The following is a 288,358-nucleotide window of genomic DNA, read 5'->3' as shown; positions in this document are numbered from 1 at the left end:
CCGGCAGCCAAGTTTGGGGAAATCGGTTTCCCTGGAACCAATCAGGACTTCACTCTGGTGGTAAAGGGGACAACACATTAGTCTCTGTGGTCCAAAGCGGCCTTCAGGCATTTCACAGAGCAAAGGAAATCTGAAACGTTTTGAAATGGAAAAACAGAGTATGGCCAAGTCACTCAGTCGGGGCATGTAAAGGGTATTTAGCGTGGCATTCCATGAAGGACCTAGTGGCTTCTTCAAGCATACAAGTAGGAACTAACACCTGCCCACCCAGAATGTTCCCATCCCTGATCCTGTGTGCTTCCATGGGTGTTCAACACTTTGATCATTAAAATATCCCACCATAGGTCCATAAAAATGTGGGATAGAAAGTCCCCAGTAAACTGACATCTTTTTTTAATATTTATTTACTTATTATGTATACAATGTTCTGTCTGTGTGTATGCCTGAAGGCCAGAAGAGAGCACCAGACCTCATTACAGATGGTTGTCAGCCACCATGTGTTTGCTGGGAATTGAACTCAGGACCTTTGGAAGAGCAGGCAATGCTCTTAACCACTGAGCCATCTCTCCAGCCAGTAAACTGACATCTTATCACTTGTAATTAGTTAAACCTCACTTTCCATTCAAGATCTTTATTATCAGCTTTGGGGTAGGGGGGGGTACAAGTCACAAGAATCATGGGGTAAAAAAAAAACTTAGAAGAGAAGCTTAAAAAGGTCTAAGTTGGGGGTTCAGTCAGATTTAAATGTTTGGTGAAAACTTCAGGATAAATCTAGTACAGCACCAAAAAAAGCTTTTAGGTATGTAGATAGATAGATAGATAGATAGATAGATAGATAGATAGATAGATAGATAAAGTGGTCAGGAAGAAAAGGGAGGGAGGAAGGAAAGAAAGAAGGCAGGCAGGAAATAAGATATTAGGATCTTTTTTAGAATCAAAAATTTTAGTGATGTAAAAAGACCTCATGATGACCTAAATGAAACCTCTCATCACAAATATGAGCCATGTGTGGTGGCCCAGGGCTTTAATCTCAGTACTCAAAGGCAGGTGGATCTCTTGAGTTCCAGGACATTCTGGGATGCACAAAGAAATCCTGTCTTGAGAAAACCAAATACATACATACATACATACATACATACATACATACAAACATACATACATACATACATACAGAAATTGTTGGGCTTGATGGTGTATGCTGTTAATCTCAGCACTAGGAAGCAGGAGAATCAATATAAGCTCAAGGCCAGCCTTGTAAACAAAGCAAACTCCAGGCCATCCAAAGTTGTATAATGAGACCCTGTCTCAAAAAACAAAACACTGGGACATTAATCTGAGGGCATGGTTTAGTGTAGAGTCTGGAGCATGCAATATCCTGGATTTAATTCATATCATCACAAAAATAATTTTAAATAATTTATTTATTTTTATGTACATTGGTGTTTTGCCTGCATGCATGTCTGTGTAAGGGTGTTGGGTCCCCTAGAACTGGAATTATAGACAGTTGTGGGTTGCCCTGTGGGTGGCTGGGAATTGACCCAGGGTCCTCTGGAAGAGCAGTCAGTACTCTTAACCACTGAGCCATCTCTCCAGCCCTCACAAAAAAAAATAATTTTTAGCATACACACTTGGAAATGCAGTCGCCAAAAGATAGGGAATATGTCCAATTTTGCACAACTCCAGCAGGTAACTTGTGAAACCAAGGTTGAAACCACATTGCGCCACACACTTGTAATTTCAGCATTTGGGAAATAGTGGCAAGGGGATCTGGAAGTAAAGACCAGCTTCAATTAGGTAGGCCATTTTAACCCAGCTTGAGCAACATGAGACTCTCAAAAAATAAAAATAGAAGCTGATAGATAGCTCCACAAATAGAGTAATTGTTCCTCTTATAGACAACCCATTTTAGATTCCAAAGACCTACATCGTGGCTCATAATCATCTGTAATTTTAGTTCTAGGATCTGATGCCCTCTTCTGACTTTCAAGGACATCAGACATGCACGTGGTAAGCCTATATACATGCAGGGAAACACTCATACACAAAAAATAACTCTAAAAAAATTCTAGTTAAATAAACTAAAATAAAAACCAATCATTCTGTGTCAGAATTGGGGGCAGGAATATGAGCAGCACTCAGCTCTTGGTTCTTGGCTTACAGATAAAAAAGTGAAGTCCTTCATTTTTTAAAAAAGTGTTCTTGATGCTGTGTGGAGAATTCAACGTGGAGCTTCAGCTGAGGGACTTCTTCAGTCAACGGAATTGCTCGTTTGATGAATAATTTTTTTGTAAAATTAAAAAAAAAGTGTTCTTGATCTGCCTTGCTCCACCCCCATAGAAGGCTCAAAGTCGGTTCTCTCACTAGACCATAAACTCAAGAATAAAAAGACCACACTCCCTTGCTTGCCATGATGGATGAAAAGATGGATGAATGGTTGAGTGAGATTTCCCAAGTTTACAAAGCACATTAACATCAGAGTTCATCGGGATCTAAACCCTTCATGTCCAGCTTAGCTGTTCCCAGGATCTCATGGTCGGTCTTCATTCATGATCATAAATAGGGTTGTAATCATATTGATAAGCCCTTAATCAACTAACTTAAAAGGACTATTAGTTATTTCTAAGAATTAAACATATCCTCAGAGAATATATATATGTATGTATGTATATATATATATATATATATATATATTTGAATTTTCAAAACAAATACATATTTTTTTCATTCAACACGGCTTTCTGGGCACCTGTTAGGCAAACTGATTTGTGCCCACAGATTGTGGGGGATAGTAAGGTCATACATATGTTATTTTCATTTCTAGATGTTCTATAACATAATACATTTTGTTTGTAGATTAAAAACTCCTCAAAAGAGCATTCTTTTATTTTTATTTGTTTGGATTTTAACTTTGTTTTTGAACACAGGATCATGTAGCCCAGGCTGGACCAGCACTATGTAGCTGAGCATGCTGTTGAACTCTTGATCCTCCTGCCTCAACCTCCTGTTTGTTTATAGGCTTGTTTGGTTTTGATGTTGAGATAGAGACTCACTCTAAAACCAAGGCTAACCTAGAAGTCACTATCATCTAGGTTACCCTTGAACTTTTTACAATATTTGTGTACCTATGCAAAGCTATTTTTTCATATTGTATGCATGCATGTTGCTACCTCTGCTTAAGATATTTGGTATATTGATGAAATTTTAGGATATATTTATCATATTAACTATACATTTCTACATCTGATCAAGATACTTATGTATTGTTTACATTTTGAGGTCATTGCTCTCATTTGCTGCACATTTGTTTAAGATTGTTTAATTTTTTAATATGAAGCCTTACTCTTTAACCTATATAAGTATTAAGAATTACAGGTTGGCCGGGCGATGGTGGCACACGCCTTTAATCCTAGCACTCGGGAGGCAGAGGCAGGCGGATCTCTGTGAGTTCGAGACCAGCCTGGTCTGCAGAGCTAGTTCCAGGACAGGTTCCAAAGCCACAGAGAAACCCTGTCTCGAAAAACCAAAAAAAAAAAAAAAAAAGAATTACAGGTCAACAGTCATCCATGTTTGTCATAGTTATAGTTAGACTAATCAGGTTCTTTAGCTGCATAGAGATTGTATTCCACATAGATAGTTAGTCTTCAAATACTTCAAAGAACTATAGAATATGGCATTTAAATAACTTAAGATTCCATTGACATGAGACACAATTGCTCCTGGCAGCACTAATCTACTCCTGGGAGAATATTGGACACTGAAGACACTCCACTTGAAGCTTGTTTTCGTCTTGGCAAAACTTGCCTTTGGGCAAAGAACTGTCCCTGCCTTGACTACTGACGAAATTCACAGTGTCCAGACTTGTCCTGGACAAGCAGGATATAAGCAAAAAGACTGCCAAACCTTGCCAAGACACAGTAAAATGGTTTTGAAAACTTTCCCACCTCTGAAAATAATCTGTCAGTTACTCTAGGCCTAAGCCAAAGTTGGTTGCCCTAACATCTCAAGTAGATCTCTGTGAGTTCAAGGCCAGCCTGGTCTACAGAGAGAGTTTCAGGATAGCCAGGGCTACACAGAGAAACCCTGTCTTGTGGGGGGGGGGGATGATCAACAGGTAAGCATGGTGGTACATGCCTTTAGTTCCAGCACTCTTATGGCACACATGACAAATATATACAACCATTATGGCAGAGACAGGCATATCTCTGTGAGTTTGAAGCCCGTCTAATGTACATACATTATTCCAGTACACCCAGAGTTACATAGAGAGACCTTGTCTCAAAAAACACACACAATAAAGAGAAAGATGATCAACAGCCACCACTTTACTTCCCCCACCACTTTTTTGGGGGGAATGGGCATTATTGAGTCAGAGTTGACAAGCCAAAATTTAACAGATTGGGTGTGTTAAATGTGCTGTTCTGATTTACAGCTACATTACAAAATGATTCCCATGACCAAGGTAAATATCATTATCTATCACTTGACATAGTTATCATTTGTGTGTTGAGAGCACTTAAAACATTTTCTCTTAACAATTTTCAAGTATTCAGTGTGCTCGTATTAACTACAGCTGCCATGCCATGGATTAAGCATTCAGAACCAGTTCCTTATCATCTCAAGATTGTGCCCTTTGGCCAACATCTCACTGTTTCCCTGGTAACTGCCTTTCTACTCTCTATGAGTTTGACTTTTGTTGTTTGTTTGGGCTTTGCTTTTTGTTCCATTTTGTTGTGGGTTTTTTTTCTTTTTTCTTTTTGGTTTTGGTTGTTTTTTTGTTTTTTTGTTTTTTTTGTTTTTTTCAAAACAGGGTTTCTGTGTAGCCCTGGTTGGCCTGGAACTTGTTCTTTAGACCTGGATGGCCTGGAACTCACAGAAATCCATCTGCCTCTGCCTCCCCAGTGCTAGGATTAGAGGTGTGTACCACCAACGCCTGGCTTATTGTGTTTTTCTAAGAGAGGGTGTCACACTGCATTTCTGGGTGGTCTCCAGTGCTCACTCTGTAGTCTAGATTGGCCTGAAACTCTTAACAGCCCTGCCTCAGCCTCTGAGGCTTGGCTGAGTTGGACTTCTTTAGAGTCTGCTTTCTGAGGTGAGTTTGTCCTGGTTTATTTCATGTAGCATGATAACCTCTATATTGGTCCCTGTAGTCACAACTGCAGGATTCCCTCCATTTTTCAGGCTGAAGAAGATTCATTTTATATATAACTATTTATGTCTCTGTATATATATTTTTTTTCCTACTAAATTAGGTAGGAGGTTACAAATATCACCTTTTCTTTTTCCATTTACTTTTTTGCTATAACGTTTAACTGTGTCCCCTCTAAAATTCAAGAGTTGGATCTTTTGCTTTGCTTTTTAAGTTCAAGACAGGATCTCAGTCTGTAGCCTAACTGAACTTGAACTCACTATGTAGCCCAGGCTAGCTGCAAACTTGCCACTAGCCTACTGCTTCAGCTTCCCAGGTGCTGGGATTACCAGAGTGGGCCACCATATGAGGTCCCTGCTCTCTTCAACTTCCTATAATGCCTTCGCCCGTCTCCATCCTAACTTCATACTCTTCTTTTAAACATTTAACTTTATGTGTATGTATGTGTACCTGAGTAAACATATGTGTACCACATGCATGTACCATGTGCATGCAGAAGCTGGCAGGAGGGTGGTCATAAGAAGCATCAGACCCCTTGAAGCTGGAGTTACAGACAATTGTGAGCTGCCAGGTGGGTGCTGGAAATTGAACTCAAGTCCTCTGCAAGAGCAGCAAGTACTCTTTTTTTTTATTGAGAAAAGGAAAAAAACAAGTTTCCACCTCCTCCCAGCTTCCCATTTCCCTCCCCCTCCTCCCACCCTTCTCCCTTCCCCCTACTCTTCTCCCCCTCCCTCTCCAGTCCAAAGAGCAGTCAGGGTTCCCTGCCCTGTGGAAAGTCCAAGGTCCTCCCCCCTCCATCCATGTCTAGAAAGGTGAACATCCAAACTGGCTAGGCTCCCACAAAGCCAGAACATGAAGTAGGATCAAAACCCCGTGCCATTGTCCTTGGCTTCTCATCAGCCCTCATTGTTCGCCATGTTCAGAGAGTCCGGTTTTAGCCCATGCTTTTTCAGTCACAGTCCAGCTGGCCTTGGTGAGCTCCCAATAGATCAGCCCCACTGTCTCAGTGGGTGGGTGCACCCCTCGTGGTCCTGACTTCCTTGTTCATGTTCTCCCTCCTTTCTGCTCCTCATTGGGACCTTGGGAGCTCAGTCCAGTGCTCCAGTGTGGGTCTCTGTCTCTATCTCCATCCATCACCAGATGAAGGTTCTATGGTGATATGCAAGATATTCATCAGTATGGCTATAGGATAGGGTCATTTCAGGTTCCCTATCCTCATCTACCCAAGGAACTAACTGGGGACATCTCCTTGGGCTCCTGGGAGCCACTCTAGGTTCAAGTCTCTTGCCAACCCTAAGGTGGCTCCCTTAACTAAGAATTGTGCTTCCGCGCCCCCCTCTCCAACCTTCCTTTATCCCAATCATCCTTTTTCCCCAAGTTCCCCCCATCCTCCCCTTCTCCCTTTTCTCTCCCCATCTCCCCTTACCCCCATCCCACCCCCCCCCAAGATCCCAATTTTCTCCCCGGCAATTTTGTCTACTTCCCATAGCCAAGAGGATAACTATATGTTTTTTCTTGGGTTCACCTTCTTATTTAGCTTCTTTAGGTTCACCAATTGTAGACTCTGTGACCCTTATTTATGGCTAGAAACCAATTATGAGTGAGTACATCCCATGTTCATCTTTTTGGGTCTGGGTTACCTCACTCAGTATAGTGTTTTCTATTTCCATCCATTTGCATGCAAAATTCGAGAAGTCATTCCAAATGGATTAAAGACCTCAATATCAGTCCGAACACACTGAACCTGATAGAAGAAAAAGTGGGAAGTATCCTACAACAGATGGGCACAGGAGATCGCTTCCTATGTATAACCCCAGCAGCACAGACATTAAGGGCAACATCGAATAAATGGGACCTACTAAAACTGAGAAGCTTCTGTAAAGCAAAGGACACTGTCACTAAGACAAAAAGGCAACCTACTGACTGGGAGAAGATCTTCACCATCCCCGCAACAGACAAAGGTCTGATCTCCAAAATATATAGAGAACTCAAGAAACTAGACTTTAAAATGCTAATTAACCCAATTAAAAAAATGGGGCACTGAACTGAACAGAGAATTCTCAGCAGAGGAAGTTCAAATGGCCAAAAGACACTTAAGGCCATGCTCAACCTCCTTAGCGATCAGGGAAATGCAAATCAAAACAACTTTGAGATATCATCTTACACCTGTCAGAATGGCTAAAATCAAAAACTCCAATGATAGCCTTTGCTGGAGAGGCTGTGGAGGAAGGGGTACCCTCATCCATTGCTGGTGGGAATGCAATCTTGTGCAACCACTTTGGAAATCAGTGTTTCGGTTTCTCAGGAAATTTGGGATCAACCTACCCCTGGACCCAGCAATGCCACTCTTGGGAATATACCCAAGAGATGCCCTATCATATGACAAGAGCATTTGTTCAACTATGTTCATAGCAGTATTATTTGTAATAGCCAGAACCTGGAAACAACCTAGATGCCCTTCAATGGAAGAATGGATGAAGAAAGTGTGGAATATATACACATTAGAGTACTACGCTGCAGTAAAAAACAGCAAGTACTCTTAATTGCTGAGCAGTCTCTCCAGGTTCCTCCTTTTCATTTTTGCTTGTTTGTTGTTTGGGGGAGGGTTGTTGTTGTTTATAAACTGAGCTTTGACAAACACTTCTTTTTATAAATCTATTTATTTATTTATTATGTATACAATATTCTGTCTGTGCATATGCCTGAAGGCCAGAAGAGGGCACCAGACCTCATTACAGATGGTTGTGAGCCACCATGTGGTTGCTGGGAATTGAACTCAGGACCTTTAGAAGAGCAGGCAATGCTCTTAACTGCTGAGCCATCTCTCCAGGCCCAAACACTTTTTTTAAAAGCTGGTTCAAGTCTCTTTAATGCTTTTAAGGACCTTGGTATGTCCTGGAGGCAAGTAAAGCTGGCACAGTACCTCTTACACCACAGCATTGCCCTGCTCTTCAGAGCTCCAGGCCTTTCAGGCAGCTTCTACCAGGGTAGGGAGGGACCCAAAAATGCAGGAGGGCTGCATTGGAACCAGGGCTGTTTCAGGTGGCCAAGTGACACCCAGTCTCCCATCCCTACTTGTGGAATGCCCAGTAACTGGAAGCCAGTCCCTGGAGAGAGACCTGACACCTGGGATCTGGGGGTGTACAAATGAATGTTCCTCCAAATCTGGTGGGTGGCACTAGCCCTCACTTTTTTGGGGCTGGCTCACCATTGCTGGAGTCAGGACAAGGACAGAGCTAAGTACATATCACCAGTCAAAGGATGACATCGGGAGGGAGGGGCCTGAGTCTAACCCTACCCCAGGCCCATTCTCCTGATAGGAGGAAACACCCCCACATTTGTCTTCTCACAGTAGGCAAGGCAGCTGGATGTTGCACTGACTAGAAGCAGCCAAGGAGTTATTCTGTAAGTTGTGCATGAAAGATGAACCACATTCTTATACTCACAAGCTTCGAGTTCAAGGACACTGAGGAAGCAAAAGTCAAGAAATGACCAGGAGGGATGGAGCCAGTCCTCTAGCATGTTCCATAAGAGGTGCTAAGAGAGCTAAGAGATGGCTGTTGCTGCTGCTACTGCAGTTGATGCTGCTGCTGCCACCGCTGCTGCTGTTATTGCAGCCCGAGATTCCTGCTCACAAAGGTAGGGCTGGGTGTTCACTCCTGGGCACAGCCCTCCCAAGCTGCCGTGTGACACCCGAGGTGTCCCCTTAGGCTTGCCTCCACCTTCAGTTCCTGAAGACCCCAGATTCCACCATAGCAAGCTGCTGCACCCCTGTCACCTCTGCCCCCAACACCCAATCAGGCTCATCTCCATTGCTGATACTGTCACTTTGCTTCCAACCAACATATGGGTTATTAACATATCTTGACGGTTATGAATCATGTTTTCAGTGGACATGAAAATAGAGATATTTTGTCAAGACTGGCTTTAGCTGAGCACGGTGGTTCACATCAGCAATCCCAGCACTGGGGAAGTGGAGGTTGAAGGATTTCTATGAGTTTGAAGCCAATCTGGGGTACAGGGCGCAACCTTGTCCCAAACATTGAAAGTTAAAAATAAAAAGTCAAGTAAAACTTAAAAAAAAAAATAGGGGCTGATAAAATGGCTCCATGGTTAAGAAAGCTTGCTACTCTTTCAGAGAAAGGAAGTTTGATTCCAAGCACCCATCATGTCAAGAAACTCCTAGCAGTCTGTAACTTCAGCCCCAGAGAAAGCATCACCCTCTACTGACTTCCAGAGGCATCTGCATGCATGTGCACATACATGCACACAGACACACACAAAGAGACACATTAATAACAAAATAAATCTTTGAAGACAAAAAAGGGTCTGGAGAAGAGTACTTGCTACCAATGGCAGCTTACAACCAGGAGAATCTGGAATGGTACGCATACATCCATGCAGGCATATACTCATGTACACAAAATAATAATAAATAAATAAATCTCAAATGAAATAAAATAAAAAATAAATCATCACACCCAGCACACCCCTTTCATCCCAGCACTGAAGAGGCAGAAGCAGGTGGATCACTGTGAGTTCAAGGCCAGCCTGGTCTGCGAAGTGAGTTCCAGGACAGCCAGGGCTACATGGGCTACAGTAGACCCTGTCTCAAAAAAAAGAGAGAGAAGAACATTATATTTTTATAGATAGACAGACAGATAGTTAGATAGATAAAGAGTGATTATATACATATGTGTGTGTTAAAGCATAAATTTAAAAAACAGTGATTTTTTTGTTTCCTTAGGCATGTATCTTTTTTATCATGTAGATGTTTACTAATCCTGACCCCAAAATACTTTTGAAGTAACTATAGTTTGGGAGTGTTATGCCTGTTTTCGTGTGCTTCAAGATATTAACTTACCGCCGGGCGGTGGTGGTGCACGCCTTTAATCCCAGCACTCGGGAGGCAGAGGCAGGCGGATCTCTGTGAGTTTGAGACCAGCCTGGTCTACAGAGCTAGTTCCAGGACAGGCTCCAAAACCACAGAGAAACCCTGTCTCGAAAAAAACCAAAAAAAAACCAAAAAAAAAAAAAGATATTAACTTACCTTTTGATTACTCAAAATCTGCTCAGGAATGTGATGTTTAACATCTACGATTTTTGAATTTGCCAATCTTCCTACAGTTACCAGTTTCTAATTCCATGTCATCATGATGACAATGTTCTTAACTCTGTTAAAACTTGCGGGGGCTGGAGAGATGGCTCAGTGGTTAAGAGCATTGCCTGCTCTTCCAAAGGTCCTGAGTTCAATTCCCAGGACCCACATGGTGGCTCACAACCGTCTGTAATGAGGTCTGGTGCCCTCTTCTGGCCTGCAGGCGTACACACAGACAGAATTGTATACATAACAAATAAATAAATAAATATTAAAAAAAAAAAACAACTTGCGTTGTAGCCCAGCCCAAGCTATCCTGAAGAATGTTCTGTGCACACTCGAGGAAAGCAGGCGTTCTCTGCTGGCAAGCGGAGCATTCTCTACATGTATGTCAGCTTCATTTGGTCTAAAGTGTACTTCAAGCTGAGTGTTTCCTTATTGATTTTCTGTCTAGCTGACTCATCCACTGTGGAAACTGGAGTACTGGGGTCCTCTGCTGCGGTACTAGCGTCTGTTTCACTCTACAGATTAGCTCGTGTTTGCTTTAGAAATTTAGGACCTGCGACGCTGGGTGCATGTATATTCACGGTTGTTCTATCCTCTTGGTGAATTTTCTCTTTTGTCAGCATATAATGACTTTCTTGGTCTCTTTTTATACTTGTGAAAGTCTATTTTATCTGAAACAAGCTTAAGTGTCTCTGCTGTCTTTTTTGCTTCCATCTGCATATACTTACGCTTGGCTTCACTTTCCATTTGCGAATGTCCCTGAAGTGGATCCCTTGCAGGAAGAATATGACTAGGCCTTTTCTAATGAACTCAGCATCTGCTGCTGCTGCTCCTCCTCCTTTTCCTCCTCCTTTTGTGACACCAGAGACTGGACCCAGGACTCTGTGTATGCTCAGCAAGTGCTCTGTTACAGCTGAGCTATAACCCACAACTACACTCAATGTCTTTTGATTGTATAATCTAATCTAGCTACATTTGAGGTCATTATTGAGAGGCAAACATTTAATAGTACCTTAATTGTTCCTGGATGCTGTGTTGATGCTGCATTCCTTCCTTCCTCTGATAAGATCTTCCTCTGAGATCGGATGGTTCTCTTCAGAAGTATGCTCTGATTTCTTTTTCTTTTTCATATGAACTGCGTAGTTACTATGCATTCTGCATAAGCCAATTTGCAGACTAGGATTGTAGCTCAGTGACAGAATATGTGTTTAGCATATGTGCAGTCCCAGCACACACACACAGAGAGAGAAAGAGAGAGACAGACAGACAGTCAGAGACAGAGAGACTGAGACTGGGCCTGGCATGGGCTTTTGAAACCTCAAAGTTACCCTTAGTGGCAACCTCCCCCAACAAGGCCACACCTATATCCTCCCCACTCATACGCTCATATAGAATTCCACTCCCCAGTCACCAAGCATTCAAATATATGAGTGTCGTGCAATTTCTAATTAGTCTTAATAATAAAAACCCCGAGTCAGATATTATGGGGTGAAAGCTGAAAGATCAGAGACACAGAGCAGCCAGTCACTAGTTCTTACCCCTACGAAATCCTCAGACCGAACGGGCGATCCTGTCTCTACAAGTCCTCAGACTGGATGTCATGCGCTCCTGTCTCCTTCTGCCTTGTATTCCTCTCTCTGCCAAGCCATACTTCCTGTCTCCACCTTCCCAGTGTTGGAAGTAAAGGTGTGTGACTCCCAAGTACTGGGATTAAACATGTGAGCCATCACTGCCTGGTTCTGTTTCTCTTTTAAGACTGTATCAATCTTGAGTAACCCAGGGAGGCCTTGAACTCACAGAGATACCTCTGCCTCTGCCTCCCAAATGCTGGGACTGAAGGTGTGCGCCATCACTGCCTGGTCTCTATGGCTAACTAGTGGCTTAGCTTGCATTCTGATCTTCAGGCAAGCATTATTTGTTAGATCACAAAAATAAATAAATCAATCAATCACCTCATATGAGCCTATGGGAGCCATTCTCATTCCAGCCCGGATGTCACCAAGGTCTCTCTTGACACAAAGGCTTGTGGGTATGCCCACGGTGGCAGTAGCATCAACAGATAACGCATGCAGCAGCTGTACTACTGAGCAGGATCTAGAACGTGCACAGACTCAGAAGAACAGGTGGGCTTGATCCCAGTTTTCGATGAAAAATAGGAAAAGGAGGTCACCAGGTCATTAGGGAAAAAGAAGATCTTGTGCTCCACTATATTGGTCTAGCCCATTTTAGGAAAACCTCTTGTTTTCCTAAGAGGCATTGCCTCAGCTGCCATACGATGGCTATTCACAGGGATGACTTGACTGCTGATGTAAACACCTGACCAGCTTCACATCCCTGAGCTCAAGAACCCTCATGTGTCAACCTTCCAGGTAGCTAGAACTACAGGCCCGCCTCTTGGCTTTTGATTATAGTCCTTTAAACTGTCAATGGAAAATGGCAACCCTTTCAGCCTGTCCCTTAGTCACACCGCAGTGTGAATTAGCCAACCCCAAGGGCACTTGGCTGTTACATAAGCGAGTAAAAGAACGTAAGAGCACTCCTTAGCTTTTCAGGGTGTTAGGGAGACTTTTTCAGGGCAGAAACAAGCACAGAAGGAGACAGAGGAGCGGAAGATCAGGGAGTAGCATCATCACTTTACGGTTCTGTTCAACTGTGATCAAAACAGAGACATGGCCAAGGACGAACGGCTGCCATGTTTTGAACAGCAAGAGAGTCCGACTTCAAAGCTCAAACCCAGCTAGTTCTCTCTTCTGGTGAAAAGAAAGCTCAGTGCCCTGATTCTTCCTCCCTGCATCGGGTCGTCACTGTGATTCGGCTCTCAGGCAGGGCTCCGGCCTCCATTTCTCGGTGTCCGAAGACTTAGAGAAGGAGTTTCAGACACTACCCATTCCAAGTTCTGCACTTTGGGTTTTTTTTTTTTCCTCAGCTGACCTCATTAAGCAGGGTGGAAGGCAGTTTTTCCTAGTCTATTAAGACTTCAATAAAATCATCCGTCTCCAGTTAACTGGAATAGTATTCACATTTAGCCCTGCATATTAATTGGCTGATAACGAGATGATAAAGCTGCTTCTCTCTGCAGGTGTACCAATCAATTTCAATGAAACAGAAAAAATGAGTTCTTTTCTTGTTGCGTTTGAAATTAAAAAGTGATTTATATTTTCTAATAAAGCGGTTTGCATTGATCCCCTTCTGAAAATGCGCGGTTTCATTTGTGCCCATTTAAATTATAATAGTTTCCGTTTGTAAAAGAACGACTTTCCAATATCAGCTCTGGCTTCCCATCGACGATTAACTTCAATATGGATTTGAAGGGGGAATGTTTGCAGGGGTCAGGGGGACTAGGCCAGCAAGAGCCTCCGTGCCCCTCAAAATAAAAACGTCCTTGCTACTTTAAATGACCATAATATCAGCAGAATGCTTTTCATAAAAAAACAGTATTACAAAGCAAGTTACAGTTTTCCCCCAAGAAATCCATTTTTCTATTTCACAAGTTGCCATCTAATACAGAATTTTATGCCTGCACCAATTGTTTTCATTTCTGTTGCGTCAGCCTTACTGCAGGGCAGACATAGGAAAGAGAGAGGTTTTTTCTTTTCTGTTTCTTTTTTTATCCCCACTGTCACCAACAGCAAATTCTTACTTGGAGATGTGCTCAGAACCCTGTTGCTATCCACCGACTTCTGGCCATTGTGAGAAGAGGCAGAGCTGTGGCATCTCTGTAGTTTATTCCTGCTGTCCACTAAGCCATAGTTAAGCAGCCGAGGCAGGGAAGTAGAGCCTGCATTTACGGTAGAAAATCAGAGGGCGGGTACCAGAAGATGATGGATGCTCGACTTCTTTGTCACCCAGAGGCCCCTGGATCCCTACAAACAGGCAACGAGAGGACTTGAGAGAGTTCTAGAGCCCGGTGTTGTGGGCCCATCTATCACTGCAGCAAGGAAGTGGCGGCAGTAGGATCGGGAGTCAAGGTCAACCTCAGCTGTGTCAGAAGTTCAAGACCAGGCTGGGATACCTGAGACCCTGTTTGGAGGGGGCTGTCAGGGGATGGCAGAAAGATGCAGAGAGAGGGAGACAGGAGTGTGTGGATCCAAGCGTGGCGGGCCATGGCTATAATCTCAGCACTTTGGAGGTAAAGGCAGAGAATTGTGAGTTTGAAACCAGCCTGAGCGACGTAAGCAAAACTTGGTCTCCAAAACAATTGAAAACAAACCACATTTAAAACAAGAGCCAGCTGCACCCTGTCTGGGCAGCGCACTAGAGCCGACCTTGCTGTCACTGTCACAGAGACAGGTGAGCCAGCACTGAGGGCTGATCCCACCTAGCCCCTCTAGGTGTGGTGGCATGGGTGAGGGAAAGATGCCCTCCTCCGCATGCTGTACCCCATTGCCCCTTGCTGCCTGTAGCAGGTGAGAGAACTGGCCCCGGGTTCATGAGAGTAAGAGAACTAGCCTTGCCCAGGTAAGCCTGACCCAAGGGGCTGAGAACAAGAGAGCTGGCCTTGCTCCTTGCCACCTGCTGCCTTGGGTGAGCTAGCAGAGGCAGTACTGGAGAGCTCACCCAAGCAGTGAGGAAAAGCCGGCGGGCTGACCAACCCAGCTACCACCCAGGCCCAGAACCAGGGCCATGAGTTAGCCCACCCCAACATCCACCTCATCTACGAACTGTTGGAGCACATGAAGGGGATGAACGTACAGATCCAAAACCACAGGATCTCCATGACACAGGACAACAACAGGATAGCCAAGAGCAGCCCCGTGAGAGCCCACTATCAATAGTGCAGCAGAAGCCAGAGGCCTCAGGCCAGGCCAATGAATGACTCAAGGCAATGAACACTTGCAAGTAAAGATGAATGGACAAAGGGTAAAAACTGAGTGACCAGGCCACACTACAGCTTCCACGATGACATTGTCCCCCACACCTTTTTTTTCTTTTCTTTTTTTTTTTGGTGGTTTTGGTTTGGTTTGGTTTTTGGTTTTTTGGTATTTTGTTTTGTTTTGTTTGTTGGGTTTGATTTTTGGTTTTCTTTTCAATTTTGTTTTGTTTTGGGGGGAGGTTATATGGGCAGAGGGCGGATGCGAGGGGACAGGGAGATGAGTGGGATCCAGATGCGTGATGTGAGATCCACAAAGAATCCATGAAAGTTAAAAGAATTAAATAATAAAAAAAACAAATAAATAAAACAGGAGCCAAGAATGTCATTTGGTTAATCGCACAGGAGATAAGTGTTAGCTGAGAACTGGATTAGTGAAAGAGGAATAAATAGCTGGGTAAATATATATGGTAATGATTGAAGTGAATTCTACACTAAGCTATTTCCCTCCAAGTCTCACAGTACCTAGAACTCCCTAGTCGACCCAAGTGGCATCATCTGAATTAAATATTAAAGTCCAACCAGTTGCATCATTCCCTAATTTTTCAGCTAGTATTCCCTAGTAGATCATTCTGAATAAGTAAACAGTATACTTTTTATGGGGGTGGTGAGGAATGCCCTTCTTGACTATTCTGGCCTATCTGTGTGTGTGCTCCAAAAGTTTTCTACACACCCACCAGGGAGTCTTCAGGAAATCTATGAGGATGTTTTTAACTACAAAAGCAAATAACATCACGGAAGATGCAGTTTCCTCGGCCTTGAGAAAGGCTGCTGGTGGCATCTTGCTGGGCAGCCTCTGAGCTTCTGTAATGAAATCGGGGTGGACCTGGTTCCAAGTGGATGGCCTCAGTCCCCAGAGGACACACATACCGCCTGTTCCTGAAAGAAGCTGGCCGCTCCAAGGAGTGATCTGACCTGCCTTTAACTCCCCATCGTCTGCTCTTACAGCTGAGTATCAAACAGCCACAAAGTTCCATGTGTTCAAAACTTGGTCTCCAGTGTCAAGAGGCACTGTGGTCCTTTAGGAGGGTGGAGTCTGGTGGTAGGATTCATATGACTAGGCACATGTCCTGAAGGGGATGAGAACTGAACCTCCTCTGTCTCTTTGTCTCTGTTTCTCCTCTCTCTCTCTCTCTCTCTCTTTCTCTCTCTCTCTCTCTCTCTCTCTGTGGTGTGTGTGTGTATGTATATATGTGTGTGTGTATGTGGTCCTTCTCTGCCTCCTGGCCATAAAGTCAACCATGCCACTCCCCACTGTTGTAATCTGGCACCCCCATCAGACTTCCAAAACACTGGAACCACCCAATCCCAGACTGGAAACTTCAAAACTATAAGCCAAATACCTTTCTCTTGATAATTATCTCGGGTGTTTCGTTGCAGTAACAGAGTCTTAAAGCACCTGGTGAGAGACCCAACACCCTCCTCACGAGTCTAGCCTCAGTGTGGCCTACCATCATGCTTCACACTACAAATTGTGGCCTAACAGGGTCAGTGTGGCAGTCAGGGTAGAGCACTTTCATAGCGAGCATGAAATCATGAGGTCAATCTCAGCATCATGAGACCCCCTGACCACTTCTCCAACCTCATGCCACAGTCATGCTGGTCTCTCACTGAGTTCCCAAGGGCCTCTCCACCCACTGATGCCTCATCCTGACTCATCCCTACTCATCCTCAAGAATTTGGGGATGGGGTTGTTACCAGAGATGGAACTCGGGGTACGTGCATGCAAAGCACATACCGCGCCACGCTCACCCCCATCCTTGAGACCTCAGCTCACACGAGGCCTTCCTCAGAACAAGATTGGCTGCTGTTCAGGAGGAGAAAGCATTTGCCACAAGTAGAATTTCATAGTTATTTTTTAAATTACTGCAGTGGGAGATGGACAACCTATAATCTCCATGACAACTGAGTTTCCTCCTGCTGGACCACTGAATTACACACACAGAGACAAATATATATATATGGGGCTAGAGCTATGGCTCAGCAGTTAAAAGAACTGGGTGGCTCTTGAAGCAGGCCTGGATTTGATTCCCAGCACCTCATGACAGCTGGTAAGTCTGTAATGCCAGTTCCAGGGGATCCCATGGCCTCTTCAGACGCTCACCATGCACACATGTGGTGCACATCCATACAGGCAGGCACTCACCCATACTCATAAAATAAAAATAAGTAAATCTCTCTTTAATCCTGTTATATAATAGGCCCACACACTCTTCAAAAATAAGCGAAAGAAATTAATGAATGAAAACTTGTCTGGAGATAAATCACTGAACTCCCAAGGCTACCCACCTCTTTAACCGCTGTTTGATAGGAACCTGTAGGCTCTATAGATGGGTCTTCTTTTGCAAAATCGAGGGCTTTATTGTTCTCTATCTTTCTCTTTCAAACATACATGTTTAAAAAGTCCACTTCTACCAAGGCACAGTGGCTCACACCTGTAATCCCAGCACTCAGGAGGCAGGAGGATTCCTGTGAGTCCCAGGCCAGAACTAGGTAGCAAGACTCTGTCTCAAATAAACAAAACAAAACTCTAGCCAGGAGTGATGATGTATTCCCAGCCCTTAAGAAACATAACCTTTAATCCCAGTACTTGGGAGGCAGAGGCAGGAGGATCTCTATGAGTTCGAGGCCAAGCTGGTCTACAAGAGCTAGTTCCAGGACGGACTCCAAAGGAAAACAGGGAAACGTTGTCTGCGGGCGGAGGGGCGGGGGGGAGAGAATCAGAGGTAAACCAGATGCGGTGGTTCACGGATTTAATCCAGCACTCAGGAGACATAGGCAGGTGGATCTCTGTGAGTTTGTAGGCCAGCCTGGTCTACATCGTGAGGTCCAGGACAGCCAGAGCTACACAGACAAACCCTGTCTCTAGAAGAAAAAAAAAGTCAGAGTCAGGAGGACTACTATACGTTAGAGACCAGCTTGAACCACATGACGAATTCCAAGCCAGCTCAGCTACACAGTGTAACAGTGTGACCACATCCAAAAAGAGTTTTGTTTGTTTTTACCCCCGAGAAACAACCCACTAAAAGAAGAACCTATTCTCTGGCACACATCCATTTCAGAGAAGCACTTTCTGGCGCTTTCATGACACCTTAGCTCTATAGCGGGTCATAATAAGGATCCATTAGCTCTACGACTGTAATATGAAAAGGGTAGAACACATTTAAACTGGAATTGATTTTTGCTTAATCTGTGTTTTCATGGGCAGAAACCATGCTCTTCTGAGCCAGCTCATTAGAAAGGAGAAGTCAGTGGGGTTCTTGGGACCTCTCCCTTCAGTACAAAAAGAGCCAGAACTTGCCACCACCAGCATGACTGTCCCCTGCAGGTGTCCCCTCCACAGGCATGCCCAGAATTTGAACCTTGAGTCTCAGGTGCTTTCCCTCCTCTGTTATTCCATTCCCTGCTCATGGTCACTGGCCTCAGGATGTGTCCAAATTCCAACACGTGGGCCCTGACGTAACTGAGTCCTTTAACATACACTTGCTTCTACCGAAAATAACCAGGGAGATTAAGCCTGGTGTGCAGGAATTGGGACCTCAGCTCTGCAGACTTTCTCTTAGCTCAGATAATAAAAATACTGCCTTGGGAGCCCGCCATGCAGCTCAGGGGTACAGCACATTGCTTGACAGGCACAAGACACTAGACCCCATACCCAGCAGAGGAAAACAATTAAATGGGAATGGCACTCAGACTTTTTTAAGACGGGGTCTCACTAGTAACTCTGCCAGGTTTCAAACTCACTAGGTAGAGCAGGATAGCCTCAAACTCAGAGACGTCTGTCTGCATCTGCATCCCAGCTGCTAGGATTAAAGGCCTGCACCTTGTGTAACTGTTGGCTCTGAGATCAAAACATTCCATCCAGTAAAGAAGTTCTTTAAGCAGGAGGGTAAACAATCAAAATAGCTTCAGGAAGTCCCTGAAACTGACCAGATTCACTAGGTCTTCCCAGAATAAGCCATAAAGCTGCTCTGAGTCTCTCTCAGACAAGTCAAGCCGCCAAGAAGACTCTGAGACAACACCAGCTGCCTGGAAAAAGCAGAAAGCAGCAGAACTGTGGGGAAGAGGCTTAGACCATCCTAGTCGCTTGGAAAAGGCACTGCCGGGTATGTTGAGCGGCTTCAGGCTGTGCAGTGGCTCCAGGTTTAGCTTTTGTGAGCTGTCACCCACACTGGGGTGGGCTTTGGTGATGTAGCTGTTGTTTTTGAGTCGTTCCTGCTCCTCCAAGCAACCCCTCATCCATACTCCTGTAAGCAACCCCAGAAAAATCATTGTTTCACCAGACTCGACTTTGGTGGTACCCTTTCTTTGGTCTATTATGGGTCCCTCTCTGGGGAGAATAGATGTGTGTTTGGTCTCCCTGGGAAAAGTCTTGCCACATAACAGCACCATCGGGCCCTATATTAGATTCTGAACTCAGCACTTGCAGGGCTCCTATCCCTTTCCCCTCACCCCCCTCTTGAGCTATGTCTCATTGTGTAGTCCAGGCTAGCCCAGAACCGGCAATTCTCCTGCCTCTGCTTCCTAAGTGCTGGGGTACTGCTGTGCACCACCACACTCAGCTACAGGGCATGTTTAACATGCCACCAAGGCTACACCGGGCACCTACAGGTTTATTGGTCTGCTTGTTTGTTTTTATTCCTGGGGCAGCTGGGTGGGGGTGTGGGGTTGAAATATTGTCCTGCTCTAGGGCCCAGGCTGGACTCACATTCTTGATCTTCGAGCCTTAGTCTCCTGGTGCAGGGTTTATAGGCCTGGTGGGCCCGGCTCACATCTGGAGGTTGTTCGAGCACTACATTGCTTTGGTGCACAGTGAGACAGAGAACAGATACAAAAGCACCTTAGAGGTTGCAAAGAGCTTTTGCCTTCTTCCTAAAGGGCTAATCAGAGAAGGTGGTGTAAACCCATTGTACAGACATGGAAACCAAGGCTCAGAGGTTAAGTGACTCTCCCAGGGACACCGTTTGTAAACAAATAAACTAACACAAATGTATCAACTCCAAAGTCCTTTAATTTGGAAAAAATGGAGTGTGTTATATCTGCAGTACCCAATAAGAAAGATGAGTAGACAAGCGTGGTAGCCACACCTTTAATCCCAGCACTCGGGAGGCAGAGGCAGGAGAATCTCTATGAGTTTAAGACCAGCCTGGTCTACACAGTAATCTCAGTGAGTTACACGACAGCCAGGGTTACATAAAGAGGCCCTGTCTCAAAAGAAGAAATAGGAGGAGGAAGAGGAGGATGAAGGTCGCTCAGCCTGTGCACAGCTGGGTTGGTCATGGCTTCACGGTGCTTTCTGTTCGTTCTTAGTCATCTGGGAGAACGACCCAGCGCTTGTCAGTCTTTTGAGCTCCATCACTAAGTTGTTATGACTGGTACAGTGTGGCCTTGCTACCCTGCCTATGCTGTGGACTGGAGCAGGAAGGACACGAGATGACCTCCCGTGTTTGTCACTTTTTTTTTATTTATTATGTATACAATATTCTGTCTGTGTGTATGCCTGCAGGCCAGAAGAGGGCACCAGACCTCATTACAGATGGTTGCAAGCCACCATGTGGTTGCTGGGAATTGAACTCAGGACCTTTGGAAGAGCAGTCACTGCTCTTAACCGCTGAGCCTTCTCTCCAGCCCATGTCACTTTTTTTTTTTGTCACAATGACAAAATCTACATAAATAAATAAAGGTTGACTGGCTTGCTCGTGGTTTCAGAGAATTCAGTTCATGACTGCCCAGCTCCATTGCTTCTGGGCTTGTGGTGAGTCAGAACATCATGGCAAAGACCAGGGAGTGAGGCATGGTGACCCATCTTCTTTTTTTTTCAATTGCTTTTTTGAGACAGGTTTTCTCTGTGTAACAACCCTAACTGTTGTAGCACTCACTCTGTAGACCAGGCTGGCCTCGAACTCACAGAGATCTGCCTGCCTCTGCCTCCCGGGTGCTGGGATTAAAAGTGTGTGTCACCACCACCTATCAATGGTGACCCATCTTATGATGGACAGGCAGCAGAGAAAGGAAGGGGCCAGGGACCAGGTATGTCTTTCCAGAGTATACCCCTTGGGACCTACTTCATCCGACTAAGTCCCACCTCCCAGTAATGCCATCATAGGACAAACTCATCAAGATCCAGTCACTCTCCAGAAGCCCTTCTTCTAAGACAACAAAGACTTGAATGCATGAGCCTTTTGGCAGACACTTGAAATCCAAACCCTAATTGCCTCGAAGGAGGCCACTTACACCCAGACAGGTAGCAGGTGTTACCCGATACACCCAGCAGCTCAGAACAAACCTTCAGCATCTGGGGGTGAGGGGCTGGGGAGGAGCAGAATCCAAAAGGCAATCATCAGATGCTGAAAATTGAGCTGATAATAGTAGAGCACGCTTCCAGGAACCCCAAAATTTGGGAAGCAGAAGCAAATCTAAGTCAACCTGGACTACATAGCAAGACCCTGTCTCAAAAACTAAATGGCCGCTGGGCGGTGGATGGAGCATGCCTTTAATCCCAACACTCGGGAGGCAGAGGCAGGCGGATCTCTGTGAGTTCGAAGCCAGCCTGGTCTAGAAGAGCTAGTTCCAGGACAGGCTCCAAAAGCTGCAGAGAAACCCTGTCTCGAAAACAACAACAAAAGCTAAATGGCCAAGTAGCGGAGTGCTTGCCTACCACACACAGTACCCTGAGATTGTTCCCCAGTGCCCAGATTCGGAGGGGGCAGTGATACTGAGCACAACAGACACAGGAGAGATGTAGTAGACTCCCAGTTTCAGACACAAAATGACCAGACTACAGCTAGCTCTAGATCTGCTTAGACCTGCTCTTGAGACCCACGTGTAACTTCTTGGGTAACTGTCTCCTTCGAATCCTGTCCTGTCCGTGCTGCTCAGCACAGCTAAGGAAGATGATAATAAGTCATCTCCCTTCCTTCCAGGGACTCCAAGGGAGACATCTTTGGCCTCTGTCCTCTAGAGGTTTCTGGATGGCTTTGGAACTCACCTCAATCTCCCTCTGAGCATCTGCAGGTAACCCACTGCTCTGGACTGGTGGCTGGCTGGCTGGCCTACATTCCTTTGCCTCTCCTGCCCTCTAGTGCTCACTCCCAATGTTGATCTTTGGACACTATTTTGCTGCCGGGGTTTTAAAATGCAAAATTGGGAAAGAAATTTCTTGCAAGTACATCCAGTGCTTGGTGGAAATTCATCTAGCTTTTTATGTACATTGTATATCTATTTCTGTATGTAAATTTAAAATACCTTAAGACTGGCCTTATAGTTAAGTGGTAGAGCACTTATCCAGCATATACAAACCCCAGTTTGATCCCCAACACAATAATGATAATTTTTCATGTGCATTCGTCTACTGGATATTTTTTGGATGCCTATTCCCGTAAGATAGGCCTCGTCAGGAAAATCTCAAGTTCAAGGCCAGATTGGTCTACATAGTCAGTTCCAAGCTAGCCTGGAAGCATAGTATGAGAACCTGTTTTTAAGTGTGTCTGTGTACGTGTGTGTGTTTTCCATCGTAAGTAATAAAAAAAATACAGCTTTTGTCTTCATAAATCCCTAGCTATAAAGACTGATAATAAATTTATAGTCAAATGTACAATGCAGCTGATAGTGCTGCAAAGGATACAGGGAATATCCCAGAGAGGTCTGAAAGGCATCCCTGGGGAACGTGACGGTGGACATATGAAGAATGAAAGACAAGCCGGACGGTGGTGGCGCACGCCTTTAATCCCAGCACTCGGGAGGCAGAGGCAGGCGGATCTCTGGGAGTTCGAGGCCAGCCTGGTCTACAAGAGCTAGTTCCAGGACGGGCACCAAAGCTACAGAGAAACCCTGTCTCGAAAAACAAAAAAAAAAAAAAAAAAAGACAAGAGTTATGGTGGCAACAAGCTAACAAGAGCTAACAAGTCAAGACCTCTGTGTCCAGGGAGAGTAAGGTGGGTTTACAGAAGAGAGCACAGGGCTGTGGGGCTGGACGTCAAACCCAGGAATTCAGGGTGGTGGCAGTACAGACTGAAGGACCACAGGATGGTCTTCAAGTGATCCTGCCGAACACATTAGAATTTCAGTCTTCATTAAGGTGAATCTCTCTTCCTTTCTTCTCTCTTGCCTCTCTCCCTTCCTAGCCTCCCTCCCTCTCTCCCTCCCTCCCTCCCTCCCTCCCTCCCTCCCTCCTTCCTTCCTTCCTTCCTTCCTTCCTTCCTATTGTAAATCCTGGCTACCCATTGGGATCACCTGGTCAAAAGCCCAGGAAGCTGGATCTCGAGGGCCAGAATCTGTGTTGTTTAGGTCCTCCCAGGAGATTCCAGTGGCCAGTAAGGCAGGACCTTCTCAGAGTCATCTGGAGACCTAAGAAAGCTTCTTTTCCTCCCTCTAGCGACTGAGCTCCTCAGTCGGCTATCCAAAAGTGCAGGTAGATGTTAGGTCCACTAGGTGGCAGCAGTTCTGAAGCAGAGTGCTTCCCTCTCCCCCGCCCTGCCCGGTGCTGGAGTTCCTCAGACCTCACGGAGGATGTGTATACAACACAACCAATATCCAGCCGCCAAGAGGAAACCAAAAACCCCACAGCCTTCCAGTTCTCCTACCCTGCACCTGGCGGGAGCCAGGGCCATCTCATACCCTCCCCACCCTCCCACCCCCCCACCACACACACACACTCTCCTGCTTACCATTACGTTCCTAGGTCACATTATGTCCTCCAGGTGGCGCCAAAGAACAGTGATCTTGGTTTCTGTTTTGTTGTCTTTTGAGAGGAGACTTCTGTTTTGAAAAGGTTCCGCTAGCAGCAGGTGGGAGAGGGGTTGAAGCAGGACCATACCAGAGGAGATCAGATGGAAGCCATTAGTAACACAGTTCCCGTGTGAACTGAGGGTGCCTTGGACGCTATGACAGTGGCAGAAAAAAGAGGAGCTGGAGCCAGACTGGAGAGGGTGGTGGCTTGGTGTTGCCTTGCACTCAGGGGCTTGGAGAGAAGAGGGGGAAGTCAGGGATGTTTTTAGATTTTTGTTTGAATAAACAGATGGGTGGTGAAGTCAGTGCCTGTGGCCGGGAACAGCAGAACAGATTGCAGGGGGTGGAAAAGAAGAAAAGTGTGTGATTATGAGCAAATTCAGGGTGATGTGCGATGAGAGACTGATCACTGTACTCATTTATACAATAAATACTCCAGACATGATGGCAGATGCCTGGAATCTCTGCACTTGGGAGATAGAGGCAGGAAAATCAGAAGTTCAAGGTCATCTTTGGATATACAAGAAATCCTGAGCTGGAGACCCTGTTTCCAAAACACACACATCCTCACATAGATACATACATACATATTGAGCTCTTAGGGATCAGGCACAAATTCAGGCTTTTTTTTCTTTATAGAATTTAAATTATAGCTCATCCACTAGGCTCTGGATAGGACCCTGACTACCACTGCCTGCCTGGTGAAAATCCAAGCGAGGCTTAACCAGTTCATTCTGAGAACTGACCACACATGGGGCAGTGAACTCCTTGTTCCTCTTGACTCAATGATTTCCAGGTCTCTGGGGATTCTGTATGTTTCTCTTGTTTTGTTTTGCTTTGACTTGAGACAGGGTCTTTCTAACCTCAAGTTCATGATCTTTCTACCTTAAATTGTCCCACATGATAGGATTATAGGTGTGCATCTGCTGAAGATTCCATTTCTGACCTGCTCTTGTGGCCTTGCCCAAGTAACCTTCTGACATCACAGAACAGACTGCAAATGCCTGTTGGGACCCTTCAGAAGAATGGAACCGAGAATCCCCACACCCCTGGGACATCTCCGTAGAACCATCCAGGTCAGAAGAAAGAAAATGTTCCATCTTGGTGTCTCATTCTTTCATTGGATAGTTGAACCACAGGAAGCACTTCCCCCCTGCAAGCCCAGAGACATTGACATTCAGGGCCTTGAGACAGGAACAATGCTTCTGTGATCCCAGCGCTCTGGAAGCTGAGGCAAAAGGATGGTAAGTTCCAACCTAACCTATGGTACAAAGTTAGACCTGTCTTTTATAAAAAGTTAATTTAAATTTTTTTTAATTAAAAAAAAAGCAGACAGGAAGGAAAACAATAAAGTGCTTTGACTAACTGAAGAGGTAAGTTCTCAGAGTCCTTAAACAGCAAGATCAAAGAAATAAAACGATAAGGGGAAGGCACATAGAAGCCATCCATCCAGTCTTCCCCACACCAGACCAGCCACCTCAACACCCCCTTAGGCTTTAGCTGCTGCTGCCATCTCCACACATTCTCAGCCCCCAGCTACTTACAATCTACTGCCGCTGCACTCCCCCAGGCTATACGCCGCTGGTAACCGCTGCCCTGCCATCCTCAGCAGAGCTAGTGAGACACCTGGGAATTCTTTTTTTTTTTTTTTTTTTTGTGGTTTTTCGAGACAGGGTTTCTCTGTGGCTTTGGAGCCTGTCCTGGAACTAGCTCTCTAGACCAGGCTGGTCTCGAACTCACAGAGATCCGCCCACCTCTGCCTCCCGAGTGCTGGGATTAAAGGCGTGCGCCACCATCGCCCGGCACCTGGGAATTCTTAAGGTGAGATGGAAAACAATATTGTAGTGAAGGGAGCTACATCTCTGCATGGTTCCACAACGGATGGTTTGAAAATTGAAAGGATAATCAACTTAGTTGGGATTGACATAATGTCAGTTATAATCATTATCAGTTTGGTAAATTCATGTTTTGTCTTTTAAAAAGTGGTTTGATATCAGTGCCAAATATGAAAAAAAAACCTGATAATATACAAGTCTTAGAAAGACCTACTGATGAAATTAAGAAAATATTCACACACAGACAGAGGCATTTAGAGCAGAACCTACCACACCATTGCATTATAAAACTGAAGAAGAGTGTCCCAAGGTTATTAGAAAACCAACCTAGCCGGGCGGTGGTGGCGCACGCCTTTAATCCCAGCACTTGGGAGGGAGAGGCAGGCGGATCTCTGTGAGTTCGAGACCAGCCTGGTCTACAAGAGCTAGTTCCAGGACAGGCTCCAAAACCACAGAGAAACCCTGTCTCGAAAAACCAAAAAAAAAGAAAAAAAAAAAGAAAGAAAACCAACCTAAATATATCCAGTTACCATTCAAGAATGAGCACTAGATGATATGGTACCCTCAAGGCTATTCATAAGTTAACTGGAACCCAGTAAAAGTGTTAAATTTGAAGAGATTTAAGGAAGCAGTAGTTTCACATGGTACGCATTCACCTTTTGTGAAGTAGATGTTAAATTTATGGGCAACTTGGAACAGAATTATTCCACAAGACTAATTTAGCTATAGCAATATTGGAAGCTGGTCCTTGGTTACAATGGAAAACATGGTGGAGGGAGGAATCTAGGATAATAAAACAACATAAGTAGGGCTAAAAATATTGAAATTTCCTAAAAACAGCTTCTCGGTCAAGGCCAATAGGCTGATTTGTAAAGACAGATTACATTTAATAATCATGCCTTGACTCTCTGCCATACAGTAGCTTTGAATATTTGATATAGTGTTAAAGAATCAGGAAAAAGGAATAAGTGATTTACTAAAATTATACAAGGCCCAAAAGAAACCTTCACTGAAAGGACAATAAAGAAATACAGATTAGTAGTTAGTCATCTATAACAATCAAACTTACAGTCATACCGGGTGGTGGTAGCACACGCCTTTAAACCAGCACTCAGGAGGCAGAGACAGGCGGATCCCTGTGAGTTCAAGGCCAGCCTGGTCTACAAGAGCTAGTTCCAGGACAGGAACCAAAAGCTACAGAGAAACCCTATCTCGAAAATCAAAAAAAAAAAAAAAAAAAAAAAAAAAAAAAAAAAAACTTATAGTCATGTTAGGTTTCAAGGTCAATCAGAGATGTATTTTGAATAGAGAGATGGTCTTCAAATACCTCAGAGACTTACAGAATATGGCATTTAAGATGTTTTTAATAACATAGGAGTTTTCATAACAGTGAGGCACGTCTGCTCCTGGCAGCACCAATTTACTCCAAAAGAGGATGACAGATATCAAAGAACCTCCATTTGGAGTTTGCTTCCTTTGTGACAAAGTTAGCCACTGGGCAAGAAAATGCTCTTGCCTCAATTGCTGACCGTACGCTGTCCAAACTGGATGAGCAGGACACAAAAGAGTGACTACAAAACCTTGCCAAGACAAGATGGGACAGTCCTTCAAAATTCCTGCTACACAGAAAAGTCTGTCAGATATCTAGGGCTGTAGGCCAAAGATGGATGCCCCAGTGTTACAGAGACACCTGGGGTGACTATCCAGGCAGCCAGCTGTTTCTATCATTTCTCATCACTTTGAAAGTTGCTTATTCTGCATTTACTGCTTACTCAGGTAAAATTATATCCTTCTCAGGTCTTTGATGAGGTTGAAGACTAAATAGTTATAGTTTTCCTTAGTCATGCTAGAAAGTAAATGAGGTACAAAATTTGGACTCATCAAAAAAAGATAGATAATGGAGTATCTTCTCTGAATTTGCCAAATTCAAATGGATATTGTGAATGTAATTCTTACTTGATAGTTTCATTTGTTAAAGTTCATATATTTCCTTTCATTTAGGTAATACCTGATAATTGTTTTACTGTGTAGGGTTTTACTATGTTAGAGTTAATACCCTTCTTTTTTATTTAGACGAAAAGGGTAAAATGTTGGGTGAGATCTGTTTGTGTCGATGTTCAAAGACCACCAATAAAGTCTGACCTCACTTCAGAGAACAAAGTCCACATTCATCTGGCCAGCGTGAACCAATGAGTTTCCTGGAGGACTCGGGGGAAACAGAAGGACACACAGAGAAGAAAAAGGAAGGTTGAGGGGTTGTGAGGCTTTTATGATTCAGGAAGTGGAGAGGGCCAAGATCATGTCTTGATCACTCTGTGGATCGCTCAGGTTTATTCCCTAATATTTATTCCTGAGTTTTATTTTTTTTAATAAAACAATAAAAGGAATCTCAATATCAAAAGCTTTCTCTAAAGCAATAAAGATAATAAGTAGTGACAGAGCTCAGGACATAGCAGCCTGAAGCCCAACAATAGGAGGCCACAGTATGCTACTCTAAGTGTGCCCGTTTGACATGAGCGTCATTTTGCGGAAACAGCTCTGAAAACAAGGGCAGAAGCTCCCCTACCGTGAGAGACGTCCACAGACTGTGGTATAAAGGAAGTCTGCGTGGGAGAGGGTTCTTCATTTCTGCATCAGGAAGAAGGGAGGGCTGTTCCGCACAGACTCAGCAATAAAGAACACTTGGCTTAAATCCACCCAGCAGACTTTGCTCAGTCCTCTTTGCCTGTCTCCCGCAGCCAGCCTTTCTCCACACCCTTCCTTCTGCTCCAGCAAACAAAGGCCTTCAGCCCGGAAGTTTACACTATCCCTTTGATGTTTGCCGTAGGATTTCACTCTTGAAGACTTCCTTGAGTTTCTTTCCATGCGTGCAGGAGGGATTGTTGTTAGTAAGCTTCTTGGTTTTTCTGTTAATCTGCCTTTTGTAATAGAGAAGCCTCTGCTAAGAGCCATGGAGAATAGGCAAAAATTCTTATATCTTCCTCTACAAAGAGCCAAGCCATGGTTTGGATATAGGTTCTTCTTTGTTTTGGTTTGGTTTTGGTTTTTCAAGACAGGTTTCTCTGTGTAACACAGGATGTCCTAGAACTCACTCTATAGACCAGGCTGGGTCTCAAACTCACAGACATCCACCTGTCTCAGCCTCCTGAGTACTAGGATTAAAGGCATGTGCCACAACCTCCCAAATGAATATTGTTGGATATATATATATATATATATATATATATATATATATATATATATATATATATATTGTATACAATATTCTGTCTGTGTGCGTGTCTGCAGGCCAGAAGAGGGCACCAGACCTCTTTACAGATGGTTGTGAGCCACCACGTGGTTGACGGGAATTGAACTCAGGACCTTTGGAAGAGCAGGCAATGCTCTTAACCTCTGAGCCATCTCTCCAGCCCCACGAATACTGGTTCTTAAGCATTAGTCTGCCCAACTTTCAATCTAGCCAATCCTCCCCCTTAATAAATAGAATAAGTCCACACTACTCTGGCCAAAAAAAGAGAGAGAAGAAAAACCCTCATGTATTCTCAAATACTTAAATGTAGTCAAAATAAGAAACTCACTGCTTCTCAAAATAGTTTTCATTATTAAATATCTTTAAATATTTAGAAAGTTCTTCATATTTAATTGAAATCTGCCTTTGTGTATCTTTCTACTCATTATTTCTGGGTTTCAACTCAGAGATGTTATGTATTAAGCCTAATGTATTTCCATAGGTGCCTGATTCAAATATTTGAAGACAATTATTTTTGTCAACTTTCAAACAGATAGCCAAATTATAATTAGTGTTTTTAAAATGGTAATCAGAGTAATAAACTGAAGACTGGTCCAGGTCCTCTAAATATTTCTTTCTAATCAGGCTGTCATAGAAATTTCTTTCATTTCCACGATAACAGGAGGTTGGTTTGGGCTTTGTTTTGGGACTTTTTTTTAATCATTGAAGGGAGGGAGGGAGAGAAAGCTTGAGAGAAAATATATGTGATGTGTGTGTGTGTGTTCAGACTACTCTATTAGCTATTCTTCAAGTGCTGTGGTAAAACGCCGTGGTCAATGAAGGGCTCTAGCAGGCGCAAACCTGGCAAACACGGCACTGACAGGCTTTGCCTTTTACCTTTCTTCCCCATCCCCCACACCCCCTTGCTCCCCACTAAACCATTAGATTGTGTTCCTAAAGCTAGCTACTGAGGTCTCTCCCCTTATTTAGCCATTTGACTCATTCCTGAGACTGACCACCAATGTCCAACCATCAAAACATCAAAGTCCAGCAATCAAAATTCACTGTTTTCACTAATCAATTAATTAAATTAATTTGACTAATCTAATTAAAACAGCCAATCGGAATTTACCAACACATCCTGGCTCATTCTAACTCCCCTTTCCCTCCTAATATTGATACTTGCAAAGCTATTTGTTGCTGTTTCTACCCAATTCAGATTCAGCTACCTTGTCTCTTTTCCTTACTTAATAAAGGTTTTTTGGCATTTGGTTTGTGTTTGGAAGTTGGTGATCCCAGTTAAACTCATTGGCTCACCAACTGAGGCTTCAGTGAACAGTTTCTTTGGTCTGTCACCAGGTGTCCTATCTGAAATGCATAGAAAAATGCAAGGAAAAATGAACACAACATGTAGAAATATCACACCAAAACCAATTAATATGTATAATTGCCCAATGTTAATTAAACCTGTTTTGGGGGCCAACAAGATGACTTGTTGGGTAAAAGTACACAAAAGCCTTTGTCATATAAGCCTGATAAACCTGAGTTTGACCTTTAGACCAAACTCATGGGGGAAGGAAAGAACCAACTCCTGAACATTATCTAACAACCACCACATGAATATTATAGAATGCATGTGTCCACACACAGACACACAATATAATGAACATTTTTAAATTTTGTATGTTAGGGGTCTGAGAAGATGGCTCAACTATGAAGAGTGCTGACTGCTTTTGCAAAGGACTCAAATATGATTCCCAGCCGGGCGGTGGTGGCGCACGCCTTTAATCCCAGCACTCGGGAGGCAGAGGCAGGCGGATCTCTGTGAGTTCGAGGCCAGCCTGGTCTACAAGAGCTAGTTCCAGGACAGGAACCAAAAAGCTACGGAGAAACCCTGTCTCGAAAAATAAAAAAAAAAAAAAAAAAAAAAAATATGATTCCCAACACCCACATAGTAACTCACGACCATCTGTAATTTCAGTTCCAGGGAGGAACCTGATGCCCTCTTCTGACTTCTGGGGGCACCAGGCACACAGTGGTGCACATGCATGCATGAGGGCAAATACCCATACACACAAAATAAAAAAATAAATTTTTTGTGTGTATATATTTTTATTATAAACTGAGCACGGCAACTCAAGCCTTTAATTCCAGCATCTAAAAGGCAGAGGCGGTTAGATCGCTATGATCTAAATCACTGGTCTAAATAGAGAATTCCAAGACTGCCAGGGGTACATAGTGAGAACCTGTCTCAAGATAATGATAATAAAAACAAATTAAGAGGGGGCTGGAGAGATGGCTCAGAGGTTAAGAGCACTGCCTGCTCTTCCAAAGGTCCTGAGTTCAATTCCCAGCAACCACATGGTGGCTCACAACCATCTGTAATGGGGTCTGGTGCCCTCTTCTGGCCAGCAAGCATACAGACAGACAGAATATTGTATACATAATAAATTAATAAATATTTGGAAAAAAAAAGAAAAGAACAATTAAACTAGACCTAGAGATTCTGGCCTGTGAATAAAACAGAAAAGAAAAAGAAATCTTGGGCCGAAAGTAGTGGTATAATTGTATGACAGAAACAAATGTGGTTTTTGTTTTTGTTTTTTTTTTTTGTTTGTTTGTTTTTGGATTTTCGAGACAGGGTTTCTCCGTAGCTTTTGGAACCTGTCCTGGAACTAGCTCTTGTAGACCAGGCTGGCCTCGAACTCACAGAGATCCTCCTGCCTCTGCCTCTTAAAGGCGTGCACCACCACCACCCAGCTGCAGAAACAAATGTTTTAATGGCTGAACATCCCCAGTAGTTCCAAGGGCAGTGGGGCTGGGGGAATATGGGGAAGGGAGTTCTTCCTTTACTAGTCTTGTTCCTGCTATGAAATAATCTTGCTGTACACTGTGAATATATATTATCACTGGTTAATAAAGAACTGACTGGCCGGTAGCCAGGCAGAAAGTATAGGCAGGACAGCCAAACTCGGAATGCTGGGAGGAAGAAGAACAGAGTCGGTGGAGTCACCAGGAGACACAGAGGGAGCAAGACATGATGGAGGACAAGTAAAGCCCTGAGTCACGTGGCAATACACAGATTAATAGAAATGGGTTCATTTAATTGTAAGAGCTAGTTAGTAATAAGACTGAGCTATCAGCCTTGCATTTATAATTAATGGTAAGCCTCTGTGTCTCTTATTTGGGAACTGGTAGGCAGGACAGAAACTACCGTCTACAGGTTCCAGTCTTTATTTGGTTGCTTTGTTGGTTGGTTCATGCTCTGTGTTTTGTTTTGTTTTTAAAATAATAGGGTCATGAAAATGATCCTACAGAACAGAAGAAGAAAGATCAGAGTCTTACTTGATTAGTGAGTGAACACTCCTTCTATTAAGAAAACTGCACACGGAGCCAAACAAACTTTTTTTTTTTTTTTTTATTTTCAAGACAGGGTTTCTCCGTAGCTCTTGGTTCCTGTCCTGGAACTAGCTCTTGTAGACCAGGCTGACCTCGAACTCACAGAGATCCGCCTGCCTCTGCCTCCCAAGTGCTGGGATTAAAGGCGTGCGCCACCACTGCTAGGCTCCAAACAAACATTTTTAAGGGCAAGGTGAACAATTCTAATTAACAAAGAATCAGGAGGAACAGGGCGAAGATGGAAAAGATACAGGGGCTGGAAATTAAAAAAGATGGGTGTGGTGGCACACACCTATAATCCCAGTACTCAGAAGGCAGAGACAGGCAGATCTCTGTGAGTTTAAGGACAACCTAGACTATTCAGGGAACTCCAGATCTTATCTCAAAAGAAAAATATAAAAGTCTGAGAGGTTTGGTAAGATGATCATTTGTAGTTTGGGGTGTGGAAGAACTAGAGCAGAAGTATGTGTGTGTGTACGTGTGGGCGCGTGTGTGTTCCTAAGAAATAAATCCAGGACTACATTCAGGCAAGCACTCTACCACTGAGCTACACTACCAATCCCAGGAAGGAATTTTAACATGCTGGAAAGCCCAGAATTGAAATGGAACCTGTTTAATTTGTAACAGACAGAAATGACTTAATGTCCTTTTATATTTCATGTGGAACTTAAGTACATTATAGTTGCTTAGGACAGCCTATGTTGGCAAATCCTGAATATACTGGGAGTTGGAAGACAGCCAACTCCCTCTACAGCGGGAGTTCCAGGATAGGTTCCAGAGCTACAGAGAAACCCTGTCTCAAATCCCCTTCTCCCCAAAAAGGACCCGCCTTTAGGCTAGCAACATTCTTTGTGGTGAGTATCTTGGGGCAGCCCTAGGGTCAGGAGAGCGGGGATAAGGCTCCTCCTGGTTAAAGGCTAGGCTTGCCTTCCCTGAAAAAGCCTCAAATGGGGTTCATATGCATCTCTAAGTGGGCAAGGGTTCACCCACCTCTAACCTGAAAACCCTGTCTCCTGGGAATGATCTAACATTCATGCTCCTCTTGGACTTGCCAGGTGCTGTGACACACACCTTAATCCCAAAGCCCAGGATGTAGAAGCAGGCGATGTCTGTGAATCCGAGGCCAGCCTGGGCTGCAGAGTGAGTTCCAAGTCAGCCTGAGCTACATCGTGAGTACCAGGACTACATCATGAGACCCTGTCTCAAAACCAAAACAAAAAGACAGATTCTGCTTGAAGAAAGCATGATGAGGGGCTGGGGAGATCGTTCAATGATCAAAAGCACTGGCTGCTCTTCCAGAGAACTTGGTCCCAATTCCCGGCACCCACGCCGACAACTCACAACCTTCTGCAACTCCAGTTCCAGGGGATCTGATGCCTTCTTCTGGCCTCCACAGGCACCCGGCACATACATGGTATACAAGCATGTATGAAAACTACGCATACACATAAAATAAGATTTTATTTTATGTATATGGGCGTTTCTGCCTGCATGTATGCCCGTGCACTATATGCGTGCTTGCAATGCCCTCATAGGCTATGCAATGACCTTTTAGTCCAGAAGAGGGCATCAGATCCCCTGGAACCAAAACTACTAGAGGTTGTGAGCGGCTCTGTGAGTTCCTTGGCTCGACCCAGGAGTCAGCCTTCCAGCCCCAACAGCTACACTTAAATAAGAAAAACTCTGGTGGAAGGATGAGCAGTTAAACAGGACAGATAAGTTAACTAATATACACAGTCCCTCCTCTTGCAGCCGTCTGCAGAAAGAGCTAGAACAACGGCTGCAAGGCAGAGACAGCCTGTGCCAATCTCTTTAAGAAACTACGGCCACACTTGCCCCTGGCATCTGAAGCATTTCTGATCCTCTGCGGGAGAGATGAGTGTCGCCAGGCTCCATAGGAACAGTTACAATGGCCTTTAAAAGAAACCAGGTGCTTTCCCTGCTTCCCAGCAAATTGCAGCGTGACTGCCACAGCTGGGGGTGGGTGAGGCATCCAGTTCTCGCAGTTAAGTGAAGGCGCATTTTGCTCCATCCCAGTAGGAAGAAAAACCGCCTAAGGACCCAGAGCCGAGCTCCTTCCTCTGGCCCTTTGAGAGCTACAAAAAGAAACCCCGCCCTGCCTCACCACCAGACGGGAACTCTTCCTTCTGGGTCCTGAGTGAGGCCTTTGAGAGCGGTTCCTACAAGACCCAGTCCCGTTTGCTCGGTGAATTTCCATTAGGAGGGAGGAGAGAAGTAAACACGCATTTAATAAAGTTGGAAGCAGTTCCCTGGCTTGGCCTGTCCCCAGTACGCTGGAGAAAGGCCCTAACCTTCCTGCTTCCCAGTCGCAAGCCCAGGCCTGTTTCCTGGCCCGCAGCCAGCTCTGCACCTCCGCGGGGCTCAAGCAGTCCCCAGCACTCTTCTTATTATCTTCATTCTTGGGAGCAGACAGGCTCTGTCGAATCAAAATGAAGCCCCAAGGTTCAGTTTCAGGCTGAACTACTTTGCTTCTTGATTTCCTTCTCCCTAAAAGCATCCTACTGAAGCTGTACATAGTGGCTATGCCTGTGGTCCCAGCACTTGAAGACTAAGGTAGAGGACCGCGAGTTTGAGGGCAGCCTGAGCTATATAGCAAGACCCTGTCTTTAAAATATATATATTTTATCTGAGCTATATAACAAGACCCTGTTTTTAAAATACATTATATATATATATGTGTGTGTGTGTGTGTATTTGTAAGGCATATAATATAATATGATATGATAATATTATAATAATATATAGCATAGCCGGGCGGTGGTGGCGCACGCCTTTAATCCCAGCACTTGGGAGACAGAGGCAGGAGGATCTCTGTGAGTTCGAGACCAGCCTGGTCTACAAGAGCTAGTTCCAGGACAGGCTCCAAAACCACAGAGAAACCCTGTCTCGAAAAACAAAAAAATAAATAAATAAATAAAAATAAAAAATAATATATAGCATGTATTTAATATGTAATATATAAACATTACATATATAAGTAGTAAATATATTATACATAAATCAATATGATATATAAATAATATAATAGATTGTGATAGGATTTTTGCCTTCTTATAATATATATCTATACATGTACACATTTATATCATTATATATTTTATATAATATATACACATATATTATATGCATTATATATGCAGGTGTGTATATATGTACACACAATGTATACTTAGAACAAAGCAAAAAAAATCTCTCATTTTCTTAGGGTTTTGTGGCCAAGGGTAGTGTTCCAGTAGTGTTTTGGAGTTTTTGTCCTCTCCCTCCCTTCCTCCTGATCTCTCCTGCTTCTACCTAGATCTCCCCTCCTTTTTCCCCTCTCACCTCATCCCCTGTCCCACCAGAGTGAAAATAACAGGCCCTCCAGTGGAAGAGGTTAGCAGCCCTCTTCTCCCCAGGCCAGTGGGTCTGAATGGTCCCAGTAAAAATTTAGAATGAGGGAGTGGCACATAAACATAAGATGGAAGTTCAGATCCCTAGAATCTGTGTTTGCTGAGGTGGACCAGGCAGCCTGCCTGTAGTTCTAGCCTTGGAAGGTGCAAACAGGGGAATCCCAGAGCAAGCTCTGGGTTTGATTGAGAGACCCTACCTCAGTGAATAGGGTAGAAGAGTGATCAAGGATGAAGCCTGACATCACACTTGGCCTACCACTTGCACTTGGGTGCGCTGTGCTCACCCAAACACGTGCCAACGGCAAAAACATGCATCCGTGCAACACGCGCATTCATAAACATGGAAAAATAGTATTTAGATGTTAGATTTCCGTTTCCTTAGTTCATTCCCAAGAAAGATCATAGTTATGTAGTCTTTAATTAGGGTTCTGTGTAGGTTGAAGTCACACAGCTGGGGTTCAGGTCTGGTCTCTGTAGATGGGCATGGTGGCACATGTCTGTAATTCTAACACTCAGAAAGAGGGCGAGTTCCAGAATACATATGCACGCATGCGCCCATGCGCGCGCACACGCCCTCACCCTCCTAAGCCGTACTCAGGCAAGCTCCTAAATTTTCTCACCTATAAAATAGGGGTGGCGATGCTGGTGAGGGCTGGTTAGTCCCCTGTAGAAACTCAGTGTGAAGCTTGGCACAAAGGGGAGGCTCATGCCTGCTCCTTGGAATAGCACCCACCCTCCCTAACAATCCTGCAATCACACAGCCCCAGTCTCGCCTCTCTACTGTGATGTGTCATCGTTTATTTGCAAACATGTCTGTTTGATTTCAGATGGAAAATGCTTTGGGGTTGCATTAAAAACAAAACGCATTGGGGGGGGGGGAGAAAGAAAGGCTGGCAGACTCATTGTTAGTAAACAGCAAAATATTTTTTAAGGCTAGATGCAGACAGCTCAGATGCTAGAGGGCTCAAATTGACAGACTTTTGATAGCAGAAGACAAGCTAACAGGGAGACCCTTCCAGAGATTTAATAACCGGAAATGTGAATCCCCCCCACCTCCCGGCCAGGGCTCAATACTCTACTTGTTGTGAGCCCAAGCCCCTATCGCTGTCCATTCACGGAATCCTGCCCAATCCTGATTATTTCCATAATTCATTAATGATACTGCAAGTTAAATATTAAATTATTCATGCAAACAACACGGAGAGAGCCAAATGCAAAAGCTTCCTGTCAGGCATGCTGGCTGTTCAGTCAGCTGTTGAAAAGGAGGGGAAAGAGATTAAGACCAAACCAAGATCCATAGTTCCCATCGTTGTCGTAGGTACAGAGCCTTCAGAATTCTGGGAAACGGAGGCAGACCCCGTGAGAGACAGTCACAGTCAGAAGCATATAGTCTGGATCAGGAAAGTCAGTCTACATGTTTCTCTCTTTCCAGCAGCTGTGGGAAAGGCCCAAGAAGAACGAAGCCATCTTTTGTCCTCTTTGCTGGATGCTGGAGAAACAGAATCACATCAAAGCCTCACCCTCATCCACCCAAGGCCAGAGAGCAAGCCCTGAGGAAGGTCATATCCCAAGCAGGGGTCTCTCCGCCCTCCAAGGATAGTTCCTCAGAATGAGACCTCACAGGCTGAAGGCTGTTCCAGGGATGAGGTGAGGGTCCACTCAAGAAAAAGGGTCAGCTCTTCAGCTCAGTCGCTCCTTCCTTCACTGAGGTGTCCTTGCCATTCACTGCCTCAGCGCCAGGCTCCACCTTCGGCTCTCCCCCCTCAGGGTGATCTCCAGGTTTCTGGGACTCCTCTACGACTTCGGTGCCTTTGCTTGAACGGCATCCCATCTCACAGGGACTCAGAGGGCCTGGTGCGCTCCGACCTCGTGAAAGGAGAAAGGTTCGTGTGATGGAGGGAGCCTCAGAAGCCAGAGCTAAATAACCCTTCCCCAGAACACTGTTGCAGAAAAAGCCGGCATGGTTTCTATGGCCACAAGGAGACACCCCCTGGCCACCACTGTGAGGGAGGCAGGACTTGGAGCACTGCCCTTACAGTTAACTGGCTTAGTTCCGGCTCTATGAACCACTCCTTGCCCTTGATCTTTATTAATTTCTTTACCGATCGCCCACCACCTCCACCGCCACCTAGTTACAGGTAAACACCAGCCTACACCTTCCCAGACAGAAAGCAGTTACCATGCAACAAGTTGTGGCCTCCTCCCTTGTCCCTGGGGCCCATTCACTCCTGGGCCTCACAGACCCCCTGCCTGGAGACCAGTGGAACTATCCTAGAATATCTGCTCTGTAGGCTCCCAGGGTTACCCAAACACATAACTGAAAGCGCTAAAGACACGGGGAGGGGGAGGGGCTGGGTGCCAAGCGCAGTTCACATTCCTTATCCAGTTTACAACCCTGACATGCAACTTCTAGTATTCAGTTGTTCAAGTATCATTGAGCAGATGGAAACACAGAGGCAAAGAAAGATGGAATCGTCTATCTGTGGTAGTTATGAAAGACCACAAGCTAACAGACCTGGGAGTTAACCCCCGTCATCTGGCTTGCTTTTTGTTTTAATACAGACCTGCATGGGCAGGCTGCACTGACCGCAAAACCATGGTCTTCCCGGATCATCCTTCCCAGTGTTGAACGACAGGTGAGCATCACTACAGAATGTGGCTCCTTCTCTTCATTACTTTGAGATAGGTAGAGAGAGAGAGAGAGAGAGAGAGAGAGAGAGAGAGAGAGAGAAAAGGTCCCTATCAGGTCATCTTCACACACTGTCACAGATGTTTTGGGCTGAGTTAGCTATCCTTGAATAGTTTGTTGGATGGCTTGCTTGGTTTTGTTGTGTGGTTCTGAGGATGGACCCCTCACCCCCTTGCATGGCTGGGTAAAGCTAACTCTGAGCAGCAACCCCAGCCTGTCATCACTCTTTAAATCTGCAGGGCGCAGCTGCACTTTTAAGCTGAGGCGTGCACGCAGCATTAGTAACTAAACGAGAAATGCCCTAAACTGGCCCGCGTGTTCCGATACCCAGCTGGTGACACTGTTTGGGGGAGGTTATGGAACCTTTAGGATACAAGGCATACCCCGAAGACATAGACGTTGGGGCAGGCCTTAAGGTTAGAGCCAGCCCTGCTTCCTTTCCTGCTCTCCACTGCTTGATCCACACAGGATGAGAGGGAACTCCACCACACAGTCCTTCCTTCAGGAACCCCATGACTTCCACCCTTCAGAGCACCGAAACTGAGACAGGGCCATTCCTTCCTTCTGTCTGTTGCTCTGACAAGTGTTTTGTCACGGGGATAAGAAGAGTGGATGACGTAGATAGGTGGAGAGCTTTGGAGCTATGGATGAGCTCATTTCCTGAGGGAAACCCTGGGTCACGGCAGTTCAGGGTTCCTGTGTCTGCGGTCTTCGCTCATTTACCTTCCAATCACCTCGCTTTCCTTCCTAACTCTAACAAGGGCATCATAATTCTTTTTTTTTATTACTTTTTTTTAGCTTTTTGTTTTTTTTTTTTTGTTTTGTTTTGTTTTGTTTTGTTTTTTGAGACTCTGTGTAGCCCTGACTATCCTGGAACTCACTCTGTATACCAGGTTGGCCTCAAAGTCAGAGATCCGCCTGCCTCTGCCTCCCAAGTGCTGAAGTTAAAGGCGTGCGCCACCACCGCCCGGCTAGATTATTTTTTATTTTATGTAGATGACTGTTTGGCCTCCATGTATACACATCACCTGCAGCCTAGAACTGGAGTTGCAGATGATTGTGAGTCACCGTGAGGCTGCTGGGAACTGAACTCGCACCCTCTGAAAGAGCAATAAAGACTCTTCACCACTGAGACACTTCTCCAGCCTCGGGGCTTCATAGTTCTCACCCAGCTTCTAGGATGCTGGAGGGAACATCAAGTCAGTCTACGGAGCAGCTTTTCAGAACACAAATTCTGCTGTGATTCTTTGCTGACTCCCTGGATAGCCATCAAGGGTGACTTCGACTCCATTGCTTTAGGGAGGGCAAGTATATGTTGCCCTTGGATCCCTTACAGAAATCCCCCTGCTGCTCCTCACGACCCTACTGTCCTTTGAGAAAGAGCTGCTTGCTAATCCTCTAGAGTTAAAATCAAGACCATAGTGGTCGGGTCAGTTGCTCCACATTTGAGGCCGTGAACTTGAGCATTCAGCTCCTGATACAAACTCAAGATTTGCTGCCTCCAAAGCCTATGATCTCCCTCCCCACTGAGGCTCCTCTGCCTTTCTGCCTCTGCCAGTCAATTCCTTTGCCCCTCACTGGGCGGGGCATTCACTGATCTAAAAGACCATGGCAAAACTCCCCTGTAAGTCACCTTGCTTTGAGTCAACGTCTTGACAGCTTGGCAGAGTGACAGAAAGACGTTGTGATATCCTCTGTTTATATCTTCCATCTTCCACATACATTCCAAAACAGACCTCAGGAGTGACAGGGTAGAGGGGGGAACTCCGTTTAAGGTTAACCCTCTTTTGAAAATTAGGATCCCAGGCCAACAAACCTCTCCAGGTTAATCATACTGATCACAGGTGATCTCAAGAGACAGGCAAAAAGCCCTCATTCAGATAGAGCTTGGTGTGTGTAGATGCCTGGCAGGGAGAAATAGACAGAGAACCCTTGGCCAAGTAAACAGGGTAAGAAATCTTAGCTTCCCTGTTTACTTGGGACCATTTATATAAGCTATGAGGTCAAGTACTAAATTAGCTTTCATTCAAAAGTTCTTGAGAGGGCTGGAGAGATGGCTCAGTGGTTAAGAGCACTGGCTGTTCTTCCAGAGGTCATGAGTTCAATTTCCAGCAAGCACATGGTGGCTCACAACCATCTGTAATGAGATCTGGTGCCCTCTTCTGGAACACAGGCATATATGGAGGCAGTATGTTGTGTACATAATAAGTAAATAAATCTTTTAAAAAAAAGTTCTTGAGAAATTCAAGGCACTAGCACTCTACATGAGGAATAAGGTTCAGATCATGTGTCACATTGAACCTCTTCCTTAACTTCCAGATAGAGATTTGCCTCTGATAGAGACTGTCATTTGCCAGTCTGTTGGCTGGCTTGGCACTAGAGATATTGCCAGACAGCCATTGGGTTAGACCAAGCCAAAGGTGGGTGGGATATGAGGAGGACACATTTTAAATACTTTCAGCCTTAACCTGCTTCCTAGCCAGGAATGGTAGGTAATACATGGCCTTAATGCCAGTATTCAGGAAACTAAGGCAGAAGGATTTTGAGTTCCAAGCCAGACTCAAGAGTCTGTCTTGAAAACCCAAGGACCAGGCTTATGACTCAGTGGTTTCTTGCCCTTTATATGTAAGAACCTGGGTTTTATCATCAGTGATGAAGAGGTGGAAGAAGAGGTTGAGGTTCTGGACTAGTTGAGGTTAACAGTCAAGAAAGGTTAGAAACGTGAACAGGGCGTGGTGGCCCTGGTGGTTGGGTGTGAAGGCTTTTAAATCACGGTTTCCACAGAACAGTCTCTTTGTTGACTTTATCTATAGCAACTGTTAACTGATTAACTCCCCTTATCGCTTCCCCCTCCCCCTCCAGCCTTTGTAATAAAATTAAGACATCTCAGAATATCTTTTATCAATACCTTCAACACACACACACACACACACACACACACACACACACACAGAAAGAGAGAGAGAGAGAGAGATTGATTGATTAGAAAATTTACCAACACTATCATGTTTGGATAAGACTGTGGATGTAATCAATCCTATACAGCTAGTAAACCAAAATGCTAAGGCACTTGGGAAACTGCTGGGCAGTTGTTTATAAACACACACTAACCGTTGCAGGGCATTTATCTGTATTGCTGGGTGGTTGGCCATCATAAAATACTGCACAGAGTTTATATAACAAGCATGAACCTCACAGTTTTGAAAGATGAGGGGCATGGTCGTGGTACCAGCACCTCTGGTTTATGATGAGAGTTCTTTTTCTACATTTATAAACACCTCTACCCCCTCCTCATGTGCTCTCTGTCCTTGAAAACCCCCATGCTCTCAGAAAGAAAGTGTCTTCTCTATGTGTAGTCCTGACTGCCTTGGAACTGACTATGTGGACCAGATTCATTTCAAAGTTATGAGGATCCTCCTGCCTTTGCCTCTGCCTCTGGCTTCGCCTCTGCCCCTTCCTCTGCCATACTGGGATCATAGGGATTATGGGATTACAAGGATCTCAGTAGGAGCCTTGAATACCTCTCTGAAAAATAGGATGATAGGCATGTGCTTCCACTCCCAGGAGCTCAAATTTCTTTTTATGTATTTAGTGTTTGTGAGAAATGCTGTGATCGTGGTGTGTAACTGTTTATTTTTTTACTCTTTGGGGGCCAAGCACCCAGCTCCCAAATAAATACACAGAGACTTATTCTTACTTATGAATGCCCAACCTTAGATTGGCTTGTTTCTAGCCAGCTTTTCTAACTTAAATTATCCCATTTATTTTTAACTACATTTTGCCTCTGGGCTTTTTATCTTTCTTTATTTTATATATCTTTCTTTCCTTCTTACTCCATGACTGACTGTGTGGCTGGGTGGCTGGTGCCTAGTATCCTCCTCTCCTTCACCTTTTCTGACTCCTTGCTCCCTTCTCAAGCCTAGATGAATCGTGAATGTAATTAATCTATCTCCTTCCTCAGGCCAAAATGCTGAGATCCTGTCTTACTTATCATTTCTTCTCTCCACCTTCCTAGTGCTCAGAGGCGTGAGCTGAAACTGCCCAGTTTCTGTGGTTAACTAGTGGCTAGTTTTGCCTCTGATCTCCAGGCAAGCTTTATTTATTTATTTTTGCTTGTTTGTTTAGTTTTTTTTCAAGACATGGTTTCCCAGTAGCTATGGAACCAGTCGTGGAACTCACTCTGTACACCAGGCTGGTCTCAAAGTCATAGAGATATGCCTGTCTCTAAATCAAAAGGTTTTAACCAACATAGAAAAACTATATGCAAAAAGTATAATAACTATATACAATTATATACAGGCAATAATTATATAAACAATGTCTAGTCCATTAACATTTGACAAATTCAGAGAAAAATACTCCATTATCTATCCTATCTTGGTGAGTTCAACATGTTGTACCTAACTCACTTTTTCTTCTAACTTATATTACCAACTCAAAACTATCCTTTTGTGGGCTGGAGAGCTAGCTCAGTGGCTAAGAGAACTGCCTGCTGTTCCAGAGGTCCTGAGTTCAATTCCCAGCAACCACATGGTGGCTCATAACCATCTGTAGTAAGATCTGGTGCCCCCTTCTGGCCTGCAGAACACTGTATATATAAGGAATAAATAAATCTTTTTTTTTAAAAAAAATATCCTTTTATGTCTCTCAACCTTATATACTTTACACCTCTTTTGTGAGTTTCTTTTTTTAATATTTATTTATTTATTATGTATACAATATTCTGTCTGTGTGTATGTCTGCAGGCCAGAAGAGGACACCAGACCTCATTACAGATGGTTGTGAGCCACCATGTGGTTGCCGGGAATTGAACTTAGGACCTTTGGAAGAGCAGGCAATGCTCTTAACCTCTGAGCCATCTCTCCAGCCCTTTTGTGAGTTTCTTTTCTGGATTTGTCAATAAGGAAAGCCATAACTATAGCTATCTAGTCTTCAACTCCATTGAAGACCTTAGAGGTAAATAATATTAACTGAGTAAGAAAGAAGCTCAAGCAAATGACTGCCCAAAAATGTAAAAAATGGCAGAAACAACTGGCTGTCTGTACAATCATCCAAGATTCCTCTGTAACATTGGAATATCCATCTTTGGTCCTACAGGCCTAGCATATCTGACAGACTTTTCTGTGAAGCAGGATATTCTGAAAGACTATCCTACCTTGTCTTGGCAAAGTTCAGCAGTCACTTTCTTTGTGTTCTGCTTATCCAATTTGGACAACATATTGTTAGTAGTAGAGATAAAGGCACTTTCTTGCCAGTGGCTTACTTTTTACACAAAGAAAGTAAACTCTGGAGTTTCTTCAATGCCCAACATCTTCTCTGAAGTAGATGGGCACTTCCAGGAATAGACATGTCCCATTGTCATTAAAAAGAAGAAGAAGAAGAAGAACCTTATGTTATTAAAATGCCTTAAATGTGATATTCTATTGATCTCTGAAGTGTTTGAAGATTACCTGTCTTCCTAACATGACTATAAGTTTGATTATAATAGCCAACTAACTACTAATCCGCATTTCTTTATTATCCTAAAAAGCTTGTAATAATAACTTTTAGGGACTAGAAATTTACATTAAATTGTTAAGTAAGTTGTATAGGTGCGATACCTTAAACAAGAGTAGAAAGATAGGTACTGTCCTTAGGTTCTAATAAAAATAACCTCAAGTAGGTGTGGTAATGCATATCTTTAATCCCAGCAATCGGAGCAGAGGAAGGCAGCTCTCTGTGAGTTCAAAGCCAGCCTGGTCTACAAAGTGAGTTCCAGAATATCCAGGACTGTTCCACATAGAAATCCTGCCTCGAAAAACCAAAATAAAAATAATAACCTATAATTTGTTTCAATATACAAAAATCCATACCAATATAAAATATTTAAGACTAATAGTTGCTTTTGTTGGTTTAAAGGTAGATTCAATAATCCTTTTATCCTATCATTGCTATATCCCCCTTTGTCTTAAAATTACTTCCTGATGCCTGTGTGTGATGGCATCTTTAGGAGACCCTGAAAAAAAATTAGAATAATTATAAAGTCCTAGGAGAGCTACCTGTATCATTTGTTGTCCAGTCTCTGAATAATGGGAAAATGCAGGTCTTTTCTAAGTCCTGGCTAGAGTAGACTGTGAGGCTGGACCATCTCAGCTAGCCACCTAGAAAATACCCTGAGCAGTTTGTAGTCCAAAACTGATCTTTGGATGGTGTTTGTTGGCTTAGTGACATTTATAATAGTCCTGGTGGGATCATCATTGTGGCAGCCCCAGACTTCTTCTGGAGACTTCAAAGGTCTCTGTTAGGCATGGTCATAGTTCAGTGCAGATAAGTTTAACATTTTAAATGTCGCATGCAGCAGATCTTGAAGAGGTTAAAGAGCCATAATTTGTTATGTATATCCAGAGCACAAAAACTTGATTCCTAGTTACCTGGTAGAGACTCAAACCTGAAATCAAGTACAGGAAGCTACATGAAGCTTTTTTCCAGAATTAGTTAGTACTCTATATGACCATTAATGTCATGACGAAAACTTTAATATATATATATATATATATATATATATATATATATATATATATATATATATTCAGGTATTTATACCTTAAGAAAAGTTTCAAAAAGTCAAAATAAAAACTCAGAATTATGAGAATAGTGGCAATAATAGAAGAGTCCCTTAATTTTGGTTTTCTTCTGCCCCATATCAGGCAGTTCTTCTGACATGAGACAGAGATTTGGATTTTCCTTTAACAAGCATGCTTGGGTTTAGAGAAAGAACTACACTCCAACTCCAAAGTCAGCTTTAGTCTTTAATTGGATTGGGATACAAAAAGACCATTTGTATTACATTTCTGTAGGGAACAGCAGAAACAAACATTTGGAAAGATTTATGAAATTTTATCCTGTTGGAGATGTAATATATGAATAGGCCAATTTACTTTTTATCTTGGGACATTTTCTCTGGATGATTTGTCCTTTTTCTTCAGATGTCACATTTGGCCAGTGGTCCTTTTGTAGATGCCTTCATTCTCCAAGAAAGACAAAAACAAAACACTTCCCCAACCCTCACTCTGGGGAGTTTCCCTTTTGGCAAGTTATATCTAATCAAATGCAAAGCATTAGTTATAAGTCAGTTTTGATTGAATGGCCACACTGTTTGATGAACTATTACATCTCCTAATCAAGGGGTCTCTCTTGTTCAAATCTAATCTTTATAATAAAGAAAATTTCCTAAAATTTTTGTTTATCTTCTAAAGCTCTTCTATCATCTAAAGCAGTATAGTTTTCTATAATTGACATTAGGTCCTTTCATTGCTCTGGGGAGGAGTTACCCTCATGGTGAAAGACTGAACCAAATTTGACATGGGGCCTGTAAGAGGCCCCCAAAGGCATTTCCCAAAGGCAAAGGGTTACCTTGTCTGTCCCTTGTTGATCTGCATTCATTGGTCCAGTGTCTGCCTTTGCCATAGCTTCTGCATGCTCCAAAAGGGAGGGGTGTTCTGTTTGGAGTATACTTAGAAAAAACATTGTTTCTAGGAATGCTTTGTTTACAGCCCTGTAGAAGGAACAGCGGGCTGTGCATTTCCTGCAGCCCGGCCCTGGCGCCTGGCTAGTTTATGCCCTGAAATAACAACACACAAATTGTATTCTTTTAAATACTGCCTGGCCCATTATATCTAGCCTCTTCTTGGCTAACTCTCACATCTCGACTAACCCATTTCTAATAATCTGTGTAGCACCACGAGGCAGTAGCTTACGGGAAAGGATTCTAGCCTACGTCCATCTTGGGCGGGAGCTTCATCGCATCTGCTCACTTCCCTTCTTCTCAGCATTCTGTTCTGTCTTTTCTGTTGTATCTTTTATCATAACATGGCTACTCACAGCTACCTGGTAAAACAGCTGTCGGCAATTATCCTGTTTTACAGAAAGGACAAATAGCAGACTTTCCCAGGCCTGGCCACAAGAAAGGAATTTTTGCTTTGATCTCAGTCTTGGGATCCTCTAAGGCTAATAGACACTTAAGTCTAGCAATGATGTAATCATTTGAAATAATGCTGAAAAGCCCATAAATACCAGGAACCTCTGCAGTTGCTCAGGTACCAGGACAACGTCCCTGAGCCCATCGATATAATGAACGTCGGGATCCTCCTTTCCATGTCTGCTGCAAAGCATGGCAGCTTCCCTTCATCAGTTTCCCACGGCAAAAACACGTTAAACCATGAGACAAGTCAACCTGCCCTTAAGCCTTTGTCACACCTACAAGAAAACTAACTCACCCCAGAACGAGAGAAAAAGAGGGGAGCGGGAGGAAGGCAGAGAGGGGAGAGAAGGAGAAAGGAGCAGGAGAAATTCCCAGCCTAGAGCTCAGCAGAAAGGCCAGGTGGACCTTCTGCATGGCCTTCAGCCTTTGCCTAACATCTCACTCGGTTTTCTCATCAGTGGAGGGTGCTAATATTAACTGTGTCTGGGCTGGAGAGAGGGCACAGAGGTTAAGATCACTGATTGTTCTTCCAAAGGTCCTGAGTTCAATTCCCAGCAACCACATGGTGGCTCACAACCACCTGTAATGATATCTGCTTCCTCTTCTGGCCTGCAGGTATACATGCAGACAGAACACTGTACTCATAATAAATAATAAAGAAAACATTTAAGAAATATAGTAACTGTGTCCTGAGACTTTAGGAATGAATTGATGGGATAATGCCTATGACAGCCTGCTGGTGGACCTTATACCTTATAACATATAAAAGGATAAGCATTTTAAGGGGGCTACAATTTATGATAAGGCTCAGTCAAACCTGGTGACCTGAGTTTGATTCCTGGGAGCCACATAGTAGGAGAACTCTCACAAGTTATCCTCTCATTTCCACACACACATCCCATGGTGTGCAAGTATGCATGCACACACACATACACACACGCACACACAATAATCTAATGTGGCTATAACAATGTTCAATATGAAAGTATTTGCAGGTGTAGACTGTGCATTAGTTGATTGTCTTGTTTCTGCAGCAAAGATAGTTAAGGAAGGAAGGGTTTGTTTGGCCTCATCTATTGCAGGTATGATCCATCATGGCAGGGAATGCATGACGGCAGGAGGGGGAGGTCGGTCGCATCACATCCACAGACCAGAAGGAGAGAGATGAATGCTGGTACTCAGCTCTTTCTTCCTTTTCATTCACTCCAGAAGCCCAGCCCATGTAAGGATGCTACCCACAGTTAAGATGGATCTTCTCTCTTCAACCTAATCAGTCATTCATTGCTTGTCTCCTACGTCCTAGGTCCTGTCAAGTGGACAATATTAAGTTTCACAAACCCAGACCAGAAGGGGTCCAATCACATTCCAGCCATGTATAAATACCCTGTGGCTCTTAAAGTCAAGTTGTCACCCAGCACACTGGACCTGTCTCACAAGGACCATGCACCCTTGCTGGGATGGGTACCCAATCCCTGGCCTCCTCGGTCCCTTTGGCATCTCTGCCTTCTCTAAACTTCCTTCTACCAGGTTCTGCTGCCAGTCTGCCTGTGTCCACAGGCCCCTATTTCTACACCTGTCACACTGGATAATAGAGGGGTCCCCTTCTTCCCTGTGCATTCTCGGTTTACAAGATGAATGTATTGTTTCTTTCTTTCTTTTCTTTTTCTTTTTTTTTTCCTTTTTGGTTTTTCGAGACAGGGTTTCTCTGCAGCTTTGGAACCTCTCCTGGAACTAGCTCTTGTAGACCAGGCTGGCCTCGAACTCACGGAGATCCGCCTGCCTCTGCCTCCCAAGTGCTAGGATTAAAGGCATGTGCCACCACCGCCCGGCTGAATGCATTGCTTCTTACGTAAGAACTGGGTAACATCTCAGAACATTGTAAACTTATTTAGGAAAAAAAAAAGGTAACAAAATAATCCACAGGAAATGATGAGCAGAACAAGAAACTGAGAACGAAAGCACCTGGTCCCTTGGTCAAGGTCTGCTGTACACCCTAGGAACTGATCTGTGCAGGTGCTCCGGAGTCGAGCCTGAGGCACGCTGGTGACTTCAGCATTACAAATCCTGGTTTCGTCACTGTTAATATGAGAAAAATAGTAGTGCCTACTATGTAGGGTTATTGTGAGGCTAAATTAACTCGAAAGTCCTCGGTGTCTAATATATTTTAAAGATATCGGGGCCAGAGAGGTGGCTCAGCAGTTGGGAGCACTTGCTGCTCTTTCAGGGAACCCAAGTTTTAATCCCAACATCCACGCCAGTGGCCTACAGCCTCCTATAACTTACTCCAGCCCCAAGGGCCTCTGAAGGCAGCCACACAAATACATGAGTGGGATACATTCACACAGATGTGCACATGGATATGTGAGAAGTGGGTTTTTTTTTTCTGCAAAGATAGTAAGCCTAGCTTCTAAACCTTCCCTTCACCTTGCCTCATTAGCCAATCCCATCAGACCATAGAATTGTGGCCAATGGGTTGATTGGCCGTCACTGCCTCCATCAGAAGCAAAAGACAGAGGCCATCTTGCCTGACAGTGTTCCCTGACCCAGCTTGGGTCCTGATGGCAACCATCCTTTTTACAAAAAGAAACTGCCTTGTTTGTTCATGGGTGACATATATGTAAATAAAAATAAATTTTATTAAAAGTTATTATGACTGTTTGGTGCTTGCGCAATTTCCATTTTGCAACAAGGTCTCTTGTAGCTCAAGCTACTTCCTCATCTTCCTGCATCCATCTCCTTTACTGCTAGGATTAGAGGCACCAGGCAGCATGCCTGGCTCTGGTCTTACTATTGTTGATATTATTTCTACAGATCAAACTGTGCCATCCCCCCAAGAAACCACAAGCTAAGAGGAAACACACGTGTTGATAGTTGCAGTTTCCAAAGCAGCATGGTTCAACAGAATAGGAAAAGGCTAGGAGACCTTCCAGGGGGAAGTCCTAGGTGCCCCATCTCAGAAGGTCATGATGCCAAGCCTCAGACTCCCTCCCAGAGCAAAGCGATGATCTAGGACTTTGCCCAGGCACGCACTGGGATGTGGCAGAGAGGAGAGAGCTGTTGTGGGGACCAACCAGGGCAGTGGAAGAGACTCAGAGGCATTTGAAAGCAAAAGAAGGGGAACTGACCTGCCAGCTGGGCCTCCCGCCACCTGTCAGCACTTCTCTGACTTGCCCATCTTCACCATGGCTCCACCCGACAACAAGCAAGCTGAGACTGGCCCTCCAGGACACACCTACCACCTGTCCCCTCTGCCCTTGCCCTTCTAGGCCTTACCCACAGGTCTCACCTTCTGCCTACCTCTGCCTTTGATGTCCGCACAGGCGCAGAGTCCACAGATGAAGGGGGCACACGGAACACAGGGTGACTGAGATGACCGCGAAGTGGTGTGACAGGGTGCACGGCCGAGACTTGACTTTTTGAGGATTGCCTCAGATTTTCCACTGGTGACGCGATCACCAAATGTCACGGGGATGACTGCCAGGATTAAAGGAAGTTCTTCATAGAGCTTAGCAGCTCGTGCATCTACCGTCTGCCCCTTCTGCCCCCGGGTCCTGTAAATAGGTATCATTTTATAAATACTGTACTTGACATTGAAGAACTCAGTTGCATCACAGTGTGTGTGTGTGTGTGTGTGTGTGTGTGTACACCTGTGAAGTGTGTCAATGTAGGGGCAGGTATGTAACTCAGGGGTAGAGTACTTGCCTGGCATCCTTGAGGCCCTGGGGTCCGTTCTCACCACAACAAATCATTTAGATATTACATTAAAGGTAAATTGGAAAAAGGCAGAGACTTTTAGAAAATAATAATAATAATGTTTTTTTTATAAATTCTCTAAAGGTGGGCATGGTGCTGCACACTTTTTTACTCTCGGGACTCAAGTTAAGGCCAGCATGGTCTTCAAAATAAATTTCAGGTCAACCAAGGACTACATAGTGAGACCCTGTCTCAAAATGTGTTGTGTGTGTGTGTTTGTGGAAGAATTTCCAACAATTTGATCATATTTTGAACATATTTCACCACCCAACTCCTCCAAGATCCTACTCAACTTCCTGTTGGTTCTCCCTTTCTCTCTCTTTCTCTCTCTCTCTCTCTCTCTCTCTCTCTCTCTCTCTCCTCTCTCTCTTATCTCTTTCTCCTCCCCTTCGGGTGTGGAGCCTGCCCTAGAGTATGTTTGATAAACTATGGAGTCAAACCATTTAAAGAAAACTTACTTTCCCTCTCCTAGTGGCTATCAAATGCCGGTAGTTGCCCAGCTAGGTGTGGAGTTCCCTGGCCACCTTCCCACTCCACGCTGGGACTTAGCTGGGTTTGTGATTGCTCACTGCCTGGTGCACGCTCTGAGTTCCCACCCGTGTGCAGCCAGGAGGCAGAGGCTTTGTGTTGTACTTGGTTGGATCCCTCGTTTGCTCGAGCGTCTGATGTATAGAGGCTCGGATAATATTCATTTAAAGAATAAAAGAGCCGGGCGGTGGAGGCGCACGCCTTTAATCCCAGCACTCGGGAGGCAGAGGCAGGCAGATCTCTGTGAGTTCGAGACCAGCCTGGTCTACAAGAGCTAGTTCCAGGACAGGCTCCAAAACCACAGAGAAACCCTGTCTCGAAAAACCAAAAAAAAAAAAAAAAAAGAATAAAAGAGACATAGTGCATTAAGTAATTCACCATTTACTGTGTGTGGCAAGTACTTATACCAGTTGAACTGTCTCTGAGGCTGGCCTGGAGTTTATTGTGTAAACCAGGCAGGTGGAGAACTCACAGAGGTGGGCCTGTTTCTGCCTCAGCGTACAACCAACCCCCACCTACCCCCAAACTCTTTGTTCTTACTGTGTGTTATTTTGTTTGTTTTGTATTTTGCTAAATCCACTATTTTTGTAACACGTGTTCTTTTTTGAAAGCCATGTTCACCATGTCTTCATTAGGAAAATACTGAAAACCGCTGTGGGGGAAAAGATGGACCTGAAGGGCCCCTCTGCTCTGTGAAGCGCGGTAATGGCACTTCCGTGGACAGTGGTCTTCATTTAACATCATCTGATCTTAATTATCAGCTAACTGGGTCTCAGCCTGGAGCTGTTATTCCCTCCAAACAAGGAAGACATTTGGAAACCTGAAGGGGTATTTTTTTGGCGTCCCAGTGATGAAGGGGGTGGCTGCTGGCACGTGATGCTAAGGAATCGGGGACGCTGTATGACCTGACCTCCAGTACCAGCCAAAGACACGCTGCTGAGGCTCCGCGAGAAACACCACCTGGGTGGCCAACTCCCGAGGGTTCTAATTGTGTCTCGCGGACTCCGCCCCCGTTCTGGCACAGACGAGTGTTTCAGACAGGTCAGCCTAGGGTAACGGAGGGATCAAGCAACAAGGGCAAGGGTGGGAGGTGACAGAAAGGGCTGCTGATAGGGACGGGCTTCCCTGGACTTGAAATAAACCCAGTCCTAGGCATCTTCGGATGCTCCCAGCGCCTTTAAAGGAGAAGCCGTGCCACGCTAGGCTGTACTGAAGGCTGATGGTGGAAAGGAAAGATCCACGAGCCCTGCCAGGAATATCCCAAGGTGGATCCCAGGTCAGAGGCCCCGGCCTGACAACTTCTCCACGCCTCTAAGAAAAAGTACGGCAAATTCCGTTCCTCACGCTCCCCAAGGGGTGAAGGTGGACCGGCCCAGGCCGGATCTGCGCCCCCGGGCTCCGCCGTGTTGGAAGCCGCCCACGTGGGAAGGCCCAGCTGCATTTCCGCCCAGCACTGCGCTCGCACCTCCCAACCCCTGCCCGCGCTACTGCCCCACAGCCACGAGGTGGCGCCTGTGCTCTAGTGGGCGCCTGTCTGGAGCCGGCGAGGGAGACAGATGGAACCAGAGTCGTAGGGTTCCGGGGACTGGAGGACAGCGCCGGCAGCCAAGGTAGGATTCCTCGGGCGTGTCCCTAGAATGTCTGAGGCTGGGGTGGGCTGGCGGCCGCGGAGCTCCGTTTGCGGTCTGCATTGATGACCAGCGAGGACAGAGCGGCCACATGTGCTGTTGCCTCAAGAGGACCTGGAGCCCCGCAGTCCCAGAGCTGGGCCTAAACTGAACAGAGCCCCAGGTCTCTGGCTAGCACCCAGACATCTTCCACGAGCCTGGGCCTCGGAAGGCATGCCCAGCCTCCGCACAGTAAGTCCCCAATACGGAAAGGAGGTACTGCTGTCCCGAGGTGCCTCCAGACGGAGCTGAGGGGTGAGCAGAGTACCGGGCACTTCTCAAACTTGGGCATGCATTGGCTGTTGGTAAGACATGCTGCTGTCTGGGTTCCATACCCCACCCCTACCCCGAAACCCAGCCGTAATTGGTTTGACTTGGACGTGGGGATCTGAATATTAAGAACTTCCCCGGGGATCCCAGCTTGCAGCCAGATTTGTAGGCCCTTTGACCGAGAGAGTTCGAGAAGAACCCAGGGTGTCTATTACAAGCCCGGAAGGCTTCTCCTCTTCCCTCTCCTCCCTCTTTGCCTTTTCAGCCAGCAATTACCTCTGCCTTTGGGCTGTCAAACTCTGCGTGACAAGCCAACACCCCACCCCAAAGGGTGGAACTCAGAAGTGCCAGAGAAAAGAAAGCCAATCGTGTACCGTGTGAAAGGGCTCCCCACGTTGGTAGGAGAGAGGGGGTCTCCCCCACCCTAGTCCTAGATAAGTGCAGGAGCTGAACCAGACTGCCCTCATTATTCTGAGAAATGGAGCCAAGTCAGCCCGGAAGAATCTTTCCTTCTAGTAAAAATGGCCTCGTGTATCTTATGTAACAGCCAAGTGCTACCAACAAGAGTCTGGACTCTCCAGATCCATCCCTCCCTTATTTATGACCTTAGCTAACTCACCGAGCCACCCTCAGTTTACCCATCTATAAAATGGGTACAGCAGCATACCACTCTTATGGTTGCTGTGGGAACCATTAAGACTGAAAGCCCGTGTTTACCGAGGATTCCATGCCAGGAGCTGAACTTCCTCTGCACTGTCATCCTGAACCCTCACGGTAACCCACAGGGTAGCAGGTACCGTACCCCATCTGATAGCTGAAGTACTACCACAGACATCCCACTTTGTTGTCTAAAAGGCTGGTGCTCAGAGAGACCAAAGGACTAGCTGAAGGCTGTAATGTGATTAGAGGCAGATTCGGGGCTAGCAATGTGGTGTCGCTGCTGGAGGGTCTGCCAAGCATACATGAGGCATGCACACAGACATGAGGCATGCACACAGACATGAGGCACACACGCATACATGAGGCACACACGCATACATGAGGCACACAGACATGAAACACACACGCATACATGAGGCACACACACAGACACCCCCCTCTCCCCCAGAAGCAGATCCCATATTTGTGCCCTGGGCAGCCTGACTCTAGCCCATGTATAAAAGGAAATCAGATAATGAGGAATGTGGGGACAAATACCTAGACCAGGGTGGACCATGCTGTGCCTCCCTATCCCTTATTCATTCTCATGGACACAGGTAAAGTCCTTCCGTGGGAGTTCCTCAATCCCTCAGCGGAAGCATAAACATTATCCAGTACTTACTGCGTGCCAGGCAGGTTTCCTGACACTAGCAGTAAAATGTGGGTAAGAGGGAGTAAGCCAGCCCTCGGTGAACTCACACCCAACAACGGGAAAAGCTAGAAGCACAGAGCATCAGAAATGTTGTCACCCAACACTCCTGCCCCGAGCTGAGGTCCAGCAAGGTCTGTCATCTCCTTTCAGCTCTCGATCTGCCAACAGTCGCTGGCTTATGATGGCTCAAGTTCCGGTTTTCTGGCTTTACTATGGATATACAAGAGCCGTGTGCGCTTTGTACAATGTGAACTTTACTTCGGTTTCGGTCTTCATCTTTCCTTGGACCAGCAGTTCGCAGAAGGTTCATTTCTTGTTAGTTGGGGCAGCCGCAAGGAGCTGCATCTCTCAGGCAGCCATGTGACCAGAAGGGGAAACCCCTACAGGCTCCGGAGGGCCCTGTTGCTGAGCTAGCGTGTTCAACAGGTCTGTGCATGCTACGCACCTCCGACCTGCAATGTTTTCGGCTTCTGGTTGGTTTGTGGATACTGAGGTCCATCACAAGTAGAGGTTATTTCTGTAAACTAGTATATGTTCTCTGGTCTGTTGGGTACCACAATTTCTTGTATACATTTGTACTTTTTCCTGGTGACGTGGCTGATGATTACAGCGGTCCCGGATCCTAGTGCCAGAGTGCTGATTTGATGTCCCAAAGCACAAGAAGTCAGTTATGTGTTTCGTGAGAGGACTTATGTTGGGAAATCTTCCTTCAGACAAGGGTTGCAGGCAGGGCTGTTGGCAGAGAGCAGTGCTAAGGAAATAGCATATATTAAGTATGATCTCTTCAGAGCGGGGGAAGTAAGCTAGCATGTCCAAGGCCCTGGGTTCCATCTGCAGCACCACACATATGCAGATCTTCAAACATTAACATAAAGCCAGGTTGTGTGTTGATCTCGGGTCAAACAGAGTGAGAGATGAGGTGCCCTAGATACGACGCACAAACGTGTGACGGTCTGCCTGTGACCAAGATGGGGGTATGGTTAGAGACTTCTGCTGACCCAAGGGGCAGGGAGTGTGGTCGTCAGAGGAGCAGAGCTGCACTGAGACAGAAGTGTGCTGAAGGGAGTCCGGGCCAGGTGGCGTCGTGCTTGGTGGCCAGATCTTATTTCATCCGATAAGTTCAATAATCCTGGAAGCCTGGGCGGCACCATTTCCACCTTTGACGGATGACAGAATCAATGCCCTGTGCCGTTAAGAGAATTACTCACCGAGTGTGATGGCGCATGCCTTTAATCCCGGCACCCAGGAAGCAGAAGCAGGTGCATCTCTCTGAGTTTGAGACCAGCCTGGTCTCTGTTCTGCCTGCATCATGAGCCCCCAAGAGACCACAAGGAGTCTGAGTTCGTATGCAAAAACAAGGAGGCTTTATGGCAAACTCAAGCTTGGGCTCTCGTTCTGACGTGACAATTGGATCAGGGAGAGCCCCGAGCTCAGCTATGGCAGGGTTTTTAAGGAGTAAAGGATGGGCGGGGGAGGGGGGGAATTCCAGATTCAGATGGGGGTTGAACTCCTGATTGTCCAGGAATGAGGTAACAGAAGTCTTGTCAAACGGGGATTGGTACTAGCGTTGCTGTGAGGAAATTGGCAACCTATATACAAGTCAGATAAGCTTATCTTAATGTTCTAGAGCATCTAACACTCGTTTGTCTCAATTCTGATTGGTCCCCCGCAGGGTACAGTCTGTAGCTTTTCCTGGTTATTGTAATGAAGGGGCCTAGTCCCAGTATTTGTTAGTCTGCAGCCTGTCGTGGCTACACTGATGTTCAGTTTATGTACTGAATTCCAGGACAGCCAGAACTATATAAAGAGACTCTACAGAGCTAGTTCCAGGACAGGCTCCAAAGCCACAGAGAAACCCTGTCTCAAAAAACCAAAAAAAAAAAAAAAACCAAAAAAAAAAAAAAGAGAGAGAGACTCTACGCACGCCTTTAATCCCAGCACTCGGGAGGCAGAGGCAGGCGGATCTCTGTGAGTTCGAGACCTGCCTGGTCTACAGAGCGAGTTCCAGGACAGGCTCCAAAGCCACAGAGAAACCCTGTCTCAAAAAAAAAAAAAAAAAAAAAAGTAGATAGATAGATAGATAGACAATAGAAGTACTCAAAAATCATATAGTTAGGATGTCTGGAGTTGGGATTTAGGACTGTAATCCTAGTCTTGGGAGGCAAAGGCAGGAAGATCGTAAAGGGTAGTCTGAACTACTTAGGGAGTTCCAGGCAAGCCTGGACTATAGAGTGAGACGATGTCAATTTTGATTTATTTAACCTTATTTTATGTGCATTGGTGTGAGGTTGTCAGATCACTTGGAACAGGAGTTACAGACAGTTGTGAGCTGCCATGTGGGTGCTGGGAATTGAACCTGGGTCCTCTGGAAGAGCAGTCAGTGCTCTTAACCGCTGAGTCATCTCTCCAGCCCGATGATGTCATTTTTTTTTAAACGTTAATCTGCAGGTGAATAACAACACAGCCCCGCCCCCCCCCCAAGTGTCTCCCCCAGCCACACACCAGCACCTCATCCCCACCCTGCAGCCTGCCTTCTACAGTGTTCAGCAGACTGCGGGTCAGACCTCAGGGACCGCTGCAGATTTGGTTTGACTAGGGGAGGCACTGAGGACTGAGCGGCGGCTGAACTGCCAAGCATGAATGAGACCAGCAAGACAACAGCAGGAAACTCGTGTACTTTTCCAAATAAAAGTATTCCTCGTATAAAGACATCAGTGCCTCCTTGCAAGGCTCTGGGGTGAGTGCCTTGGGCACAGAGCACCTCGGATACGGGCTCACAGATGTACTGGCAGGGATGGAGAAGCTCTGATTCAAGTGTCCCTGAATTGTATGGGCTTGGCGTTCAGAACCCGATCCGATCCGTGAATAGCCAGGCCTGCCTCTTGTCCCTGCCTATGAACCAGGGCTCTAGTCACCTTTTCTGTGAAATTCTTGATTTTGGCTAATCAAGATAGTTGTAGTTATCCAAGTCTGCCCCTGTAGAGTGAACACAGCCTCAGAGGAGGGTTGAAGAAATGAATCTAGCTTTTCGGTCACTGAACTTGGGGGGTGGGGGGAGAGGGTTGTATAATTGAAAAGAAGGCTTTAAAAAATTAAGAGTCTGGTTATGGTGGCTCATACCTGCAATCTTTGTATCCAGGAGGCCAGAGCTAGAGGATCCTACAAGTCCAAGGCCAGCCTAGGCTTGAACTCAAAACCAAACAATTTTTTTAAAAAAAAAATTTTTTTGTAGTGTTAAGAACAAATTCAGGCCAGGTGGTGGTGGTGCACACCTTTAATCCCAGCACTCAGGAGGCAGAGGCAGATGGATCTCTGTGAGTCTGAGGGGCCTGGTCTACAGAGTTCTAAGACAGCCAAGGCTGTTGTACAGAGAAAGGTTTTCTCAAAAAACAAAACAAAACAAAACAAAAAAAAACCAAACCCCTAAAACCCCCCAAAAAACAAACCAAGAGCAAATTCAGGGCCTTTCCTGTGCTAAATGAGCCCTCTACCACTGAGCTACTAACGTCACCAAATTTAGCTCTCCAAGCACCCCCCACCCCCACCCCACCATCCCTAGAGTATCCCTGTGTTATGCAAGCTGACCCAAATTCCTGGGGTCAGGTGATCTTCCTGTCTTTGCTTCCTAAGTAGTAAGAACCCTAATTATGTGCCTCCCACCTGGTTGGCTTCACGGAGTTTTTTTGTTTTGTTTCGTTTTGTTTGGTTTGGTTTTCTCTGTATCTGGGTCTCTCTGTATCTTTGGAGCCTGTCCTGGAACTCGCTCTGCAAACCAGGCTGGCCTGAATTCACAGAGATCCGCCTGCCTCTGTCTCCTGAGTGCTGGGATTAAAGGCGTGCACCACCACCACATGGCCTTTTGTGTGTGTGTGTGGGGGGGGGGTTAAATGTATCTTAAAGTTTTACCTTTTTAATTTTTTAATTTTTTGACTTTAAGGTAGAAATCCTTAGCTCACAAGCTACACAAGGATGGGCAGTGTCCAGATACGAGCTAGGGTTGTTTTGTAGGTTCTTGATCCAGAATTTTAGGGCCTCAAGTTCAGAGGGAAGTGTCAGAGGGAAGGTCAGAGGGAAGAGGCAAGGTAGCCTAGGGTGTTTCCCCTGGAGTCTGCCGTTGACCCTGGGTTGCTGAGAATTCATCGTCTCAGACACATCTGGCTGAGCAGCTGTTAGGCATACTCTGTGGCCTGAAAATGACCTACGGCAGAAGGAAGTGGGAGGCACCAGAGCCTCTGGGTGCTCTGGGGAGAAGGGACAAGGCAGTCACAGCATCTGCTTACACGGGATGTCTGACCTTGCCCTCTGGGGGTGCCTCTAATTGGCTGGTTTCTTGTAAGATGATTTGGGTGGCACCAGAGATGGTGATTGGGATAGGCAGGGCTTTTCCAGTCTGTGATCTCCCTCCTGCACTGCCTAACTTGCCACCCTCAGGCCTCATCTCTTTGAGGAACAGGTGCTCCACCACACAGGCGTTTCACTTCCTTGACTCGCCAGATTTTTCTTTCTGACTGCAGCCGATTAGTAGAAGGCTCCGGGAAGTGCTAAAATGTTCCGGGGCCCCAAGCGTGTGAACCAAGAGCTTGCGCTCCCAGCCCTCTGTGACTCTTGGCTTCTCCCCGTTTTAATTGGACAATATTCTTCCAGGGGAGTGTTTAACAGGCTGGAGTAAATGTGATTATTTAATAACATTGCTAAAGTCATTACAATTTATGCATGATCCCCATCACCTAAGAGAACAAACCAAAAGTAACCAGGATGATATCCTCCTCTTCCAAGCCAATGCAGGCACTCAGAAAAGAGGATCTCATGTGCAGACAGCCCGGACAGTAACAGTAACAACTGAACCCTTGGGGGAAGGACCAATTTAGAAACATTGTATCATGTTTATCTTTCTACTTGCTATCCACACAGGCCAAGCCTTACTTAGGTTTGTAAGTGTAGAAATAATACAAAGTTGCTTTTGAAATGAATTACTCTGGGTGAACGCTGGCAGGAAGACTGGAATGAGATGCTCTGAAGAGCGTAAGAGTCCGGCAGTGGCAAAGGTACCGGCAATGGCACACACACCTTTAGTTCTGGTGCGCAGGAGGCAAAGGCAGGGATTGAGGCCAGCCTAGTTTGCATAGCCAGTTTCTGACCAGTTTCTGGCCAGGCGTGGCTACTTAGGGAGACCCAGTCTCAAAACAAAACAAAAAAGCAGGGCAGGCCTAGTGGTCTTGCATAATTCCCGAGTATTCTGGAGACAAAGACCTTGTGACCAGGACAAGCTGCTAGCTGGAATCAGACGACTCCTGTTTCAGCAAGAGATTTCACCTCAATAAATTTAGCTGGGAGTGAGCCAGAAAGACCCTTGAGGTCAGCTGGGGCATGCTCATGAAGGGGCTCCTGCGCACAGGTGTGCATCCGAACATGAGCCTACATAATACAGGTACACATGAAAATCCAGTTAATGTGAGGTGGGGTGTGCACACCTTTAATCCCAGCACTCGGGAGGCAGAGGCAGGCAGATATCCATCTCTGAGTTTGGGGCCAGCCTGGTCTACAGAGTGAGTTCCAGGACAGCCAAGACTATCAGAGAAACGAGAGAAAGAGAGAGAGAGAGAGAGAGAGAGAGAGAGAGACCCAATTAATGAATTAATTAACCGGACTAGGGTAATGGTAGCTATGCCTGTAATCCCCATCCTAGAGAGGCAGGAACAGAAGGGCTGGAGAGATGGCTCAGCAATTTAGAACACTGCCTGCTCTTCCAGAAAACTCAGGGTTGATTCTGGCACCCATAGGCAGCTCATTACCACCTGTAACTCCAGTCCCAGAGGACCCAAGGGCACCAGACCTAAACAGGGTAGGTAGACACACATGTAGACAAAATACCAAAACATATAAAATAAATAAACAGTGGTGGAGGAGCATGCATTTAATCCCCGCACTCTGGGGTCAGAAGCATGCAGATCTCTGAGTTTGAGGCCAATCTGGTCTAAGAGTGAGTTGCTATACAGCCAGGGATACACAGTGAAACCCTGTCTCAACCCCCACCCCCAAAACTTAGAATGTGCAACAAGAACATAAACTAAATTAACTGATAGAAATCATATGTCACTTAAGGAAAAGTGTTCACCAGTCCAGAGCGATGGCTCAGCAGTTGAAGAGTACTGACTGCCCTTCCTGAGGACTCGGGTTTAGTTCCCAGCACCCACATAGCAGATCATAACTCCCTGTAACTCTGGTTCCAGGGGATTTGATGCCCTCTTCTAACATCTGTAAGCACCAGGCAAGCACACGGTGCATGTACATAGATGCAAGCAAAAATGTTCATATATATATATATATATATATAATAAATTATTTAAATTTTTTAAAAAAAAGATGAGTGATATAAGAATTTGCCAGGTGCTGGCAGTGGCCGTGCATGCCTTTTGTACTCGGGAGGCAGAAGCAGACAGATGTCTGTGTGTTTGAGGCTAGCCTGGTCTACAAAATGCATTCCAAGACAGCTGGGGTTATTATACAGAAAAACTTGAAAATCCAAATAATAGTATAATAATAATAATAATAACAATAAGCTAATAAGGCTGCTGTCTATGGAGTACTTGCCCTGTGTTCAGTGCTCTTTAAAAATATGAAACAGTTCATTTTATTTATTTGTGTAAGGTGCTGGGGATGGAACCCTGGGCCTTATGCACCATACTAAGCAAATACTCGCCCATAAGCCATGTTCCATCCCCAGACCTTGTCAGTGTTCCTTCTCCTCCTCTTCTTCATCGTCATCATCATTTTCTGTTTTGAGGCAAAGTTTCACTCTGTAGACCAGGCTGGCCTCAAAGGCGCAGATATCTCCCTGCCTCTGCCTCCTGAAGACTGGGATTAAAGACGTGTGCCACCACACCAAACCAGTGCTGGTGGTTTTGTTTTTGTTTGTTTGTTTGTTTGAGACAAGGTCCCACTGTGTAAGCCCTGACTGGCCTCAGACTTCATTCTTCCAAGTGCTGGGGTTACAGGCCTGTGTCTCCTCACCTGGCTATTTAAATTGTCACATAGGGGCTGGAGAGATGGCTCAGTGGTTAAGCAGTAACTGCTCTTCCAAAGGTCCTGAGTTCAATTCCCAGCAACCACATGGTGGCTCACAACCATCTGGAATGAGGTCTGGTGCCCTCTTCTGGCCTGCAGACATACACACAGACAGAATATTGTATACATAATGGGTGAATAAATATAATAAATAAATAAATTGTCACATAGTAATTGAGTGTGTTTATGGGGTGTGATATACTACTTCAATATTCTTTTATAGTATATGATGTTTAAATTAGATTTTGCTGTAACTGCTTACCATTTCTTTGTGATTGTCATGGTAAGTTTGAGGTCAGTCTGGGTTACACAATGAGACTCTGAAAAATAGCTTGAGAAATGGTCCAGTGATTAAACACACTTGCCATCCTTCCAGATCACCAGGGCTGTATCCCCAGCACCCAAGCCATAGGGCTTCTCACAACTGCCTCTAATTCTACCTCCAAGGAGATCGGATGCTTCCTGCCCTCAACGGGCCCTTGAACTCACATGCACATACCAGTAATTTAACTAATAAAAATAAATTTGAAACAAACAAGCACACAAAAAGTGTGTCTCCTGTGCAGCCCTCTTCGTGTACCCACCCAGCCTTCCCTCTGCCTTTGTCTACCTGCCACCAGTCTCTGGTGACTGCTGCTTTCTTCCCCCGCTTCTGTAAGACTAACATTTTAGGGGCTTTCTTTCTTTTCTTATTTTAGCTTCCGTATACGAGTGGGAACATGTAATATTTGTCTCTCAGCTTCTGACTCATTTCACTTAACATAATATCCTCCAGGCTCATCCACATGGCCATAAATAGGAAATTAATTAATTCTACAGTGTCTCCTGTAGCCCAGACAAGCCTTGACTTTAGTTTAGCCCAGGTTCTCTCAAGAACAGGAGTTAGAGATGTAACCAACCACACCCAGCAAGTAGCAAGATTTTGTTCTTTTTTTTTTTTCTTTTTGTGGCCGAATAATATTCTGTTGAGTATACATGCCACATTTTCTCTCATTTTTATTTGTGTGTGTGTGTGTGTGTGTGTGTGTGCGTGCGCGCACCCGGCACGTATTATTCATGTGCTTGTTCACTGGTGAAAACCTGGCCGATTCCTTCTTGTGGCTGTCATGACTATGCTGAGATAAACTTGGGAGCGGAGATGTCTCTTTGGCACCCACTTTCCACTTGGTTGGAATCGCCCGACCATTTGGTAAGTCTATGCCTAGGCTCCATACTGTTTTCCGTAGTGAATGTGCTTACATCTCCACCAGCAGCAGAAAAGGTCCCCTTTCGCTGTGTTCCTGCTGGCGACTCTTCTAAACACTTTGTGTGTATACTTCATCCTTACTTCAGTCATCTAGATTAAAGACTATCCAAATTAGATACTGTCGTTAGCTCCATTCCATTCCTGAGAAAACCAGTTGAAGGAGTTAAGGAAATTCACATGGAGCCGGTGTGGTAGCGCATGTCTTTAATCTCAGCACTTGGGAGGCAGAGACTGGCAGATCTCTGTGAGTTCAGGGCCAGCCTGCGCTACAAAGTGAGTTCTGGGACAGCTAAGGTTATTGCACAGAGAAACCCTGTCTGGAAAAAAAAAAACCAAAGAAACCAAAAGTTTGCTTGGAGTTAGAGACGGTGAGGGACAGCCTGGGGGTGAGCTCAGGTGGTCTAACTTTAGAAGTGAAGGTTAACACCGTCATAGCCACGCCCCCTCCCCTGCCGCCACCACCGCCCTAAGGGCCTCGCGTAAGGTGGGCCACTGGATTCTTATTAATCTACGCCAGCTGGGGCTTTAAACATTTTCCGAGATAGGGTCTTCAACGCAGGCCTGGAATTTGGAATCCTCCTGACTCAGCTCCTGGAGCAGCTGCGATTCCAGGGCCATCGGGCCTCCTTTCAAACCTAGGGCCTCTGAAATGCTCGCCAGTGTTCCGCTCCTGAGCCCCTCACCAGCCTTAATCCCAGCGCTGCACCGCTCTTCACGGGAACTGACAAAACAAAAGAACGGAAAAAATGATACTTGAATAACCGAAGTAAAATGTGATTTTAAAAAAGGGTCTTTGGGGCTGGAGAGATGGCTCAGCGGTTAAGAGCATTTATCTGCTCTTCCTAAGGTCCTGAGTTCAATTCCCAGCAACCACATGGTGGCTCACAACCATCTGTAATGAGGTCTGGTGCCCTCTTCTGGCCTGCAAGCATACACGCAGACAGAATATTGTATATATAATAAATTAAAAAAAAAAATAAAATAAAAACTTAAAAAAAAAAAAAGGTCTTTGGCTGGGCGGTGGTGGCTCACACCTTTAATCCCAGCACTTGGCGGCAAAGGCAGACAGAAGGTGGAGCTCTGTAAATTCGAGGCCAGCCTGGTCTACAAAATGAGTTCCCGGACAGCCAGGGCTGTTATATAGAGAAACCCTGTCACAAAAAAAAGAAAGAGAGAGAGAGAGAGAGAGAGAGAGAGAGAGAGAGAGAAGGAAGGGAGGGAGAGAGGGAAGGAAGGAAAGAAGGAAGGAGAGAGAAAGAAAAGGCAAGGTAAGGAAAGAAAGAAAAGTTAGAAAGTTTCCTCCTTTCACTCCCTTCTTGCCCTCTGGGAGCCTGGCCACAGGGGATGCCTTCTCACCTCTACCTTCCCCTTCACCTCCTCTCCTCTCTTACAACTGAAGAAGAAAAAGGTTACTCCTTTTTAAATAAAAATTGTTAATTTAAATTTTGGCTTTGAAACAGTTTATCACTATGTTACCCTGGCTGGCCTGGAACTCAACTATGTAGACAAGGGTGGCCCGAAACTGGCTGTGTAGACCAGGCTAGCCTCAAACTCACGGAGATCTGTTTATCTCTGCTCGACTCCCAAGTTCTGGGATTAAAAGATTGCACCACCATACCTGACTATAAATTCTCTCTCTCTTACTTCCTTTTCTTTTCTGAGACAAGGTTTCTTTGTGTAGCCTTGACTGTTCTGGAACAAGCTTTGGGATTAACTTTGTAGACCAGGCTGATCTCAACCTCACGAAGATCCATCTGCCTCTGCCTCCTGGCTGGGATTAAAGGTGTGCATCACCACTGTGGCTTTATTTTATTCTATATATTTTAGGTTTTTTTTTATTAAGATTTATTGATTTTTTTTTTATAGATGCAGTATTCTGTTTACATGTCTGCCTCTAGGCCAGAAGAGGGCACCAGATCTCATTACTAATGGTTGTGAGCCACCATGTGGTTGCTGGGAACTGGACTCAAGACCTCTGGAAGAACAGTCAGTGCTCTTAACCACTCACAGAGCCATCTCTCCAGCCCCTTATTTTAATTTTTTCATCACCACTGTGCATGTGTGGTGGCGGTAATGGCAGGGTCCAGGTGGTGGCCAGAGGACAGTTGGTTCTCCCCTTCCACCATGTAATCAGGTTGTTGGGTTTGCATGCTGGGCTCTAAGGCAGGATGCTGAGCCCTGGTGCTGCCCCCTTTTCTTCTCACGAAGTAGTCCAGACTGTCTTTGAACCTGAGGTAACAGTCCGGCCCCTGCTGCCCTGGCACTAGGATTTCATGTGTGTGCCACCAGGCGGGCCCCTCGTTTATCTGTCCCTCTGTATCTGCTACCTCTTGGCTGTTGTGCTTTCTCCTGGCGCCTCTCTGATTTCTGTCATACCAGTCCTGATTTCCACTTGGGGACAGAACACCGGTTCTCCTGGATCTTTGCTGCTGTGTTTGTTCTGTTCTTCATCATTGGCACTTTCCCCCAAGCACAGGGCCTCCTTCTTCCTTATTTTCTCTTAAACTTACAGTGTTGGTTTTGTTATTGATTTGTTCTTTCTTTCAGCTGTCCAACAACTCATCCTGGGCTGGGTGATAGATTGAAGGCTCGCTGCTTAGTAAAGTCAAAAGGGAAGCAAGACCAGGGAGTGTCTCTGTGGTAGAACACCTGCCTATCACGGGCAAGGCCCTGGTTTCAGTCCCCAGCATACTGGTCACCTTTAGAAAGGAGAGGGAGCCTTGTTTACCTCTGTGGGAGAAAACCCTCCTGGTCCACGTCACACAAGGCTAAAGGTTGGTAATCAGAAACTTTGCAAGCCAGGGGTGGAGGATCTCTAGTGCAGTCAGAGATAATCAGACCAGCAGAGGCTGGGGAAGAAGTCAGACCAGGAACATTAAATCACAATGGGAGAGAGAACTGCAAAACAGCCTGACCCCCTTCTGTGAACCAGGCAGCACATTCCTTCCCCAGCGGGGAAGCCGGATGATGGGGTGCTCTCGTTAGAAGATTGGTATTCATGGAATCAAACCTAGGTGAGCAAGATAAACGATTTCATAGCCAGAAGAGCCCCAGATGCTTGTGAACTCTAAAAGGAGCCCAAGATTGCAGTTCCCCTGGTGTAATTCCCCATCCCTGTGCCTGTGGCAGATATGATTGGTCAATTTAAGACCGATTTCCTTCTTGTTACTCTTGAGTACCAGCCTGAAAAGCCTTAACAAAGGAGCTTTCTAAAGGGGCTAGTGAGGTGGGTGGCTCCGTGAGACACATCTCTGCAGTGCAAGGACAGAGATCAGAGTTCGGATACCCACACTCACATAAAAAGCCAGACATTCTCGTGTGTGTGTGTGTGTGTGTGTGTGTGTGTGTGTGTGTGTGTGGTGTACGGAAATGGGCAGATCTCTGCAGCTTGCTTCACTCTCCACGTTCATTGAGGAAACACTGTCTCAGTAAATAAGGCAGGAAGAGGCTCTGAAGTGGCTCAGCAGGTAAAGGCACCCAGCCCGGCCAAGCCTGATGACCTAAATTCAGGCCCTGGAACCCATGTAATGCATGGAAGGAGAGAACTGACTCCACAAGCTGCCCTCTAACCTCCACATGGTACCATGGCATGTGCCCCCTGATGTTGATGATAATGATAATAACAATAATAATAATAATAAATTTTAAGATTAATAAAGTGGAGAACAATGGAGGAAGAGGTGAACCACAGCGGACCTCTGGTCTCCACAGGCATATGCATAGACAGGCATTCCTGTACATATATGTACACATATGAGCATTTGCATTCAACACACAGGGAAAAAGAATAAAGGGGGTGGTGGTAAGGAGAAAGAGAGACTTCCTGGAAGCTCTGGCCAGACCTCAGAGTTGCCTGTGTTGCTTAACGAAGTTTCCAGAGCTGCCATTAGCCTGGACAGCATGAGACAAGCCAGGCTCTGGGAGAGCAGTCCCCTGGCGCTGCCTCCGAGCATCTACCATGTTATTTCTGTCTGCCTGTGATTTCCACCGCTTTCATTAGTGCAGCCTGCCTGCTTGCTTTCCCTTCTCTCATTGTTAAGCCTTGATTTGGTTTCCAGGCCTTGCTTGGCCAGCTTTGTCCCGAGACACATCCTGTCCCGTCCTTAAGGACTTTGGCAGATCAGTAACCATGGATGTTGTGTGTGTGGCTTCCACTGGAAAATTACACATTTTAACCAAATGTATAACCCCAAGCGGCAACTTTGTAGAGTCAGGAAGTACTCTGCTGGCTGAGGATGGAGCTCAACTCTTACTTACGGTGCCTGCCTCTCATGCACAGAGCCCTGGGTTCCATCCCCAGGACTGCATAAAACCGTGTCTGTAACTCTAGCTCTTGGGAGGCGGTGGTGGGAAGATCACAAGTTCAGGGTCATCCTTGGCTATAGTGAGTTCAGACCAGATTTGCCACGTAGGTCTCCAAAAAATGAAGCAGCAACAGTTTAATGTGATGTGTGCTTTGTTCTACTGTAGAAATGGCAGCGTTGCAGGGGGTTTGGGAGGGTTTTTTGTTTTGTTTTATTTTCAACTTATTTGTTTGTGAGCAAGTAAGCCTGTGTGTACGTGTGTGTAGGCATGTGCAGGCCACATGTGTGGGCGGTGGTTAGAGGCCAACTCTGCAGAGTTGGTTCTTCTCATCCACGTTGGTGAAACAGGATCTCTCTGGTTTCTGTTGCGGTGATAGGCGCTCTAGGCTGTTTCTGGTCTCCATCTCCCGGCAGGACTAGGGTTCCAGATGTGAGCCACCTTTTGGTTCTGGTTCTGGGGCTCAGACTCAGATCTTTAGGCTTGCACGGCCAGCGCTTTCCCTGAGTCATCTCACCAGTCCATGGAAGTTTTAAACTGTTGATGGCTGCTCTTGTTCAGCTGTGACCTAGGAGTGGTGTACGGGAACCACTGGAGAACACTGAGGAGAAATGGTACTTAAATACTCAACTGACACATCATAGACACATCATAGAATCTCTTTTTTTTTCCCCAGTGCTAAGGATGGAAACCCCCAGGCCTAACACTTTCTTAGTTTGCTGCTTTTGAATATTGCTTTTGCCATGCCAATTCTTAGCCATATGTGTGGTCTTCTCTTATATTCCCAGCCCTTGGGGTGCTGAGGCCTGAGGATCATGAGTTTCAGGCCAGCCTGTTCAGGTATAGGGCAAGACCCTGTATCAAAATAAAAAGACACCAGACAGACAGACATAACAGAGAATTCAAATTCCTATTGTTTTGAAGCAAGAAGGTCCTCAGCCAATCTTAGGGGGTGCTCAGGGTCGGGGTGTAGCACCCTGGAAGAGCCCTTGTCTAGCATGCTTGAAGCCCTGGCTTCCATCACTAGAGCGGAGTAATAAGTACATGCTGGCACAGCTTCTTCTTCTTACTCACATAGAGAACCTCTGACTGGCCCAAAAGGAAAAGAAAAGGCACATGGAGCTCTGGGGCTTCCGAGCCTCCGCGAACCCTCTGAGAAGAAAGGCGGCCCGCCTAAGAAGGGAAGCTTCCTTCTCACCCTGAGAAGGCTGCCAGTCCGGTGGAAGAGGCACGCACTGTTCCTGACCTCCGGGAGCCTGATTAGGGCGAGCACACAGTCTCCTAGCTGTGATTGTGGCCAGTCGGCAGGCAAGGTGGGCACGGCTTCAGTCCAGCTCCACCGGACCTGTGTGGGGACAGCTTCTGGATTTGCCTTCCGTCTGTTTGTCTCAAAGATTGATTTTCATTTTTAATTATGTGTAGGTGTGTCTGTGTCTGCCTGTGGGTGTGTGCAAAAGAGTCGGATCCACCGAAGCTGGAGTCACAGTAGTTGTGAGCTTGCTGGTGTGGGTGTGTGCTCAGAGTCACACTCTGGTCCCCTGGGAGAGCAGCAAGTGCTCTTAGCCACTGAACCATCTCTTCGGTCCCAAATTTGCTTGTTTTTAATAGAGCACACACATGCATACACACACACACACACACACACACACACACACACTACTTTATTACCCTTTTTGTGGAGACAGGGTCTTGTCACTCTGACTGTCCTGGAATTTCACTGTGTGGACCAGGCTATCCTCAGATTCACACAGCTCTGCCTGTCCCTGCTTCCTGAGTACTGGGATTAATGGCATGTGCCACCATGCCTGGCTTTGTTATCTTTTAAAAGATTGATTAATTGATTGTGTGTGCTATTTGAGTTTATGTGCAATACATTTGTGCAAGAGCTCACAAAGGCCAGAGGCATCTGATCCCTCGGAACCAGTTATAACCTACCATGTGGGTGCTGGGAAACAAATCTGGGTCCTCTGCAAGAGCAGGAAGAGCTCTTTTTTGTAGGGAGGGGAGGGGGTTCAAGACAGGGTTTCTCTGTGTAGCCTCGGCTGTCCTGGAACTCACTCTGTAGATCAGGTTGGCCTCAAACTCACAGAGATCTACCTGCCTCCCAAGTGCTGGGATTGAAAGTGTGTGCCACCACAGCCCGGCCACAATAAGAGCTGGAAGATACCTTTGTGGAGTTGGTTCTCTCCTTCCTTCCACCATGTGGGTCCCAGAGATGCAGCTCATTTTACTAGACTTGGCAGGAAACTCCTTTACTCACTGGCCCAGAATTTGTGTTTTTAAAAATAGTTTAAATGTACAGAATTGATGCATTAGCCCAGAGTTATCATATAACCTCCAAGTTCCCGTATTTCAACATCTTACATTACTATGTTATAACAATGACATCCTGTATTATATATTTGTTATAAACCAGCATTCATATTTTTGTGGTGGTGGCGATGGTGCTAGGCTTCAATCAGCATCCTAGCTAGTCCCAAGCCCAAACACTGACTTGTTTGTTGTGGTTCTGGAGACTGAACACAGGTCTCTGGCATGCAAGGAAAGTACTCTACCATCGCTGCCCTTTGAAAGATTTCTTAAGATGTATTGATGTTGAAGCCCCTGTAAGGGCTGGTTCATTCCCCAGATCCATTCTCGCTGCCTGGCTGTGCTCTTGAGCAAGTTACTTAACCCCTTGAGGCTTGGTTTTCTCAGCTAAAGAGCAGAACCAACACCGCCACCTGCCACTGAAGCCTCTTGAGTACCATGTGCATAGCATGGCCCATATAAGCATCTCTTGTTGCCTGTATTAGTCTGGCCTGCAGATTCCTTCCAGATTTCCGTCTAAGGTGACAAGACTCTCGTGACAGTGAGTCACCACCTCTCTGGTCACCTCCTCTTCCTTCCCTTCCTGCCTTCTCACCCACCTTCTGCCTCTCATCTCATCACACTCTGACAGATAAATTGCCTACTTGGTGTGGCCTGCCACCAATCCATACCATTGTTCGTCCTCGTCTCCTCAAATCCACCAGAAAAACCACAGCTGCTGTGACACTGCTCCAGAGCCACCTCAGACCCGGTGACAGCCAGGGCTGGCAGCCTCCCTTCTGAGCAAGGCTCCGCTCTCATCTCTCTCCCTCCTGCATTCTGTCACTGACCTCCTGGTGCAAACTTGTGTGCTGGGCACCTGTGGTGAGCTTTGATGAGCCAAAGGCCCTGCCTCACTTCCATTAGTCTCTGTGTAGCTGGGAGTTTTCTGGTGGTAAAAATATACAAGTCACACAATTTACCGCCTTAGTTCTGTTGAGGTGGTTATTGGGCCTGCGCCTAGGGAGTCCTCTGTATGAGGTGTGTGTTCTGTGTCAGAGCCATGTTCCTACCTGTTGGCAGCTGTACTGTCTTTCTGATTGACAGTTCATGGATTAGTGATGTTGAGCATCTCTTTTCTTTTGGTGTTTTGAGAGAGGGTCTCCTCTCAGTGGTATGGTTACAGGTGTCACACAGTGCCACCACACCGCTGCTGGCGCTGAGCGTGCTTTTCAGGTACTTAGTTCTCATTTGAAGACATAGCTGTTCAAGCCCTTTGCTCCTGTTTTACGGTATGTGTGTGGTGTGTCAGGTGCATGCATGTGTGTGTACGTACGTGTGTATGTGGCATGTGGGTGCATGCATGTGTATGCGTATGTATGTGTGTGGTGTATGCATATGAGGCTAGAGGTGGACTTCAATATTTTGTCCAATCCTCCTCAATTTTTTTCTTTTTCTTTTTTTTGATTTATTGATTTTATGTGTATGCAGGTAGATATGTGTACCAGATTTCCCAGAGTTAAGAGTTGCATTTGGTTAAAGTCACCATGGATACTGGGAATTCAACCTGGGTTCTCTGCAAGAGCAACAAGCAGCGTTTTTTAATTGTTGAGCAATCTTTACAGCCTTCCAGGTTATTTTTTGAGACAATGTCTCTAACTGGCCCTGGAGCTCACCAATTGGCTAGATTAGCTGGCCCATGAGCCCCAGGGATCTTTCTGTCTCCACTCCTCACCCCCAGCCCTCCGGAGCTGGCTATGTATGCTTGGGTTAATGCCAGCCCAGCTGTTTTTGGTTTTGGATTTTTGTTTTTTTTTAGAGACAGGGTTTCCCTATGTAACAGACCTAGCTGGCCTAGAACTAGCTCTTGTAGACCAGGCTGGCCTTGAACTCATAGACATTCACCTGCCTCTGCCTCCTAGGATTAAAGGCGTGCACCACCATGGCCCTGCTACCAGCCCAGCTTTTTACATAGGTTTTAGGGATTCAAACTCAGGCACAGAGCAATAACTTAACCCAAAGGAGCTATCTCCTGAGCTTCATTTGCCCATATTTAATGAAGCTGGGTGTTTTGTGGTCAATTTGTTATGCTGTCCTTATTCTGGCTTATCAGTTCCTTGTCAGTTAGTTGAACCCACATCTTAGAGCCGCCTTTTCAATTCTTCCTGTTATTTGAAATATACAAGTTTGTTATTTGTCGTGTTTGGTTATTTTTATTTATTTTGAGATTGTCTTATTCTGTAGCCATTGACGGCCAGCCTGGGACTCACTATGTAGCCCAGGCTAGCTTCAGACTTTCAACTGTCTTCTTTCCTCGGCTTTCCAGGTGCTAAGATTACAACTGTGCACCCACAGCTAACACAGAAGCTTTTATTTTTTTATTTTTATGTATTTATGTGTTTGTTTATTTATTTACTAGGCAGGGTTTCTCTGTGTAGCCCTGGTGCTTCTGAAACTCACTCTGGCCTTGAGTTCAGACAGGCCTTGAAATCACAGATCTGCCTGCCTATGCTGTCTGAGAGCTGGGATTAAATGTTTGTGCCACCACACTTGGCTTAAATTGTCTTTGGTGGTGGTGGTGAAACGTTAGTGCATCTCTCTCTTCTTCTCCTGCTTGTACTTTCGGTGGTGTGTCTAAAAACCCATCATCAATGCTATGTCATAAAGCCTCTCCTCATTCTCCTCTGAACGGCTTAGTTTCCACTCTAAGATTCAGGCCTTCAGCATGTCTGAGCTCCTTTCTGTGTGTGATTGGCAGTCAGGGTCCAGAGTCAGTCTTTGGTGTGTGGCTGTCTAGTTTCCCAGGTCACTTGTTAAGAGACTTTCCTTTTCTGGGAGCTCTGGTGTTTAACTAAACTTGCAAGGGTTGATTTCTAGGTTGCTCTCCTTCTCTACTGGTCTACAATACTACCACATTCTCCTGAGTACTGTGACTGAATCGTTAGAACTGCATCAAAGCAAAATGTTATGCTTGGTTTTTTGTTTGTTTGTTTGTTTGGGGTTTTTGTTTTTTCCAGACAGGATTTCTCTGTGTAGCTTTTGGCTTTTGGAGCCTGTCCTGGAACTCATCCTGTAGACCAGATTGGCTTCAAACTCAAAGATTCACCTGCCTCTGCCTCTGGAGTGCTGGGATTAAAGGGGTGCACCACCACCGCCCGGCTATGCTTCTTATCTTTATGAGACTCAGTATTAAGTCTTCAATGTCTGGAATTTAGGGGTCTTTCCATTTCTTCCTAATTTGGGTGGGGTGGTACATATGTGTGATATACCCACATTAGAGTTTACAGGTGTGTGTGTCTATATGCACACAGAGACTAAGAGAAGAGAGGATGCCAGGTAACCTTGAAGAAACGGGTCCCTTCCTTTTGTGGGACAGCAAGTGCAGATGGAGCTCTATGAAGGCTTCGACACACTTAGAGAGTACAGATGGTGTGGGGTGCTGCCTTCCTACTCCGAAAGTGCCACGAGCCACCACTGTACCAAATGCTTCTCTTTGCACTCAACCATGTGGTAGCCAAGTCCTGCTTCTGGTACTTCCTGTCACCACTGAAGAAGATGAAGAAGTTGTCAGGGGAGACGGTGTACTGCGGGCAGGAGTTTGAGAAGCAGCTGCTGCGTGCAGAGAAGTTCGGCATCTGGCTACGCTATGACTCCCTCAGTGGCACACACAATGTGTACCGTGAATACCTGGACCTGACCGTGACTGGCCACATCACACAATGCTACCAAGACGTGGGTGCCCAGCACCGTGCCCATACACACTCCATCCAGATCATGAAGGTGGAAGAGACTGAAGAGGGCACGTGCTGCCTGCTTGGCCATCAAGCCGTTCCACGACACCAAGATCAAGTTCCTGTTGCCTGACAGCTGTTGCAACTCCAACACAAGTCTTGCTTCCCTACCAAGAGACTCAACAGTTTCTTCTAGACCCAGAGACACCCCCAGAGAGTCGAAGAAGAAAAGAAGAAGAGGAGGAGGAGGAAGGAGAGAAGGAAGAAAAGAAGGAAAGAAGAAAAGGAAGGAAGGAAAAATTGGGTTAAATGGCTCTAATATATGATGTCCAGCTACTTAGGAGATTAGGACTTTTTTAAGCCTGAGTTCAGGATTAGCCTGCCTACATAGTAAATCAATTCTCTTTTTTTCAATTTATTTATTTGTTTGTTTATTATGTATACAATATTCTTTCTGCATGTATGCCTGAAGGCCAGAAGAGGGCACCAAACCTTATTACAGATGGTTGTGAGCCACCATGTGGTTGCTGGGAATTGAACTCAGGACCGTTGGAAGAGCAGGCAATGCTCTTAACCACTGAGCCATCTCTCCAGCCCCAGTAAATCAATTCTCACTCATATTTATCCTCCCTCCTTCCCTCTGTCTGTCTGTCTCTCTCCTTTCTCCCTCAGTGCTGGGTATGGAATCCTGGGCCTTAGGAATGCTAGGCAAGTGTTCATCCACTACTCACACCCCGACCCCCCAGCTACTCTCTTCTTCTCTTTTTAAAAACATGTATTCATTTTGGGGGGGGGGGAGGTGGTATTGTGTAGGAGTGTAGGAGTGAATGGAGACCAGAGGACAATCTGCAGGAGACTGTTCCCTTCTTCCATCACATGGGTCTGGGGATTGAACTCAAGTCCTCAGGTGCTTTGAGCCGTCTCAATTTCTATCTAGAGAGAGAGAGAGAGAGAGAGAGAGAGAGAGAGAGAGAGAGAGAGAGAGATTCAAGCTTGAGTCCCTTTACATTTTACAGTCATTCCAGCTCAGATTACAAGAAACAGCGGGGAGTTTTCACTTTCTGGGATGGGAATGGATAGCAAATATTGCCTCAGGTAGACCAGCAAAGGGATTGCAGGGGCTAAGACATCTTCCCAGCATAGGCTATCTGGAGCAGTCAGAGCTGTAAGTCCTAGAGAAGCCCCTAGAACCCAGCACGGTAGAGCCCTCCCACCCGCCACAGGAATAGCAGAGAGCAGAGGAAGGAGCAAACCTGGTGCCCTCTGCCACACACAGCTCTGTCTGAAGACTGCTGGGGACTGAGCCGCCAGACCCTGTCCCCGGGAGGCATCCTCTGTCACTCTCCAGTCTGGAGCTTTGTGACAGCAGACACACTTTCAGTTCTTTTCCGAGCCCTGGGTTTATTTTGTTTCTTGTTTTCCAGGCCTGTGGGATACTTATATAGCACCGAGGCACACAGCCTGTTCTGTGCTGCCACTCCTAATGCCTGCAGAATTCATGAGCTCCGGAGTCTGAGACAGCGTCTGTCTCCTTTCCTACCTCCTCCTTCCAGGTAAGCCTGCTGTCTTATCCACAGCTGGAAGCCCCCCTCTGCCACAGGGCCAGCTCCCAGGCTGCTTGCTCCACCCCAGCTGCAGCTACTGCAAGTCCCAACCAACTCCCATTCCCATTTCCATGGCAACCGAAACACATTTCCCATCCCTGCCTTTCTACTTCAGAAAGGAAAGCTATGACACGACTCCTGTTCACGCTCCTGCTTGCTCTCTCTTTTTTTAATCTGTCTTTTTCTTTGGCTGGCCTAGCGCCCACCATGCGGACCGGGTTGGCCTCAGATTGTAGCATTCCTCCTACGTGGTTTCTAGAGTGCCAAGGTTGTTACAGTCATGAGTCACTGTGGCTGGCTTTTTACTTCTTGTATTGTAATTTTGAGACATCTTTACACCGCTCTGGCTGTCCTTGAACATACTCTGTAGACCAGGCTGGCCTCAAACACAGAGATCCACCTGCCTCTGCCTCCTTAGGGCTGGGATTAAAGGCGTGCACCACCACCACCTGCTACATCAACCTTGCTTTTGTTTCTTTTTGTGTTTTGAGTCAAGGCCTTATTTTGTAAGCCAATCTGGACCCAAGGTTTAGAACTTTCTGGAGGACTTGGCCTGCTCTCTCTGATAAGTCAGCCGTGTGGACAGTCTACAAGGAGGAGAGTTAGGGAACAAGGGAGTAAGTGAAGCAGGGTACTGGCAGTTGGCTGGCCCAGAGAAAGGCAAGGCCCTGTTCACTGCCCACTTATCCGGTGTATCCCTTTCATTTGGCTCTTGCTGACTTTTGTCCTTTATAACAAGTTGGCAAACACAAGTACAGTGTTTCCCTGTGTTCCAGAAGTGTGTTTTGCCAAACAGCCAACTTGAAGGATATTTGTCTATTTTTTTGTTTGGTTTCGTTTGGTTTTTGGTTGTTTTGTTTTTCCCAGACAGGTGTTAACTGACCCTAATAATCATGGCCAAATTAAGTAAAGCAAGTGTTTTTTATTGTGTACATGTCTGTCTCCCCTTAAGGTGGGGTTCAAGAGGTCATCAATGGATTGCTAGGGGGGTAAGGAGGGTCTCCAAATGGGGGATTTGGCAGGCGAATAGGCAGTCTTACAGAAGCAGAACATAACAAGGTGGCCATGGCAGGGTAGTCAGAACAACAGGCGGTTATAATCAACTTTTGAAACAAAGGTTGGGTTTGTAAGATGGTCATAACAGCTTTCTGAAACAAAGACATGCTTGCTGTTTCCTGGAACAGGCAGTAGAGAACCATTTGTAGTTAAGGTTACAGGTAGGGCATAGCCCAATCATAAACAGCAATGAACCTAGTTTGTCTTCACTATAAAAATGGCTTTAGGCCTTAGATAAAGGAAGGCCAGTTCATCACAGGGTTTCTCTGTGTAGCCCAGGCTGTCCTGGAACTTGCTTTGTAGACTAGGCTGGCTTTGAACTCACAGAGATCAGCCTGACTCTGCTTCTTGACTGCTGGGATTAAATGCATGCACTAGCACACCTGGCATTATTTATCTCTTTAGAGACAGGATTGCTGCATGGACCAGGCTAGCCTCAAGTGTGCCTATCTCTGCTTCGCAAGTGCTAGGATTTCAGGGCTGTACCCTCATACAAGCCCTGCTCCATGTTAGAGGTGCTGTATAAACTCAGCTTACCCATTCGTTTCTAGATGGGCACTTGGAGTACATCTATTTCTCTTTGTTTTTCTTCTTAAAAAAATACTTTTTAGATGTATTATATACGTGTATTATAGTGTTTTGCCTGCCTGTTTGTATGTGAACCGGTGCCCAAGAAGAGGGCTTTAGATTCCCTGGGATTGGAGTTACAGATGGTTGCAAACCATCAGGTGGGTACTGGGACTCGAACTAGGGTCCTCTGCAGGAGCAACAAGTGTTCTTTACTGCTGAGCCAATTCTCCAGCCCTCTCTTTGTCTTCTTGAGATAGTATCTTGCTGTCGATTTGGCCTGGGACACCGTTCTCTGAGGACCGCCAGTCCAGGGCCCGTAAGAAGTTTCTGAAGTATATAGGTAGTCTTTGGGACTGAGCCTTTCACCTGTGGGCTCTTATACCAATTCGAGGTAGTCAGCACTAGAATTGAATTGCACTGTAGGGATAGTTAGTGTTGGAGAATTGGTTGGCATGGGGAAATGCACATACATTCACACATTTGCTATTAGGGTTCTGTGGGAGGCACATTTTGGCAAGAAAGCATTTTCAAAAATTAACTATCTCTTGGGCTGGAGAGATGGCTCAGAGGTTAAGAGCATTGCCTGCTCTTCCAAAGGTCCTGAGTTCAATTCCCAGCAACCACATGGTGGCTCACAACCATCTGTAATGGGGTCTGGTGCCCTCTTCTGGACTGCAGGCATACACACAGACAGAATGTTGTATACATAATAAATAAATAAATATTAAGAAAAATAAAAAAAAAAAAATTAACTATCTCATTATTTCTGACTCCACCTAATGCCCTTAACAATGCGGATAAGAAAGAGACATGTAAAATATTGGAACTGGTTATTGGTATAGTGTGTGTGTGTGTGTGTGTGTGTGTGTGTGTGTGTGTGTGTGTGACGGGAAAATAGAGTTTGTGTACATTTCCAAGGGAGAGACAGTGTTTGTCTAAACTTGGGTCTTTGTCTCTACAGCATGCCACCCCACCAACCCCCGCTGTCCAAGTGAGTGGGGGGCTTTTTGAGTCACTTATGCTGTGCTTTTGAACACAACATGGGCGAGGAGCCCCCACTGGCTGTTCAGCTCTCCTCAGGAAAAATACAAGCTGGGTTTGACTGAATGACAAAAAGCAATCTGTGGATTCAGGAAGCGTAGTAAATACCGTGACTCTCTACAAATGCGCACAGCCCAAACAGCTTTTTCCAGTCTGGAAAAAAGAGATTTGTCTGTGCAAAACCAGCCAAGGCTCCGCCCCTCCTCCCTTGCTCCTGCTCCACCCCCACCTCCTGGCAAGGCCTCCCAACCTGCCCCAGACATTCAGTCATGGCTTTCATCCTGTGTGACTTGTGGTTGCCCAGGAAGTAACATTGCCCAGGCTCTGGGGACAAGCACCAGCCACGCCCGGGCAGCTTTCCGGGATATCTGTCAGGGTGGGGTTTGCCAGGCATCTCTGATCTTGGCCAGGGCTGGATCCCAGCAAGGTTGTGTATTCAGTAAAAGTTGGTCGAGTGTCCTTTCTCCAGTTTGTCTCCCTCTCCATCTGTCCCCCTCCCCCTTCTTCCTTTGGCTTTTAAACATTTATCTCCATTCTACACGTGTCTGCAAGGGTACTTAGCAGGGGTACTAGCCAAAGGTGAGATTGCAAAGGCATTCACAGGGGGTGAAGGTGGCCTGAGAAAAGCTCCTAGTGGCCTTGAATGGTGTCCAGGTGGGAGCAAACCGGAGAATCTCTTCAGCGGTTAGCTATGCAAGGTCTCTTTTCGCACCTCATCTTGACAGAACATTTGCATAACAATTACTCTGCTCTTTGGTTGGTTTGCTGTGGGGGAGGTAGAGCAAGAAGGCGCAACCCCACCCCAACCCCCCTTAGGCCCTGGAAATGACAAAGCCTACCTGCCATTCTGGGTGCTGGGAAGGGCTCTGGGATCCAATCAGAATTTCAATTGGTTGAAGGCTGACTCCCCTGAATAGGAAATGTTTGTTTTCCTCCCTGGTGGAACCACAGCATCTAGTTCCAGCCTGCCCAGTCAGGTAGTTGTGTCGGTGAGTGCAGAAAGAATGAAAGAACTGATAACCCTGGATACTTCTTTACGTTTAACTGGGCGATGGTGGTGCACACCTTTAATCCCAGCACTTACTTGGGAGCAAAGGCAGGCGGGTCTATGAGTTCAAGGCCAGCCAGGTCTACGGAGCCAGTGCCAGGACAGGTTCCAGAGAAACCATGTCTTGGGGGTAAAATATATATATGCGCCATGGTAATGTATGCCTGTAATCCTAGCCCACTGGGTAATTGAAGCAAGGGGATTAGACATTCAAGGTCATCTTCTGCTACTTTGCCAGTTGCCAGTTTGGGCCTACTGAGACCTCATCTCAATAATAATATGAGGTAGGGGTGCATTTAGAATTCTAAGAAAGTGAAGGCTGGAGGGTCAGGCCAGCCTCATTGGTGTTCCCTAGTAGGGTGTGGTGGCAAGAAAGAGTGAAAGTCCTCTGTCCTTTGTAAAAGAGAATTTAATGGTCAGTTGTCTCAAGACTCCTTGCTTTTGATCTTCTGTTTGGTTGTTGCTAGGTTTCCTGCGCACTCTGCTGTCCTTGACCTTACTAAGTAGCCAAGAATGACCTTGAGCTCCTGCCTTTACTTCTCAAAGGCTCGGATGAAAAGTTTTTCTCAACACACCCCTGGCCCCTGGTGTGTGTGTGTGTGTGTGTTCCCGTGCACGCACCAGTGTGTACAGATCTGTGTGTCTTTCTTTGGGGCAGATCTCACAATCCTTCCCTGGCCTCCTCTGTGCTAGCCGTGACAGTTATGATTAAGGTCGCATGCCACTGTCCGATTCGGGAGACTTTTTAAAAATGCTTTTAGGTAAGTTTTTTGAATCTGAGAATGTTCTCAGCCTGGCTGATAGCCACTCCCATGCTGGCTCGACTTGACCCCAGAACTCCCCCAAATCCTCCCCAGGCAGAGCTTGGGTCTTTGTCGACGCTGTCTCCTTTCCGGATCAGCTCCTGTTCTTTTTACCTGTCCTATCCCAGTTCATCTTTCTGATGTCAGCTGAGATGGATGCAACCCCAGCTCCTCCCTTCTGCCTTTTAGACCCAGCTTCCCTTGGGTCCTCTCTGCTTCCTCTTTCAGAGTGCTTGCTCTGCTGCGTGGCTGCGACCATAGCTTGTCAGCCTTCTTTTTAATCTGGGGGCCCCTGAGGACAAGCTTCTTCCTTCGCCCTTTCCACCATACCAGGGACTGCTCTTCAGCCCTGCTTATGTTAGGCCAACATGCTACCTCTAAAGCTACGTCTGTAGCCCTCTTTTTTACTTTTCGTACTTTTTGTTTGTTTGTTTTTTTCGAGACAGGGTTTCTCTGTGGTTTTGGAGCCTGTCCTGGAACTAGCTCTTGTAGACCAGGCTGGTCTCGAACTCACAGAGATCCGCCTGCCTCTGCCTCCCGAGTGCTGGGATTAAAGGCGTGCGCCACCACCGCCCGGTTTACTTTTCGTACTTTGAGATAGGATCTCGCTAAGTTGCCCAGGCTGGCCACGAACTTGTGATCCTCTAGCTTTAGCCTCTCGAGTAGCTGGAATTATAGTTGTCAACCATCAGGCCTAGTTTTTTTTTTTTTTTTTTTTTTTTTTTTTTAATTTTGGCAGTGCTGGGGATCAAACTCAGTTCTCGTGCATGCCAGGCGAATGTACCATTGAGCTCCACCATTGCTTCAAGTTCCACTGTAGATCATAGTGCTGAATAATAAGAGTGCTCCTCAAACTCATAGCCATCGACTACAGCAGTGAGTTGGGAAATGGGCAGTGGGTGGCCAGAGTCATGAAGGGGACATTTACTGAAATATGAGAAACACCACTTCTACCCAAGTGGCCTGCAGACAAACCAGGACTGTAATACCTACACGTAAAACCAGACACTTGTGCAACACACTCTCCCGTGCTGTGAAATTTCACCTCTTGTCAGCTCCTCCCACTCGTCTTTCTCGTCCTTTACCATACAGAGAATGGCAAAGCTAAGACTGTCTACCTGGCAGCCAAAAGGCAAAAAGTAACGCCAATAAGGAAGGAACTCACCTTTGCCTCCTGGCATATGGTTTTGCCTCATTCTCTTAGGACTCTTTTCTTTTTTTGGCAGGGGTGGGGAGAAGGGACGACAAGGGGACAGGGTCTCAACTATGTAACCCTGGGTGGCTTGGCTTGAAACTCATTATGTAAACCAAACTAGGCTGGCCTAGAACTCCGAGATCTGCCTCTACCTGTCTCTGCCTCTCAGGTCCAGGGATCAAGCATGTGCCACCACCACAACTACCTGGCCACTCCCTGCCCCCCCCCACCTGTAAATTAGGGTCTCCCTATGTAAGCCAGGCTGTCAGTCACTACTTGGGACTGACCTGCCCTCCTCCCACTGCTCATATCACCATAGTGTACCCACCCCTGCACCCTCGTCCCTGCACTCATTAATATTCTTTCTCCCTCTTCTGCACTTTCCATCCTAGCCCCATTCCAATTTAAAAGCAAAACAAACAAACAAAAACTTCTATGTGGGCACGGTGGCTTATACACCTTTAATAACAACGCTCAGGAAGGGAGGCAGAGGCAGGATGATCTCTGAGGCCAGCCTGTCTACATAGTGTGTTCCAGGCCCACCAGAGTTACATGGTGAGACCCTGTCTCAGAAGTATCAACAACAACAAAAACCCTTACTTTATGATGTATTAGTTTATAAAGATACCTAAACTTAAGAAAAAAAAAAAACAAGAAAACCCTGAGTGTTGGGCCCGCATATATGAGGTCCTGAGTTTGATCTTAAACACTGTTAAAGGAGAAGAAGAGTAGGAAGGAGATGCAGCAGCAGCTAACAGTTTAATCTGTGATTCTCCAAACTCTTTGCTTTGGTTTTCTTCTTTATTCTCTCAGATATGGTGAAACTGTTTTTTGTTTGTTATTTCTCTTTTTCTTTCTTTTCTTTTTTTTCAAGACAGGGTTTTTCTGTAGCTTTTGGAGCCTGTCCTGGTATTCTCTCTGTAGACCAGGTGGCCTCGAACTTACAGAGATCGCCTGTCTCTGCCCCCTCCCCCCCAGTGCTGGGATTCAAGGTGTGTGCCACCACCGCCCTGCCATTCTGTTTCTTTTTAAAAAATAGCCCATGTCCTTCTGTGGTACAGACCTGTAATTCTGGTACTCTGTGAAGCCTAGGCTAGAAGATCTCAAGTTTAAAACCAGCCTGGGTTGCATAGCAAGAACCTGTCTCAAAAGAGCAAAACCAAAACAGGAAAGCATCTCTTTAAATGTGCAGTTACTGGTCACTTCTTAGAGTGTGCAAGGAAAGAAGGTATCACTTAGCTGAGCATGCTGACAGATCTTAGGGACCTTTAAAAGTCCCCCCCAGTGTGGTAGGTCAGAGGTTGGTGAGGCCTCCTGCTCTTACTAAAAGGAAGTGTTCTGAACTGGCTTGGGAGCGGAAGAGCATTTTGATGAGTGGGGGTGTCACTGGTTGGCACTCGCTGGCAAAGACACTATGTGATAAAAATCACAGAAGTGTGAAAAGCATTTCATGCTGGGGCCAGTGAGGAGCCTAGCCTTCCCAGCTTGCTGCTGAGGATCTCCTCACACAGCAGTGTGCTTCCTCTGACTTCCTCCTGGCCTCTTCTCTCTCATACTCTCTGACTCCCTGAAGCCCTGCAGACTCAGCACCTGGGTCAGCCAACAAATGGTAGGGTATTCCAGAGCGTGCAGACTGCTATACAATTTGATTTGGTCCGGCTCATCATGCCAGCCTTTAGAATCTCCTTCATTCGGGATCTGTTCCCCGGCTGGGAGATGTCATGTGCTGTCCTGCTTTGGGGGACCCGACAGCAGAGTGCGCCCACTCTTCCCTTGTGACTGTCAGCTGTTGGCACAGAAGTTGCTGCCTGTGTGAGGTTTCCATAACTGTGATAGTCACCAAGACCAAAGGCAACTTGGGGAGGAAATGGTTTATTTCACCTTACAACTCTCAGGTCGTACTCCTGTATCAAGGGAAGTCAGGGCAGGAACTCAAGATAGGAGCCTAGAGGCAGGAACAGAGACCAAGGAGGAACACTTCTTACTGGCTTGCTTCCCATGGCTTGCTCAGCCTGCTTCTCATCCCATTCAGGACCACTTGCCCAGGGATGGGGCCATATCCAGTGAGCTAGTCCCTCCCACATCAGTCCTTTATCAAGAAAACTCCCTTCTCTACACACTTGCTTTCACGCAGTCTGATAGAAGTGTTTTTCACAATTAAGACTGCCTCTCCGTCACGGCATGTTGTACACTTTCAGTTCCAGAGCTTGGGAGACAGAAGCAGGCTGTCTACATGGGGTCAGCCTGGTCTACGTGCTGATTTCTAGACCAGCCAAGGCTACATAGTAAGACCTTGACTTTAAAAGAAAAAACAATTAATCAAATAATTAATGAAAAGATTCCCTTCTTAGATGTGTCCGTGCCTTGTTGACAAAAACCAACCTACACACCGTGCCCCTTGCTGGAAGCACTTTGTGCCTAGTCCCTACCCCAGCTCTCTGCCTTTTATATTTGTTATCCTACCCCACCCCCAGACATCTATAGGGCCTGCTGAATCCCTGAGGGCATCCGAGGCCTCCTGACCTCTGTCTGGGAGGAGTCCCTTCTGTCCCCAGGGGCCCTGGTGCTTGCACATCCTGTCTCCGTCCCCCTCACCGCTGCTGTGTCTGGCTTTGCAGCGCAGGGAACTGCCTCTGTCTTCTTGGAGGGGAAAGTTACCATTAGATGAAGATGCAGAAGGCTGCAGGGTAAGAGGCAGGCAAGGGCTTGACCCTGGCTGCCCAAATGACACACCCACTTTAGCAGTAACCCTCTGGGAACCCTGCCCACGCCTTGCCCCCCACCTCCTTCCATTAGTGATTTTTTTCAAAGGGGAAGTTTCAGCCGGCCAGAGGGAGCAGATGGCTGGGCTTCAGGCCTCCTGCAGTGTGAATGATTTGGAGGAGTCAAGGTTTTCCTGTGCCGAGGACCTCAGGGTCCCCTCACACCGCCATCTCTCAGGCTGTTGAGGTGTGCTCTCCGGAGAGTCCCCTCGGTGATTGGAAACTGCTCTCTTTGCCCCTGTCTCTCACAAACAAGGAAGCTGGAGCAGAGCTCAAAGAGGCTTTTTCATGCACTTTGGGAAAGAATGAGCAATGGAAAAAGGAAATTGAGAGCTTCGGGGAGTTTACAGCAGCCCAGCACTGGAGTTTGAAATAGGAGCTGGGAATCCATATGTTTGGGAAAGGAAAGAAAGGAGCAGCCACACGCACAGAGCTTCAAGGGTTTGTGCGGAAATAGTTATGGGAAAGGGGGCAGGGAAGCCCACGTGGGTCTCCCTTTATCAGACCCAGATGTTCCGGCAGCAGTTCTCCTGATGCCTGTGAAAGGGTCCAGAGCCTGCTGGGCTAGACAGTATTTTCTTAACTACCAAGAAGCACGTGAAATCAGTGGCTGGCGCTTTCCACTGTGCACTCAATGACTCCCTGGGGTCTTGCTGGGGTCTGTGCCACACCAATTATGCAGGGGCCTGGCTGCCTAGGAGCAGGGCTTAGAAGTGGAATGGACCAGGCTCCCTGGGTAATGAATGACACAGTCACTAACAACCACAAGCTTCTGAAGCTGCCTCAGTTGCCTCTTGCCTCCAGCTTACCTTGTAACGCAGGCATTGGAAACCTGAGGTTCAGATCAATTCCGTGTTGCATCAATGACTTAGCCTCTTGGAGCTTCAGGTTTGCTGGCTTTGAAGTAAGTACGTGTGTGTCTGCATCACGTGTGAGGCCTGTATGTAAGATGTGTGTGAGAGGCTCTTTACAGGAAATGAAGCCCAAAACATGGCATTGAAAATATTCACCGTAGCCGGGCGGTGGTGGCGCGCCTTTAATCCCAGCACTCGGGAGGCAGAGGCAGGCGGATCTCTGTGAGTTCGAGACCAGCCTGGTCTACAAGAGCTAGTTCCAGGACAGGCTCCAAAACCACAGAGAAACCCTGTCTCGAAAAAACCAAAAAAAAAAGAAAATATTCACCGTAGTAGTTCATGGTGACATGAGCCTGTAGTTGCCACTTTTTGGGAGACTGAGGCAGGGGAATTATTGAGGCCAGCCAGGGCTTGGGTGACGAAGTGAGGTTCCATCTCAAAAATTAAATCAAGTTGCTGAAGAGATGGCTCAGTGATTCTGAGCCCTGGTTGCTCCTCCAGAGGACTCGGGTTTCATTCCTAGCACCCATGTGTAGGCTCACAGCTCTCTATAATCCGACACCTTCTGGCCTCTGTTGACACCCATATGGTACACAGAGATACATGCAAACAAAACATCCAAATACATAAGTAAATATATTTTTAAAAATTAATTATTTTTGGCAGGGTGGTGGTGGTACACACCTTTACTTCCAGGACTCAGAAGGCAAAGACAGGCAGATCTCTGAGTTCAAGGCTAGCCTGGTCTACAGAGTGAGTTCCAGCACAGCCAGAGCTGCACAGAGAAACTCTGTCCTGAAGAACAAAAGCAAAATTAAATTATTTGGTACAATTTAAATTCTGCTATAGGGCCAGTGAGATGGTGCCCTTGCCACCAAACCTGACTCCCTAATTCAGTCCCCAGAACTCACATGACGGAAGGAGAGAACCAGTTCCTAAAAGGTGTCATCTGTCCTTCACAGTCACACATATAAACACGCATACACCTCCAAAGAAATATTTAAAAAATTTAGTTATCATAATATAGCTTCTACAATTATTAGCCCATGTCCAGTTCTGGTTCATCAGTGTCTCCCCTACTTTCTTTGTCTCTAGGTTGTTTTGAAGCAACTCCCCAATATTCTAGTGTCTCCTGTCCCTTTTTGTTTTGTTTTTTTTGAGACAGGGTTTCTCCATGTAGACCTGGCCATACTGGAACTCGCTCTAGGCTGGCCTAGAACTCAGAGATCTGCCTGCCTCTGCCTCGTGAGTGCTGGGGTTAAAGGCATGTGCCATCATCACCTAGTGTTTTATCCCATTTTCAAAAGTCATATGACTGAATTGCATCTTCAACCAGTTGCAATCCACCCAGTTCTTGGGTATCCCTTTTTGTATCTTTTCCTTCTTACACAGTGACATGTCTCCTGTCCCTACCATGTACCTGGTACATTACTCCTTGCTGCAAGACTGTCATGACCCACAGTAGCCCAGGATGTCAACCCGGAGAGGCCTGAGTAGTGCTTGTATCTTATCAGGCCCCCTTACCTTCTAAGAAGGAAGCAATGCTCTGCCGTGCAGACGCTGAAGTGTCTCCCTGAAGGAACAGGAGGTGTTGAGCCATTTACAGACCTCCAAGCCCTTGACATCAAGAAAGGGTACATGGTACTGAGAATAGCAAGACTCTTTACTCAGCTTCTGGCTTCAGGGGAATCAGGACTCTCCCCTCCAAGTGAGTAGAATCCCATTGACTAAAGTGAGAGGTTGAGCTGAGTAGGAGACTCAGGTTTCTCCTAAGTTCTTAAGCAGTAGGCAGAATGCAGGCTTCAGGGACTAGAAGATCAATTCAAATCCTATCTCCACTACATGACATATCTTCTCTGTGCCTCGGTTTCTCTAAGTTCTAGTTGTTGAATGGTGTATACAGTAGCCAAACACGGTGATATGCACCTATAATTCCAGCACTTAGAAGGAGAGGAGGGAAGGTCATGAGCTTAAGGCTAGCCTCAGCTACATAGCAAGTTTGAGGCCAGCATGGGCTACATGAGACCTTGTCCCAAAAATCAAAAAGAGGCCTCTCTGATGAGGGTTAAGATGATCATCTGTGCAGTACAGTAATATGTCATTAGGAGTCATTTTATTGCTATGGTTTTTAAGCAGACTAATAGTAGCAAGTTTTCCCCAGATCCCATGGCTTGTGTGGTCTCAGGTTCCTGGCCACTTTAGCAGTGCCAGGTAGGGGTTCCCTGACGGGGAGTGGGCCGTCAAGCTAATCCAGAAGTGGCTGGTTCCTACCATAGCATCTGTGCCGGTGTAGCACCAGTATATCTTGCAGGCAGGTTGCTGTTGAAGGTCACAGGGTTTGTAGCAGGATGATACTGGTTACATTTTACCTCCTCCTGGCCAATGAAGGTTAGGGGAGCTTCTAATTGGGTACCAACTCAATTTCTCCATATTCTATGATATAAATAAGTTTCTATCCTTCTCTGGGCAGCTGCTGAGGTTCATGACTGGCCTGCCCTCAGGGTTTTAACACTAATAAAATTGTCCCAAAAATATAATAAAAAAATAAAGGACTAGTGTGGTAACTAACAAGTTTCTTTGGGTAGCAAGTGACAGAAAAATTCAACACAAAATGTCTTTGAGCAAAATGTCAGTTCAGGAGCTCATCTGCCTTTTTAAAAAAATTTTTTTAGTAGGGTTTGTTTATGTAATTGCTTTGCGTGTCCCGGGACTCACTCTGTAGACCAGGCTGGCCCTAAACTCACAGAGACCCGCCTGCTGCTGCCTCCTGAGGTCCGGGGTTAAAGGCCTATGCCACCACTTCCTGGCTTCAGGAACTCATTTTTAAGCAGTGACCTAGAGGTGGGCATGGTGGCTCACACCTTTAATCCCAGCACTCAAGAGGCAGAGACAGGCAGAAATGGCCTCCCTGGTCTACACAGTGATTTCCACGACAGCTAGCACTATATAGAAAGACCCTGTCTTAAAAAAAAAAAAATCAAAGTCATATTGGTGGACTACTTCCTTGGTGTGCATGAGATACTGGATTCTATTCAAAACAAAACAAACCCCCCATGGATGGATTCAGGATTCAGACATTTATGTAGAACATGAATTCTTATAGTTTTGTTTACTAAATTTAATCTTAGGCAACTGCAACAAGAATACAGCATCAATGTATCAATTCTCGTCCATGTATCCTTTCAGATTTTAGATACAATGTTTTTCTTTGCCCAGAGACCCAGAAAAAGGCCCATTGACCATCCGTGGGTCCCATGACCTTCCTGGTGGCCAACTAAAATGAAACCCTCTTAATGTTGTCTGGGATTGCTGGATCTTTCTGCGCTGAGAGATTGAGGGAGGATAGCTCACACAGGTTAGGTGGGTGTAGAGATAGGTTATGGTTTGAATGTTTAAAACCCACCTTTAATTTTTTGGGGGGTGCTGGGAATGAAACTTGGGGCTTCTTTAGTGGTGGGCAAGTTCATTGCCAGTGACTACATATGCAGCTTCTACGTGTGGGCATTGAATTGCTACTGTAAAACTTTTGAGAGATGATTAGGTCATAAGGGCTCTGTCCTCCTAAGGGTTTATCAAGGGACTAGGTTAGTTATGGGGGAGTAGGGCCTGGGCATGATGACACCTTTAATGTTAGCACTTAGGAGGCAGAGGAGGGTGGATACCTGTAAGTTCAAGGCTACCATGGTCTACATAGCATACCTAGCAAGCCCCAGAACAGCCAGGGCTATACACTGAGACCCTGTCTCAAAAAAAAAAGAAAAGAAAAGAAAAGAAAAAAAAAAGAAAGGAACGAAGGAAGGAGGGAGGGAGAGAGGGAGAAAGGAAAGAAGAAAAGACAGAAAGGGAGAGAGAGAGAAAGAAAGGGTGAGTTTAACTGGCTTATCTATCCATGAATGATCTTACAACGACACAGAGGCTCTTCTAGAGCCTTATTCTTAGACTTTTCATTCTGCAGAACCAGGAGACAAACAAACAAACAGATAAACAATCCTATTGTTTATAAATTGCCTACTGTATGGCATTCTGTTACCATGACAGCTATCAAAATGCCAGTGGATGGGTATAGTTGGCCAAGGTGAAGATGCTACTGCAGATGCCCGGTGACACCTCCTGGGACACTACTTCTCTTCACTGGTCCCTGGCTAGTCCCTAGTTCACGTTCTTTGTTTTTCAAAGCTATGTCACTCTGGTTGGCCTGGTGCTCATCCTCCTATCCTCGCCTTCTCCAGTGGTGGGGTTTGGAGGTGCTATGGAGCCCAGCTTGTGGTTAGTCGCATTTTTATTGCTGTAACAAATGCCTGGCCTAAACAGCTGAAAAGACGGGTGTTTTTATCACTTGTTTTTGTCTTTTGGTCCTGCGGATTGAACCTAGAACCTCACACGTAGTAGGTAAGAGCTCTACCACTGAGATCTACCCCTGAGTCCCACAAACATTTATTTTGTTCATAGTTCCATAGGTTATAGTTCACAGGCAGCTGGCTCCATTGCTATGGACCTGAGTATCATGCTAAAGGAGACAGCTCATTTCATGGAGACCAGAAAGCAGACAGACAGACAGGAAGGGGGCAAGGCCAAGACAGAACTTTCAAAGGCACATTCCTGTGACCTCTTCTTCCAGCTAGCACCACCTCCCATAGTTCCATGTCCGCCCTACATTAAGGTATCTCGTGTGGGGGAGGGCCATGCCAAACGAAACAAGCACACAAGCTGGGGTATGATGGTGCACACCCGTAGGCTACTACTCTTTCTTCGTTTTTTTCAGTGACTATCAAGTCTGTTCAAATTTTGAATCAATCCATCTGTGGATTAAACGATTGATTACAAACACCCATTGTCATACAATTGCCCCTGGAAATCCCTCCTCTCCTCCAGATCTGGTGCTGAGTTTCGGTGGTTGCTCAGGCAGTTCTTCCTCTATTCGGTTCTTAGAGTCGTGGAGTGCTCTGAGCCTCTGAACCATCAGCCCACCAGCCAGCCCCATCTTGCCACTTTGCAGGGAGGGAGGGAACTCATAGCCCAGAGCTGTTGCACAGAGGACTTTGCCAACACTCACCCAGAGCAGGTCCAGGATTCTCTGCAGATCTGATGGGCTGTACAAGGTCTGACGCTGGGTGTAGGTGAGCTGCCAGGGTGTGTTTCCTGAGTAAACAGTCTGGGACGGTAACAGTCGGTCATGTCAGGGACCCATTGTGGATGCCCTGGCAGGTGGTGTCTGGGCAGGACACTATCACTCCAGAAACACCCTCTCCTGACTGGCTCCGTTTATTCCAAGTAGCTGAGTATAAAACTTGGTTTTCCTTACGGGGTGGAGGAGGGACATGCCAAAGAAAACAAGCAAACAGGCTGGGGTATGGTGGGGTGCACTAGTAGGCTTAGGGGGACTCTTGAGGGGGAAGCAAGAGGATCACAAGCTTATAAGGAGAACAACAACGACAAAAAAGCTGGAGGAGTCAGTCTTGCCTTCTGCCTTCTTCCAAGAGAACCTGGTCCTGAAGCCAAGAGCATCCCTCACCAGGATATAGAGAGAAGATAGAGGGTCAGATGGAGGTGGTTTCCACAGAGCTTAAACATCCCCCTAAGCGTGCTTGAAATCTCCAAATAATCTTTCCAAAAAAAAAAAAAAAGCATCCCTTTTCTGTATTTAGGTTCTGAACACATGAAGATGAGAGGCATGGCAGTGAGCCAAAGTAGACCTTAACTTCCACTCCACTAGTGTGGAGAAGGGAGCACACTGTGAGAGCAGAATTAGCTTCTTGATTGAGCCTGGGAGAAAGGTGGTGCTGAGGAGACCAACCAGAGGCTTCCCAAGTTTTTTCCAATCAGAGAAACCATTCCATCGCCATACACAAGGAGTTAGGATGGAAAGTGTGTTTGGGGAAAACCCCTCATCGTGGGAGCCAGAGTAGTGAACACAAATGACTATAGTATGTTACTAATCCTTCTGCCTTCTGCCCGTCCGTTCATTGCAGCGGGGACAGGAGTAGCCTCTCCCTATCACGGAGGTGGTGGGGGTTCAAGCGTGGTCATGGATCTGGAGTCCTGGAGGGTGGGAAGGCAGGCAAGGCTCAGAAGAGGCTTACTGTTGTTGTGTCCAGTTTAGTTCACAGCAGGTGGCCTTGCTTTTCTCCAGGCACGGAGCCCAGAGCCCCGAGTGCTGCTGTGCTTGTGCGTCCTCCTCCCTCCAGCTGTAAAAATCCGGGAGAATGTGGGTGTAGAGCGGCTTTCTGTTTTCTTGGCTGCTTCCCAGTCTGTGTTCTCCCACTTGGGGGGTAGGGTGGATGGCTGACATCCTTTTCATGGTGCTGAGTGCCACCCCATCCCAACCCCCATGCCTTGTTCCTGCAGAGCCTGGCTCAAAGTTCAAAGCCAAGATGGTTCTGTTGAGTAATTCAGGGACATTGCCTGCCGGCCTGCCATGTAAGAGGTAAGTTGGACTCCCACACAGGCATTTGCTGAGCATCTGTTGCCCTGTGTTTTGTGGTATACAGCCTGGGAACAGGCTAGCCACCCCAGCCAACCGCAGTGGGGCTGCGCTTCCTTCCTTTCTCTGCTGCCCCTGGGCTCTGGGGCTTGCCACACAGCTCAGTGCTGGGCAGGTTTCAGATCCACTCCCAGGCCACTTGGCGTTGACTGCATCTGGATTCACACCAACCCCTTCCTCCTGGGGGTTCAGAGTGTTCTTGGAAGGAAGCCTGGGAAGGGAAAGGCCTTCCCCAGCATTCCCTGGCCAGGGGCTGGCTGACAGCGCAGAGCAGAGCTGCCAGGAGTTCTGGAGTCAGACAGGGCTGAGTTCAAATCCCTGGGTGACCTTGGACGAGCTGCTCTCTCCACTTCAGTTCCCTCACCTCTAAAAAATGTGACAATAACAAGACCCGCCTCCTGGTACGGTCATGGGAATTTGACGAGATACTAATTGACCCACACTGCCCTGCATCTGGCCAGTAGGAAGTGCTGGAGAATTGGTACTCTTGATCTTCATGGAACAACTCCTGCCTTCCAGGAAAGAGTGACAGGACAACCGCTGTTCCTCTCTCTTCTCAGATCCACCATATTGTTCCTTCCTTTCTTCCTTCCTTTTTAAATTTACTTTTATTTAATGTGCATTGGTGTTTTGCCTACATATATATTGGTGTAAAGGTCTTGGATGCCCCGGAACTGGAGCTACAGTTGTGAGCTGCTATGCGGGTGTAGGGAATTGAACCTGGTTCTCTGGAAGAGTAGTCAGTGCTCTCAACCACTGAGCCATCACTCCAGCCCCCCCCCCCCCCAATAATGTTTCTAACCTGAGCAAGATTCAGTTCTATACAAGGAGTCTTGCTTCTCTTTTCTTAAAGGTTTCCTGTCTAGTGGACGAGTGCTTCAAAGGTAACAAATGCTTGGAGCAAGGAAATGGAGGGTGAAGGAGCAGGGGCGTCAGGGTAGCAATGTGTTCCAGGACGGTTTCCTGAGCTCCAGGCAGTTAGTTCTGCCCCTCCATCCTCCCTCCCTCCTGTGTTCTCCCTTCCCTCGCTTGGTTTCTTTTTCCCTCCCTCCCTTATTTCCTCTTCACCTTCTTTCCCCAGTCTCTCTCTCTCTCTCTCTCTCTCTCTCTCCTAAATGGAGATTGCATCCCTCTTTCCTCCTCTTGTAATATCCAAGCTGCTAGACCATCCCTTGAGAGCCCTTCACCCAGCTCTGAGAGCAACGATTCCTCTTTCAAATTGAGTCTGTCCCCTGACTCATTCATTAAAATGCATAGGGCATGTGAGCAAACTGCATAATGACTCTCTGCTGAGGAAGCCTGGGAGGCAGGCAGTGCTGCCAACTGCCAAGGCAAACACTTGCCCCCAGCTGCGAGGCGGGCTCATTGGCTGCCATGCCCTGGGAAGGCTGGGGGCTGCCGTTCATCTCCAGTAAACCAGCCAAGCCCGGGAAAGCTGCAGCCTTGGCTCAGGCTGTGGTCTTGGAAGCTGTGTTGCTGAAGAGAGTCCAGCCCATGACCTTTTCTCAACCTTCCTCCACCCCCACTTCACGTCGTTTTTCATTCATTCACTCATTTTAGAAGCAGGGTCTTGTTTTATACCGCAAGCTTGTCTTGAACTTAGGTCCCTGCTGTCTCATCTCTTGGATGCTGGGATTACATGTGTTTATCATTATTTATCTGTTTTAAACATATTTACTTCTTTCGATTATGTGCACTCGTGTGTATGTGCATGAGTGTGTGTGTGTGTGAGTGCAGGTGCCTGGAGAGGCCAGTCTGATTCTCTGGAGTTGAAGTCACAAAATGTGGCTGCTGGGAACAAACTGGGTGATCTGGAGCCAAGGTGGACATTTTAAACCACTGGGCCATATCTCCAGTCCCTTAAATCTGTATTTCAAGGATGTAAGTAGTATACAATGCATTCTTTTTATTGTTGTTTTAGTACAGGTGAAACATACTTTCCGTTTTCAGATTTTTATCTTACTTGTATTCATGCATGTATCTCTGTGTACCAAGTTCATCCGGTACCCAAGGAAGCCAGAAGAAGGTATTGGATCCCCTGGAACTAGAGTTGCAATAAAGTGTTAACTGCTATATGGGTGCTGGAAAGTGAACCCAGATTCTCTATAAGAGCAACCAAGTGCTCTTAACCCCAACCTGAGAGAGCATGTTCTCATCACAAAAAGACAAAAATAAATTGGTCTGGTAAGATGGCACACTGGGTAGAGGCACTTGCTGCCAAGGCTTGAGCCTGATTTTGATTCCCAGAACCCACGTAATGGAAGTAGAAAACCAACTCCTCCCACATAAGTTGCCCTCTGACCTTCACGCAGGTGCATCCCTCCATATATGGGTGTGCATGTGTGTGCACACGCACACGCGCAGTTCTCAGCAAGACTATCAGCATTTCTCTTACATACCTCCTCAGCTCCCTTCTGCACAGTCCCTGTGTCTACCAGGTTTATCTATCCTACACTACCCGACCAGGTATCCCCCTCGCCTCCACCCCCACTCACATACCATTAATCTTATTATTTGGAAAAATAAAGCCCTCTTGGCTTATTCTTAGAAGCAAACAGGCCAACTGTATGCTTCCTGCATACAGATTGAAATTAGCTCCCCAAGGCCAGTGCCCTTTAATTCTGTAGTCTTAGAATGAGGAAGATATCAAAATCCCACGCTTCTTGTGGCTGCCTTGGGCACCAGGCTCACATGTGTTCTACTTTTAGGTTCTGAACCTGTGAATTTGCCAATTCATAAAACTTGGATAATAATTGTTTTTACTTGGCTGTGTGACCTTGGGAAAATTACTGACTTCTCTGAATTGCAGAATGGGACTAATAACCATAGGATCACCTTCACTGAGTTGTTGGGAAATTTAATTGGGATTATCCATATAAGGTCTAATCACCACCCTTGGCAAGATGCAGTTGATGCTAGTATCATCATCACCACCACCATCACCAAGCTTACCTATTTATTGAGCGCCCACTATGTTCCGGACACTGTCCTGAAGGGGGACACAAGGAAGGATTCAGACAAGGGCTTCAAATTGCTTCTGCTCTAAGCGTTTTTGTTTGTTTTCTGTTGGGTCACACGGTTCTCATTAGTGCTTTTTACTTAAGAAAGGGCAATATGGTTGCTGCTGTTGTACAAATAGAAACAGAGGCTTGCACACTCAAGCTAATGGAAACAGAGAGGTGCTGATCAGGAGCCTTCCTGGCTCAGGCATCCTCAAGACAGGCACTGATGATTGTTTGGGGGAGCAGCTCCCAGAGTCATGAGAGCACGAGCCCAGCAGACTCCGACTGTCCTTTGTCAGCCTGTCAGAGTTCAGCCCACGAAGCATGCCCGTCAGCAAGAACTGACAATGTCTTCCCATGGCTGGTGCTAACTGTGTGGGTCTGGAGGAACCTTTCTTGTAAAGATAAAGAGAACCAGGGGTCAGAGTCATGGCAGCAGGCAGCTGGCTCCCTGAGAGCGCTGCCCCCTGAACTGACCAGAGCAGAAGAGAAGATGGCCAGGACCACAGACTGCAGCCCCTGCGTTGTCCTTCACAGATCCAGATGGAAGGAGCTCTGCCGTCCACACCAGCATCCCGCAGGCAGTACCTGGGCAGGTCAAGACTAGTGCTAGCTGAGAGTACCACTTAGAGGAAATGAAAGTCCTGCCCAGAGGAAGTGCCACGGGCAAGTCTGGCAAAGGCCAGGGTCAGCATTTGCATTTAATCCCAGCGCGGGGGAGGCAGACACAGGTGGAGCTCTGAATTTGAGGCCAATCTGGTCTACAGAGTGAGTTCCAGGACAGCCAGGGAGCGTGACCAGGCTGAGGATGTCCTGATCTGATTGCAGTAAAGCCACTGTACTCCCTGACCCCAGGTGACAATTCTGATGCTTCACAGCATGATGGAGCTGATGGACCAAAGGTTTCCTCACATCTAGGGTCAAGTTTACCCAGTCCCAAGGGTAAGGTAGGTTTTATAGTTGGGGGAGGGCAGAGGCTCCAGACAAGGTTTCCCTTTGTAACAGCCCTAGCTGTCCTGGAATTCACATTATAGACCAGGCTGTCCTCATAGTCAGAGATCTGCATGCCTCTGCTTCTACCTCTGCCTCCCAAGTATGGAGTTTAAAGGCCTGTGCCACCAAACCTGGCTTCCTATTTCTTTTTTATTGAACCCAAACGAATGAGGTTTTTCATTGTTTCTGACTCTCCACAGCCTTCCGGGTTTGGCTGAATCCTCCACAATTCATATCTGATCATTTAGATTTGCCTATGTGCTTAGAATCTGCTGAGGCCACTGCAGATACCCCCTCCCCCGTCACCCATGGTCCTCCTCCATTACCTTGCCTTTCCTGCTCATCTTGAATCTTGGGTTTGCTATTCCTTTGCTTTTATTTTCCTAAAATGTATGTTTAGAGAAATACTGTTTTTTTCTTACTTAAGAGAATACCCTGCTACATGTTACCTTCTGGAAACTACATGTAGCCTTCTGGAAACTACATGTAGCCTTCTGGGATGTACTGCTTCCCATATATATATGCTTCCCATATATATATATATATATATATATATATATATATATATATATATATGTTTCTAGAACTCACGCATGTTGTTGTGTAGAGTTGGGCTCTATCTGCTTCCTGCTGCTATACTGTAGTTCCCTTTCTTGTGCCCCATGCATATTTATTTATTCTCCTCCCTCCCCACACCCCCATGGATGGTTGGGTTGTTACCAACTGAATGAAAAGATTTGGGCATTTTTATCCAGGTCTTCTGGAAAGCAGTATGAATTTACCAATTTACAATCCCAACAGCCATGACCTTGTTGGTGTGTATCCTTTTATCCTTGGTATTCTTCCTAACTGGAAAGGTTCTAAAGGGTAACTCATTGTGTTCACTTTAGGTTTGTAGCTGTTGGTAGTTGGGTGGGGACCTGGAGGACTGAGCGGAGTGCAGGGTGCCTGTGCAGTCTCTCCCAGTTGACACCATTCGGTTATCTCATTTAATGAAGAGGGCATCAGATCCCCTGGAGATGGAGTTAGAGGTGGGTGCTGGGAGCGGAGCCCAGGTTCCCTGCAATAGCACCAATCACCCTTCCCTGCTGAGCTCTCTTTCCAGCACTCCAGTGAAACCTTGAAGGAAGTTTCTTCTGTCCAAACCATACAAAGGGCCAAATGCCTTTGGCCCTATTTTACTTTATAACTTATCCAATATGTTTGAAATGTACTCACAATTTTGCTTATAAACAAAACTTATAGGATTTAAAATTTTTCAGAGAGTTATTATAAGTTATAATTAGTTATCGTTTCTCAGTAATCACTAGATTACTTACATATTGTTCTCAAATGTTGAGGTGTCCACAAATTCCTTATTTATAAAAAAATCCCATTTTCTGTTCCTACTTTTCTGTTATTAATCACACTACCTCTACTGTACTGTCTATAAGTCACTTATTGTGTTTTCTTTGACCTGAATAACTCTATGTATATCTTGTTGACTTAGCACTTGTGTATTCGTAATGTCTGGCACACAGGCGACCCCCAAAAATGTTACTGGGATGACTGAATGCAAGAATGAATGAATGAACAAGAAATGGAGCAATTCATGATTTTTTGCTTTTTTTTTAAAAATTTTGTAACAAACTGATTTTTCACATTTCAAACATTTGTCTAGATTGGTCAGGAAGCTGAGAAGTCCAGGATTTTGTGCTTATTGTGCCTAAAAGATAAAACAGCCATAACCTGGACACGCAGAGCAACGTCCTACTGTCTTTTCCTTTATCTCTTATAAAGCAGCAATGAACCAGCCTGCCTCATCAAGTATAGACTCTGGCAAAGTAGCAGAATGCCTTTGTATCCTAAACAAAACAACGGAAAACTCCTGGCAGCATGTATATAGCTGGCCTTATCAGCCCTGGGTGTCCTGACCCAAGGCACCCCATTACATAGGCAAAGCATCTGACATTTGTGTAACAGGTCCTTAACCCCTGGCAGTTATGCTTATTAGCAAAGGGGTGGCCATGAACTAGATGGATGCAAAAATCAGGAACTTCCCTCCTGTGTAGCATCGTCTGTGGCTCACTCAGCTCTCAGAGCTGGGCCAAACAAGTAATTATAGCTTCCCTCTGTGGTGAGCGGGGCAGGAGGCTGATTTAATAAAGGAAGCCTGCTGTCTGTCTCCAGCCTGGTTGTGACTCATGGAACCCGGGAGTCCCAGCAGCACTACCAGAAGAGGGTGGTGAGCGGCTGGGGGTGGGAGATGAGGGTGGCTAGCTCAGCTAGCCAGAACCCCAAGAATGAGGAAACTCCCTGCTTGGCGGGTAGGAACCAGCAGCTGGAGCCAGAGGAAGTGAGTCTGGGACAGAGCTAGCAGCTGCTGCCTCTCCCCAGAAAGAAGCCTCCTGCCATGTGGACACCTACAATAAAATGGGTTAGTGATTTTCATATTCAAAATCGGGATGGAGGAGGGCATAATCAGATTGCCTCGGACACGGGTGGCTGCCTCTGTGTGAGACGCCAGTGGCCTTGGTTTCTCAGGAGGTCTGGGTGGATGGAGTCCGGATTGATCCAGGATGTTAATTTGGTTTCTCACTTTGGCAGGGAGGTGGCTAATGAGGTGTTCACAGCCGCAGAGAACGGTGTGGGGCGGGTGGTTTTAGCTGCTCGTGGGCTGACAGCTGCTCTGGAGGGGATTTGGATGCCACCTCAGATAGGTCACCACAGGTCATCTTATCCTTCCTTCGGTCTCCAACAGCTTCTTCCTCCTCTGCTGATAATCAGCCAGACAGGCAACTTGACCTCCTCTTTCTCCTGCTGGCCCCGCCGGCAGGGAGATTCCACAGCCGCCCCTCCCTCCCCATCCTTCCCGCTGAGTCACCACACCTCCGGGTCAGGTGATCCTCCCCTGGGCCCTTCCGAGAGCACCTTGACCTATATTCCGTACTCGGTGACAGCTGACCGTAATTGTCCCGAGACCAGCCCGCCAGGCAATGGGCATGCTGCCCTGGCAGTCCGGGCTGCAGACAGGCGCCCGGGGCAGCGGGAGGGGCGCTCCCTCCCCGGGAGCCAGCCGCGAGAGGCCTGGAAATGGAAAGTTAAGAGGATGGAGGCGGGCGGGTGGCCCAGGAGGGTGGTGGCAAGCTGAGTCAGCTGGGAAAGCTGACAGCCAGCCACTAGGAGCTGCAAGCAGGCTTCCTCCCTCTGCTCCCTCTCTGGGTGCTGCCAGCTCAAGGCCAGACCCTGCTGTGAGGAGGTAAAGTGGTGCCGGGCCGATGTCATTGTGGCTGGTGACATTAAATAATGGGATAAACCTTGATGACTCATCCGGTCAATTGGCCCAGGAAAACTGCCCCTCCACCCCACTGAGAGACTAGCTCCCATCCCCACACTACCCACAGAATAGCCCCTACTTATCTTGTGTATGGGTTCTTTGTGCAGTCCTGTGCCGTCTTTGTGTCTGCTGAATGGGAGGGTGATGGGACTGCTGTGGGAAAAGGGACCAAGAGAGAAGCGTTCAGTGTCAAACTTCAAGCCCTGTCCCTGGGCATGGTGCCTGAAAAAGGTGACTGTTAGCCAAAGATCACAATCCCTTTTGAATTGGAAAGAGCTCTGAATTCAGAGGCATTCTTTGAACCCCCCCCCCCCCCTTCACAGCCAGCAGTACCGTGACCTTGCAGAGTTGAGTCCTTCTGGGGTGCCATTCTTCAATTGGTAGGGTGGGGATTTTAGGTAAAACCCCCTCCGCTGAATCACAGTGTCCACATTAAATCAGATGACTCCCGTCGGGTTTATTCATTACGTATAATGATATGTTCCTGAGCCAGCACTTGGTCGTGCAGGCCTGGAATCTCAGGTAATTGGAAGGCTGAGGCAGGGTGATCAAGAGTTCAAAGCCAGCCTGGGTAACTTAGCGAGACCCTGTTGCAAAATAAAAAGCAAACCAAACAAACAAACAAATATAAAATGCAGAAGGGCTGGAGAAATGGTTCAAAGGTTAAACACTGACTGCTCTTCTAGAGGACCTAGATTCGAGTCCCAGAACCCGCATGGTGGCTCACAATTGTCAGTAACTCCAGTTCCAAAGGACCCTCTTCGGGCCTCCAGGGACACCAAACACATGCATGCAACATAGACATACAAGTAGGCAAAACACCCATACACATAAAATAACAAAAATGGATAAGCAAATAATAATAATAAGAAGAAGAAGAAAAAAAGCAAGAGCTGAGGTCCAGTGGTTTATACCTGTAATCCTAGTACTTGGGAATTAGATGTGTGTGTGTGTGTGGGGGGGGGGGGGATCAGTTCACAGCATTCACCGATACATAGATAGAGAATCTGAGGCCAGCCTGGGCTTCATAAAGCTGTCAGAAACAGCATGGGGAGAGGATGAGAGAAACTGTGTCACCTCTGACTGTAGAGTCATCTCCCATACCAAGCCGACAGCCCCACAGGCTAATCACAGGCTAATCATACATTGTTTTATTACCTTACACGTTTATCATTTTAGTTTAGGTAAAAATCTGCAGATGAAGCACAATTTTTAATTTTGGTTTTGTTTGTTTCCCCCTCAAAGCCAGGGCCTCATGAAGCAGAGCCCTCAGCCCTAAGCAGTGTTCACTTATTTGGAGACAAGGTTTCACGTGACTCAGGCTGAGCTTGAACTCACCGCGATGGTGGCCTTGCATATGCGTTCTTCTGAACTCCACTTCTCCAGTGCTGGGACTACAGGCCTGCACCCCAATATCTGGTTGATGCTATGCCAAGAATCAGCCCCAGGGTTTCGTGCCTGCAAGGCTAGCACTCTTACCAACTGAGCTACAATTCCAGCCCCCAACTTTTTTTTTTATTTATTCATTTTTCTTTTAACGCATGAACGCTTTGCCACATGTACATCTATATGTGCACCGTGTGCATGCTTGGTGCCTGAAGAGCTCAGAAGAGGGCATCAGAGCCCCTGGAACTGGAGTTATGGATGGTTGTGAACCACCATGTAGATCCTGCAACTTGAACCCTGTGCAATAGCAACAAGTACTCTTAACCACTAAGGCATCTCTCCAGCCCCTAGCATTTAAGTATGGATGTGAATTTTGGGTGTGAATGCCTCAAATGTAGTAGATGCTAGATGGCAGGACAGGAACTAGTTTCCTGGGTCGAAAGGATGATGAAGGAAAGAAATTAGACAGCTGTCGTAGTTAGGGTTTCTATTTCTGGGAAGAGACACCATGACCATAGCAACTCTTTTTTTTTTTTTTTTTTTTTTTTTTTTTGGTATTTTGAGACAGGGTTTCTCTGTGGTTTTGGAGCCTGTCCTGGAACTAGCTCTTGTAGACCAGGCTGGTCTCGAACTCACAGAGATCCGCCTGCCTCTGCCTCCCAAGTGCTGGGATTAAAGGCGTGCGCCACCACCGCCCGGCCATAGCAACTCTTATAAGAAAAACATTTAGTTAGGGTGGCTTGCTTACACTTTCCGAGGTTCGGCTCATTATCATCATAGTGGAGAGCAAGGCAGCATGCAGACGTAGGGCTGGAGGAGTAGCTGAGAGTCTTACATCTTGTAAGGAATAGGAAGTCAACTGAGACACTGGAGCAAACCTCAAAGCCCCCACCCCCACCCCAGTGACACTCTTCCTTCCTCTAACAAGGCCACACCCACTCCAACAAAGCCACACCTCCTAATAGTACCACTCCCTGTGAGGTTATGGAGGCCAATTACATTCGCACATCCACACCAACCACAGATTTCTCAGTACACTATGCCTGAAGTTCGGGGCCCTTCAGTTGCATGCCTTGTTTCTAAAGTCGCAGACTTTTCTTAGTTTAAGAAATTACTGGCCTGGTGAGATGGTTCAGTGAGTGTCCTAAAGGGTTAGGATTTTATAGCTGTGAGAAAACACCTTAACTAAAAGCAGTTTGGAGATGGCTTATTTCATCTCATACTTCCAAATCCCAGTTCATCATAGAAGGCAGTCAGGGCCAGCGCCCAAGGCAGGAGCTGAAGCAGAGGTCCTGGAAGAATGCTCCTTACTGGCTTGAGGTTGCTTTCTTACAACATCCAGAACCACCAGCCGAGGGATGGTAGGTACCGCCAGGCTCTGTGGAATGGGCCCTCCCATTTCAATCACCCATGAAGAATATACCCCATGAGAACTCAAGAACAATCGCAATGGGTTTCTGTTCCTACTGCACGTACTGGCTTTGAGGGAGCCTAGGCAGTTTGGATGCTCAACTTACTAGACCTGGATGGAGGTGGGGGTTCCTTGGACTTCCCACAGGGCAGGGAACCCTGATTGATCTTCGGGCTGAGGAGGGGGAGGGACTTAATTGGGGGAGGGGGAGGGAAATGGGAGGTGGTGGCGGGGAAGAGACAGAAATTTTTTTTTTAAATATTTATTTATTATGTATACAATATGCTATCTGTGTGTATGCCTGAAGGCCAGAAGAGGGCACTAGACCCCATTACAAATGGTTGTGAGCCACCATGTGGTTGCTGGGAATTGAACTCAGGACCTTTGGAAGAGCAGGCAATGCTCTTAACCTCTGAGCCATCTCTCCAGCCCCAGAAATTTTTAATAAATAAATAAGTTAAAAAATAAAAATAAAAGCATGCTCCACAAAAAAAAAAAAAAAAAAAAAAAAAAGAATATACCCCATAGGCTTGTCCACAAGCCAGTTTGTCAGGGGGCATTTTCTCAGCTGAGGTTCCTTCCTCTTGAATGGCTGTAGTTTGTGTCAAGTTGACATAAAAACTAGCCAGCACAGAGGGTATGGTGGCTTGCTGCCAAGGCTGATGACCTGAGTTTGAGTCCTGCGACCCAGATGGCAGAAGGAGAAAATTGACTCCCAGGTGTAGTTCCTCTGGCCTCTACCCCCACCACATATACAAAATAAACAATAGTAGATAAATTTAAAAATTAAATAAAAAATTTCAGGGGAATATAGGGCCTTATACATGCTAGGTAAGTAACTGCTCTATCTCTGAACCACCCTGAGTTTGTTTGTCTGCTCTTAGACATAGGATCTTGCCCATATAATCCTGGTGGCTGGCCCTCACTATGAAACCCAGTTGCCTCAGCTTCCTTGGTTCTGGGGTTATAGGTATGTGTCACCTCACTAGGTTCTGAGCCCTGCCTGTTACACAGTTCGTTATATCCTTCTCTAAAGCCAGTCCCCAATATAATCTATACTTCACACCCCACCAAGACACCCTGCCCTTGTGTAAGATTTATAAGAAATGGTGCTAGTGGCTTAAGGGACATGGCATTTTCTTATTAACTCCATTTGTGACATTTATAGAAAGATGCATGTGTAGACCAGGCAAGGACAACATCCTAAAGAACGAAAGCTTCAAGGGGTGAGGTTCAAGAATGTATAGGATTATTGGGCTAATGCCAGTGGAGCTCTGAAGTTTCCAGAAGGTCTGGATCTGCCTGATGCTGGTTGCAGAATAATGGCGACACTGGGGTTTCCAATCCGAAGCTGTCTCTCATCCTCACTGGTCTTCACTGATGCTGTGTACAGCTTTGGCCTTTGGTGTCGTCTTTACATCTGTTTTGTCCAGCCTCCCACAAGGCACCCTGGTAGATGCCTTCCCAGCTCCATTTCATTTACTTAAGTCTTAGTTTGTGTGCATTTAGGATAAGTGGTTTGTGATTTTAGGCCTGTTTCTTAAGTGTGGTTAAGGGAGGGACCAAACTCACCCTGTCACCAGTGCCTTCTCATTTTGAGTCCCTTGTCTTAGATGATAGCGATTGCTGTCCTTTACACTATTACTGTATTGTTCTTTCATCTTTAGAAGGGATCTCTCTATGTTGCCCAGAACAGGCTGCCCTGAAGCTCACAGAGATCCTCCTGCCTCTGACTCCTGAGTTTGGGGATTAAAGCCCTGAATCACCACACTTGGCCTTTTCTTTTTCTTTTGGTTTTTTGAAACAAGGTTTCACTGTATAGCTCTGATTGCCCTGGAACTTGCTTTGTAGACCAGGCTGGCCTCAAACTCACAGAGATCTTCCTGCCTCTGCCTCCCGAGTGTTGGGCGCACACCACCACTGCCCAGCTCCCGTGGATCATTTTAACCTTAGCTTCGTGAAAGTTGAGATTACACGTGTGTATTACCACATGTGGCATTAGAACAGTTCCATTGATAATTGGGCAGTGTTACATGCCTATAATCTTAGCATTTGGAAACCCAGGCAGGAGGACCATAATCCTGATGCCAGCATGGACTGTACAATGAGACTGGCTCCAAGTACCCTATAGGAGAAGGTATAGCTTGGTGAAGTGCTTGGTCAAGCAACCCAGCATGGATAGAAGGAGAAGAAGAGCAGACAGGACAGGGAGTGTGGAGAGTGAGCTCATCAGCAAAGGTCCCTTGCTGAAAGCAGGATGACTCAGGGCTCAGGGACAGGGAATGCCTGCTCAGCAGTCGCTCTGTGCACAGCGCTTTGCATAGCCGTCCTTACTTAATTTTCAAAGCATCTTGTAACTAGTGTTAACCCCATTTTTTCAGCCAGACAACTAAAGCTCTGGGTGGCTAGGGGACCTACTGAGTTCACCAGCAGATGAGGAGATAGGACCAGAGGGTTCAGATCTGTTTGATCCTAATGATTGTATGTGCACTTCTTATCACAGTTTTCAGAAGGTATTTTGTACAGGTATGGTGGCTCATGGCTATAATCACAGCCCTTGGGGCTAACATAGGTGGATGCCTGTAAGTCTGAACGCAGCCTGGCATGTGTGGTGAGGCTTTGTCTTACAAAAATAATAAGAAGTCAGGTGTTGGTGTCACACACCTTTAATCCGGCACAGGAGGCAGAGGCAGGTGGATCTCTGTGAGTTGGAGGACAGCCTGGTCTACAGAGCAAGTTCTAGGATGACCATGGATACACATAGAAACCCTGTCTCTAAAAATCGAAAATGAATGAATGAATGTATAAAGGGAGAGATGGGAAGTTGGTTCAGTTGGCAAAGTTCTTGACCTCAGCTTGTAACACAAGCCCAATGTAAAAGCCTGGCCTGTAATCTGGGTAAGAGGAGAGTTAGGAGGATTGGAGGTGGCTGGTCGGTCAGTCTAGCTGAGTTAGCAAGCTCCAGATACAGGTGTGGAGGTGCAGTACTTTAATCCTCGATAAACCTCTATGAGTTCAAAGCCAGCCTGGTCTACATAGTGAGTTCCAGGACAGCCAGAGCTATATGGAGAGACCCTTTATCAAAAACACATAAATAGATAGATAGATAAATTTTTCTATATTTTGAATAGGAATTGTATTTTCTTGCCTTAAAATTCAAAAGCATGACAGGAAGGCATCCCCTCAGCCTACCTAATTTTCTAGTGCTTCTTTCTATCAGCAGCCAATCATTTGCTTTGTTTCATTTTTTTTATACTTTTTAAAAAATTAAAATATCATTCACCTTCCTCATTTCTCCAACCCTCCCTATGTCCTCCTTTCAAATTCATGGCTTCTTTTTCTTTAGTTATTATTGTTACCTGTGTGTATGTGGTATGTGTGGTGTGTATATGGTGTGTGTATGTATGTGGTGTGTGTATATGAGGTGTGTGTGTGGTGTGTGTATATGGTATGTATAGTGTGTGTATGTGGTGTGCGTGCGGTATGGTGTGTGGTGTATATGTAGTGTGTGTGGTATGTGCGCGGTATGGTGTATGGGGTGTGTGTGGTGTGTGTGTGTATGGTATGTGTAGTGTGGGGGGGTGTATAAGAAATTATGGGGGCTGGGGCTGGAGAGATGGCTCAGAGGTTAAGAGCATTGCCTGCTCTACCAAAGGTCCTGAGTTCAATTCCCAGCAACCACATGGTGGCTCACAACCATCTATAATGAGGTCTGGTGCCCTCTTCTGGCCTGCAGGCATACACACAGACAGAACATTGTATACATAATAAATAAATAAATATTTTTTAAAAAAAAGAAATTATGGGGGCTGGAGAGATGGCTCAGTGATTAAGGGCACCTGCTGCTCTTCCAGAAGACCTGGATTCAGTTCCCAGCACCTACTTGTCAACTCACAATAATCTGTACCTCCAGTTCTAGGGTATCCGACCTTTCTTCTCACTTCCATGGATGTCTGCACACATGAGCCCACTCATACACCCAGGCACACACACACATGCTTCCAATTAAAATAAATACTAAAAAAGAAAAATATCGTGGTGCACACCTTTAATCCCAGCACTCAGGAGGCAGAGGCAGGTGGATCTCTGTGAGTTTGAGGCCAGCCTGGTCTACTTAGCGAGTTATAGGTCAGCTAAGGCTACATACCGCATCCCTGTCTGAAACACAAAAAAACGAAGAAAGAGAAAAGAAGCTACAAACTCATTATTTTGGTGTGTGTGGTGCATGAGTGTGGGAGGTCACGAGTGTGGGGCATGAGTGTGTGTGGTGTATGAGTGTGGGAGGGCATACGTGTGTAATGTATGAGTGTGTGTGGGGTATGAGTGTGTGGGGCATGAGTGTGTGTGGTGTATGAGTGTGTGTGATGAGTGTGTGGCGCATGAGTGTGTAGCGGGTAGATACTCTTGTGGAGGACAAAGTAGAACATCAGGTGTCCTGCTTCCTCGCTCTATTCCCTCGAGGCAGTGCCTCTCACTGAACCTCGGGCTCCTTTTTTGGTTATGCTGCTGGCTGTTCAGCGAGCTCCCAGGATACAGCAGTCTCTGTCCCTCAGCACTGGGGTTACAGATGCATGCTCACACCCTGCTCTTTTCTGTGGGAGCTGAGGACTCCAGCTCAGGTCTTCAAGCCTGCACAGCAAGCATCCTCTCCCTCTGAGCCATTTCCCTAGATCCAGAAACTATGCATTCCCAATCTGGGCCCTACCCCCTTCTCTATTATCCTACAACTTGATTTTCTTAGTTTAAGCCCATTCTGGTTCATTTTGTAGAGCGTTCTTGTTTTATTTAATGATTTCGTTGTACTCTGTACTCCATAGTTAGGAACAGTTTAACATAGTTAAACATAGTTTAGCATTCCCCTAAAGCAGAAGTTAGCATGTTTCCCAGCTTTAGCTGATTCTTCTACTGTAATGAAGCCTTGTGTGAATGGGATTCTGTAAGGTAGTTTACAACTTTTTTGGTTGTGCTTTGCTTTATTTTATTTTATTTGAGACAGAGTCTCTCTATGTAGTCCTGGCTGTCCTGGAACTTTACAGGTAGACCAGACTGGCCTTGAACACATAGAGATCTGTCTGCCCCCACCTCAGGAGTGCTATGATTAAAGGTGCGCACCACCATGCCTTGCTACTTTTTATGTATGTATTTTAAGATCTCATAGTCCAGATTGACTGAGAACTTGCTATGTACTCCAAGCTGGCTTCAAATCCGCCTGTATCAGCCTCTTAGGTGCTGGCGTTCCAGACATGATCCACTACAACTGGCTTAGTTTGAAATTATAAAAGAGGGTTGAGGTTCTGCTAAAAGCTGTGTCCAAAGGTACTGGATGGTCTTCCTCCACCTCTAGCAGAAGGCGCCTGAGATAGTTCAGTAAAAGAGGGGTCTGTTTAGCCTGCACTAGGCCTGAGATTGAACCCTAGCAGCAGAAAACGAAGCAGAAAATTTCATAAGTGTATTTCAAAGAAAGGTCACCTCTGTGTTCTGACTTCCGATGAGTTAGGGTCCTGGGTTTTAAGTTTTCAACCCGCGGTGTCTGTCTCTGGTCTCAGAGGTGATCAGAGCAGTTCTGAATAGGGTGTTTTCACGGGGTTGACGTGGTCTTACTGTTCCTTGCTGTCCACATGTGTCACACATTCATCCATCCTGGCCTGAGGGTTCTTCAGCCGCTTGTATCTGACCTTCGTGCTATGCTGGGTTAGTACACTAGAACCAGAGGTCCTGGCTTTATGAGATTGGGAAAGGAAGCGGACTTCTCCCAGTGTGATTTTTGAGGGCGCTCAAGCATGATAAAAAGGCATACACACCAGCAAAATGCCACCGTAAAGAGCCATTTCCCAAGGGATGGCTGAAGGTGGTGTTGTAAAGTGGATGGGAACACTGCCCCTTCTCGGTTCCGAGACAGGGTCTCACTATCTAGCCAACCCACAGCCATGTTTGCTCGGAGGAAAGGAAGAAAAGATCACAGTCTGGGTAAAGATGCCCCTGATGAAAATACAAGCCACAGTGTATATGTGGGGGAGTTCTGTGTGCCACCCTTGGCCCCCACCACTACCGCCAGTGCTAGAGATACTGCATAGTATTTTGGGAAGGAAGAAAGGAAGGAAATCATCACATTCGGCCTCCCAGACCATCTCACATCTTTTCTAGACTCTTGAAAAGAAGGAAGAAGAGAGCAATTTTCAGGGCGCTGATCCCTGCCAAATCGCTTCTCGGTTCTGCTTCGACATCATGTATTCAGCCGGCAGGATATTTTGGAGAAGCTAGCCGCAGTTGTGGTAGAGGATAAAGGGCTAACCCAAGAAGTCCTCAGCTGGAGCCTGCAGTTGGTTCTACAAACTCACTGCTCCTTTGGTTCTTATTCTTAAAAATAGGAAAGGAGAGCCGGGCAATGGTGGCGCACGCCTTTATTCCCAGCACTCGGGAGGCAGAGGCAGGTGGATCTCTGTGAGTTCGAGGCCAGCCTGGTCTACAAGAGCTAGTTCCAGGACAGGAACCAAAAGCTACGGAGAAACCCTGTCTTGAAAAATAAAAATAAAAAAAAAAAAAAAAAAAAAAAAAAGGAAAGGAAAGGAGCTGTGTGCATTTATTGCAAAAGATACATGCACGGCAGGACCTAGGGATACATACAAGCCTGTGAGTCCAGCTGTTTGCAAGGTTGAGGCAGGGGTTGGAAGTTTGGCTGGGAAAGAGTGTGGTCCAGGCCAGTCTGGGCAATTTTCTGAGATCCTGTCCCATAATTAAGAAGTAAAAAGAGGCCAGGGGGTGGTGGTGCACGCTTTTCATCCCAGTACCTGGGAGCAGAGGCAGGCAGATCTCTATGAGTTCGAGGCCAGAGCGAGTTCCAGAAGAGTCAGAGCGGTTACACAGAGAAACCCTGTCTCAAAACAAACAAGCAAACAAACAAAAAAGAAGTAGGAAGAGATCGGGTTAGGGGCCTATGAAATGGCTCAGTGGGTCAATCAAGGTGCTTGCCACCAAGCCTGACAACTTGAGTTCCACCCGAGGAACCCATGTGATGGAAAAAGAAGAATCAATTTCTGCAAATGATCCTCTGACCACCACTCACACCATAATAAGAGAGTATGCACACCTGTACACACCTCAAAATAAATAAATAAAATATAACACACGAGTCCTCATCACCACCATGCAGATACTACTGAAACTTTTGAAATAATGGTCGCTTTGTTATGTGGGCTTGGGTAGGACGAGTTCATTTGTTTAACAAACATTTACTGAGTACGTACTGTGAGCCTGGGTACTGTCACAGCACTGAGACAGTGGCAATGAACAAACAGAAATTTTTTTATGCCCTGGAGCAGAGGAGAGAGAAAGAACAATAAAAGGGCAATTCTGGAATCCAGCCTGTTCTCACCACAGCGCTGAGAATGGTGTGCTGGGGTGCAGGAAGCAGGCTGCTGGATGGTTTGGTTTCTCTGGAGATCAAACACAGCAACTTGCACAGGCTAGGTGAGGCCACAGCCCTAAGCTAAGCCCCAACCTCTGTGGTGTGGTTTACTGATGCTCCTCCACACGATTTTCTAATGCTCCTCCGAGGAAGAGGAGGAGGAAGACTTGGGCCTGTTAGAGACCTGCTGTTGACTATCAATGGGGGACTTAGGGAAAGCAGAGTCAACAGCCTCAGGAAAGCAAACAAGGCTGGAAGGGAAGCCTGAGGGATGCCCTCACCCTCTTCTTTCCCTCTTTCCTTTCCTTCCTTCTTTTTATGTTTGCTTTTGTTATTATGATTGCTTGATTTGTTTTTAAGAGCTGGATTAGTGGTTAAAAGCAAAACCACTGACTCTCTTCCAGAGGGCCTGGGTTCAATTCATAGCGCCCACCTGGCGGTTAATGTTCTGTGATTTGGGTTCCAAGGGATCTAATAGTTTCTTCTGGCCTCCCCCAGCTCTGCATACCCATGGTGCACAGATATTCACTTAGGCAGAACACCCATATACATAAATAAAAATAATATTCATGCTGGCCAGGAACTCACTCAGACTGGTCTTGAACGTGCTTATTTGGTTTGTTTTTCTGGGTTTATGTTTGTTTTGTTTTGTTTCTGGGTGGTTTTGGTTCAAGACAGGATCTCACTACATAGCCCTGGCTGACCTGGAACTCACAGAGATCCACCTGCCTCTACCTCTCGAGTGCTGGGATTAAAGTCACGTGACACTGTGCCTGGCTTGGCTTTAAACTTGCAATAATCCTTCTGCCTCAGTTTTTCCTGTGTTGGAGTCGTAGGCCCTTCCTTGCAGAAATACAGCAGTATTTCTGACAGCTTTTGCTCCATCTTGGAGATGGATGGTTCCCTCTGTACCCTTGATTTATCTTTGTTCCTAAAACTTCACTTTTTCCAAAAGCTTCCTTGGCTATAAGCTTTAGACCACGGCGACAAACGTCAATGTTCACGAGGAGCAGACAGAAACGGGCACGAGCGAGTGTAGCGCAGTAGAGGCAGGTGGGCTGTGACGGTTGCTGAGTGTGCACTTCCGCGTGGCTCTAGGATGGTAATGAGCACAGCGCAAGAGCTCGGCGTCCCCAGATTTCTAGAAAGCTTGGAGTCTAAACTTTTAGGTAAAACATTCTGATTTTTACATGTTGTCAATCCAGGTGTGTGGGTAGGTTTATAGGTTTATGATCTTTGATATAAGCAAATAGGTTTTGTATAACAAGGGCCCTTATAAAAAAAGAGACAGGCAAACACCAGGCATGGTGGCATATACCTCTAACTGTAGCTCCTGGGAGGTCAAAGCAAGAGCGTCTTAGGCTTAAGGCCAGCCTGGGTTACAAAGAGAGACCCTATCTCACAAAACAAGAGAGAAGAGGCTGACAAAAGACAGACATTTGATCACAATGGTAGTTGGAGAACGTGAACATGTTGGGGAGTTGACCCATTTCCAGGGTTCTGTCCCATCTGCTCAGTCCCCAGGTTATTTTGGAGAAAGCAGCAACATCTGAGTCATCCTGTAAGAGCAGGAAAGATGTGCCGCCCTGGGTAAGCCCCTCCACCCAGGGCTCTAACGTCCTCCTGCAGAGTGTATGGCCATCTAAGCTCAGCAAGTCTTCAGAGATGCCCCCACCCCCAGAGCTGGGGAACGATGGGGAGGGGGAGGGGGGGACCCTCAAGGCCTTCAGAGCCTCGGCTCAGCCTTTGTTTTGTTTTCTCTTTGGGTTTTTGCTTTTTTTGGTTTTATATCTTGGACTTCTGCCAAAGATTTAAAAATAAAATCTTTCTGAAGAGTTTCCCTGGTTTTCTAAAGTTTGAGAATCTGGGTTAGAGGCTCAACTCCAAGGTAAGGTGTTTTTCGCTTTTCTCCATTTGTCTAGTGCTGCTTGGTTGCTTCCAGTTGTCTCTAGGTCTGTCCCCAGGCTATCAGATATTATAGGGAAGGCTGGGAGTGTAGCCAGTTCATACACCCACACATACGTGCATGCATGCACACATCTGCATGCAGTACACATACCGCACACACATGCACATCCACCAATGCACGAATGCAAACATGCACACAGACACACACTCATACACACAAAATTATAGAAAGATTCTGAAACGTTAGTTCAATAGTTTTTGTTTGTTGGTTTGCCTTTTGTTTTTTTTGAGACAGGGTTTCTGTGTTTTGTCTCGGCCATCCTGGGACTTGCTCTGTAGCTCTACCTGCCTCCCAAGTGCTGAGATTAAAGGTGTGTGCCACCACTGCCCAGGGAAAGCATCTATGTTCTTATTCTAGTTTTATCTGTGTGGTCGTATGTTTATCTGTATGGTGGTGTGTCTGTATGTGGTGTGTCTGTATGTATGGTGGTGAATCTCTCTGTAGTCCACTTGAGAGACTGATAGAGAATTTTAACTCAGGAGTTTGAAGTCAGCTTGGGAAACAGCAGAACCCTGTCAAAACAAACAAAAACCACAAAGAACCACCATCAACAAAAGAGAAATGAAGCTACTGGCAACAGAGCCTTGCTGAGACGTGCGGTTTGATACAATACATCAACATTTCCCAGAGATCTTCAGCCTCCAGTCACTCTGCTCAGCTTAAACAATACCACGAATCACTTTAAAGTATTATCTGTACAGCTGGGTGTAGTGGGCCCAGTCTGTAATCCCTGTACTATAGAGGACCGCAACAGGAGCATCAGAAGCTCAAGGCTCATCTAGACTACACTGAAAAGGAAAAAAAAGCTATATATTTTTGATAACAATATATGGTGACCATGTGTAAGATTCAAAATGTTAACTGTACAAAAATGATTTATTTTTGTCTTTGTTGTGATCATAGAAAAACTAAGGCTAGGTGAGGTCCAGGCTTGCCTGAACCACCAAGACTGTAATGCATGCATGCCTGTCCGACACGTTTTCCCGCGCTCTCTCTAAGGTAGCTGGTGGCTTTGAGAAGTCAGGTGGCAGGAGGACTCTTGTTTGAAGCTCTCTTCAGATCCTCTTGCAAGCGGCTTTCAACTTTACCTTCCCATAGCTTCTTAGCCACCGAAAACGCCTTGAATGGAAGCTGCTAACACACAGCTGTTTCTGTTCCCTGCCTGAATCCCGACCCATCAGAGGATCTGTGAATTTAAATTGCCCGCTCGGATGACCTGGATTTCTTCAGTGGAGATGAAAGAACTTTGGATCTGGGGTGGAATCCATTGTTCCTGCTTGGTTTCCCATGATGCCAAAGAACCTGTTTTTCCACATCTAGTTGAAGGGTTTCAGAGTCTTTAGTGGTGAGTATATGTGGAGAAGATGTCACAAAGCCACACAATTATTAGTTGCAGGACTTTTAGGGAAAAAAAAAAGACAAAAACCATAGCATTTTGCGGGGCACAAAGGATCCTATCTAGTATCTTTCCTCAGCTGCTAATCTCCTAGCGTGTAGCAGCCCCACGTATGGTGGGGCAATACAATTAGCTTCTTAATTATGGCCTTCCATTGCATCTAGTATCCTTTTTTCTTTCTTTTTTAATTTTTCAAGGCAGGGTTTCTTCGTATAGACCTGGCTGGCCTTGAACTCCACAGAGATCCGTCTGCCTCTGCGTCCTGAGTGCTGGAATTAAAGGAGTGTGCCTTCACCTCCCAGTTCCATCTAGTATTTTAACTAATCTGCTAAACACAGAGACAGGGTCTCACTATGTAACCCTGACAGGTCTGGAACTCTTATGTAGTCCAATTTACAGAACTCCCTTTGCTTCTGTCTCCAGAGTGCTGGAATGAAGGTGTGAGCCATCATTCCTGTCTGAGATACCATTCCCCCCAAGTCTGTAAATGTAAGGGATTTCCTTTGCCCATCTGGGTGGATCTCCACTATGTTCTAGCTTCTTCCACTGTGTGTGGATGCTATTTTCAGAGGACTTGATGAACCTGAAGCAGGTCTTAGCACCTGTCTAAGCAACCTGAATTCCAGCCCAATTTTCGTTCCCACCTAACAGTAAGTAAGCCCCGTTGTTTTTTTCCTTTAAGTTTGCCTCCAAGACAGATGACTACTAATTTTCACTTGCACACTCTTGGACTTGGAAAAAAATGCTTCTGAGCACATTTAGAAGGAACAGCCAGGCAGGCAGCATAGGTGTTAGTCTCACTTCACAGGTGAGAAAACTTGCTGATCAGTTAGTCAGTGGCAGCATGCAGTGCAGTTCCAATAACTCTCCGCTCATCCTTATCCTTTGCATTTTATTATAATCCTCTGGCCTTTTCATATTCGCTAGTTTGTGTACTGTTGTTTTGAGACACGGTCCTACTGTGGTAACAGGTCTGGCTGGCCTCTGAACTCACTCTTTGACTGAGGCTAGCCTGATCTTCCTGCTCAGTCTCCCAAGTTCTGAGCTGAGAGACATCAAGGCAGGCTTGTCATTTGACCTTACTAATTGGGAGAGGTGAATGGCTTCTAGTTTCATTCCATTGAAAGTCATTTCTGCTCTTCTCTCCCTCCCTCCCTCCCTTCTTCCTTCCCTTCCTTCCTTCCTTCCTTCCATCCTTCCTTTGTCTTCCTGTCTTTCTTTTGTCTTTTAGAAACAGGATCTCATTTTGTAGCCCAGGCTGTCCTAGAAACCACAAACCTCCTGTTTCTTTCTTTCTTTCTTTCTTTTTTTTTTTTTTGTTTTGTTTTGTTTTTTCGAGACAGGGTTTCTCTGTGGTTTTGGAGCCTGTCCTGGAACTAGCTCTTGTAGACCAGGCTGGTCTCGAACTCACAGAGATCCACCTGCCTCTGCCTCCCGAGTGCTGGGATTAAAGGCGTGCGCCACCACCGCCCGGCTTACCTCCTGTTTCTTGAGTGCTGGAATTCTAGACATGCTTCATCTTGTCGAACACTTAGGGCAAGGGTGCTGCCACTCAGCAACACCCCTAAAGCAGCCTCTCTTGCCTGCACAAGTTACCATGTGAGGAGTTTTAACATCCTGATGCTAAAACCCATCACCTCCAGGTGTGGGTAGGGCATGGGTAAAGACAATGTCCAGTCTCTCTGAAGATACTATTGTGCAGCATCTACATCTGCTTTCTGTTGTTAGGACAAACTATCTGATACTGGGCAGCTTAGGAGTTTCTGTAGCTCATGGTTCCGCAAGCCAAAGGCATAGCACTTGTAGCTGCTTTGTCGTCTAGCCAAGGTCCCCTTTCAACATCATGATGTGGCAGTGGACATCACATGGCGAGATAGAGCAAATAAATTGGTCCACATTCTGTCTTCTAAAGCCATCAACACCCTCAATCCCATCTAATCCTAAATTTAAAGGCCCTATGTCCTAATGCTATCAGCATATGGCATTGAGGATTAAGTTTTTATCACTTTGAGAGACATATTCAAACCATAGCACACAGCTAGGTTTTTAAAATTTTTGAAACAGGGTCTCACTATATAGCCCAGGTTGGCTTTGAATTTATTATGTAGCTGAGTCTGGTCTCAAACTTGTGATCCTCCTGCCCCATACATGCTGAGATTATAGGTTGGAGACATTATGTTTGACTCATAAACTAAGGTTTGAGAACTTCTTAAAATTTTTTGTTTTGTGCGGCCTGGTGGCACATGCCTTTTATCCCAGAGGCAGAGAGAGGTGAATCTCTGTATACTCTACACAGTGAGTTCTAGGACAGCCAGGGCTGCACAGAAAATCCCATCTCAAGAAATTTACCTTATTTTTATGTGTTAGTGTTTTTCTTTCATGCATGTCTGTGCAGCACATGTGTGCCTGCTATCAGTGGAGGTCAGAAGAGGGCACTGGATCCTGTGGGACTGTAGTTACAAATGGTTGTGCGACACCATGTTGGGGGTGATGACAACCAAACCTGAGTTCTTTGCCAGAGCAACCAAGTCTTCCTAACCATTGAGCTATTGCTCTAGCCCCCAAGTTGAGAACTTTTAATAGAGGTGCCCAGTGTCCAACGCTTGTTCAATGGCAGCTATTTTGTCTCCCCCATTTCTGAGCCCAGAGCATTGAGCATGTTAGGCAAATGCTGTACCACCCAGGTATCTCACCAGCCCCGTGGCAGCAACAAGTTTTTTTTCTGCTAGAACATTCGACGTGTCTTAAGGAAGAGCTCATTTTGTGTAAAATACACATTTATGGAGCAGCTGGCTACAGGGAATACCGAAACTGTTTATGCCTCGGGCTATTTTCTTTCTAGTAGATGGAGGCAAATAATAAATAGGTAATTAGAAGGATGGGCTAAGCGGTAAGAAGGGAATTGGGGCAAAGTAAGGCTAACTGCAGGCACCAAGTTCCTCTCAAGACCTAGGGGTGGGGGAGGGGCCATCTGAAGCTTCTGTAAATAGCTGAAGAGACCCAGACAGGGTAGGAAGGCTGTGTGCTTAAGGAACAGAAAAGACTCCTGCCGCTCAGTTATCTAGAAAGGGATTAGCAGATAGTGAGAAGTGGCAGCTCGACCTTTCTTATCACTACACAAATGACTCAGTGCGTCCTTGCCCGATAGTACACACTTTGCAAAGGAACCACGCAGAGCAACATCCTTCAGAAGCTAGAGGACTGTGTGCCAGACGATGACTTCGTCCCTTTGCTAGCTTGAAATTCCTGCTGATGAGAAAAGTTTTGACATTTGACTAAAGGGGAAAAAAGCATTACGAATTTGATATTCAGAGGATTTTGCCTAATCCCTTAGTCTTTTATCCTCTTGCCAACCATCACTTGAAAATAAGCTGTTAGTGTGCAGGAATATGGCACACATGCGTGGTAGAGCAGGTACAGGACCCTGGGTTCAATTGTCAGGACTGAAAAAGGAAGGAAGGAAGGAAGGAAGGAAGGAAGGAAGGAAGGAAAAAAAAGTAGAATTCAGATTGTCAATGAGGCAAATTGGCCCTAGACATTTGGTTCTCTGATATACATATTCTCTCTCTCTCTCTCTCTCTCTCTCTCTCTCTCTCTCTCTCTCTCTCTGTTCTCCTGTATCCTAGGCTGGTCTAAACTCCTTATATAGTCAAAGATTACCTTGAACCTTGAACTTCTTAACCCACCCCACCGTTCCGATTATCATAGACACCTGTCATCTTGCTGGGGAATCTAACCCAGGGCTTCATGAACGCTAGGCAATAACTCCACCATTTGATCTGCATCACCAGCCCCTCTGGTGTACCTCCCTCTCTGTCTTTCTCCGACCGTCTCTGTCTCTCTGGTGAAAGTGGCCATGGCAGTGGTGGAAACTATCACCAGGGTTTCAAGCATTGGGTCTCATGTAGATGAGGCTCAGGCTGGCTCTTTACTTGCCATGTTATTAAGGCTGACTTTGAACTTCTGGTCCTCTCAAGTGCTGAGGTTACAAGTGTGTACCACCATATCCTGCTATATCTTAGCCAAGATAGCTCCACTTAATCTGCCTCATTCTAGAAAGATCCTGAAAGGACAACAATGAACCTTTTTATTGTTTTCTTGAAAGGCTTAAATTTTATTTTATGTGTGTCTTGCCTACATGTATGTCTGTGCACTACTTGTGTGCCTGGTGCCCACAGAGACAAAAGAGAACATCAGATCCAGTGAACAGGAGTTACAAGCAGTTATGAGCCACTGTGAGGGTGCTGGGAATTGAACCCAAGTCCTCTGGAGGAGCAGCCAGTGCTCTTAACCACTGTGCCATCTCTCCAGCCCCCAAAGCAACCTTTTTTCCCCCTTCTTGTCCTTCCTGTTCTTCCTTCTTTCTTTTTCTGTTTTGGAGAGACAGAGTGTTGCTCTGTAGGCCAGACTGGCCTTAAAGTCACCAAAAAGTCCACCTGATTCAGCCTCCTGAGTGCCAGGATTACAGTAGACCCCAAAGTTCAAAAGTGACAATTAGATAATATTCACATTCCCCGGGTTGTGGTCATCATGACATGAGTATACGTATACATTCACATTACCAGGGGAATTGTCACTGTGTGCATTGTTTTAAATACTGGGTATATCAAAATAAAGTTGGAGGAAAAATGAATATAATTTTAAAATTATTTTTCATACTAAATTGGAGCCGGGAAGTGGTGGCACATCCCTTTCATCCCAGCACTCGGGAGGCAGAGGCAGGTGGATCTCTGTGAGTTTGAGGCCAGCCTGATCTACAGAGTTAGTTACAAGACAGCTAGGGCAGTTACACAGAGAAATCCTCAAAAAAACAAACAAAATATTTGCCAATATACAAGAATAAAAGTAATTATGAGACAGGAAAAAGATTGAGGTCAGGCACGATAGCACATGCCGTTAGTGTCATCACCTGGGATGCAGAGGCAGAAGGATAACTGTGAGTTAGAGGCCAGCCTGGTCTACATAGCATGTTTCTGGACAGCCAGAAGTTAATAGAGAAACCGTTTCTTAACCCCAACCAAAAAACATTGACCTTATAATCTAAACAAGGGGGAAAGGAAGCCATGCAGTACTCTGATATGGTCAGCGTTAGTGGAAAGGAGCCCATGTAGGACTGTGATGTCATTGTTAGAGGAAAGGAGCCCGTGTAGGACTGTGATGTCATTGTTAGAGGAAAGGAGCCCGTGTAGGACTGTGATGTCATTGTTAGAGGAAATGAACCCATGTTAGGACTGTGATGTCATTGTTAGCGGAAAAAAGCCCATGTAGGACTGTGATGTCATTGTTAGAGGAAAGGAGCCCGTGTAGGACTGTGATGTCATTGTTAGAGGAAATGAACCCATGTTAGGACTGTGATGTCATTGTTAGAGGAAAGGAGCCCATGTTAGGACTGTGATGTCATTGTTAGAGGAAAGGAGCCCATGTTAGGACTGTGATGTCATTGTTAGCGGAAAGGAGCCCATGTAGGACTGTGATGTCATTGTTAGAGGAAAGGAGCCCGTGTAGGACTGTGATGTCATTGTTAGAGGAAAGGAGCCTGTGTAGGACTGTGATGTCATTGTTAGAGGAAAGGAGCCCGTGTAGGACTGTGATGTCATTGTTAGAGTAACGGAGCCCGTGTAGGACTGTGATGTGGTCATTGTTGGAGGATTTGGTGTTTTTTTTGTTTTTGTACCCATGATAATCCAAGCCAAGGCCTTGTACATGCTAGGCAAGTACTGTCCCACTGAGCTACACTCCCAGTCCACGTGTGTTTTATTATTAGCAAATATGGATGAGTTTTGGAAATTTTTCCTAAAACCCAAGTAGTGGGATGAAATCTAGCTAGGGAGCTAGGGATTCCATGGAAAGATGGTGGCCAAAATATCACCACCCCCTCAAAAAAACAAAACAAAAAGACAGAAAACAGCACATCATCAACCACAAAACCAAGCAAGCGAAAGAGAAAGGGAGGGGCTCCAGGTTCTAGTTCCTCTTGTTTCCCATGTTAGAAAAGACAGGATGGGGTAAGATGTGACTCAGTTGGTAGATGCTTGCCTAGATTTTATCCCTAGTACTCCATAAAACCGGGCATGGTGGCACATGCCTGCCGTCGCAACACAGATCAGACTTTAAGGCCATCCTTGTCTGCATGGTGAATTTGAAGACAGCCTGGACATATGAGACCCTGTCCCAACAATAAGTAAACTAACTCAGGATGGGGTTTGGGATTTTTTGTTTGTTTGTTTTGTTTTTTTGTTTTTCTAAAGTAAGGTGACCATAGTGCAAAGCAACTGATTAGAGATGTCCATGGTTAAGAACACTGGCAGGTCTTCCAGAGGACCTGGGTTCACTTCCCAGCACCCACATGGCAGCTCACAAACTGTAATTCCAAGATTGGATACCCTCATACAGACATACATGCAGGCAAACCCCAATGCACATAAAATAAAAATAAATTATATTTTTAAAATTAAAATAAAATTATATCAAAATAAATTAAATTAAAAATATTAAAATAAAAATAAATTATATTTTAAAAATACACTATTATAGTTTCCACCAGACTTTGTTTGCTTATCTGAGACAGCATCTCACTATGTAGCTCTAGCTGGCCTGCTCAGAACTTATTATGTAGCCCAGGTTGGCCTCAAACTCACAGAGATCCTGCTACCTCAGTGCTGGGATTAAAAGCATGTGCCATCATACCCAGCTCCATCAGTTTTAGGGCTGAGTGGTATGGATCTCATATGCTTTTATAGTACAACTCTAGAGTATAGCTACGGTACCTATAAGTGATGACTATTACCAGAATTAATTTCACGAGTTGGTGAGCTGATATTTGCTTGCTTTGTAAAATAATTTGCCATGAGGTCAGAGGATGGTGTCTGTCATGTTCATTGTTATGTTCTTGGCAATGAATATTCCGTGTCTGACTTACCAACTGGTGTGTTGGATGCATTCATTTTTCAAATTTCAACCCTATTTTTAATGCATCTGAATTCCTCCCAAGCTAGACACAGACCCAACTTTTCCAAGGGAAATATAGGACCGCAGGAGTGTGTATATGGCCCCGTTAGAAGCAAATGCATAGACAGGGACTCAGATACTCAGGGATAGCACCCAGACTTCTTTTTCCTGAAGATCTTCTAAGTCTAGGACAAGCAACTGTTTATATAAGTTCACAGTGTGAGATTTGAACTGTCAAACAGGCCGAGGCTTTGAAGTATCTTTCTGGATAGGGAAAGGGGATAAACTAGATAAAACCTGATTATTCTAAGATCTGCCCCTAATCAAATGGGCCTAGGAGTAAGAACCGGAAAAGCATCTTCCTGGCTCTTGTCATTATCTGCTGGCACTGGATTTGAAAACAGTGCTAACTAAGCATGCTCGGAAATGATGGGGAGTGTGCTCAATCTGCAGCTAGAAGCTCGCGCTCTACCAGCTTAAAAAGGAGCCTGGAAAAGAAACCTGAAGAGCTTTCTAGTGATATCCTTCATTTCTATCTAAGAAAAGCCCCGTGTTCCTCACTGAGTCAAGGCAATTTCACAACTCCCAGGGAGCTTCTGGGAAATGGTCGTCTACTCACTGATGAATCAACTAGAGACCCCTTTTTGGATTCTTGCTCTGGAATAGAAGAATGTTGGAGTTGCTCAAACTACCTTTAGTGTAACAGAGAGGGATATACAACGTTTCCTATAATATAATGAAATAATATGTTCAAGTTAGGAATTTTCATACCATGTATATAAATGTATAAAATATTAAAGAAGCATACTTTTAACATTAATAAGTACTTATTAATCTATAAAAGAATAATTTTTGTATTTTTGTTGTTAAGGTATTTTGTTTTTTTAAAATTTATTTATTTATTAATTATGTATACAGCATTCCTTCCATGTATGCCTGCAGGCCAGAAGAGCCACTGTGTGGTTGCTGGGAATTGAACTCAGGACCTTTGGAAGAGCAGGCAATGCTCTTAACCTCTGAGCCAGGATTTTGTTTTTTTTACGATTTATTTATTTTATGTGTCTGAGTACTTTTGGTACCTGTGGAGGTCAGAAGAGAGTGCCAGATCCCCTGGACTGGTTGAATATGAGCACTGAGAATCAAGCATGGTCCTTTTTGGAAGAGCCACAAGTGCCCTCGACTACAGAGCCATCTCTCCAGCCCCTTGTTAGTTTTTCTGAGACAGGATTTCTGGCTGTAATCTAGTTTGGCCTCAAACTAATGCAGCCCTCCTGAGGGCTGGGATTACAGGCCGCTACCCGTGAGCATTATATTTCTAAAGCTCGTTCTTGGACCCCGCGTCAGTGCTGAATTCTTTTAGAGCTGGACAGTGGATTTCACATACACCTCACTGTTGGGCCTTTCGTCAGGTAATGGGCGGTTGGGTGAGTCCTACTCTGAGATTAGGAGACTTCTGCTGTGAACGTTTGTGAACAAGTTTAATTTCTTCTGTGTTGCTGTGTCACATGGTAACCGTTTGGCTCAGGAAAGACATGTTTTGCAGAATAGCTGCATCGTTTACATTTCTACTAGCAATGTAAGGCATCCTACTTTCTCCATCTCTTCTTGCTCTTTCGTCTTCATGATTATATCCATCCTGATGGATGAGAAGTGGTTTTGATTTGCATTTTTCTAACAGCTAATGTGTTGGGCAGATTTCCATGTGCATATTGGCTATTTGTATATTTTTTTTGAGAAGTGTGTATCTAGATACTTTGGCCACTTTCAAATTGAGTTTCTTGTTTGTTTGTTTTGAGACTGTCTCATGTATTCCAGGGTGGCCTCAAACGCAGCTTTGTTCAAAGAAAGACTTAGAGATCCTCCCCGACCTTTTTTTGGTCTTGATAATTCGGTTCCCATTTTTCCATGGAATCACTAGCTAGATTTCATCCCCCTCCTGGGGTTGTAGGAAGGACTTCCAAAATGCATCCATATTTGCTAATATTAAAACAGACGTGGGCTGGGAGTGTAGTTCAGTGGGACAGTACTTGGTTAGCATGTGCAAGGCCTTGGCCTCAATTCTCAGGGGTGCAAAAATAAAACCAAATCCTTTTCTCTAACAGTAACCATATCACAGTCTTACATGGTTTCCTTTTTAAATTTATGGTGTCAAATTTTGTTTTGTTTTTAGTGGGGTCAGTTGAGACAGGTCCTTCCACTTAGTCCTGGCTATCCTGGAACTTGCTGTATAGATGAAGCTGGCCTCAAACTCACTGAGATCCTCCTGCCTCTGCCTCCCAACTGTTGGAATTTCAGGTGTGCACGCACTCTCAGAAATTTCTCATTGACTTTTAAGAGCTCTTTCATTATCCTGGATATAGGTGTATGGTTTTCTCTTTCCTGCAATTCTTCTCCTCCCTTGTCTCTCCTTGCTTTCCCAGTTTCTACCTTTTTCTGTCTCCAGAGGCTCACTCTAGCTCAGGCTGGGCTGGAACTCCAAATCTAAGTAGCCTAGGATGGCCTTGAATCTGCAGCAGTTCTTGTGTCTCAGGCTTCTTTGTACTGGGATTGCTATATGACCCGCCAAGCCTGTTCTTTTCTGTTTGTTTTCCAAGATGCAGTTTCTCTTTGTAACAGCCATAATTGTTCTGGAACTCCCTCTGTAGACCTCTGTGGCCTTGAACTCACAGAGATCAGCCAGCCTCTGTCTCCCAAGTGCTGGAATTAAAGGTGTGTGCCAACACTGCATCAGCCTGGTTCTTTACATTTATTATTATTATTTTCTTTTTTTAATTTTATGTGTGTGGGTGTCCCTGGTGCCCAAAGAAAAGATGATCAGATCCCCTGGAACTAGAGTTACAGGCACTTATGAACTGCTATGTGGGTACTGTGGAAGAGCAGTCCGTGTTCTCAACCACTGAGTGACCTCTTCAGCTTGCCCTTACTTTGCTTTTTTGAGACAGGATCTTGTATTGTCTAGGCTGGCACTTTGGGCTTTGTACTTGCCTGGCAAGACCTCTACCAACTGAGCAATATCTCCAGTCCTCCTTTCCCCCTTTTTTTTTCTTTTTAAGGAAATGTTTTAGGAATTATTTTTATTTATTTATTGGAGTGGGAGGGGTTAGAGATGAGAGGATAGACCAAGGGAGTTAGTTCTTTCCTTCTATCCTGAATTCCAGGGCTCAGACTCAGGTTGCCACGTTTGCCCAAAGTGCCTTACCTACTGAGCCATCTCTTCGGTCCTCTTTTCACTTTTTTATTGGTTTTCTTGGGAACACAGAAGTTTTCCTATTTGATGAAGTTCGATTTATCTACTCCTGAGTTTGAGGCTCAAAATTTTCCAAGTATAACCAAGTTGGATTCTCTTTTGTCAGTTTGTTTTGGATGTCATGTTTGAGAAACCATTGCCAAGTTCAAGGTCCCAAAGACCGTGCCCCTCACTGCTGCTTGCTTCTTCCCAGTTATGGTCTTAGCTCTTACAAGTAGTGTGATCCCTTTGGTTTCTTTGAGTAGTTTGAGGTGGGTTAAGTTTGTTCTCTAGAATGAGTGTGCCCAAGCGTCTGTTTGTTAAGGGCTGTGCCTTCCACACATGGAAGAGTTTATTTCTGGACTTCTTGTTCTGTTCTATTGATCTCTATGTTTGTCCTTGTATTACCACCACACTCTCTTAATTGCTATGGCTTTAGGGAAAGTTTTGTAATTAGGAGTATGGATTCTCCAACTGTCTTTTTCTACAAGGCTGTTTTGACTAGTCAATTGTATGTGGATTCAGCCTACCTGTCTTGAGTCATAATTGCTTCTAGTCCGTTTTTTCCTGCCAGGTGTCCTAGCAAACTGTAATAGTAAAAACCGTTAGAGTCATACATACATGGAGCTTTCCCCAGCAGCTCTGATTTCAGGGATAGCTTAAGATAAACCAGGTGCATTTTGGCCAAGATGAAGTCGTTTCTGTCTTAACCTATAGAACATTGTGGGGGTTGGGTACAGTGGCTCACACCTGTAATCCCAGTACTTAGGAAACAGCAGCAGAAGGAAGGCTCAGGAATTCAGTCATTCTTAGTTACATAGTGAATTTAAAAGCAAAGGGAAAAAAAAGGAAAAATAAATAAATAGTGGGGATCTGGCTGTCTTGCTTCTATAAGCAAATCTCCCAATAAATTTCGCGGTGCAATGCAAGATCTGTCTTAGATCTGTGTGCCTCTCATTCTTCCATGCCATGGCAGAATGGGACCCATCCTAGTACGCTAGTGCTGGGACATTAGGGAACATAGGGACATCACTGTTCAAGGTTTACTAAAATAAGTTTTAATCCTGAGTTTTGTGGTTTCTTGCTTGAAATATCTCAGTTTTCTCTCACACAGGTACTGAAAGGAGGTACTAAAGAAATCAGTTATTCGCTTGTTTGTTGTTGTTTGTTTTGTCGCTTATATTTGTGGTATCAAGTACAAGAAACCAGTACTCAGGTATGGAGGTATATCAGCTAGAGAATTACCATTTTCCAAGTTAGCAGAAAAAGTTTACCGATTTGCTTTGTGGGTTATTCTTTTGGTGACCTAAATTGAAATGTCTTTGCGGGGAATTCTCCCGTCTGAGGTGTCAAGTTACTTACTCACCCCTCCAAGATACAAGTGTTTATAAGCATGGAATTGGAGACTCAGGCGGTAGGCTGGATGCGGTATAATGGCTAAGAATTATAGGAACTGAGACCAGAGAGTTCTGTGTCAATAACCATGTAATTAGGGCAAAATTCTAAACCTTTGTGTATAAAATGGGAAAAAGAATCTTTTCCTCATTAAGCAGTTATAAAGACCATCTAAAATCAAATAAAATTAAAGGTAAAATGAAGCAGCTCTCAGCTTCGTGCTGGGCAGTGTTACATTTCAGTAATTGACATCTGCCGCAGGACGCTTCATTCAAGGAATGAGAAAGAGCTGTGTCATTGCTCAGGCTTTCTAGTGTTCTGGGTCATTGTGTCCATGGGTGTGAGGCCTTTTTGCTTCAAGATACAGTGTGTGGGAATGGAGCTATTCTCTCTTTGGAGTGGGAAGGGGTCCCTGCTCCATTATGGCCACCAGCAGGCTTTGAGCATCCTGTGGCCTGATAAGAACAGTCAGCCAGTATTAGTAGGTTTGCTTCTCCCCCCCCCCCCCCCCATCCCAGGGTTTCTCTGTGTAGCCTTAGGCTGTTCTGAAACTTGCTCTGTAGACCAGGCTGGCTTCAACTCAAACTCATAGAGATTCATCTGCCTCTGCCTCCCGAGTGCTGGGATTAAAGGCATGCGCCACCACCGCCCCCCCCCCCCCGCCCCCGAGTCCTGGGTTTAAAAGTGTGTGCCACCACTGCCACTGGGCTGTGTTACTAGGTTTTGATGTTGTTCATGATATGGATCCTTGCTAATTTCAATCAGAGTGTCACACGGGCCGAGCTGCTTCTGAATCATTTATTATGCATACAATATTCTGTCCAGACCTCATTACAGATGGTTGTGAGCCACCATGTAGTTGCTAGGAATTGAACTCAGGACCTTTGGAAGAGCAGGCAATGCTCTTAACCGCTGAGCCATCTCTCCAGCCCCGCAATAACTTCTTGGGAGTCCATATATCAAGAAATATCACTGAGAGCATCACCAGGATTTAGTAGATAGATGGCCCCACTTTTGATCTCAGCAATTGGGAGATAACGGTGGGGAGAATCACAAATTCAAGGCTAGCCTAGGCTATGTAGCAAAACCTTGTCTGAACGTAACAACAACAGTTACTATAGGTATCATCGGAACAAGTTGGAAAAGTTGTGGGGAAGATGAATGACACCAAAAATAAGTTTCTGAAAACTTGATAGTTTGGGGCCAGCAAGATGGTTCAGTTAGCAAACACAATTTCTGGCATCTAATGACATGATTTTTATCTCCAGAGCCTATATGGCAGGAGAGAACTGACTACCTTGTGCTGTCCTGTGATTGCTACCCACATGCACACACACAATAAATGTGTCTAATGAATTTTTAAAATTTTTATAATTTGAACCTTAATTTCATGTATCATAAAAACACCAAAAAATAAATAAAAAGAAGGAAGTTATTTGGTAGAAGCATTAAAAAGTGTCAGCTTAACAGTGATGGATGATACACACACAAAACAGACATAGGTTAAAAATAAACAGTATTGTGGAGGTTTTTAATTATAGGGATAAATTCTACACATATTTGAGGGCAGTCATAGATTGTAATGGAGTATAGCAATGTTGATAATTATTGATGCTCTTTAATCACTACATAATTGCCAGAAATTGGTGTTCAAGAGACCATGAGTTTTCCGTCAGAGATGGGGAGGAAAGTCCTTTAGTCAAAATTTTTGGTTTATATGGAATAGCTTCTGTAATTTCAGACAAATGGAACTGGCGTAGATTTGACTCAAATTCGGTTTGCAAAATAGAACAATGTACAAATAAACAGTGTAGAGAGTTCAAAGTTCTGAGAGCATGACCGCCCCATCCTTTTTTCATTCAGTGTGGTTCTTGTTGTTACTAAGTATCCTTTAGAAGAAGCACAGCTGTAATTGTAACCTTTCTTTCTGGCACCTTTTCCTCCCAGCTGTCAGTATCTCGGTTGGGAGGATCTACTCTGGAGGTCACGACTATTCCCTCATCTGAAGAATGAGATTACTTAGGCAGAAGATGTAGCTCCCTGTGGAGTACTGATTAGCACGTGGAAGGCCCTTAGCACACTTGGGTTCAGTGATGACTCAGCTGGCAAGAACGCTTGTTGCCAAGTCTGATGACCCGAGTTTGGCTACCAGAATCCCCATGGTGGAAGGACAGAACCAACTCCTGCCAAGTTGCCCTCTGACCATCAGATGCCCCCTCTCCCATAAATAAATGTATAAAAATTTTAATTAAAAAAATTAGTCGCTTCACCATGTACACCGCGGCGCTCTTCAGGCACAAACCAGGAGCGGTGTTCCTTTATGTAACCTCAAGTTCAGGAGACTGGGGTCCACTGGAGGATACGTGTTAAGTCCCACCTACACTGTATTTGAAGACAGTAAACAGTTTTGAGCAAACATAGATAGGTAGGTTTACCGAAGCTCAAACAGTCAGTTATTTTGTCTATCTTAAACGTAAATATGGGTTCAAAAAATTTAATTAGGTTATAAGGTCAGCTCTGGGTCTGGAAGTAGAGACTGATAAAAAATTGAGAGCTGGAAGGCTTTTAGAAGACCTGTCTAGCCTCTTCGTTTTATAGAAGAGAAAACCAAGGCCCTGAGACATATTGAGACAATGTAGGTCACTCAGTTAATTAGTGACAGAAGGAACTCCCATGTCCCAGCTCCTTCCGAAGACAGTGGTTTTCTAGTGCGTGCTCAATTCCTCCAACCAGTGTGGCACGCCCATCATTTATTTATGCAACCCCCTCTTTCGTTTCCCTTCCCCTTTCTGGAAGGCCTTGAACCTGGGGGAGCCCTCACACTCGAGGCACACTGTCGCGTGGCCTGGGACTCGGTCCCTGTGTCCTTTACGCAGCAGGTGCTCCACACCTGGCTTTAACCGCTGCATTATCGGTGGGGCGGGGGCTTCACAGGGCTCCCGATGTCACAGCACACGCGTGTCCCCGGGGCCTTGGCGCGCACGGAGGACGTGCTGGGTCGGAGCCCACGCGGCTCACAGCAGGGTTCCCAGAGCCGGCGTGAGTGACCTCGGCGCCGACCCCGCAGGCCTCCGGCAGCCGGGGCGTGCCCGCGGGGCCTGACGTGGCGGGGCCTGACGTGGCGGCGGGGGAGCCGGTTCTGCACTGCCCCACGCTCCGGCCAGAGGGCGCCCGGCCACAGCCCTTTCCCCGCCCCGAGGCCGCCCGGGGCCGCGCGAGGAACAGCGCGGGCCGCCTGGGAGCCGAGCAGCAACCCCGCCTCCCGCCGCCCTTAGTCCGAGGTCGGGCCGGGCGGAGGGGCGCGGAGCTGCGCGGACAGCCTCCCGCCCGGGTAGCCCTCGCAGGACCGAGCTGCGACCCGAGCTACGCCGGTCACGGCCGCCCCTCGGCGCCCCGGCCAATCAGCGGCGCGGGCACAGATATGCAAATGAGGTGCCGGTTTCTGCGGGAGTGCCGCTCGCAGGGGCTGGTGGGGTCGCGCTGGGGGAGTGAACCGGGCCAATCAGGCGGGTGCGTGGCGCGCTGGGGGGCGGCGCCCCTGCTCGCCACCCTCCTTCGCTCCCGGCCGGGCGCTGACAGGGGGGCCTGGCCGCGCAGCCGGTAAGTGCCGCCGCTCGCCGCTGCCGCCCTCCGCCTCTGGCGTGGGGAGGACACCCGGGGCGCCCCGGGACAGCGAGAACCGCTCAACTGGTGGAGCCTGGCGTGGGGGGGAGGGTGTCTTAGCCCGGTGGTCGCCGGAGGCCGCCCCCGCCCGGCTGGTCGCGCGTGTCAGTCTAGCGGGGCGAGACTGGGGGCGGCGGGGAGCCTTAGCTGCGGCGGTGAGTACGTGCGCCCGCCGCCCGCCCGCCAGAGTCCGGACTCCCAACGCTGACGGGCGGACTGCCGGGTCTGGGCGCCGGGGAGGGGGCGCTGCCTGCACGTGGGGCCGGGCGCACCCGGGCCCGCCCGCCTGTCATGGCTGCGGCGCTGCCCTCGCCCCTGGTCGGGGGACCCCGGGTCGGGACCCGTCGCCGCGCCTGTTGCGTGGGCCGGAGGTGAACCCCGGTGGGCCGGGCGCTGGGCGGGCGCTGCTCATGGCTTTCCCCGGGGCCGGTCCCCGCCTAGGCTCGGGTTTCCCTCGTCCCGCAGCCTTGTCCCTCACTCGCTGTCTCGCCCCGGTGACTCGTGACAGGGCATCGCGCGCGAACAGTGGGTGCCCCGGAGCACCGCACGGCCCCGGCACTCCCCCCACGCTTCGCCTCTCGGTTCCCGACACTGCCGTCCCCACACCCCAGGAGCCACCTTTTAGGGCCTCTCCAGCGTCTGCAGTGGGTGCCCGCCAGCCGGGGCTGCTGCTTTCTTGGTGTCTGTCAGGGTGTGGGACGTGTTGGGTGGTTCCAAGGCTCTCCTCACCGACAGCCATCCCAAAGCCAAGCACGGACCCGGAAAGCCTGTGTGTCTTCCTGGCCTGTCACAGCTGCCAGCTCAGAGAGTGATTTGCTTGTTCCTTTTTTGGTTTTGTTTTGCCTGTTAAAAAGGGAAAGCAAAAACTTTTCAGGACCCAGTAGACAGGAATTAAAGCTGTGACAGAGTTGAGGTATTAACAGTGCTGTACTGTTACTTTCCAGGGAGCTTGGTCCTGATACTGTGACTTTTATCCATTTAGTTGAACTTGCCCTGCGCAATAAAGTTTATTAATGAAAACCACCCTCACACTGGCTTGGAGAGATGGCTCAGTGGTTAAGACTGTGTACTGACTGGTCTGTCAGTCCCAGAGTTCAGATCCCAGCACCTACATCAAGCAGCTCACAGACATGTGTTAACTCCAGCTCCTAGCTGACTTTTGTGGGCACCTGCACACACACTTACACACACAAATAAAGATATTTAAACTCTTAAGAAGAGAATTACTGTTAGTTTTCCAGTTTTGCTGTGGCTTTTTCTGACTTCCAGTTCTCTAGTGCTTCAACTTAAGATCTGAACAGAAAATAGGGCTTGTTCTATGCAGTACTATTCTACCTAAACTCTCCATAAACTGTACAGTCATTTGGAGAGAACCACGAGGTCTACAAACACGTGCATACAATACACACTTATTATAAACCTAAGAGGATCTCACATTTCAGGGGTGGGAAGGATGTTTTCAGTGTCAAGGATGTTCATATTGTTTCTCTTGAATTTATCGAACTTGAATTTAGATACCCCTTTTTGCTTTCAGTAGGTAGCACAGAGCCTTATGCTGGATGTTGGATGAATGTTACATGAAATTCATCTGTTGCTCTGAGCAAGTCAACCTGCCTTATATATTCCGGAAGACTTCTATTTCTAATGTGCCTTTTAAAATTCACACTAAATAGTTAGTGTACAGACTTTTCTTTTTCTCGCTGACTTTAATAATTCACTGGTGATAGCATAGGATTGTAATTCTAGTACTGGAAAGCAGAGGCAGGAGGATCCCTGCGAATTAAGTAGGTTCTAACCTAACTAGGGCTATATACATACACAGCATAATCCTGTCTCTAAAATAAGCTGTGGTGGGCGGATCATACCTATAATCCCAGCACTTGGAGGCAGAGGCAGGTGGATTTTGAGTTCAAGGCCAGCCTCTTCTACAGAGTGAGTTCCAGGACAGCCAGGTCTGCACTGTCTTGAAAAAAAAAAAATACACATTATATAGAACAAAGTATTCACATTAAATACAGCTGGTATGTGTCAGTCCTTAACAGTTTCTGAACCACAGACATCATTTCATAATAGGGACACAAAATGCACCAGGGAACAAATTAGTTGTCACTCAAAGTTGGTTAAGAGTAACTTTATCATTCTCGAATCATAAATATCCAGGGAAATGGGTATTGTAGTTAAAAGAGGAAAACATCCCCCACTCACACACACACTAGCTTGTGATTGATTAATGATGTTTTAATGGCACAGGAATACCATTAGAAAATAACAGGATGCTGGTGTAACATTAAAACCCCTTTCTTGGAGTACTTATTGGAGAAAATGAGTCAAGACTGTGTCTTAACTAGCTGTGTAACTATCATCAGATGTCTATAGTTATAGTTGATATGGTCTTAAATTTCAATTTTTTTCAAAGATTATGTATGTAGATACTTTTGTATCTTCATCCGCACACCAGAAGGGAGCATTGGAATTCATGAAACTAGTTATAGACAGTTGTAAGCCATCATGTGGGTGTTGAGAATTGAACTCAGGACCTATCAAAGAGCAGCCAGTGTTTCTAACCACGGAGCCATATCTCCAACCCCAACCTTATATTTCTGTTTGATCTAGTTTCTTGGATACCAGAAGTGGTAGCATATACCTTGAATCCCAGCACTTGAGAGAAGGAGGCACATGGATCTCTGAGTTTTAGGTCAGCCTGTTATACACAGGAGTTCCAGGTCAGTCAGGGCTACATGATGAGACTCTGTATCAGAAACAAAGAAAAAAGCAATTTCCTCTTGCTTTAGAATTTTAGGATTCTAAGTATCTCATGAGATCTGTCATCTGAAACATGTGCAGACACATACAAATATTTTGTATTACGAGCTCCTCTCTCTGCCTCCCAAGTGCTGGGATTAAAAGCATGTGCAATGATGCCCATTGTGTGTGTATTTAATTTGTAAGGTTTGTTTTATGTGTACAAGTGTTTTGCCTATTTGTACATATGTGTACCATATGCCTGGTTAGTGTCTGTGGAGGTTAAAAGGCATTGGATCATCTAGAACTGGGGTTATGGATGATTATGAGCCACCATGTGGGTGCTGGGAACTGAATCCAGGTTCTCTGTAGGTGAAGTGAGTGATCTAACTACAGGGCTATTTCTGCAGCTCTTTTAAAAGATTTATTTTTATTTTATGTATATGAGGATTTTGCTCTCATGTATGTTGGAGCACCATATGTGACATGGTACGATAGGAGGCCAGAAGAGGGGGTCATATCCCCTTGGAACTGTGAGCTGCCCTGCGGGTGCTGGGGATTGACTCCAGGTCCTCTGTTATCTCCTGAGCCGTCTCTCCAGCCCTATGATATTTTTTTAAAAGGAAAAAGAAATGGTTGAAGTAACTGGTGTAGTGGGATTTTTATCAGGTAATGGTAAATTTTTATCAGGTGTAGTAAGTAAAGGATATAGGTAAGGATCTAGAAGACTGATGCAGTTGATCTGAGTGAAAGTATGTTGATGAGTGTTTGAAAGGGGTTAAAAGCCAAAAACTGGAGAAGAAATGTATGAACATTTCACAGAGAGATTTTACTTTTATCCTTTTAAAGCTTTTTAATTGTAGTCTCAACATTGGATCTAGGTTTCTTAAATGATTAGGATTCTTGCACTCACTTTGTCGTTGAGAGTTGCCCATTAACCAGCTTTATAACTATTTTTGATAACTTGGTGCCTCTGTTTACTTCCTTATTTGGGCTTCATGCTATAGCTTTCCACCTTTTGGAACTTTACTGGTCTTGAATGCTCAGGTTTGGATCCTGTCCTATAAACAAAATTGTCTCTTGTTATTGTGACCCTTGAGACTTCTTCCCGTTACACATTTGTCTCTGTCGTTTGACAAACTACCCGTGACCTCTTGACTTGGTATTAACTTTAAGTTTTCAGGAACATTTTTGTTCCTCCTTTTTAGAAACAAATGGGAAACTGACCAAATGGCACTGGGAGAAAGGAAGAAGGGGCAGCCACTTGTAAATGTAGTCATTCTTCAGGTGCCAATGGATTTGTGTCCATTCACTCATTAAGCAGATTTATTGTTCTCCCTTAATTTACTTTATTAGGTATAACACATTAAATGATAATATGCAAAATGATTCTTGCCTTTATCAAAGCTACAGTCTAATAGTGAAGATAGAACAAGTAAATAATTGTAAAATAACAATTTTTGATGAATCCAATGAAGTAAAAGAACATTGTTGTGAGACACAGATGTAAAGGATTTTGGAGTTTGTGGTTAGAGAATGCCCAGGTAGTTGCATTTAAATTAAGACATTGAAGAACAGGCAGTGCCAGCCTGTTCTATAGAACAAGTTCCGGGACAGCCCATGCTAAAACAGAAACCCAGTCTTGAAAAAACAAAACAAAACAAAAAAAAAAAAAAAAAAAAAAAAAGAAAGAAAGAAAAGAAAAAAGGAATCAGAAGGATTAAAAAAATAAGGGAGTTTTCTATGAGAAATGAATATATATTTGCCGCTGTGGTGGCACACGCCTTTAATCCCAGTTCTCAGAGGCAGAGGCAGGCAGAGCTCTGTGAGTTCGAGGTCAGCCTGGTCTACAAGAGTTAGTTCCAGGACAGGCTGCAAAGCTACAGAGAAACCCTGTCTCGGAAAAAAAAAAAAAAAAAAAAAAACAGTAAAAGAAAAAAAAACTTCCTTTCTTTTTTAACAATCAACGTGTATTCATTTATATACATTGTAAGGGCTTAAGCAGACTTAAGTTAAAAAAACAAATAAAACAAAAATAACAGCACAGTGTAAAAATTAAGGAAAGGACAAACCGTCTAAGAAAAAAGACGACACAAAGAGAAGCTGGACGTCTTGTGTCAGGGCTCTTGACTGGAAACCTGCTTTGAATAGGTTTCTTGCAGGTACTTCTTAAATGCTGTGGGGTTTTTCCAGAGCTCAGCAGCATGCGTGTTCAACGGGCTATCGATGTTGGGTTCTCCTAGCAGGCTCTAGATAGACAGCAAGATGGTCCTGACATCATATAGCGCAGGTGGATGACTTATCCTTGAGAATGTCCAGGCAGATGTTGCCCTGGGCGTCTACGTTGGGGTAGTAGCAGGGCGTCAGGATTTATTTGTTTTTAAATAACTGTTTTAGGGCCAGGTGTGGTAGCATATCCCTGTAATTCTAGAATTTGGGAGGTGGGGGCAGGAAAAACAAGAACTCAAAGGCTAGTCTTGACTCCTTAGTAAGCCTGAGATCAGCCTGGGCTACATACTTGAGACCTTGTCTCAGTAAGCCACTTTGAAGATGGATTGGAGAAAGGCAAGAGTGAAAACAGCTACATTACAGAAGTGTTGTGGTCTACGTAAAGACATCGTGGTAGCTGGCACTAGGGTAGCTGTAAAGATAATGCCTTAAAGTAAAAGGTTACATGTTACACACCTTCTGAACGTTTTATAGATACCCTTTAATGATGGCTATATTTGAGAGAGCCTGAACAGCTGATGTGCTTAGAGGTGGGATGGGGTGGGAAGCAATTGACAGTTTCTTGACTGATTAGATGTTAGGAAAGCTGTCAACAATGATTTCATTGATGATTTCTGGCTTAAGGAACAAGATGGATGGTGTGTGATTTGCTGAGATGAAGATGGTCAGTGGAAGAAAGGGTTTGGCCAGAAACCAAGTTTTGAGCATCATCCCCAGAGCAGTGCTTCCGAAGGTGGAGTCTGCCTTCCTGTGGATGGTAGGTGCCTTGGGACAGGTGTAATGCATGGGAGATTGTAGTAAGACATATTCAGAGTCTGTGGTTTTCTGTTGCTTGTTTTTGAAGTTTGTGTTGTTTGTCTTAAGACAGTCTTACTTGACTGGTTTGGAACTCCTGGTGTAGACCAGACTGACCAGACTCACGTTGAATTCATTGCAGTCTTACCATTTAGCCTCCTGATTGTGAAAACTGCAGGTTTCCACTATCACACCTGGCTTTTTCAGAGAATATGTGTTCATAAGAAAAAAATAGCAAATTTTATACTATATTAGAACTTCGTAACTAGGGTCTGGGGACATGGGCTTTGCAGTTGAGAGTACTTATTACTCTACCAGAGTTCAGATCCCAGAACTTACATCAGGCAACTCACAAATGCTTACAACTTCAGTGCCAAAGGACCATATGCCACCTCTGGCCTCCATGGGCACTTGAGTATACACATGTACACACACGCACATATGTACATGCACAAATATAAATGAAGCTTAAAAGCTTTGTTTAAAAAAAACATAACTAAGATGATCTCTTAACAATAATATATTTTAATTTTTGAATTTTTTTTTTGTTTTTTTGTTTTTTGTTTTTGAGACAGGGTTTCTCTGTGTAGTCCTGACTGTCCTGGAACTTGCTCTGTAGACCAGGCTGGTCTAGAACTCAGAGATCCACCTGCCTGTGCCTCTTAAATGCTGGGATTAAAAGTGTATGCCACTATTGCCCAGCCGTAAATTCCTTTTTTTTTTTTTTAATTTTCGAGACAGGGTTTCGCTGTAGCTTTTGGTTCCTGTCCTGGAACTAGCTCTTGTAGACCAGGCTGGCCTCGAACTCACAGAGATCTGCCTGCCTCTGCCTCCCGAGTGCTGGGATTAAAGGCCTGCGCCACCACTGCCTGGCCATTCTTTTTTTTTTTTCCAGCCATAAATTCTTATACTTTTCAAATTATATGATTATACTGTGAACTGGAGAGATGACTCAGTGGTTAAGAGCACTAGTTGCTCTTCCAGAGGACCTGGGTTCAATTCTTATCCCCCACATGGCAACTTACAACTGTCTGGCACTCCAGTTCCAGGGAATCTGATGCCCTCACACAGACATACACGCAGGCAAAACACCAATGCACATAAAATAAAGATGAAATAAAAAAGATTATACTAGATATGAAGTTTTCAGAGCTCAATGGGTAAAGGCATTCACCACCAAATCTAACAGCTTGAGTTTAGTCCCCAGGATACACGTAGTGGAAGAGAACCTCATGCAAGTTTCTTCACCTCTCCCTATGTTCCCTCCCAACATAAATAAATACAATTAAAAAGGTAAGGTGATAGCTGGGAGGTTGCCTTTAATCCCCCAGCACTTGGAAGGCAGAGGCAGGCAGATCTTTGTGAGTTTGAGGCCAGCCTAGTCTACAGAATGAGTTCCAGGACAGGCTCAAAAGCTACACAGAGAAACTCTGTCTCAAAAGAAAAGAATAAAAGAAAAAGTAAGGTGATGAGCAATAGAGAAATGCTCTGACTTTGACCTCTAGCCTCTGTACACATGCATGCACATGTGTGTGAACACACGTATGAACATACATACATAAATGATAAATAAAACTGATAATAGGGATATTTAAAGCAGTCTTTAAAATTTTATTATTTGTGTGTGTGTGCGCCATGCTGTGTATTTGGAGAACAGAGCTCAACTTTGTGGAGTTAATTCCCTCCTTTTACCTTCATGTGGATTCTTGCCAACCCAAAGGGACTTAAGACTAGATTTAACATTCCTATTTAGTTTTACAATTAAACCAATTAAGGTACAGAAATATTAAATTGCTTGTATCTAGATATTAGGGAAGACTTTGAGAGATTCCATAATTTAATGAATTCACTACTTATGTAAGTATGTAACAATATACTTACTGGTTTTACTTTGGTGAAAGTATGTTCAAATCAGCAGTATACAGACATAGGAAGTGCGTTTGTAGACTGAGCTCTTAGCCCCCTTCTGTTGAGTGACAGCCGCTTCTGTTATTTATGATATTCCCTTATGCTTCACTGTAGTAGTTTGTGGTGTTGTTGCTTTACTTTTTGAGACTGGCTTTCCCTCCCTTGCCAAGATTGACCTGGAACTCACTTTGTAAGCTAACTTGCCCTCAAACTCATGGCTTTCTTCCTATCTCAGCCACCCATATGCTACAATTATAGGCATGAGCTATCTGCCTAGCTTAGTTAGGTTTTTAAAAACTATTTTTGTTAAATTATGACAGATGTGCAAAAAAGCATATAAATCACATGTGTACAAGTCTACGATTTATTACACAGTAAACACATCTCTGAAACTACCACCCAGGTTTAAAAAAAAAATAGAACATTATCATTAGTAGTCCTGAACCCCCCTCATAGGCCTTTCTAATTACCACCCCTTCCTGTCTTTCCAGAGGGGACCATTATCCAGACTTCTGTAACTATAGGTTAGTTTTGCCAGGTTTTGAACTTTATTGTGGAATGAGATACTATATATTCCTTAGCATAGTGTTTCTGTGAGTCAAATGTGTCCATGAAAGGAACAGTACTCTATCTCTTCTCATTGGGTTTATTCTGATAGTTTTTGACTATAATTTCTCACACATGTGTGAGCAGTCATGATGTCTTGGTCCATGTGCACAAATGTGTTTATATTTCTAAGACTGGGAAATGTGGTAATAGATATGTGTATATTCAACTGCCAATAATGCCTTCTTGTTTTCTAAATTTGTTCCAATTCATACATATTTTAAAAATGCTTAAAAGTACTAGTTATCAATTCAGTTAGTGATTTTATTAACCTACTAATGTATTTGGTAAGTCTTCATTGTCTTCAGAGATAAATATTGATGATAAATAACTATTTGTACCTAAGTTAAATTTAGTGCAAAGGAATATGTGATAACAAATATACAAATTATCTTTCTTTTTTAAAAAAATATTTTTTTATGGTTTATTTAATGTGCATTGGTCTGAAGGTGTCAGATCCCCTGCAACTGGATCTTCAGACAGTTGTGAGCTGCCATGTGGGTGCTGGGAATTGATCCTTTGGAAGAGCAGTTAGTGCTCTTAACCACTGAGTCATCTCTCTAGACCCCCAAATTATCTTTCTTTAAAAATGAGGCAAGGTAGAATTTGTCTCTAAAAACCTAAAAAAACTGTTAAATAAGCAATAGCTCAGAATAGTTATGCCTTCTTCCCAACCCCCACAAAAAGGAAAAGAAAAACAGGGCTGGAGAGATGGCTCAGTGGTTAAGAGCATTGCCTGCTCTTCCAAAGGTCCTGAGTTCAATTCCCAGCATCCACATGGTGGCTCACAACCATCTGTAAAGAGGTCTGGCGCCCTCTTCTGGCCTTCAGGCATACAGACAGAATATTGTATACATAATAAATAAATAAATATTTAAAAAAAAAAGGAAAAGAAAAACAATAGGAAGAGGATAGGGAGAGAAGGAGGGAATCAGTCTTTCCTAGGAAAGAAGGATACAATATATTAAAAATATAATATTGAGCAGACTTGGTGTTGTGTATCTTTGGCCGCAGTGAGGAGGCCGCTAGCCTGGTCTCCTTAGTGAGTTTCAGTCCAACCATATACAGACTGTCTTTCTCTTTTTAAAGATCTGTGCCACCATGCCTCGCTGTGATTTTTTTTTTTTTTTGGATTTTTTTTTGAGACAAGGTTTCTCGGTTCATTTTTGACTGTCCTAGAACTCAGCGATCCACCTGCCTCTGCCTCCCAAGTGCTAGGATTAAAGGAATGTGTCCAGAATTTTGCTTGAAAGCAAAATTTGTTAAATATATATATATATATATATATATATATATATATAAAGGAAGGTGAAATTGTGTAGGGTTAAAGGGAGGAAATGAAAGCCTAAAGCCATCCCTTTTTTTCAGTGACTCCCGATCAACAGCATTCTAAGAAACTTCCTTGGACAGAGTTTACATAATACTTTGCTTGGGTTATTTTACAATCCTTTTCTATGATGACCTTCCCCATTTTGCAGATAAGAAACAGAGCTTCACTATGGCTTTCACATAGCTGGTGAATGATGGAGCGAAGACCCCAACCTTGCTAGCCTGTTTTCAGAATATACAGTTATTTTTCAGCAGCAGTGTAACCCACGTCTGTAAAACTCAGCACTTGGGAGACAAGGCAGGGCGAACCTGGGCGATGCAGTGAGTTTCTGCACAGACTCTGTCACAAAAAGACTGGTGTGCCACAGGGTCTTGTGTAGAGCTGTCAATTAAAAGTGTTCTTTCAATAATGGATATTTGTGAATTTAAATAGGATCACGGGGCTGTTTTTGTTAAATGTGGTAAAAATATCCATATCTGTGCTTGCCATCTGTATTAGTCAGGCTTTTCTACAGAATTTAAAGAATGACTCTCTATATATAAAAAAGGGGATTTATTAGAATATATGACTTAGAGGCTGAGGTCCAGCTAATCCAACAGTGCCTGGTTAATAAAGGAAAGTCCACGAATCCAGTAGTTGCTCAGTCCATCAGGCTGGGTGTCTCAGCTGGTCTTCCGTACATGCTGAGTCCTGAAGAAGTAGACTCTAATGCCAGGGAAGGAGTGGACTTGCTAGCCAGCCAAGGTAAAGAATAAAGTTTCCTTCCTCAGTGTCCTTATATATAGACTTCCAGCAGAAAGTATGGTCCAGATTACAGGTGTATCTTCCTGCCTCATGATCTGGATTAGAAGTGGATCTACCTACTTCAAATTAAGCAAAATTCCCTCATGGGTGTGCCCTTTACTTTTAGATTTTAGATAATTCCAGATGTAGTCAAATTGACAACCAAGAATAGCCGTCAGCCCCACCTTAATAAGTTATTTAGATTTTTATATTATGCATATGAGTGTTTTGCCTGTATGCATGCTTGTGCACCATGTGCTTGCCTGGTGCCTGTGGAGGTCAGAGAGAATAGCAGAAATCCTGGAACACCTCTTAGTCAACGATGGTTATGAGCCACCATGTGGGTGCTGTGACCAAACCTCGGACCTCTGCAAGAGCAACTTGAGCTCTGAACTGTTGAGCTACCTCTCCAGGTCCAGATACTCAATAATTTTTTTTTTAACATTTATCTTCAATGTGCCATGGTAGGTGTGCATGGAGGCCAGAGGACAACTTGCAGTAGTTGGTTCTGTCTTCTGCCATCTGGATCCTAGGCATGACACTCAGACCCTCAAGAGCAGTGTGAGGCTTTCCCCACTGTGTTAGCTTGCTTGCTCCCGTTTCAGTAAATTTTGTTCTGTTTTTAAGAAGGGGTCTCATGTAGCCCTGGGTGGCCTTACTTGAATTTTTGGTCCATCTTCCTCTATCTCCCAAGTGCTAGGATTATTACCACAGCTGGTTTTGTGGTGCAGGGGAACAGTTTTTAAATGTACGTATCAGTGGGGGCCCTATAAAGCCAGGAGATGGATATTTTGTTGCAGCTCAACTTTTGCAATAATTGCTAAAGATAAAGAAATTTTGTTTCGGGGGCTGGAGAGATGGCTCAGCGGTTAAGAGCATTGCATGCTCTTCCAAAGGACCTGAGTTCGATACCCAGCAACCACATGGTGGCTCACAACCATCTGTAATGGGGTCTGGTGCCCTCTTCTAGCCTGTAGGCATATATGCAAACAGAATATTGTATCCATAATAAATAAATAAATATTTAAAAAAAAATAGAAATTTTGTTTCCCATTTTGGCATTATTGAATTTCTGAATGAATGTGCTTACTATAGTCCAAGAATTTATGGTAGATATTAGGAATTAAAAGACATGTTTAGTAGAGAAAACAGACTAGCAGATCAAGAATGATAATACAGTATATTAGACGCAGAATATATAAAGTCAGTGTATAACAACTTGCACAATGCAATATCCAACTGAGTTCGGTCTTAAAATTAGTTGAAGCAACCAGGTGGTGGTGGCAATATGCCTTTAATCCCCACACTCAGGAGGCAGAGGGAGGTGAATCTCTGTGTTCAAGGGCAACCTGGTCTACAAAGTGGGTTCCAGGACAGCCAGGGCTATTCAGAGAAACCCTGTCTTGAAAAAGCAAAAATAGAAAAAAAAAAGTTGAAATAAAATACCAGACCATGAGTGGCGATCATGCATACATGCTAGCAGAACACCCAAACACATATGTTGGACAATAAGTAGAATGCAGTCATGATACTATTTCAGGAGCTCTCCTGAAAATTTTGGTTTATGCTTCTAGTTCTACAGTAATTATTGAATTACTGTGTTTTAGGACTTTGGATGTATTCTTTGTAAACTCTGTCACTTGTGACTTAGATGGTGAAGTGAGGAAAAAGACTGAGAGCATCTAAGAACCAGCAGATACAGAGCTTGGCCCTGAGAATTTAAAGCTGTGCCTCTTCTAACTTTGTAGTGATTGGCTTGCATTTATGAGATATTTCTTCTGATTTCTCAGTAAAATCTGTTGTTCCAAGACAGGGTCTCACAATATAGTTCTGACTTTCCTGGAAATCACTATATAGACCAGGCTGACCTTGAACTCAGAGATCTGCCTGCCTCTGCCTTCTGAGTGCTGGGATTAAAGGCCTGGGTTGTTATCGCTCAGTAAATCCATTTTTACAAAGATACTTTATTTTACTTTCTTTATTTATGTAGATATGTGTCTTTATGTGTGTCTGAGAAAACCAGAAGAGGGTGTCAGGTTCCATGGAGCATGATGCTTTTTGTTTGTTTGCTCGTTTTTTAAGATTAATTTATTATGTATACAATGCTCCTCCTACATGTACACCTCCATGCCATAAGAGGGCACCAGGTCTCATTACAGAGCCATCATGTGGTTTCTGGGAATTGAACTCAGGACCTCTGGAAGAGTAGCCAGTGTACTTAACCTCTGAGCCATCTTGAGATCCAGCCCCTGGCATGGTGTTAAGAACCAAACTTGATTCCAGGACAGGCCCAAAACTACAGATAAACCCTGTCTTGGTGACTGGGGGGGGGGGGGGGGGGAGGACTTGAGTCCTCTGGAAAAGTAGGATGAACTCTTTTTTTTTTTTTTTAAAGATTTATTTATTACGTATACAACATTCTGCCTCCATGTATGCCCACACGCCAGAAGAGAGCGCCAGATCTCATTACAGATGATTGTGAGCCACCATGTGGTTGCTGGGAATTGAACTCAGGACCTCTGGAAGAGCAGCCAATGCTCTTGACCACTGAGCCATCTCTCCAGCCCCTAGGATGAATTCTTAACCACTGAGCCATCAGTATGCTGTGGTCTTGAGTGAATCTTAAATTTGGTGTTAATTCTTTTGTTTGTTTGCTAGTTATATGTTTTTGGAGACAGTTTCACTAATTCAGACTGTTTGGCTACCTCCCCTTTCCCCTCCCAAGTGCTAATTTCTTATTGCTATTAGTTTTAGTTTTCCTTTACTGTTTATTTTGTATTTTCATGATATGTCTGTGTGAGTTGGGTGCATGAGTGTCACATTGCACTCATGAGTAGGTCAGAGGACAGTTTTCTGCAGTCTGTTCTCTCCATCCATTATGTGGGACCTAGGAACGAACTCCAGTGGACAGGCTTGATGGCAGGTGCCCTTTAATGTGATCTCTTAGGACGATTTCTGAATTAAAGAGTTGAAGTTATCAGTAATGTAGATATTATCGTCAACATGTCAGGGGTACATAGAACAGTTATGTAGTTCTGAACATTAATTATGTTTTGAAGAGAAAAAAAAATCACACCCATCCAAGGCCTAACACTTGTCTTTTATCATGGAGATACATTCATGATTCCACCTTTTTATTTTAACTTTAATGTAGAGGAGGTTTTTGCCTGCATATACATATATGTGTAGGATATTGGGTCTCCTGGAACTAGTGTTACAGATGCTTGTTAGCCACCATCAGGTGCTGGGAACAGAACTGAGACCATGTATTGTGCTTTCAGAGGACCCACGTTGAGTTCCTGGCACTCACACCATGCAGTGCACAACTATCCAGTGTCCTGTTCTGGCCTCCTGGTGCACTGACATGCACATATAGTTGCACAGACATGCGTACATTCACACTTTTTCAAAAAGTGCATGTATTTCATCTGATTTGGTGAGCTTTAGCCATATCTGTGGTCCCCTCGCTGTGTGGTGCTTGTCGCTGCCACAAGTCTCAGTCTGTCCACTCTTCATCCTTTTTTCTTTGTATTTCTCGGACTAGATGGGTTCGGGGATCATGTGCTCTGTTTTTTTTTTTTTGTTTGATTAAATCTCCCTGTAATGAATTTCAAATTTGTTACTCTTCTTTTCAACTGCAGAATTCCTGATTGACCTTTTTAATAAACTCTCCTTAAATATATATATTTTTATTTCGTTTATGTGATTTTCCTAGTTGCTTTCATCCTTGAGCCATGACTTCCATTAGCTCTCTGAGCATATTTAACAGAGTTTATTAATTCTTTGTCTACTAAATTCAGTAACTTTACTTAGGGACAGAATCTATGAGTCCTTTCCTATTTTTTTTTCTTATATAGATTAAGGGGAACACTGTGTGCATGCGTGTTTGTGTGTGTGTCTATGTGTGTGTGTGTTTAAAAAACAGACATGTTCAGCATTAGATATTGCAAATCTGTATATAAGATTTTGAGTTTTGCTCTAGAATTTTCTGTTCCTGATGGTTGAAACCTGGAGTCCATCTGATGAAGTAACTGTATTTCTTCTGGGTGGTTATTGAAGCCTCATCTTTAGCTTGTGTTTAGACTCTGTTTCCATTATCTCTCTTTTGGTGCAGGAACTGAATGCAGGCTTTCTTCCTTCACCTTAGATACATTCCCACTGCTCTGCCAGTATTTTAATACAGATTTTCTTTAATGATAGGGATTTGCTTTTTGTTACTTTTCTCTTTGTTCTCTTAGTTGTAAAACTTTGGCGGTTTCCCAGGTTCCTGGTGAAGTTGGTTTCGATGATTCTTGCTTGTGTTTAGAAGCACTGGAGAGAAGGGTGTTAGAAGCTGCCTACTAGGGTGTTTAGCTGACCTCACTCTCCTGCCTTGGTGGCTGAAGCAAGGGACTGATGAAGAGAGGAGAGCAGGATCTGTGGGCAGAGAGCTGTTGAGGTGGGAGTGGAGGCCTATAATACAGTCAGAATGAGGAGTGTTACTTTTATTATGCGTGCAATACAGAGTCATTGGAGGATTGTGAGTGAAGTGACCTGAAACAACTGGCAGATCACACCTGCTACTTACTGTTTTGAAATATGACCTAGTAAATGTCGGGGGTTACTTTCGTATCCACTGTACAGGAGGAGAAGTCAAATATTTGTTAGGTATATATGGGTTTGAAATTGAGGCAGAGATATAATAGATTTAAATTTGGAAATTGCCAACATATTTGACATTTAACACCATGAGACTACTTAAAATTATCTTGAGAGTTGGTATAGACAGAAGTGAAAGATTAGTGTACCCACCAAATACCGTAAATACTTAAAGGTTAGAGTGCCCACAGTACCTTCAACATTTATAGGTTAGAGTGCTTCCAGATATCTCAACATTTAGAGGTTAGTATTCCCTAGTACCACCAACATTTAGCAGTGGTTCTCAATCTTCCTAATGCTATGACCCCTAAATACAGTTCTCCATGTTGTGATGACCCCCAACGATAAAATTATTTTGTTGCTACTTTATAACTGTAATCTTGCTACTGTTATGAATCACAATATAAATATCTGATATACAGGACATCTGATATGTGACCCCAAAGGGTTTGCAGATCACAGGTTGAGAACTGCTAATTTAGAGTATCCTCAAGTACCACAGCAATTAGAGGTTACAGAGTTTACAGACTGAAATTAGACATTCAGAAAAAAAGAAGAAAAATGAGGGGGATTTCTTTGTGTATCCTTAAGCATTTCAAAGAGGCCCCATGGTAAAGGTAACAAACACTGCTGATAGATAATTTAAATAAAGAGTGAAAACTGTGCCAGATCATGGTGTTGCATGCCTTTAATTCCAGCACTCTGGGGGCAGAGGCAGGTGGATCTCTGTGAGTTCGAGGACAGCCAGGGCTACAGCATCTTGAAAAGCCAATATATATATTGGTATTCTTTTGGTTGGGTCAATTTAGGATTTAGGGAGATGATAGGAATTAAACTGATTTCAAGAGATAAGGTGGGCATGGAGGCTCATATATGTATAGTCCTTGACACTCAGGAGGCTGAGGCAAGATTGCCCTAAATTCAAGGCCAGCCTGATTAGTATAGATTCTGTCTCAAAAATAATAAAAAAGATCAGGGATATGGCTTGACTAACATATATAATAAGTTCCTGAGTTCATTCCCCACTAACATACACAATATATTTTTTTTTCCCTTTTTGAGACAGAATGGCCTGGGGAAAGCAGTTGGCCTCACTTAGTTCAGGTTAGCCTAAAGTTAGTTTACTGTGCAGCCCAAACTGGACTTGAAGCAATCTTGCCTCCATAATCCGAGTATTGGGTTTACATGTATGAGTTCTTATGCTTAGGGGAAGAAATTTCAAATACATTATCTTCCCAAAGTGTCTCTTTTCCCAAAATGGGGGTCAATCAGCATACTTCAGTTTGTAGGCAAGAGACTGTTTTGTTGGAAAGTATATATCTATTCTAGCAGGTAATATTCCCTAGGAAAAGAAAGAAGACCAAATGAAAAAGTAAATAGAAATACCTGACAAATTTTTCATGTTTTAGTCCTTAATTATATGCAGCTTTTAGTAGTGTTTGTTGCCTTTTGAAAAGTCTAAATGATGAGACAGTATTGACACCATTTTTGTAGATTTATACATTTTCATTTAATATGTATTATCCAAAATTCCCTGGGCTTCCAGCTTTAAAAATTGCATTGTAAGGGGCTAGAAAACTAGTTCAGTGATATAGAGCACTGCCTGCTCTTCCAGAGAACTTGGGTCAATTCTTAGCACCCACATGGTGACTACCAAACCATCTGTAACTCCAGTTCCAAAGGAACTGAAACTCCTCCTTCCAGCTTCTGCAGGTACTGTGTATATCTGGCACATAAACATACATGCAGGTAAAACATACACACATATACATACATATATGTATGTATATGTATGTATGTATGTATACATAAAATCGTAAAATGATTAAAAACAAATTTAAAGATTCTCTAAATCAAAAATTCTGTCTCTACTAATATTTCCTAGGTTATTCTGTTGCAATCTAGCATAATTTTTTCTTAGCTATTTATACTTAGTAATTATAGTAAAGGTGACATCTTCCTTTGGTATAGAAAATATTTTAATATGTATTTTACACTTAGTCATTATATCAAGTATTTAGGAGAAGAGGTAGTGGGCTTTTTGTTAATATTTTTGCTTTTATTTATTTTTACTAATAAGAAACTTTGTAAATGACAGTACATTATCTCCTAGAGTTTTTCTTTTCTCACAGAGTCAGTAAGAATCCTTGTTACTCAATTTTTCTTTTCTTTTCTTTTTTTTTTTAATGGAGCCCAGGTTTTTTTGTTATTTGTTTGTTTTCTGAGATAAGGTCTAACTATGTAGCCCTGACTGGCCTAGAACTTAAAGAGTACCACTTGCTTCTGACTCCAGAGTGCTGGGACAAATGTCTTTTTGTTGTTGTTGTTGTTTTTCCTCCCAAGACAGGGTTTTTCTATATAGTCTGGCTGTCCTGGAACTCTCTCTGTAGACCAGGCTGGCTTCAAACTTGCCTCTGCCTCCCCAGTACTGGGATTAAAGGTGTGTGCAGGCACCATCACCTGGTGTCTTTTTCTTTTCTTTTTTTTTAAATATTTGTTTGTTTGTTTATTTATTTATTTATTTATTTATTATGTATACAATATTCTGTCTGCATGTATGTCTGCAGGCCAGAGGAGGGCACCAGACCTCATTACAGATGGTTGTGAGCCACCATGTGGTTGCCGGGAATTGAACTCAGGACCTTTGGAAGAGCAGGCAATGCTCTTAACCACTGAGCCATCTCTCCAGCCCCCCTGGTGTCTTTTTCTTTAATTAAAATTTTAATTATTTGTATATGTGTGTCAGAATGTAGATATGTGTTCATGAGGTGCATTGCCCCCTGAGACCACAAGAGGCTGTTGGGTCCCTTGGGGTCAAAGTTAAAGAGAGTTGCGAGCCAACTGATATAGGTGCCGGGATCCAGACTCTCAGATCCTCTGGAAGACAGCCAAGTCATCTCTCCAGTGCCCAAATGTTGGTTCTTTGTCCCAGGGGAGCAGAACCAATAAGCACATTTGAAGTCATTTGAAAATAGAGAACTTTATTTAGGACTCGCATCGGGAGTCAAGCTCTCAGGTTAGTCTGTGTGTCCTTCACTCTTTCCCCAAGTGAAAGAAGTTATATTATATTCCTTCTTAGGATGGGCGGGTCAGATAGATTAATAAAAAAGTAGAATGCTTAAAAATTTTCCAGTAAGATACTACTTAGTTGTTTAAGATTTAGAATTAATCATTTCTGTCATACTACTTGACCGTGTGTGTGTGTGTGTTTGGTGTTGTGTAAGTTGTACACTTGATCTTAGTGAAGAAACTGAGAAACAATGGGATTGTAAATAGTCACTGTGCTGATGGGCAGGAAATTTACTTTGCAAGAAGAAGGCAATGAACTGGGAGGACAATGGGTGAGATGGTAAGTCGGTTTGGCCCAGCCTGGCTCTGCTGTGCCTAGCATCTTTTTCCACAGAAACACACCATCTTGCCATAAACAAGGCGTTCTTAGTGCACATAGTAATCATGGAGGGTGTACTTGGGCCAGGTCCCAGGAAAGGAAATTAAGGAAGACTGTTAGGGGAATAGAGAAAAGAAAAGTTGGCTAGCAATAGAGGGAAATTTTGTATTTTTTTTTCTTCTGGTTTTCTGAGACAGAATTTCAGTCTGTAACCCAGGCAGCAGTTTTCTTCCCTCAGACTCCCCAAGTGGCAGGAGTTATAGGTGCCAGCTACCTGGCTTGCTAAGTTTTGAAGTTTAAAACTTTGATTGAGTGAAATGATCACAGTAGCTCACGCATTCCACCTCCCCCCAGCTTACTTTGAAAGGAATTTTTGCCTCAAATAATTTTTTTTTTTAAAAAAAGATTTTGTGTGTGTGTGTGTGTTTGTGTTTGTTTTTGCCAGAGTTTCCTTATGTTCTTGTAACTGTCCTAGAACTTGCTCTGTAAGCTGGCCTTGAACTCACAAATATATACCTACCTCACACTGTAATGCTAAGATTAAAGGCATGTATGTACTATGATGCCCTGCTCCACTGTGGATTTTTTTCTAGCTTAAAAAAGAATGAAGTTGGGCTGGAGAGATGGCTCAGTGGTTAAGAGCATTGCCTGCTCTTTCAAAGGTCCTGAGTTCAATTCCCAGCAACCACATGGTGGTTCACAACCATCTGTAATGAGATCTGGCGCCCTCTTCTGGCCTGCAGGCACATATGGAGGCAGAATATTGTATACATGATAAATAAATAAATATTAAAAAAAAGAATGAAGTTATATTGTTTTCGAAAAACAAGGAAACGAGTGAGAAATAAGGGGCTAGTGCATGGAGTGATTTGCTTAAGTAAAGTTTATATTTGTATGACCTTATAAAGCCTGTATCATTTAAGGTACTATTTAAAATATTTTACTGATGTACTTTACATACTATATGACTTAATCTATTTAAGTGAATAATCCACCGGCTTTTTTACTCCCTCTTTTTAAAAATTCTATTGCTCGTGTGTGTGTATCTGTCTGTACGTGTGTATATAAATGTCGTATGTGTGTCTGTATTTGTGCAAGTTTCATACTTAACAGCAAGTAATTTTTCTGTCAAGACATCTTACTGGCCTCATTCTTTTCCTTTTTTTAATTTTAAAGATTTATTTTTATTTAGGTGTATGTGTCTATGAGCATATGCCATGTGTCTGTATAAACATGGAAACCAAAAAGGGTGTCAGGTCATTCTCTGGAGTTGAAGTTACAGGCTGTTGTGAGCTACCCAACGTGGGTTCTGCAACCCAAACACAGGTCCTCAGGAGGAGAATGGAGTACTCTTAGCTGCTGAGCCATCTCTCCAGATCCTCTTCCTTCCTCCTTTTTGATGACAGGGTTTTTCTCTTTAGTCTAGACTGACTTCCGATCTTTAGATTTACAGGCATGCATCACCACGCCCAGCAGTGGTTTCTAGTAATCACAGAGTTGTTTTTTTGGGTTTTTGTTTGTTTGTTTGGTTTGTCTTTTTGAGACAGGAGCCCATCCTGGAGCTCGCTTTTTAGATCAGGCTGGCCTGTAACTCACAGAGAACCACCTGCCTCCACCTGCTGAGTTCTGGGATTAAAGGTGTGCGCCACCACTGCCTGGCATTCACAGAGTTGTTTAAATATCACTGAAAACAGTTTAAAACATTTTCATCACCTCAGAAGCCCCATAAACCTATGGCAAGTATTCATCGGGCACCAGTCATGACACACATCTGCCCTGCCTCTTCAGCTTTATACCCACTAATCCACTACTGGTTGCCAGCCTGGGATAAATATTGAGACTCTGTCTCAAAAAAAAGGCAGGGGTAGTAAACCTCTGTAATTGTATTCCTTCACTTAGTATAAGGTTTTCACACTTATGAGTTATGAGTCAGTGTTTCATTTTTATAAGATTTTTAGTTTTGCAGTGCTAGGAATTGAACCCAGGTCCTCATATATGCTATAAGAGAATTCTACCACAGCCTGCTTTTATTTTGAAACAAGGTCTCAGAAAGTCACATAGGCTGCTTTGGCCTCAATCTGTAGCCCAGGCTGGCTGACCTTGAACTTGTGATCTTCCAGCTTCTGTCTACAAGTAGCTATGATTTCTAAGCCAATATTACAAGGTCCATCTTACTTCTTTTTATTATTGAGTAACTCCGTTATGCTGATATACTGGGCTTTGTTTTTCTACTTATCAGTTGTTAGTTGGTTATTTCTTTTTGGTATTGTAAATAAATACTACACTGGGCATTGGACATTCAAGTTTATGTTTAATTCTCTGCTTTAAATTTTATTGGGTATTTACCTAGAAGTGGAATTATTAAACTATACAGAATTTGTATTTTTAAATTTTTGAGGATCTACCAGAAGCTGCATCCCTGTCACTAATGTGTAAGTTAAACTACTCTTTCTCCCTCTTTTTTCTCAACCACTCTCACATTCAATTATTTGGTGTTTTTACCTTTTCATTCTAATGGGTAAGAAGTGATCTTTTTTTTATGATTTTGGTTTATAGTTCTGTGGTGATTAATGAGGTTGGATATTTTTTCATATCTTTACTAGAAATTTATATATCTTTGGAGAAGTATCTAGGTCTTTCCAGTAACTTGTTGAAAATGTTTCATATGTTTTAGATATAAGTTCTTATATGGTCTAGATATAAGATGTCTTTTTTTGTTTTGCCTTGTTTTGGTTTTTCAAGATCGGGTTTCTCTGTGTAGCCCTAGCTGTTCTGAAACCCATTTTGTAGACCAGGCTGGCCTTGCACTTAGAGATCTGCCTACCTCTGCCTTCTGAGTCCTGGAATCAAAGACCAATGTCACCACTACCACCACTGCCGGGATAGATATTAGTTCTTTATCAGATTTATGGTTAGAAAAAATTTTGTTTTTTCCCATGGGTGGTTTGTCTGCTTGCTTACTTTATGATTTTTGTTTGACAAGCTTTCATGTAGCTTAGGTTGGCCTCTACTTAGCTATGTGACCAGGAATGCCTTTGAATTCCTGATCCTCCTGCCTCCTTCTCCCAAGTGCTAGGATTGCAGGCTTGTGCTACCACATCCAACACTTCCTGCTCTTCTTGCCTCATCCCACTCCCTCCCCTCTTTTACCTATTCCTCCTTTCCATTCTCCTCTTCTGTCTTCCCTTCACTGTCCTCCCCTTCATTTCCTTTTAGTTTTTGAGACAGAGTTTTATGTATCTCAGGCTGGGTTTGAACTCCTCATCCACCTGCCCTCACTTCTGAAGTGCTGTTATTACAGGCATGTGCCCACAAACCCAGGTATCTCTTTAGTATGCCACTGGTTGTTTCTTTTTCTCCTAGAACATAGCTGAGAGCCAGGATCCTGAGAGGTTAGAATTTGCTCATTGGTGAGACTGTGCTGGTTAGAAGCTCTTTAAGGTATCTGTTGAAGCACAAACACTTTTTCTTTTATGTACTTTTTTCTGAGACAGTCATTCACCAGGTCACCACAGCTGGCCTTGAACTCATAATCCTCCCATTTTATATCTGAGTGAACGAGGCTATGTATTTCAGGACCGCACTGGTTGGTTGTGGGGTTTTGATTTTTGGAACCATATCTCACCATGTAACTCTAGCTATCCTGAAAGTCTCTATGCAGACCAGGCTGGTCTTGAACTCACAGAGATCCTCCTGCTTCTGCCTCCTGAGTACTGGGTTGCAGGTGTATCCCAAAACCCTGGACTTTAATTTTAATGATGTAGCCTATAAACTTTTTATATCAAAACTTTTCATTTTGTTCAAGTAAAAACTAGACTTTCATCTGACTAGTACTGTAGGAGTATTTTGTGTTAAGTATTAGAATATATTATAATGTATGATACAGTAAAATCCTACAGCTACACAATAATATGCTCCTTCTAATTGTTTTATTGTATCTGCTTTCCTGAAAATCAAGTTAAGGATGAGTAAATTGTTGTTAGCTATTCCCCCTTATAATTTGTGCTTAGTGAATAATTTTCTATTCTGCAATTAAAGGAACAACTTTAGTATCTGACCTTTTATCACCTAAAACTTCCTTCACTCTACTTCATTCCATCCCATTTTTTACAGGATAGCTTTCTCCTGTTAATTAAGATTATTGTGAAGTATTTTACATTCCAAATGCTTATTTTTGTTTTGTTTTGAGAAAGGGTTTTACAGTGTAGCCCAGGCTGCCTTTGGAAATCCACTCAGTAGTCTAGACTATCTGAACTGGATTTTCGTGCCTTAGCCATCCAAGTGCTGGGAGTGTAGGCATATACTGTCAGATAGGGCTACATGTCGTTTATTAAAGCATGAAATACTGTTGTGATTGATGATACATCAATATCTAAGTATAATTTATCCAAATTTGATAGTTGTTACTCCTCAGAATTAAGATTAAACATTTTTAAACTGTAAAAAAAAATTTATAGTTGAATAGTTAGTAGGAATTTTATTTAGAAAATTAATTTTTTAATACTTATCCCTCAAAATAGAAGTTCTGAAGTTTTTTAGCACTTTTGTGATTTTTAAATAAACTAATATATATGGGAATAAGTACCTTCATTTGTGATATTTTTATGTGTGTATGTATGTGTGCAAAATAGGAACATTAGATATACTTTAAAACTTTTGGAAATGATTCAAGCCTGGAGCAATAATGGTTACCTATTTAGTATTACAAAGTAACCAAGTCACTAGATCACATTTACATCTCATTGCTATATACGTGTGTGCTTGAATTCATGAATACTTGGCCATCAGTATTGTAAGGTTCTGCACCAAAGGAACCACCACATGGAAATTAAAAATGTTTCAAAGAAACAAATTACACCTGCTAGTTGATTCTTGCTTTTATTCTCTAAATAATATAGTATAATATTGATTTATATACTATTTGTATTGTGGCTGATATTTTAAGTTACTAGACATGATGTAGTGTGATGAGGTTATATAAAAACTATACTCAGTCTCCCTCATATACCCAGAGACAACTGCATATGCAGAAGTTTAATTAGCATTATATATATTAAGTATAAGCTTTCATTTGTTTGTTTGTTTGTTTGTGTTTTGGGGGCAGGGTTTCTCTGTGTAACCCTAGCTATTCTGAAACTTGCTTTGTAGACCAGACTAGCCTCAAACTCATAGAGATCCACTTGCCTGTGCCTCCTAAGTGCTGGGATTAAAGGCGTTAACCTGCCTGGTTTTAATGTTTTTGTTTGTTTGTTTGTTTGTTTGCTTGTCTGTTTATTTGTTTTATCATAGGACCAGTTTTTCATTTACTTAGCTCAGGCTCCAATTTGTTTTCTATTTAGCTTTTGAATTTCAGCATTTGCACAATTGATTCATAAAATAGGAAATACGTATATCCCTAATGATTTAGCAACTTTTCTCAAGATGGTATAATGATACACTGATTATAGGATCTTTGGATTTGCTTCACAGAAACCTAAGTCCTTTGACTGCTGGGCTGGTCTTTCATGTTAGATAAGTGAAAGCACCATGTGAACTATGTGAGCATATGTTCCATCATACTTTGCAGCACATTTGTGTTAATGATAACAGCTAACCAAAGGAAATTTATTTCATTCTGGGTCACCTCATGGTATCTTGAAAATTGTGTTTCCAGTATTTCTGCATATACTCTATGCGACCTGGACCAGGTGATCATAATCTACTTACTAACCTGAGGACATCTATCATTTTGAAGGGCAGTGCCTAGTTATTCTAATCATTGATAGAAGTGCTGGGATTTATAGACATTTCATGTTGTAGTGTGCGTACTGTTTGTTATTCTTAGGGGTTGCCTTATAATCTTTTGTCATAGTATATATACTTCAGAGTAAAGTACTGTGTGTTTTTACTTTTAAATAGCCTGTATAGAATATTAATTGCCTAGTTGCAATGAATTATCACACATAAAGTACTGTGTGTTTTATTTATGTTAAAGAATATCTACTACTACTAAATTTAAATTACTTTTGTTCTTATGTTCCTAGGATTTTGATACTTCATGACATGTTATCATGTTATTATGTAGAGCTGTAATGAACACTGGCCTGTTTTGGATTAGTTGATGACCCCCAGAAATGATGCGCTATTATCTGCAACAGAGAAGCTGAACATACTGTTTGAAGTTAACAACCCAAATTCTCACTGAAGTTTCAAAATGACAGACCCAATGATGGATTTTTTCGATGATACAAATCTTTTTGGTGAGACTTTAGAAGGCTTGTCAGATGATGCGTTTGTCCAGCCGGGACCTGTTTCACTAGTGGATGAATTGAACCTGGGTGCAGAGTTTGAGCCTTTGCATATAGATTCACTAAACCATGTTCAAGGTACTCCAACACATCAGAAGATGACGGATTTTGAACAGTTAAATCAGTTTGACTCAATGAAATTTCATCAAGTTAATCAGTCTTTTGGCAGTCCAGCTGAACATGTATTGTCTCCACACTCTCAATTTAATTGTTCTCCAATCCATCCCCCAAACCAAGCCAATGGCTTGTTTCAAGATGTAGCAGATGGCAGTCCAATGTGGGGTCATCAGACAGCCACTGGCCTTTCTAATCAAAATGGATCTCCTTTTCATCAACAAGGACATTCACACTCTCTACATCAAAATAAAAGCTTTGTGGTGCACCATGATTTTGCCTTATTTCAGCCCAGTGAACATCAAACACAGTGTACTTCACTTCGCTCACAACAAAACAGAAGTAATCTTAACCCAGGACAGAATTCTCTTGGCCAGTCTAAAAACTTTATAAACATTAATGCTTCTGGTCCCCACAGAGTTAATGCTAACCTCCCGCCACACATAACTGACGCCTCCTCTTCACAACAACCTCTTTCGGTGCAGTTTTCTCAAGCAGCGAATCCTCCAGTCCACTTCCTCAAGTGTAACAGTCATCAGGAAGGACCCTTTAACAGACCTTCTCCCAGTATGACTTCCTGTTCCGTCAGTAACTCCCAGCAGTTCCCTGCACAGTACTCCTTCTCCAGTGGTCACGTGTCACCGAGCAGTCTTCTGCAATCATCTGCAGTTCTTGCACCCAGTCATACAAATCAGGCTTTATCTGATTTTGCTGGAAGCAACTCCTTTTCACCTCATAGGGGAATTAAACAAGATTCTTCCCAGCATATCCTAAACCCCACTCCATCACTGAATTCAAATAATTTTCAAATTTTGCATCCGTCACATCCTCAGGGTAATTATAGCAATTCAAAATTATCTCCTGTGCACATGAACTTCCCTGATCCTGTTGACTCAGGACCTCACATGGATCATTACAACGATCACGTGGAAACTAATGGTTTTTCATCTTTAGAGGAGAATTTACTTCATCAAGTGGATTCTCATACAGAACCATTTACAGGACTTGACCCAGAGGACCTCCTTCAAGAGGGTCTCCTCCCTCAATTTGATGAGTCAACGTTTGGACAAGATAACTCGAATCATGTGTTAGATCATGACCTTGATCGACAGTTTACTTCACATCTTGTAGCACGGCCTTCTGACATGGCCCAATCCCAGATGCAATATCCAGCTCGGAGCTGGCCTTCCTCATTGTCTAATCATCAGCATTTACACAACAGAAATCATCTATGTTTACAGCGACAGGTATGTAGCTCTCTCTTTTTATTTATTTTTTGGCAATTTGAGGTGATGAGGGTGAGTAAGGTTCTGTTCAGTTAATTTTAAATGAGACCTATTCAAGATTTCTTAAAATTAGAATTTTACTGAGTGCATATTTGACAGTTTTATCCTGTTATTAAAATCGTATTAGAAGCAATTAGTATTTTGGAATTGTAGGTTTTAATATGTGTTGTTGCTTTTGTTTTTACATTTAACAAAAGGTTATTTTATCAAGACTGAATCTTAGTAGCCATGATCATGAAATAGGAAACAACAGTCTGGAGATGTTTTAGTATGAATATGATAGGCATAGTATTGATATTCCTATGCAAGCTCATACAGATTTATCAGCAAATCTAACATCTCTCTGATCACTGAGTAAATCATAGAGGAAGAAACTTAGAAAACAGGCACTATGGAGTTCACTCTGTGATCTCAGCCTTCAGCTGGCTGAGGCAGGGTTGAAAGGTTGGGCCAGTTTGGGTACATTAGAAAAGCTGTGAAGAAACACAACACACATTAAAAACCTAGGAAATCAAAATCGTAATGCCAAGGTAATGTGGAACGTTGGTTACAATTCGTTGTGATGAGAGAATAATAAAATGTAGAACATTTGTTTCTTTTATTAGAAACAATTTTTGAATGTTCATGCTTTCAAAAAATGCTTTTTACATCTATTTATTCTGTATGTGAATGCATGTGGAAGCATGCATGCCGAGGTGTATGTAGAGGGTGGACTCTGCGTATCTGGATTCTGAGATCAAATTTGTGTCATCAGTCTTGCCAACAAGCACCCTTCCATGCTGAGCCTCTCACTAGTCCTAATGTTCATGCTTACTGCTGGCATATTTGTGGTAAAATTAATAATGTTTATGGCTTTATTAACTGATAGAATCTTTTGAAAAACATTTTGACACAAACATAGCAAAAGTAATATATACAAAAATATATTTTTAAAATTTATTACTTTATTTTATGTGTGTGGGTGTTTTGCCTGCATACATGTCTACGTACCATGTACATGCACAGTGTCCCCAGAGGCCTGAAGTTGTTGAATTCTCTTGGGCTGGAGTTACAGATGACTGTGAGCTGTCATGTGGGTGCTGGGAATTGAGCCAGAGTCATCTGGAAGAGTAGCCAGTGCTCTTAACTGCTGAGCAATCTCTCTAACCCCCAAGGATATTTTATATTTATAGTGGGGAACTGGAAACATCCCAGCTTGTTATCACATACAAATTTAATGGATCACTATCAACATTAAAAAGACCTTAAAGGCTAACACTGAGAAAATGTTAATGGTGCCCCAGGTATAAAATATAACTCCAGATTATGATCATAGTAAAATAGTTCAGAGTGCCCATACTGGAACCACACTCTCGAATAGACAAACTCGTAGCTCTTCATACTTCAGATGTGGCTTGAGCTAGTTACACAATTTCTGTATTTCTATGTTTTCTCACTTTTATATAGATTTATTTATAGCCAGGCATGGTAGTGCACACTTTTAATCCCAGCACTCGGGAGGCAGAGGCAGACAGGTCTCAGTTTAAGCCCTGCTTAGTCTACAGAGCAATTTCCAGGACAGCTAGGACTACACAGAGACTACTTGATAAACAGAACAACAAAACAAAACAAGAACAAAAAAAAGATTTATTTTATTTATGTGAGTGTGTGCCCTCAGAGGCCAGAGGGGGATTACTTGAGTACTTGGCATTATAGGCATTTGTGAGCCATCTGATATGGGTGCTGAGATCTGAACATGGGTCCTTTGGTAAAGCAGCAAGTGCTCTTAACCCATGAGCTTTCTCTCCAGCCTGTTTCCTTGTTGAAGGAGCTGCGGGGCTGCTTCCCGTCACCCGGCTAGCTTTACCCGAAATAATTACACGGAAACTATATTCTTTTAAACACTGCTTGGCCCATTAGTTTCAGCCTCTTATTGGCTAGCTCTTACATATTGATCTAACACATTTCTAATAATCTGCGTAACACCACAAGGTGGCTTACCAGGAAAGATCTTAACCTGCATCTATCTGGAGTGGGAGAATCATGGCGACTGCCTGACTTGGCTTCTTTCTCCCAGCATTCTGTTCTGTTTACTCCGCCTACCTAATTTTCTGTCCTATCAGGCCAAGCAGTTTTCTTTATTAGTTAACCAATGAAAGCAACAGATAAGATACAAGACCCACCTCCATCATTTCCTGATCTTAAAAATATAAGACATTGAGTTGGGGTATAGTTGTACATGCCTTTAATCCCAGCATTTAGGAGACAGAGACAGCTGGATCTCTGTGACTTTGAGACTAGTATGATCCACATAGAGAGTTCCAGGACAGCCAGGGCTACATAGACCCTGTCTTTAAAAAAAAAAAAAAAAAAGGTGTGTGTATGTATAAAATAGCAATATCTCTATAATAGGTGTTGGAAAAGATTAACATAAGTTTTAAAAATACTTAGAACTATTAGATATAGTTAGGTACTTAATGAATGCCTTTCTATCTATACTTTTTTTATACTAGTATTCTAATATACAAATAAAAATATACCAGAAGGAAATAGGTTGTTTAAGGGTAATACATTTGTACTGTTTTTCACCTGTATTCTGTAAATTTTGTCATGTGAGAGTATTACTTTTCTGACAAAAACATATTAAATATAATAATTTATAAAATCTTACTAAACTACTTATGAAATGTTTCAATTTTTTTTTAATTTGAGACAAGACCTCATTCTGTATAACTCTGGCTAACCTGAACTCACTATGTAAATCATGCTGGCCTTGAGCTCATATATCTGCCTGCTTCTGCCAAGTGAAATGTTCCAATATTTTTACCTGTGAGAATGAGTGTACAGTGAAATACTATGGATTTTTTTGTCCATTTTTTTTTTCTTTTGAGATCTCATGTTTCAGAGGCTGGCCTCAACTCAGACTCCCTATGGATGATCTTGAACTTCTGATTTTCCCACCTCTATCTCTTGAGTACTAGAATTATAGAACTATAGTCTTCGTTATTATACTGACTAATATACCTGATTAGTGCTTAGAGGACCAATGCAGGACATTGTGCATGATAGGCAAGCACTTTACCACTGTGCTATCCCCTCGCTCCTCTTTTTAGTCTTCATTCGAAGACAGACTTCTGTTTGTTTAATTGTTTGTCTTCAGGGTTTCCTGTGTTATCTCGGGTGGCCTGTAACCCGGAAGTCAGAGCTCTGACTGCCTCTCAAGTGCTAAGATTAGAGTTAGCCACTACACCTGGCTCAAGGCAGATTCTTACTAAATTAATTAAATTGGCTTTGATCCAATAGGTAGGCTGTAAATTTACTATCTTTCTGCCTCAGCCTCCCAGTTATCTGGGATTATAAGCCTTTTTCACCAAGCCCAGGTTTTTTATTTAAAAAAAAATTTCAACATACTATTTTTAAAATTTTTTATTAGCATATATTAATTATACATAATAAGAAACTTCAGGCCGGGCGGTGGTGGTGCACCCCTTTAATCCCAGCACTCGGGAGGCAGAGGCAGGCAGATCTCTGTGAGTTTGAGACCAGCTTGGTCTACAAGAGCTAATTGCAGGATAGCCTCCAAAACCACACAGAAACCCTGTCTTGAAAAACAAAAAACAAAAAAAAACACCAACAAAAAATAATAAGAAACTTCATTATGATCTTTTCATGTATATAATTATATATTGCCTATTACATATATTCATTTTCATGCTTATAATGTATTTTGATCATATTAACAGATACTATATTAACTTTTCTTGTCTCCCACTATTCTTGTTCCTCTTTTCAACCAGTCTCCCTTTGGCTTTCCTTTGTTGTATGACCTAGTGATTTTCATTAGCATTGCTTATAGGAGCATGGGTGAGAGACTATTTACAGAGACTTGGACACCTTACCAGTATCTTTAACAATGGTGAAAATGTCTCTCCCTCCCCTAGCAACTACCTATAGGGTCAGGACTTGTGAGTATCTCCTCTCCTGCTTCCATGAGTGGATGTTGGTGATGGATCCAATCATATGCAGGTTTTGAAGAGGTAATCACAGCTGCATTAGACATATTATGCCCTGTAGACAACATTCAACACTCTGACAGTATTTATGCTTCCTCTTGTGAATTGTTGTCTGAGCCTTGGAAGGGGCAATACAGATGTCCCATTTAGGGCAGAACACTCAGCATTCACTTATTCACAGTACTTTGACCAGTAGTTAGTTGCTAGCTGCCAAGAAAATACTGCTTCTTTGACTTAAAGCTGATAGCAGCTGTAATCTAGTAGCACAAACACAATTATTTTTTTAGAAGGTAATTTGGTAGGCACATCATATCCACTTAGCAAAACAACTTTCCCATTGGGCCTGCGGCCTTCCCAGCCATCATAGACTCTTGACAGTGTTTATGGTACCAGATGTGGGACATCTCAAGTCCAGTGAGACAGAACAGACTCGTTACTGTTGCACCAGTGGCACATCTTGCTTGGCTGGTAATAGTACAGCACACAGCTGAATGAGAACTTGATGACAGTTCTCTCCCAGCAGTCTACATAGCACTTTCCGCATTGATGAGGGAGACTTTGCAGGGAAGAAGCTTCCAGATCAAGTCTGGCTTGATGTTTCTATGTTCTGTAACCAGAGCATCAACACACAACTTTTGAAATGTCTAAGATGGACGCACCAAAACTATACTTAGGTGCACTTAAAGGGTACAAACTTGTCTTTCACTTTACTTGTTGAGTGTTAGGATTTTGCTCCCTCTGCTGGAGGGAGGGTCAAGCATGTCAGTCAGAAGGACCCTGGAGAAACTCTCCAATGATAGAATTTAGGTTCATCTATTCAGTTTGTATGTAGTCTTTTTCCAGGTTTGACTAATTGTTTTGCCCAATGTATAATTAAATTATGAACGATTGAATTTATTTATTACTTGGTTTTGTTTTCTGAGAGCTAACATGTTATTTTTGTTTTATTTTTTAGTTTTCCAATTCATGTTTTTCTAAAGATATTTCAGCTTTGAAGGTAGTCAGGACTCTCTTTTATAGATTTGCAAGGACATATAGATGAGTGATGTAGCCTCCATTGCTAGCATATAAGCATACAGACATGTAAGCATAGAGAGAAGTTCTTTTTTGTTGTTGTTTTGGCTTGGTTTAGTTTGGTTTGTTTTTTTGAAGCAAGTTTTCTCTGTGTAGCAGTCTTGGCTGTCCTGGAACTCTGTCGATCAAGCTGGCCTCCAACTCAGATATATCCACCTGCCTTTGACTTCCAAGTGCTGTGATTAAAGACATTCACTAGTACCAGAAGAGAAGAGAAATTCTTTTAAAACTCTGTTTGTAAATCATCTTACGGCCTAACGAGATGGCTTAAGAGCACATATTGTTCTTGCAGAGGACCCAAGTTTTATTCCCAGCACCCACATCAGCTAGCTCACAGCTGCCTGTCACTCCAGCTCCAGGGGATTTAACACCTTTCTGTTCTCCACACTTATATGCAGATATATATACACATACACACAAATACATAATAATAAAAAACATTTTTTTTTGTATTTTGTTTTTTTGAGACAGAGTTTCTTTGTGTAGCTCTAGCTGTCCTGGAACTCTGTAGACCGGGCTGGCCTGGAACTCACAGAGATCCACCTGCCTCTGCCTCCTAAGTGCGGGGATCCACCCCTCCCAGCTAACGAAAAACATTTTTAAAAACATCATCTTGTTCTATACTGATAAACAAATGAAATTTAAAAGCTATTAGCCTTTTTTTCCCCTCTATGAAAGCAATGTTTAAAAATTTACAAAGGGCAGTCAATTTGGAATCAAATTGATAGGCAATCAATTTGTTTTTATTTTCCAAAATTTATGTGTATGGGTGTTGTACCTATATATATATGTCTTTGTACTGTTTGCATACCTAGTGCCTAAAAAACCAGAATTGGGCCTCAAATCTCTTGGAATGGGAATTATAGGTGGTTGTCAGCTGCTATGTGGGTTCTAGGAATCTAACTTGAGTCCTCTGGAAGTGCTCAGCCATCTCAACATCTCCAGTGTTCTATTTTGTTTGTTTAGTTTTGTTTTTTGTTATTATTGTTGCTTTGTTTTTTTTCGAGACAGGGTTTCTCTGTGCAGTCCTGGCGGTCCTGGAACTCACTCTGTAGATCAGGCTGGCCTTGAGTTTATTGATCCACCTGCATCTGCTTCCTAAGCACTGGGATGAAATTTGTACTACCATCACCGCCCTGCTTAAATCAGATTTTTTTAGCTCTATCTCTTCTCTCTCTCTCTTTTTTTTTTTCCGAGACAGGGCTTCTCTGTAGCTTTGGGGGCCTGTCCTGGAACTAGCTCTTGTAGACCAGGCTGGCCTCGAACTCACAGAGATCCGCCTGCCTCTGCCTCCCGATTGCTGGGATTAAAGGTACACGCCACCACCGCCTGGCTAGCTCTATTTCTTGCAATAATTTTGTTTTGTACTGAATTACCAAGCAGTTACAGAAGTTGGGAGACTTATAAAAATATGAGTGGTGTAATTTTTTTTCAGTTTATCATAACAAATTCTGAGGTAGTCCTGGTGAAATGGTATAGCAGCTAAGAGCACTTGCTGCACATCCACCTGAGTTTGAAACAGGCTTCCCAAGGTTGTTCTGAATGTGTGCTCTATGATGCACATCTGTGCCTACATACCAATCAACAGAATAAATTCTGAAATAAATCTTGTATCCTAGACAAGATATTCTTTGATCTGCTTTCTGAAAATTTAATGGTGGCACTTTATTCAAATTTATGAAACTTTGATGAGAATATTGAATTTTTATTTACTTATTTTTTCAGGAGGGTGTTCTCTGTATAGCCCTGCTTGTCATGTCCGTATGCAATGTTAGGAACAGTGAAGATGGCTACATTTGACTCTAGGATTTTATTTACTTTTTTGTTGTTGTTGTAACAAGGTTTGACTATGTACCTTGGCTGGCCTGAAACTCTATGTGGCTGGTCTCAAATTTATAGTGAGACCCTCCTCTGCCTCATGAGTGCTGGGATTAAAGGCTTTTGTGCCACCATGCTCATTTGCCAATTGAAATGGAGAAAAAGCTCAAGGGAAGAGGTCCAGGTATAGGTTAGTGGAGAGAAGAGGCAGGAGAAGCCACAGCAAATGTTTCCAAGTGATTGTTATACAACATTGTAAGCAGAGAAAATACTGATTTACCACCATCTTTTGTTTTTGGAGAGAAGAATTTGAGAGAATAACACTCTTATATGATAAATATTTTGTGCTATTTTATGTCTTTAGTTTTTGTCTTTACAAAGTGAAAATATGTAAGCTCACTGTTTTTAAGTTAAATTCAGTGCACAAGTTGTATAGCAGAGTGGCCTAAATGCTACTCAAAGCAAGAAGTTCTGTTTTAGATGTCTGTTAATTTTTGTATTTTGATAATTTCTTATCTTTGCTTAATTCCTTGATTCCACACCCCCCCCCCCTTTAAGCTACAGAGACACTTACTGCTTAAACTTTAAAAAGTTATTAACAGGTTGGATAGCTGATGCAAGGCACATTTTTAAGACAATATTTACCTTTTTTAAAAAAGGTTTTTGAGACGGTGTGATAGCCCTATAGTCCTGACTGTCCTGCACCTGCTTTGTAGACTAGGCTGACCTTGGACTCAGAGGTCTGCCTACTTCTGTCTCCCCAATTGCTGGGATTAAAGGTGTGTGGTCACCGTGCCCAACTTCCTGATAAATTTAATACAAGGTTATTATAAGCAGTTGGATTATATTGAAGACAGATACTTAAAAATTATTTCCACCAGTGTTACGGTGTAGATGATGGGGTATGACTGTGATTCCTCACACTCCGGAGAGTAAGCCCAGAAGATTAGGAGTTCTGGGTAAATTTGGTCTATTTAGTGACACCCTGTCTCAAAAAGGAAGAAAGAGAAGGCGAGGAGGAGGAAAAGGATGAAATAAGTACTTAAGAGGTTGATAGGAAAGAAACACTACTGACACTTGGTTATATAAGTATTCAGTGAGATCTGTTTTAGGAACAATTTTGCAATTTTAAGAAACAAAGTTAGAAGACAAGCCTCCCTGTTGACACTTTGTTACATGTTATCCAGTGAGACAGTGCTCAGGTGTAGCTCTTACTGGCCTGGAACTCACTATACAGACATGGATGACCTCTCCCTTCCTCTCCCTGCCTCAGTGTCTGCCTCCCAAGTAGGTAGGCACCAGGAAATCTTGCTAAGAAAATGTAATAGCTAACAGACAGCACTTGGCAAAAAGAGCTATCTATAAGTTATTTGATATACATTAACATTAACACATTGGGCCAGCCATCACGATGAACATTTTATTTGAATTTGATCATTTGTTCTAATTATCGTGGGAGGAAACTGAGGTATGGAGACGGCAACAAACAATAAGTCTCTGCATTAACTACTATCAAGTATAGTGAGTGGCATTACTGAGCCAGGCATGGTGGCTTACACCTTTAATTCCAGCACTTGGTAAGCAGAGACAAGAGGAACTGAACTCTGTTATGAGTTTCAGTACAGTTTGGTCTCCATAGAGAGTTCTAGGAAAGCCAGGGCTACATAGACCCTGTCTCAAAAACTAAAAATAAAAAAATGAATCAGCAGCAGCAGCTTTGCTGTCCAAGGTTGAGAGCAGCACAAATCTGTGGTCATAAGCACAGCATTTATCCCAAGCTCATCAGGAAAGCAAGTAAAATTACCTTGGAATTCCATCTCACCTAAGCCAAAGTGGCTATTAAGAAAGCAAGTGACAGCCAGGCAGTGGTGGTGCATGCCTTTAATCCCAGCACTCAGGAGGCAGAGACAGGAGGATCTTTGTGAGTTTGAGTCCAGCCTGGTCTACAAGAGCAAGTTCCTAGATAGGCTCCAAAGCGACAGAGAAACCCTCTCTCAAAACAAACAAACAAACAAATAAGTAAATAAATAAATAATAACAAACCCTAACCCAAACAAAAAAAACAATGCTCTTTTTTTTTTTTTTTTTTAAAAAAAAGGGTGTGTGTGTGTGTCTCTCCTTTAAGAAAGAAAAAGAGAAGAGAGAGATTAGGCTTTATCTAATCTAATCTATTTACTTGCTCAGTCTCTTTCACTCTCTCCCTGCCCCTCTCCTTCCTCTTTTCTTCTACTACTAGTTATTTTTTCTATAGTCAACTTTAGTCTTTAATTCGTTTTATTTTGTTTTTAATTCATTAATTGTAACTTTGCTTTTTCTTTGGTTTTAATGGATCATCTAGATGATTGTATTAGTAAACAATGCAATTAATTAGTGATGGAGGAAGGTCATTGGCCAGTAAAGAAACTGCTTGGCCCTGTGGGTGGAGTAAACAGAACAAAATGCTGGGAGGAAGAGGAAGTGAGGTCAGAGACTCCACAGCGCTCTCGGGAGCAGAGTGTCTCATTGTCATGAAAAGTCCTCAGTTATTAAAACATTAAATGTCCTATTCTGTAATCTTTGAAAGACATGAAGAATGTCTATCTAAAATATATCTCTATATATCTAGAAAATCTAACTAACATGACTACAAGCTTTACTATTATTGATGATTATCCATTAACAACCTATATTTCTTAATTATACAGTACATATTTAAATGAACTATACAATCACAATACCTTAATCAAAATCAGAAACACTTATATATATAACAAAATTGACCGTAAATCTCTATCAATAAAGCAAAATCTATACTAATGCAAATTATTCATACCTATATCATATCCCCCTTTAAATGTAAAAGAACATTTATAAACCATATTTGGGAACATGGGCGCAGTTTTTTCTCTCCAAACTGCTTCCTGCTGAATGGGGGCGTCGTTAATTAGGTCTTTCAGGGTATAACCTGTGTGTTAGCTTCATCTCAGTTGGCAGTTGAGCGAAGCAATTTTTTGAAGGCGTTCACACCAACCCTTCAGGAGGGCGTGGTCCATCATACCAAATCGGAATAGAAGAAATGAACAGCGTCTCATCCTCTGTGAAAACAAAATAAGAAACTCCTTTCCAAAGCATCATGTCCTTAGGTCCAAATTTCAAATTCAAGGCATCAAAATATCTATGTTGGATTAGCTCAGCAGCATTTATAAATAAATATCTTTTAGTAGCTTTTGCTCTTTCCTCAGCATTCAAACAATTCAAAGAGAGCATAATAGCATACAGTATCAAAATTCTCTGTGTATTTTCCATCTTTGTGCAGCTTTGTTTTAACCTCTATTTAGTTTATTTTTACTTTTAACTTTTTGCTTTTTGAGATAGGTTCTCTGTATCTTTGACCTGAAGTAACTCTGTAGACCAGGCTGTCTTTGAACTCTCAGAGATCCGCCTGTCTCTGCCTCCCAGGCATTCGGGATTAAAGGTGTATGCTACTACACCTTGAACTCACAGAGATCTGTTTGTCTCTGCCTTCTAGGCACTGGGATTAAAGGCGTGTGCTACCACACACAACAACTCTCTTCCTTTTTTTTGTTTTTTACTTTAAGAACTTCAACTTTTAGTCTGCATATATTTTTAACACACTTTAAACCATTCAGAAATTTTCTTTGTCTTTGAATCTCTCTTTACTGTATATCTCTCTTTTTCTGACCACACGAGTCTTTAATTTACCAAGCAATATCAGTAGGATTAAAGGCGTGGCTTTGCCGGCTGGATCCAGCCCATTCCTTAGCTTTCCAGCCTCATGGCCGAGGTACTGACTGTAGCCAGCAAGCGAGCTTCAGCAGCCTGTGCTTGCAAACCGCACAAACCGCCTGCATAAAAGAGTCAGAGTTTGTCCTGGCAGGACAGCCCAGAAAGCCGGCATTTTTAAACGGCGCAGCTTTTTTCCTGCTACGGCTGAAAACCAAAAAGTATGCGTTCAGCTTTTCCTCAACACTGTTTAAGTGTTTCGTGGCAGGACCTCTTAATGAGCTGCAGGCTTTGCAGCTAAAGCTGAGTCAGGAAGCCTCTCTTAGATGAGGCGCTTGCTTGCCTCTAGCAAGCAGAGTAGAACCGAGAAATTGCTGCTACCAAGAAACCAGGCACAATGCTTTCATTTTGTTCTAGAATTACTTCCCAAGCTGTCTCAGGCTTTATGTGGAAGCAGTTGTCCACGTGGGCGCCATATGAGGTAATAAGGGTGGCGGCGGGGCTGCGTCCCCAACACCCCAGCTGCCTGCCCGGCTAGCTTATGCCCCGAAATAATTACACGAACACTGTATTCTTTTAATCACTGCTTGGCCCATTCTCTTCTAGGCTAATTCTCACATATTAATTTAGCCCATTTCCAATCATCTGTGTGTAGCACCCCAAGGTGCGCTTACCGGGGAGATTCTAGCCTAGCCCATCCTGGGTCGGAGCTTCATCCCAGGAGCGGAGCATGGCGTCTCTCTCAGGCATCTGCTCCCGAGAGCGCTGTGGAGTCTCTGACCTCACTTCCTCTTCCTCCCAGCATTTTGTTCTGTTTACTCCACCCACAGGGCCAAGCAGTTTCTTTATTGGCCAATGACCTTCCTCCATCATTGATTAAAAGTGATTAAAAGAATACAGTGTCCGTGTAATTATTTCGGGGCATAAGCTAGCCGGGCCGGCGGCTGGGGTGTTGGGGACGCAGCCCCGCCGCCGCCCTTATTACTTCAAATTAGAAAAATTTTTTAACCCCTGGCCAAAAGTTAGTGCATTTGTAGACTTTCCCCCATATTTTATATCAAAGGAGAGAAATATATTTTGCTTTTAGTAAGATCAACAAAGTAGGTTAAAAATGAATATAGATGATATTTTCATAAGCTGTCTTCAGTGGAATGTTTTTATGTTTGCATTTTACTTTTATTAAATTTGTTAATTTGAAGTACTGTATATTCTAAAAGCTCCATATTGAACGATGTTCTCTTCCCTTTCCCACTTCCTACATTACAAATTACAATAGAACCAACCAATGTCGTCCACATTGGTTCGCAAACTCATTCATGGGGTCACTCTCTGAGGCCTGGCTTTCCTAGAACTCCTTTGTAGACCAGGATGGCTTCAGAATTCCCAGAGATTTGCCTACCACTGCCTCCCAATGCCATGATTAAAGGCATGTGCCACCAACTAGCCTACCAAACTCATCTTTTAAAATTTAGTTTTAATTATGTGTATGAGTATGCACATGAATGTGTGTGCCCTCAGAAACCACAGCTATTGGATCTCCTGGAGCTGGAGTTAAAGGTAGTTGTAGCATGATGGAAACTGAACTCAGATCCCTCTAGAAAGAACAGGACTCACTCTTAACCACTGACCATATCTCTAAGCCCCTCATACTCATGCTTAAGGCCTTATCAATTGAAGGATAAATTGCTGATTGAATCCCCCTGTTGCCAGTTATCGTAGTTTACAATGTAACTTTTTACCTGGCAGGGGAAAATATAATTTCTTTCTCAACTTTCAAAAATATTTTGTCTGTTAAAACAACAACAAACCAAAACCAGCCAACCAATCTAACCACCAACAGCCAACCAACCAACCCAAATAATTCACATAGACAATGGATAGAATTTGTCTCTAGTCTGAATCAAAGGTTTCTCAAACTTTAGCCTCATCCAGTCTTGTAAGTAATTTTTTTCACTACTTCTCTAGTCCATTTGGGCTTTTTGAAAAGAGTGAATAGTGTTTGTCCTGATGTTCAGAGGGGTAAGAATAGTGGTGCCTCAGTATCCTATGAGCATTTTAACATCTCACAGTGTCAAGCCTACTTGGAAGACTCTTTGTTTCTTTTTGTGCATAATTGTCTTCCTTCCTGGAAAGTTTCTTGCCCTTTCTTCACTTTATTCCTTAAGAGGACAGAGTTCTCTTGTTCGTATTGACTTGTTTCTCACAAATATGTGATAGTTTATTATTTTGTTCTTTCTTTTATCTTGTGTATGCTATGTATTCTATATCTGTAATAAGACTGTCGTGTGTATGCGTGTTTGTATGTGTGTGTACACGTGCACATGCACTTTTTTATGTGGCCAGCATTCAGTTTCACGTTTCTTTTCTTTAAAGATTTATTATTATTATTATTTCATATGTGTAGATATTTTGCTTTTTTATATGTCTGAATATCACTTGTGTGCCTGGTGTCTGTAAATGCCAGAAAAGGGCATTGTTATGATTCTATATCAATGGGATCATCTTGCTTCTGTATTTTTTTTTTTCAGGAACATAGTACTTCTTAGGTTTGTTTATACCATTTCTTTTATTGGTATATCATAAAACTTTTAAAAGAGATATTTATTATTGATGTGTATGTTTGTGCCTGTGTGAGTGTATATACACCATGTGCATGCGAGTGTCTGTGGAGACCAGAAGAGGGCACTCGGTCTCCTTGAATTTTAGTTACAGGGTATGTAAACTTTATGATGTGAGTGATGGGAACTTAACCCAGGTCCTCTGCAGGTGCTGTACATTCTTTTAACATCACTGAGTCATCAAAGATCATTTTTAGAAAGAATTTGTGTGTAGTAAGATAGTCTCTTTGGTTTTTGTGCTACTGTATATCCTAAGACCTTTCATATGCTAGGCAAACAGGTATATTCCCAAGGCCAATGTCAACTTTTTCCTCCTTTCCTTCCTTTTTTTCTCCCTTCTTCCTTCCCTCTTTTCCAACTTTCCTTTTTAAGGTTACATAGATCCTAGAATTTACTGTATACCAGATGGGCCCCAAATTTAGAATAATCCTCTTGCTTTTGCTTCTCACTTGAGTTCTGGGCTATAGATGAGTACAGACGTGTCCATTTCAAAGTCAGCTGTTACACACACACACACACACACACACACACACACACACGAGAGGGGGGAGGGAGGGAGGGAGGGAGGAAGGAAAGTAGAAAGGAAGGAAGGAAAATAGGAAGGAAGGAAGGAAGGAAGGAAAGTAGGAAGGAAAGTAGGAAGGAAAGTAGGAAGGAAGGAAGTGGGAGTGAGAGCTGATACTAATAACAACAGAATACAGCTGGAGCAATGGTTCAGGGGTTAAGTGCTCAGTCTTTGCAAGTGTGAGACTGGCATCCCTTTTGAAATTCCGGTCTTAAAAGGCAGAAACAGGCTCCCCAGAGCAAGCCAGCTAGCAAGAGTGTCTGCATAAGTGAACACTGAACTGCCTTGGTAACTAAAGTGGGAGACATAGTTCTTGACCTCAACCTACAGCTTACACACACACACACACACACACACACACACACACACCACACCACATGTATACACAACATGAAAAACAGAACAAAGATTGTTTTGTTGTTGGTATTATGCATTCCCAACATCAGTGTATGAGAATTTTACGTTTCTCTCTCTTCAAACAGGGGCTGCTAGGCTACCCCCCTACCCCCACCACATTTTAATTGAAGGCTCTAGCACCAAGCTACATTCCTATCCCTTTGGTTTTGTTTTGAGAATAGATCTGTTGTTCTTTAGCATAGGTTGGCCTTGAATTTGGCATGTAACCCAGGCTGGCCTCAAACCTGAGCTCTTTCTGCCCTCTACATCCTGATTGCTGAGGTTTCAAATGTACTTCACCCTACTCTGATAGCTTTTCAGTCTTTTTTATTAAACCATTATAGCTGTAATTTGAAGTTTCCTAATACATCATGATGTTGAATATCTTTTAGCCCAAAATGCTTGTCTTGTTTAGTGAAGTTTATTGAAGTCTTTTTCATAGTCAGATATAGAAGCCAGTGTCTCTAGCATGACAAAGACCCAAAGAGTTATATGTGTCTGCACACACATGTGTTGGGAATGGGACAGAAGGCTGGAAAGGAGTTGCTATAGGAAGAAGTCTAGTTGGCAGTTTTGTATGATTAGGAAGTTCTGGCAGAATGTTGTGTACACCTAGGACCCCAGCACTGGAGACCGAGGCAGAATTGTGGGTTCAGAGCCAATCTAGGGTACATAGTGATACACTGTCTCCCCATAACAAAAGGTTTGAGAAGTTCCAATCATGTACTACATTCAACTAAAAGCAGATGAGTGAGAAAATAGTAGTTTTAAGTTGTTTCTAAATTCTAATAATTATAAAAAAGCTTCTGGAACTGGAGAGATGGCTTGGTGCTTGAGAGCATTGACTCTTCTTCCTGAGGAGCCAGGTTCAATTCCCAGAACCTACATGGCAGCTTACAGCTGTATATAACTCATATATGTGGTGTACAGACGCATTCCAGTAAAACATAAAATAAATACACATAATTGATTTTTTTAAAAATGAGAGTTATTATAAACACTTGTGTGCAAGATTTCAAAACTAAAATCATTCAAATAGATGTTTGTTGGCAGCTACTTCAAGAATGTTTTACAGATGAAATCATATAGTGCATACTTTTATAGGTAGGTGGTTTGAAGTTGTATTTTTTTTGTTTTTTTGATTTTTCGAGACAGGGTTTCTCCGGAGCTTTTTTGGTTCCTGTCCTGGAACTAGCTCTTGTAGACCAGGGTGGCCTCGAACTCACAGAGATCTGCCTGCCTCTGCCTCCTGAGTGCTGGGATTAAAGGCCTGCGCCACCACCGCCCGGCTGAAGTTGTATTTTTCTTAATGTCTCACAATGTGAGTACCTTTCCTTTTGTTTATTTGACATTTTTTTATTTTGATAAAATGCTTATTTAAATATTTCCCCCATTTTACAAATTGTTTGTACATTATTATTGAGTGCTGTTGATTTGTAATGTTGGATATTGAACCAAGGACCTTGTGTATGTGACACTTAGCTATACACGCTCAGTCTCTAGGTTTCTTTATATAAGAAACATTAATCTTAAGCACATTAACTAAAGTAATACTAGCATTTTCTTAATATTTTAAGAACTATTAATTGAATTATCTCATTTAAGTTCACAGTATATCAAGTAAGTTGTGAATTTAAATATGAAACCGTGAAACATAAGGTAGATTCTAGAGATATAAATTGAATATGGCCTTAGTTTATAAATAACCACAATGTGCTATGCTAAGTATAGCAGTAAAGTTACATATGATAAAAAATGGTATTCAAAAGTAAGCTTTAGCTGAGCAGTGGTAGCTCACACCTTTAATCCCAGTACTCAGGAGACAGAGACAGGTAAATCTGTGAGTTTGAGGCCAGCCTGGTCTACAGAGTGAGTCACAGGACAGGCTCCAAAGCCTGTCTCGAAAAACTAAAAGAGAAAAAGAGAAAAAAGAGAAAAGTAAACTTTGTATGTTTAGTGTGTTCATAAAGCCATACTAAGCCATACTACTAAGCCATACATACTTTTTAATGGCTGTAATGTGAATTTTTAAATAGGCACTTACTTGACTGCCTTTTTGAGAAAGGGTACTACTGTTTTAGTCATTTTTGTTGTTGCAATAGCAAAACACTAGAGAGGAAATAATTTAGAAGAGAGATTTGGCTCTAGAAGCTGAGAAAACCAAGATCGTGGTGCTGACATCTGCTTAGTGGACAGTTTGGTTGCATAATAACACAGCAGAAGATGTTATATAGTAAAACAGAGGGACTTTGCCAAAGAGGGCTTGCTTCTATAACATGGCCACTTTTCTGATTACTTATCCTGATAAGTATCAGGATATTTATGAAGGCAGAGCCTTCATGGTTCAATCATTTTTCTAATACCATTAATATAATTTGAGGGGGGTTACTCCCCCCACCACCACTACACACACACACACACACACACACACCCTTTTTTCTCTGTGTAGCCTTGACTGTCCTAGAATTGGCTTCGTAAACCAGGCTGGCCTTGAACTCAGAGAGCCTCCTGCTTCAAGTGCTAGGATTAAAGGCGTGTGCCACCACGTCCAGCTCGAATTCATTCAAATGCAGTGTTGTACCAGATTGTGCTTCATTTAGTGGTTTAAAAGAACACATTTATTATCTCATTGTTTTCTTGGGGCATGTGTCTATTCTTTTTTCCTCCCTTCCTCTTTTATTTGGAGATATTTTAAAAATTGTTTTGCTAGATTGTGTGTGTTGGAAAGAGTGACATCACATGTCATGGCATGAATATGGAAGTCCAAGGAAAACTTATGTGAGTTGGTTCTTTCCTTCCATCATGTAGATTCTGAGAATTGAACTCAGGTCTTCAGGTCTGGCAACAAGTACTTTTATCCTTACCAGTTGATGAGATAATTTTTTTTATTTTTTTTAAAATATTTATTTATTTATACAACATTTATTCCATGTATGCTTGCATGCCAGAAGAGGGCACCAGATCTCATTATAGATGGCTGTGAGCCACCATGTGGTTGCTGGGTTGAACTCAGGACCTCTGGAAGAACAGTCAGTGCTCTTAAAACCTCTGAGCCATCTCTCCAGCCCGAGATAATTGTTTTTAGATAATTGCATATTCATATGCAATTTTGAGAAAAAAGTACAGAGAAACCCAGTGTACCTTTTACTCAGTTTCTACATTCGTAGTTATTACTTGTTCTTATAAAGACATAGCCTCATATAGTCCAGGCTAACTTTGAACTCCTCTGATCCTCTTGTCTCTACCTTCAGAATGATGATATTATTGGTATGCATCATCATATCTACATAATAGCATATACTATATACCAGTACAATAAGTATACTAAAGTACAATATACTAAAGCAGAGTCAATTAATTTTAAATAGTTTCCCTCAGTTTGACATGCTATTTATGATTGATTGGGTGATTTTCAGTCCTGGGGATCAAACTAGGGCCTGATGCATTTTTAGGCAGATTTTCTCACTGAAGCTATATCTCTAGCCTGCGTCATGCATTTCTATAAAAATTTTTCATGTGTAAACAAGTGAATAAATTCATTCATTGATTTATCTACTTGTAGTCAGTGTTCTTCTATCACCACCAATATCCCTAATAATAGTGTGTATAACTGCTTCTACCTCTCTCCCATTTCTAATGCTTAGCAACCACTAATTTGTTAATTAATCTATTATAGTTTTGCAACTTCAAGAATGTTGTAGAAATGAAATTATATAGTGTGTACTTTTATAATTAGGTCAATCTATTCTCTGCCTAGTTTCACTCCCTTTGATTAACGCAGAAGGCTGGCGTAGACCTGAATAATTGTATTTGTAAAAATCAGTTCCCTTTTATACATTCTCTGTGATATGATTGACACAGTTTCAGCCCACTCTTAAAGAGGAAGGGCTAAACAGAAATGAAAGTCTCTGATGATATACATTTGAATTGATCCACTGTCAGCCTTGGTTGATATATAATGACCTAATATAAATAGCTAGCAAAGGAAGCACTGGGAATTGTCACTTACTATACTCAGCACTGGGCAGAATATGTAGCTCAGTGGTAGAATGCTTACCCAGCATTCAAAAAGATAGGGCTTAATCCTCAGTGTTATAGGGAAAAAGGGAGGAGGAAGCACTCAGTTACAACTGAATAGTTAATGGCTGGATGTAAAATAGTAATGAATAAATGTTGATATCAGTCTTCATGTGGTGATGCTTTAAAGATAATGACTAGATCCAATTTGAGGTTGAAATTTTTTATATATTGTAGGATAATTTTAGAACTTTCTAAATAAAACTAAAAGTTTATGTGATTTGCTCACTGTGAAATTAAGTTTTAGGATTTAATATTTTAATTCTTATTAATATTTTTGGTTTTTCAAGATGGGTTCCTCTGTGTGGCCCTGGCTGTACTGGAACTTTCTCTGTACCAGGCTGGCCTCAAACTCAGAGATCCACCTGCCTCTACCTACAAAGTACTGGGATTAAAGGTTTATGCTACTACACCGAGTTGTTGTTTTTAAAATACATCTTAATTTTAAAATTGTGCATTTATAAGTCCAGAAGATGGATCTGATTCCCTGAGGCTGGATTTATAATGCTGTTATGAACCACCAGTGTGGGTTCAGGGAACCAAACTTGGCTCCTCTGGAAGAGCATCACTCACTTTTAACCACTGGGCCATCTTTCCAGCCTAAGTTTTAGTTTTGCTCACAGATTTGTCCTCCTTCAGTTTTCTTGAATATAAATGTTATGATGTTCTAATTGATGAGTACTATAGAAAATGGTGTTTCATAGTGGCAGACAAGCAGAAGGGTGCCCGTCTGCTGTCAGAGTCACACAGGAAATTCATCAAACAAGTGTGTGCTGCTCTGATATTCCTAACTGACACTTCATATATGCCTCTATGGTGAAAATGTTGTCTCTATGAAAAAAAAAGGAGGCAGAAAAGAAAAGGCTGAAAGATATTGGTAACTGGCATAAATTTAATAAGATGGTAGGTTTTACCTAAGACTGTTTCTTCTATTTTATTTTTGGTTTTCGATTCAGGGTTTTTCTGTGTAACAGCCTTGGCTGCCCTGGAACTTGCTCTGTATGTAGACCAGGCTGGCCTCGAACTCACAGAGATAGATCTGCCTCTTCCTCCTGAGTGCTGGGATTAAAAGCATTCTCCACCACCCTAGGCGGTTTCTTCTTTATAGCGGAAATAATAATTTCTATTACAAAGATTGTTTTTTGGGATGAATAAACTACATAAGGTAATACAGATTGAAATCCTCTATTAGACAGCATAGATGTTAGTTTTCATCTCTAAATCCTGTTGATAATTGTAGTAGTATTTGAGTAACATTCTTTACTCAATAGTATATAAGGAAATTGGTATTTATATGATCAGCCTGGTCTTGGTTTATTGAGGTTCCAGTTGAAAACGTAACCTTCCAGAAGACCTCAGCCCATTTTCAATAACTAGAGAGTAATTTTGTATTGGTACTTTATTATGTTGTTATAGAAGATAAGATGTAACCGACTCATGTGCTCTATTCAGTGGGACAAAATTATTTTTTTAAAGTTGACTTTTAAAAAAATTAACAATGGCAATGGGTCTTTGATCCCACTGCACGTACTGGCTTTGTGGGAGCCTAGGCAGTTTGGATGCTCACCTTACTAGACTTGGATGGAGGTGGGGAGGTGGGTGGTCCTTGGACTTCCCACAGGGCAGGGAACCCTGATTGCTCTTTGGGCTGAAGAGGGAGGGGGGCTTGATTGGGGGAGGAAGAGGGAAATGGGAGATGGTGGTGGGGAAGAGACAGAAATCTTTAATAAATAAATAAATAAATGAATAAATAAATAAAAACAAAAAATATGTTTGTGAGTCATGTACTTGCATGTTAGGAAAACTATAGCCTTGGTAACTTGGTTCAGCCTCATGCACTCAGCATTTCACTATATATTTTGTGTTCAATGTGACATGTGTTGCTTCAGCTGCATAGAAGTCTTGTTCTCCAAAGAGATTACTTGCCTAATGTAACTTTGAAGTTTTTCCCTTTTGATTCTGTACTTAACTTCTAGCCAGACTTATAAAATAATATAGAACAAAAATAACCTCCATTGAATTGTAGCACAGCCTTCCTACTTCTCCTTGCTCATGCTACTATTGCTGTGATAAAACACTGTGATCAAAAGCAACTAGTGTCCACTTCACTGTTCACCATAAAAGGAAGTTGGGACTGGAACTCAAGCAGGAATCTGGAGGCAGGAGCTAATGCAGAGGCCATAAAGGAGTGCTGCTTACTAGCTTGCTCAGCCTGCTTTCTGTTTTGAATACAGGACCACCAACCCAGGGATGGCATCACCCACAATAGGCTGGGCCCTTCCACTTCAATTACTAATTAAGAAAATGCTCTACAGGCTTGCCCACAGCCCTATCTTATAGAGTCATTTCTCATTCGAGGTTGCCTCCTCTCATGACTATAGCTTGTATCAGGGTGACATAAAACTAGCCAGCACACTAAGTGAAACGAAAGCATTCAGTAATTTCCTAGAATAGTATTTTGAAATTCTTCCAACTAGGGCTCAATATATAGGTGTTATAAATACTCATGAATATATATATATATATATATATATATATATATACACACACACACACACACACACACACACACACACACTCACACACACATATATATGAAAAGCCGAGAAAGAGATGGCAAAATTTCTTCAGGGGTTGCTGTCCTGGAACTCACTTGTAGACCAAGCTGGCCTTCAACTCACAGAAATCTGCTTGCCTCTCTTGTGCTGGGATTAAAGGCATGCACCACCATTGCCTGGCTCTGTTATTTTTTTTAAACACAACTTTTAAGAGTATCTATTTTCTTGAGCTGCCAGTTGATGATTAAAATACAGACACTACTCAAAAAGTATTATCCTATCACTGTAAACTGAAAGTTCTAACCCTAACAAGAAAAACAGCAATGTCATTGTTAACTACTGAGGAAACCTGGATACTACAATCACAAGATGAAATTTAGGATTTTAATTTATAAATATTCACATATAGGAAAAGAATGAAGGAAATGATGTTTCCATTTTAGGTTAAAAAACACTGAAAGTAAATCAAGACAAAACTCAAGAAAAGATTTGACTTAAGTGTAGTGTTTTTCCTTCTCTAAAAGCAAGTCTTAGCTGGGTGTTGTGGTGTGGCACACACATGTTATTCTAGCCGTGAAGATGTCGAGAGCCCCTAGTTAAGACCAGCATTGACTAAAAATAACAACTGGGACATCAGTTTACTATTGACAACTAATACACCTTATGAATATTGCTGTCAAGTTATTACTTGATATTTGCTTCATATATTATCTTTTGTGACCGGAGAAATTCATTCATTGATGTTTTGGCACTGGGATTGAACCTAGTGCATCAAGCATGCTAAGCAACTACTGTATCACAAAGGTAGCAAATCTGATATTCCGTATTCCCAAATACTTTAATAAATATTTCCTACAAATAAGAACATTTTCCTACATAACCCCAGTGTAGTAAATGAGAAATTAGTTCTACAGCCACAAGTACTTCTGTTTGCTATTCTCGTCTCTTTGTTAATGTTATTACATGTTTCTCATTCAGGGTTAGTTAATATCTGTTAATACTTAAGACAGTGCCGGACACTAATTACTAAGTACATGTTAGCTCTTAATAATTTTATAAATTTTTGCATCAGTAATCACTCTGGTCCCTGTGATCCTTTCCTTGAGACCAGGGGTGCTCTGCCTTGACACTCCTTTCACATGCAGCCCAGCTTGATCAGTCCTTCTAGGACTGTCCAGAGAGTGTTGAATTTTTCCTGTAACCTTTGAATTTCTCAAAAGGAACAATGATAAAACACTGTTTTCATACCGGGATTAGCTGACTTGCAAGGAACAGCTGGAAAGTGGGCATTAATAAAGAGATTAGTTTGAATTTTGAAGCAGTGAAGTTTTAACTATTTAAAGATACTGCTTGCTAAAATAGTCTCCTATTTTATAGAAAGGAAAATTTTATCATTGATCAAATTCAAGAGTCAGGTGTATTGGCATATTCCTTTAATGTTAGCACTCCAATTCAGAGGCAGGTGGATCCATCTCTCTGAGTTCCAGGAAGCAGAAGCTGACCCTGTCTCAAACAAGCAAACAAACAAAAATAAAGCGAATTCAAATCAACTTATTTATTTTTAACAAGATATTAAATTTAAATTTCATAGGTTCAGTTAAAAAAATATGAAGAGTAAAGGCCAAAAAGATTGGTATTTTTCTTGGGAAATCAGTGTGTCCATGGAGTTAATGAAAATTGTTTCATTTCTTAACTTAAAATCCATTGTTTTGTTATTGCTGCCTTTAGATGACACGTAAAGAGACAGTTTCTGAACAAGTCACTTGTTAAGTGTTCATTTGCATGACCTGCTCTTTAACCTGTTGTTCAGCAGCAGCTACTTTTAGTAGTTTAAATATTTTGTTAGAATTGTTTGAAGTAATTTTCTCCAGTAAAAACTGTATTGGATTAAAAAAAATACTGAGCCACATGAAGGCAATCTCTACTGCTTTAGTTCCCAGATGGTTTAAAAAAAAAAAGCCAACTGTACTTTCATGTGTATTTTTAAAAACCTGACTGTAGGAAGTGGCAGATTGAGAGTTAATGTGTTAGAGAGGAAAGAACAGTCCACTGGGGGTTAAACTGCAGAGTCTAATGGAATAATAACTGGTAGCACCATCTGCTGGCCTACTTCCGCAGAAGGAGTCAGTATTTTTAACGACATCTCTAATATTCATGCTGATGCATTTTGATGCTTTGTGCATTCATTTCTTTCTGTGCTTTGTTGGAATCTGGCTATCTGCTTACAGCTACTGAGCTCTTAGGAGGGCTTACAACCTTTATCAAAGCTAAAGAGGATGAGCAGTGGATATAAACTTGCCAAGGCAGGAATGTGTTGATAAATCAAAATGTGTATTTGTGGACGGTTGTGCATCTCTTGGTTGCTGCTTGCTAAATAGGCCATTTAGGAATCTTCTTTCAATGCTTTTTTTCTTGAGCACTGCCTGGGGTGGTGAAAAAAGCAGAGGGCAAGCCTTTGTCTGAAGCCAAAAATGTCTTCAGTGAAGAGGCCAAGAGGACGGGTAAGTGAAAGCCTGAATGAGTGGGAGGAGGAGGGGTTCTTTGGGCTAAAAGGCTAATGGGATTGAATAACCCTCCTCGTTACTGGCTGCTGCTGCGGGAGTCGCACTGCATCGCCATCTTGAGCTTGGTGCTGTTTTCTCAGTCCTGGTTATTTGTTGTAGCCTGTAGGCCTTAAGGTGGCATTTTAGTGATCGTGTTTAAGCCTTTCTGCCTTTCCTGGTGCTGTAGCATTGCTCTGAACCTTGATGAGACAGGTATAGAAAAGACACCCGGTAGAACAGACTGGAAATCGGCCTGAAAATGTGTTTGGAAATTCCTGGTTTTTTTCTCTGCTGTAGTCAGAGGCATGTTTACGGGTAAGAACATAACAAAACTGTGATCCAAGCCTATATGGATGAATGCATGTTTAGGGAGGAAATTCTTTGAAAATACTGTTTGTCTGCTTCTTGTGAGACTGCTAAAATATTAATAATTGTAATATAAAACTGTAAAACTTGTTTCTTTCCCACATTGCCTGAGCAAAATTATGATAAAAGACAAAAATCTGTATTTAACTCTTTCATGCGAAAATGAAAACTTTCTTGATTTTAGAGATGAGAATGTCTGTTTACTAACTAGCTACGTTCCTGCATTAAAATAATTTTGTGTTCTCTTCCTAGTCTTAAAACAGTGTCTTTATTTTTCTAAAACTCATTGTAAGGAGGAGTGACTCTAAGTTACGATAGCTATTTCGGAATTGACTTAGTTCTGGAGGAAAGAAGAAAGAAAGACTTTGATCCTAAATGCAGATAATAATTACAAGACAGAGTTAGATATAACTGTATTATAGGATAGGGTCCTAATCACCTCAGGGTGCTGTAGAAACACCAGCAAATCTATGTCTTTCCTTTCCCTTTATTTACAAGTCAGCCGCGGAGTTGTTTATTGTACTGGTTTCCAGGTAAACAGAACATCTGACCTGTGCATTTGTTTGCCGGACTCCTGTCTTTGCTTATGTAATTTTAATGCTCTGTTTAGTTTAAAAGCTTCAGATATTTATGTCAGTTTTTAATATACTTTGGTGTATTCTGTTTTTAAAGTTGTTTGTTTGTTTGTTTCTCTAGCCTCCATCTTCCAAGAAGAGTGATGGTTCTGGGACATATACCAAGTTACAAAATACCCAGGTGAGGGTCATGTCTGAGAAAAAGCCAAGAAAAAAGGTGGAATCGGAAAGCAAACAAGAAAAGGCTAATCGTATTATATCAGAGGCCATAGCAAGAGCAAAGGAACGTGGGGAACGTAATATTCCACGAGTAATGAGCCCCGAGAACTTTCCTAGTGCTTCAGTTGAAGGGAAAGAAGAAAAGAGAGGTCGACGGATGAAATCTAAGCCAAAAGACAGAGACAACAAAAAAGCAAAAACTTGTTCTAAGTTGAAAGAAAAGACAAAAATTGGGTAAGTTGATTATTAGTTAAGTATAATACTTTAGAGTTTTTGTTGAAGTCTAAGCTGTGTAATCTTTTTTCTGCTCTTGATTTGAGTGTGATATATGTACTCCATTAGGAGAGTTTTACATTGCTGGATACCAGGTACACTTTATTTCCATTTTTAATGAATTTTGTAATACTAGTGTCAAACAAATATTACTTTTCTGTTGATGTAGTGTTTTGTGTATTTGTGTTAATAAAAGAAATCTTGTAAGGGAGGGGAATAAAAATCGATAGTTTTGTGACAGTTTCAAAGTAATTTTCTTTAAAAACATATCTGAAATTCTTTCAAGGTTGCTTTTCCCCTTAGTGGCATTGTACCTCACAGGGTACCTAAAAAATTAAAAGTACGATATAGAGTATTTTCACAGAAGCCCTAACTACACAAGAACTCTGGACTGTCAGTCAGAAATTATAATAGACATTTACTGATTTATTTTATGTAATAAAGAGGCCAGGTATTAATGCTACAAGAGAATCCTAAGAGCAAAGAAATATTCACCATTTCTATTTATCTATTAAATTTTATTATAATATTTTTTTTTCTAGTGCTAGGGATCAAAACCTGTCCCCCTCTTTTTTTGTGTGTGTTTTAAAATTTCAAACCATGGTCTTAAATTATGCTAGACAAAATATATGCTAGAGAAGCATCCTGTAGCTCACCTTCATTCCCAGAGCCAATTCTATGGATTTTAATCTGATTGTTTATACATCTTCAAAAAGTAAAGATCTGTATTCTTTGTTTGTAAAGGCAAGCATAATGTAAGACCATCATAGCTTGCAGTTGTTCTCAAAGGACCTAGTTAGTTCTTTTTTGAAAAGCTTTCTGTAGAATTTTGCATACAGTACTTTAAGTTAATGTGACTTCTTTGTTAGTCACATACACACATACACAGAGAACATAGTGAAGAGAGAATTCCTCTGTTATGAGACTTGTGTAATTTGCTACATTATAGGTATGTAGGTTACCAACGAATTGAATTCCTTACTTTCATTCTGATGCCGTCAAATAAATGCACTCTGTTCTCAATATATTAGTAAATAATATTATTGATTGTATATTATTTGCTGACAACCAAATTGTCCCTATAGTAGCTAGCAGTCGTCATAGCCAGCATAAATTGTGCTGAGCTTCTTCTTTTTTTAGGTTTATTTCTTTATGTTCTGTGTATGCATGAGTGTATGCATGTATAGTAGGTTTTGGGCCTCCATGTAGATGCTGGATACTGAACCTAGGTCCTCAATAAGAGAAGAGAAATAAGCACTCTTAACCGTTGAGCCATCTCTTCAGCCCTACTCATTCATTTTTTTAAAAGTTTTTGTTCATTTGTTTTTAATTAAAGTACCTGTTTTTCCAAAATTATACCTTAACTTAGGAAGCTTACATTTCACCTTTCACTATACTAATAGTTAATATTGTTAACCTTTTTAAAAATTTATTTATTTTTATTTTCTTGAGGGGAAAGGGTGTTTCAAGACAGGGTTTTTCTGTGCAACATTCCTGTCTGTTGTGGTATTCGCTCTATAGACCAGGCTGGCCTTGAACTCACAGAGATTCGCCTGCTTCCGCCTTCCAAGTGCTGGGATTAAAGGCATGTGCAACTACCCCCTGGCTGTTAAGATTTTTCTTATTTTAAACTGTTCAGAGATAGGGGTGGAGAAATGTAGTATTTAGGAGGCTAATACTTTGAAAAAAGTGATGTTGAAATTGGTAGATAAGCTCCAAAAGCTATAAAAACTTGTTATTTGCTTTAACTCTGAGGATGGAGACCCAAGCACCTAGAGACAAGTGATTCCAGACCTGAATCTGATTTAAAAGAAAAATTTTAGGCACAGAAAGTAAAGATAGAAATAATTAAAGAGAAACATGAGTTTTTAAAAATATGATTTAATATTGTTGGAAATAGTTGCATTGCCATGGGCTGTTTGGAAGGAAAATGGGTTTGTTTTCCTTTTTCACTTTTATTTTTTGAGATTGGCCTGGAACCTATTATGTAGACCAGGCTGGTCTCAAACTTAAGTGTAATCTTTTTGCCTCTGCTCCCTCAATTCTAGGACTATAGGCAAGTGCACTGTGCTTAGCTTCAGCTCATTTTTAAGAGTTGTAGTTTTGTTAAAAGGAAGTAGAATATTCAAAATACAATGTAATACTATTTCACTATTGCTTTATTGCTTTCCCCCCTCCCCTTCTTTCTCCCTCCTGCCCCTCAAGTATGCCAATCTCTAGTAAGCAGAAAAAAGTATTTGGAGAAAACTGTACTGAAAGCTTTTTTTTGTTTTGTTTTTTGTTTTTTTGTTGGTTTTTTTTTTGTATTTTGCATTTTGCTTTTCTTTCTTAGTTAACTGCATGTCAATATACTAAGTAGTCACTACAAAGAAAAATGTGAGAGTGTATTTAGGCTTTGTGACAGTTTATTGTCTGGCTGGACATTAACTCAACATAGTTAGGTTAGCAAGTACTCTACCAGTAAACTATATCCTTATCCCTAACCCTTTTAATATATGAATTCTTGGTTAGTTACAGGCAAGTAAGTAAAATTGAATTTTACCTGCTTATTATGAAGTTATTGCAGTAATTAAAACTTGATTATCTTTACCATCAAGAGATTAAAAAATACTATTGTACATCAGAAAAAATAGAGTAAAACATTTTAAGTTACATTTGTGTGTGGCATGGTTGTGTATGAGTGTTCATGTGTATGTGTATGTGCACATGTATGTGCATGTATGCATCTGTGTGTACATGCCTGTGTGTATGCATGTGCGCATGCATAAAAAATTAGAAGACAACTTGTAGTTATCTGTTCTCTCTTCTCACCCATGGGTCTTAGGGATCAAACTCAGGTCATTCATGCTTGGCAGCAAATTCTTTATCCACTGAATCATCTCATCAGTGTGGAATAAAATATATTAATACTTCATTATGTATTCTAATAAGGCGATGTGCTTTATTGTTTTAGTTCCTGAGGTGGCTACATAGAAATTCATAGAAATCAGCCAGCTTCTGCCTCTCAGGTGCTGGTATTAAAGGGCTGCGGTATCATGCCCAGCTCACAGCCCTTGTTTTAATTATGTAAGGAGTTATCCAATTAAGATCAGTTTGTATTGTTTTATCTAGCATTTTATGGTACGTGAATATTTCCTTTTGAAGAAATCAATTTATTTGGAGACTGGAGAGATGTCTAAGTGGTTAGGAGAGGGTACTGCTCTTGCAGAAGATGCTAGTGCAGTTTTCAGCACTTGCATCAGGAGGCTCACAATTGCTTGTAACTCTAACTCCAGGGGATCCATGCCCTCTTCTGGCCTCCATGGGTACAGCATTCATAAGTACATAGCCGTGGTAACTTAAAAATAAAGGAAATCTTAAAAAATAAAAAATACATTTGTAAGTCATAATTTATTGATGATGGCTAGTCAGAATTGATATTTATTTACCTCATAGATGTGATTTGCTATAAACCAGGAATATTACTCTGAAGAAAAGTCATTGCTTTAGTATATATGAAAATTTTTGTTTTGTTTTGTTTTTTTATTTGCTTGTTTTGTTTTTCAAGGCAGGGTTTTCTGTAGCTTTGGATCCTGTCTTGGAACTCACTCTGTAGACCAGGCTGGCCTCGATCTCACAGAGATGCGCCTGCCTTTGCCTCCCAAGTGCTGGGGTTAAAGGCATGCACTACCACCACCTGGCGATTTTTTTTTTATTATTATTTTTATAGCTTGATGTGCTTTTCGCTTTCTGGTGTGTGTATGTAGTGTAGTGAAGTATATGTATTTGTATGGGTGTGCGGGGGAGAATGTGTCTACACATGATGTGCATGTAGAGGCCAGAGGTCTTTGTCAGGTGTCCTCCTCAACCACTCTCCACCTTAGTTTTGGAGACAAGGCTCTCATTGCACCTGGGGTCACTGGTTTGGCTAGACTGGCTGCCAGAGAGTTTCAGGGACTTGCCTATATCTGCAGGTGAGTGCCACTTGTACAGCAAGCACCTTAGCAATTGAGCCATCTCCCAAGTCTGAGTCCCTATATTGATTTTATTCATTTGTATGTGTGTTTGCATGTGGTGGGCACAAAAGTGTACTCTATGTGGAGGCTACTGAATGTGGAGGCGAGGTTGACATCATGTTACTTTCCACATTATTTACTGAAGCAGTTTCTCACTTAATTTCAAATTTGCCAGTTCTGTCAGCCTAGTTAGCCAGATTGCCCTGGAAATCCACTGTCTAGTGCCTGGGATTACAGGCAGACTACTGCTCTGCCTGGCTTTTGTAAGTGTAGGGGATAGAAGTGGGGAACTCTGGTCCTCATTGTTGTATGACAGGGATCCACTGAACAATCTCCCAAGACATTTTTCTTTCAAATTTATGTATATGTATGTATATGTGCCTCTGAAGGTTTATTTGCAGCACATGTGCCCAATGCCCTCAGAGATCAGAGCGCATCAGATCCTCTAGAACTAAAGTTACAGGCAGTTGGGGACCATCTGATGAGGGTACTAGGAATTAAATCCAGGTCTTCTGAATGAGTTGTATTCTCTCAACTGTTGAGATATCTCTCTAACCCTTAGATTGACAAATTCAAAGTGTGAACATAGAACAAAGAATGCTTTTTAGAACTCTTCATATTACCTCATTTAATCTTTACAGTAATTCTGAGACTTAGCTTGGGTGTACTACATACTAATGTCATTAAATTCCTTGGTTTTGGAACCAATCGCATTTAGTTACAAGCAGTATAAGCCTGTACAGTTACTCTCTTGCTGTCTTTAGAAGTGTATCATACTATATGTCTCATAGTATCATTTTGAGGAGGAAATGGGTTAACATTTAAAACAAATAAAACAATATCTAGGATATATGTAGTGATGGTAGATGTAAGCTATTATTATTTTCTGGGTCCATAAACAGTATATAGCTATGTAGGGAAGAAGTCAAGGCCAGAAGCTAGCTACACATCCTAAATGTTATTCTTGTTCAACTACTTAGGCTGTCTTTCTTTCTTATGGTTTTGTTCCTAAGTAAGATCATTCCAAAAACTGAACATAAAAAATATGAAGAAACAATAGCAATAAAACTCAGTCAGTGCTTTATTTTGTTGTTTGTGCTTTTCTTTTGTGGTTCTGTGGTTTGCCGCAGGGTCTCACACGTGGATGTGTGGTAGGAGGCACTCTCACTGAGCTGCTCCTTTCTAAGGTCTTCCTTAGTCAGGACCTCCCTTCTGACCATGTATCTGACAGACATAAATAGAGATCTTGACTTTGTCTCACAGCTCTGTGAGTTCATCAGTTACAGCCCTTGATGATTGACTCTGGTTTTGTATTATTTATAGTAAGTCTGTTGGCTATAGGAAAATGATTCATTAAGTATTTGAAGTAGTTTTCTGTTGAGTTATATCAGAAAATACTTAAATTTTGAGATATTTATCAAGCTCAAATAGAAATTAGTTTGAGACATGACAGAACACAATAAGAGATTAAACCTCGATCCTTATGTGCAGTATTGTGGTGTGATTTGATGTGGCTTGGGTTGCTTTGGTTTTGGTTCTAGGGGCTCAAAAACCAGGGTCTTGTTGTGCTAGACAAGGGCTCTACCACTAAGATGTATTTCCAGCCTCTTTTGGACCTTTAAGAGTTTGAGATCAGCCAGGTAGTAGTGGTGTATGCCTTTAATCCTAACATGCAGGAGGCAGACACAGGTGGGTCTTTATGAGTTTGTGGCCAGCCTGGTCTACAGAGTGAGTTCCAGGACAGCCAGAACTACACAGAGAAACTCTGACCCCCAAAATACTAAAAAAGAGAGAAAAAGAAAGACAGAGAGAGAAAGAGAGAGAGAGAACTTGGAATCATCTTGGGCTACATAGAGAGACCTGTCTCAAGACATGATAATAAAGTGATGTGAACTATAATTTCAGTGTTTTCAAAACAGTAGGAATTTTGAAATGATGTCAGCTTCAATTATATAAAGAACTAATTAATTGTTTGGAATATGCTAACTAAAATAGTTATAAAAGTATATGATATAAATTTATTGTATATTCCTGTTATATCATTAATAGTCTGTAAAGCCAAGAAGAGAAAATGTTCTTCTAATTTTCCTGTTTAAATCCAAATTATAAAACTCAGATAATGTGGAACAATAATCTGCAGGGTGAGTAGGTATACATGATACTATGGGATTTCAGTTACCATTTACTTCTCCATTCTTAAGACTTATGTCTTTACAAGACTAGTGAGGTTTGTCTTTTGCATAAAAAGGTGTCTTACTTTGTTGAATATAAATGTTGCTGATCATGAGGCCCCATCATTTGTGTCTCAGTAAGAAAGAAAAGTGTTTCCAGTTAAAGCTGTGACAGAGTGCTAAAAGAATCTTGGTTGTAGAGATGTTGCATGAGGTTTTTTTTGTTTCTTTATTTTATTTTATATGTACATTTTTTAAGAATTAAAATTTGCTGGATGTGCTGGTGTATGCCCTTAACCCTAGCACTCCTGAAGTAGAGGCAGGTGGATCTCTGTGAGTTCAAAGACAGCCTGGTCTACAGTGCAAGTTCTGGGACACTAGAGCTGTTACACAGAGAAACCTTGTCTCAGAAAACCAACAAAACAAACAAACAAAATAAATTAAACTGCAACTGTGCTGTCAGTCCTGATGGTGCATGCTTTAATCCCAGCACTTAGGAGAAAGAAGTAGGCCAGATCTTTGAATTTGAAACCGGCCTCTTCTATGTAGTGAGTTTCAGGATGGCCAGTGCTGCATAGAGAGACCCTGTCTCAAAAAATAAAAACAAGCTGTACATAAACACGTTGAATGATTGTATAGATTCTTAATAGTTATTTATATGACACACTCTGGGGGAAAAAAAGCAACATTCAACTCTGGCCAGGAAATAATGAAAAATTAAAGTCACCAAAAACTTACCATACAATATCCTTTCACATATTTAAGGATTACTGTTTTTTGTTTGTTTGTTTTTTCGAGACAGGGTTTCCCTGTGTAGCCCTGGCTCTCCTGGAACTTGCCCTGTAGATCAGGCTGGTCTCGAACTCATAGAGATCCACCTGTCTCTGCCTCTAGTGATAGGATTAAAGACGTGTGTCACCATTTTCCAGGATTGCTTGCTTTTTCTTAATGATATCTTGAACGGACTTTTTAGACATATGCATTGCGATCCAAGCTCTCGTCTTTATACTTGTGCAGCAAGCATTTACTCGCTGAGCCTTTTCCTAGCCCCCAAATATATGGATGTATGTGTGTGTGGATGTGTGGATATATGTGTTGGTTTATTGATTTATTGAGAGAGAGAGAGAGGGAGGGAGGGAGAGAGAGAGAGAGAGAGAGAGAGAGAGAGAAAGAGAGGAAGAGTTTTTTTTTTTGTTTTTTTTTGTTTTTTTTATGAAGACAGGGTTGGTTTCTCTGTGTAGCTCTTGTTTTCATGGAACTTGCTTCGTTAACCAGGCTGGCCTTGAATTTAGAGATCTGCATGTTTCTTCCTATAGTGCTAAGCTTAAAGGTATGTCCACCATTTCTGCTAGAAAAATAAATATTTTTGATGCCTTTTTAAAATGACTTCATTTCTTTTTACTTACCTGACAAAACCAAAATAATGTAAAATATTATTTTTGCCTATTTTCTATGCTTACAGTTATGTGGGTAGTTCTTGTTTTGGTTTGGGTTAATTGAGACAGGGTATTGCTTTATAATTCAAGCTGGCTTTGAACTCATAGTCCTTCTGCCTCATCCTCCTACATGCGAGGATCACAAGTGTGAATAATTCATACCAAGTGTGATAGGCTTATTAATCACAGCATATGGACTAATTGAGTAAGATTCATTGTCCAATTATTGCAATGAGAGAATCAACAGGGGGCAATTACAGCTTGACACAGCGTCAAGCTTAGTCTGTTAACAGAATCTACTAATAATGAACAGGCTGGATGTAGATGAGTGCATAAATTACACTCAAAATCAAATGCAGACACATCAGGTATAGATACTATACTCAACAAACAAATTAAGAGCTCAATCTTATACTATAGTTTCAAATTTCTTTTTTCTGTCTGAAACTGTTTAGATATTTAGGGGTGTTTGGCTGGTTTTGCCTGAATATCTGTTGCTAGTTTGCTAACATTAATAACAGATCCTTTTAATATTGTTGTTGAGATAGTGTCTCACCATGTGACTGGTTGGCCTGGAACTCACTTTATAGACCAGGTTGGCCTCACACTCACACAAATCGACCTGCTTCTGTCTCCTGAGTGCTGGTATTAAGGGCACTGGGCTCCTTTAACGTTTTTTAAAACCAAAAGTTGCATAAATAATGTATTGTTTAGTTGTTTCATACTATGTTGCTTTATTTTGTGAATATTTCTCCTTGAATTATAAGATCGTTGTATTTGATGAATGCATTTACAATGAAAATATATTGTTATTTATAATTAATTTTAAATGTAGAATTAATTCAGAATGTTCTACAGCATTTGGCTATTTGCTTATTTGATTTTCTCTTGTTTGTATATTCAATCATGTGAGTTCCTTTAGATACCATTTATAGCTATCTGTTGTCATTGTACAGCCAATAAAGATAGACCTCTGATTGCTTAAAAGTCATGTAGACTTTATGGATAAAAATTCACAATAATGGCATTTCAGATTTCTCTGTTCATCAAACTTTATTAATGTTAAATATTTATTGACTGTCTGAATAAGAGGTCTCATAACAATTTAGTAACAACTTTGTTGTTGTGTTTGTTTTGTTTTGCTTTTTAATAGATTTGTGATCTTGACAGTTTTGTTTTATATTAGGTGGTGTACTCTCCCTGTCTCCTGAAACAGATTCCTGCTCTGACTGTTTTAGAGTTTTTCTCAGAATTAACAACTAATATAGGCAAATGAACTTTAAAAATTTTAATGTCGTATAAAGAAAAAGTCTTGAGCCTGGGCATGGTGCTGCACACCTTTAATCCCAGCACTCTGGAGAGAAACCCTGTCTCAAAAACAAATAAAAAAAAAAACCAAACAAGCAAAAAACCCTAAACAGTTCTCTTGAATACTTATTCCTAATTTTCTTTGATTATTGACTACTTAGGGAGAATTATTTAAAACTAGAGCCCACTGTGCTCATACACTTTTAGTCCCCCACTCCTAGACCTGAAATGAGAAGATTATAAATTGGAGGCCAGCTCAGGCAATTTAAAGAAATTCTGTTTCAAAATAACAAATTTGAATGGACTTCGGTTGTAATTTAGTGGAAGTGCTTGGTTACCTGTGTGGAGCCTGGGGGTCTTTTAATTCCTAGATTTGAATCCTTAGGGTTGGAATCCACAAATCTCAGGTTTCTTTTCCTTGCTTGTTTTTATACATTGGTTGTGGTTTAGATTTTTACTTTTTAATTTGAAATAATCTCAGGCTTGCAAAACATGTTTAGAGTTCTTTTAGACTTTTCTCTCAATTTCCTCAAATATTGTCATTTTATGTAACCATAGCACAAGGATCAAAACTAGGAAATAAACATTTGTACTGTTCTGTTAACTGTAGGCAGAGTTCCTCTTTGTCTCAGCACCTGCTTTCAAATAACCACAAGGAGGCTTAATATTAACTGGAGAGATGGCTCAGAGGTTAAGAGCACTGACTGCTCTTCTAGAGGTCCTGAGCTCAATTCTCAACAACCATATGGTGGCTCACAACCTTCTGTAATGAGATCTGGTGCCCTCTTTTGGCTTCGCAGGCATACATGCAGACAGAATACTGTATATATAATAAATAAACCTTAAAAAAAAAAAAAACAGAGAGAGAGAATTGCCAGGTGTTGGTGGCTTATGCCTTTAATTCCAGTACTTGGGAGGCAGAAGCAGATGGAGCTCTGTGGTTTGAGGCCAGCCTGGTCTACAAGAGCTAGTTCCAGGACATGCTCCAAAGCTACAGAGAAACTCTGTCTCAGAAAAGGTGAGTGAAAAAAAAAAAAGAAAAAGTGAGTGAGAGAGAGAGACAGAGAGATAGAGACTGACTTAAAATTAATTATAAATGCATCAATGTTTGACCCCCCCCTCACTCAGGCTTATTAGTAACTAGCTTTTACAACTTAAATTAACCCATTTCAATTAATCTGTGTGTTCACCTGTGGTTCATGGTTTTTACCTCTCCTATATGTCCTGCTACCCAGTATCCTTAATCTGATTTTCCATTCGAATCTTATCCTGTCAACTATTGGTCAGTGAGCTTCTTTATTAAACCAGTCACAGCAACATGTAGTCACACAGTGTAATGGAAAATTCCACAGTTAACTAATCCACTAGCTCTATTTTCAATACTGTTTTTCTTTTTGCCTGTGTTTTAACTGCCACTCTAAGGGTCTTGCTATGTAGTCAAACTTGCTTCACATTCTAATTCCTCCTGCCTCTGTAGTGTTCCATGTAAGTAATCATGGTTTTAAATATATATATATATATATATATATATATATGCTTCTACCTACAATTAAGATAATAAAAAATTATTTCAAATATCAGAATAACTTTTTTATCATGAAACTGTCATTTGTAAACAGAGAAGACATGTAAAAATTTAGGACTTAAGCTTAGTAAACTACTAGATCTGAAATATATGCTACCACATTAGGGTATGTATGCCTGCAAGCCAAAGATGGCATCAGATTGTGAGCTGCCATGTGGGTGCTGGGAAATGAACCCAGGTTCTTTGCAAGAACAGCCAGAGCACTTAACCACTGAGCCATCTCTCTGGCCCCTTATAGTCATTTATAATTTTAAAAAATGATTAAATGTCTGTCTTTGTCCAAGGTTGTTTGTTTGTTTGAGACAGGGTCTCATATGTAGCCCTGGCTGGTCTGAAACTCAATATATAAACCAGGCTTGCTGGGATTATAGGCATGCATCACCATATCTGGCTCAGTATGGTGTCTAGAGAATCAGGAAATATAAGATGTAAGAGTCTGCTGCTAACGTATTATTTTGTAGCAAATATGTTCTTTAATAATTTTCACATTTATTGTGTGTACATACGTATGTGTGTGAGTGCATATGTGCCATAGCATGTGCGTGGAGATGAGAGGACAATCTGAGAGATTCAGTTCTGTCCTTCCACTGGGTGGCTCCTAAGGATTAAACCCAGGTTGTTAGACCTGTCAGCAAGTGGTCTTCATCTTGCCAGCTCACATTTTTTTTCAAATAAGTAGAAGTACACTTAATGATAAAAAGTGCCATAAATGCATCAATCAATACATTTTTACAACTGTCATAGAGAATTATATTCTGTGTCTGATCACAGTGCTGTGCAGAACAAACAATAGCTGGTTTACACCAGTACCACAAGTGCATGTCAGTATGCAAGAGGAATACTTCAGCTTCTCTGTAATCTTAGAAGACCATTGATGGCTGAAATGTTACATGGTTTGTGACTAGATAAATTTAGGTTGGACAACAGTTTCGAAGAAGACAAAAGCTTAAAGAGTAGGTAGAGGGAAACTCACAGAGATTCTTTTGTCTCTGTGTCCCAAGAGCTGGGATTAAAGGCGTATGCCACAACCACCTGTGAGGAGGGCCTTTTTTTTTTTAAACTTATTTATTTTATTTTATATGTATGTGTGTTTTTCTCACTATGTGTGTCTGTGTATCATGTACATTCTGAAACTAGAGTTATGGGTATTTGTGAGCTGCCATGTGAGTGCTAGGAATTGCACCGAGATCTTACAAGTGCTCTTAAACACTGACCGTCCACCTGCCTCTGCCTCTCAAGTGCTGGGATTAAAGGAAAGTGCCACTGCCATCCAGCTGGCTCTTGTATTTTAAAGGTTGTTTGCTGCTACAGATTGTAGTACTTCAGGCTTTAGAGTGGGTAATATTTAATTTTTGGCTATTAAGTTTTTTAAATTTTACTTATTTTGTATGGGTGGAGAATACAAGGATGCCATGGTGTACAAGTGAATTTTATAGGACAACTTGGGAATTGTTCCTTCATTCCACCATGTGGTCTTGGGGATTGAACTCAAGCCGTTTGTGAGACTTCCTCATTGAACCTTGTTGCTAGTCTGTCTCTATTTTTTTCCTTTATTTTTGTTGTGTGTATATGGGTGTATGTGGGCATGCCATGTACGGAAAAGGATATCAGTTTTCCTGGGACTGGATTTATAGACAGTTGTGAGCTGCCATGGTGGATGCTGGTAATTGATTCCAGGTTTTTTAACAACTGAACTATTTCTCTGGCCTTCCCCACCCCCAATTCTCTATTCTTTTTTTTTTTTTTTTTTTTTTTTGGATTTGTGAGAATTTAATAACCATCAATGCATTTAAAGCTGTGCTTATTTACACTGCTGCTTTTGATTCTTTGTTCCAGGACATATTACAAACTCATCCGAGGCACATTGTTATAAACTTGCACAGGAAAATTACCTTGCAGGTCTTCTAGAACATTGACTATGTTCTTCAGTGTTACAGTCCTCCAAAATGTACCCTATAGTAGTGAGGTTCCTGTAGGTCTCCAGCATCACATCTTTGTAGAGATTTTTCTGGGAAGGATTCAGCAAATCCCACTCTTCCTGAGTGAAGTTGATATGTAGATCATCATAGGTCACTGCCATGTTGTGGTTTTCCAGAATGCCAAAGCTCTCAGTTCATCATCTCCCTGCAACAGCAACTTTACCGCAGCACACGTGGCCACTGGCGCCAGGTCCTCTGCCCAATTCTCTATTCTTAATCTACAGCATTTTGAACAAATTACTTATCTTTTCTAAGTTCATTTTGGTCTCTTTATACTCCTTGCCTGTGTATCTGAGCATCAAATAAAAGAGAACATTTAAAGTTAGCAAAGAAGCTAACCCACAGTCCTGAGTAAGTGGAAGCCGTGAATATAAACCTTAGTTCTACAAATTGAGGTTATTTTGGATTGAGAAATGAAAATGAAATGACATTGAAACTGTAAAGGAGGAGAAGACCCAGATGATGTCATAACAGATAGTAAATATGGCTTTTGAGCAGCTTTGTGTTTTAGGAGGGAAAACAGAAAGAAAAATGCCTAAGGGAAGAAATAAGCAATGAAAGTGGCAAGACGGAAGAAGTATAGCAATGGATGGTTCCTTCATTTTGTTCAGATTATTCTTTATCTCCTTTGCTTTTCTGGCTCCAAAAAGTAACTATACTTTTCCTCTTGTTTACTTTTTTTCCTCACATAGTCACAAGAATGCTAGTTAGAAGACAAGTAAGAATTACCATTGTCTTGTTGAACATGTCAAATCAGAGGCAAAAAGTCATCTACAAGTTTTTGTTATGACACATCTTTGACTGAGACTATTTTATCAGTTTTACACCCATAATAAAAGATTATGCTTTCTTCACTCTTCATTCACAGTGCTGTGGCCCTAGATTGTTGTCTGCTTTAGATGAACAGTCATGTCTCTGGCTTGCACCTCACTCCTTCTGGTCACAGTACTCCCTTCTTTAAAAATTCTTATCCCATCCAAAAAAAAAAAAATCCTATCCCTTAATATTTTTTTTTTAAATTCACTCAGATATATTTCAGGACCTATTCTTTAGGTAGTGTCTTATTCTATAGAACATAAAAGCTGATTTTTGAACTTGAAAATGTTAGTCTTTGCCTGTCATTACAAGGCCTTCTGTGATCCACACTGTATAGTTGTCCTGCCCTCACTTTCTCTTTCCTTGTGTTCTACTCATTATTCCTGCTGTACATTTTCCTCGCTTTCTGTGCATCTTCCTGTCTGGGATGCACCATTGCCTCCTCACTGCCTGCTAACTTCCTTTTTGTCATTGAGTCAACAACTCAAAGTCTATCTTTTCTCTAGTACCTCCTCTATTATTCCATAAACGTAAATAGTCACACTGAATTCTGTGCTAACCTCCATTGTAGCATTTTTGTCATGGCCCCCGTGCCACTATGATGCTGTAAGGTTAAACTGTCATTTTGCAACTGATATAATTTGTAGTTTCTATTAGCTTACTATTACTATTTGTTAAGATTATGTTGTGAGTGAATGAATATATTAGCTTTCCATAGCTGGGACAAAGCATCTGTGATTAAAAAAAAAAAAAACTCTTGAAATGATAGATTAGTTTTGTCTCATGGGTTCCAAGGTTTCAGTTCATAGGCACTGGCTGTTGTTGTGGACCAGTGAAGGGGCGGAACATCTTAGCTGGGAGCATGTGGGAGAGGAATCTACTCATATCAGATGAGAGGCAGGTGGAGAGGACAGAGGGAGCCCGGGTTCCAAGGAACACCCTTAGTGATGAACACCTCCTCCTCTTAGTAGCGCCATCAGCTGAGGACCAAACCTTTAATATAACATTTTTGGGACTTTTTAAAATTCAAACCATAAAACAAATATTGTCACTTACTTAACAGTAAGGGAGGCAACTATTATACTTTCTTTGTCTTGTACACAGAAAAGACAAGAGATCAGGTAATTTGCTCAATGTTAGGGTCCAAGTTGCTAAATCTATGATCTTATGTTTATAACTTCCAAAATTGGTAAATAATTGTTAAGGATTTGGATCTATTTGATGCACCATATATGGAAATATTGAAGGAGTTTTTAGTTTTAGAAATAGAGATATCTAAAGGAGAATTTTGCTGTTTAGTAACATTGTTTATGATTAATATGGTACTTTAGTAATGGCGCTATTGAGACAGATAATGAAATCTAGAATCCTGGTACTTATCTTGTAAGAAAACAGATTTAGTTTAAAGATGTATATTTGATATGTGTGTAATATTAAATGTAAAGCCAGAAAGTTATACTGACACACACTATATGAATTGTGTAATATATCTTAATCCTAGGTGTATATGGTATAGGTTTGATAAGCTCTGACATAACATTAAAATGTTAGCAAATAGTTGGATGTCAGATTGTCTGCAGTACGGGAGACATTACTGTGGTTAGAAAGAAGCAAAGGCTTTTGGGGAGGATGGTATTCAAGTGCAATGAGTAGTCTCTCCCTAGGCAGGAAGTAGAGTCCCCATTTCTGAATCTGCACAATAATTAATTCTTTTTATTGTTATTCTGTGTCTTGAAATTTTCCCATGAAAAGTACATTCAGAGCCTAAGAAGCCATATTAGGACTTAACTTCTTCCCCGTGTTATAAGCAATTATAAGAGTATGTTTTGAAAATATCTATATGGATTTCAGCTTAATTAACATATTTGGTTAGACATGTACAATATAAAATTATGTTTATCATGGAAACCTTAGTCACCAAAAATGGAAAAGACAGAGTTCTGAATGCTAATTTCTTTCTTCTTGAAACAGCAAACTCATTATTACATTGGGTAAGAAACAGAAAAGAGAGAATGAGTCTTCCGATGAGCCCTCTGATGCAGAGCAGGTGTCCCAGCACACGTGCAAAGACCAGCACTCTCAAGTGAGTATGGATTTCTAGTCTGAGAAATGGAACACTGTTAGAATTATTTAGGGAGCATAATATTGCCTCTTGGATATTTACACTCTAGTTAAGTGATAGTAATATAATTTATTTTATAGTAAATCTTGTAGGATAGCATTATTCCAATATACTTCTAGAATATTACCATATAATATTAGATGTGGGAGGAAATTTATCTGCCTTCCTTAAACCCCTCATTTTTCAGTAGCGAAACTGAAAGTCTGAGAGGTTAAATACCATAAGTCCTGGATGACTTTTAACATAAAGCAGTATCCAGTGGAATCCTGGACCTACAGAGTCCTTTGAATGAAATTAATGTTAGAGATAGTAATTTTAAAAATAATACAAATCATAGAACAAATGGATTGGCTCATTCTTAGAGTCAATACTTTTTGTCTGCTCGTGTTGAAGAAAAGATAACCTATGATACTAAAAATCCTAACAGACATAAATATTGTGCATCTTGCCTTTAAAACATAGGTAGATATCAAAATAATCCTATGGGGATATACAAATAGATAGATAGATAGATAGATACATACATACATACATACATACATACATCTGTAGTGAAGGTCATAATAATTCAGGCCACCCTCTGCTTTCTAATACTTAAAATACTACTGTAGGCCGTAGGGGTGGTGGCAATTGTTGAATTATGGGGCCAGAAAGCCCCTGAATGGCCTTTCTTCTTCCTTATGCAGCTTCTTATCCAATGGGAGAGTAGTGGCTCAAGGCTCCTGGGCTGCTGCAAGAGTTGAGGTAAGGGCAGTGATCAAAGCTCCTAATATATGGCCTGGCCTTTTCTTCATATGCTATCCTTAACTTAGGTAAACTTATACTTAACTTATTCAGTATCAGAATTTTTAATTTAATTTTTACTAGAAAAATGGTGGCCATCTTTTCCAGTTTGTAATTTACCAAACAGTGAAACAGTAGTATAGTTCTTTGTAAACATATCTTCCTCTTTTCACTGTAGTGTTAGGTTGCTTTGACAAGTGTGTTTCTTTAACAAAATAAAAAGAGAACGTATATTTTCTAATAAGTATAAATCTTTATTATGATATATTTGGTTGTGTCGTTTTACAAATGAAGAAATAGCTTTCAGTGACAACAGTGGATTGTCAAGATGGACTCAAAGTTGAATTAAATTCTAGAGACAGAGAAATCTAGAATCATGAATGTGATGTTTAATTTTATATCTTTAATTTTGATAGAGTACTTTAGTAGTTAGACTAAATTTAGAGACCTTATGTTTCTATAAATACCCCTGCAGCATATTATGATAAATATTTATGGGGATCTAATTCTAGCATAACAAAGTATTAGTTACTTAAAAACATAAATCCTTTGCTTTCTCTATTCATCTTTGTTAGTGCAGTGAGCTAATCTGCAAAGCCTTTCATATAGGAGGAGAAAAGCTAGAAATAAACTAGGAGAGAGAACATGTTACTCTTTTAAAAAACATGGAGATGTTTTTGATAATTATAAAAGTTAGGAATTCTTTGACTTTACCTAAAATATGCTGCTCTATACTTCATCTAATATGATTTAGGATGAGATCATCTGCAGGCTTCTATCCACAGACTTTCAAGTCAATCAATTAGGCTGATAAACTCTTCATAAGATGAAAGAACCATTTGTTATAAGTAACCCTCATTTTATCTTGCAAAGTTATCTGTACATTTTTGTGAGTGTAAAGGAAATTTTCACACCATTTATTTGCTTCTTACTAAAGATCAGTGGGCATTTCAGAGTACCAATAAGTAGCCAAGTAACCAGAAAGGAAACTGTAAGATAGTTGAAAATATGTCATAAGATCTTACAAAAATTGAATGACTCTCAAGCTTAATTATTTAGAAATCATGTGTAGTGAAACTTTGATAATTCATGTATGTTTTATTATAATAAATGCAAGTTGAGTACTAATTTGAACTATTTTGAACATTAAGATCTTTATGATGGTTGTAATAGAATTCTAAACATACATTTAGCCTATGTAAGTTTATAGAACTTTTCCTCTAGGGAACAATGAAAACTTCATGTGTTTTTCAAATTAGTATGTGAAAAAAGTAGATTTCTTGTAGTCTTTTTATTATGGTTATATATTACCTTCCTGTCTCTTCTATTAACAAAGTATCGCTTTGATGTTAGAAAATGTAAATGTGAGGCCAGGCATGGTGGAGCACACCTCTAATCCCCGAACATGGGAGGCAGCACCAGAGGATCTCTAAAGAGCGAGTTCCAAGACAGAAGGGGCTACATGAGAAACCCTGTCTTTAAAACAAAGAAACAAAATCTACAAATGTATTTATGTCCAACAGAAAGGCTGGGAGTTGTTGACTTAGTCATAAAGTTTTGCCTCACACTGGCTTGATTTCCAGTAGAACCCTTTCCCCACCAATGGACAGTATAAGCAGATGATGTCCCATCCAGAAAAAAGGCATGGAATTTGGCTACCCACATATTGCCTTTTTTTTTTTTTTGGTATTGCTCATCTCAAAAGACAAAGAGGCATGATTTTACAAAGCTATAACCACTGAAAACTTAGTACAATAAAAACTCTTTTTTTTTTCCAATAAAAACTCTTACTGCTACACAGATTCAGCTGATTCTGTTAGAGTTAGTTTTGTTATGGTTGTGAAAATAATGAAAAAGTTCTCACACAGATATATTGCAGAAACCATATGTAAAGTATATGGGCTATTTTCTAGCTCCACTTTTCAGGAATGTCAGGAAAATTACTGTGCATAAAAGGAAATGGAACAGGAAAAGCAAGAAGGATTGGATTCACGCAGTAGACTGCTGATGCCCAGTGGACTAGTTGGTTGGGATCTCCACCCCCAAAGTTCATGGAAATACAACCTGAAACAAACCTGGGCTTTGTTTTTTGTTTTTGTTTTTTTTTAAAGTGAAAACGTCAAAAGCTGTGTAACTTTGTTTTGAAAAATTCTCCTTTAATTATAAACTGTCAAAACTGATATTAGATAATTAGGGAGTTGGTTCTGATTTAAAATTAGACTATTAAAAAGACCTGTTACTACAAGTACTACCTTTAAAAAGACTTCTAATGTATGATTTTCCTTTTTTAAATATAAAGAAACTAGTAAAGCTAGTTAAACAATTAGTACTTCATTTAAAATTAATTAAACAGAATCATTTTATATATTTAATCTAAAACATTTTATTTTCTGTCTTAAATATTTTCACTGCTTTAGAGAACTTAATTTCTTCTGTGTTTTTGCCCCAAATATTTAACAAATAACCATTCAATACAACTTTTAGGTTTGGAGCAAATGAATAAAATTATTTGTAGTTTAAAATGTATATTGTTTCAGGAGTAAATTAATAACTAAATAAGTTAGCCTTTTATTTTTGTAATTGTTTCTAATGAAAACTAATCTACCAATAAAGATATTACTGATAGAACACTGCCTTTCCAAGCTGTGAACTAGTTCAAAATAAAAATAGATATTTGTTTTCTTAACTTATAAAGGAAAATAAACAAAGGTGTCACTAAACATTTATATTTGAAATTATGGGAGGGAATGCTTTTGGGAAAGTGTGAACTCGTGGCCATGGACATGTTACTACCTTTAGTCAAAAAAAGACAAAGTGAGGAATGTTGCATATATTTTTGATTTTTTTCTAAGAAATCACTAACATAAAGAGTAATATTCTTTGTATCTCTGCATAAGATTTTAAAAATAATTTATATAAATCAGATCTTTATGATTCATTACAGAAAAGAAGATCAAATCGACAAATTAAAAGAAAAAAATATGCAGAAGATGCAGAGGGAAAACAGTCTGAAGAGGAGGTCAAAGGCGCTGTAAAGACAAAAAAGAATTCAGCTCCTCTGCCTGGTGAACAGCCTTTGCAGTTGTTTGTGGTAAGACTGTAGTTTAGATTACCACACCAGGAACACATGCTGCCCTGTCTAAAATATTACCACATAGTCTTTACCTCTAGTTTTTATTTTCTTGTATATATTTTGAACCTAACATTTAGCTACTGTCTGTTTAAGTTGAAACCTATATATCTGAATTTCCTCAGTGGTACTGTGGAAATGGTAATAGTGGAGGGGTTGGAGATGGAGGTCAGTGCGGTTCCTAAAATGATAATGCTGATGATGACAAGGGCAGTAATGATAGGACTTCTTTTCTTTTTTATTTTTTCTCACTAATATTTTACATAGTGCTCAATCTTAGTGCTACACTGGTATTTGTTAAATGATGATTATTTTTTGAGAATATATTCTGTCATATATTTTTCCTCCTTATAGGAAAATCCAAGTGAAGAAGATGCTGCAATTGTAGACAAAATACTATCTTCTAGAGTTGTAAAAAAGGAAGTAAGTAATGGTACAATGTGCTTTATACTTATATTTTGTGTCCTGTTTGAATCACAGTTGTTAATTTTAATTTTTTAGATATCACCTGGAGTTATGCTTGATATTGAAGAATTTTTTGTGAAATACAAAAATTAGTAAGTATTTGAATTAAAAATTATGAAACGGTGTTTAGTCAAATATGAATTACTTAATTTGTAAGTATAATGAGTTACAATTAATAAATTTTCACTTTATCTGCATTTTAATGAAAATGTTTATTACTTATAACTATAAGAACTCAGTCCTTAAAAACTATAAAGGCTGTATTTGAAAACCTCTTATGGCCAGGTGTAGTAACAAATGTCTTTTAATTCCAGCACTTGGGAGTCAGATATCTGAGTTCAAGGCCAACTTGGCCTATAGTACTAGGCCCAGGATAGCCAGGGCTACACAGAGAAACCCTGCTTCTAAAAATAAAAGAAACCAAAAAAATCCAAAAAATAAAAAATCAACAAACAAAAACCTTTTCTTGTCGAGAGATTTTTTTTGAAATTATATCAAAACACAAGAATCTTTATAAAATATGATTTTATAAATTATAGGTATTTATCTCTTTTCTGTTTTGAGCCTTTAAGGTTTTATTGTTTTTATATACAACAATTGATCGTAGGTTGCTGCATCAGATGTATACAATGATGATTTGACTTTAATATTTTAAGTTTCTGTATTGGTTTTAGGTGAATTAAATCAATGGAGTCAGCAGTTATAAGATAATGTATTCTTTTTGTGTAGTTTCTAATTTATCTCCATACTTTGATTAAATTTTTCAAAGAAAATTATGTTGGTTCTAATACACATAACTTTTTGATCATCAGAATATCAATATAATAAAATAATAAGTCATGTTGCAGAAGCAGTTTCTGGTCAGATTGTCACTGTTTCCATATGATAAACTGTGATTCCTTGACTACAGTTCCTTTAGCATTCCAGGATCAAAATGGCTGTTTTATTAGTCTTATATAATCTATTGAAATTGAATGAAATAAATACTTAAATGTAAAATTAAAGGTAGTACATTTGTATTGGAAATTATAATAAATGTGCATATGAAGAAACAGTTTTCTCTATCATGCTAATATATTGTTTTTATAAAACTTTTAGCTCTTATCTCCACTGTGAATGGGCCACAGAACAGCAACTTTTGAAAGATAAAAGGATCCAGCAAAAAATCAAACGATTCAAGCTAAGACAAGCACAGAGGGCACATTTTTTGGCAGATGTAAGGAAAAAGCTTTACCAAATTTGGTATTGTTTATCATAATTTTAAGGGTGGAGCTTGCAATGTAGTTAAGTGGTAGAATATATGTGTAGCATATTCAAAACCCTGAATTCTGGTCTCAGAACCATAAAACAAAATACTACTTTTTTACATTTCCAGTGTTAATAGTTGATTGTAAATGTTATCTACTTGTGTTTTTCTCTTCCCAAAATTAGCTTTGAAACTCCTGAAATAAGAGCCATAATAAGTAGGCATAGTGGCACATGTCTTTCATCTTAGGAGGCAGGAACATCTCTGTGAGTTTGTGGCCAGCTTGGTCTCCATAGCAGTTTCAGGTTAGCCAGGGCTACCTTGTGAGTGTTGTCTTTTAAAAGATATTTAAAAAATACAATAATTCAGTGGTAGCTAATGCTTGTATTTTTAAATTAGCATAATTAGCATACATTTTGTTGATTAGAGTTGAACGTGGATATGTTAATATCACAAGATATTTTCAGCATGTTCTTCAAGTTATGAAAGTAATAATGCAGCAAGTAAGTGGGAAGCATAATTTTTATTAGATGAGACATATTACATATTTATCATGAACTTTGGTGTAAGTATATATGGCATCATTGAAAAGGTTTTTTTTTTTCTCTCTCTCTTCCAGGCCTCACTGAATGGCCTGATGTCCTTCTCTAATTTTTTTTTAATTTCTTTTATATCTTTATTTATTTTTGGTCAGATCTCACTGTTTTGCCCCAGCTGGTCTGTAGCTCACTATGTGTACACTTGGTTATGAGTAGACCAGAATGGTCATCCTGCCTCTGTGTGTACCACTACCTCTCGACTTTGTGGTTTTGTGGGTTTTTTTAAGGTTTGTTAAACTTTATGTTGAACAAAATATTTACTAAAATAGCACAACAAATTCTCACATAAATTTTAAATAAATTTTTTTATATTTACTTTAATTCTCAACATTTTTCCTATCATGCACAGGAATTTTTTCCTGACACATTTGAACAGAATAGTATTTGTTCTTTCATATAAATATAGTACAGTTATTATTTTATTAATAAGCATTATTTACATTTCATTAATTGTTATACCAGTACTTTGTTTTTATTGAGCTTTACATTTTTTTCCAATCCACTTCCTTCCTCCCCTCTCCCTTTCTACCCTCCCCATGTTCCCCACATTCCCAATTTACTCAGAATATCTTGTCTTTCTGTCTTTCCTATGTGGACCCATGTATGTCTCTCTTAGGGTCCTCTTGGTTGTCTAGCTTCTTTGGGTCTGTTGGCTGAAGTCTGGTTATCCTTTGCTTTATGTCTAATGTCTGCTTATGAGTGAGTACATATTATATTTGTCTTTCTGGGTCTAGGGTACCTCACTCATTATGGCTTTTTCTGGTTTTGTTCGTTTGTTTGAGAATTTCAAGATGTCATTATTTGTTTACCACTAATACTCCATTTGAGATTCGTTTGTTGAGAGTTCTCTGTTTAGATCTGGACCCCATATATAAATAGGATTATTTGTTATTTTGGTGTCCAGTTTTTTTGAGTTCTTTATATATTTTGGAGATCACGTCTCAGATGTGGGGTTGGCGAAGATCTTTTCCCATTCTGTAGGCTGTCATTTTGTCTTGTTGGCTGTGTTCTTTGCTTTACAGAAGCTTTTCAGTTTCAGGAGGTTCTATTTGTTAATTGTTTCTCCCAGTGACTGTGCTACTAGAGTTATATTTAGGAAGTGGTTTCCTGTGCCAGTGTGTTCAAGAGTACTTCCCACTTTGTCTTCTATGGGGTTCAGTGTGGTTGGTTTTATGTTGAGGTTTTTGATCCATTTGAACTCGAGTTTTATACAAGGCAATAGGTATAAATTTCTGTTATCTGTAGGTGCCAGATGTGCACATAGTGCGTATACATACATTCAAGCAAAACACTCAGACATACAAAAGGAAATGAATCTATAAAGGTTTAAAGTATTCATGGAAGAAGTGACGCAGTGAGGATGAGATAAAAGGTCTCGATTTGAATTAGTTTTAAAAGGAGAGACTGTAGCTGGGCGCTAGTGGCTCACACCTTTAATCCCAGCACTTGAGAGGCAGAGGCAGGTGAATCTGAGTTTCAGGTGAGCCTGGTATACAGGGTAAGTTCCAGGACAGCCAAGGCTAAACAGAAAAACCCTTTCTCAACACGCCCACCCCCCCCCATAAAAAAATGCATTCAGGTGGTGGTGCTGCATGCCTTCAATCCCAGCACTCGGAAGGCAGAGGCAGGCAGATCTCTGAGTTTGAGGCCAGCCTGGTCTACAAGAGCAAGTTCCAGGACACCTAGGGCCATTACACAGAGAAACTCTGTCTCATAAAACCAAAACCAAACAAACAGAGAGACTGAGGTATATATATGTGTGTGTATATGTGCGTGTGTGTTGCAGTGGTAGAGTACATGTATAACATACCCAAGACTCTGAGTCTAGCATCGTATACACTCACACAGAATCTATACAAAATCTAACATTAGCAAATGACGGTAATACCACTTAATTTAAGAGGATCATGATTTTGCACTCAGTTTGGGCAATATAGCAAAACCCAGTTTTACGCATGCATGCAAGTTCACACAAACAGATAAGATATATAAATCACCAATTTATTGATTTATTTATTTTGAATATTTTGGGACAGGGTTTCTCTTTGTAATCCTTGCTGTTCTGGAATTCTCTCATTAGACTAGGCTGGCCTCGAACTCAAGAGATTCTCCTACCTCTGCCTCTGAAGTGCTGGAATAATAGGCATGTGTACCATGACCACTACAAAATTTCCAATTTATTAGCTTCACAGGATGAAGGAAGGAAAAACAATCTATCATCACTTCTCCATTTTGGCATCTGTGAATGTGGAGCAGAGAGAGCTGTGTTTCCACTTACCAGCTAAAGAGTATAGGATACACACAGGTTGAAGAGAATGGGTACAGCTGATTTTGAAGTAGCCACATAGATAAGTGCATATTAAGAAAAGACCCTGCATAAAGGAGAAGAGTCTGATAAAAATGACAGCTGCAGTGTGAGACAGTATGTGTCATTGGTCTTCACATCTTATTACCAAAGCAGAGTTGCAAATGAGGGTCGCAGTCTGTGTTTAGACCTTTAAACAAACGTATCTGCTAGAGTGGGTCACTTACCTGGAATGTAATATTCTTTAGTTCTGTTACTTTGCCTGTATTATTTGCAACTTGGTGCTTTATAATTTCCTTTATAGCTTTTCAAAATTAAATTGGAAGAATTTTGCATATTAGAAATGTAACTGCAGTTAAACAGATGTATTTTTATTTATGTCTTTCTACCTTTTCCTCAGATATCATTAAATTTAATTTTTTAATTTTAGATGGAAGAAGAGCCCTTTAACCCAGACTACGTTGAAGTAGACAGAATATTGGAAGTTTCTTTTTGTGAAGATAAGGATACTGGTGAGGTAATTACTCAGTAAAAGTTTCTAAGGGGCTGAGAGATGGCTTGGCAGTTAAAAGCACTGGTTGCTCTTCTAGAGAATCCAGTTCAATTCCTAGCACCCACATGTTCATTGTGGCTCCCACTGTCTGTAACTCCAGTTTCAGGGGATTCAACAGCCTGTTCTGGCCTCCAAGAGTACCAGGTACACACATGGTACACAGTATATGTGAAGATAAAAACAGACTTTAAAATAAATAAAAATCGAGGGGAATTGTTTCTAAGAGATATGGAGATAATCAAGAGCACTGGCTGCTCTTGTAGAGAGGACCTTGGTTCAGTTCCCAGAACCTACATGGTACAGAATTCCAGTGCCATCTTCTGGTTTCCATGGGTACAACTTGTGTACTTGGAACACATACTTATGTGTAAGCAAACCTCATATACATGAAGTAAAAATAAATCTAAAAATTTTTTTCTAAGAAATACCTTAGAATTTCCAAATATTCAAGCCTAATAATACACTTGTTAAATAAAAACCTAGCACCTAAGCCACATTTTAGAGGACCCAGTTTCAGTTTCCAGCATACACATGGTGTATTACCACTGCCTAAATCCAGTGTCTGAGGCCCTGATACCTTCTTCTGATCCCTGGAGGTACCTAGCATGCACATGGTACACATACATACAGGCACCCAGACATACACATAAATTTTTTAAAAAATAATGATTACTTTGGCCAGGCAGTGGTGTTGCACTCCTTTAATCCCATCACTTGGTAGGCAGAGGCAGGTGGATCTCTGTGAGTTTGAGGTCAGCCTGGTCTACAGAGCAAGTTCCAGGTCAGCCAAAGCTACAGGCAGAGAAACCCTGTCTCAAATCAACCCCCCCCCCCCCCCGCAACAATGGTTTCTTTGTTTTTATTGATGGACGTTAATATATATTTAAGTTGTTTTATAAGCATTTTATAATTAAACTATTTACTTCTTTACAAGTGGTAAAATAAAAAACAACTTCTTTCTTAGTCTGTTATTTACTACTTGGTAAAATGGTGCTCACTGCCATATGAAGATAGCACCTGGGAATTAAAAGAAGATGTGGATCTTGCAAAAATTGAAGAGTTTGAACAACTGCAAGCTTCAAGGCCTGACACAAGACATTTGGTGAGAGCCTTTCTTGGGTGGCTTCTTAAGATCTTAGCACTTTGTATTTAGCAGGGTTAAGGTTATCTTCAGTTCTTGTGTCTGTGTGGCACATGTATTCACAACCAAAGCTTTTCTGAACCACACATACTTCTTTCTTAGATCCACAGCCCTAATTTTCAGTTAATATAGTCCTTGGTGTATAATTGATACAGTATTCTTTTAAATTGCTACATAATGTCTCATGCAACTAATTAAGCCTTTTCCATTGGTAGATAATCCTGGGTTTTGTTTTTGCTATTATAAATAATGCTTCATTGAATATTGAGTCCTTATATAGTTTTTGAGGGTTTAGAAATATAACTTATTTGAATAAATGTACCCTTAAAATTTCAGCAAGTATCTTTTTATAAATTCCATTTCCACCAAGATATAAATTCCATTCCCACCACCTCCAGTTAAAATTCTCCCTGGCTGGGTGGTGGTGGTGCACCTCTTTAATCCCAACAGAAGCAGAAGCAGGTCTAGTTTACATAGCGAGTTCTTGACAGCCAGGGCTATACAGAGAAACCCTGTCTCCCAAAACAAAACACAACAATGCAAAAAAAAAAAAAAAAAATCCCTACACAGTTTTCCCTGTCTCTGAATTTAAGTTTCCTCCTATCTTTCTCATATCATTTATATACACTTTACTCTCAATTCCATCTCTTAATATTCTCCATTCTCCATTCTCCATTCTCCATTAAACATTCTCCATTCTCCATTAAACATTCTCCATTCTCCATTAAACAAAAAATTCAAATCATACCTACCTTTTCATTATTTTCTCTAAGCCAGTTATTACTCACAACTATACAATTCATGTATTTCCTTACTAACTTTATTTCCTTTTAAGAACCTAGAATGGGGCTGGAGAGATGGCTCAGAGGTTAAGAGCATTGCCTGCTCTTCCAAAGGTCCTGAGTTCAATTCCCAGCAACCACATGGTGGCTCACAACCATCTGTAATGAGGTCTGGTGCTCTCTTCTGGCCTGCAGGCATACACACAGACAGAATATTGTATACATAATAAATAAATAAATATTAAAAAAAGAACCTAGAATGTTTTCATTGCATGGGTTAACTGGATTAACTGTGCTAGTTCTGTATTATAAATGGTAAAGCTGGGGCTGGCCTACTGCATATATTGCATTATTGCTAAAATATGCTACTACTCTGGAGCGCTGCACATTCTTCTGTCAGACTGCATTCTTCCTCGCCCTCTGCTCACACGTTGGTGTATGAGGGGGCTTGGCAGTGAAGCACTGTGGAAGCAGTCACAGAACTGTCGTAGGCCAGCTGGTTAACGTTCTGTAACTCCCACCTTCATGGTGCTTTTCTTTTCCGTGCTTAATTATACTTACTTGAGCTCAACAGTGTTGGTAATATTTTTTGTTACAAAAGAAGATGTCTCTATTTTAGGTGCCTTTTTCTGTATCTACTAAAATTCTCTTTATTTCCTTTTGTTTCCTTATTGTTTGATTTAAAACTTTAAACCTACTTGGCTAGTCCTTGTAAAAACTCTAGTTTAATGCACTGCCCTTTCAAAACTTGTCCATTTAGTGAAAATTCTGCTAAGAAAATTTAAATGTCTGTTCTTGAGGAATATTGATGCGTAGTTCCTTTTCGTGTAATGTCACCTGATTTTAGCATCAAAGCTTCACAGGATGAATTTCAGGGTGTGCCTCACTGTTCTATTTTCTGGAAGCCTCTGAGTAGAATTAACTTGATGTCTAACTATTAGATAAAGTTTCATCATATACTGTATGCTTTGGCTTCTAGGTTCTTTTAAAAGCAAGGTTTCTTGCCATGAGTAAGTTGTGTGGAAGATAAACATCTGAAATGCATCATTCATTTTATTTTTGTTCACAAAGGATCGTCCTCCCTCTAATATTTGGAAGAAAATAGATCAATCCAGGGACTATAAAAATGGTAATCAACTCAGGGAATATCAACTAGAAGGACTCAACTGGCTTTTGTTCAATTGGTATAATAGGTATGTAGTATATCGTAAGAAGATTTTAGTACATTCCTGTTTTTGTATATGCCAGAATGTGTTAATTAAAATAAGTACTTATATTGCTGTGCTGTGTTTGTGCTGGAAAGTCTTTATTATTTAATAATGAAGATATCTCAGAAAAAGAATGTAAATTATGATTTTGAATGCCAGTCTTAATGTTGTTTCCTTTAAGTATATACACCCACATGTTTGTTGCTTAAAAGTTAAATTTGAAACAACTTTACAATAGTCTCAAACTATTCATTATTTTAGCTTTTCAACATACAATTTATGTCAGTGATTGTATCTGTGGAGTGAACTGTATGTTAAGATATTAGAATTATATAGAGTGCTAATATTTAATTTAAACGTCAAATGACATAGACTATAAGCACATAAAATTATGTGGACATAAAATTATGGGAACATACCAGTGAATGTCCCTTTGTTATTATTGTTCATGTTCTGAGTTGTTCAAAATGCTTTATAAAACCAATCTCAAGTAATTTATTGAGGTAAGAAGATAATTCCAAAGGAATTACAATATAATACAATAAATGAGAATGAAGTGTTACGTATAGTACTGTGTGCAGACTATCATTGAAGTTTCTGCTACTAGACATGATAGCAACAATTTAATGATTCTTGTTTGGAATGCATTTTCCCTGTTTTAATTCTCCCCTCTTTCTTCGGAGTTGTTTCACTATTTATGTAGAGTTGCGCGGTTCAGTTAGGTGGCATGAGAATTACCTACTTGCCCATGCAGTGTTCTCTTTTCTGATTTATGCTTTCCAAATATTAATCATTATTTCCTTCAAGAGAAGCTTCCAGGTAAAATAATACTGCATTTTTAAAATTTTCCTCACTCATTAGTACCCCTTTGCACTTTTTACATTGCCCGGTTTAACCTTTGACCTTTTCCCTCTACCCTTCCATTCTCTGTTCTGGTCACTCTCTGTATGTGACTGCTTCATAAAGAAACCAGAGACAGTAGGCTTTGAATTCTCAAATTCTTGCCCATTTTCATGTCCAGTCCTTCCAGCACTTCTCTAAGTGTAGCCATTCATAGCTCTAACCTCATTTGTCACAAGCACGATTAAATCACGCTACCTCAACTCTTCAGGCTGTCTTGTGTCCAGTCTTCAGTAAGCTCTCCTTCTCTTTTATATCTTCAATGTATGCTGGAAGACTTGTTTGCCTAAGTCTATGAATGGTTTGGGTATTAAATAGAAAACTTAATCCTTTGACTCTGCTCTTCCCACTAACTACTTCAAGCCCCCCTTGTAACTCTACACAAAAAACTAGAGCTTCACTTCCTCATCCCTACTTTTCTTTTTATTCTGCACCAGCCTGGAATTTGGTTCTCTGTTCACTCCATAGCCTATGTTGGTCTAGAACTCACTGTGTAGACTGTGCTAGCCTCAAACTCATGATAGTCCTGTATTAGTCTCATTGGGATTACAGGCATGTATCTCTCTATCCACCTGTGGATTTTGTTTCTGTTTTTCTCTGAAATTTCTCATTTCCTAATTAATAGAATATTCTTAGTCTTCAGTTCATCTCTCCTGTGTTAAATATATACAAGTTGCCATTTCTTCCATTAAACTTTCTTCCCATTCTCATTTCCCCACCTTCTACAGTGTGACTCCAAGATCTTTAGCATCTCTCTGATAATTTCAACACTTTGCTAAACAGGGTTCTTTTCTGTTTTATCTGTTGATTTCCCACACACACACACCATGCCCTAGATTTAATCTTTAATTAATTTTTCAGATTCCTTATTTTTTTTCTCCATTCACCATCTCAACAGACACACTACAAACTCCCCTTTTAGACTAGCCAATATTTTAATGACTCCATAACTTTATCTCTGAGGCCTTGAGCTATGATTCCATATTTTTTGACTTTAACTGTCTGAATATGATTCAGCAGTTTCACTACGTATATAATAGATTCAAAATTAATCTTTTTATTTTCTATATATCAAATTTGTTCTTTTCCAATTTTTCTATGTGGTTAATATAGCGCAATTGATTGACTTACCTAAATTCAAGTCTGGTAGTTACCTCATACATGTAGTTGGTGAATAGGGCCAAGCCATCATAGCTTTAGCATGTTCTGCCTTAACTACTTAACTACAAAGTTCCTGTGCCTGAACTTTCTTCCCTGTATCTTGCCAAGTAGGCCCAAACGTCTAGTACTTTACTATCTGCCATTGCACTGGAATAGAACTTACAATACAAACTTAATGTTGTTGTATTTTTAAAAGATTGTTAGAGCCTGCCTTTGCATAATAAAATGATGTCTAATATCTTCTATGCTTGGATCTGACTTATCTCACGAATCTCTCCTCCCTTCTCCTTTCCCTTTTTGTTCATATTAAGCAACTTTTGGTCCCCTGGTTTGAACTTTTTTTTTTTTAACTTTTGACCCTTTGTTTTGATCTTTGAAAATTTTTATAAAAAATGACCTGAAGCTTTCCCCTTTGCTCTAGCCAGATTATTATTTGTTGTCATATCCCTCTGATTTTCTGTAAGAACATTTACTATTTATACTCGTCACTGGCCACAGAGAAAAACTGTCTGTGGAATTTATTTTAGAAGTCGCACCCTTTTTGATCTTATTCCATACACACTGAATCAGAATGTATAGAGAAAAGACCTGGTTACCTATTTGTTTGTTTGCTTGTTTTTGAAGCTCTGTAGGCTCTTTTAACGTAAAGCCACTGATGAAAGCCAGTGCTAAGTTTATTCTTCTACAGTAGCAGCTTGAATGGCTACTTATTTATGTATATTGCTTGTCTGCTTCTCTAATAGATACAAGCCCCTAGAAGGCAGAGAACATGTTCTCTTTCTTTTCTGTCCCATCTTCTCATACTTACTGAGATAGCAACAGGTGTTTAATAAATACTTCCTAAATATTTGACATGCCTTGCTATTGTCTTCTCACTCTTAAAATCAAACACTTACTGGGCAATATCTTTATTTGAAGCTCTAAAAATCTTTAATGTTCCCTTATAGGATTATAATAAAATTGTAATCTTTACCTTACTCTGCATTAGCAACTTTTTTATGTTTTTATAAATGAAAGTATTTTCATTGTTTTCTTACTTCTTTTTAAATGTTTATTTTAAAAAACAATAGTATTTAGAAAAGCCCAGTGTGTGTATGCATGGGTAATGCATTTATTTATTTCAGACGAAACTGCATTTTAGCAGATGAAATGGGTCTTGGCAAAACCATTCAGTCAATTACATTCCTCTACGAAATCCTTCTGACTGGTATAAAAGGACCTTTCCTGATTATCGCACCACTTTCTACCATTGCAAACTGGGAAAGAGAATTCCGTACGTGGACTGATATCAATGTTGTGGTTTATCACGGGAGCTTGATTAGCAGACAGATGATACAGCAATATGAGATGTACTTCAGGGATTCACAGGTTTGTTATTACTGATTTTGTTTATTTTTTAAAAGACCACAGCTGAATAAGATAATATCACATGTTAACAGTTTATAAAGATAATATTACATGTTAACAATTTATAATTTGCTGTAGATTTTAATCTCATACTTTTATGTTAAGCTCATTCATATTTATATTGTGATAAATTTAGTTGCTTAAAAGCAATGACTAAAGTCAGTTTACTGTTTCTAGTTCACTGTAGCATAGTATTGATTTATACAAATGTATAAATTGATTATTGCCTATAATTTTTAACTACAATAATTTAATTTTCTAACTGTATTTAAATATGTTATTTTTTGATATAACTGTCTTTGATCACCCTCTTGTTCCTCCACTACCCTTTCTTTAAATGATTACTTTTTGGTGATTATGATGACATTAAATTCGTATTGATGTGAGACTAAGGTTCTTTTTCATGTTCAATATATTTATATTTTAGAGTTGTTTAATTTAGTTTGTAGCCTGACAGGGGACTCTCCACAGTAAAGCACCTGTCTAGCTTTTATGATTCCTTCTGATTGTCTAGCGTGTATGATTCCCTGTGATCACAAGAGACAGAGACAAAACAACCTGGAAGACATAGAATTCCACGTTGTGCTCTTGAATGTTAATATGAATTTTTCTGACTTCATTCAGAAATAAAAAGAAATCAATAAACTCAATTGAGACTGAATATACTTTTAATTAGAACAAGTGTGACTGGCTACCTAAGTAGCTTCTAAATATATTTCTTTCATTCATTGCTTTGTTCTAAAGTAATTACTATGCAGTATGACCATGTGATGACACTAGAAGTTAAAGCAAGATAATGTGCATAACCTGTGCTTTTGCTTCCAATTATAACTGATTTTCTGTTATTTCCTGCTGAAAATGAGTGACATAGACAGATTTGTTTGCATAACATCACTTTCCCTCCTGCTTACAGAGTTGAAACTATTTCATGTGTGTGAAATTGAGCACAAATACAATCATTTATTTCTCAGCCATGTCAAAAACTACCTCCTTTGCACTTTTACAGTATGGATTCTAGTTTGATTCCCTTACATAATATATTATCCCTTATCAAACAAATGCAGAATTATAAAGCTCTTCAACATAATAAAAATAATTATATACCTTTTTAAATTAATTATTATTATTTTTTGAGATATGATAATTTTTTGAGTCTTGCTGTATGACTAGGCTGTCCTTAAACTCATGGGACTCTTTCCACATTAGCTTCCAATCCAAGTCCTGGGATTCGAGGCATCTGCTCTCATACCTGCCTTCTGAATTCACTTTTAAGAAAACAACTAAAATTGTGACACATTAAGTGGTTTTGGGTTGTTTTTTTTTTGGTCTAAGCTGTACCTTTAATGCAGATATCAAAGTTTAGTATATAATCCAAAGCCAAGAGATTCTTGATGTATTATAAACTGAATGCTATATGTCAAACATTATATTTTATGATTAATGTTAAAGTTTTCAAAATATTAGCTGAAGAGACTTTTAATTTCAAAATGACTTATATTGAACTATATAGTATATAAAGTATATCTGTACTATAAAGTACATACAGATACAACTCTTAGAGTTAAGTCTCTTGAATATATTTTAATAAATTAGTTGAATATTTCTTTCTGTTTTTAATTTTTTGAATGACTTAAAAACTATAGTACTTGCAAAGACTTGTTAAATATTTCATTTGGGAAAGAGTAACATAAGGAAATAATACCTATAAACAACTATTTCTGTGTGCCATGTGATTTTTGAAACAATTTGCATATATTCTTTTACTTAATCTTTATAATTGTAACCTTGTAACATAGATTTTATTAAATTAGCTTCTTATTGCATGAAATGAGTCATAAAGGAATTATGTGGATTATAATAAAAGAACATAGCAAAACTATTATTAATCAGACCCAAGAGCCCTGGTTATAATATATATCCTGTTTTCATAGCCTGGTAAATGCCATGAGTTTGTACTTTGTATCTGTGGTAGAAATACTCTACTGGAGCTTTGGTCTAATGTAGTAGTGGACAGTGTGAAAGACCAGCATGAGATAAACTGCAAACAAACCAATTCATAACTTTTCCTTCTTTTAATGCCTATGCGTTTGTGTCTGACTTTCTCTTAGGATTATTAGGTTCTTAGACTTGGTGCTATTTTATAGCACGCTAGTTAACATCTCCACTTGCATATAACTTATGCATATTTCAAACTTACCATGTACAAAACCACAATCATTAGCTTCCCTATGCTAGTGAACAGGAGCTCTACAATCCAGCTGTTCAAGCCAAAGCTTTAGATCCGTGGTTCTCAACCTTTCTAATGCTGCGACCCTTTAATATAGTTCCTCATATTCTGGTGAGTCTAAAATTATTTTGCTGACACTTCATAACTTAATTTTGCTACTCTTATGAATTATAAAGTAAACATATGATATGCAGGCTATCTGATATGTAACCCCCATGGGGTAGTTGCCCAGAGGTTGAGAACCACTGCTCTAGAGTAAAGTTTTCTATTTTCTCCATGTCTCATTCCACACTTGTAACTTAAGAAGATTCGTCAGACCTGGCCACTTCTAACAACACTTGTGAATGGTCCCTGTGACCCTGCCCTTGCCATCTTCAGACCATTTCACTTCTGCAGCCACAAACTCCTGTTCTCATCAAATCAGCTTCTCCTTGTGAATAAGGCCTTCCTGTCAGTTTCCAGATGCTTCGGCCTCTGTCCTTTGCCCTCACTTTCCTTCACGGCTTTCATCAACCCTGTCCTTCTTTTTTTTTTTTTTTTTTTTTTAAATATTTATTTATTATTTATACAATAGTCTATTTGTGTGTATGCCGAAGGCCAGAAGAGGGCGCCAGACCTTATTACAGATGGTTGTGAGCCACCATGTGGTTGCTGGGAATTGAACTCAGGACCTTTGGAAGAGCAGGCAATGCTCTTAACCACTGAGCCATCTCTCCAGCCCCCAACCCTGTCCTTCTTGCTGTCACCTGAATATTTCCATGGATACTTTAGGCCCTTTGTGCTGGCTACTTTTAGCAGGGATTCATTGTCTGCCAGATTTCTAGATATCAACACAGATCTTGGCTTATGTATCATCTCTCAGTTATCATGTGTAAGGTTGCAGTGATCATACTCTTATTCCATACACTTGTATGTCACAATGCTTACTGCTTTTCTTACTAGGAGTGTCCTATATTAGAACCATGTAGGTTCCACTTGGATAATACTTTATTTTACTTACCTTATATCTCCAGAAATTAGAACAAGATAATAAATATTCTCTGAATAAATTATTTAAATGGCTATTATGGTATTCATTATTTGCTTGGCTTTGTAAATGTGAATTCATAGGTGTAAACTAAACTTTAGGACTGAAATCTCCTTGGTCAGATTTTATAATGCTCAGTTTTTTAAGTTGAATTAGTCTCTCCTCACCCCTCCTTACCCCTGAGACAGTCTTACTATGGAGCCCTGGGATTATCTGAGACTCATGTAGACCAGGCTGGCTTCTAACCCACAGAAGATAGCTTGTCTCTATCTTCTCCATGCTGGGGCTGAAGATGTATGCCACCACACCTGGCCTCAAATTCCTTTTTAGTTTGTTTGTTTGGTTGTTTTTTTGTTTTTCCAGACTGGATTTCTTTGTGTAGCCCTAGCTGTCCTTGAACTCACTCTAAACCTGGGTGTCGTCCACTCAGAGATCTGCCTGCCTCTGCCTTCTGAGTGCAGAGATCAAAGACATGCACCATCACAACCCAGCTTTTGGCCTCAGTTCTTTTCTTGAGACATTTTACTGGAATATACTTACTTGTATATATGTTTAAATAATACACATATGTAGGCATGCTGTGTGTATGTAATAGGTCTTTCTTTGGACTGCCATCTCTCAAATAACGACCTGGAGACTTACTTTTAATTATGAAAGCTTGGCCTTGGCTTAGGCTTGTTCCCAATTAGCTCTTATAACTTAAATTAACCCATTTATATTAATCTGTGTTCTGGCACATGACTTATTACCTCTCCTCCATACTGTACACCTGACTTCCTCCATGTCTCGCTGGCAAATCTCAGCCTCTCTGATTCTTCCCCTGAGTTCCTCTCTCTCTCTCTGAAAGTCCTGCCTATCATCTCTCTAGCTATTGGTCATACAACTCTTTATGAAACCAGTCAGAAGATGCCTTAGGCAGGTGACAAGCAGACACATCTTCACACAGTGTACAAAAAGATTATCCTACGTGTGTGTGTATGTGTGTGTACATGTGTACATGTGTAAGTACATGGCTTGTGAAAGCTGGAGCATAACCTTGGGTTGGGTGTCATCCCCTCAGGAACTCTATCCACCCTTGGAGATAGGGTTTCTCTTTGTCCCAGATCTCAGTTAGGCTAGATTCCTTGGACTTCTGCCCCCAAGCCTCTTCCTGATTACTCCTGCATGGTGCATCCACACTGAGCTCACTGAGCTGACTTTTTACATAGGTGCTAGGAATTGACCTCTGATTATTTTCAAGCTTGTAGAGCACGTGCTCATTGACTGGGCTCGTCTTCCAGCCCCATAATTATGGGTTTTGACAATGTTATTAAACAGCTATCTAATATATTTTAAATAATGAAACTCTTAAGTGTCTGCACATGTAAAAATGTCAATGAAAAGTAGTTTGTAAAAATGTTATTAATATATTTTATGCCATTTAATAGGAATCAAAAGTGAAATTAAGACATTCTACCAGTGTATTTATTGTATTTGGTAATTTCTAGGGACGTATCATTCGAGGAGCTTACCGATTCCAAGCCATCATCACTACCTTTGAAATGATTCTCGGGGGCTGTGGAGAACTTAATGCAATTGAATGGCGGTGTGTGATTATTGATGAAGCACACAGATTAAAAAATAAAAATTGTAAACTCCTGGAGGGCCTGAAACTTATGAATCTGGTAAGTAACTCAAAGTATCATTTTGACTTGGTTTACTAACTAGAAGGAACATGAAGATTCAAAACTAGTGCTAAAATATCATATCATTTTCAAATTTTATAGAATTGTGGGTTTCTTTTTCTTTTCTTTTCTTTTTTTTTTTTTGGTTTTCAAAACAGAGTTTCTCTGTGTTGTTCTGGCTATCCTGGAACTCACAAAGATCCACCTGCCTCTGCCTCCCAAGTTCTGGGATTAATGGCATGTGCTGCCTCCACTTGGCATAGAATTGGTATTTTAAATCCTATGTTGCAAATTTAGATATTTTATTTATTTAGCCTTAATTAGTATGTTATAAAACCATACCACTTTCTTTTTTTTAAAGACTTATTTATTTTATATATATGTGTGTGTGTGTGTGTGTGTGTGTGTGTGTGTGTTCTCTCTTGAACTTTTGCCTGAAAAGGGCATCAGATTCCACTATAGATGACTGTGAGCCAGCATGTGGTTGCTGGGAATTGGACTCAGGACTTCTGGAAGAGCAGCCAGTTGAGCCACTGAGCCATCTCTCCAGCCCTTAATAATTTATTTTTTATTATTTTATTTGCATTGTTGTTTTGCCTGCCTGTACGTCTGTGTGAAGTGTCAGGTTTTGGAGTTACAGACAGTTATGAGCTGCCAAGTGGATGCTGGGAATTGAACCTAGATCCTCTGGAAGAGCAGAACAACCATACCACTTTTTAAGATCAGATTTAATTTTAAATTTAATTATAAAAATTAAAAGAGGGCCTGGGAATATGTCTCAACAGTTAAGAGCACATATTAGTCTTACAGAGGACCCGGGTTCAGTTAACAGCATCTACAATGGCCTCACAACCATCAGTAACTCCAGCTCTAGGGCATCCTACATCCTATTCTAGCCTTTGTAGCACCAGGCCTACATGTGGCACACATACATTCAGGTAAAACACCCACACATAAAATAAAAATGAAAAGAAGAAAATGTGTAGATATGTACTGTTTTAGGGGGAAAAAAATAAGACCACAAAATTTCAAACCTTAAATTCCTTAATTAAAAAGCTATTTCTTACTCCACATCAAAGAAACGTCTCTTTTCAAGAGATGGAAACCTTTACAGAAAACCGCATCCAAACAAAATGCAGTGTTTTGGAACCAAGCCCCAGAGATACATCTACAATAGAACTACTGAATCTGAGGCTTTGGGATCATTGTGAAGGGGGCAGGGGTTGAAAAAATTGTAAGAGCCAGAGGAACAGGGAGTTTGCTGTAAAACTGTATCTCCTAATAATGTCAGAATATACACTGATAAAATCATACCAACATGACTACCTTAACTTCACACAAAGAACCACAGGCATCTAAGGAATGCTCAGGAAGAAGAAATAGTCTCCTCCAGGGAAGAAGGTAGCAGTTGGTTATCCAGTATCAGTCATCAGCTCTGAAAACGTGCACGCTAGTAGCATTGTACAGCCTGAACAAGAGCATGGTAGGCATGTGTAGGGTTTGCAGAGAGGAAAAGGAATGGAGAAATGGTGCTTAATCTCAAAAAATAAAAGAAATAATTTAAAAAGAAGCCTTTCACCAAATTTTTCCTGTCATTTACGATAAAAAATAATAAAAACTCAAGCCTATTTTTCTTCATGGCACACACATAGAGTCAGAGGACAACATGGAGGAGTTCTACTGCGGGGGATTCTGGGGGTCACACTCAGGCCGACAAACTTGACCACAAACTCTGTCACTCCCTGAGTCATCTCACCAGCCCCAAACACACTACTCTTCGTGTTCATGGTGTTTGCTACAATGAATAATAGAGGATCTTAAGGTTATATTATTGCCTGCATATTTGCTTCTTTTAAATGCAAATGTTTGAAACATTTTTATTTTTAATTACTGCCACATAATTAGTACGTTAATGCTTAAGTAAGCAGGAACCACATACAGTAAAAGTTAATGTGCCCTTTTTTCCCTTATGTATGTGGACAAGCAATTCAACTCTTCATTCTGATATTTACATTTTTGCAAAATGTAAAATTGGTCTGCCTTTTGAGACCTATTCTTATTAGATATTTTTTTGGAGATATGAATATATACATGTGGAATTTAAAATTATTATCAAATCAAATTTTAAATAATTATGTTATTAAAATATTCTTATTTTCCCTTAAAATTTGATGGAGTTCTATAGTTGAAAGCATAATCCAGTCAGCCATTTACTTATTTGGATAATAAAACTTCAGTGATTCAACAAATTTCCTGTGAAGAATTGAATATCCATAACCAGGTTATAAAAATGAACTTCCTTTGATCCTGTTCTCACACTGATGTCAAGTACAAAGAGACAAATAACCTTTTTGTTCTTTTATTTTCTTTTTTTGCAATTTATTTTTTAATTATTTTATTGTTTTTATTGAGCTATATATTTTTCTCCACTCCCCTCCCTTCCTCCTCCATTCCCCTTCTACCCTTTCCGATGATCCCCACGCTCCCAATTTACTCAGGAGATCTTGTCTTTTTCTACTTCCCATGTAGATTAGAAACTTTTTTGTTCTTAAAAACACCTAAAATATGGTTCTTCAAATGTTTAGAATTTTTATAGGCATGAATAGGTAAAAATAACATAGATAATGATAAATTGCAAGATTGACAATGTTTTTTTAATTGATTGGGTTAGTGTTGCTGAATATTTTGAAGAAATTGTTGCATTGAAATCAATTTGTGAATATTATAGTTAGAAACTAATTGCTAGTATTTCAGTGAACATGTGATTTCTTCTATCAGCTTCCATTTACTTAGTACTAAGGTGTTTTTTCAATTGTTCTTATTTTCTGTAGGAGCACAAGGTGCTGTTGACGGGCACTCCTCTCCAAAATACAGTTGAAGAACTGTTCAGCCTTCTTCACTTTCTTGAACCTTTAAGGTTTCCTTCTGAGTCAACATTTATGCAAGAATTTGGAGATCTGAAAACAGAGGAACAGGTATTCTATTGTGTTTTTGAAATAAGCACATCAAATCCTTTGTTATAATTACTTTCTATGGATAATTGAATATATACTGGTATTTTATCATTTCTATCATGCTTTTACTCAGGTACAAAAACTCCAGGCTATCCTTAAACCAATGATGCTGAGACGATTAAAAGAAGATGTGGAAAAGAAATTGGCACCTAAGGAAGAGACAATTATTGAAGTAGAGCTTACCAACATTCAAAAGAAATACTATAGGGCTATTTTAGAGAAGAACTTCTCCTTTTTATCCAAAGGAGCTGGTCAAACTAATGTACCTAACTTAGTCAACACCATGATGGAGCTCAGGAAATGCTGTAATCATCCATATCTTATCAAAGGTATCTAAAAGGAGTTGCAACAGATATATTCCTTGCAGCAGATAGCACTCAGTAAAGAAGCGAAGCACCCCACTTGCAGCTGCCCATGTTATCACTTTCTTATGCTGTTCTGAGGGCTGGCAAGTGTCTGCATGTCAGAGGCAGTGTGACTTGCTGTAGTCTATTTTGAGCACATGTCACAAGATTAAGAATTCAGTTTATCTTAGAGAATTCCTTAGAGTTCCAGGACAGCTTGGGCTATGTAGAGAAATCCTGTCTCAGACCCCCTCCCCCAAAAAAGTGTGTGAGTATGTGTGTGTATGTATGTTTGGTTATATGTTGTATATGCATGTTGTATGCATGTTTAAAAGTGTGTGCATTTATTTCCTTGGGTTAGGACTGAAGTTCTTTTGCTTTATTTTGACTTTGACTTTTATTTTTTCTTTTTTGTTTGATTTAGTTTTGGGGTGATTTGGGGTGGGATAGGAGGTCAGGTCTTGCTGGGTAATGCCCGGCTGTGACAAATGCCCAAGCAGTCTTTTTGCTTCAGGTTTCCATGAACCACCTCACTCTGCAGGCTCATGGTTTTAGTCAGTCTTTCCTAGGCACGCTCATTTACTATTCAGCAAACAAAAATCTACATAAAGACTTCAAAAGATTCCGAAGATATTCTCTGTATCTTCAGTATAATTAACATTGTTATATTGTGGGAGGTTTGACACAAATTTAAATAATTCTATTACAAACAATATAGGTAAAAAAAAAAACAAAAACAAAAACAATATAGGTGCCACTAGAATGTTGTATATTACCGAAGTATAGAAGAGCACCAATTCTCATTTAAACCAGCTGGAAATCACCTGAAATTTTTCATTGCTCATATTATTCCATCTTTCTTTTTAGGTGCTGAGGAGAAAATACTTGGAGAATTTCGAGATACATACAATCCATCTGCTTCTGACTTTCATCTGCAAGCAATGATCCAGTCTGCTGGTAAATTGGTCCTCATTGATAAGTTACTGCCCAAAATGAAAGCAGGAGGCCATAAAGTACTTATCTTCTCTCAGATGGTACGCTGCCTTGACATCCTGGAAGACTATCTCATCCATAAAAGGTACGAAATTATATTGCTTATTTCACCTGATTCATAAACTTTAGTGTAATGTTTTTATTTCTGTTTTATTTTGTTGGTAAAATTAGAACTTGTAAATTGTTTTTATGCTTTATAAAATGTGTTTATATTTTTATCTTTTATGGCTTATTTAATATGAATTTGTTATTCCATTTCCGGTTTTGGTTCGTGACAATTTTTATATAAATAAATAAAACACACTTAGGGTATTTTATGAGACTGTTAAAATTTTAACCTCATATCAACATATTATAAAAGGAAATCAGAAATTTTAACTGTTGATTTTAGTATGAAAGATTTTTATCACTTTACCTTAGAAAAGGTTTATATTTTTTCATGTTATATGATTATGTAGTTCATTTTTATTGCTACTATGTACAGTGTGTGCATATTATATATGTGATGTATGTGTGTGTTTGTGTTGATACCTGGAGCGCACTGATTGTCTAAAATTACTGGCTTGTGAGCCCAAGGATCCTCCTATCTCCTCCTCCTAGCCCTGATCACAGATACATCCTACTGTTCCTGGATATCACTTTTACTAGGATACTGGGGATCGAAGCTCAAGTCCTCAGATGTGTTTAGCAAGCACTTTTCCAACTGAGAAAATCTTCTAAGCTACATTATGACTCTTTTTTTCTCCTTTGCAGTACTGAGGTTTAAACTTGAGACCCTGCATTTGTGAGCAGGATTTCCACTTCTGTGAACTCATACTAAAATATATATTGCTCTCAATGTTATACCAGAGAAGATCATTGTATCACAATATGGCCCTTAAAAAATCTTTCAGTTTTCTTTTTATGAATATTTATTTATTATTCATGTGTATTTATCTGTGTCTGTGTGAGTTTATGTGCACCACATGTGTGCAGGTGCCCAAGGAGGCCAGAGGGAGTCAGATACCATGGCACTTGAAGTAGAGGCTGTTGTGAGCCACCTGATGTGAGCGTGACTGCTGAGAATTGAACCTCAGTCTTCTCAAAAAGCAACAAGATCACTTAACCACAGGGCCATCTCTCTAGCCCCTCATAATGGCATTTTCTTGATTACCTTGTATAAAGAACTTATGAGGAGATAAATCTGTGCAAACAGATTTCAAATATGTCTAATGATGAATTTCATGGAAAACCCTAGGGTTTTGTTTTTGTTTCTTTAAATCTACAAGTAACATTAGAAATCATGCTCTGTTTTGTACTAAAAATCTAAGAAATATGTAGAAAGAACCAAAGAAAGTATGGCAAGTGAATACTATTTAAATTTCTGCGATAGCTTCTGAAATGATATGTATTTGATGTCTTGTAGAAAAAAATTGAATGTTATTGGTTGGAGAGATGGCTCAGTGGTTGAGAGCACTGGCTCTTCTTACAGAGGACCTGTGTTTGGGTTCCAGCATCCACATGGCAGCTTACAGCTGTCTGCAACTCCAAGATCTGAGTATATGTAGGCAAAATACCAATGCACATGAAATAAAAATAAAGTGTTTTTTTAAAAATTGAATGTTAGATAGGGAAGGATAACAGATTTTAAAATTATTGCTTGGTGTAATGACTACAGAGTTGTACAGCATTCCAGCTTGTCCTCCACAGACGTGCTGTGTCAGCTGAGGGGATGCCATGGGGACATTTACAGCTTCTTGTGTAGTCCTCTCAGAGTATCTTTATGTTTCCTTGTGTTTCAAATGTAGAAAGGATTTTTTATGATGCTGTTTCTTAATTTTATAGCATAATCATAGGGACAGGGATGCTGACTTTGCCGTTGATAGACCATATCTTAAGTTTCACTATATTCAACATTTAAACTTTCTGGTTTTCACTTAAATAGATATTTATATGAACGAATTGATGGGAGAGTCAGAGGAAATCTTCGACAAGCAGCTATAGATCGATTTAGTAAACCTGACTCAGATCGATTTGTTTTTCTCCTGTGTACCCGAGCTGGTGGTCTGGGCATCAACTTAACTGCAGCTGATACATGCATAATTTTTGATTCTGATTGGAATCCTCAAAATGACCTCCAGGTAATAAATTTCTTGACTAACAAAGAATGTAATTTTTAAAAAAATTCATGCTACTTTTCTTAGTGATTTTCATCTTTTGTTTTTATATAGGCAGATTAACATCTGTTTCTTTTTTCTTTTTCTTTTTTTTTCTTTTTGGTTTTTTTTGAGACAGGGTTTCTCTGTGCTTTGGCGGCTATCCTGGAACTAGCTCTTGTAAACCAGGCTGGCCTCGAACTCACAGAGATCTGCCTGCCTCTGCCTCCCAAGTACTGGGATTAAAGGCGTGCGCCACCACCGCCGGGCTAACATGTGTTTCTTTAAGAAACAGCAGTACATAGTAAAACTATTTTAGTTATCACTTAGTGTTAATAAAATATACTTGTTAGTGTTTCTTACTGACTTATGAAAATATATGAATAATTGAACATAATATTTGTGTTCTTTAAAATATGGGGGTAAGCCATGCATGATTGAATCCCAACACTCCTGAGGCCAAAGCAGGCAAGTCTCTGAATTTGAGGTTACCTTGTTCTATATAGTCAGCTCCAGGCCCGCCAAGCCTAAATAGTGAGAATTGCCTCAAAAAGAAAAAAAGAAAAACCACATGGTAGTATACACCTTTAATCCCAGCACTCGGGAGGCAGAGGAAGGCATATCTCTGAGTTTGAGACCAGCCTGGTCTGCAGAGTGAGTTCTAGGGCAGCCAGGGCTATGCAGAAACACAGTCTCAAAAAAACTTTAGAAACAAAACAAAACAATAAAATAATATATGGGGCAAAAATAAAGTATGGGTCATGGTCACCTAGCTCAGTGGAAGAATGGTTTCTTATAAAAGGTGATGTCCTAGGCCTGAGTTCCCTCACTGCCTCCCCAACGCATCTTATAAACATAAGAAACTTAAGCTCTACTTCTAACTGTAGCTTACTCATGATAAAATTAAAATGTTAGAATTTCATTTCCTTTTATATAAGGTACGTTTGTGCTAATGTAATGTAAGCATCATACAGTATATGTGAAATTGAGCCATAATAAATCCATGTTCAAAACGCTGTAGATAACGAGGGCTTGAAATTTAAGCTTTCTATGGACTTCCTAGAAACGAATGTTAAGTGTGATTGGAGGTGGGGGACAGCTCAGTAATCAAGATCACTGGCTGTTTTTGCAGAGGACCTGTGTTTAATTTCTGTCATCCATGTTGTGGTTTATAGCTATCTGTACTAGTCTAGGGGAGCTGGTGCTCTCTTCTGGCATCTGAGGGCTCTGGGCACGTAGGTGGTGCAATATATGCATGCATTGAAGGACACTGTAGGCAGGGTTTTCTGTCCTGCTAGCTCACTTCCAAATAGCCACACAGAGACTTATTATTAATTATAAATGCTCAGCTGATCGCTTAGGCTTGTTACTAACTAGTTCTTACAACTTAAATTAATTCATATTTCTATCACATGGCAATACATTTTTTCATCACAGCATGTTTATTTCCTGCTTCTACTGCCTCTATTTTGGACTCTTCCCTCCTTTCCCAGGCTCTCTTTATTTTCACAAGTTCCACCTATCTTCTACCTGCCTAGCTATTGGCTATTTCACATTTATTAAACCAATCAGAAGGCACCTTTGCAAAGACGCATCCTCACAGTGTATGAAAGATTATTCCATAATAGGACACAGTATCTACCTTTATAGACTACATAATAGTATCTCTCCCATTTACTGTATCATATTTGTACTCAGAATATTTCAAATTTTATTAAATTTATTGTTATAATTTTTATTTATTGTCATTTTGAATATTTTATGTTATTTTACTTGGAGTCACAAGGTTTCACTGTGTGTCCCTGGTCGGCCTGGAACTCACTAAGTAGACCAGGCTGTCTTTAAAGCTCACAGAGGTTCTCCTGCTTCTGCTTCCCAACTGTTGGAATCAAAGGCAGATGCCAACATACCCAGTATGATTTTTTGTTTATTTTGATATTTGGTTTTTGTTTTATTTTGTTTGTTTTGATTTTTGTTTTGGCAGTGGTGGGGGTAAGATGAGGGTAGTGTTTGTCCTACTGTGGTCAGACTGATTTAAACTTACTATGTAGCTCAGACTGACCTCCCAAAGGCAGAGATTACAGATGTGAACTGCCACACTCAGCTAGGATTTTGGATTTCTAATAAGGGTGGCCAAATAACATCCCCATTGAAATACAATGATCCAGGCTGGCAAGATGGCGCAGTGGATAAAGGCTCTTGCTTCCAAGCTTAGCAGCCTGATTTAATCTCCAGGACCCACATAGTAGGAAGAACCAACTCCCGAAAGTTATCCTCTGACCCACATAACATACACACAGACAACTAAATATCCTGATTGATCTAACTTAACTTAAAAATATAATTTATAAATACAATTTTAAAACCTAATTTACCTCCAATTGTGGGATTATTTTTCATCATATCAAAAACTATTCATATGCTTTCTTGTTTTATGTATATAGTTTATTGTCACATGCATTTTGTGAAAGATAATCTGTAACTTTTCATTTTCTTTAGGCCCAAGCTCGTTGTCACAGAATTGGGCAGAACAAAGCAGTTAAAGTCTACAGATTAGTAACTCGTAACTCGTATGAGAGAGAGATGTTTGACCGAGCCAGCTTGAAACTGGGCCTAGACAAAGCTGTGTTACAGAGCATGAGCGGAAGGGACGGCACTGTCAGTGGCGTATGTACACTTTTGTCTTACTCTCACTGTCTCGTTCACGGTTTGTGCACTAGGTCATCTTCACAATGGAGACATGCTTAGCTGGTACTTTTGAGTCCTTTTCTTCTGTGTGTGTAGCTTCAGAACAACTGCTGGACCATAAGAATCTTTCCGAGACAGGCATGTTTACTACCTTCTGGGGACATCTGTATGATGCTTAACTTACTAGAATTCAGGAAGATTTTCATTTGTTAAAAATTTAATTACCAGCTTCTAACATTGGCTTTGATCTTGTTACATATTATGGATTTTGGGTTTGTTTGTTTTTTGTTGTTTTGTCTTAAATATTTTGCTTAATATAGAATCATAGTACTAAAATGGAAATTGCTTGGCCTTTGGGCATTGATTTAATTGAAACCATTTTAGTTAGGTGGTAGTTTATATTTTTAAAACAGCAAAAAATAGTAACCTCAATTTATTATCCTAGGGAATTCTTTCTCATGTGTGGCCTAAAGCCCATAATAAGACACTGCATGTTTTTAGTGTTCATTGGGGTAGTTTCCATATTTTGTGACCTTTAAAATACTGTAACTCCTAGATTTACCTTTTTTTTCTATTTAGATTCAGCAGCTTTCCAAAAAGGAAATAGAAGACCTGCTTCGAAGAGGTGCATATGGAGCCATTATGGAGGAGGAAGATGAAGGCTCTAAGTTCTGTGAAGAAGATATTGACCAGATTTTACTCCGTCGAACAAAAACTATCACAATTGAATCAGAAGGACGTGGATCAACATTTGCTAAGGTAATATTATGGGGTCTGCTTGGAGACAACTCAACTCACACACCAAGTAAATGCAGAAAACAAAATTTATTGTAATCAAGCTGCTACTGATCAATCAATCACGGTCACCAAACAGACCTGGAGCTGAACTGTGCTCCCCCCCCCCCCCAAGCATAATGTAGTAAGCGTGAAAACCACAAACATCTGTGCCATGTTACAGTTATATTTTCTACCAATCAGGATTCAGGGATATGGGACTTTCCTAGGAATATTTCCCTATGTGGTACACTTATCTTGTTTTCGTTGGTTCGTTTACTTGAGTGTGGCAGGGTTGCTTGCCCCCATTTATGTCTCAACTTCCTAACCAGGATGGCAGTGATGTCAGTTACCCAGGGAAGTCTTGGGAACTTAAAATTTATTTGACTCCTATTCAAAATAGAAATTTTATTCAAAATTTCTTTGGTTTGGTTCCTTCTTACAGTAACACACAGTGAGGGTCTGTCAGGGTTCTGTAGAGCAGCGGTTCTCAACCTTTAGGGGATTACATATCAGATATTCTACATATCAGATATTTAGTAGCAAAATTACAGTTATAAAGTGGCAATGAAATAATTCTATGACTGGAGTCACCACAACTTGAGGATGAGCCAAAATAAAGGGTCATAGCACTAGGAGGGTTGAGAAGCACTGCCCTAGAGTAATATATATAAATATATATTATATATTTATATATATATAAATAAATATATATATATATATATATATATAATTTATTAGCGTCACTTAGATCCTGTGCACCAGCTGTTCTAACAGTGGCAGCATATGAATGGAAGGTCCAAAATCTAGGAGTTGCTCAGTCCATGAGGCTGAATGTGTCTGCTGGTCTTCCTTAGCACAAGACGAGCCCTGAAGCTACCTGGTCAGCCTGCCTAGCTAATCAGTGAACTCTGTGTAAATGGAGTGCACCTATCTCAAAATAAATAGAAAGGGGCTGGAGAGATGACTTAGAGCTCGGGAACACTGGCTGCTCTTCCAGAGGACCTGGGTTCAATTCCCCACACCCACATGGTGGCTCACAGTTGTCTGTAGCTCCACTCCCAGGGGACCTGACAGCTTCACCCAGACATACATGCAGACAAAGCACCAATGTACATAAGATAAAAATAACTTTTTTTAAAAAAAATGTCTAGTGGTACCTCTGACCACCACATGTGCATACTCTGTTGTAGCCCACAAACACATACACATACTGCATACACGTAGCACACAAACACAAATATGTAATTTAAAATTTTAATTACTTATTTGTTAAAGGGGGAGCAAAGTGCTATCTTGCCAACCCATAAATTAAATTCTATCATAATTGCTGCTGTTGTTGCTGCTGCTGCTTCTTTGTCTTTTTTTGTTTTTGTTTTTTGGGTTTCTTGTTTGTTTGTTTCTCTGTGATAGGTCTCTCTTACTTAGCCCTGGCTATCCTGGAACTCACTTTGTAGACCAGGCTGGCCTAAAACTTACAGAGATAGCCTGCCTCTGCCTCTGCCTCCCGAGTGCTGGGATTTAAAGGCATGTGCTACCACAGCTGGCTAATTCTACCATAATTTTTTAATTCTCCTATAGTATTTTAGAAAGTAGTCCTCTGTCTTATGTCATTTCCTACCAAAAAGAAATTATTATCCTTGTTTATTGAAAACTATCAAATTAACCCACAATAGTAACTTACTTTTTTTTCTGCTCCTAAACTATAGTCTGTATTGGCTTTAAAAACATTTGCTTTGAACAAATGCTGTTATATGTAAGGCCACTGTATTGGAACATGTCTTCAGTGTTTGTATGTATGCTAAATTCAAATTTTGTGCACAGTAAATGCAAAGAGATGATAGTTTATTTTCAAAGGTCTTTTTAATGTCTTAAATATTTTAACAACTTGCTATTATATATTTCAGGCAAGTTTTGTAGCATCTGGAAACCGGACAGATATTTCCTTAGATGATCCCAACTTCTGGCAAAAATGGGCTAAAAAAGCAGAAATAGATATAGATGCCATCAGTGGCAGGGTAAGTATTTATGAAAGTGCTATCATACTGGTAACTATTTGTGGCAGACTACATATGAAAGTTAATATTTCTGTTATATAGAAATTCATCAAGAACTTAAAATACCTGAAATATTATTCAAATACAAATCATTTGAAAAAAATGAAGAATAAAAACGAGGGAAAAGGCAATCAGACAATTCTTCCTTATAAAAATTCCAATTAATAAATGAAGAAGAAATGAGGGGAATGTAACATTATTCCTAATTCACTATGATACTAATTTTAAAATTAGTGGATTAAGGAAACAAATGGGGCTGGAAAGATGACACATTCGGAGAGACTGCTCAACTCTCCCAGAGGTGCTGGTTTCAGCAACCATGTGGTGGCTCACAGCCATCTAAGATGGAACTGGATTCCTTCTTCTGTCATACAGGAGTCAAAAAATACATAACTAAATATTTACTTAAAAACAAAGAGGATATTTCTGTGTTCTCAATTTAAACTCTCTAAAATATGTTAATTAGATAAGCAAAACTATTAACTTTATACCAGAAAAATTTAGCAAAAATTGCTGTGTAACAAGCGATCACATCATTACACTTGTATTCTTTAAGTACAGTGCACTGTCCAAGAACCTTATTCTCTGAACCTGACTTCCTCTGCTTCTATGTATTTTTTTCTGCTCTACGGCTTTCCTAAGTTTCTGATGGTATTTCCCGCCCCTTGTTTCCTTTTTTGTCATGATAGTGACTATCTTGCAAAATTCTAATTCTTTAAAAATTCTTTATACTTTAACTTCCAGTCAGCTTTTCTACTCTTCTTATATTGTAAAACATATCCTGAATAGTATTTATTTTTAACATATTTATTTGACTGCCAAAGTTTTGGACTCCTTTTAAGCAGAAACTATATTACTGATGTTTGTATCAACAGTACCTATATTAGAGGCAAACACAGGATTTGATTGAATGAGTTAAGCTGAATTGGTCATGAGGGACTGAGACACTGCTTTGCCTTTTTATATATTAGTATAATTATTCTGTACAGAAGTAATTATGTTTCTAGTTCTTCAAAATATTAACAACATTTGACCAGTATCTCAATTCCTATTCATTTGATTTAAAAAACATTTACTTCAGCATTTTTTCTAAAGTTGAAAGCAATCCAAATTAAGTTATCTGTTTTAATAAACAAATCGTGAAGTTGAAATTGAGTCTAAAAAATTTATTTTGGTTATTGAAAATTTTCTACTCCCAAAGGCCCTCTGCCTATGCATCAATCCAAATGAGATCAAATCAGACCGAATTAGAAAAAGCCCAGGTTTAATGGATAAAATGCTTCCAAACCCCCAGAGAGGAGACAGATAAGTGAGACCGTAAAACCACATGTCTGTTTTCTGGGGGCCAGTTTAAATACCCTGTTGTAGTGACCTTGAGCATCTCTGGGGTAGGGGTCATCATTTGGCAAGCTTTCTGAGATGCAGCATGGCTTGGAGAGAGATGGGGGAAGGGGCTTGAGATGGAACTCCCACCAGAACAGTTACTGTAAAGTCAATAACTTTTTTACTAATCCCAGAAAATACCAATTGTTTTTATTCCATGAATGTAATGTCAGAAAACTATATATGTATCATAAGTTTTAAAAAAAGGTATCTTCAGTTGACTTGATAGAATAGTAGATCTGTTACTTATTTTTTCTTTCTACTACTATTTTTTTCTATAATTTAAAAAGTGAAAATAGTTTTACTGTAAATAAATTGTTAAAGTACCTTCCCTAATTATAACATTAACTTTTACAGAACAGTTTAGTTATCGACACCCCAAGAATTAGGAAGCAAACCAGACCCTTTAGTGCCACAAAAGATGAATTGGCTGAATTATCTGAAGCTGAAAGTGAAGGAGAAGAAAAACCCAAACTCCGGAGACCCTGTGACCGATCCAGTGGCTATGGAAGAACTGAATGCTTTAGAGTTGAGAAAAACCTGCTGGTTTATGGGTAAAATGTTATTTTTAGTATTTGTTATAAACAATTATATATAAACTTAAATATACTATTTTCAATCATCTTATTAAAATCAATAACATTTTTTAATTATCACAAATCTGTGTTTAGCATATATAATCTTTCTGTATTTACACTATTTGATGAATCACTAATGTCAAGCTCCTTGTTGAAATTTGCACACTCAGTAATTCAGAGCAATAGTATCTCTGTCACAGAATAAGATAGATTGAAAGTTACTCTTCTTTGCCTCTTTGCTCTGTATACAAGAGAAACCTTTGGTAAATCTTTATGATGACAAATTCTTTTCTTTTTCCTGGCTTTTATGTGTTAGTTTTTTTTCTTTTGCTCAGACTTAAATATTACTGTGACTGTTCCTTTTTTAACCAGGTGGGGCCGATGGAGAGAGATTTTGTCTCATGGGCGTTTTAAACGGCAGCTGAATGAACTCGACGTAGAAATCATTTGCCGAGCACTTTTGGCTTATTGCCTAGTTCATTATCGAGGTGATGAGAAAATTAAAGGCTTTATATGGGATCTCATCACCCCCACTGAAGATGGCCAGACACGTGAGCTACAAAATCATTTAGGCAAGTATATTTCTTTCCTTTAAAAAAGTCTTCTTGTGCCGGGCGGTGGTGGTGCATGCCTTTAATCCCAGTACTCGGGAGGCAGAGGCAGGCGGATCTCTGTGAGTTCGAGACCAGCCTGGTCTACAAGAGCTAGTTCCAGGACAGGAACCAAAAACTACAGAGAAACCCTAAAAAAAAAGTCTTCTTGTATAACTAATACTTAATGTACTTTTGTCTAAAATTTCAAAGTAATACAGATAGTATTTTTTTAAATATTTATTTATTATGTATACAATATTCTGTCTGTGTGTATGTCTGCAGGCCAGAAGAGAGCACCAGACCTCATTACAGATTGTTGTGAGCCACCATGTGGTTGCTGGGAATTGAACTCAGGACTTTTGGAAGAGCAGGCAATGCTCTTAACCACTGAGCCATCTCTCCAGCCCCTACAGATAGTATTAAAAAACTTAACCTTTATAGTCAAAAATCAAGCTTTAGAAATTGCCAGTATTATGGATTTGGGGCTTTTTCATATTCCTGTTAAATTTGTATCACTTTGCACATTGATGGCCTCACAGTATGTCACAATATGGCCATGTGGCTTGTATCCAGCTTTTTCTTTTTCCATGGTCTGAGTGTTTGATAATTTGCCTTGCATCTTCTTTAGTGATGAGCCTTCTGGCTCCAGTCTGACACTGTTGAATTTGTCGGTAAGAAGCTCTGTATACCCCTTCTCATGCATCTGGGTAATCTCCCTCCACTGAAGGTGTTTGCATCATTAGTATTTTAAATATAGTCTTTGGGTAGATCTGATAAATTATATGACATATCAGTAGTTTGCTGTTCCAAGTGATGAGTTTGCAGTATTATCAGTGGTATATGCAAGAATTTTTCTCTACAGCTTTGCTAACAGAATGTACATTTCAGAATAAAATAAATTTTGACCATAAAATGATTACATTTTCTCAAATCACAAAATATTTATTGCCTGTCTGGTATATTCTTGGCCAATGTACATGTTATAAAAAGAAATAGAGAAGATCACTGAGCTCCTCCACCTTACATTCTAACTAGGTAGACAGACATAGACTTTAGATTTAATTAATTAAACGGCTACAGTTTAATAGGCACTACAAAGTAGTGCTGTAACCATTCACACTTCCAAGGTAGCACCGCAACAAGCATTTGTTTTGGATGAAGTAGTCAGTGGAGAGACAAATTAATTAATTTGAAGAACTATCCTTTAGGTAAAGGTGAAAGAATCACAGAAATATGATTATGTTCTTCCCTAAAAACCATGCATTAAATAAAGGAGGAAATGTGAAGTATTAAGCTTGCTCAACTCTATAGAACAAAATATTTCCTAAGAATATGTTTTGACAATAAGCAAGGAGGCAGCCTCGGTTCCAGTGTTGTGGTTTCTGGGGTAGATGAGTGCATTAGGCCGGAGAAGACTGTATAAGCTTCAGATGTGGTTGATTCCCTTTCCTGGAAAACTTAGCAAATGTGGCACATAATCAGCATGTACAGTGATGCCTTTTATTCTTTAAAGAAATTCATAGTAGGGGGCTGGAGAGGTGGCTCAGTGGTTAAGAGCACTGGCTGCTCTTCCAGAGGTCCTGAGTTCGATTCCCAGCAACCACATGGTGGCTGACAACCATCTGTAATGAGATCTGGCGCCCTCCTCTGGTGTACATCCGAACATGGAGGCAGAATGTTGTACACATAATAAATAAATAAATAAATAAATAAATTCATAGTAAAACTCTCAAGGTCATAAAAATGACCTTAGCTCTCTTAAGGTTAGACCATTCCATGTTATTAATAAAGCAAATTCTGAAATGCCAAAGGACAGATACATTTCTGATAACTAAAGAGGGGGATAGGTTACAAAGCCAAAGGAATCCAGCATAAATATTGTAATTTGGGATAAAGTATTGCCTCATTTGTGAAATTTGACTTAATGTTTATAAAACCATCTTGGCTTGTATTTCATTTGTTATTTTGTCAGTTCTATTGCCATTAATGTGCTAAAGACCTCTGTAACCTTCAGTGACCCCGGAAAGTCTCTAGCAATTTCTTGTATTGGAAAAATCTTTCAAATCATAGCTTTTTATACAAGTTCTTTCATGTGTACCTTCATCTTAACAGGCCTCTCAGCTCCTGTGCCTAGGGGCCGGAAGGGGAAGAAAGTAAAGACTCAGACAAGCTCCTTTGATATACAGAAAGCAGAGTGGCTTCGGAAGTATAATCCTGAGCAGCTCCTTCAAGACGAAGGCTACAAAAAGCATGTAAAGCACCACTGCAACAAGTAGGTGGTGGGCGGTGGAGAACCCGTTCTCTAAACAGTCACCTTCCAGTCTAGTGATGGTATGGTCTGAGATTGTTAACTTCAAATGGTATCTTCGAGCAATCATGAAACATCTTATATATTTTTACCATCAAATATACCTAATCTCCAGATAAACTCCTCTCTTCCCATGCAGTAAATAGTGACCACTGTGAAGATTTTTTTTTTTTTGGTTTTTTTTTTTGGTTTTGTTTTTTGCTTTTTCGAGACAGGGTTTTTCTGTAGTTTTGCAGCCTGTCCTGGAACTAGCTCTTGTAGACCAGGCTGGCCTCGAACTCACAGAGATCCGCTTGCCTCTGCCTCCTGAGTGCTGGGATTAAAGGCATACACCGCCACCGCCCGGCTCACTGTGAAGATTTTGCAGGATCTTTTGTGTATCATCAGTAATGAGAGTTATTTAACCATATATAACTATTACTCTATTATTGAAAGACTCTATATAAGCAAGGGAATAAATATGCCTATACTCTGCTGCTTGGAAGGTAATGCAAGAGAATTCATCCATGAGTTCAAGGCACGCATATTCTACTCAGTGAGCTCCAGGCAAGCCAAAGCTACATACACTCCTCTCTCAAACAAACAAACAAACAAACAAAACAAAACAAAATACAAAATGTTTTTTTTCTTTAGTGACTAATATCTTTGTCTCCTTTTCTTTATTTTATTTTAGAGTTTTGCTTCGTGTAAGGATGCTTTACTATCTAAAGCAAGAAGTCATTGGAAATGAGTGTCAGAAAGTATTTGATGGAGTTGATGCAAGGTAACTTAAATTTTTGTTTACTTTCCAGTAACGCAATAAAATAAAAACCATACAATGAAAGAAAATTGCATAGTAAGTGGCTCTTTCCTTCAGTGGAGATCAATTCCCTTGCCACAGAGAATCGACCCTAGCCTTTCTTCTGTTACTCTCATCCTTGGCTCTGTTATAAAATGCAACAACAGGAGTGGTAATAGTAATTTAAAGATTTGTATGTAGCCAAGATGCCATTCAGATAGACATGCATGAAATAAGTGAGTGATTCATTCATTTCTTCAGGAGAAGGCCTGGATTATTTTGTTTTATTTGTGTTGTTGGGGTCAAACCCAGGTTGCTTGTGCATCCTAGGCAAGTGTTTTACCACCCATCCACACTTCTATGAGCCCAGGACCAATTCTGAGTACACTCAGGCACTGAAAAAGACAAAATGAATATTCATCCTTAATCAGTTTGTGGTATCAGGGAACAGAAGTGAGACTGTGCTTTGCTGCATGGATAAAAGTCCAGTAGGGATTTCCCCTTGACTACGTGTTCTTTAGTTTCTCCTCTATTCTCTGCAGCATCTGTTTTAGACTTGTACACACCATAACTGCCTGTTCAGCCCCTTATTTTCAGGAACTAAATGTAAGCAAGCCATTAAGTAGAAGTAAACTCACCTTTCTGCCAACAAATAGAAAATTTAGCTTTCTTGAACTCATTCTTTACTTGTTTTCTTCTAATACAACAGCCACATGAAACCCTAGCCACACCTTGGTCTCCTGGGCCCTTACCTGTTTCTTTTGTACAGTCTCAGCTTTCTCCCTATCACATGTCTACTTGTAAACTTGCTCCTGCTTCCCCACTCAGTGTGACTTTTGACCTTTCACCTCCCTAACACTTGGGTGTTTGTCATTATAACCTGAACCTCATCACAGCATCTTCTTACCACTCATTCACTAGACATTACCTTGTCATGCTCCCCCTTTCCCTCATTATTCAGTTTTATTCTCCAGGACATTAGCTGAATTCTTTAACCTCACTGCTTGCCTATCTCTCTGTATCAAATACCTATTGTAACTTCAGTTTAATCTATTTCTTACCTTCTTCTAAGGAGCTAAACATGACTAGGAAAAAAAAATCATGTAATGGGGGAATGGATTTACTTCAGATCCATGCGTATTCAACATCAAATGAAATGAAGTACAGACTATTTAACAACTTTGGCTAGTAAATTTCTTTTCTTCCTTTTTAAGAGGATTTATTTCTACCTGTGTCCCAAAACTTTCCAGTTAACCAACAATGTCTAATAAGGACCTTGTGACATATGTCATAGAAAAACAGTCAAGAGCTACTTGCGTCCATCTCTACCTATTTGCCCCTCTGGCAACAGTAAAAATGCACCTCCTTTGCTGATTAATTGCCTTGAAGCACTGCTTTTCTATTCATTTAAGAACATTACTCCTGTAGTAATCTTCCTTTCCTGAGTCATTTTCTTTCTCTGGTCCTCTTCTTCCCTTTTCTCTCATGCGTAAACATGCCCATTTTACTCACCATAAAAAGGAAAATAACTTCCATAATATGTATCGTACTGCTCCATTTTAATGATTCCCTTCTCGACAGACTCCTGTGTTTTCTGTTTCTAGTTCTTTCTTTGTACTTTTTATCAGCCTACTCTAGTCAATCTAGTCAATGTTTATAGCATAGCCCATGACACAGCCACCAAGTCTGTATTTCTTTATTTACTTCTTAAAATATTTTCTTCCATAGGTATCCATGCTACTTTCTATACCCACCAATTCTTTCCTTCCATTCTCATATGTAAGACTGCTCCATCATACTGAATGTATCACATATTGCCATGGTATGATTCTTGGGTATCCTTCCCTCATTCTCATGAAGGAGAACCCATTGGCTCAATTAAAAACATGCCAAGTGTGAGCATCTTTATTCTCATCGCCTAGCGTCAATTCTCTGTTTAAATTTCTGCTGAGACCTAATAATTGATCATCCTTGCTTCCAGAAAACTCTCTACACTCTGTCCTTCAAACAGCAGATAGAATGATTTTTCATAAACCAGTGGCATGTCTCTTCAAAATGTCTTCTTAAAACAGAATTTGAGTTCTAGATAACCTAAAATAACCCTACATAATTCTCTTTCTTCTTTCGCTCTGTCCCTTACCGACAGTGTTCCAGCCACTCTGTTGTTTCTGTTCATCCAACAGGTCAAGCTTATACTGTGTTGTTCTGGTTCAAATATGCTTTGTCCAGATCTCCCAAAGAACTGTCCATTCACGTGACTGGAGAGTTTGCTCAGCAGTTAAGTGCACTGTCTATTCTTCAGAAGACCCAAGGTTAGATTCTAGCCCTTGCTTAGCAGCTCACAGCGCTCTGCAACTCCAGTTCCAGGGGAGCTGACACCTTCTTCAGGCCACCAAGAGTGCATAAGTGGTATGTAGACATACATGCAGGCAAAGCACCCATACACATAAAGTTAAAAGAATTCTCCATTCATATAATTCAAATTTCAGTTCACTGTTACCCTCTCAAGTAGGCCTTCCTGTCCATATCATCTAAAACAGCCTTCTAGTCATTCGCTAGTTCATTTTAATGACTCTTGATTTTTTTACTATTCAAAACTTTTTCTTCCATTGCAATTTAAGTTGCTGTTTTATTGATCATTGCATTCTCATCCATTGTCTTCTTTGGCTGTGGTTATAGTTTGCTGTAGAGCGCTTGCCTAATACATGAGGCCCTAGGTTCAGTTCCCAGCACTCCCCTTACCCAGATGAAACTGTGAATCTTAAAATACTAAGTACTCAATAAATATTTATTAACTAATTGTCTCTTTTCCTTTGGCCTATGACTGATCTACTTTTATTTTCGTAGCCACTGTTCCATTGATTATTCCTTTACTTTCCCATTTAAAAATAAATCTACTTCTCTTTGGATTTTATCAAGTTTATATCTCCCTCATCTTAAATTTAAATTTGTACACCAAATGCATCACCTTTGAACCCAGTATCTCTTCTACCATATTAGTGCTCTCTTTGGTTTCAGACTTTTTTCTTCTTTCTTTCATTCATTCATTCATTCATTCCTTTTTCTAGACAGGGTTTCTCTGTATAGCCTTGGCTGTCCTGGAACTTGCTTTGTAGACTAGGCTGACCTTGAACTCTGCCTCCTGAGTGCTGGGATTAAAGGTGTGTGCCACCACAGCCCAATTAAGACTTCTTTTAAAAAGTATATTCATCGGGGCTGAGAGATGGCTCAGAGGTTAAGGGCACTGCCTGCTCTTCCAAAGGTCTTGAGTTCAATTCCCAGCAACCACATGGTGGCTCACAACCATCTGTAATGAGATCTGGTGCCCTCTTCTGGCCTGCAGGCATACACACAGAAAGAATACTGTATACCTAATAAATAAATAAATATTTTTTTAAAAAAAAAGTATATTCATCATGTCAGGGAGGACAACAGGAACTTGATGGAGCTGACAATGTTACATTCTCAGCCAAGAAGCAGAAAATATTGAACATCTGTGTTTAGCTCACTTTCTTCTATACAGTGTAGGATCCAAGCACAGGGAATGGTGTCACTAACAGTGAGTAGGTCTTCCCCTCTCTTAACTTAGTCAAAATAATCCCACACAGGCTCTTCTCCTGGGTCATTCTAGAGCACATCAACTTGATATTAAGTTTAACTATTACATATCACTTAGCACTTAGCTTTAATTATTTGGGGGTTTTCATCTTGGTGGCTTATGTTTTATTTTTTTCTTCATGCGTTCAGATCTCTATCTCATGTCTTCATCTCTTTCTTACTTCAAAACTACATTTCTCACAGGTCCCAGCATTGATTATTCTTGCTTAGAATATTCTCTTTTTCTCATTTTTCTGTTCGGCCCCTCCTTTTCCTTAGTTGGTGTGGACTAAGACTCTCTTTCCATCTCTCCCAGTCTTGTTGGGGCACATGTTCTACTAGTAACATACCATGTCATTGTTCATAAACTACTGCAGGTGCCTCTTTACAAAGCTAGGGGGCATCCATTTTAATTCATTTTAGTTATTTGAATGAAGGATTTAACCTGAGGAACTTCAAGAAGTCCTTATGCAAGAACATCAAATGATTTTTAAAGACAGAAATCAATTACTTGGGAGGCTGAAGCAGAATGATCTAGTTTCAGGTCAGCCTGATATATGTAGTGAATCCTAGTCAGCCTGGTGGCCAACATAGCAAGAGATTGCCTTTAAACAAACAAACAAAGCGGAAGAACAAAGAACCACCAAAAATCAACAATAGTTGCAGGCCGGTCTTATATTCCTTTTGCTAACAGTTTACAAACACTTCATGGTCATGTGACACTCAAATTTGAACCAAGTTTTCACAAGCAGGAACATTTTTTTCAATCTCCGTCTATACAATTGTCTGGACGCCAAGCGCCACCTTGTGGTAGACAGGGGATCCTCTACTACAATTTTCCTTTCTGGGATCCCAGATTCTCTCTGCCCTTGTGTCACAAACTCCGTCAAATAAAGATTTCCGTTAGCTATGTTCTTTGTCAGTTTTTGACAAATAGCAGGAAAATCATTGTCTCTCTCTTTTTCTCTACTAAGCTAAAACATTTTCAGTTTTGACTTATTTATAGAAAAGATGTAATAAAGTATTTGCTGGAAGTGCTGTCAGTTTATAAAGTTCATTTCACCCACATCTCACCGTGGGCTAAAGACTTCTGAAAACAACTGTGAGCTGCTTATCTTTTTTTTTCTAAGCACATGGAAAACTTTCTCATTGTCTGTGTCTTCTTGTTCAAGATTATTGCTGGTGAAGGGGTGTTTGCCTAGTCCAGGAGCACATGAACCAGCTTATCTGTATATGATAGCCAAATTAAAAAAGAACTTTTTTATTAGTAGAACTTAGTTATCACCAGAAAATTTAGCACGTTAAACCTAAAGGTCTTTGCTAATTAATGTGGGAAATTACAGTGACAAGACAGAGATGGCATTGCTTTGTATTATATTATTTCTCTGCATCCTTAAAGATTGATAGTTTTAGCACTTGGGAGGCAGAGATAGGCAGATCTCTGTGAGTTCGAGGCCAGCCTGCTCAACAAAGTGAGTTTGAGGCCAGCCTGGTCAACAGAGTGAGTTCCAGGACATCTAGGGTGGTTACACAGAGAAACCCTGTCTCAAAAAGCAAAAAACAAACAAAGAGAAAGAAAAATTGACAGTTTCATGAAATCAAGTATCAAAATTCTCAGTCTTTTATTTTCTGCAGTATACTCCATTCAATTTTTCCCCTTTGACTACTGAATATCAGGATACACACACATACACATATGCACACACACAGACAGACACGTACACAAACTTACACATATGCACACACAGACATACACAGATACATGCACATACACCTACATGTATACAAGCATACGTATTTACACACACACAAACATACCTACACCCACGTGTACGTATGTGTATGTATGTACACCCACAGGTATGTATGTATATACATGCATACACATACATATAACAGTATACGCTAATAATTAAACATTAGGAATGTATCTTCTAGCCTATACAATATTTTAAATCTCTACAAAGAAATAAACATACCTATAGCTGATGTCATTTTATGAAGTCACCTCTGCTATTTGGAGAAAGTTCAAGGAGAATAGTCTCATGGTTGGATGAGATTCTTGAGCTGTCACCAACCCTTTCATGAAAATAGCCAATTTGCCAAAGCATTATGGGTTATTAGAAGAGTTTGAAATAATCTGAATTGTCATTTGTATCAGAATACTGGTTGGATAAATATAAAAGTATTATTTTTCATAGTTTAAATTATAAATCAAAAAAACCTAACTTTTAAAGTGTAATCTTAACTGATTTATCAAAAGATGTAACTTGTTTTTGAAACACAAAGCACTTCCTTTGCCCTTTTGAAACCCAGTTTTCTCATATACAAGATATTTCAACCAGATGGTTTTTTTTTTTTTTTTTTTTTTTTTTTTTTTTTTTTTTTTTTTACCAAGCTGTTTGCTGCCATGACATTCCAGTGAAGCACTCTGTGTATGTAAGGGTGAGGAGACTGTGCCTCATGAAACCAGGCATAACCCCTGCTAAAATATATTTGTTTAGTTGAGCGTAATGTTAGTCATTTTATGGCATCTTTGTTGCTGTTGCATCATTTATACCTTTTTCTTCCTTTATACATATTTATAAAATTCATAATCTTGTGCTGTTTTTAAGTGACATTGATGTTTGGGTGCCAGAGCCAGACCACTCAGAGGTTCCTGCTGTGTGGTGGGATTTTGATGCTGACAAGTCACTTCTTATTGGGGTTTTTAAGCACGGTAAGTAACGAGTGAGCGGGGAGAGCACTGATGGAGAATGGAATCCCACTGTTGCTTAGTTTATTGGTTTCCACCTGCAGTTTTACTCCAGTAACACACACACACAATCATCAGAATCATAGAGTGTTAGAACTAAGTTTGCATTCACTTCTTTTCCTCATGAGGAGGTGCCAGATTTGACTTGCCCTCTGGGCTGTCAGTCTTACACAGTCTCCTCCCTTAGAAGGAGTTACATGAACTATGTGTATGATCAGCTTATTCTACTTTTCTTTTTTATATGTTTTTTGTTTGTTAAGATGTATTTATTTTTGTTATATACATATGAGTGTTTTGTCACCATGGCTGTATGTGTTCTATGTGTGTGCATGGTATTCTCAGATGCCAGAAGATGGCACCAGATCACCTGGAACTAGAGTTAATGATGGTTGTGAGCCACCATGTGGGTGGGTGCTGGGAACCAAACCTGGATCTTCAAGAACAACAATGTTCTTAATTGTTAAACCATCTCTCCAGCTCTGTTTTTACTGTTGTTTTTGGTTTGTTTTTTAAGATTTTACTTTTAGATGGAGTGTGTATGTGTGTGTGTGTGTGTGTGTGTGTGTGTGTGTGTGTCTGTGCGTGCATGTGTGCTCATCCAGTGGACAAGTTGTCCAAAATAGAATGTTGAATCACCTGGAGCTATAATTAAAGGCTATTATAATGAGCCTAATATGGGTGTTGGGAACTGAACTTGGTCCTCTAGGAGAGCAAGAACACTTTTAACTGGGCCATCCCTCGATTCGTCTTTGTAAAAGATACATTTAAATTTTTATTTTTTATTTGTTTGTTTATTTGGTTTTTTTGAGACAGGGTTTCTCTGTGTAGCTTTGGAACCTGTCCTGACATTTGCTCTGTAGGCCAGGCTGATCTTGAACCCACAGAGGTCCACCTGCCTCTGCCTCCCAAGTGCTGGAATTAAAGGCGTGCATAACCACCTCCCAGCTGCATTTAAATTTTTATAAGTATTAGTAAACTGTGTTATATTTGTGATGATTTCAAAACAGTATCTTTAACCCAATTACTTAAATAAAATGTACCTTTTACCCCCAAATACTATTCACTGTATATGTAGGGAGTCTTTATATTTACACAGCTTCTTTCTGTCCTCTGTGCCTTTGAAACTGGTGATGCTTGCAGGTTATGAAAAATATAACACCATCCGAGCAGACCCAGCACTGTGCTTCTTGGAAAGGGTGGGAAAGCCTGATGACAAAGCTGTTGCTGCTGAACAGAGAGCAAATGATTACATGGATGGGTATGTGCATTTTAGACTCAAGTTCTCCATCTATGTTTTGGTTCCATTCTTAATGAGGTTTATCTTTTTTCTTTAGATTTGTTTATTTTATTATTTTATATGTTTTGCTTGCATGTATTTTATGTATAACCTTTGGGTGCCTTGTGCTCTCAAAAGTCAGGAGGACTTTGAATCTCCTGAGGCTGGATCCAATGGTTGAGAACCACTGTTGTGGATGACAGGAAACAAACCTGGGTCCTCTGCCAGAGCTACAAGTGCTCTAAACCACTGACCCAACTTTCCAACCCAAGGTTTATCCTTGTGTGTGTGTGTGTGTGTTAGGCTTGTATGAACATGACCATGTGCTTTTAGGACATGGGCTAACTTGAGGTGTTACTCTTCAGGACTTGCCTACCTTGCTTTTTGAGAGTGATCTCACTGATTAGACTAAGCTGGTAAGCAAGCAAGCAAGTTCCAGAGTCCCCCCCATCTGTGCCTCTCTATCATTGGGATCAGAGATGTGTACCATCACTCCTGGCTTTTTCTATGTTGCTTGGGATCAATTTGACCTTTAAGACAAGCCAAGAAATCATCAGACCATTACAATAATTAGAATACTTGTTATTCTAACAGGGATGTGGAAGACCCAGAATACAAACCTGCCCCTGCCATCTTTAAAGATGATATAGAGGTATGTTTTGGATCAGCTAGAGGAAACAGAAATGGCAGTTGTGAGAACTAAAGCAAGAAGTTGTGTTTTGTTTTTGCTAAGTGGATTGTTGCTAATTGTTTTGTGGGCTGAGGGTATAGTATTTACTATTAACCCCATAAATTCTGGCTTAATTCATAGCTCAGACTGTAAAAAACAAATGTGTTGAAAGAGAAGTCTCAAATATGAAGAAGTTTGGCTCTTTTTTATTTATCTTGACTCAGTTACTTTGTGACAAATTTCTCTCTTTTTTTAAAGGATGACGTTTCCTCACCCGGAGACCTCGTCATATCAGATGGAGGTAGGTTGCACTTTTTCACTTAGCAGCAGTATAATTTCACATTCTCATGAACGATGAGATCATATTTTTTTCCTCTAATATGTAAGCATAGTACTTGAAACCGTTGATTGGAAATTTAACAGTACTGTTATTTTTTGCAATTCCTTAGCTCTGAATTTATAGACTAGACACTTTGACTGTGGCTTGGTTATTAAACTTATATGTGAGATTAAATCATTAAATGTTAATGCATAATAATTTCTTATTAGTTCCATGTATACATTAGAGAACAGCCTTATTAGTCTTGACAAAGCTAGCTGAGCACGGTCTGCTTTCACTGTTACTTTGTTTTTGGTATTTTACTGGTGTTTTGTTTTGTTGGTATTTGAATTTTTAGAGAGGGTCTCATGTACCTTTCAGGTAGAATTATATGTGTGTGACACCAGGCCCAGCATTCCTTTTACCAGTTTCTGATACTAAAACAGGAAACACATTGTTGTTGAAGTCCATTCATTGCCCTATGGTACACAGAAGAGCAGTGTGCCTCACGCTTTGAATAGTACATGTAGGCTAGGGAAGCTGTCCATGGGACATGAGCATAGCATATAATATGTACCTTAGAAACATATTTTGTACTTTATTTTGTTTTGCTTTTGTTAGTACTGGGATCGAATCCCAAGCCTTATACTAGGGATACTGTAAGTGATCTACCACTGAGCTACATGATCAGCTCTAGGTCTTGAATGAATTAAAATTTTAAAAATTTATCATTGTCATGGTGTTTTTTTTTTTCTGCTTTCATCTTGGTTGGAATAGTGGGATTTGGGAGTATAGACAGGATCTCTTATAGCCCAGGCTGACTTTGAACTTATTATATAACTAAAGATGGTATTGAGTATTTCATCTTCCTAAGTGCCTGGATTGCAGGCACTTTCAACATTCCTAGTTTTATACAGTGCTGGGGATAGAACTCAGAGCGCTATTCATTTTAGTAGTACTTTTTCATCAGGACTGCCAGTCCACAAATAATGACATGGAGATTAATTATTAATTATGACTACTTGGCTTCAGCTTAACTTGTTCATAACAGTTCTTATAACTTAACCCATATTATTTTTTTTAAACATTTATTTAACTTTTCCTGCATTGGCATCAGATCTTCTGGAACTGGTGTTACAGATAGGTGTGAGCAGCCATATGGGTGCTGGGAATTGAACCCAGGTCCTCTGGAAGAGCAGCTAATGCTCTCAACCACTGGGCCATCTCTCCAGCCCCATAACCCATATTATTTCATCTGTGTTCTTTCACGTGACTTGTTTTCTTATGTCCGTACTGCCCATCCTGCTTCCTGTATGTCTGACTGGTGACTGCACCTTTCTTCTTCCCAGAGTTCTCTTTCTGTCTCCAAGTCCTACCTATTCCTCCTGCATAGCTGTTGGCCATTCAGCGTTTTACTACCAGTCACAACAGTGCATCCTCATACAATGTACAAATTTCTCATACCATTTCCCCCTTTTTGTCTAAATAAAAAGGAAAGGTTTGAAAATAACAAAACTATATACAATAAGAACAATTATCAGGTAAGAATTGCATTCACAATGTCCAGTGTCTTTGTATTCGGCATATTTGGAGAAAATACTCTATTATCTATCCTATTTTGATAAATTTAAAGTTTTATGCCTAAACCATTTTTTATCATAATTTATATTACAACCCTAAAAATATCTTTTTAGATCTTCAAACATCTCCTTAGATAAACAACTTAAGCATCTTTCAACCTTATGTACTTTACATCTCTTACACAATTTTTTTTAAATTTAGTAACTAGGAAAACTGTAATTATAATTATCTAGTCTTTAAGCCTATCAAATATCTGAGAAGGTTATAATATTATGTGAGTAAACAGGAAGTGTAGAGCAAACAACTTCCAAAACAGCAACTGCTGTTCTCTACTCATTAGCGTTCAAAAAAATCCAATTAACAAAGTCATGTAAGGTCCAAACTCCTCCTTGTGTTATAATATTTGCCATCCTTACATGACTTTTGGGGGGGGGAGGGCGGGGCAGGTTACAAGACAGGGATTCTCTGTGTAACTGTCCTGGCTGTCCTGGAACTCTTGTTTCACTTTTGTAGACCAGGCTGGCCTCAACCTCACTGAGATCTACCTGCCTCTGCCTTCCAACTTCTGGGATTAAAGGCGTGCATCACCAACGCCCAGCTACATGGCTCTTTTTTTTATTATTATATTTTATTTTTCTTTTAAGAATTTATTATTTTTAAACCATTTTTTCTATGACCTTCTGTCCCATTTTCTTTTCTTTGTTCAGCATCTAAGTACATTTTTAAGCATATTATACCTTTTTGGAGGTTTTCTGTGTTTGGACCTAACTTTCTGTGCATCTGTAGCATTCTTTGATTGTGTGAGCCAAGACTTAAAGGGCCAGTCTGTCCACCATGTGGTTCCATGCTGGCGACTGGCTCAAGCCCAAAGGCAGCAGCCGGCAGTCACAGCTCTGTATGCCAAGCACCAGCCTACTTGAGAGAATGCAAGACTAGGAAGCCATATCCAGCTCCTTGTCCAGAACTTTTTTTAGCTTTCACAAGCCCTGTGTATGGATATTCGAACCCCACATTGGGTGCTATATATAGTGGAACTTTCTTGTCTGGACTGCCAGCCCACAAATAATGACATGGAGGCTTATTATTAATAATGAAAATGTGACCTTAGCTTGGGCTTGTTCCTAACTAGTTCTTGTAACTTAAACTAACCCATATTTTTTCTTCTGTATTCTTCCACCTGGCTCATTACCTCACCTCTATACTGCCCATCCTGCTTCCTCTGTGTCTGTTAGGTGACTCTGCCTTTCTTCTTCCCAAAGTTCTTTCTGTCTATACTCTCCTACTTAGGTATTGACCATTCAGCTTTTTTTATACACCAATCAAAGCAATACATCTTCACACATTTTATAAATATTCCACGACACTAGGAAGCAATCTTCCAATTGACCTACATCCCAAGTCTTTATAATAAATTTTTAAAATGTATATTTAAACACATAATTTTCTACCTAATGACTTTAAAACTGCTTTGATTTTAAATTAATATAAATTCAATCAAAAAATTAATATCCCCTGGGTTTGCATTGTTCAGCATCCCATTGATTTCTGTTTGTTTTTTTTTCTTTTCTTATTTTAAAATTTCTTTATTTTTATTTTATATACTGGTCTTTTACCTGCATGTGTGCCTGTGCGAGGGTGGCATCTAGAACTGGAGCTGCAGACAGTCGTGAGCTGCCATGTAGGTTCTGGGAATTGAACCCTGGCCATTTGGAAAAGCAGCAAGTGCTCTTAACCACTAAGACATCTCTCCAGCCTCCATTGTATGTTTGTTTGGTTCTGGGGGGCAGATTTTTGAGACAGGTTTCTCTCTTTTGGGTTTCTCTGGCTGCCCTGGAACTTGCTTTATAGACCAGACTGGCCTCTAGCTCAGGAATCTGCCTCCATCTCCCACGTGCTGGCATTAATGAATGATGTGTGATGCCGTGTCCAGCAACTCTTTTTCCCCCCATGACAGGTTTTCTCTATGTAACAGCCCTGGCTGTCCTGGAACTTGCTATGTAGACCAGGCTGGCCTCAAACTCACAGAGATCCACCTGCCTCTGCCTTCCAAGTGTTGGCATTAAAGGAGTGCACCACTACCACCTGGCTCTCTCTCTTTTTTATGATGAAAGATTTGGTTGGTTTCCTTCCAATAAACAGGATAAAGGAAAAATTATAACTATAAAGTTTTCAGCTTTTGTGAGCTTCATCCAATATCTGCTTAGGTTTTATTGTTTTTATTGATTCAAGTTTCTTTAAATACAGATGGTCAATTGATGGAAGGGGATAAAGTTTATTGGCCTACTCCGTCAGCTCTGACTACACGGTTGAGACGTCTCATCACTGCATATCAACGAACTAATAAAAATAGACACATCCAGCAAATACAGCCAAGTTACTCCGTGCCTGCCAGTGTAATGCAGCCAGTTTATGAAGAAGCCACTCTTAATCCTAAAATGGCAGCCAAGATAGAAAGACAGCAGAGGTAAGACAATACCAAGTTTTAATATACAGTACCTATATGCATGTTCATTCTAGAGGTTATGAAGTTGTTGAATTATCATTCTAATTTGCCAAAGCAAAAGACTTATATACAAATGTATATATACTCATACATTTATACAGAATTATGAAAAAACTAGCAAAAATAATTGTCTTATATTTACAACCCATATTTCATATTTAGTTTTGTCATTTTTACTAACATTGAAAATTTTAAGAAATAAAGGCTTAAATAAAATTATTCATAGAGTTTTAAATTATCAAAATTCTAGATCCAAACCTTAAATTATATTAAATAGACCTTTGTCTATCTTATTTTACATTAAAACATTTATAAAATTTAAGAATGGATGGAAAGCAAATCTACCTCTACTTTATAAAAGGATAAATGGAAGGAGAAGGAGTAGAGAAATGGCTCAGAAGTAAGAGCACTGACTGTTTTTCCAGAGGACCTAGGTTCAGTACCCATATTGGCAGCTCATAGCTGTCTGTAACTCCACTTCCAAGGGATCTAACACTCTCACACAGACATACATACCAAGCAAAACACCAGTGCACATAAAAAATAAAAGTAAATAAATTTAAAAAGAAAAAGGTAAATGGTTGGAACCATTGTTGTTGAGGAGAAAACAGTGTAAGAGATGTTTAAGACAGGGGAGTTTGCCATGGTGGCAAGCACCTTTAAACCTAGTACTCAGGAGGCCAAGGCAGATGGATCTCTGTGAGTTCAAAGCCAGCCTGGTCTACAGAGTGAGTTCCAGGACAGCCTGTCTCAAAACAAAGTAAGACAGGAAAGAGTCTCAACCACAAGTTCTAACTTCTTTTCTTAAAATATGTTTTTAAGATTTGTTCATTTATTTTTATGTGTATGAGTGTTTTGCCTACATGTATGTATGTAGGCCTGGTGCCTGAGGGGCTCAGAAGGGGGACTTGGGTGCCCTGGACTGGATCAAATAGTTGTGAGCTTTTATATGGATGCAGGGAACCATTCTCCAGCTGCTGAGCCAGCACTCCAGCCCCATATATTTGAATAAAATTGTACGTGTGTGTATGTGTGTGTGTGGGTGGGTGGGTGTGGGTGTGCGTGTGTGTGTGCACATGAATGCAAGTGCCCACAGAAGCTAGAGGTGTCAGATTTCCCTGGAGCTGGGGTTACAGGCAGCTATAAGTCACCTGATATGAGTGCCAGGAATTGAACTCAGGTCCTCAGGAAGGGCAGTAGCTCTTATCCACTGAGCCATCTCTCCAGCTTCCATCCCTGTTGTTCTAATGTCTTGTACTACCTCACCCAGATTTTCTTTGTGTGGATTCTAGGGATCAAACTTGGGTCTTGTGCTTATAAGCTAAGCACCTTATTGGCTGATCTATATCACCACCCCAAAAGCTTTAAAAAAAAACAAACAGCATATCAGTAACTAATACTCTTTGTTAAATCTGGGTGCTTGAATTTTCTCTGTTAAGTTTCTGTTTTGTTTAATTTGCAGAACATTTATCTTAGAATTTAGTTTATATGAAACCTAGTATGTTAGCTCTCCTTGTTAAAATTCCAAATTATTCTGACTTCTGTCAGTATCTCCTTGTAGTCATCTGTTGTTCCACAGCAATCACCCCACACAGTATCTGAAAATAGTGTTGAGTTTTAGAAATATTTTACTATTTGGGTTGTAATTAGGCAGTTTTTCTCCTTCATGAGCTGTTGCTTGGACTTTAAAAGAGGTGGGGAATCAAAAGTAGCCTTCCTCATGTGGCTGGCAGTTGGTTTCAGCTTAGAGCTCACATTCTAAAGAGGGCTGGCCATTCCAAGTGGCTAAGGCTGGTGCTACGGATTATTATTACCGTTACTGTCATTTTCTTCTTCCTTGTCCTTATCTCCTCCTATAATTTTTAAATAATTAGAAAAATAATAGAAGCTTCTTAAAAATACAAAAAATGGAACTGGAGAGATGACTCAGTGGCTAAGAGCACTGGCTACGCTTCCGGAGGACCCAGGTTCAATCCCCAGAACCCACATGACAGCTCACTACTGTCTGTAACTCCATTTCCAGGGGATCCAGCATCCTCACACAGATATACTTACAGGCAAAACAACAATGCACATAAAATAAAACTAAATAATTTTTAAAAATACAGAAAATGATGCTGTATGAGGCTCAGTGGTTAGGAGCACTGTGAGCTTGTAATCTCCAGCTCCAGGTGATCTGATCCCCTCTGACCTCCTCCTCCTACACACACACACACAAACAATAATTAAAAATTTTTTTAAATGATAAAAATTACAAAAAACTGTAAAGAAACACATTTGGAGCCAGGCGGTGGTGGCGCACGCCTTTAATCCCAGCACTCGGGAGGCAGAGGCAGGCGGATCTCTGTGAGTTCGAGGCCAGCCTGGTCTACAAGAGCTAGTTCCAGGACAGGAACCAAAACCACAGAGAAACCCTGTCTCGAAAAACAAACAAACAAACAAAAAAACCCAACACATTTGGTCACTTCTCTTAGCCTTTTTCCCCATATATTCTCCCATAAAATTAAATACACCCTCACTTAGAAACATAGGATCTTTTGTTTTTTTTGTTTTAATATTTATTTATTTATTATGTATACAATATTCTGTGTGTCTGCCTGCAGGCCAGAAGAGGGTATCAGATCTCATTTCAGATGGTTGTGAGCCAACATGTGGTTGCTGGGAATTGAACTCAGGACCTTTGGAAGAGCAGGCAATGCTCTTAACCACTGAGCCATCTCTCCAGCCCTCATAGGATCTTTTGTTTCACCATGAATGTGCAATTATACTTGATTCATGCTTTCTTACCCCAGAGAGAAGGAAACACTGTGTTTGAGGAAGGTGAAAATATGGTGGTAGAAAGAATATTTGTCTTAGAAATGATCAGCTAGGCTATTCTCTTTTAAATCGAATTTTAGTTCTCATATTTCAAATTTTCTGCCTTTTTACTAAAAACTTCACCCCGGAAATTCTCTGGGTTATAATAGCATTTGTCAAAATGTTAGAATTTTGGCCTGGTGTGGTTGTGCACGCTTAGAATCCCTGCACTTGGGAGGCAGAGTAGGTGGATCTCTGTGAGTCTGAGGCCAGGCTGGTCTATACAGTGAGTTCCAAGTTAGTCAGGAGAATATAGAGAGACCCTGACTCATAAAAAAAAAGTTGGTGGGGCTGGAGAGATGGCTCAGCGGTTAAGAGCATTGCGTGCTCTTCCAAAAGACCTGAGTTCGATTCCCAGCAACCATATGGTGGCTCACAACCATCTGTAATGGGGTCTGTTGCCCTCTTCTAGCCTGCAGGCATATATGCAAACAGAATATTGTATCCATAATAAATAAGTAAATATTTTTAAAAAAAGTTGGTATTTTTGCACGTGTGTGACTATTGTGTACCTGCACAAATATGTGTGTCTAAAGGCCAGTTCATGTTGACTGTCTTTCTTGGTGCTTCTGGCCTTTTATATTTCTCACGTGGACCTGGAGCCTGCCTTTTGGCTAGTTTAGGTAGCTTGTTTGCACCAGGTGTCCCTATCTCTACTTCTTGAGCATTGAAACTAAATTTGGCTGAATAGCAAGCTCTTTTTACACGCTGAAGTATTAGTAACTGTTTAACAGCCTATTGCACAGAAATTTATAATTTGCAGAACTATTTCTCTATCACCAGATACTAATTTGATTTCTTTTTTTACTGTGGTATATAACACCTCAGCAAAAGTCATATACATATTTTTAATTGTTTCTTGCATTTGCCCACACAAATGTATCCTATAAGCTAAGCAATGATTATAGTTATAAATAAAACTCATCTTTGAAAAATGTGATGTGTGCTCTGACTGTTGGCTAGGTATATGATAAAACCTTGGTTGACTTGGATTTAGAGGTTGCAGATTTCTTGAAGTCTGTTCTCATCAGTTACATTGTGCCATCTTCCTGTGGTTAAAACTGTCACAGAACTAGCCTAGACTAGACTTAAGGGAAGAGAAGCAGACTCCATTGCTACTGGTAAAGAATTGTAGCCCTTGTTAGAGTACTCTGTCTGCTTCGTTTGGTCTGTTAGATATGGATTAATTTTCCTAAGACAATAGTTTTTATGACATTTGATTGCTCATTATTTTGCATAGGTATAAAGTCTTATGTTCTAAAGTCTAAGTTCAAAGGTTCCTACAACTAAGGTTTTCTTGTTTTTAAAGATTTATTATTATTTTAAAAGATTATTTATTATTAATTCTGTGGGTATGTATATATGAATGCAGATGCCTTAAGAGGTAAGAGGGGTTGGATCCCCTTGGAGCTGGAGTAAAGGCATTTATGGGCCTCCTAATGTGGGTTCCGGGAGTCAAACTTGAGTCCTCTGGAAATGTAGTGTGTGCTCTTAACCATGAAGCCATCTTCCAGCCCATTATTTTCTTAATGTGTATGGGTCTTTTGCCTGCATGTATGAATGTGCTCCATGTGCATGCAGTGCCCACTTAGGCCAGAGGACATCAAATCGCCTGGAACAGGAGTCAACAAATGCACAATGTGAAAGGAGTTGGTGGTCTTAACAGATGAGCCATCCCTCTGGCCTTTCTTCTTTTATGTTTTAATTTGCATTTCTAACTTTACTACAATTTCCTCAGCCAAAAATGCCCTAATTAATTTTAGTTCCCCAATTTATGTTGTCTGTTACCTGAAATATTCTTCTTCTTATCCTCTAGTCCATAACACAGGCCATCTTTCAGAGATAAGCACATGGTCTGTGTGGTATGTTTTCAGGTTAGAGCAAAGCATTTTCCCCTTTTCTGTGCTCATAGAGCACTTACCTAATAAACTGCCATTACCGCAGTAGCACACAAGAAACTGGGGTGACATACTTTTATGGATCTTGTTCTGGGTTGTAATTTTTGTAATGATAATCACTATTATTTTTGTTGGTTATTTCTGTCTTGGATTAATATTTAATTCTAATATTTAATACATCCTTCATTTTCCAGTATATTCCTTGCACCCAAGTCTATAATTCATGACTCACTAGTTTCTCAGGCTATATTTTATATCATAGTTATATTAACCTATTTTTTACCTGTGTATAAGTGCTTTGCCTGCATGTATATATGTTCGCCATGTGTGTGTCTGGTGTCCACAGAGGTCAGAGGGGGCATCAGATCCCTTGGAACTGAAATTTCAGATGATTGTAAACCACCATGTGGGTGCTGGGAACTAAACCTGGGTCCTCTGGAAGAGCAAGTGCTCTTAACTTTGGAGTCATCTCTCCAGCTCCCCAAATTAATCTTCTTAATGTAGCTTTTTACATGGGTTCTGAGAATCGAACTCAGGTTGATGTATTATGATCATTAATGTATGACTATGATAAAAATGAGCCATTAACATTTTACAATTGTCTTCTTTAACACGATGATTCAAGAGTTAAGCAAGGAAACTAGTGTGCAAATAGATATTGTAGTATGGAGATCCCTGACCTCTCTCAATGGCAGAAGCACTCGTCTGAAAAGAGATTACTTTTAGCCAGGCATTTAGAGCTTTTATAATTAGATCCCAGCTTTTCTTCGCTCTGTTCTCAATATAAGCTGTATTGTTATAAATCTGGAATACTTATCAGCCTCCAACGTGAAGTGCAGAATACTCCCTGTTTTGCTTATTCTGTGCCTCTCCCTCCACCCAAATTGTAGCCTGGTCCCCTCTTACTCTCCAGTGTGCCACTCACCTGTGATGCATTTATGATTCTTCTTACATTATTTTATTGGTGTGTGGGGGTGGGGTGTGTATATGTGTGTGTACATACTCGTGTGTAGGCCTTATATAGCTTGTAAGAGTGTCTTCTTTTTTTCTGCCATCTGTGTCCTAGGGATCAGACTCAGGTCAGCATTCTTAGTGGCAAGCACTGTTTTATCCACTGAGCCATCTTGCTGGCACATTGATGCTTTTCTTGATCACTCAAGTCTGAACTGAGCCTTCTTTCTTCTTTGCCCTCCTGAAATTCTTTCTTTCTATAACTTTTACAATAATACATAGTATTTCATACTGCAGATGTATCTTTGTCATTTATTTAAGAACAAGGTCATATAATTTTATCTTCTGTGCATGTTTTCTCATTTAGTTAATATATAGAAGCAATGTCTAAAGGAACAGAGCAGTATATATCAATAGAGTTATGAATGGATGAGTCATCTAGAATTTTGAAATTATTTTGAAGGCTAAAATCTGAATTTAATCTTGTAAAGTATTAGGTACTACAAGTGTTTTAAGGCTGTGTTGCAGTCTTTATTTTCACTATTAATATTTTAGTGACGTGTATTTTTTTCTTAATCTGGTTCACTATAGATGGACAAGGAGAGAAGAAGCTGACTTTTATAGAGTTGTGTCTACATTTGGAGTAGTTTTTGACCCTGACAGAGGCCAATTTGATTGGACAAAATTCAGAGCCATGGCTAGGCTACACAAAAAAACTGATAACAGTTTGGAGAAGTATTTGTATGCATTCATGTCCATGTGTCGGAGGGTTTGTCGTCTTCCTGCCAAAGAAGGTATGTATAAGGTTTTTTCCCCCTGTGTAAGTCAAATAAACAAAATTATCAAAATTGGAAATTTCTAAGTGTTTAGAACTATAAATTATACTGAAAGACCATTGTTCCTTGAACCTGTTACTACACTGATAAAATGAGATAAAACGATACACACCAAATTTTAAGAAAATAACTTGTTTAATCCTAGCACTATATAGTCAAAAGCAGGTGGATCTCTGAGTTCAAGGTTAGCATGGTCTACATCGTAAGTTCCAGGTCAACCAGGGCTATGTAGAGAAGCCCTGTGTCAAACAAAACCAAAATAAATAAATAACTTGTGTTGTATCAAGAAGCACTATTCCCTTGTAGTCACCCACTACCTCTGGCTCTTACAGCCTTCCCAGTTCTTAGATGGAGCAGCACATTAAGATCTACACAATCTCAACATGGAGAGGGAGCAGGCCATCTCATGCCTAGCCAAGGAGCTTTGGACAATTTATAGAGTTTTCTTTAAAGGTGTAGCCCTGATAGATCTTCCTTACACCAGTGACTGGCCACACATCTAAGAGCATAAGGGCAGTACAAACTGTATTTTATGTGCTTTAGGAACACAAAATTGAGTGGGTATGGAAACAAGTGTAGTTCTGGAAGAATTTTGAGTGAGTATGATCATAATACACTGTATGAAATTCTCAAAATGAATTAAAAATGCAAAAATGACATGTGTTTAACAATAGCTTTATAATGAGAAGAGGAAAGGTTAAAGGATCGGTTTTTTAATGTAAACAGAAATAGCATGTTTTGAGTCCCTCTTATAAAACTTTGAAAGGGATTATTTACCTAATAACTTGCAGACAACGAAGTCCCCATTTTTAGATGTTTTAAAGAATTTTGGTAGGATCATCTAAAGAAGATGGCACGTGAGCTAGCTGACTCTTCAGCTAAGATGCTCTTCTGGGATGACTCTCTCCTGTTAGGCCCAGAGAAAGCACTTGTTGCCATTGGTCAGCACTTCTTTCAGCATATACCATGCCGTGTGCAGTCCTTCTGCTCTTTCCTGTGTTTGTTGTGTTCACATGGGGCCAATATGTGTGGGAGGTGCTTTTCTTCTCCACCAAGTATGTTCTTTGGGATTAAATTCATGTCATCAGGCTTGTTAACAAGTACTCTTACCCACTGATAGTTCTTACATACCCCTCTGTTTTTGTTGTTATTGCTTTGTGTATGTGTGTGTTTGTGTGTGTTTTGTTTCGTCTTTTTTAAAAAAAAAATAACTTATTTTTATTCTATTTGCACTGGTATTTTCCCTTCATGTCTGTGTGTGGAGTCAGAGACAGCTCTTAGCTGCCATATGGGTGCTGGGAACAGAACCAGGGTCCTCTGGAAGAGCAGCAGTCAGTGCTCTTAACCACTGAGCCATCTCTCCAGCCCCGTTTTGTCTTGTTTTGTTTTGTTTTGAGACAGGCTCTCACTGGGTAGCCTTGGATGGCCTGGAACTTACTTTGTAGCCCTTAACCTCAGAGACCCATCTGCCTCTGCCTCCCAGGTGCTGGAATCAAAGTTGTGTATCTACCCTATCAGCCCTCTATTCTTTATTGATCATGATTAATAACTGTTAAGTCCAGTAGTTGTTTCAGAGTAAAAACATAAGTAGCTTGCTAAAACTCCTGAAAATCTGGTTTCTGTTTTTACTTTTATTTCCTAATATATTTATTGTGAGTTTGCCAAATAATGTAGCAAATATCTTAATTACCCAGTGTCAAGAAATTCGGGGTAGTTTCAGTTTGCTTTACTTTTATGGCTAACACACTGTAAGTACTAAATAAATAGTTATTATTCTATGTTGTTCAGGAGTAATAACAAAGAAAACCAATTGCAGACATTCAGGACAGATACAGTTTAGCCTCCCAGATATGCTAGCTGATTTGGAAATAGACTTGTAATACAGACTTTTCTTGGCTCACAGTCCCCCTGCCTCTTTTTTCCCAGTACTAGGATTATACGCATCACTACCACACTTGGCCTTTACTGATGTACGTTTGTTTTCTAGGACACCCATGTGGTACTTGAGTGTCTTCATTGTTCCTCATCGTAATGGACCTTAATATCTTTGAAAGTATCATCAGTCATTTTGCCATATTTCCTTCTGTTTGGATTTGAGTTTTCATATGATTGGATTGAGTGTGTTCATTTTGGCAAGAGTACCACAGAATGATGTTGTATCACTTTTCTATTTTCTTTTCTTTCTTTTTCTTTCTTTTTTTTGGGGGGGGGCAGTTTCCAACTTTGAGATTCAGTAGGTTCGTTCTCATCCACATTGACTGTCTATAGATTTTTGAATGTGGTAACAGGCACATAAATTACCAATGTGTAGAGTTTGTTTGGTGAGTGTAGTAATAAGGGAGGCAGGGCTGCGTCCCCAGCACCCCAGCCGCCCGCACGGCTAGCTTATGCCCGAAATAACAACACACAAACTGTATTCATTTAAACACTGCTTGGCCCTTTAGCTCTAGCCCTTACTGGCTAATTCTGATATCCAGATCAACCCATCTCTAATAATCTGTGAGAACCGGTCTTAACGGGAAGATTCTAGCCTAGTCCATCCTGGGTCAGAGCTTCATGGCGTGTGTCTGCCTGGGAGCGGGGCATGGCGTCTCTCTCAGGCGTCTGCTCCCGAGAGGAGAGCTGTCGAGACTGAGCTCACTTCCTCCTCCTCCCAGCGTCCTGTTCTGCCTACTCCTCCCACCTATCTTTCAACCAATAAAATGGGCCAAGGCAGTTCCTTTATTAGCCAAGGACCTTCCTCCATCATTTCCCCTTTTTCTGTTTAAACAAAAAAAAAAGCTTTAACTTTAACATAGCAAAATTACATATAACAAAACAGTTATCAAGTAAAAGTTACAATAATCTTTATCATAACTAAGGAAAACTATAACTAACTATTCTTAACTCCATCAAAGACTCCAGAAAGATACAATACTACCTAAGCAAACAAGAAAAAAGCAACTTTTAAAACTCTAGAAATGACAGAGACATCTCGCTGCCTGGACAGTCACCCAAAGTTCCTCTGTACCGTTGGGGCATCCATCTTCAGCCTTCCGGCCCATGGTATCCAGCAGACATTTCCATAAAGCAGGAAAATTCAAAGTCAGTTCAGTCACTATCTGTTGTGTCCTGCAGAATGTCTCACAGACTCTTTCATGAATCAGGAACCCCGAAAGGCCATCTCACCTTTAGGCAAGTTTAGCAGTCCTCTCTCTGCAGGTTCTTTGTGTCCAGTTGATGCAACAGTCCAGGCAAGAGCAGTTTCTTGCCCAAATGGCTATCAAACTCCATAAGGATCCTCTTCGATGCCCATCTTCTTCTTGAAGTAGATTGGTGCTGCCAGGAGCAGAGTGTCTCATTGTCATGAAAAGTCCTCAGTTATTAAAACATTAAATGTCCTATTCTGTAATCTTTGAAAGACATGAAGAATGTCTATCTAAAATATATCTCTATATATCTAGAAAATCTAACTAACATGACTACAAGCTTTACTATTATCGATGATTATCCATTAACAACCTATATTTCTTAATTATACAGTACATATTTAAATGAACTACACAATCACAATACCTTAATCAAATTCAGAAACACTTATATATATAACAAAATTGACCTTAAATCTCTATCAATAAAGCAAAATCTATACTAATGTAAATTATTCATATCTATATCATATCCCCCTTTAAATGTAAAAGAACATTTATAAACATTATTTGGGAACATGGGCGCAGTTTTTTCTCTCCAAACTGCTTCCTGCTGAATGGGGGCGTCGTTAATTAGGTCTTTCATGGTATAACCTGTGTGCTAGTTTCATCTCAGTTGGCAGTTGAGCGAAGCAATTTTTTGAAGGCGTTCACACCAACCCTTCAGGAGGGCGTGGTCCATCATACCAAATCGGAATAGAAGAAATGAACAGCGTCTCATCCTCTGTGAAAACAAAATAAGAAACTCCTTTCCAAAGCATCATGTCCTTAGATCCAAATTTCAAAGTCAAGGCATCAAAATATCTATGTTGGATTAGTTCAGCAGCATTTATAAATAAATATCTTTTAGCATCTGTTGCTCCTTCCTCAGCATTTAAATAATTTAAAGAGAGCATAATAGCATACAGTATCAAAATTCTCTGTGTATTTTCCATCTTTGTTCGTTTAATTTTAACCTCTATTTTGTTTATTTTTACTTTTAACTCTTTGCTTTTTGAGACTGGTTCTCTGTATCTTTGACCTGAAGTAACTCTGTAGACCAGGCTGTCTTTGAACTCTCAGAGATCCGCCTGTCTCTGACTCCCAGGCATTGGGATTAAAGGTGTAAGCTACTACACCTTGAACTCACAGAGATCTGTTTGTCTCTGCCTTCTAGGCACTGGGATTAAAGGCGTGTGCTACCACACACAACAACTCTCTTCCTTTTTTTGTTTTTTACTTTAAGAACTTCAACTTTTAGTCTGCATATATTTTTAACACACTTTAAACCATTTAAAAATTTTCTTTGTCTTTGAATCTCTCTTTACTGTATATCTCTCTTTTTCTGACCACATGAGTCTTTAATTTACCAAGCAATATCAGTAGGACTAAAGGCGTGGCTTTGCCAGCTAGATCCAGTCCATTCCTTAGCTTTCCAGCCTCATGGCAGATATACAGGCTGTAGCCATGTTTACTGCAACAACTGTATGGCATTTCAAGGTCCCTGCCAGCAAGTGAGCTACAACAGACAACACTCAGGTCCTCTCTCGGCAGCCGGCCCTCCTGCCTCAAACAGTCAGAGTTTGCCCTGGCAGGATGGCCCAGAAAGCCGGCATTTTTAAATGGCACAGCTTTTTTCCTGCTACGGCTGAAAACCGAAAAGCATGCGTTCAGCTTTTTGTCAGCACTGTTTAAGTGTTTCGTGGCAGGACCTCTTAATGAGCTGCAGGGTTTTGCAGCTAAAGCTGAGTCAGGAAGCCTCTCTTAGATGAGGCGCTTGCTTGCCTCTAGCAAGCAGAGCAGACCCGAGAACACAGCAAGTCTAGTTGCCATCAAACAAATCGTAGCACTTTACTCCAAATGCTCTATTCAAAAGCTCTGTCTTCCGCAGGAGCCAGACAGAGATCGCAATGGCGGCACAGCCCCAGGAAGTCGCGCTTTAAAATGACACAGCGTTTTTTCTGCTACTGTTGCCGAATCAGGAAATCTCTCTACAGCACACCACCAACAAACAGCAAAAATCTGTGTTAAACTCTCTCTCCCTTGTTTTTAAGCCTTCTCAGGATTTTTAAGTGGGTTTAGTCCATCACGTGGGGCGCCATCTGTAGTAATAGGGGTGGCGGGGCTGCGTCCCCAGCACCCCGGCTGCCTGCTCGGCTAGCTTATGCCCCGAAATAACAACACACAAACTGTATTCATTTAAACACTGCTTGGCCCATTCTCTTCTAGGCTAATTCTCACATATTAATTTAGCCCATTTCTAATCATCTGTGTGTAGCACCCCAAGGTGCGCTTACCGGGGAGATTCTAGCCTAGTCCATCCTGGGTCGGAGCTTCATCCCGGGAGCGGGGCATGGCGTCTCTCTCAGGCGTCTGCTCCCAAGAGGAGAGCTGTCGAGACTGAGCTCACTTCCTCTTCCTCCCAGCGTCCTATTCTGCCTACTCCTCCCACCTATCTTTCAACCAATAAAATGGGCCAAGGTAGTTCCTTTATTAGCCAAGGACCTTCCTCCATCAGGTGAGTCCTCATCCTCATTACGTTTTCTGGACAAATGTACCCAGATACGGTATGGAACATTCCTTATTCCTTTGGCCCAGACGGGTTTATTGAACCTGGTATCAATCTGCACATCTGGAGTCCCCATCTCCTTCATGGCAAATTTCCGGATTTCTTTTGAGTGCCCTAAGAGCACGCTTCTTGAAGCCCATGCATGGATACGCTTGTGAATGTTGATGGTGTATTCTCGGGTCACCACCTCGTTGATGGCAGAACGGCCCTTCTTCTTGCCACCCTTCTTTGCGGGAGCTATTCTGCCGGGCCCAAGCTCTCTTTTCTATTTTTTTGAAACAAGGTCTCAATATATAGACCGTACCAACCTCCATCTCAGAGATCCTCCTGCCTTTGCCCTCCCCAGTGCTGCAATTAAAGCTGTCTGTCACCATGCCCAGTTTGTTGTATCTTTTGTATAATATTTAATAATGCCATGAGGGTTGTGCTGTCAGAACAGTATTCATGTGAATCATTTGGGCAGGGTAGTTCATGATGTTTTTATACTTTATCTTTTCCCATGTAATTAACAATAACTTGGAGTCTCACAAACCCTGTTTCTGCTCAGACTTTCAAAAATCTGTTTGGTGGACTGGAGAGTTGACTCAGTGGTTGAGAGCACTGGCTGCTCTTGCAGAGGACTCGGGTTTGATTTCCAGCACCCACATAGCAGCCAACAATGGAAATCCATCTCTTTAGCTTCCTGTGGCAGCAAGCACACACATAGCTGCACACATGGTTGCATACATGGTACAGGCAAAAAAGTTCACACACATAAAGTATAAATAAATAACCCCAAAAACGAATCTATTGGTTTTAGTGCCTGCTATATATTCAGTCTTGTCTGCAGTGGTTTTTCTGTGTAGTCCAACTGTAAGGTAGAATGCTTCTTCATCTGAATTCATTTACAGGGTATAAACTATAACCCACTCTATTTTTGCCCAAATCTCATCTTATCCTTCCTATCTATCTATCTATCTATCTATCTTAATTTTTTCAAGACAGGGTTTTTGTGTAGCCCTATAGGTTGATCCCTGCCTTCTTGTAATGAGACATTTTAAAAGTGATTTTCAAGAGCCATTAACCAGATTCACAAAGTAAGGACTTCACCAAAGCAAATGTACTGTGAACTAATGCTGAAGCTGAACTCCCTGTCCCTGGTAACTTGTGTGATGTTTGGCTGATAGATGATGTATTCCTCAAGCATTAAAAATTCCTTTGTCCGTGGGCTTGGTGGCACACGCTGGAGGGAAAGGCAGGTGGATCTGGTAAGTTTGAGGCCCTGTCTTAGAAAAACAAACAAAAATCTCTTTCTAACCTAAGATATGTTACACACTATGAGATAAGCCTGTTTTACATTTATTTATTGGGTATCACTGAACCCTTCTAATTATATTTATAAGCAAACTTAGAGGTTTTGTTTGTTTTTGGCTTTTCAGTACAGGATTTCTCTGTGTAACAGTCCTGGCTGTCCTGAAACTTGTTCTGTAGACCAGGCCTCGAAATCACAGAGATCCACCTGCCTATGCATCCCAGGGATTAAAGGTGTACACCACCATTGCCATGCAAGAATTTTTTAAAAGCAAATTCTTCTTTATGGTAACATACTTCTGAAGTAATTATGTGTTACTCATTTAAAAATATAGATATCTTATGTTTCATGAGTTTCATAATTTAAAAAACATTTTGCATATTTGTAATTCTAGAAATTATAATGATATTATATAGAGACATTTTTAAAGTTGCCTTATGTTAAATCTCCCATGAAACATTTTTGAATTAGTATTTTGATCCTTGTTTCAATATAGAATTGGTGGATCCAAATATATTTATTCAACCAATCACAGAAGAGCGTGCTTCTAGAACTTTATATCGCATTGAACTTCTAAGAAAAGTACGGGAACAGGCCCTTCGACACCCACAGTTGTTTGAACGCCTGAAGCTTTGTCATCCAAATCCAGACTTACCTATCTGGTGGGAATGTGGCCTTCATGATAGGGATTTGCTTATTGGTGCTGCCAAACATGGAGTAAGTCGGACAGACTATCATATTCTGCGTGATCCTGAACTCTCGTTTATGGTAGCTCAAAGGAACTACAATCAGAGTAAGGTGGCTCATTCGAGGACTTGCACCCCACTTTTGCAGCAATACCAAGTAGCACTTTCTGCTTCTCCTCTTACCTCTTTACCTAGGCTGCTAGAAGCTAAAGGTACTCTCCTAGAGGATATGAAAGCTAAAAATGAAAACCTTAAGGAAGAGCCACAGTCTTCTGAAGAAGAATCTATGTCTTCTATAGAAACAAGGACACGAGTTCAATCTGAGCCTGTAAGTCCAAAGAACGGTGTTTTATCACAGGCTACTGGAGACCAGAAATCTGGTGGGAAAAGTGAAACAAACAGACGCATGGTTGCAGCAAGAACAGAACCCCTAACTCCAAACCCAGCTTCTAAGAAACAGAGAGTCCACAAAAGAGGATCCGAATCCAGTTCTGAGTCAGACTCTGATTCTGAACGCTCAACGTGTTCTTCCAGATCTTCCTCTTCTTCCTCCTCCTCTTGTTCACACTCTCGATCAGGCTCTAGTTCTTCTTCATCCTCATCTTGTTCTTCAGCATCCTCTTCCTCCTCCTCCTCCTCATCATCATCATCTTCATCATCATCCGAAGAAAGTGACAGTGAAGAAGAAGTCCAAAAGCGAGGTACATGCATAATTTTGTTATGTTAAGAGTTTTTCAAATGAAAATGTATAGAGCTTGATTTAAATAACTGAAACATGCACAAAGTTGTAAGCTTAAATGTTTATGCTTATAAAGTTTTTTAGAAAAGTATGATTGAGATAGCTCAATAAAATCAATTAAACATTTTTTTAAATAAAGAATGATTGAGGAAACTAGAGTTAGTTACATAATTCCTATTCTGTATTCAAGGCATTCCTAAATAGACAGAGGAGTTTGAAGTCTTACATAGTCGCTTGCATTCTTTGTGATTGCGGGAATAAGTTTATTAATGAACAAATAAAGGATGTTTATAGCTACTTCCAGGAATCTTAGATTAAAAAGACAAACAAGAATATCCTAGGTTGTACTTGGCATCTACAGTCAGTAGAAGGATGTTCTCTCAGCCAAGTATTGCCGGGTGGTCTTTTTCTTCAGGTGTCTTTGCAGCAGGCCAACAGTTAAGGTACAAGTCAGCATGAAGCTTTTTCAGGAACCTCTCTGGTATAAAGGGTCTCATCTTCTACTGGAGCTGAGTTCCTCGTCACAGTTCTCTAGGCATAACTTTTAGGGTTGCTACAAGCAACATGTCCAGCTCTAAGGGTTACCTTACTTAGAGAATTGTGGAATATTTAAGAAATGACATAAGATTGTAAAAGTCTACATAAAATTGCTTTATGTGAATTTTAAAAGGTGATTATAATTGTCCTCCTTAGAAGGTACCCCTCATGTGAAAGCCTATGATGAAGAAAGTGTTGCATCGTTGAGCACTACCCAGGATGAGACCCAGGACAGTTTCCAGGCAAACAATGGCACATCAGAGTCTGCATGCTTATTACAAGGTGGCTACATGCTGGCAGCCTCATATTGGCCGAAGGTAAATGAATAAGTTACAGTTGACATAGGTCATTTTTAAATTTTTCTGAATAGCTTTGATGGGTAAACATTCTTTTGTTTTGTCCTTTTTTTTTCTTCTGCTTCCTGAATTCTGGAATTAAAGGCGTGCACCACCACATCTGACATAATGGCAAATACTCTTATATGAAAAAATTGATCATTGTAAATTTATGATGACACATTGGCATTTGCATCAAAAGTATAAATTATTACTGCCTATTAAATGAGTTATATGTATATGCTTCTTAGTGTAACTTTGGAGTATTTAGAATGACAAACTGTGAGTGCCTTTTGTAGTTTTAAACTACCAAAAGGTTTGTTTTAAAATAGGTACATTCAGTGATAAAAGCAGCTATGATGAATTACCATAATCCCCATATGTGACTGGACCAGTACAGGGCACCTTTAGGAACGAGGCTGGGAAGTGGAAGATTCTGTTCTCTTTCTATATTTCTAAGTTGCTTTTTCTTTTTCAATAAAGCATCCCTGTATTATATTTGTTGTTACAAAGAAAAAAGAGGGCTACAGATATAGCTTCACTAATAGATTATGTGCCTAGCGTGCAAAGACTCTGGTTTAACTGGGTCCTGTGGCACACATCTATATTATATTTCTATAATTCGATCTATTAGAAGGTGGAAAGAAGAGGATCAGAAGTTCAGGGTCATCTTGGGCTATTTAGTGTGTTCAAGGCGAGACTTTTTTGTAGGAGTATCTTTGTGGTATAATGCTTTTGATTTCACCAAAGGGAATTTTTACTTGAATAATTTACAGAATTATAATACATATGAGAATATATACATATATATATGTACATACTACACACAGTGTTATATCTAGTTTAAGTCATCAAAACTCTTAGATTATTTGATTTCCTAAGGTCTGACCTAATTACTAAAAGTATGCCTTGATGTTACCTGCTTTCTAGGATCGGGTAATGATCAACCGCTTGGACAGTATTTGTCAAACAGTCCTGAAAGGGAAGTGGCCTTCAGCTAGAAGAAGTTATGATACTAACATGGTGGCATCTTTCTATACCACAAAACTGCTGGATAGCCCCGGAGCAGCTACAGAATATAGCGAGCCCAGTGTACCTACGCCCCCAGCCGTTGCTGTAAAAGAAGAGCATGAACAGTCAACACAGATGTCAAAGGTGAAGAAGCATGTACGCGAAAAGGAGTTTACAGTGAAAATCAAAGACGTATGTGTATTTTTATTGCCCTAGGGCCTGGTTGCGATTGCGGTGTGCAGCATGCTTTTCCTGCAGATGGCTGCCTGCTCTTACTCTTCCTTCCTTCACGTACTTATCCATGGTATTTGGATTGTCTCTCTTCTGATATCTAGGTTCTTCAAATTGAATCCCATTAAAGGGCTTTTCATTAAATATGTTTCTCTCCCAAGTATAGTTTTGCTGAACAAGATGTTTCTTAAAAAAATGTGACAATTTCTGTTCTGGTCTTTTTTATATATTTATGTTGGTATACCAGTGTACTTTTCCCTCTTAAACACTTAGTGTGCCCTAATATTAGTAATGCTTCTTTTACTATGATCTTTGAAACTTAATTATTTGCTATCTAAAATATGGGTGAGATTTAATGTGGAGGACACACATGTAACCCTAGCACCTTAAAGACTGAGAAAGGAGCAGGAAGAAATTGAGGGCAACCAGAGGGCACACAATAAGACCATATTTCATACAGAAAAAAAATGCATATGTGTATATATGTGTACTTGTGGATGATGTCCTCTAAAAGTGTCATGAATAATGCACCTAGAGATACCTGTCTAAAACTGACAGTGTTACAATTATCATGCGCTTCTCACATGAAAATCTTTGGTTTATATTTATTATAGAAAAGATTAATGTGCTTTTCTTGTATTGATTTGTAAACAGGAAAACCTCAATAGTGTATCAGGGATTTTGCCTTCACTCTTTCTAAAAAATATTTTTCTTGATATCCTACAGTACGGTTTTTCTTAACATTTCCTATCTTAATAATTGTTTTGGTTTGTTTGTATGTTTTAATAGGAAGGTGGGTTGAAGCTGACGTTTCAGAAGCAGGGGCTTGCCCAGAAAAGACCATTTGATGGTGAAGATGGTGCCCTCGGCCAGCAGCAGTACCTCACTCGACTTCGGGAGCTCCAGAGTGCTTCAGAGACAAGCCTTGTTAATTTTCCAAAATCTATGCCAGCATCAGGTAAATATGCAAATAGTAACTTTTTATTACCAAGATATTCCTTTTCATTTACAGATCTTTTTTATAGACTTTTAAAATAAAAATTTATTTTTTCTTTAGTGTTAGGGACCTCCTTAACATCTATAAAGTAGTCAGCATAATACTGACTCTTATTAATTACTGGGACATGTATATATGGTGTGTGTGTGTATGTGTGTGCACACACGTGTATGCACTGGAGATCAAACTCAGGACTTCATGTATGCTTAGTCTCTTTACCACTGCACTGCATCACCAACCAACTCTATTGGAGCTTGAACATGACATTTTGAATCATAGCAGTTTGGTTTGAGAGGTTTACATATTTGGATAGAGATACCATTTTTTTCAGGTAGGTTTTAACAGATAAAAGTTAGAGTAGCATTTGGTAAGGTTGGATATTTGTGCTTCCAACAGTGCTTTAAGTCACATGGTAATGGTTGTTGGTAGAAGACTCTGCCTATCTATGTCTTCAGGGCAGATCAAAACATTTTGGAAACAATTATCATATTAATATTTTTTCTCTTGAGTTTTTATTTCTTTTAACCTTGTGGCAACTTGCATCAATACATTTACTAAATACATCATTTATGCCATGTGTTGTATGTTCTTTGAACAATGAAGAATGCATTGGATGGGCTGGAGAGATGGTTCAGTAGTTAGAGCACTTGTTCTTACAGAGGACCTGGCTCACAATTGTCTATAACTCCAGTTCTAGGGGGATTCCTGCACCCTCTTCTGACCTCCACAGGCACCAAACATGCAGATGTTTAACACACATATGTACAGGCAAAACAGTGTACTTGTAAAATTAAAATGAATAACTAAAAATATTTTAAATGCACTCAACAATGTTTTTGTCTTGTTTGACCTCCCTCTACCTGTGTTCTTCTTTAATTGTCAAGAATTAAGAATGATGTTTAAGATCATTTGAGTCTCAGCAGTGTTCATCACCTATGCTTAGCCCCAGAAATACTTGTTTTAGTTGAAGAAAATGAATGGGTTGAATTTTCTTTATACCTTTTTATTTTAGAAGGACTCTACTTTAGTAGGAACTAAGTCTGGTTGCCACATATTACTTGGAAGCATCTCAAAACTGTTACTGTGCATGAGCATAGTGTATAGGACGCCTACAGTTTGGGAATTGATTGCTGTTCTCAGCTGATGCTATTTCTACCTTTTAAACTATGGACTAGCTTGGCGCCACTGGCACCAGTTTTGTCTCCTGTGGATTCATTAACCATTCAGTGTAATTTTCTAGTTGCTAGTTGTCAAACATGTCAGGCTTACAGTTGAAGGACTGAGGCTTTAACTTGGTGGATGAAGTGTTTGCCAGATAATGAGCCTGAAGGTCGGTGTGAAGATCCCTGGCCACTCGTAAAGACTAGGCAAGTGTGATAGGCCACCTTAATCCCTGTGCTTATTAGCCAGCCAACAGGGACTCCTTGGGGCAGGGTGGCTAGCTGAACTAGACCAATCAGTGACCTCTGGATTCACTGAGAAACCCTGCCTCATGAAATAAAGTGGGGAGCAATTGAGGAAGACATCCCATGGCAATCTGTGGCCTCCACACACACACGCGCATCCATATCTACCACATGCATACTCATATGCTCCCTTCACCCCTGCAGGAACATTGAAGGTAAGTGTTTCTATACATGGGATGTAAGCTTCCCGAATATGCTTTACAGTGATAGTTTGTAGTTAAGGAGCTCTTTTTTTCTCAATAGAACATGAGGACAAATGGAGGTCAGCTGTGGACTCTCATGCGCACCCTCCTTGGGTTTGCTGTCCCCGCTCTTACCCTGAAAGCTCTAAGATACTACTAGTACTTAGATCATGTGAAGGTTTCAATGGCATTGCAGCTGGAGATTGTCCAGCTTTACCCGAGTAATTCTTTGATGAATAATACTATATATAGTGCATAGTAATTATATATAAAATATTATATATTATATAGCAAGTATACTTTATGTAGTTATTGCTATTATATGTTTCTTTTTGTATTGTATCAATACTTTTTATATTAAGAATATAAATATAGAGCCTAAAGGGATGTCTCAGTGGTTAAGAGTGCACATAGCTCTTGCAGAGCATTTGTTTCAGGCAGCCACAAATGCCTTAACTGCAGCTCCGGGGCTTCAGTGCCCACCCGCTTCTGAGCTCATCAGGGACCTGCACTTATATGTATACATCCACACACAAACACAGACACATGCAAATAATTTAAAATTAATGAAATTTTAGAGAATATAATAATAGTGATATCTATAATAGTAATGATCACACTAGTTTTAAAACTGTATTAAAACCATGTTCAAATTTCAAGTATTATTTTTAGTTCTGTGTAGTTATCTCAGTATTTTATAAAATACATTTTGATAATTGCAAATGTGAAATCTGCTTCTCTTTTCCTTCTTGGACTTTTTGGAAGTCAATTAGCATTAATATTTTTGAGCCCTCTCATTGTCTGTAAAATGAAGTGGAAAGAGAAAGAGATGTTACATTGTTCTGGTGAATTAAGTAAAACAATATACAAAGTGTTCAGTAAAGAGTTTACTACAAATCAGATAAGGATGCCCATAATCCCCAGATGCAGATGGCTCAAACCAGGAGGACTGAGGTTGGGAGGCTAGTGTGAGCTACTGGATGAGAGATCTAGATTAAAAAATTTCTAAGAGAAATTAGCATATTTTTAATTCAGGAACTTCTTAGTTTGGGGTATAAAAAAAACAAATTTCATCTACATTTAGAAAAGTTGTAATGTACCATTTATTTTCAGTTACTATTTTGCATTTTTAATTTGACTAGGTACTTCCATTCAGTCAACCCTTGGTGCCAATGGAGTGATATTAGACAACCAGCCTATAGTGAAGAAAAGACGAGGAAGGAGGAAGAATGTAGAAGGTGTTGACATCCTCTTTTTGAACAGAAATAAGCTACCTAATCATGTAAGTAAAACTGTTTTAAAATTATTTATCCTTAAGTCTGAAATTCAGTCCTAATAAGTATACAATTTCTGTTTTATATTTTTTAATAAAATAAATAAGGAAATTAGTTTTCCATACTTTCAAATTTGATCTTAATAGAATTTAATAATGACAAAAAGCCACAAAAATTTTGAGTTTAAATGAGTTGGCAGAATTTAGACACTGCTTTCTTCTTCTTTACAAAAGAAGGACTGTTGTATCTGGTCATGGGGGAGCACTTGTGTGAGCCCAGTTGTTGAAATAGGAGCAGCAGGCTGCGTCTCCGGCACACGGCCGCCCGCACGGCTAGCTTTACCCGAAATAATTACACGGAAACTGTATTCTTTTAAACACCGCTTGGCCCATTATATCTAGCCTTTTTTTGGCTAACTCTCGCACCTGGATTAGCCCATTTCTAATAATCTATGTAGCCCAAGAGCTAGCTTACCAGGAATGATCTTAACCTGCGTCTGCCTGGAGTGGGAGAATCATGGCGACTCACTGACTCAGCTTCTTTCTCCCAGCATTCTGTTCTGTTTACTCCTCCCACCTATGTTTTAACCTATGAGGGCCAAACAGTTTCTTTATTGCTTAACCAATGAAATCAACAGATTGATATATGACACTCCCACATCACCCAGTATTCAGTGTGCACAGGGAAGAAGACCACTGTCAGTTTCAGGGCAGTCAGGAATGCATAACATGGCCCGGGGTGTGTGTGACAGTTACTCTGTTGAACCAGAATTAGAGTAATAAAGCATGGAAATAAAAATGTTATTTGATTTTTTCTGCAGTTTTACTTTAGCTTTAACCACCTCACAGATTTCCACAGGGATAAATCCAGCACTATCCTATACTCAGCCTCAGAGAATTCCTGATACAGAAAGTCCAGTTCCAGTTATTAATCTCAAAGATGGGACAAGGCTTGCAGGAGATGATGCACCCAAGAGAAAGGACCTGGACAGATGGCTTAAGGAGCACCCAGGTTATGTGGAAGACTTGGGAGCTTTTATTCCAGTAAGTACATTTTAAATCTTGATACATTTTGTTTCTTTGATTCATCATACCTTTAATAATGAAATACAAATTCTCATCCATTTGTCCTAAATATGTGTTTTGCCTAAGTTTAGGAAAATTATTAGAAAGAAATAATTACCATGTTTCCCAAATTGTAATTCTGTATTGCTTTCCTTTTTGCCTTTAATAAATACTTAATTATAAAATCACTTCAGGTTAGATAAGGTGGCACACACCTGTAATACCAGTGCTCAAAAAGAATTTTAAGTTCAAAGCTGTTCTTGTTTAATAAACAAACAAACAAACAAACTTCTGATATAAAGCATTTTATCATACCCAATAAAGGTTGTGGTGGAATAAAACTTCTAACCCTTTGTTCTCAACAAGTTTATTTTACAGTAGTAATAAATACAAAGTAATCTAAATGTTGAAATAATGTTTGCCTACCAATACACTTAATGCTTTACATCCATTGTCTCCTTTAGCATAACCTTATTCCGATAATACTGTTAAAATTTTTTATTTATTTTCTTTTATTTTTAGCTTTTTTTCAAGACAGGGTTTCTCTGTGTAACAGCCCTGGCTGGCATGGAATGCTCTTTGTTAATCAGGCTGGCCTTGAACTCACAGAATTCCGCCTGCCTCTGCCTCCCAAGTGCTGGGATTGAAGGCATGCACCACCAACACAATTATTCTTTTAATCTATGATGTTGAAATATTTAAATTTTGAAAACTTTACATGCAATGTGAAAGGGAGTGTGATTATTACTATTTTATTAACAAAATAAAATTACTTTCATTGTTTTTTCATATAAAGCAAGTAGATAATCTCTAGTCTTTAGAATGTTCTTTATATTTACAGGACATTTTAATCCAGTATTTCTGTCTTTTTTTTTAAAGATTTATTTATTTATTATGTATACAACATTCTGCCTCGATGTGTGCCCACACGCCAGAGGAGGGTGCCAGATCTCAGTACAGATGGCTGTGAGCCACCATGTGGTTGCTGGGAATTGAACTCAGGACCTCTGGAAGAGCAGCCAGTGCTCTTAATGGCTGAGCCATCTCTCCAGCCCCCCAGTATTTCTGTCTTATTACCAAGCAACAACCTAGTAGTCTAAAACAGAAAGCCTTAGTCTGGTATTTTAGGTGCCTTTCATTTCCCTAGTTGTACAGCAATTCCCACAAATTCTCAATCTTCCCTTTAATTCCTTTTCATTTTATTATCAAATACTTCAGTAATTATGTGAATAGAGGTTTTCACTATAACTACACCAGGCTATGAAAATGGATGAAACCTATGAATTCATAACATGTTAGAAAATAACGTTCTTTTATTCAACAGACATAATTTCAGTAACTAAAATGCAAAGTCCTTGCCCATGTGATACTGCCTAGCCTCCAAAGGGTTTCCATACCTCTTTCTTAAAATTACAAATGAGGTTGTTATATATATATATATATATTATTTATTATGTATACAATATTCTGTGTGTATGCCTGCAGGCCAGAAGAGGGCACCAGACCCCATTACAGATGGTTGTGAGCCACTATGTGGTTGCTGGGAATTGAACTCAGGACCTTTGGAAGAGCAGGCGGTGCTCTTAACCACTGAGCCATCTCTCCAGCCCCTACAAATGAGTTTTTATTAGCTTTTTCTGTAGTTAAATGTTTCTAAGGTGACCTTAGAATGTAACAGAGATGGAGTTTGCTCAAAGTGCCATGAACAAAAAGATTAGAACAATTGACTGCCTAGGCAGAGTAAAATATATGAAGAAAATAAGAAAGTTGAATAGTAAGTGAGAAGACTCCTTTAGCATAAGAGGAAGGTATTCCAGGCATTGTAGAATAACAGTGGAAAGCGTTAGAGGATTGTATGCATTTGGGCATACTCACAAAAGATTGACTGATCTGAGGGTCCAGAGTATGGCAGAGAACAAGGGGAGTAACTGTAAAATAAGCTCAGGCTGAGGAGAGACTATTAGGCCCAGTCAAAGAGTTTGAGCAATTAATTTCTTGAAATTTTATGATTGATTGGCAATAGTTCCAAACATCAAAGCCTTCCTTGTATACAGCTGAAGAGACAAATTTAATACAGTTTTCATTTTTATTGCCAGATTTTGGATTTGGATTTTTTGTTTATTGTTTTGTTTTGAGATAGTGTCTTTCTGTATAGCCTTGGCTGTCCTTAATCTTGCTCTATAGGCTATCTGCCTGCCTTTGCCTTCCGAGTGCTGAGACTAAAGGTGTGTACCACCATACTCAGCCTTCTTTTTGATCTATCTTTTTTACTTCATCGCTGAATGACTTTGAAAAAAATAACCTCTCTATGTCTTATTTTGTACTATAAAAAATACCTTTATTATTGTGAGGGTTACATGAGAAGAAAAATAAAAGAGATTAAAAGAAATGAAAGTCTCTAGCAAAATTATGAATTGCTGTAGCAGTGCTTGGTGGCATACACCTGTACCCAGAGTCAGAGGCAAGAGGGTTACCAATTCAAGCACACTCTTGTTTCAGAATGAGGTCAGGGTCAACCTGCCTCAAAAACAGACAAATAATTGTAGCACAGAGGAAGCCTAAGGAGTTTCTCCTGGAATTTACTAGATGAGAAACTCATCAAGTGAAATGTAGGTGATGGAAAGTAACAAGCTGTTCCATTAGCACCAGTAGACCCCTCCAGGTGTAGGTTTTCTATGGCCTTTAAGGAAGAGCTGGCAGAGTCTCACTGCAAGTATCATACTTTCATGTAGAACCCATAATAGTGATCATCATAGTGGCCTTGAGTACATTTTCAAATATAAAATCTAAAAAAATGTAAAACTTAATTAAAATATTTAAAGTTTAAAATTTTCAGCTGACTAGAGAATAAGAGTCTTCACTTCGTGTAGGGCTAAGTTCCTTGGTCAGCTCACGTGCGTCATTCTGATAGTGTTTAACAGAGCCACAAGCTTCAAAGTGTTTCTTGGTATGTTTTAGAGAGTGCAGCTTCATGAGGGGAGACCCAAACAGAAAAGGCATCGGTGCCGAAACCCTAATAAATTGGATGTCAACAGTCTCACTGGAGAGGAACGTGTGCAGCTCATTAACAGAAGGAATGCAAGAAAGGTAGCTATGTCTCTTGTTAACCCTCTCACATTGATTCACATTTAAAGAAACTTGTTGCATTATGCATTTTCTTCTAACAGTCTAGAGGATGGGTTGAACCTAACACATTTGTGGGAAAAGATATGCATGATAATTTTTGTTTGGTCTAATATCAAATCCTGCATTATTGATGAAGCTAAGCCATTCCCCAGATCTGGCCAAGCGGCATTGTGTATGGTTGTGCAGTATAGAAGGACATTACATCTCAGGCAATGGTTCTTTTCAGGGCATAGTTTTGTTCCCCCAGGGAGGAACATTTGTTGCTGTCTGGACACAGGTTTGGTAGCCACACTCAGCATAGTGGGGAAGGGGCAAGAAGGGAACAAATGCTACTTTCCTCTACAAGGAAGAGGCCATACATCTTGCATACCTGAAGTACCAACCTAAATATCTTTTTTTTTAAATATTTATTTATTTATTATGTATACAATATTTTGTTTGTGTGTATGTCTGCAGGCCAGAAGAGGGCACCAGACCTCATTACAGATGGTTGTGAGCCACCATGTGGTTGCTGGGAATTGAACTCAGGACCTTTGGAAGAGCAGGCAATGCTCTTAACCGCTGAGCCATCTCTCCAGCCCCCCAACCTAAATATCTTATGCTAAAAAATGAGAACCTACTCAAAGGTGGCATCCTTTACATTATCATAAGAAATTTACTGTATCTTTATCAATGTATTTTTTTTCAGATAGCTCAAGTTAATATTGTTCTCTCAAGTGTCAAGTGGGCATTTTATATAATTTCCTGAAATATGGAAATAAAATGTTTCAAAACTTACTTTATAGGTGAATGGAACTTTTATGCTTAGTTTGTGCTGACTATTCATAAATTATTAATATTTAGGCCTTTTTGGTTCAAATACTGTTAACTTTGGTAGGCCTACCAAATTATAATTTCTAGTGACATTTTCACACATGTATCTCACTGTACTGTGCCCATTCACCTCCCTTGTTCAGCTTAGCCAGTTTTAAGGAGAAGGAATGTTTTTTGTTGTTTTTTTTATTTGTTAAGTTTAAGACTAAACGTGTGTGTCTGTGTCTGTGTGTGTCTATGTGTCTGTGTGTCTGTGTGTGTGTGTCTGTGTCTGTGTGTCTGTGTGTGTGTGTCTGTGTCTGTGTGTCTGTGTGTGTGTGTCTGTGTGTGTGTGTCTGTGTGTGTGTGTCTGTGTGTGTGTGTGTTGTATACAAAGGTCAAAGAACAACATGTACTTGTCAGTTCTCTCCTTCCACCATGGAAGTCCTGAGGGTGGCTGTCAGACTGGGCAGCAAACGCCTTTTTATGCTTGGCCATGTCTCTGGCAGTTAATATTCTAAATGTTCATGTTGTAAACTTTCTGGAATCCTATTCATTTCCCTTGATTTGTAGGGTTCTCTGTTGTCTAAGATATCAGGTTTGGTTGTTGAATTTCTAAGGATCCACTTAATTTTAGGGGAGGAGGTTTTATTATGCTGTGTTATGTTTTGTTTTATTTAAACAGGGTCTCATACTGTAGCTCAGGCTGACCTAGAACTCACTTTGTTGGCAGAACTGGCCTCAAACTCAGGGTGTTCTTTCTTCATTAGCCTTCTGGAGATTGAGTTACATGTTATAAATTCACTTTACCCAGAAGCTTAATAAAGAGCAGTGTGCAACAGAAATCGCAGAGACTAAAAAATATAAGGAACATTAGATGAGAATGGTTATAGGTATGGGTGATATACTGACTATGATAAATGAATATACATCCTATCAAGACATTATATATGTTATATATATATCAGTTAGGGATACATCCAGCGATAAAATGCTTATGTAGCATTCACAGTCCCCAGTACCACTCAAGAAAAAAAGATGTAATGCATATGTTTTTAAAGGGGGTATAGAAGAAGGAACTGCTCAGATACCTTTTAGATGACAAAGAGACATTAAATTGGTAGGTCAGTATCATTGATCTAAATACTATTGATTTAAATCTTGATTTTTATCATATAAAAATATTTACAATTTAATAGTACATAATTTAGTTAATATGCATAATGAATAAAAGCATGGAATTCTAAGGCCGAGGTTTGACTCCTAACTCTTGACATTATTAGATGGCTTTTTGAAGCTAACTGTAACTTCTCTGATTCTCAGGTCCTTCGTTTTGAAAATAGAAATAGAATCAAAAAGATGTTCTGAGAACTCACATAAAATATACATGCAGTGCTCTTAGTCCAGTATTTGACATAGACTTATTAAACAAGATAATATTGTAAGACACTTGAAACATCATCTCATTTTATCCTCATCAGACACTTTGAAGGAAATATTATTTGAAGGAAATATTATTGCCACCCCATTTTGTAGATCACAGAAGAGACTCAAAGAAATTCACTGATTTACCTGAGTTTCCATACCTGGAGAATCTGACTCCAAAGGGTTTACTTTAAGGAAGACTAGGCTACAAGGCTGGCCTCGAACTCACAGAGATCCGCCTGCCCCTGCCTCCCAAGTGCTGGGATTAGAGGCGTGCACCAACACCACCCGGCCTGTCTTGCCTTTTAAGTGCACTGTAAAGAGTAGTTCATTTTCTGCTTCAGTTATTCCACTTCAAACATTTAAGATTGCCATCATTTCTGTTCCAGTTCATTCCTGTTGCTGTGACAGGTACTGTGACCAAAAGCAACTGAGAGAAGGAAAATTTCCCTTTATAGGTTCATCATCAATTGAAGTTAAGGCAGGAACTCAAACAAAAATGTGAAGACAGGGTGCTTGCTATTCCACAGAGCTATCCCTGACCAAGGAACCCACACTCAACGAGCTATAGTAGAAATTATAACGGAATGTTTTTGATGCTTTAGTCCTTGCTTGATTACTAACATGGGGGCTTATTCTCAGCTTGTTATTTTATACAGTTCCGGCTCACCTATCTAGGGAATGGTGCCACCTACAGTGGCTGGACCCTCCCACATTAATTAGCAGTCAAGACAGTCCTTTCATGGACATGCCCATAAACCAGTATGCTCTAAGCAGTACTTCAATAGAGATTTTCTTTGTCAATAATTCTAGGTTGTGTCTGTCAAATTGACAGACACAGTTAATGTGTTTATATATTATTTCCTAGATTGGAGTGATCCTTTCTTATGTAATTATACAAATTGTTGAAGGTTGTTTAAAAATACATGTTTTAAAGAAATTCTATATCAAAAATCAAATAATTCCATACTTAGTTGTGTTAGCTGCTTTACTATCTCTGTTTGTTTACAGGTTGGAGGTGCATTTGCTCCCCCTTTGAAAGATTTATGTAGATTCCTGAAAGAAAATTCAGAATATGGAGTAGCTCCTGAATGGGGAGATGTTGTTAAACAGTCTGTGAGTATCTTACAAATGCACCATTTTAGAAATTAGAGCCACTTGATTATGTCTTGGATTAAACTTTCTTTTCAGAATAAGAATTTCATGAACATGTGTAAATGAAAATTTCTGTTCCTCCTGGTTCCACAGTCATCCAGTCCCAAAGAAACACACAGAGGCTTATATTAATCATAAACTGTTTAGCCTATTAGCTCAGGAGTATCAACTAGCTCTTACAACTTAAATTATCCCATAATTCTTATCTGTGTTAGCCACGTGACTTGGTGCCTTTATCAGTGCAGCATTCTCGTCTTGCTTCCTCTGTATCACAGTGGCAACTGCATCTCTGCCTTTCCTCTTCCCAGAATTCTCTCAGTCTGGTCACCCCGCCTGTACTTCCTGCCTGGCTACTGGACTGGCCAATCAGCGTTTTTATTAAACCAATATGAGTGACAAATCGTTGCAGTGTACAAAAAGCGTTATCCCACAGCAAACATGTGACAATAGTTTTCGGTAGTTGATAACAGAGTAGAATGCAGAATCAGAGATTGCCCCCCCCCCCTTTTTAATTGCAAATATTGTTTGGAGAGTGCCACAAAGAATAACCAAGCAGATATGTAAGAAATTTATAGATAATAATATTCATCATAAACAGGATCTTTGTGGATAGTCCAGATATGAGATTACAGAGCAGCACCGAGGACTCGCAGATTCTGCCAAAGATCAAAGCTGTTCCTCATTTGGGCTTCCCACAGGTCAGGGAACCCTGATTGCTCTTCGAGCAGATGAGGGAGTGGGACTTGATCGGGGGAGGGGGAGGGAAATGGGAAGCGGTTGCGAGGAGGAGGCAGAAATCCTTAATAAATAAATAAATTAAAAAAAAAAAAAAGCTGTTCCTCATGACCAAGGAAGTGAAAGATCTATTTGACAAGAACTTTAAGTCTTTGAAGAAAGAAATTGAAGAGGACACCAGAAAATGGAAGGATCTCTCTTGCTCTTGGATTGGGAGGATCAACATAGTAAAAATGGCAATTCTACCAAAAGCAATCTATAGATTCAATGCAATCCCCATCAAAATCCCATCAAAATTCTTCACAGATCTGGAGAAGACAATAATCAACTTTATATGGAAAAACAAAAAACCCAGGATAGCCAAAACAATCTTATACAATAAAGGATTGTCTGGAGGCATTACCATCCCTGACTTCAAACTCTATTACAGAGCTACAGTATGGAAAACAGCTTGGTATTGGCATAAAAACAGAGAAGTCGACCAATGGAATCGAATAGAAGACCCTGACTTTAACCCACAAACCTATGAACACCTGATTTTCGATAAAGGAGCTAAAAGAATACAATGGAAAAAAGAGAGCATCTTCAACAAATTGTGCTGGCAAAACTGGATGTCAATCTGTAGAAGAATGAAAATAGATCCATATCTATCACCATGCACAAAACTCAAGTCCAAATGGATTAAAGACCTCAATATCAGTCCGAACACACTGAACCTGATAGAAGAGAAAGTGGGAAGTACTCTACAACACATGGGCACAGGAGACCACTTTCTACGTATAACCCCAGCAGCACAGACATTAAGGGCATCATTGAATAAATGGGACCTCCTGAGACTGAGAAGCTTCTGTAAAGCAAAGGATACTGTCACTAAGACAAAAAGGCAACCCACTTACTGGGAGAAGATCTTCACCAACCCCGCAACTGACAAAGGTCTGATCTCCAAAATATATAAAGAACTCAAGAAACTAGACCGTAAAAGGCTAATCAACCCACTTATAAAATGGGGCACTGAGCTGAACAGAGAATTCTCAACAGAAGAACTTCAAATGGCCAAAAGACACTTAAGGTCATGCTCAACTTCCTTAGCGATCAGGGAAATGCAAATCAAGACAACTTTGAGATACCATCTTACACCTGTCAGAATGGCTAAAATCAAAAACACCAATGATGGCCTTTGCTGGAGAAGTTGTGAAGAAAGGGGTACACTCATCCATTGCTGGTGGGAATGCAAACTTGTGCAACCACTTTGGAAAGCAGTGTGGCGATTTCTCAGGAAATTAGGAATCAACCTACCCCTGGACCCAGCAATACCACTCTTGGGAATATACCCAAAAGAAGCCCTATCATACAACAAAAGTATATGCTCAACTATGTTCATAGCAGCATTGTTTATAATAGCCAGAACTTGGAAACAACCTAGATGCCCTTCAATGGAAGAATGGATGAAGAAAGTATGGAATATATACATATTAGAGTACTACTCAGCAGTAAAAAACAAGGACTTCTTGAATTTTGCATGCAAATGGATGGAAATAGAAAACACTATCCTGAGTGAGGTAAGCCAGACTCAAAAAGAGGAACATGGGATGTACTCACTCATATTTGGTTTCTAGCCATAAATAAAGGACATTGAGCCTATAATTCGTGATCCTAGAGAAGCTAAATAAGAAGGTCAACCCAAAGAAAAACATATAGGCATCCTCCTGAATATTAACCTTCATCAGGCGATGAAAGGAGACAGAGACAGAGACAGACCCACATTGGAGCACCAGACTGAAATCCCAAGGTCCAAATCAAGAGCAGAAGGAGAGAGAGCACGAGCAAGGAACTCAGGACTGCGAGGGGTGCACCCACACACTGAGACAATGGGGATGTTCTACTGGGAACTCACCAAGACCAGCTGGCCTGGGTCTGAAAAAGCCTGGGATAAAACCGGACTCGCTGAACATAGTGGACAGTGAGGACTACTGAGAACTCAAGAACAATGGCAATGGGTTTTTGATCCTACTGCACTTACTGACTTTGTGGGAACCTAGGCAGTTTGGATGCTCACCTTACTAGACCTGGATGGAGGTGGGTGGTCCTTGGACTTCCCACAGGTCAGGGAACCCTGATTGCTCTTCGGGCTGAGGAGGGAGAGGGACTTGATCGGGGGAGGGGGAAGGAAATGGGAGGCGGTGGCGGGGAGGAGGCAGAAATCTTTAATAAATTAAAAAAAAAAAAAAACAACTGTTCCTCAGCTCCAGGGCTACCTGCGCTCTCAGTTCTCTCTGATGAACAGGATGAATCCTCACAAACTGGTTCTCTAAATTGCTAACAACCTAATTAAACAGCTTTGTGTGTTTAAAAAAAATATGTCTGAGAAGAATATCTGAGCTGAGTGGGTGGTGGTTCACGCCTTTAATCCCAGCACTCTGGAGGCAGTGGCAGGCAAATCTCTGTGAGTTCGGGCCAGCCTGATCTACAGAGTGAGGAACAGCCAAGGCTATACAGAGAAACACTGGCTCAAAAATACCAAACAAACAAACAAAAAGACTATCTAGTGTCAAAAGAGGAAATATTGGAAATATATTAAGTACCTTTATAGTTTAGATCTTGGGCTATTAAAGCCCAACTGTATCATTTCTATAGGTGTTCAAATGGAAAAGGCAGGCTATAGAAATAAACTCAGGGTAATTATGTTTTAGTTTTGGAAAGGGGTAGGGATGGTCATAAAATAAGTGTGAAAGCAAATGATGCGTTGTACACTCTAAACAGTAGTAGTGGTGTGGCTGAGTGGTGGGAGAAACATGGTTTTGTTCCATTTGTATTTATTATTGTACATTCTACAGTGAGCCATAATGCTTTTAAAGAGAAAAGGAAGTTGACCAATTAAAACCAAACAAAAACTAGTCCCATTAGGTTTCTCCTTAAACGACTGTCTACATCTGCATCACCACAAATTGACCACTAAGCACATGGCTCAAGGTGTGCTTGGTTTAAAATACACACTTTGGGGGAAGTTGGAGGCTTAGTTTAGAAAAAAATATAACATATCTCAATTTTTATACAATATATAATGCAGTAAAAATATTTGTGCTTTACTCCATTAGCCTGTAGTACTAAAATTTGTGTGGTCACTAGAAAATTTTAACTGTGTATGTGACTTGTATTACATTTCTACTGGACAACGCTGTTGCAGAGGTTATAAAATAAAACTCCAAAGAGTTTTGTATCCTAGAAAAATCATAGGAGTATTTCACAAAAGTAGTACAGATGACCATTTGTCCTGTTTTTGGTCACTTTCTATCAGCAGGTACCACTGCTGTTCTCAGCCAGGTGTTAAGCCCTCATCTTAATTCTTCACCAATATGTGATTATTTACCAAATATAGAACACACTCTTTTGAATATAATATAAATTCATAAATCCTCCTGCCTATCAAACATTTCCAAGTGATAGATGTATACCCAGGCACCAAAGTCCCCATGGTATCCAGATGATAATGAGTATTAATGCATTTTCCCTTTTGAGTGTAACTTTTGTGTCTTGGCTACATTTACCTTAATCCCAAAGTGACTGTCAAGATTGATTTTAAGCATCTCAATTTAACCTCAATTTTTTGTTTCTTTCCCCTGTCCTTCCTGTGTTGCTTTCCGCGATCAGAAGGATCTGAGCAAGTGGTGATGTGCACCAAGAAAGAGTTATGAAAATGCACTTGATAATGTTTCTTTGGTTCTTAACTTTTCTGTCCTACAAACGTAAGCTTTACAGTATAAAGAAAACTAAATGCCTCTTTCATTATGATTTTTTTAAAAAATGGGGGCTGAGGGATAGTTGGTTGAAGCCACAAGTTAAATAAGTTATATCTTTCATAATTATTTCATATCAATATAGAATAAGTTTATGAATAGCTACCTCTTAATAGGCTATTTGATAAGCTGATTTTGTCTTCATGTAGCTGTTATTAATGAATATGTATTTTCTCCAGGGTTTTCTTCCAGAAAGTATGTATGAACGTATTCTCACTGGTCCTGTTGTGAGAGAGGAAGTAAGCAGGCGCGGGAGAAGGCCTAAAAGTGGAATTGCCAAGGCTGCAGCAGCAACAGCTGCTCCCACCAGCAGTGTGCCAGGCAATCCTTTGTTGGCCAATGGATTGCTTCCAGGTGTGGATCTCACAGCTCTTCAGGCCTTACAACAAAATCTACAAAACCTGCAGTCACTACAAGTGACTGCAGGGTTAATGGGCATGCCTGCTGGCCTTTCTTCAGGAGGAGAAACTAAGAACATGGCTGCTATGTTCCCCATGCTACTGTCAGGAATGGCTGGATTACCAAATCTGCTAGGCATGGGAGGACTTCTGTCAAAGAATGCAGAATCTGAGGCCGACGAAAAGAAAGGAAATGACTCTAAGGAGCTAGAAGGAAAAAAAGAAAGGACAGAGAGCCAAAGTTCAGAAAATGGAGGAGAAGGCTGTGTGTCAGGTTCTCCTTCAACTTCCTCCACGGCTGCGTTGAGTCCAGCTGCAGCTGCCAAGCCCGTAGCTCTTAACCCACTATTGCTGTCTAACATACTTTACCCAGGGATGCTGCTCACTCCAGGCCTTAATCTTCATATTCCAACCTTGTCTCAGTCCAATACTTTTGATGTACAGAAAAACAAAAATAGTGACTTAGGTTCATCTAAGTCAGTAGAAATAAAGGAAGAAGATTCCAGAGTTAGAGATCAGGAAGAGAAGGGAGGAACTGAGCCTAGTCCTCTCAATGAAAACAGCACAGATGAGGGTTCAGAGAAAGCTTCTTCCGGGTCTGATAGCACATCATCATCATCTGAGGATTCCGACTCAAGCAATGAAGATTGATTGGGGACTCTGCACTTCATCTAAACTGGTTTTCCCTTTTCTTTAAGTACTAACTGTAAATACCCCGGTGTTGAGTGCATCAGTAACTTTCTGACAGAGCATTTCAGTTGTTTGTTTAGAAGTGCAAACTGCTTTCAGAGACGTTTTGCATGTCTTATTTCTTAAGATCCATAAGTTTCTGAACTCGGATGTACTATCAGATACATACACGTATAAAGTTACAACAAAAGGCATTATAATTTTGTTGGGGGTTAATTTTATGGAAATGATGCTCAATAAGAGTTGTATATTTAATATATTTGCAGTGAACACAGAATACTTTATGCATATTACTGATTTAATTTGAATATAGTTTTACAGCCTCCTTGACACCTATAATTTACAGATCAAAACTCAGCAATAATTTGGGCAGCTAATGAATGTCATGAAAGCTGTAGACTCCACGTCACCATTCATTGCTTTAATCACACGAAAACGCTCTAGTGTTGTGATGCACTGCTGATGTTTCCAATTCAGGTACAAGTATGTTTTAAAGAAGAAATAAGTTTCCCAATCAGCCAATTTATCTGGCTACCTGTTACCTCAGCTGAGTTAGTTTAGGAAGTTTACATTCGTTTCTAATTCTGTACTTGTTTTCAGGGGTTTTTAAACACATCCTATATATCATGTCAATCTGGCAAGGAACATGACTTGCATTTTACTGCGCCTAACTCATAAATCAGTAAAAATGAAGTCATAAAATAATCTTGTGTCATATGGCTTTGGCACCCTGTACACATACATTAAAACTTTTTGAAGTTTGGCCTCCTATTGCAAATAATTATGTCTCAGATGAATAATGTCTTGTTTCCAGGGTTCAGAAAGGCAAACTCATGAACACCACTGAGAACTTTCAACAGCGCCCTTCACGTAGAAGAAAGTGTTTGTTTGCTTTATTTGTATAGGTTTCTGTTTGTGTCTGATGTCCTGGAAATATTCCGAAATAACAGGTAATAGTAGTCAAGTAATATGCAGATAGTTTGACTTAATTGAGTTTCTAGGAGTAAGAAGACAGCATGTTACCCGCAGTCAGTGTTGGGCCGTCAGCTCATAGCAAATGCTGAGCTGCCCACTTTGGAGATGCACTTTGACTGATCTCAGAATGATGTACAAACTATACCTACGATGTCCAAGGCTTCTGTTCTGTTTCTTACAATCCTTTATCATGTACAATTTGTCTGCTATTTGATTTGCGATATCATTTCTCCTGCTAAAGCTGCTATCATTCTGACACGGTAGAGGTCCAAGGTTTACCTTTATACACATCAGAAACAATTAGAACCTACTTAGACATTCTGAGGAGAGATAAATCTTAGCATTTCCTGGTGTCTAAATAAATCATGGTAAAGTTTGCAAGGTGGTAAATTTCAGAGGAGTGCCCCAGTTCTCTCCTATAGGAAAATTAACTTCCAGTGTGTTTTACTAGAGCTGTTGTTTGTCATGGACTAAGTGATTGTACTGGATTTCCCAAGACCTTTACCAGTAAATTATGTTTCTGTATGTAAAAACGTAACCCATTATTAGACGATGTTAAATGTATTTACCAAATTTATATAAATTCCATTGGGATTGTATTATTAATTTTTTGTATTTTCTCAAAATAGTACCTTGAATTGATAGTTCTTTATGCAATGTCTTAGCAATAGTCACTGTAATGCCCATCCAGGAGCAGTGGGTAGTAATTCCTCATCATGAAAATGATATATTACATACTTAGTGTGTTCCCTTTGCAGTATTGCACTTTTGTTTAACTAGAACACACCTGTGAGATAGCCAAAGTTTTCCAGACAGTTACCTTGGTTTGCCAGTGGAGTGTTTCAGCACCACCCGTATCCCCTCCTTCCTCTAGGTCTACCCACATCATCTTTATTCCTGTCTTTCCCAATTAAAAGGAAAAAAAAATGAGGTTAAAAGAACTTAGATCTTGTCATTAAAATCTAATTTATAGCAAAATCTATGAGATAAAGTATTTTCCTAATTATGGTCTAATAAATTTGGGTAACATCCTAGTGATTCTCTTTCTATATATAATAAGGCAGTTACCGTTTTCAAAGCATTAAGGCTAATGTTAACTTTAAACATTCTCTTGGGTTTCAAGACATTTCTTTGTAGATGGCTTGGGGGAAAGTTGTTGAGGTGTCAGCTAAGAAAAACATGCAGATACGGAGATGTAAAGTTAAGGGTAAGAAGAAGAGTCGCCGGAATGACATCGATCCTAACGTTGCAGTGGAAAGGATATCCCAGTATGTGTCGGTAGTTACTGAAAGACGTATAGCTGGTGTTGCCTTGTATTTTAGCCGTTGTTTCAGGTTTCATGGTTCAAGTCTTAGTCCAATTTTTCTTTTGGACATTTGCAATATTTACCAGTTGTGTTTTGTGTAGTCTAAATTTGCTTTCTGTAGTTGAGCAAACGTCTTAAAAAGTCATTTGTAATTTATTAAATTACTTTCTATGATGTTCTATAGAGCAAATGGAAGTTTAATTATTTTTTATTAAACATATTCTTTGACTATCCATGATGTCAGCCTCCATACATGACAGTAATTTTTCACTTGAGTTTTATATATAATTTATCTTACTCTAGTTATAAAAGAAACAATAGTTATAAATCTTCAAAAACACTTTAGAAGAAATGTGTACTTTGGAAGAAATGCTTAGAATGTTGGTGGTTGTCTGTTTTTATTAGGCCTTTGCCACCCAGGCTTGTCTCAAACCCAGGGCTCAGTGATGTACTAGGGTTTTTAATTTTCTATATTTACATTTATAATAACATCTTAACTGTCAGATTTTCATTTTCAGTTCATTCTTTGTTCATTCATATTGATGTCTGCTTAAAAAGGAAGTAGCTCCTTAAGAGTCTTAAGTGTCAAAACCCATGTCTAGAGAGTGACCTCCACCCTAATGCCAAACATTGTGTTTCCTTTTCTTCCCCTTGTACCCCTAGAACTTCCAAAAGGACTAAAAAGACAAACCTCGCCTTTTTTTTTCCTTTTTTCTTTATTTTTTTATTTATAGCCCGAAACAGGGTTTCTCTGTGTTGTTCTGGCTGTCCTGGAACTCACTTTGTAGAACTCAGACTCACAGAGCTCCATCCTGTCTCTGCCTCCTGAGTGCTGGTATTAAAGGCTGTGTTCCACCACCACGTGGCTAACCTCGCCTCTTAAAGCTGTTCCTTTTGGAAATCAATAATTAACTCATGGCCATAAGCATTTTTTCTGACTCATTGCCATTTTTGGCAGAGTGGTTTGGAAACATTTACAAAAACTTCTCTCACTATGGAGATAAAAATGGGGTCTTCCTCTACTTCATCTAGTTTTCACCCAGAGGAGCAGTCTCCACGGCTGCAGGCAGAGCTGGCTGAGTTGGGTGTTTTTGAGAAAACACATATTGAGTGTATGTGTGTATGAAGTGACTTATTTCAGATTTTGTGAAGAATAGGTACTTGTGAGGAGGACATGTCAGAGACAGCCACGGAGGATGCCCTGTAACAGGCAGTGGTGGGTGATGTAAGGACTGCTAGCCAAAGAACGCCCACTGGGACCACAGCTAGGAACCAGGAGAGGTGCGGAGCAGTTTGCTTCAGAGCCTCCTCCGTAGGACACATTGCCAGCACCTTGATGGGATTTTGTTTCCAGCCTCAACTGTGAAGAATAAATCTTCCACTTTGTGGCATTAGAGAAAAAGCATACGCTCTCATACTAAATTACAATATATAAGTGTACTGTTTGTAATACCCTGGACCACACTAATACTAGCAGTGAACATGCTTCCTCTTACTGTTACTTGAGGTGCTGAGAGTTGAAACCCACAGCCTCTCACATGCTAGGCAAGCGCTTTGCCATTGAGCTACCCTGAGCATACTTCCTGTTTCCTCTGTTTAAGGATCTTAGTTTAGGTTGCCAAGTTCATAGAGAAACTATCACTCATAATTCTTACTATCATTAGAAATACTAATTTATCTCAGTTCCTTAACAAAACTAAACAAACTGCCTAGTTCAGCAAAACTCAGTATTTTTATTTTCTTCAAATTGTTCTTTGGGATCAAAGGGTGACAACACACACCCTTTGATCCCAGCACTCAGGAGGCAGAGACAGGTGGATCTCTGTGTGTTCAAGGCCAGCCTGGTCTAAAGAGTGAGTTCCAGGACAGCCAGAGCTGTTACACAAAGAAACCCTGTCTCAAAAAACAAAAACAAAAAATTACTATTTTCCTTGGTGAAAAATAAGACTGTATATTAGAAAACATGGGAGAAAAGGCAGAAGCACAAAGTAATCACCCAGAATACTCCACCCACGATGATGCCTCGTCCTGAATGACCTTCATAGTCAGGGTGACTGTTAGTTAGGCGGTGTGTGTGATAAGAGTGGGGGTGATTGATAGCCGGGTGTGATAGCTCATGCCTACAATCCCCGGACCAAAATGAGGTCGCACTTTGCTGTGGATGGAAAACAGAAGGCAGGTAAACTGTACATACTATTTTACAGCCTGCTTATTTGTGCTCTTTCAAGTCAAGGTCTCCTGTAGCCCAGGCTTGTCTAGTACTTGCTACGCTGCCAGGGATGAACTTGGACTTCTGAAGCTCTTACCTCCACCTAGCAGGTGCTAGAAATGTGTTGCTATAACTGCTATTACCATGCTCTGAACTGAACACGGTTATTCTTGCATGTCAGGGGAGCCGCCTCCCAGCTGAACCACATCTCCCTGCAACCTGCTTATTTCATTTACTGTACCAGGTCATTACGTAATCTTACAAATTGTAAGGTTTTCTGCTGTTCCACCACACGGCTCATTGAGTGTCTACTTACTGAATATTTAAAATGAGATTTTAGTATTAAGCCAGTTAAACATAATGCATCTTGTGTTTTTTGATTTTGATTTGTGGGTGTTTGGGTTTTGTGGTGCACTGTACACTCCACTACTGAGTAGCATGCCCAGTGCTTTGTAGTTAAATAGTTGTTTAGTTGGTTTTGAGGAAGGGGGATTTGTTGCTGTTTTTTGAGACAGGATCTTGCTGTGTGGTGTTGGCCAGCTTGATACAAAGAATATATATAGCACAGGCTGCTTTCAAACTCAAAGTAATCCTCCAGCCTCAGGCTCCCATTTCCTTCCTCACTTTTGGAAGTCCTTTTCACAAGGTAAAATTAGTTGATTAGTAGCGATATAAGTTCATTTCTTCTGCTGTGGGTTGACTCCATATTCTATGGCGCTGTCATGGAAGCGACAACGGTTTTTCCACGGTTAGCATTTTTGTAGGGGGTGCTCATGTTGCTGAGATGAAACCAAGGATTTCGCACATGCTCAGTGTGTCCTCTTCCATCAAGCTTCTTTATTTACTTCTATTCCATTTGTTTATTTGGGGTCTTTGAGACCGGGTTTCTCTGTGTAGCTCTGTCTCTCCTGGAACCAGGCTGTCTTCGAACTCAGATCACCTGCCTCTGCCTCCTTAGTACTGAGGTTAAACGTGTGCCTCCCCACTGCCCAGTTAAGCCTCTTTATTGTTAATGTGCAGCTATTTTTTATGTTGGTTTTGGTGGGTTTTGAAACAGTTGCACTAGGTAGCCCATGCTGCCAAGTGATGGTTTGTAAAGTCATGCACCACCACCCTCCATGGTCTAGGCATTTGTTTTGTGTATGCATGTGGGTGCACACGTGCATGTGGAGGCCTGAGTTCAACATGTACTGTTCCTGAACCATCCTCCACCGTGTGTGTGTGTGTGTGTGTGTGTGTGTGTGTGTGTGTGTGCGCGCGCGCGCGCCCTGAAGGTCAGAGGTCAATACTGGAGGCAGGGTCTCTCACTGAACCTGGTATGTACTGACTGGACAGCAAGTGCTAGGGACCTGCCTCTCTCCACCCTCCTGCACTAGGGTCACAGATGAACATAACTGTGCCTTACTTTGATGGCTGCTGGGGATCCAAGTTCAGGTCCTCATGCTTGTTCAAGATCATAGGTGAAGCACATGGGCCCAGCTTTTTATGTGGGTGCTAGAAATTCACACTTAAATTCTCATGCTTTCATGGCAAGCAGACTTAACTGAGCCATCTCCCCAGCCCCAGTGTTTTGGGGCTTTTTTGAATATGGTCTTTGGTGCACACTGGTCTGGAACTCAGCTGCCTCAAATTTCACAGAGCTTTTGGTTTACTTGATGCAGGGCCTCATGCTTTTGCCCACTCTTGTCTGGAACTTGGACTCAAGTGATCCTCGTGCCTCAGCCCCCTGAGCGCTGGGAGTATAGTGTGCACCAGTGCTCTCAGCTTCAATGGCAAGTTTTAAATGTTTATATGATCATTTCAATCTCCCTCCTTTATGGCTTCCATTGTTAATATTTTTCTCATACAAAAATATTTAGCCGGCTGGGCGGTGGTGGCGCACGCCTTTAATCCCAGCACTCGGGAGGCAGAGGCAGGCGGATCTCTGTGAGTTCGAGACCAGCCTGATCTACAAGAGCTAGTTCCAGGACAGGCTCCAAAACCACAGAGAAACCCTGTCTCAAAAAAAAAAATATTTAGCCCCCAAATTACACATATATTTGCTTTTATGTTCTTTATTAAAAAATACTTAATGTGTTTATTGGCTTAGAATTTATATTTGGTTACATAGATTAAGATAGGAATCATAATTAAAATTTTTCCAGATAATTAGTGCTCTAACATTATTTACTATATCTCCACTGATTGAACATGCCAGCCTTTATCACAATTAATTCACACAGTATTTAAGACATATACATATTATAATCACATTTCTTTTTGGCCGTGCTAAGCGCACTGCAAAACTAAAAAGTGCCTGAAACAGAACCCAACCCAACAAAAGGAGAAAGCGACAGTGATTCAAGAAAAGGTAGAGTTTCTAATATTCCAGTGTCAATCATGGATAGAACAGGGAGGTAGGGGGCTAACAAGAGCCTCCAGGGCTTAAACAACTCCCTGAACCCTCTAGGTTACACCCTGGGCCATTGAACAGTCTCTCAGATTTTACGGTTAAAGCAGAAAACGTGCTTTCTAACCACAGTAGAAATTGGAAATCAGTAACAAAGATTTGATATTCACAAATATGTGAAAATTAAACAGTGTTCTCCTGAATAACCAATAGGTCAAAGAAGTGATCTCAAACTAGGGAAGAAACGAAAGTACATGGAAATGTGTAGCTTTAAACATCCACGTGAAGAAAAGTGGGGGAAGGTGAAGGGATTCCAGCCAGCCTGAGCATAGATAGCAAACATGGCTGTGGCAGGCCTTGCCTGTGTCCCCCATTCCTTCTACCTTGATAAACCAGTAGATTATATTTCTAAAGCTACTCACCAAGGTCTATTCCCTTGGCCACTTCCTCCTCCTGAGGCCAACTACCAAGGTCCAGCTATCAAAGCATTGAAATCTAGCAATCAAAAGCCACCTTTGACTCACCTAATTAATATGTCTAATTAAAACGAAACACTTCATCCTAACATGGGCACAAGAGGTGATAGAATGAAATACCTCATCCTAACATGGGGTTCCCCCTCCCCTGCTTTTTTTAAGACTTAGTTATTATGTACACAATGTTCTATCCTCATGTATGCCTGCTGGCCAGGAGAGGGCGCCAGATCTCATTACAGGTGGGCGTAAACTCTCATGTGGTTGCTGGGAATTGATCTCAGGAACTCTGGAAGAGCAGTCAGTGCTCTTAACTACTGAGCCATCTCCAGCCCCTCCCCCTTTAATTTTACAAACTGCCGTTTGCCTGTGTGCCAATCAAAGGTAATCCTTTGTTCCCTTCCCCTTCTCCCTCCTCCTCCATCTCCTATCTGTCCCTTATCCCTGCCCTCTGTCCTCCTGGAGCAAAGAAATCTCCTTTGTGCTGAGAATTTGGTCTTGGAGTGTCTTGCCTGTTTCCTCAGCCCTCTACAGAGGCGGCTAAGTGGGTAAAGACACTTGCCATGAAACCCGACAGCATGAGTCCAATCCTGGGACCTACTTGGAAAAGAACCAACTCCTACAAGTTATCTTCTGACTCTGTGACTTGCACGTCCACATATATGTAAATGTAATAAAAATCGAAAATAAAACAATGAGGCTCTCAAGATAATTGATTTTGGTAGTATTTACAAAACTGACTTTACAAAAATATTTTTGTCATAATTTGAGCAAAGTTTGTCAGGCTTTTAACTATGTAGAAAACAGTTTTGAAATCAAGTCATGGGGCTGGAGAGATGGTTCAGAGGTTAAGAGCACTGACTGCTCTTCCAGAGGTCCTGAGTTCAATTCCCAGCAACCACATGGTGGCTCACAGCCATCTGTAATGAGATCTGGTGCCCTCTTCTGGCTAGAAAGCATACAGACAGAACACTTTACATAATAAAAAATCTTTAGAAAAAAGAAAGAAGGAAAGAAAGAAAGAAATCAAGTCAGAAAAAAAATCTCAAGATGAGCCGCTCTGCTGGCTCTAAGAAATCCAATCAGGCCATATTAAAACACATCAAATGCCTGTGTTTAATAGATCATGGTCCCAGGTGGCCAGGAGAGCATGGCAAGGGAAAGACAGAGAGCATTCACAAACACACAAACCACATGTTCTTCTTTCCTGCACAAGCCTAAATAGCCTGGGGGAGTGGTCCTGACCCTCCCCAGAGAGGGGTCAGTGCTTGGCAGGCTGGGAGTTGGAGTCCAAACCAGGGCAATTGCCAGGCCAGGGGCTTCCAATCATTGAGAAAGTCTGTTTTTGACTAAGCAATGACTAAATGTTATACAAAAGCTAAAAATAAAATCCAGTACATATTCAACCCTGGTAAAGCTTCCCTTCTTGGGCGTTCAATACCAAATCTTGGAGCCCTAAACCAATGAGGAATAAAGGGGCTAAAAGGACAGAGACTAGTTTGACCCTTGCCTTCCAAGGGCAGCCATGAACTATAAGATTGGGCCCTTTTAGAAGAGAATCACCAGAGCAAAATGTCCTCTTTGTTTCCAAGAGTCTTAGGTCTTTCTTACTGTGAAGAGACACCATGACCACAGCAAATCTTATAAGAAGAACATTTAATTGAGGGTGATGGCTTAGGGTTTCAGAAATTCAGCCCATTATCATCACAACAGGGACAGCATGGTGATATGCAGGATACCAAGGTGAGAGCGCTGCATCCTGCAGGCTAAAGGAAGTCAACTGAGATTCTGTGGTATCCTGAACATAGGAAACCTCAAAGCCCACCCCCAAAGTGACACTCTTCCTCCAACAAGGCCACACCCACTCCAACAAACCCACCCCTCCTAATAATGTCACTCTCTAAGAGATTATGGGGGCCAATTACATTCCACTCCATGGGCCCCATAAGCTTACAACAAGATCATAATGCAAAATGCATTTATTCCAACTTCAAAAGTCCCATAGTCCATAACAGTCTTAACAATGTTTAAAAGTCCAAAGTTCAAAGTCTCTTATGAGATTCATACAGTGGCATAGGATATAAATTACCATTCCAAATCCCATTACCATAGGATATACATCCCCCTTGCTATGCAGCAGAGCATAGCAAGGAAATATTGGACCAAAGCAAGACCAAAAGCCAGCTGGGCAAACTTCAAAACTCAAATTTTAGGGGAAATGGGTGATTTCTTTTAGGGCTCTTCCCAAACCCCCCTTTGAACTCATGTATGGACAGCCGATTTTAACAGCCTCTCACCTAAAACCCCTCCCCTTCCTGATCACCTGCTGACTCCACTGTTATCCCATCTTCGCTCCCTATTATGGGATTTTACCGAGAACTCATTGTGTCAACCATGTGCCAATTAAAATAGGAGATCAGGTACTATTCTCTCCCCAGACCAGTGCCCTTCACCCATTTCCCCTAAATGCCAGGACCCTTTAAAGTAATTCTTGTAACATCCACAGCTGCCAAGCTCGAGGGACTCTCTCATTGGATCCACCTGTCTCACCTTAAACCTTTTACTCTTCCAGCTCAAGATACCCCCTCCTGTACAGTAACTCAAATGGGCCCTGCTCCCTTAAGTTCCAGAGGACACCAAGATCAGCCACTTTTTCTCCAGTTCCAGAAAAATAAAAGTTTCATCACCGTACTCAACCCTCCTGTGCCATATACTCTCCCTCTTCCTCTTCCTCTTATCTGCTTTACCAACTTCTCTATATCTCCAATGTCATACTTAAATTTCCAGTTAACCACTCTGCTGTTATTAGAGAGACCATGATTAAACATAGAGCCAGAGATACAAGGATTGTCAAAAGCCCAGATGGTAAGAAACAATAACGAGCTTGGGGAATTCACAGCCCCAGACTCCAAAAACTCACAACAGACTTTAACATAACAGGTTTATCACTGACTGCAGCAGTGTCTCCTGGATGTTAAGGTAATACCATGATGCTAAAGAGAACAAGTGCCTTAAGATTTGCTTCAGGTAAAACATTAAGGGTCTAATAATTTTCATTCTAATAATTCTCCCTTTTCCTCCCTTCTACCCACCGTCTTCCATTCCAACACTATATCATCATAATCATAAGCTTTTAATATGTCTAAAATTTATTTCTTTAAAAACATTTTTTTCATAAGCTCCAGGTAGCCAATTGGACCTATCTAAATGGACCAGCCTGGCCCAGAATAAGTATCATTTAATTCTTCCCTTATCATTCCTGGTCTCGGGAACCCCTGGGAAATTCCCTCTTCCACCACCCCAACCCCTTTATCTACCATCTAATCAACAGGATCTAAAACTTTTTTTTTTCAGACATAATTTCCTGTCTTTCCAGCATCTTGCGAGGTCCAAGCTGCCAGCCAGCCAGTGCTGCAGAGTGTGGAAAAAACAAAAAACACAGAAGTA

The 288,358-nt window shown here is 41.4% G+C and overlaps 1 protein-coding gene, 1 long non-coding RNA gene and 2 pseudogenes across 9 annotated transcripts; 2 read left to right on the top strand and 2 right to left on the bottom strand.

Moving 5' to 3' along the window:
- Window positions 1-36,498: 36,498 nt before the first annotated feature.
- LOC121447434 lies at window positions 36,499-37,704 on the bottom strand. The gene is made up of 2 exons (XR_005974179.1): window positions 37,342-37,704; window positions 36,499-37,209 (listed from the first exon to the last, which is right to left on the bottom strand). It is a non-coding gene; the product is annotated as an uncharacterized LOC121447434 (long non-coding RNA).
- Window positions 37,705-72,235: 34,531 nt separating this feature from the next.
- Window positions 72,236-72,767, top strand: LOC121447358 (annotated as a pseudogene).
- A 23,562-nt stretch (window positions 72,768-96,329) lies between these two features.
- Window positions 96,330-280,073, top strand: Chd9 (chromodomain helicase DNA binding protein 9). 8 transcript variants are annotated; one of them, XM_041649402.1, is made up of 40 exons: window positions 126,020-126,032; window positions 131,691-131,823; window positions 150,538-152,162; window positions 176,628-176,959; window positions 192,260-192,371; window positions 196,138-196,284; window positions 196,678-196,746; window positions 196,825-196,880; window positions 197,887-198,004; window positions 201,369-201,455; window positions 202,456-202,593; window positions 204,486-204,607; window positions 207,808-208,051; window positions 212,832-213,008; window positions 215,840-215,983; window positions 216,096-216,351; window positions 217,234-217,444; window positions 219,284-219,479; window positions 221,994-222,161; window positions 222,762-222,941; window positions 224,864-224,974; window positions 226,754-226,950; window positions 227,347-227,546; window positions 229,680-229,839; window positions 230,549-230,638; window positions 236,866-236,969; window positions 238,146-238,263; window positions 238,876-238,933; window positions 239,210-239,252; window positions 243,096-243,315; window positions 249,651-249,853; window positions 257,419-258,309; window positions 259,041-259,201; window positions 260,150-260,374; window positions 261,251-261,419; window positions 264,249-264,388; window positions 265,229-265,423; window positions 268,403-268,531; window positions 271,799-271,903; window positions 276,651-280,073. In XM_041649402.1, exons 3-40 carry the CDS (start codon window positions 150,708-150,710, stop codon window positions 277,518-277,520), a joined length of 8,601 nt encoding a protein of 2,866 aa, XP_041505336.1. In that variant the 5' UTR covers window positions 126,020-126,032; window positions 131,691-131,823; window positions 150,538-150,707; the 3' UTR covers window positions 277,521-280,073. The 8 variants fall into 8 exon arrangements, with proteins under 8 accessions (XP_041505335.1, XP_041505336.1, XP_041505334.1 ...); XM_041649400.1 differs by having other exon boundaries at window positions 260,150-260,422; XM_041649401.1 differs by lacking the exons at window positions 126,020-126,032; window positions 131,691-131,823 and adding an exon at window positions 96,330-96,396 and having other exon boundaries at window positions 260,150-260,422.
- Window positions 250,091-256,515, bottom strand: LOC121446893 (annotated as a pseudogene).
- Window positions 280,074-288,358: the final 8,285 nt, after the last annotated feature.

The sequence above is a fragment of the Microtus oregoni genome, unplaced genomic scaffold (genome assembly GCF_018167655.1).
Source record: "Microtus oregoni isolate MIOR12 unplaced genomic scaffold, Mior012 000004F_ref0000308, whole genome shotgun sequence".
Lineage (NCBI taxonomy): Eukaryota > Metazoa > Chordata > Mammalia > Rodentia > Cricetidae > Microtus > Microtus oregoni.
This window is presented reverse-complemented; position numbering and strand designations above follow the sequence as displayed.

What these genes read in the sequence shown, in the direction of transcription:
- Chd9 (XM_041649401.1), top strand. Translation starts at nt 150,708, where the DNA reads ATGACAGACCCAATGATGGATTTTTTCGATGATACAAATCTTTTTGGT. An exon ending in ATCCTCAAAATGACCTCCAG is followed by an intron (nt 219,480 to 221,993) that starts GTAATAAATTTC and finishes CATTTTCTTTAG; the next exon opens with GCCCAAGCTCGTTGTCACAG. An exon ending in ACTTGGGAGCTTTTATTCCA is followed by an intron (nt 265,424 to 268,402) that starts GTAAGTACATTT and finishes GGTATGTTTTAG; the next exon opens with AGAGTGCAGCTTCATGAGGG.